General features: G+C 38.3%; 1 protein-coding gene across 4 annotated transcripts; it reads left to right on the top strand.

Moving 5' to 3' along the window:
- The first annotated feature begins 49669 nt into the window (after positions 1-49669).
- Positions 49670-287188, top strand: hdac5 (histone deacetylase 5). 4 transcript variants are annotated; one of them, XM_052038495.1, is made up of 27 exons: positions 49670-49805; positions 97959-98148; positions 154965-155036; positions 197224-197468; positions 199041-199185; positions 200989-201109; positions 203347-203468; positions 209417-209548; positions 213066-213178; positions 217233-217367; positions 218498-218720; positions 221453-221667; positions 222887-223150; positions 235809-235989; positions 239907-240040; positions 244418-244538; positions 244975-245024; positions 258773-258880; positions 260764-260819; positions 261253-261340; positions 261652-261771; positions 270213-270310; positions 272717-272835; positions 276057-276190; positions 276628-276712; positions 277693-277846; positions 283475-287188. In XM_052038495.1, the coding sequence occupies exons 2-27, from the start codon at positions 98127-98129 to the stop codon at positions 283512-283514; spliced, it is 3297 nt and encodes a 1098-aa protein (XP_051894455.1). In that variant the 5' UTR covers positions 49670-49805; positions 97959-98126; the 3' UTR covers positions 283515-287188. The 4 variants fall into 4 exon arrangements, with proteins under 4 accessions (XP_051894455.1, XP_051894453.1, XP_051894454.1 ...); XM_052038493.1 differs by lacking the exons at positions 49670-49805; positions 97959-98148 and having other exon boundaries at positions 154886-155036; positions 197227-197468; XM_052038494.1 differs by lacking the exons at positions 49670-49805; positions 97959-98148 and having other exon boundaries at positions 154886-155036; positions 199041-199176.
- The last annotated feature ends 1170 nt before the right edge of the window (positions 287189-288358 follow it).

Raw genomic sequence — 288358 nt, 5'->3', positions numbered from 1 at the left:
GAAGCTGTCAGGGATTGCTGTTGGTGGGGTGCCAGTTGTCAGCTGGGAGGGGGGTGGAAGATGACAATCATTGGCTGCTGGATAAGGCAAGAGTTAGAACTGTGATCATACAAAGAGAAAGTGTCCTACAGCATGGAAACATGCCCTTTGGCCCACAGGGTCTGTGCTGACCATCATTTACATGAATCCTACACTAAATCAATCTTGTTCTGTCCACATTCCCACCAGCTGCCTCCTCACATCTCCCCCATGCCCATATTCTACTACTCACCAACACTAGAAGCAATTTACAGCAGCTAATTAGCCTTCCAATCAGTATGTCTTTGGGACATGGAAGGAAACCAGAGCATCTGACAGAAACCCATGCAGTCAAATGGTGAACATATAAACTCCATACAGACAGCAATGAAGTCAGGATTGAACCAAGGTTGCTCAGGCTCTACCAGCTGCTCCCACTGCTGCATTGTTAGTGACATTCAGTGAGTTGGCAAGTTGGGGGGGGGCAGGGATCATTGTTTGGGAGCGATGATCAGTAGTCAGTGGGGTTTTGTGGTTGGTGGGGGAATGTTACACATTGTGGTTTCATTTCAGGTTCTGCTGGGAGATCAGTGGCGGGTGCTCACCAAGGGTTGTGACAAGATGGGAGTAAGTATCTTGGGGGAGGTTTAAGGTGCCCAAAGAAAAGGAGGATAAGTAAAATACCGAAAGCGGATTGACCTTTGCTTTTTTCCCTGCACTGACTAGGAATCTGCTGGAGAAGGTCCCCTATAGGTTTGAAATTGGAATTGGTTTATTGTTGTCACATGTACCGAGGTACAGTGAAAAACTTGTCTTGCATACCGTTCACACAGATCAATTCATTACACAGTGCATCGAGGTAGTATGAGGTAAAACAATAACAGAATGCAGAATAAAGTGTAACAGCTACAGAGAAAGTGCAGCGCAGGTAGACAATAATGTGGAATGTCATAGCAAGATAGATTGTGAGGTCAAGAGTCCATCTTATCGTACTAGGGAACCGTTCGGTAGTCTTGTTAACAGCAGGATAGAAGCTGTCCTTGAACCTGGTGGTATGTGCTTTCAGACTTTTGTATCTTCTGCCCAATGGGAGAGGGGAGAAGAGGGAATGTCTGGTGTGGATGGGGTCTTTGATTATGCTGGCTGCTTTACCAAGGCAGCGAGAAGTATGGGCAGTGACCATGGAGGGGAGGCTGGTTTCCGTGACATACTGAACTCTGTCCACAAATCTCTGCAGTTTCTTATAGTCACAGGCAGAGCAGTTGCCGTGCCAAGCTGTGATGCATCCGGATGGGATGCTTTCTGTGGTGCATCAATAAAAATTGGTGATGGTTGATGGGGACATGCCAAATTTCTTTAGTCTCCTGAGGAAGTAGAGGCACTGGTGAGATTTCTCGGGCATGGCGTCTACATGCTTGGACTTGGACAGGCTATTGGTGATGTTCACTCATCAGAACTTGAAGCTCTCAACCCTCTCGACCTGAGCACCATTGATGTAAACAGGAGCATGTGAACCAAACCCACACATCCTCCCCCCACCCAAAGTCAATGACCAGCTCTTTTGGCTTGCTGACAATGAAGGAAAGTTTGTTGTCATGACACCATGTCACTAAGCTCTCTATCTCCTTCCTGTACTCCGACTCATTGTTATTTCATAAATGCATCGGAAGCCTGCTTCTCCATGAAGAATGTGCAGATGGCGCAGGCAATTCAAAAGCTCCTGAAGTTCTTGGAGATTATGTCTTAATGTGCATTGCACATCAATAGAAACCACAATTTATGTCCAGGGTCCTCCACATGTTACACATCAGATATACTGAGGTCCACAAGATGAAAACTGATGATTTCAATTGATATTTTATTTTTCATTGAAGTTAGATGCTGTAGCACACAAAAATGTGTTACTACATGGTCCAATCTCGAGTCAATTGTCTATTGGGTTTGGCTCTGTTGTTGGGACTACATTTCAAAAGTACTCAATGATCTGTGAAGTACATTGGCACATTCTGACAAACTGCCAAAATGCCATGAAGTGGAAGCTTTTCCTAACATTATCTCTTCTCTTACTTCAAAATTCTACAGAAACATTTAAGATATTTCTGCTCGTAAACCTGCCAAATGGAGGTTGTCTTAGTTGCCTACTTTTAGCCTCTTCAAGTAATTTTTTTTAATATAGAAATGACTTTGCATCTGCGAGCTATGTATTGAAAATCATTCATCTCAATGTTCTCATCTTTAATAAAAATATCAAATATAATAGATAATAACTTTCTCTAAATTAATTAGAGAAATCAGATCTGAATAAACCTCACTTCAAAACACATATTCTTTCTTCATATTCCCCATGAATAATTCTTTGAATTTATTTATTTGTATTATAGTTTAAGAGGACTGATGATGAATGTCACCTATGGTTAACCTTTGTCTCTCAGATTGCTTTTACGTCATATCTGTCGATCTGCGACAATGGCCTCAATGGCAATCCCCTGGAAATGCTTTCTTATGTAGTTTTAATACTAGCTGATACTCATATTTCAAGAATGAATTTAAAAGTGTAATAAACTAGCAGATGGCCAACACTGCTTCAAGTCCCGATCCATTCTGCTCACTTTAGTTTTGACCTGTCAGCTATGATTGGAACTATTTCAGTCAAACACCTTTCCAATTTTCTTTGCTTTCTTGAGATTTATCTATTCTTTACTTATTACTCATTTTCTTTACCCCCCAGTTTCTTACATCTAGCAAAACGAGGGCTATACTAGCCCGCAGTAGAGAATTCTTATTGAGTGATGCTTTTTTTTGGGAATGATGATGATTATGGTGCGCTAAAATGAAAGCTTGTTCAATAAGGCTCTTGCAAATGTTATCAACCAGCCAAGGATCTTCAATAGCTGCATCTCATGCTAACATTATCTTCCTGGTCCTGTTCATTGCCCTTTTACTCAAAGCGTTTATGTATGCTGAAGATGTGACACACTCTGAAAACTTCATCTGGGCAAGATTATGAAATTCCTGATCTCTGCAGGCATCTGAATTGTTGCTTTAACATATTTGTACACGTTTCATCATGAGTCCTTTAGACCAATGTATCTCATTGTACCAGTTGAGTAAACCATCAAATTATGGAACCACAAAAGATAACAGAAAATAAAATAGGATTAGTGTAGGATGTGTACAATGGGCCTGTCTTTGTGCTTTATTTCTCTATGACTCTAGGGCTCTTAAGATTACTTCAAGGCATAAGCCCCAAGTATCTGCACTGGGAGGTGAGTATTCTAGTTGAAGGTCATACTGGATACTAATACTGGATACTAAAAAGCTATCTCAATTCATATTTGTGCAGCTGATTCAGAAACACTATGGACTGCATAGTTGTTATCAGCTATGTCCTGCCCTTGGACAGCTCACTACAGCTGTTCCATCCATGCAGGGAGCCGACAGAAGTCAGTTACTCAGAAGGAAAGTGCACACTTTATAAGGTCACGCAGAGAAAGTAGAAACATAAAGCTATAAACAACACAAAGTAAATATCAAAAATGAATACAAATCTTTTTGTTTCCCTTTATATGGACAATACTAGTTGGTTAGGGCAATTGATAACATAAGTGCTGTTAATAAGGTCGGTTCAATTAAAAAAAATAGGTTGTATGTGTAGGAGGCTGCAGTAGTTTTCAATTAGCCTTCATGTGTATTATGTCATCTCTCTTTTTTCATTCTCATTGTGTGCTAGATGACTTTTTTTGGATATTAAAATTTTTCATTGTAATAGATTTAGAGGCTAAATAAATTGTAGCACAGCATCTAATCAGAAATGTCCAGATAATGGTATTTCTGCCTCAGTTTACCCTTACTAAACAAGACAGTAACTTGGACTGTGGAATGTCAGTCACAATGTATGCTTGTCAGGTTTCTAAGTGGAGTTTTCAGCCATAATTGTAATGGGGAGGCCTAATTTTCCAATAGTTATTCTTCCACTCACTCAGGACAGCTCCTGCAGTGCCTTTCACAATCACAGGATGAGTCAAGTTCCTTTGAATTGTGACCAACCCACTGAGGTGTCATCTGGGGAAACTGTTCAACTTCAGGCCAGATTTTGGCCAAAACTGTCATTAAAATAATTTATGTCAAATTGCTTTTCACAAACTTGGAACCTCAAAGCAAAATTTCAGCAAATTATGTCATTATTCTTTTAGGACGGAGGTGAGGAGGATCTGCTATTCCCAGAGAGTAGTGAATCTATGGAATTCTCTGCCCAGGGAAGCAGTGGAGGCTACCTCATTAGATATATTTAAGACATAGTTAGATGGATTTTTTGCATCATGGGGGAATTAAGGGTTATGGGGAAAAGGCAGGTAGGTGGATCTGAGTCCACGACCAGATCAGCCATGATCTTATTGAAAGGCGGAGCAGGCTCGACGGGCCAGATGGCCTACTCCTGCTCCTATTTCTTATGTTCTTAAGTTCTAAATATAGGATAATCATCATTGAAGTATAGGAAATGTGGCAGCCAAATTGTGCTCAGCAATATGTTAGGAACAGCAATGGGAAAATAACCAGATAATTTGTTTTTAGCTTTTGGCTGAAGCTTAATTCTGAGATACTTAAGCCAGAATACTGAGAGAAATCTCCCCCATCCTTGTTTGAAATGGCACCATAGGATTACTTTTATGTCTACCAAGAGCAATATGAGTTATCTCATAATTCGTCACAAGTTATGTCCACTTGGAGTACTGCCATACAAAATTTACTTTAGGAATGTCCATAAATAGATACTAGAATAGTCCTAGAATCATAGTATGTTTAGGTTACCTGAAGGTTAGAAGCTCCAGGGGGAATCTTTCTGTTTTTAGTCTACTATTTATAAGTTTACTCAGCTGTGATTTGTTTGGTTTATACAAAGTGTGATGCCTGAGCAATGGCATATGTGCTGGACACAAGACTTTTGTACACTCAGACATTGAATACAAGCTGGCTAGCAAATCAGATTGAAAAATAATCCACATCAAATTCTCAGTACATTTCTGATATAAATTATCATTGGATTCTCTAGAACAATAGTATTTCTCAGTCACTCCCTCAGATTGAGGATGATTTGTTTCTACTCCAGTTCCGTGGGTTCTGAGGTGGCTGGTGAGGCCAATGGGGACCTGTAGACTCAGCCAAAGGTGGGGTAGGAAGTGCCTGATCAGGCAGGCAGGTGATTATTTTGGGAGGTGGTGAGTACCTGCTGCTTTTAATGGTGGGTTTCTATGTATTCCTAGTGAAGGGACTTGAGCCATTCTAGGTGGTCCACTTTGAGCAGTCACAGGTCAGGGATTCAGTGGGCATGTTACACTTTTTCAAGGAGGTCTTAAAAAACATCCTTGAATCTTTTCTTCTGTCCATCTCATAATCACTTGCTTTGATGGAGCTCTAAATAACGTATAGGGAGAATGGATGTAACCTGTCTGTTAGAGCCAACTGGGTTCAAGCAACTAGGGCTTCAATGCTGGAAATGTTGACTTGGGAGATGATGCAGTTGTCGGTTCACTCACCTACCAGAGTATTTCACAGAGGCAGCATTGGTAGCATTGCTCCAGTATTGTTCCACAAGTGCACAAGAGCGCAGGGGATCAATGCTGCCCAGTAGACCATGAGCTTTGTGCCAGGTTTGGATATTAACCCTCAAGTATTTGTTTGGTCAGACAGACAAAGGCTGTACTGGCACACTGAAGCTGATGATGAATTTTATCATCAATGCCTGCTTTCATTAAGAAGTGGCTTCATGATAGTGGAAGTTGTATTCATCTTCCAGAGTCTTATTGTGGGCCTCATTGTTGGAGGTGTTGTACAGCAGGGAGAGATTGGAGGAAGATCTGTATTTTGTGGATGTTAAGTGGAAGGCCCTTTCTCTTATATGCTTCCTTGAACGAATCAACAGTGACTTGGGGCCTGGCCTCTGAATGTTTACATCTGCAAGTCTTATCTACTTTCTGCAGCTTAATGACTGAAACTGAGGTGAACTTGGCCTGGAATCAAGGCGATTAACCATTTGAATTGTTTGAACATTTGTTGGCAAAAGTTACTTTGCAATTGGCCTAGTGGTCGGCCAATGGAGGCAGAGACTTGGCTAAGGCAGATCTGGGACAGCGAAGGTGGTGGAAGCTGGTGTGCCAAAAGTGGTAGTGCCGATTTTCCACATAGTGGCAGCTTCCATTGTGGTGACACTTTGAAGCAGGATTGCCATTATATTTATGTGTCACAATTTGAAATGGAATGACTGGAGGAATCACTGTGCCCAGTCTGGTTCTATATCCCTAATTTACATACCTATCATTTATCCAAAGTTTGTAATATCTTGTAAGTTACATTGACAGCAGGTTGCAACACAAGTTAAATATCCTTTCTCTTATCATGCTCTGCTCAGTGGTGTTGCTGTAAAAGATTGGTGTTAAAATCTGTTTTGTTAAACCAGAACAAGAGGAGTTCCTTTTCCAGGGTTCACAAGAGAGTTTCTGTCTGCACTGACCTGGACATATTCCCACCTTCCCATTCTGTCAAAATCCTCTACTTACCATTTACCATCTGGCAGGAAGGCAGACTCTGTACACAAATTTAATTGACTGGTGTCAAATTTTATTTGACACTGTTCCTGTGAAGCTCTGTTTAGATGTTTTGTTATGTTAACAAGAAGTTGTTGTTGTTGTTTTCTGGGCACTCATGCAGTGAAAGTGGTTAGAATGGCAGACCAGATTACACATATAAATTCTGGCTGCATAAAATAATACCTAAAGAACCAGAAATCAATACCTGGGATCATTGTCCAAAGACTCTGAGAGCATTGGTAATTCTGTTATCAATGTACTCTGTAGAGAAACAAAAACAACCCCCTTCCAATTTTGTATTGGAGTGTGCTAACATAAAGGGAATATATTCATGTTAGAATTAGAAATTGCCACTCTTTTAAATATAGCAGGGGTAAGAAAGGAAGAGTAACTGATAGAAGATAGTCCTGCTGCCAGTGCAAGTACAGTAAGGCCCACAGCATTATATAATCTAAATGCACAGTAGCTTCAGAAAATGCACACATTGTGAATGTAAAGAGGGATTTTCTTGGGACTGCATCCAGATATATTCGATTTCCTCTGAATGTTTGAAAATAGAATAGAGCAGAATAGTAAAGAAACTTAGCTGATGTTCCTCTACATAATTGAATGGAAGGAATGCAGGCAGTTCACTTCGATGTAACTTTCAATCATTCATTTTTCTGGGAAAATCACCCTGTACAGTCTGGAGAATTCCATTGCTTAAAATTAAAATGAAAGCAGCAAAAGATAGGTAGCAGCAAGTACAATGAGTCATTTTCCTCAGGACTCTGGTTAATATTTTAACAAGTTCACCTTAAAGGAAGGGCTCTTCCACTCCTATTTTCTTTGATTTTGTAGTGACTCCAATTCCATAGTATCTGAACACCATGTCCTGGGAATAACATCAATGCCATAGCAAGGATGCAGAAGTGATATATTAGAGGAATTTTGGTTTTGCAGAGAAAATTGGATTATCCTTAAAGCAGAGAAAGTTAAGAAAAGAGTTGATAGTCATAAATTATCTTGATAATCAGGGAGACACAATTTCCATGGCAGAAGAGGCAATAACAGAGGACATCGTTTTAGGGTGACTGGCAAAACAACTTGAAGTTACACAGGTTGCTGCTGAAAGAGCAGGGATACACACTGAACAACATGATTCAAGTGAGAATAAGATAATTGAAGGAGAAAGAATGGAGAAGGAGAAAATGAATGGGATAACTCAACCAAAGAGTCACCAAAGGCACAATTGGTTGAATGGCCTCCAGCTCAGCTGATTCTATGTGGTTGATTCCAAATGCCCTATCCAAACAGTTGGCAAGCTGTGAATTTTAACAAAACTAAATTGGAATAATTTTCTGCTTAATACCATTGCAGGGGCACTGTCAGCATAAGGATGGCAGCAGTATGAAGAAAATGCCCAGGCACTTAAATAAGCAAGGTTAAGAAGCTTATGGTCCAAATGCAGGCAAATGGGATTCGTGCAGGTGGCCAAAAATGTTGGCATGCATGTGGTAGACCAAAAGGCCTGTTCCTGTGCTTACAATTCTATGACTCTATCATCTTTTCAGGATGCTTAAAAATTATTATGAAATACTGTTTTATCCAAGTCACTCCAATCCTGAGATCAGCTTAAATAATAAGTTGTTTAATGTCCTCAGTAAAATAGTGTAGATTGTAAAATCTGAGTCATTTTTTTGCACCATTGTCAGTGTTCCCTATTTCAATTGGCTGAATTTTATAAATGAACAAGAAATAGAGCACTACAGTGAATAGTTTAATAGGTCTTTGTTTGATGCTAATTTTTGTATAAGAATGTGCTAACTGATGCAAAATGCCAAAGAATATTTACTGCAACAAATGTTTCTGCTCAACTTGGGTTTTTGCAGCAGATGTCACATACTGTCAATGCAGCACATATCTTGCTGAATTTATGCAAGCTATAGGGCAGGAAAAAGGTGGGAACTCACTTCTGCTACATTTCTAACTCTTTTTGACACGCATAATAAATTAACGGTCTCTGATTAGCTTAAATGATTTCTTATGTGGTCCACAGAACCACAAAAGTTCTGAATTTTTTCTTGCTCTGCCAGGCAGCAACCTCAGTTCTGCAGGTGACAGAAAGGAACCTCAGGGAAAGGGCTGAGCACAATCTTTTCTGCCATTTCCCTGAAGTCTCTGTTCTGATCTACCTGGAGGGCAGTCTGAGCCCTACAGAATTTCGAGAACGTAATCATGTTACGTAAACATCACAACAAATGGGGATGCAGCAAACTGTGGAAACTCAACAACTCTAATCAGGTTCAAGTAGTGTTATTGTTAATGAGGTCAAAATTGAACAATGCTCTACCCAGCTATAGAAAAGGGGCCCAGAGTATCAATTTCCCATCTGTCCCAGTTCTGTCTCAGGCCTCCTGAAACCTTTCCAATGCGATATTGGATTGAGCAATGCTCAGACTTCTTTAGCAGTACCTAGAACAGGATCCTTCCATACATTAATGAAAAGCTAATGCCTGCTTCCATGGTATAACTTGCTGAAGTTCTGCTTAGGTGTAAGGTTCTCTGGCCACCTGAGCAGTGACTCATAAAGGGCTGCAAGAGGCCAAGAAGTTCAATCATATGGTGCTGCTTATTTTGTCATAATTCAATTGAAAAATGCACTTTGGACAAAGGGAAATGTGATAACGATCATTTCATTTCACTTTGGAAATTCAGCTGGACAATTCCTGCTGTAATCATGCTTGCCCGACAGACTTGCAACAAGTAGTGTGACTATCCTAAAGTCCTTGTGGACCATAGTGGGAGAACTTAGCCTTCTATTAGCCTGGGAGTGGTGTCTAGGTTGGTCGTTCCTAAGACAACCATGTTTTCATAGAGCAAGCTGGACTGGATCCCACTAAGGTAAGTTCCCCTCTCCCCCCCACTCCGATTTTATTCTTATTAACATTAACTTACTGCCTGAATCTGTAATAGCCCAGTCACAGCCATATCTGCTGGAGTTCTGTGCAGATTACAGTGGAAGATTGACTCTAAAACATCTTATGAATTTATTACAAAAGTCACAGTTTTCCAATAGAAGCAAAACTGGAGCCAAGCTATGGCATTATGCACAGTTGTTTGTCAGTGGAAAGGTTTGGAGTCACTTAAGTTTTCTAATGTTGTATTATAAACTTAACAGCTGACTGAGCATGGGAAACAGGTGCAAGGAGCTGAGTTAACAGCATAATTAGCTGAGAGAGGGAGATGCAACAAAGCAGCAACTCCCAAAAGGCTGTTGTTTTCATTTAAAAGGATGGAGGTTTCATAATCTGGCAAAAAATGTTTCCCATTGCTAAAAGGAGTAATCACTTTTTCAATGGTTCATAAAGTTAACTCGCTAAATGGGACATTGGGACCAAATAAGAAGGAGACTTCCTGATATCAGAAAGAGTGTTTGACAGTTTCATTTGCTTGAAGTGGTTTTACAGCCCACATCAATCCTGGAAGCTCAGTGGTGGTCTGAGTTTTTGGCCCCACCAGCATTCTATTATTGATTTAAGTATATTCATTGCTTTATAAATGACATTAAATTTTAAAGTCATGGAGCCAAAGAGGGAGAGACAGCACAGAAACAGGTCCCATGGCTCACTGAGTCCACGCAAGCCATCATATACCGATTTTTACACTGATCTTATCCTAACCCATTTTATTTTCCCCATGTTCCTATCAATGCCTTTCTACCACTCACCTACATATTGGGCAATTTACAGAAGCAAATTAACCTACCAACCCACGTGTTTTTGGATGTGGAAGGAAACCAGAGGACCTGGAAGAAACCCATGTGGTCATGGGGAGAACATGAAAACTCCACACAGACAGCATTGGAGATCAGGACCTAGCTCTACTAGTTCTGCCACTGTACTACCCCAAATATTCATTAGTAAAACAATTACAACTTACCAATTCTTGTTGTAACAATACAAATTACAATTGTGCATTGTGACCAGAAGTGCCAGGTTGAAGTTCCTGAACCATGTAATTGATGGACATGAACAATGCTTTCATAATTTCTCACAGGAATTATTTTCAATTGCACATTGCTTAAGAACACAGCATTTATTTATCAAATTTCTCGACGTGTCTTAAATCTGATTAAGTTGGTTAAAGAATTCAAATTGAGTTTTAGAGATTTGGATATAAAATAATTGAAATGTAACAATGAAGCTTGTTATAAAAACTCAAATGATCCACTAGTGTTCATTAGGGAAGAAAACCTTATAAAACCTGGTTGATATGTGACTCTTCCCACACCAATATGATTCACTCTTAACTACCTTCTGAGTGGAAAGCCAACTATTAATATCAAACAGGTATTGGCCTTTAAAGGAAGCAACCTGCCACTATTTTCTTGGGAAATAAGGATTAATAACAAACATATACCAAGAATTAATACAGACAACTAAAGGCATAGTCGGCAATGGTGGACAAAAAGAGTAAAATGATCTCTTCCAGTCTGTCAGGGTCAATGCTAATTTGCTTTCATTGTAGTTATGTGGGTTCTGAGGCGGCAGATGAGGTTGATTTGTGTTTGACCCTGCCACAACTGGGATTGGAGATACCTTGCAGAAAGGTGGATGGGTAGTTTGGGAAACGGTTCTCTCTTTCCACCATTTCTGCTGGCTTCTCTGTGCTCCCGAGGAACGGACTCAAAGTTCACAGTGCCATCCAGAATGTTCCTCTCAGCAGTTATGCCCACATGTTGGTGGGTATGTTGCACTTTTTCATGGAGGCTTGGAGAACATCTTCAAGTCTTTTCCTCTGTCCACCTGATGATCTATCGTGGTGACAGAATTAGAGTGCCCTGTCTGGGGATCTGAGGTCAATAATACAAATGATGAGGCCTGCACATTGGGGCCAACAGTACCATTGGGGCCAACAGCACCATCAGGGCCTCACCCCATATATTAAACAGTATATTAGCATTTTCCTCCCTTGATTCCCCCACAAGTTTTGCAACACATCTTCCCTTCCCTTTAGTTCTTTCGCAGATGGATCAATGTCAATTAGCCATGCCCAGGTTCTCAGTATTGACTAGAACTTTACATCGTGTAGTGGTTAGCGTAACATTATTGCAGTGCCAGTGACCTAGGTTCATTTCTCATTGCTGTCTGTAGGGAGTTTGTACGTTCTCCCCGTGGCTGCGTGGGTTTTCTCCAGGTGCTCCGGTTTCCTCCCACATTACAAAGGTGTAGAGGTTAGGAAGTTGTGGGTATGCTGTGTTGGCACCTGAAGTGTGATGACACTTGCGCGCTGCCCCCCAGAACATTCAACGCAAAGATGAAATCTCTTATAAAGTAAATCAGAGATCCAAATACTGAGACATTAAAGTAGTGAGTTGTTGGGGGGAACACTGAGTAAAACCTCAATCACAATGGCTGTGTTGGCCAACTACTAGTACCTCACTGGTGTTCTCTTCAAAATGTATTCAGGATGACAGCTGAATGCCTAATGCAACAGGCTACTGACTACTGCTCCACAATGCATGATGGATTTTTGCAACAGTGGGTCACTTAGGGCTGTGTCTCAGCTTCATGGACATCAGAAATCTTGGTTCAGGGACAGAGAAACCAAACATTATCCTGAGGTGTTGCAGCCATGCAGAGCCTGTACCTATCCTCCAGTTATACTGTCTGGAGGGACAGATTCCTCAAAATAGTCTTCTCTTCTCAAGCAGTCCCTTGGGATCAAGGATAATTTACTTCCACCTGGTTTTGTTGGTTCTGGAGTGGCTGGTGAGACCAATGCGGGAACTACATACTCTTCCACAGATGGGGCAGGCAGTGACTGACAGGGCGGGCAGGTTGGTGCTTTGTGAGGTGGTGTATTCCTACTGCTGATTATGTTGGGTCTCAATGTGGTCCTGATGCATGAACTCAAGGTTCTTCCCACCATCCTGCATCCTCCTTCACCACTTTGAGCAGTCATGAACCAGAGATTCCCTGGAATCAGTTTGGATGTTACATTTCTTCAAGGATGCTTTGAGCACATCCATGAATCTTTTCCTCTGTCCATCTAGTAATCTCCTCCCACAACAGAGCTCAGAATCTAAAGAGGCTGGTGTTGGACATGCAATCAATATGGCCTACCCAATGTAGGCGACTGAGTACTGGGTATGTTGGCCTGGAAGAGGACACCGATGTTGGTTCACTTGTCCTACAAGTGAATTTGGAGGATTTTGCAGAGTGTTGATGGTATTTTTCCAGTAACTTGATAGGCTGTTCAAGTCTCAGAAGCTTATAGGAGGGCAAACATCACTACTACCCAATGGACCGTGAGTTTTATGCCAAGTTTGAGGTCCTGATCTTCAACTAACGAAAGGCTGAGCTAGTGCATTGAAGGCAGCAGTGAATTTCATCATCAATGTCTGTCTTCAACAAGATGTTGCTCCTAAAAAGTGGGAAATGTCACGGTTTCCAAAGTCTCACCTCGAAATTTTATTGTCAGAGGGCAGTGCGGTGCAGCAGGGTCAGCTTGGTGGGGAATCTTTCTCCTGCAGACGTTGAGTGCAAGGTCCCTCCTCTTGTATGCTTCAGTGAAAGCGTCAATGATAGTTTGGAGCTCATCAAGATGGTAATAGCTCTACGAATAACGCTTAACAGAGATGAAATGAGAAGAAATTTGGAGACTCAAGAGACTGCAGGTGCTGGAACATAAAACAAACTGCTGGAGGAACAGAACTTGTGGGGGGAGGGGGTAGGAATTGTGAATGTTTTGGGTCGAGACTGAGACTGCAAGTGGAGAAGGAAGGTAGCCAGTATAAAGAGGAAAGGGGGAGGGGTGAGACAGGAACTGATAGGTGATAGGTGGACTGAGGAGGGGTGAAAGACGATGGGCAGAAAGAGCCAGGTGGGGGAGGGGGGTGGAGTTGGGAGGTAGAGGCAGGACAAGGAAAAAATTGGTAGATGGAGCCATGGGATGAGAGGGGTAGAGCCGCGGGTGGGGGGGGGGGGGAAGTGGTAGGGAAGGATGAAGAGGCTGGAGGGTGATAAGCAGGGATACATAGGCTACAAGTGCTGGAATCTGATAATAAGGAAGGTGATAATGGGAACCATTAAGGGAGAAATGAAGGGCAGATGGAACCAGAAGGGGGAGAGGATCTGGTGGATGAAATGTGTGGGGAGTAGGTGGATGGAACAAGGAAGGGCAGGGGGACAAAAATGGGCAATGGGGTCTGGGGGGGGGAGTGGGGTAGGGAACAAATATTGGAGGACCAGAGGTGGTTCAGAAGGAAAGAGAGGGGGGAACACAGAAGGTAAAGGTTAACCTGAAAATGGAAAATTCGATGTTCATACCATTGGGTTGTAGACTACCCAGGCAAAATATGGTGTTGTTCTTCCAGTTTGCATTAGGCCTCACCGTGGCTGTGGAGAAGACCGAGAATAGACAGGGCGGTGTGGGTATGGGAAAGTAAGTTGAAATGGCATGCAGCCAGGAGCTCGAGATGGCCATTGTGGACAGAGCGCAGGTGCTCTACAAATTGGTTGCTGAGTGTCGCTTGGTCTCACCAACGTACATGAGGCCACATCGGGAGCACCGAATGTAGTAGACGAGGTTGGAGGAGGTGCACGTGGAGAAGTTTCTTCACCCAGAGGGCAGTGAAATTCCTTACCCAGGAGGGTTATGGAGACTCAGTTGCTGAGTATATCAAAGACAGAGAGAGATATACTTTAGGATTTTAAGAGAATATAGCATAATGGGATTGATGCAGGAAAGTGGCACTGAGGCAAAAGATCTTATGGAATCACAGACCAGACACTGGGGGCCCAATATGCCTACTCATGCTTTATTTATAATGTTGTTATTATTCAAGTCAGACATGCATCAGAATGATTTTAAAAGCCAAAAGGAAAATAAATGGGTAGAGAAAAGAAGAACAGGCTTATTAAAGCAGAAAGCTCCACCTGGCATTCCAGACAGCAGGAAAATGGTCGTTGAGAGTGAAGGTAACAATGTTTGGGAATGAATGCTTAACTTCAAGAGTGTAAGCACGTTTGTGGAGTTGAAGGAGGTCCCTCAGGGAGGTTGGGTGTTGTAATGGTGACATTTGAAGATAAACTACTGAAGGATTAAAAACCCTATTTACATAAAAGCTGGTTGTCATTATAACAATCACTGATGCTTTATTGTTTCTGTATCATTAATATTAAGGTGTCAAGAATGCTTTTTTCCCCAATACATTTACCTCACATTTTCACAAAAATGCAGCTTACATGAAGAGACTGAGCCTTGTATGAACTAAAATTTGCACTCTTACATATGCTGTGAATTAGGAAACATACCACTGGTGTGTGATCTTTTTACTGCAAAGCAATGCTTTGGAGACCAGAAAGAAATGCTGTGTTAGTGAAGGTAAAACCAGCAAGGTCAGCCTACTGGTCTGCTGTGGCTATTTTAGCTTAGGCATTCCATGGAGATTCAACACGTCCACACTTAACCAACTAATAACCTTTGTCTGCCACCAGTGAAGGATATTCAATGTACAATAATAATAACAAAAAATGCTGGAAATAGTCAACAAGTCAAGCAGCATTCACGGAGAAAGACATCCAGTTAATGTTTCAGCTCATTGGCCTTACATCAAAACTAGGAAAAGTTAGAAACCTGAGAGAAAATTCATCACCTCAGCATGGGTTTCTTACACTAGCTAATAATCTCAAAGTTTTTGTATACATTTCCATGGAGTCTATAGGTGTTAAATACCTAAAGTGAAACAAAACTAAAACATGCACCTTAAACTGGAGCTCTGATCAGGGGTTCCCAAAAGTACGGATGTGCTTTTGTTGAAACAATATTTGTTTCTTTCATCTTTCCAGGGGTCTAATGACATTCCATAGAGAGATACAGCAGGGAACCAGGCCCTTCAGTTCAGCAAGTCTGCGCTGACCATCCACCATCCGTTCACACTAATCCTTCATTAATCCCATTATTTTATTCTCCCACATTCTCATCCCTCCCCACAGATTCGACCACTCATCTAATTAGCATTGCTAAATCTACTTACCCAGATGTCTTTGGGATGTGGGAGGAAACTGGAAGACATGAAGGAAACCCACGCAGACACAGAGAGAACATGCAACTCCAAACACAGCATTGAACCCAGGTCTCTAGTGCTGTGAGGCACCGACTCCATGAGCTGCACCACTGTGGCACCCAGCTTTCTGAAGCCACTTATTTCATGACACCGAATCATAATTCCTATCAGACAACATGTCTCCACACTTTAACCAGCAAATATCCTTGTCCATCTCCTGTCAAGCTAGGATATTCAATGCACACAATGGAGAGTCACACATGTCTGTTCGACAAGCACATTAGACCTACATTGACGCATTGACGGATAGGATGGACAGGTGGCTGACCACAGCTAGCTGTCCCCAGTTCTTGTATGGATAGACTCCATAAAGATTTATACTGAGAAATTCAGCAAATGAAAATCATTTATCCAGAGTGAAATGTGATGATTAACGTTTGGGGAAACTTTGCCCGGGTACCTCCTAGCATCACTGACACAAGTTCCATGTAAGTACATGGATAGCATCGTGAAGTAGTGTGGAGAAAATTAAATCAAGCTGAACTGGGAGCAACCATTGTTGGGCACTCCAGGGATAATGAGATCTTTAAACTGAAGTGCTAAACTGGAGCTGTGTAAGGTAAGGTCCATATGTAACCATTCATCCCACACCTGCAGCACAACACTGACCAGCCCCCCAACTCCAAGGTTACTCATTCACCCACCCCCTGCCAAAACACCAGACTCTGATTCCCTGAGAGCGATCCGATACTCTTGATGTTGACTAGGCTCCCAGTGGAGACTCCAGTCTCTCCTGACCGACTCCCCCAGCTCAATGCTCGGCCCGCTCCCATAATCCTCAAATGTTTAGCTTCTGGCCCCAATCCTTGGCCCCCATCCCCCAGCTTCAGCCCACTCCAATCTTCAATGGCCCCATTACCTTCACGCACCTGAACACTCAGATTTGACCTCAGGGCCTTGAACAACCTAGGCTCCTGCTCTTGACAACTATTTCCAGGCTCTGATCTGTCCAGACTCTCCAACCACCAACAAAATGACCACACCACAACCCCCAGTTGGTGCAGACAGCCATGCCTTCCACACACCCCATGTGCAGGCCCCATAACCACACCACATACTCCAGTTGTGAGTGAAACCCCTCAACTGAAAAATGTGTCACCAGGGACCAAGGGCTGGGTTTGGAGGGCTCAGGGCAATCCGCACCATAGACACGATCAAGGCCTGTGGTATAGTCAGTAGAATGGGAATACTAGGTGGAATTTTTCTCAAATAATAGCTACCATCTACACTGTGCTTTTACCATAAAGTATGTAAAGATAATTAATATTCCAGTTAATGATGGCACAGTGACACAACCAGTACCACTGCTGCCTCACAGCTCCAACGACTCTGGGTTCAATCTTGACTTCTAGTGCTTTCAGTGTGCAATTTGCACATTTTTTCTGTGTCTGTGCAGGTTCCCACCAACCCACGTGTCTTTAGGATGCTCAGTTTCCTCTCACATCCCAAAGACACGTGGGTTGGTGGGTTAATGGGCCACTGTAAGTTTTCCTGTGTGTCTCGGTGAATGGTAGGGGTGGGGAGGTGGAATGTGGGTTGAGCTGATGGGAATTTGGAGAGAATGAAAAAAGGGATTGGTGTGAATGCTTGATGTTTGACATGGAGCTGGTTGTCCGAGGGATCTATTTCAGCGTTGTATAATTCTGTGACTCTATGACTTAAGGTATTTCCAATGTGTATAATTTTATGCAACACTTCATCTAATGTGAAGACACATCTATTCACAGAGATTCCTTCCACTTGTCACCCAGGTGTCAGGACTGGCACGCATTCTTTTGCATAAAATATGGATAAAGTGGAACCAATGAATGTAATATGATAGATTTCCAGAAGTACCACATTAAAGGTTATTCACAACATGAACACTCGTGGTGTAGAAAGTGATATATTGGCATCGAGAGAAGATTGGCTGACAAACAGGTTGACAAGTTGTAACAAGTCATGTGCCATTCAGATCAGTGCTGGGGCTTCAACGGTTTTCAATTTATGTAAATGTCTTGGATGAAGGCTCCAAAGGTTTCTAAATTTAATGATGCAACCATGGGTAGCAAAGTATGTTGCAGAGGGGACTAAGGAGACTACAAAGGGATGTAGATAAGTGATGGGGCAAAGATCTGGCAAATGGGGTATAATGTGGGAAAGTGGGAAACTGTCCATTTTGGCACAAAAAATAAAAAAGAAGTATGTTATCTAAATGGAATATGATCATTTGTTGCCAGCGGAATTGAAAGTAAAAGTAGTGACATTAACTTTTGGTTTAAAAAAAACAAAAAATGCAGAAATTGGTTATCTCAAATAAAAACAGAAAATGCTGGAAACACTCAGCAGGTCAGACAGCATCTAGGGAAAGAAAAGCAGAGAATGTTTCTGGTCCAAGACCCTTTGTACAAACTGAGAACAAAGTTACTGTTTAATATCTGAGACTCTAGATGAAAGGTCTTGATCCTGGAACATTAAGTCTGTTTCTCTTCTCACAGATGCTGCCTGACCTGCTGAATGTTTCCAGCATTTTCTTTTATTTGTTAGATTTCGGTAATATAGAGGAGTAGCGAGACCACATGGGGGAGTATTGTATATAGTATCTGTATACAATACGTTATATACAATGAGGAGAATTGGTATGTCACCAAAGACTCTAGCAAATTTCTACAGATGTATGGTGGAGAGCATTCTGACTGGTTGCATCACCGCCTGGTATGGAGGCTTCAATGTGCAGGATCAAAAGGGGCTGCAGTGGGTTGTAGACTCAGCCAGCTCCATCAGGGTCACAACCCTCCTCACCATCAAGGACATCTTCGAGAGGCGATGCCTCAAGAAGATGGCATCCATCATTAAGGGCCCTCACCATCCGGGATGTGCCCTCTTCTCGTTACTACCATTAGGGAGGAGGCACAGGAGCCTGAAGACCCACACTCAACGTTTCAGGAACAGCTTCTTCCCCTCTGCCATCAGATTTCTGAACGGTCCATGAACCCATGAACACTACCTCATTATTCCTCTTTTGCACTATTTACTTATTTTTGAAACTTATAGTAATTTTTATGTCTTTATGTCTTGCTCTGTTCTGCTGCCGCTAAACAACAAATTTCACGACATGTCAGTGATAGTAAACCTGATTCTGATTCTATCGGTCTCGTTGTTTAAGAAAGGATATTATTACATAGGAAGCAGTTCAGAGAAAGTTTACCAGACTAGAACGTGAAATGGGTGGGTTGTCTAAGGAAGGGTGAGGCTAGAGGTTTGGGAGGGGAATTGATTGAAACATGTAAGATCATTAGAGATCTTGACAATGTGGATGTAAAGAGAACATTTCATCATGTGGGAGAATCTAGAACAAGCAGGTCACTTTTGAGACAAAAAGGAGGCTAAGATTTTTTTTCTCTCACAGGGTCATAAGTCTTTGGAATCCTCTTTCTCAAAGGGTGGTGGAAACAGAGCCTTTCAATATTTTTAAGGCAGATGTAGATGGATTTTTGGTAAACGATAGGGTGAAAGGTTAGTGCGGGTAAACGGGAATGTAGAGCTGAGGTTACAATCAGATTAGCCATGAACGTATTGGATGACAGAGCAGACTTGAGGGGCCAAGTAGCCAACTGTTTGTAGATTACATTTACCCTGTCCAGTGCATGCTAACATGATCATTGGAAAGGGAATGGAAACGTCAGACATCAGAGGTGAATGACTGAATCTCCACCATCAGTGTCAAATGTTATGTATACAAGTAATTTTATCTGTCATTCTTTTGCCAATCTGCATACTTTGTCCCATCCTTTGTCTCTTCTGATCCTACAGCTACTCCTGGTTTAGTGACCATGTAATGATGTTAGTGCATGAGATTACCCACCAGATCTACATGAGTCAGTCTATGCTTGTAATTCTCGTGGATTGCATTTTATCACAAAGCTCATCCCAGACTGGGAAAAAACACTTGCATGTACATATGTGGAGAAAGAATAGGAAATCTTGTTTGGAACTGTTTGATTTTAAGAGGTAAATATGGCTTTGTAGTCATCGTTGCCTGAAAAAAAGATATCCTGTAATCATTCATCTATATGTTCAAAACATTCACTGACACTTGAACTTAAAATATAATGAAATGTAATCAACTTGCAATCTTGTGATGTTGTTTGAAAATAAGATATCCCGTTGTCAGTCGTCGACATTTTCAAAGTATTCCATGACACTTGAACTTAAGATATAATGAAATGTAATCAGCCTGCAATCTTGCGATGTTGGAAGTACGAAATTACTCTGCAAGAGTTCAGTTTTCATCCAATCATTTTAATTTATGCTTGAACTTCCAATAAGTCATTCTGGCAGGTGAGGTCTCCTGCTGGCAACATAGTCTTGTAAAAAGATGTCGACAGTGGACTTCACAACTGTACCACAATTACAGAGGCAAAATAATGAATTCAAATTAAACTATGGTGTGAATTTTTGTTTTCAATCAATTGGAATTGTATGAATTCAAACTGTATTGTACTAAAAGCATGAGTTTTAACAAAACTCTTTTAATGCTGATTGAAAATCTAACATTTGATGTTGACAGTAAAAGAGAAACAATATTACTGTCAACTCTAGTCCTCTCATCTAGTGCCAGAGAGGATAATTTAGATAATTTTGCTCTGTTGTAAAATGAGCAATAGTATGCCACTATATATCAATGCTGATTTTTAGATTGGAAATGTAAATTTGACTGCCACTTCACAATCACTTGTTTTGACTATTGCACTGAAATTTCTGAGAGACGCTTTATTTGTTCATTACATCTTAATACCAAGTGTCATTGAATATTTTGAACGTATAAATGGTTGGCTACAAGGTACCTTATGTTTGAACAGCCAGGCTTTCCAAGGATCACAAAGCCATTTAGTCATCCCTTCCACCTCATCCCCCCCCCCCCTTATACAAAATCAAAATGTTTTAGAGCTCTAACAATAAGATTTTCTATTCTTCCTCCTCAAGAATGCACATGAAAATCATGTGATGTGTTTTTGCCAGATTGGTATGAGCTTTGTAATAAATATGCAATCCAGCAAAAAAAAACAAGTATGGTCTGACTCATTTGGACCTATGGAGAGACAGATTTGAACTGTTACCGTCATCAGGTTATTGAGAAAACTGGCATAAAGTCAGAAGTTCTTCAAAAGCTAGTTTAAAATTGGAACCAGATGAACAGATGCAGTGGGCCCATTGCCCATGAGGGATGAAGTATGAACATAATATGATGTTGGTGGACTCTTGAGAGTTTTGCTTAGTCTCTTCTTTCAGCTTATTGATTGAATGACTAATACACAAACTAGAAATATGTGAAAATAACAGCCTCCCCGAAGGTACAACAAGATCTTTCAAATGCCTGTTGATGTTGTGTTACCGACTGTTGCATTATGTAACACTGTTAATTCTGAACACCACTGGCATAATGCTCCAGTCCGTATCTCCTTTATGCTGATAACACCTTTAACCTGCTTTCATAATGCCTCAGCTTTTTTCATTTCCAGTTGTTTCCACCATCATTCCCCACCACCCACTTCCTAATGTCTCAGATGAACTGATTTCAAATGCAATAAATTCAATCATTCTGATTAATCATATTGACTGGACTTTTAATATGTGGTAGAATTGCAACAAAATAATCCTAAAAAATGATTAGTTAGACATTGTGAAGATGTAAAATTCATAAAAAAAGATTGCCAAACTGCTTCAAATGGTGCTGAGAAACTGATTATGTATATAATTCTGGTTGGCTAAAATACTCAAAGGGGTAATGGCAAAACACACTAATTTTTAGTTGCATCTGAATAAAAGATGGGTGTTGGTCATTGCAGGATGGCTGTGCGTGGCCCATAAAAGAACAAAAAATATGACATTGAACAAGATCACATAAAATTATTTCAAGTACAGACAAATTAACAGAAAATATTTATGATATGTGGGGTTCTTTGATAAAATAAGTTACAATATTTGCTTACAACAATATCAAGTTTCCCAAAATGACCTAGCTTGTTTTTAACTTCAGCTGAAGATTCACTCATAAATACCTCTTATTCAGTAGAAGTCAATTTATCCAATGGTTTTGTCTTTAACTTCCTCTAAACCAATAGTTCTAAAAGCAATAGGTTAATAGCTTGGGGAAAATAACATACATGTGTTAAGTATTCATATAAGAACTTTATCCTTTGGAAGAACTCTCTATTCCACATCAAATCTGGTATTCTCAACATTCCAACTTCACCAGGCTATGTTGGCTCACAGTCCTCCAGAACCACAAATATAAAATACTTACTGTGTTGTTTGTTTCTCCTGGCTTGGCCTTGTCCCTCCTCAAATCCCAAATCTTTTCCAGTCTTCTTCACTACCTACCCCACTGCATCTTCAAATCACATTCACTGGTGCATCCCATAATTTTTTGCCACCACCTTTGGTGGTCATACCTTTAGTCATCTAGGCCCCAGACGTTTCACCCCTTTTAAGACCTTCTTTAAAAACTACCTCTCTGATCATGTTTTTCAGTTGTCCTTATTGCATCTGTGAAATTTGTTGGTATTGGTATTGGTTTATTGTACTGAGGTACAGTGAAAAACTTGTCTTGCATACTGTACAGATCAATTCATTACCCAGTGTATTGAGGTAGTACAAGGAAGAACAATGCAGATGTGCAGTAAAATGTCACAACTACAGAGAAAGTGCAGTGCAGGTAGACAATAAAGTGCAAGGTCATAATGAGGTAGACTTTGAGGTCAAGAGTCCATCTTATCGTATTAGGGAACTGTTCGATAATCTTATAACAGTGGGATAGAAGCTGTCCTTGAGCCATGCTTTCAGGCTTTTGTATCTACTGCTTGATGGAAGAGGGGGGAAGAGAAAATGTGCCTGCACTTACAAAGGCTTCCTCAGTCTTTTCCACTCAATGTCCCACACTGTATTAGGTGAGCAGTATATCTGAATCCTGAAATTCTTTCCCAATGACTTCAATGGCTGCAAATATCAGAACAAAATACATCCCACAACTATTACTATATTGCGTATTTTGCACAATTGTGGGGATGAATTTCTGCCCCCCTGAGGGTTTGCTTGTGTTCTTATACTAGACCATGTACAACCATCCATTCTTCCTGACCCTGCATGGATTATGAGCAGAGCTCAAGGTACTCCAGCCCAACTCATTACAGAGGATTTGATATGTGGTTATTTTCAGTTCAGTAGCTGAAAAAATAACCATCTTGTTCTGAGTTTAATAAAGTCAAAAAATAGAATTAGGATTTTGTTACACAAAATAGTCAATCCCTTGAAAATACCACTGGCACAGAGCCTGAATTTCTACCAGTACGTGACATGAAATTCCAGGCAATCTCCCACTGTTTGGAGGTTAATTAGATGCAGGCCAAGTTTCACTATAAGCTGTGAGTTTCTGAGAGCCATAATTGCAGGTGTGTTCACTTTCACAGAGAACTTGTATTTGGCAACTCAGCTGTGAAGCTATAACTTTTCAAAAAGTAATTATTTTCTCAAAGGAACTTTCAGTACATGCCTGACTATGTTGAAAGTTTGTTTTCTTCTGCACTACTTAGCACCAAGCTTTTTAAATAAGGGGCATGTTCCCCAGTGTGAGTACAATAATTGCCTAAATTTGGATTCTTCCCCTCTCATTAAATTGACCTCACATGAAATGGAGTCCTAAATACAAAATCATTAAATCATAAACTTGTTGCAGCACTAAAGGAAACCATTTATCCAGTCCTTTTTAGAGCAATCCAGTCAGTCCCATTCATCAACTCACCTTAGAGCTGGGAAAATTATTTACCTTCAAATACTCATCCAGTTCTTATTTGAAAGGCACATCAATATTGTAATGTTGCATAAACCTGTTTTTCCTGTTTTATTTCATACTCAGCTCCCCTGCCTTAAATCTGTTCTCATCACACCATCTCTTAAATTATTTGTTTGAATGTTGTTTTCAACTGTTTCCCTGTTGACATTCTGAATTTCCCCCAAATGTAAGATGATCAAATTGTTCAACCTCTTATACCAGTTATATGGCTTGTTATGTGTTAAGGTATAAAAAAATTATTTTTGCAGGTACATTGAGAATAGCTGACTGCGTTTTTATTGCTGCTCACACATTCTTGAGCTCAGAAGTCACACATATCAAAACTGAAATTTCCCACAATTGTATTACCAGTTCATTAAATTGTAGAAAAGCATACCTACTGTCACCCTGAAAACTTTCAATTTAACTCCACTCCCTCCAGTTCCAAAAAATTGTACATTGGATGTGTGATGTTGTCTTCTCTCTCTACGGGTCTTTTCAATATAATTTGAACTGTGTTCTTACACCTCACAAGCAGAGAGATCCTTCTCCCTTAAATATTAACATTAGGTGATGTTACATTCTGGTACAACCTTTCTGAACATGGACTACCCTGACCTGTATCAGAGACAAATATACCAAAATCTTAGCCATTGCAAACCAGCTATCGGATCAAGCATAAAACCCAAGTGTGGATATATTGCTGTAAGTCCATGATCACACACTCATGAGCAGGGCCCCAAAAAAACTGGTTTGTAAGCATTCTTTCTTGATATTCATTTTACCAAGTATGGCTTCCTATTGAAATTTCTTTCTTTGTGGATTAGCATTTTAGAAATAAATTATTTACATATTCTTTTGCACTCTATGAGCCTTTAAATTTTTTTATTTATTCTTTTTTGGGACGTGACCGGCTATTTATTCTCTATTGCTAATTGTTCTTGAAAAAGTGATGATAAACCCCTTTTTAAACAGCTGCAATCCTTCTGGTGAGAGGCTTAACACAGTGCTTTCGGGAAAGGATTTCCAGGATTTAGACCTAATGTTGATGAAAACTAGTGAGATATTTCCAGGAAAAGATGGTGTGTGAGTTAGAGGGGAAGCAGCAGGCAGTAGCGTTTTCATGTGTCTACCCCCTTGTCCTTCCAACAGTCACGAATTAGGCAGATGCTGACAGAATAAGTAGATGAGTAACCACAGTGCGACTTGTAGATGGTGCACACTGAAGCCAAGGTGCGCAAGTGGTCGTAGGAATTAATATCTAGGTTGGTGGATTGGGTGCCAATTAAGAGGTGCTAAGCTTCTTGAGTATTGTTGGAGTACTTCCATTCTTGTGGAGAGTATTCCTTCACATTCTTGACTTATGCCTTGAAGATGATGGGAAGGCCTCAGCAGAACAGGAAATAAGTCACCATAGGATACTCAGCTTTTTATTTACTTTCTATTTATGTGGCAGGTCCACTGGTTAATGGTGACCTTCAGCACATTGATGGTGAAGGATTCAATGCCTTTAAATGTCAAGGATAGATTAGATTCTCTCTTGTTGAAAATGGTCTTTGCCTGACATTTCTGTGGCAGAGAAGTTCCTGGCCACATGTCAGCACATGGCTGAATGTTGTCTATGTCTTGCATTAGGCATGCACTAGTTCATTTGATGAGGAGTTGCAAATGGAATAGAACACTGTGCAATCATCAGCAAACATTGCCACTTCTGACCTTCTGATGGAAGGAAGGTCGTTGATGAAGTAGCTGAGGATGGCTGAGCTTAGGTCCTGAGGACCTCCTGCAGTGATGTCTTGAGACTGGGATAATTAACCTTGTATATTTTCCTTCGTTTGTGGTTGATTTTGCTTCACCAAAGTGACAAAGCTTTTCTGTTGCACAGGAAACTGAGGTGATGCACAGTGGAGAACAAACCAATTTCCCAGTTCACCAAAATAGAAACATCTGGTACTACTTTGCTTGATGTCTCTGGTGTGGTGTTATGGGTTCTTTGGATATGAGTTGCACATGTGCAATAATGAGTAAGTGAGTTTTAATTAACACATTCAACTCCCCATGCTTGCACCCTCCGTCATAGCCAACTTCTAAATCTCTGTTTGTCTGTACCCAGCAGCCCCTCTGCAGATTATGTGAGTATAGTCCTTCACACAAAAATGAATGTAAGAAAAATCAAGGTTATGAAAATTAGATCAGCTCACTCCTCATGTACCATAACATTCACATCCAAAGGTTGAAAATCTTCACACCCATAGGGTTACCAGAAGTACAGCTGAGCAGGAATCCCACAAGTCTGGTGACCTCTGTTCCTGACTCCTCTCAATGATCTTGGGTCAGCACTGTTAAATATTTTCAGCAGGTGCCCACACCCAAAAAAGCACAATTTTAAACCCAGTGGAAGATGTGGGAGGATGTTGAGGTGCTGACTAGCGCCTGAGAGAGGCAGTACAGAATACTATTATAAAAGTTAAGGGAGTGGCAATTTCTTGATGTTTTCCAGTTTGCTGGAAGGATCCAGGTCAGAATCCAGACCTGGACATTTCGACATTCCTACTTTCCTTCCTACGTGACCTCGGTGTGTATTGTCTAGAGATTGGATCATTCATAAATAGGGGCTCTAACTTTCAACATCATAATTAACCCATCTATCAATGCAGGTGTCACCTGGGCAAAAGATTTGATTGCAATTCTTGTGTAACTGTGCAGGTACATTTGGAATGCCCCTTGCTACCTTAAAAAACCAGCCGCACAGGTGTCAAGAAAAGCTGCTTCAGTTAAGCACACCTGGCAGTACCTGCCTTGATATCAGGACTTCAGCCCTTCAAGGGACTTCCCACTGAGTCACAACACTGCTGAAAATGTCAAATGTCAGATATCAAATGGCTGCAGGAGAGTCTCTGGAGGGAGGAGGAGACATGCTCTCCACTTTACAGGCAGCAACCAAAACATCCTGGTGGAGGAAGTAGAGTGCAAGTAGAGTAGAAACATAGCATCTGTGCTAGGGGTGCCCAGAAGCTCCCCAGAGTCAAATAAAATCTTTGACAAGAGGAGACTGCGAACTCACCTCACGCACTAAATCATCCCATAGCTAGGAGCATAGGGTCACACCATTATTAAATAGAAAAGAAGGCTATTCGGCCCATTGAGCCATGCTGGTTCTCTATAAAGCAATCCAATCTGTCCCAGTTAGTTTATTTCCCTCAAGTGTTGATCCAGTTTTCTTTGGATATCTCTGCTGCTATAGGCAAAAGTTTACAAGTCATCCCCACTTGCTGTGTAAATTGTCCATTCTCACATATTTCCATTATCTTTAATCCCCAAGCTCTTGTAAAACCAAGTAATAGGAATAGTTTTTCTTTGTCTACCTTATTTTAATCTGTCTTAATCTTATAACCTCTATCAAATCTCTCCTCTATTCCCTCTGCTCCAAGTGGAATTCCAGTTTCGGCAAACAAATCTTGTGGCTCCCTCATCCCTGAAGCCATTCTGTTAAATCTGCACCCTCTCAGGGACCATTGCATCCTTAAAAAAATGTGATGTTCAGAACTGGATGCAATACTGTGGTTACTGCAAACCTAGAGCTCCTAAATATTCAGCTTAATTTCCCTGCTTTTTTACTCATTACTTTTATTAATGAAGGTATATGCTATATCCTATATGATTTGCTCAGTACACTTAATATATTCTACCACCTTCAAAGATAAAAGCACATGAACTCCCAAGTTGCTGTATTCCCACACTGTCTTTGGAACTGTGCTGGAAGAAGTTCAACAAAGTTGGAGGAAATCTATGATTGGCTGAGGCTAAGGTTGATGTACATGCAGGTTGAATGTCTGCTGCCGACAGAATACAAGAGTTAAGATAAGATAAGATATCTTTATTGGTCACATGTACATTGAAACACACAGTGAAATGCATCTTTTTCATAGAGTGTTCTGGGAGCAGCCAGCAAGTGTCGCCACGCTTCCGGCACCAACATAGCATGCCCACAACTTCCTAACCTGTACATCTTTGGAATGTGGGAGGAAACCGGTGCACCCGGAGGAAACCCACGCCGACACGGGGAGAACATACAAACTCCTTAAAGACAGTGGCCGGAATTGAACCCAGGTCGCTAGCGCTATAAAGCGTTACATTAACTGCTACACTACCATGCCTGCCTGATGTCAAGGAGGAAGGAGTCCAGTTCCAAACTCTGGCAGGACTTCATGCAAAGTCAGGAGTCCATCATCTCCAGGGTTGAGATTTGTGCATCTCTGTGCCAAAGAGCATGGAAACTTCCACAAGGCAGCTCCCGCTGATGTCAGGTTTCTTGGCTGCGCAACTGGAGGACATCCAGTGCCTTTATGCCTAAGTAAGTTCCCAGGACATTCACATCAGAATTCTGTGTGATGTCATCCAGGAGTAGATTAAAATGTTATTTCTGCAATGTCCCCTTAAATTATGTGCCTAAACTTAATTCACATGCATCATCATCATGTCCATTAAACCTAAATCCAGAAACTGTATGTTGAAACAGTTCTGGGAGCTGGTGGGGGATGTGGTGGGGGAGATGAGGAGGGTGGTAGTAGGAATTTAGGAAGATTTATTCAAGTAAAGGAGTGATATTAACATTTCACCTACTTCTTGTATCCAGTCATGATGAGAAGAACAACCAACTCAAATATGCCATGTCAGTATCAACAAAAGCCATGAAAAGGCACTAGCTCAGATGCTGCTGACACACGCCTGCCTCCTGCAATTAACTGGAAGCAGGGGAGTAACTGCTCTGTCCCTCTGGCCCTGAATGCCCCTGGAGTCTAACAATGAAGCCTTAGGATTCTATCATGCAATGTGCCAGCAGGATTGGTTTTCTGGCTTTGAGCAATGAAAAAGAGAAGTCACACCTTCAAAACACATTTGACAGTAGGCAAAGCTCTACCCTGATTGCGCTGCCTGTCAGTCATCAAGGTGTTTTTATGTTTTTTGAAACATTTAAACATATTTCAAAAAACAAAGCATTAAAAATCTAAAAAAGAGCTCCAAAAACTCTTTAAATCTAGTAAAATCATAGAAAAATTCTTAATAAAAAATTAAATAGTTAAAAGCATGAAAAAAAATCACAATAATCAACATGATTTAGCTCCACCACCAGCGTCCATGGAAGCTGGGACGCACATTGTATTAAAAGATAGAGCAGGTACAATCAGTGAGTTGACAACATTTGCCCAGAAATCCTGGACTTGTGAAATTTTACCAGAAAAATCAAGGCTATTGATGTACATGTATCAGAAACCTCAAGGATTCCTGTGAACTATTGATCACTTCCCCAAAACACTGCTACCATTCCCCTCTCTCCGCACATAAAATATTAAAATTCAGTCCTTTATGTAACAGCCACTTTCCTTACCCTTCCAGGACTTAAACTCAAAAGAGATTACCAAGCTAAAATTATGGGCTATAAGGAACTTGAAGCTACTGCATCGGACACACTCTCCAGAGCATACTCTGATTAAACTATATGAAATCACTCTATCAGAGATATTCCCTTTGTTGTGTCCATCCCACTCCTATCTTCTCTTCAACTGAAAGCTAATTAGTTTTTCTCTCTTTCCAGTTCCAATGATGGATCCGGGGCCTGAAATGCTGGCTGTTTCTTTTTCCACAGGTGCTCTCTGACATGCTGACTGTCAGCAGAATTTCTTTTTTTATTTTCTGTTTTTATTTCAGAATCAGAATCAGGTTTAATATCACTGACATACGTCGTGAGGACAGGCACGGTAGTGTAGCAGTTAGCATAACGCTTTACAGCGCCAGCGACCTGGATTCAATTCCAGCCACTGTCTGTAAGGAGTTTGTACGTTCTCCCCATGTCTGCATGGGTTTCCTCTGAGTGCTCCGGTTTCCTCCCACAGTCTAAAGATGTACAGGTTAGGATGCAGTGGGCATGCTATGTTGGCGCTGGAAGTGTGGTGACACATGTGGACTGCCCCCAAAACACTCTACACAAAGATGCATTTCACTGTGTGTTTCGATGTACATGTGACTAATAAAGAAATCTTATCTTATCTTAAAAATATGTTGTTTTGTGGCAGCAGTACAGTGCAAGACATAATGACATAAAAATTACTATAAGTTACAAAAATAAATAAATAGTGCAAAAGAAGAATAACAAGGTAGTGTTCTTTGTTTCATGGACCATTTAGAAATCTGATTGAGGAGGGGAAGAAACTGTTCCCAAAATGTTGAATGTGGGTCTTCTGGCTCCTGTACCTCCTCCCTGATGGTAGTAACTTGAAGAGGGCATGTCCCGGGTGGTGAGGGTCCTTAATGATGGATGCCACCTTCTTGAGGCATCGTCTCTTGAAGATGTCCTTGTTGGTGGGGAGGGTTGTGCCTGTGATGGAGCTGGCTGAATCTACAACACCCTGCAGCCTCGTTTGATCCTACACATTGGAGCCTCCACACCAGGCAGTGATGCAAGCACTGTACATCTGTAGAAATTTGCAAGAGTCTTTGATGACATACAAAATCTCCTCAAACTCCTAATGAAGTAGAGCTGCTGGCATGCCTTCTTCGTGATTGCATCAATGTGTTGGGCCCAAGATAAATCCTCACATTTCCAGCATCTGCAATTTTTTGCTTGAGTACCTCATTGACCCCATCAATGGACTGAACTTGTGGCAGAGACTTCCAAACATCTGCAAAGATTAAGTCCACAGTACCATTAATTTGCATTTATCTCATTTCACTGATACCAACAGCTCCTGGTGTTCTGATTTAGAATTTAGCCTCAAGTGGGACTACAACGCTAAAGATAGCCCCTGGCAAACCCATAAAATTCAAACTAGGTGAACAGAAATTAAATAATGTAAGCACAAATTGGACTGTGTTGCTTGAGCTTTGAGGGTTGGATAGACCAGGTTCTTGGGTCACAGGTTGGGCACTTATGGTCCAAGGCATACATGATGTTCAGCAATGGTCTGAACAGATGTTGCCTTTTTGAGTTGCTTTCTGTTTCTGAAGGCAATAATCCTGTAAATTTGACCAATTAACACAGTTGTATTTATTTCACTCCTTTAAAAGTATGCTTGAAATTATTACATATTGTAAATAACTGTTTCAACAAACAGCTGCTCATGATTAATTTTTACCTCCAGCAGGAGAGTCGATGGAAAAATCTGAGAATACTTGGACTGCCATCATTAGAAACCATACAAAGGATTCAACAATTCCCAATCACTAAGTACCTCTGGTGAGCTAAATAAGTAAGCCAGTGATAGTTGTCGGGTACATGCCATTGTTCCACAAATGTAATTTTACCGAATACCAAGGGCAAAAATCCCCGTAAAGGAAAATGCTCACCCTTTCTTAACCTTTTAAAATAATTTTTTCTCTCACAGTTGGTGGGTGGGGTTAGAGGGGAAGGATGGTAGTAGAGATTTGGTAACATTTACTCAAACAAAGGAGGGATATTAACACTTCACGTACTCCTTGCATCCAGTGATAAGAATCTCAACCAACTCAAGTATGCTGTGTCAGTGTCAACAAAAGCAATGAAAAGCAATGGGTAAGACATTTGCATGGATTGTGGATTGAATAATGAACAATAAACAGAGTTGGAATAATTTCAGGCTGACAGGCTGTTACTTGTGAGATGCAACAAGGATCAACACTGAGGTCTGAGCTATTTACAATCTCTATAAACAAAGGATGAAATTCTGCACCGTGTCATCAACAAACCTAGATACAAAGTTCAGTGGGGAAGGGAGCTATGAGGTGAATATGCTTAGAAATCTTGTGATGTGATGTAGCAATGAAAATAACAGCATCTTGAAACCATTTATTTATGGATTGGAACCTGATTGACGCCATTTGCAAGTCAAATCATTACCAATGCAGAAATTGATCCGAGCATTTCTGATCAAAATCATATTTTCACCAGTGATGTGATTTCCATTATCAGTCACGCATGGGATGAGTTCATTCCCCGTGCAACGATGCTTTGGAGCACAGTCCTGGAAAATAGATCATGTTATTCTAAGGAGTGGCTGCCACTGGCCACATGCAGAACCATTGTTCTACAATAGTGCAGCTGCAAAACTATTTAAGGGGAATTTCCAGGTGAAGGCCCTCGTCCAGTGCTGGAGACAGACTCAGGTGCATGCACTTAAATTATATTTCTTTACCAGCTTTCCTTTGGGTCTTCCACCATTGCTCCCCAAACCTACCCCCACTGTGCCAATCCCAACCCATACCCCAGAAGGTCCTGACCACCCACCTGACCCAATTTGTGGGCCCATGTCTTAATCTCGCACTCACTTCGCAAGACCCCTATCTCAGCATCCAGGCCACAATCTCTGGACTCAGGTCACAATCTCAAGCCACTTCCAACCCACAACAGATCCCACTGTAACCCTCCCACCCCATTCCCACCACCAAACCAAATTCTCAAACTGCCACTGCAGCTCCATTTCTGAAATTTGGTTTCATTGATACCAATGGAGTAAGTTTGCAACACAGAGAACAATGAGCAAGTTCAACAATAACATGTTTTTGGCACGTATAACAGAGGAAAAAGTTCTAGCCTAAAAGATCAACATGCTTAAGAGTAACATGCTTAAGAGCAAGCAGTTATGAACGCAAATGGTAAGGTAGCCTTCATTACAAGTGGATTGGAGTAAAAGAGAAACCTTACAGGCTTCAGTGAGACCATACTTGGAATATTGTGTCCTGCTTTGGTCACTGTATCAAAGGAAGGATGTAGCAATGTTGGTGCAGCATATTTTAACTAGATTGATCCTTTGGATTGATGGGGTTCTTCTCTGAAGAAAGATAAAAAGAGCTTAGTAGAATGAATGGTAATGTCTTTGAAACATTTCAGATCCTGAGAGTGGTTGACAAGTTGAATGCTGTAAGGCTGTTTAATCCAGCTGGAGAGTTTAGAATGAGGGGCATATTCTCAGATTAAAAGGTCAATCATTTAGAATTGCATTAAGGAGAAATCTTCATCTGGACTGAAATATTTTAACTTCTCTGCTGCAGAGGACGGTGGGGTTTCAATCGTTGACTCAAGGGATGTGGGGATTGTGCAGGTAAGTGAGTCAGAGATGGAGGATCAGCCATGAATCTTACTGAATGACAGTGCATGAATGCTTATATAAATGACATGAACAAAAATGTAGATGGGCTGGTTAGCAAGTTTGCAGATGAGACAAAAAATTGGTGGAGTTGTGGAGAGTGAAGAAGGTTTTCAAATGATACAGCAGGACATAGGTCATTTGCAATTATGGACAGAGAAATGGCAGATAGAGTTTAATCCAGGCAAGTGTGAAGCGTTGCACTTTGGGAGGTCAAATGTAAGGGGAAAGTGTACAGTTAATGGCAGGACCCTTAACAGCATTGATGTACAGAAGGATCTTGGGATCCAAGTCCATAGCTCACTGAAAGTGGCAACATGAGTAGATAGAGTGGTAAAGAAGGCATATGGCATGCTTGCCTTCACCACTAGGGGCACAGAGTATAAGAGTCAGGAAGTCACGTTGCGGTTGTATAAAACTTTGGTGAGGCCGCACTTGTGTGCAGTTCTGGTCACTCCATGACAGTAAGCATGTGAAGGCTTTGGAGAGGGTTCAGAAGAGGTTCACCAGGATGCTGCCTGGATTAGAGGATATTATTTATAAGGATAGGTTGGACAAACTTGGATTGTTTTCTCTGGAGCATCAGAGGCCGAGGAGAGACCAGATAGAAGTTTATAAAATTATGAGAGGCATAGCTAGGATAAAGAGCCAGAATCTTTTTTCCCAGGGTAGAAATGTTATATACTAGAGGGTGTAACTTTAAGGTGAGGGAGAAAGAGTTTAAAGGGGATGAGTGGGGCAAGAATTTTTTTACATAGTGAGTGGTAGGTGCCTAGAACGTGCTGCCAGGGTTAGTAGTGGAAGCAGATACGATAGTGGCATTCAAGAGGCTTTTGGATAGGCACACAAATGTGCAGGGACCAGAGGGATATGGATCCTGTGAAGGCAGAAGGGATTAGTTTAATTTGGCATCATGTTCAGCACAGCCATTGTGGGCTGAAGGGCCTATTCCTGTGCTGTATTCCTGTGCTATGTTCTACCACCCTGTATGATTACTCTTTTCCCCCCATTTGAAAGACCCTCATGCCACGGTGTGATGAAGTTTAAGGTTTTTGTGAGGTTGAAAAAGTCCATGTACACAGTTGATGCTGTTTGCTGCATTTTTGTGAAGTCAGGGTGAAGGATTTGTCCTTTTACATTTATAAGGCTTAGTGGGGTCTAATAGTGGGAACAGGTTTGAGTTTGACAATGGAAGCTATAACTTTCAGCAGAAAGCTTCACATGAGAGTAATCTCAGGTAGTGAAGTGGTTTATATATTGGCAAAAAAATCAACCCATCATTATAATCATCAATAAGACCTCAACCAGCTTTCCTTTCTTTTCTTTTAAAGCAAGCAAGTTTTTCATTGTCCCTGCTGTACCTCACTGTATTTGTGCATATGACAATAAACTCGACTTAACAACTTAACGACTTTTATCTTAACGCTTCCACATTTTACAAATAAGCTGAAATTATCTCTAGCTAAGGAAACACAATTGCCACAAAATTTACAAATACCATCAGCAACACTCCCCAGATTATGCACTTGACCTTTCTCATAACATTTTACATCATGAGGCAAATATTTTCCTAAATGTCAAACCCATTAATTGAACCTGTATCCAATGACTTACTTGAAATTGTTCTCAGTACCTTGTCCAATGACTTACAATGACATCTATTATTGCAACAAAGAAATGGAACATCTGAAGGTTCACAAAAATTACAAACCAACTTATCGGTTAAATCATTCAAATAATATCCTGTGTCTTTCTCTTCTGATTTCAATTAGTCACCCGCACCATGCTTCCCTCATTGTGAGCTCCTAGTCATTGCTATACTCTCAAAGGCAAGAGAGGGGGTGGTTAAAATTAGAAGGTGAGTCAGTTCTAAGCCTGTCTGGGACTAAGATGCTTATTCTTCCTCTCTGCACTTAGTCACACATTCAAGAACTTCTTCCTTCTCAAATATCAGATGCAGCATCTCAATATATCAAATCATATTGTCTAAATTAGAAGGAGTAGCTTTCTTAAAAATGATTGTCTTCTTTTGATTTCATAATAACTTCCTGAAGAACCTTCAGTGCCAATGTTAGACAAAACCAAGGCCCAAACTTTACTGCAGGCAGTATCATTTACTCTGGCTGCGTTAATAATCAGTAATCATAAATCCATTCCATGAAATTCAGGAGAAGTATCTACCAGTTGACGAGATGAGAAGCAGAGATTATATATCCAGAGGAGGAATTTTCACCCGATAACCTCGGGAATTTGTACCATCCAAGTGGTAGAAAATAGCACTGCTTTCTGAGAACAGAATTACTTGAAATTGTTCTCAGTTCCTTGTCCAATGACTTACAATGACATCTATTATTGCAACAAAGAAATGCAATATCTGAAGGTTCACAAAAATTACAAACCAACTTATCAGTTAAATCATTAAAATAATATCCTGTGTCTTTCTCTTCTGATTTCGATTCGTCAGTCGCACCATGCTTCCCTCATTGTGAGCTCCTAGTCATTGCTATAATATGATCATTGCTATGATGCTTGGTGGTATCAATGAGAGCTCTCTCATCGGCATCAGATTGTTGAGGGTTCAGTTGCACTCCGGGGTCATGAGTGCAAATCCGTGGGTGAACTATACTGTTGGAATTGCAATCTTTCATATCAGGTCCAGCTTTCTCCCTCAGATATAAAAGAGACCATTCAGAATTTCCTGCTTGGGACCACCATCCTTCTGCTAAGACCACATCCAAATCCCTCATTCCTACACTTCCATGTGTGCTGGCAGGAAGTCCATTCCAAGTTTCTGCATAGTGGCAGTTGCTTCCTGCACAATTTCCGTTCATTTTGAGCTGGAATTTGGCAGATAACATGTTAATCATTAACCATTGCATTCAATGAGCCAGCCCAGTCTTTGGCTGTCTGAGGAAAATAGCGCTTGAAGATTAAGACCTCAGACCTTTCACGAAGCTTATGGTCAACTGGGTAACAGTGATCTGAGTCTTCCTTACAAGATGTGGACTACCCACAACAGGCACAAAGCACTGTAGGGGTACCAGCAAAGCAGTCTCTGAAAACCCTTCAAATCTATTGGGAGGATAAGTGAACCATTGTCAATGTACCCTCTGAGGCCAACATCGCCATCACTCAGGCCTACGTATATACAGTCAGGGGCAGACCATATCATTCACCATGGCTAGACTCCTGAAACAGCCGCTTTATTCTGAGCTCCATCATGGCAAGAGATTTCCAGGTGGACAGAGGAAACAATTCAAGGATATTCTCTGGGAAAGAATGTAACATCCCCACTGACTCATGGGATACCTGGGATCCATAACTGCTCAAAATGGAGAAGAAGCATCAGAGAAGGTATTGAGGACCTTGTCCATTTGTTGATAATACAGATGTCCAGCATGAACAGCAAAAGGAACACATCACTTCCCCAAATACCCTCTCACCAGCACCGCCAAGCACCTCCAGCCCCAGCTGTGGGAGAATCTGAAGCTCCCACATTAGCTTCAACAGCCACATTAGAATTCCCAAAACCCTAGAATCCACAAGACAAGGGATGTAGTCCCTTAGAATCAAAGATCATGTCATCCCCTTATCCCAAGGGAATGTGTAATGAGGCTGGGGAAAGTGGGAACTTCTCTGTAGCAGCATTTTCCCACTAGTAACTCACTTGATCTCACCAGAATTTAAATAATGAAGCCCAGAATAGCCATGCCTGAATAGCCATGAACTTTCTTTGGTTGTGGGGAAACAAGATGCATTCTGGGGGAGGAAGAAGCTCTAAGTCTGTGACACATAACCTGCAGACTGAATTAAATTCAATTGGTCAGTGGAAGTTGTGTTGTTATAGCAATACAGTTTCAAAAAATATGCATAATTCTTTGCTGTGAAGATACAACAAGAGTTTTGAAAAATTTACTAGGAAGATCCATTACTGTTTAATGGAAGACCATTTTTCAAAATTACCAATAAATCTATTTGAGAATGGGTATTCTTCTTTCTCAAGAGATTCACAGAGAAAATGAAGAAGAAGGAAGGGTTTGAAGTTGGTTCATTGGTTTATTGGCAATCATTGTATTGACACAGCTGTTCAGAAAATAACAGTCAAGATCTAAAGCTATTCAACAAATATTTACTTTATCAACATTAGCATATTTGCACTTTGGTGTGATTCAATATTTTCAGGACTTGGTATATTGATTCATTTCAGTATAATTACAAAATATGAAACAACATTATTGACCCTGACACTTACTTCAATACTACAGAGCACACAGCCACATCGGCAGGACTAAAAACAAGCCCCCAGATATTTTGATTAAGTTGAGAAATAAGCTTTATAACAAAACACTTTGGTCTTGAAAATGTTTGCACATCTGAATAGTTCTGGCCAGAACAACATATGTGTCGCTATTAAGAATTTACATAACATTCTTTGAGACAAGCCCAAGAAGCGAGCTGCCAAATTTGTATGAGGAGCTAAAAAATATTGTTATGGATTGGTGGAAGTTTGTTTCCATGGATACAGCTGGACTGCTGACATGACTGGTATTGTGATAAGATAAAGCTAAATATAGCATTCCTACACGCTGTTCCTTACCTTTTCATTTCAGTTTGATCTCTTGTTACAATCAGTTAAATATTGAAATTTGTTAAAACATTTCATATGTACAATTAATGAAAAGCATGTCGTACTCTGCAAATTACACAAACTAGATTATTATGTATCAGTTGGATCATTCATCATTTCATGTGTTCTTGCATTTTACCTTATTTCAGACTGAATCATTTTGTCATTTCAGACTGAATCATTTTGTCATTCAACATATTATCTTACAGATAAGTAATCCTCATGACTATTAATAAAAAGACAAATAATCTTTATAAGAGTGTCTCAAACATTAAATGATTTGGGAGTACAAGGCATAGGATGAATTTTATGAATGGAACTGTGATCTGGTAGAGCACTGCTGCAGATCAGATTTGTTTGTTACTGATTATCTTATTCTCTACATTAAAAATGAATGACACAATACTGAATATTTTGAGAGAAAGAAAATCACAAGGAAGTGGAAAATTTGCTTGTGGTTTACTGAGGGGTGTTCAGAGAAAAGCATTAACAAAAATAGTACATTTTAAACTAATTTTACTCATTTCAATGATGTAAATGAAAAGCCATTTAGAAATTCCCCAAAGATAAAATCTGTAGAAAGTGCAATTATTTCCAACACTCAATAACATAAGAGGAGAAAAGCTAAAAACAGAAATTGTTTAGAAGATAGAAAACAAATAATCTCTCACAATCTTTTGGGACCTTTGAAAATGTAATACAGGTATTACTGAATGACCTTTACACCTCTGTTAAAAGAATGGTTTGTTTTTGTAGCTTAAAGGCTCAGTTTAACAATTATAGATAAATTAAAACACACATTACCCTGGCATTATTTTAGTATGATAGATTTAGGAATATATTTATTGAAAGTAAGTCATTGTTCCGCAATTAAATAAAAAGAATTATTTTTTTCTTCACAGGGTTTTTTTATTTCAGACACATTTTGAAATGAATGACATGGATTTTCCTTTCAAGTGCTTTGCTATCTTAAAAAGTATAACCATTGCTTTGTATTTCTGTGATGAATTGAAACAACACTCGGCCTGTTGATGGGATTAAAGAAACACTTGCAGTTAACTTTACTCTTCCATAAAATTATGACCATCAAATCATGCTGTTTATTTCAATTAACAAAGGCAGTTCTGTTGCACTATTTCAACAAATTTTTGTCATTCCTTTTTACTATTCCTACCTCGTAATGCCTAAGTCTCTCCAGCCATGAAAAACAGGTTGAATGGAGACTTCTTCACATCCTCAGAATCTATTACAGCTGTATGCTTTGTCCAGCAGGAGGCATATTTTTACGGGACATGAAGGACAGAATGTCAATCTAGTTATTTGTATTATGATTGTTAATATTACTCACTGCTTGGCTGGGTTCTATCGATGCATCTTGCTTGAAAATGAGTTCTATCTGTGTTACAGTTGTAAAATCAATGGCCCTGATTGCACGGTTTGGGATATTAAACTTTAAAGCTTTATAGAAGGCAATTTATTTTATTTTTCAATAATTTGTAACATATCTCAATATACTGTCCATTATCATTGAATAGCATTGAAAACAGGTTTTATGTATTTACTTATTGTGCATATTGAACAAAATTGCATAATGTTTACAGATTAAGGTTGATGATTGCCTGATAAATGTGTTGTACCTGATCTCTACAGTTGGTCTTGATTTCCTAGGTGAGGAATTGAATGACATTGGAAAAAGTTTGTTGTCTCACCTTGTTATCATAACTGTAGAATTCAATCAAAAATAGCCGCATCTCTTTTGCCTTAGCACATACCCATAGGATCCAATTTTGTGACTGGCTAGAAGTAGATGAATCTAAGATAACAATAGAAGATGTTGAAAATACTCACCAGGCCAGGCAGTATCTGTGGAGAAAGAAAGAGTTAAAGGTACAGGTCAGTGAACATTAAAACAATTCTTTCCTTCTTGACTAATTGAATGTTGGTGTTGTTGATAGAAACCTTTCCGGCAAATACAGGTGGAAGCCATTGCTAAGATTTGGTAAGGCTTTTGGAAACCAAGATGGGAAATAGGCAAATATGAGAACTATAATTTTCCAATATGATAGGAGTAGTGAATGGGAGGAGGGAGGTCCTCTACTTTCAGGGCCCAAGGAGCCCTATGGGTCCATAGTTAAGCATCAGTGACCAGAGATTGCAGACAAAGTCAACACCAGTGGCATAGCTAGTAAAGCTGCTGCCTCACATCGCCAGAGACCCACGTTTAACCCTGACCTTGGGTGCTGTCTGTGTGGAATTTTCACTTTCTCCTTGTGACTGCGTGGGTTTCGTCCAGGTGCTCCGGTTTCCTCCCACAACCCAAAGATGTCTGGGTTGGTAGGTTAATCGGCCACTGTAAATTGCCCCTTGTGCATAAGTGAGTGGTAGAATTTAGAGAGAGTCAATGAGGATGTAGGGAGAAGTTTAAAAAATGGGATTAATATGGGATTAGTGTAAATGGATGGTTGATGGTCAGTGCGGACTTGGTGCTCTATGACACTGATACAATGCCCCAGTCAGTTTAATGATCTCACGTGTGTTGTCAAGGTTAGTGATGACATCACTATTTCCAAAGAACTATGCCAGTAATCTCATGCAGTGCAATATACCTTTCATACAATGCACTCCAATCATTCACCTAACAAGTACCTTTATCAATAACAACTGCTATCTAACATTCCTGCACTCCAACAAACTTTCACACATTTACCATTACTCCAAGCCTCATGTTTTCCATCCTCTCCACACAGCTATTCAACTATGGCAGGCATATCACATATTTTGTTTTATTCATTCAAGGGATGTAGGCTTCACATGCTGAGTCATGCTTGTCCATCCCTAATTGCTCTTGAGAAGATGGTGGTGAGCTGCCTTCTTGAACTGCTGCAGTCTTTGAGGTGTGGGTATATCCACAATGATGTTAGGGAGAGATGTCTAGGATTTTGACCCACCAATGGTGAAGGAACGGCGATATATTTCCTAGCCAGGATAGTGTGTGGCTTGGAGGGCAACTTCCAGGTGGTGGTGTTCCCATTCTTTTGCTGCCCTTGTTCTTTTTGCTGGTAGAGGTGGTGAGTTTGGAAGGTGCTGTCCAATGAGTCTTGGTGAGTTTTCTGTAGTGCATCCTGTAGATGGTACAAACTGCTGCCACTGGGTTTCAGTGGTGGAGAGAATAAATGGGAGGATACCATCACATTCACCTCTTTCTTGCAGGAGAAGATGGCACACAATACACAACATCATCAAATGCATTAATGAAGAATGTCTCCCTTCATTAGCTCAAGGCTTAGAGGAGAGTGGACTGGTGATCATTACTGTGGTTGTCACCTGTGTGGCCATAACTACTGCTGCAGTCACTTGCCAGGTGTCCGGTATTCACTACAAGGGTCTTCCAAATGTGACTGCAAATAATTTACACACACAGAGAATGAAAATTCTTGAGCTTCTAGCAGAGATTTGATTGGAACCCTTAAGACTATTTGGGTGTAGTACACTACTACTTGGGCCATTAGGGAGTTCAGACTGCAAACTTCCTCTCAAGCTACCTACCAAAGAAAAAAATTAATACTTTCCCTTTCCTTAAGAGGAGAGCATCCATATCCTCTCTGATTCAGTAGCTGGCAGCTTAATGGTACATTTTGGTAATGTCAGTAGCAAACGAAACATTTAGGGCCACTACATTGCTGATGTGACTCTTTGGCTACAGAACTTTGAAGATCTGTCACCACCTTGCTTGAGAACCTGGGTCTCCAATTATCACTTCACATACAGGTTCATGGACACATCTTGTGCACTCTGAATTCTCTCTTAGGACAGGCACTCCTTGTAAGAGCTCCTCTCAATTTTATCAAGCCTCTTTTCCTTGCTTAGGCTTGTCATTTAGGTTCTTTCCTCTTCCACCCTATCATGTTGGTAGCCCAACATAATGATCTCCAAATCCCTCATGTGAGCCAACAAAAGCAATGCCTGGAAATTCCATGAGTCCATCCACAGCAGTCTGCATCCAGATGGCAGAATTTTGGTTCTCAATCAAAAGGCTTAACAAATTTCTCTTCAATGACCTGAACTCCTACTCAATCTGTAAGCCTTTGAGGATCCCTTTAAATAACACCTTTCGAGGTTTCTTCATTTTGCCAAATGCCAGGTTTCCTGTATGTGATCAACACAGGGTGTTAACTGAATCATCAGAGCCCAATTTCACAGGGTTGGTTTCAGATGTGCATAGCACAAGGCTTTGCATCACAGACCGGCTACTCTGCATACTTCTGACGCGCACATACAATACATGCCAATTTGCAGAGCAATGTGAGTCATGCTAAAAATGTGCACTTGTGATTCCTAATTGAAGTTGGAAGCTAATCAGCACAGTGGTTGTACTGAAGAAACCAATGCTTTATGACACAATTTTGCATCGTCTGTGTGCAAATCTGATGGAATCCATGTTGACACATTAACATGAATAAATAATGGATTGTAGCCAATCTGCCCAAGAAACTTGCAAATTCTTGCTGGATTGAAGCCAAAGCAAATTTGAGTTCAAGTCTTATTTGCATGCAACTAAGAGGCTGTGGGGTTCAATGCAGTCCCTGCTACAGCGCACTCATTGTGGCGGGCAGCATATTAGTTGGCTCCAAATCTGAGCCTGTGACCAAGTCTTGGGAGGGGGTGGAAATTTCTTCAGACAAACTGAAATCAAGAAGGGTACTTCAATGGGAGTTCAGCAAGCAAGAATATATTTGATGGGCCTAAGATGAGTAATACTGCTTCTCCAAGGGCCACAAAGATAAAAGCTGAAAATGTCCCAGACTGATGTTCAATTGGCCTATAGTCCTTTCAATGATCACTGGTTAGTTGTTTCAGTGCCAGCAAAAACTTGGCAGAGTATCCATGGCTTACTTATACCTGAACTTTCCATTTGGGGTTTAAAAATTATCATAGGTCTATTATTTGTACATGTAGGCAGTCTTCAGCTTGTTTCAGGAACCAAACTCCTCAGTCATTTATAGACTCACCTGTGTAATGCACTAGGCCAGTCTTGGGCATCAAAGGGGGCAGCTGAGCTGCTTTTTCCCAACCCCATCCAGCTTCTTACCTGTGTGTTTTGATGTGTGCACAGGAATGGCTGAGTGTAGGTACATTCATCACAAAAGTTAATTTTAGTTTGTTGTTATAATGCTCCGGTATATATTTTGATGAACCATGAATTTAATGGTCAGTCCAGAAATGTTAACTTATTTGATTTACCACACAATTGAGCTACTGTTGTTGACTGAAATATAAAAGAATGAAAATAAGATGGCTGTAACTTAAGTGAAAGAATAAAAGATTGTGCAATGCATGAAGTTTTTAAATGTCACACAAACAAAACTGATATTTTACATAATCTATATGTTATATCTACAAACATTAAATACTAGTCACACTCCTGCAATATCAGAGGGAGAAGTGGTAATAATTAGGATTGCAAATATTCAGGAAGATTTAAGAAGGAATATTAATGTTTGAAGAATTAAGAAGTAATAATAATTGCACAATATTGTTCAGTTCATTGCACACCAGCAGGTTTTGTCAATGAGGACTAAATATAAATTTGTTACAATCTAAAATAAAAGTAGCAGTAACACTCTGCCTAACTGATAGAGTTTGATATTATTCTCATTCTGAATTAAGTTCAAGAGAGAGTTACAATGGCAAGGTTATGTTACCTGACTGTAATCCAGAGGCCAGCATTAATCATGGTAAGATATGATTTCAATGGCAACTGGGGAACTTAAGTTAGTTAAAGAAATCTGGAATCAGATGCGGTATCAGTAATGGTAATAATAAAATGGGGATGGTAATTCCAAAATCTCATCTGGTTTACAGATGTCTTTTCCAAATCATTCTTACCTGTTGTACATGTAATTCCAAAACTGAAGTAATGTGGTTGACTCTTAAGTATTATCTGATGTGGCCAAAGAAACAGCTCAGTGTCATCACCACCTTCTTAAAGGGATGGGCAATAAATGCAGTCTTAGTATTGGCATCCTTGAGTTGATGATTTTTTAAGCTATTTTATATGTGAAAACATGATACTGGAATCTATGACTATGAATGAAGAGGAAATTAATCTGGACAGCAAGTCAGCTGTACAGATTCAGATGAATTTCTCAGCACCTGTTTTGGTCAAGGGCTGCCAGCCAGATTAAATTCAATTGTGCTTGGGTCCCAAGGTATTGAGTGCTGAGAAAGGCTTTTCTTTGACGTACTGCCAAAGCAGAGGGCAATGAAGATATTGTGTCAGGGGCTGGGCCTGGGGTGTTATAGGAGAGAGAAGGTAAAGGTTAGGTGGGGTTTCTGAGTACTGTGAATCAGAAGGTGACAGGGAGAGGATCAGATGTTGGTGATTGCTGCTTCAGGGGGCTGTGGTCTCTGATTAAGGTTGAAAAACAATGAGTCAGAAAATGTATTTGGGGGGGTCATAATTGGGATTCAGTGAGTTGAGGGCCTGCAATTAGCATTCAAGGATATCACAAGAGTCCAGGGCTTGTGAGCAGTAGTTGCTGGGAGTTTGACGATTGCAGGCCTGTGATCAGCAGTCAGGGGAATCTGCAGGTGATGATCAGTAGCTGGAGGAAGATGGTGAGCCTGGAGCCTGTAATCAGCAGTTGTGTTGGGCAGGGTAGTGGTTCAGTCAGTCGGGGTCCTGTCACTGGCACTTGAGGGAAAGTTGGTGAGTTCAGGCCTGCAGTCTATGGTAGAGGATGGTCATGAATCAATGCCTTGAGGGAGTTGGGTCAAGTCAGTGGTGCCAAACCTGGTGGCTGTTGATTGAGGCCTGGTGTTGAGATTAGGTGATCAGGACCTTGTAATAGATTAATAGGTTCAAGGCCCGCATGTTGTAGTCAGGTTGTCGGATTGTTGCCTTGTGGGGAAGGCACGCTGAATCAGGCGATCAGGACCTGGGGATCAGAAGTGGAGGTTGAATTTGAGATGGGCACCTATATGTGAGGGATGTGTGAGACTTGGACCAGGGGATTGATGGGTGGAGGTAATTAGTCTAACTTTGTCAGCTGGGGGAATGATGATTGTAAATGTGGAGGAAAAGTTGGGGCTATTATCATGGTTGGTGGGGGCCCTAAGGACACACAGTAAATGTCTTAAAGGGTACTTACCTTAGTGGGGTTCACAGCTTCAGACTGAACTACATCACTATCTCTATCTCTGGGTTTGATGCAGAAAATATCTCCACCACTCCTCTTTGCTTCATGACAGGAAGTGCCCAGTCAAATTTCCAGAATGGTACTCTTTTCCTAGAAGCTATTGCTATCTCATTCTACTTCAGGGAACATTAATTTTCCTGTGGGTAGCATGGGTAGCATTGAAAACCACAGTGCTACGTAACTGAATTTCTAGACAAGGATTTCCAGCATAATTTCAGTGAAGTGAATAAGATACTGGTTAAAAGGTATATGGGATACTTGAAATAAAGCCAGAAAATGCTGGACATATTCAGTAGGTCAAGAGCATCTATGATGAGAGAAACAGTCAAAGTTTCACATTGATGATCTTTATTAGCCATGGCAGAGAATATAAGAACAAGGAGGTAATGCTCGAACTGTGGATGGCATTGAGTGCTGCATACGGTTCTGGTTACCATATTACAGGAAAGATGTGATTGCACTAGAGAGGATATAGAGGGTATTTACAAAGATGTTGCCAGAACTGGAAAACTCCAGCCATGAGGAAAAATTGAATGGACTGGGGATTTTTTCTTTGGAACAGAGAAGGTTGAAGGGAGACATAACTGAGGTGCATAAATTTATGAGAAGCCCAGACACAGTAAACTATAACACCTATTTCACTAAGCAGAAGAGTCAAAAGCCTGAAGACCATTGATTTAAAGCAATTGGTCGAAGGATTAGTTGGGAGATAAGGATTTTTTTTCACCAGAAGATGGTAGCAATTGGAAACTCACTGGTAGGATGGTAGAACAAGAAACCCAATTCACATTCACACAGAACTTGGATGTGTACTTGAAGGGCTGCGACCAGTACAGCCACAGATCTGGTGCTGGAGGGTGTGGTTAGATTGGTTAGCTTTTTTCAATAACCACAGACATGATGGGCTGAATGGTCTCCTTCTGTGTTATAAATTTTCTGTGATTTCTATGATTTTAATTAGTATTATCAATAGTAACTTACTACAATGTAGAAGGAAGCCATTTATCCTATCAGGAGTGTGCTGGCACCCAGGATAGCAATCTCATCGCTCCCATTACTTTCTCCTTATTTTCCCAGCAATTTATTTTCTCTCATGTGTGTTAACAGCTTCTCTTTGATTATTTGCCACTTGCTTACGCTAAAGGATTATTTACAGTACCCAATTAGTCTACATTTTTGGGATGTAGGAGGAAATCAGAGCAGAAACCCACATGGTCACGGAAAGAATAGACACAGATGGCACTGTATGTCTGGGTCAAACCAAGGTCCCAGGAACTGTGAAGCCACAGGTCTAACTGCTGTGCCACCATGTCACAAAGGGAGGCTTGCAGCACAAAGATCATATAATTACTTGGATATATTCCAAATGTGCAATTTTATCCAGCAAATTCATTAAACAAAAGATTGACATACTGAAAATGACCAGCCAACCCTCAATGTCCAAAAAGGGAACAGTGAGGAATACTTCCCTCTGTCCTCCCTTTGTTTTCCCTTATCCTACTGGCCCCATCACCCCTTCTCTCTTCCATCCCCATCATCTTAATCTAACCATCACCCACGCATACCTCCCTCCAGTTCCCCTCCTCATCTCCTTCCCTTTATTCCACGGTCCACTGTCCTCTCCTATCAGATTCCATCTTTTTCAGCCCTTTGATACTTCCACCTATCACCTCCTAGTTCTTACATCATTCGCATTCTCCCCCTCCCCCATTTGCCTATCACCCCCCTCACCTGGATCCACCTATCATCTGCCAGCTCTTACTCCATGCCCTCACCCCACCCTTTTATACTGGCATCTCCCCTCTTTCTTTCCAGTCCTGATGAAGAGTCTTGACCCAAAATGTTGATTGTCCATTTCCCTCCATAGATGCTGCTTTACTCACTGAGTTCCTCCAGCATTTTGCGTGTGGCCACAGTTAGGATTATATCTGGCCCTCACCTTGTTTACAAATGTCCTGGTTACCAAAACCAAGTGAAGGTGAGCAAACTTGCTAATGGCTTTAAAATATGGACCATGATTGATACAGCTTAAGTAATTCAGCAGTCATATAGCAAATTACATTTAATAGTGATATAAAGATAAAATATTGCTTAGGTTAAAAAGATGAACCTGAATGTACAATTGAATTAGCATAGCAAGCGATGATAGTTTTAACATTTGGCAATATTGTAAAATCAATGACTCTTGATTGGCTGGCCATTATATTCCTCACCAATGTTTAATTGACTTTGGGAAATAAGGAAAATCATATGATCTGTGTGAGACACTACCAACCCAATATTGTTAGTTAAGTATACCTAGAGAGTAGAAATCACCCATGAGATTTACGTAAAAGATTTAAGAGCATAAGCTGATTCTTTGCATTTAATGTTTAGACAAAAAAAACTGTATTGTAGACTTTATGACTAGAATTATGGATTTATGTTTCTGTGGGATTCTACACATTCTGAAATTGGGCACATAGTTTAGTGTGCCTGATTTATGGTTCCGAAAATATTGGGTTTTTAGATTGTAAAGCTGATGAGTTCAAACCTCAGGGGAGCTTCAAAAATTATGTCAATATTTCCCACACTAAATTTAGTGCCTTTCTTGCTGCTTTTTGCAAGTAGCATGGCCAATGTGAAAGTGTAGTAGTATGTTGTGTAGGCACAAATATGTTGAAAATCACCTTATAATTGCTGGATGGAAATTCTAGGTGCTTTTGCTTATTAAATCGTATTATCAGCATTTTCATTGGTGCATTGACGTTTTGCTGTTTGGCCCTAAATTTTTGCAGTGCAATGTTTTTTCCCAACTGTTTCTTATTGCCATCGTGATTTCAGTTGCTATTCCTGTGCATCTCAGAGGACAACTACTTTTGTGCATCCACTCATAAAAGATGTTGCTACATAGATACATCATCTTCTGCTGGCTGAACTGGAGAAAATATATCACAGAACCCACTCTTCTCGTGAGTGAAGATTAATATTACATTAACTTTTGGTCCACCAAATCTATCAAAGACCCCATCGGTTACAAGCGCCTGCCACAATGCATCAAGAAGCTTTGTCTGCAAAGGACAACAATTTTTCAGGTTCACCATAGAAAGGAATAGGTTGATTAGATATTGAGGTTTTCCTGGCAACTGGCATTTCCACAGCTTTGCAGGTCATTCTAACATTTTATACAAAAGCTTCCACCTCATCATGAAAGGTACATTGCTGTCTTCTGAATAATATCTAAAAAAGTGCCAAAGAGGTCATACTTCCACACATTAACACTTTATGGCAGCAAGCCCACTTAGCAAGCATTAAATGACATCCAGCTGTGGCTATAGCCTTGATTTTGCATCTCTACACTTGCTTTTATTTTATGCTTTAAATGACAGTCTTTCATTTATCTTGGCTTTGGTTATTGTGGATGGATATTTAACACCCTTTCAAACCTTATTAAAGCTATAACAAACCTTCCCTTCTTCAATGATTTTCCTCTCAATGTACAAAACATCACTAAATTTGAGATGTTTTTTTCATCAGGCCTTTGGCCAAAGAAATTGTTCAAACTGATTTTCAATGGCTATATTGAATTTAGCATTTGGTAGAAATGATTGTCTAAGAGAAGGGGTGTTCTAGGACTGCACATCAGAACCAGGTCACCAATCATCTTGACTCTCTTTTGCCAACACCTGTCTGTCAAGTTCATGTGGTAGCTGGTGTGCTCCTCACCTATTCCCCAACCACCGCCCCGTCACTCCACCAATGAGGGAATTCACCAGTCACTCAGTACTAGAGTGGAAGCAAGTCATCCTTAACCCCAATTGCTTAAGAAGACGAAGGACATGATACCGAAAAAATGCTATGGGATTTGCTACCAGAAAAAGTGAATGAGATTACTGTTTGGCGGTCTTGAAATAAAGTGGCACCTCCTTTGGAATATTCAAACTATTAAACGATAGCGATAAGGCAAATTGTTTGTTTAAAGTAAACCAACAGAGTGGGGCGAGATAACATAAACGGAAATTAGTAAGAAGTAAATTTCGAACCAACCTTAGGTAAAATTACCTTTTCCTAAGTAGTGAGCAGTATTTGGAATGTATCAGAAGAAATTGTCGCCGATTTGTTTAAGATGCAGCTTATTGTTAATAAAAAAGTCATGTTGCAATGATGTTCTGAAACTACTTCACATAAATGCACAAATGTGGTCTTACTGCAGTCTCAACGAAAGGAGGAATCAGTTACAATGTACACGTCTCATAATTGTTTCAAATGTTCAACCAAAATGTGAACATCGTTTCCTCGTCAAACAGACCCAAGAGTGATGACGGCAGGAACGCGGACGATTGCCCAGCGAAATTGCAGGTGATGTGATGAAAAGTAGCAATAAGCTGCATCTTAAACAAATCAGCGACTATTTCTTCTGTGAGACGAGTGTAGAGCCCGAATGGTAGCTCATTTCCATTTCTGAAAACTGAAAGGCACAGATATAGACTGCATTCTGGATGCAGCGGCACGTAGCCAAAATCTGAGCGTTGAAATTGGTGCCGTTCCGAAAAAAAATACGTTTGTGGACCAATATCTTGCAGATTACATGGGAATGTTTTATGAATTGTTATTTTTGAGACGATGAAACGTAACCTTAATGAGGTTGCCGATGGGATTAAAAAGTACAATTTGCTTGCCAAGCAGGTGTTTCCTTTAAGTGGTTTTCTTCCACCTATTTCGGATATATCGGGGTGCACTAAACAGAATGACAAATTCCGAGTTGGAGAAAAAGCTATAAATATATTTTGTAGGGCTGGCGCCATGGGAAATGTTAAACGAGATTTATAACCAAAATGAGTAAAGCAGGTTGCGGATCTATTTAAACAAATGGAGTGTTTATTTTTAAAATGTGCTAAAATAGGTGACATCTTAACAAAAATATTGAATGAGCCTCTCTCTAAATGTTGCAGTGAAGGTATTTTGTTGGCAATTACTTCCCAGGAAAGGCTTCTGTGCACTATTTGATAGTGCAGAGTTTTAATATGATAAAATAAGATGTTTTTTTGCAAAGAGAATGTTGCATCCATGCTTGCCAGGTTTTCTCATTCATACACAGTACATCTGCTGTTCTTCACTGAGCCACATGCTCTTGCATTATTCATACTGCGCTGATCTAAAGAGGCTATTTTTAGGCTGGAGCTGGGACGGCGCGTGGTTGGCCGGCTGGCCGGTCACGTGGCGGGATGTTGTTGTGCGGCGGCGGTGGAAGATGGCGGAGTGTGGAGTTTGACAGCGAGTGCAGGCAGCGGGGAATTAAAACAGCGAGCGTCGCCCGGCCCTGGCACAGCGGACACCCACCGACTGGCCGAGCCAAGGTACTACCGAAAGAGAGCGAGCGCGGTTTTTTATTTTTTCAAACCAAAACGCACGATAGGAGGAGATGTCTCCGTAACATGGCGCTGAAGGGTAGGAGTTTTACTAGTGAAAGGGGGAAGATGCTTCCAGTGGAGCGAGGCCACTCCAAGGACTGCAAAGAAATGCAGAGTAAATTAAAGGACAATATTTGTTTTCCGTGGGTTGGGCGAAGACAGTAGGTAATTTTTAAAGGCATGTTTGTATATTGCATGGAATGCTTTTAACAGTGGAACTGGAGGGCGAATAAGCCAGACAAAGATTTGCAAAAAAAACCCAAAGTTTCCTGTGTAACAATTATTATTGCGGGGACGATTTACTTTTCATTTTGGTGTTATTTTCTTTATTTTTATCAACTTGCGCGCACACTCATCGTTGATGATGCCCAGTATCAATTGTAAATATGAAGCAAGCAATTGTGCAACAAGTAATTTACTACGGTTTGCGATATTAAAATTATTCTTGGATTATTAATGAGTTAGAATAAAAAACACACACAAAGCTCGGCTCGCTACACCAACAGTTTAAACTTCTGTGCTAAATTTTGCCACTGTAAAAATGTAACAGTATGTAAGTTTCTTTCCATGCATTAACTTATTTGATGTAAGTAGTTGAGCGAAAGAACAAATCAGAGCCCCAATCTGAGATGGTACCATTTTGACATATCTATTTCCTGTAAATGTGTGTAAATGTTACCTCATGCAAACCTGAAGAATAGAATTCAGTGGCAAGCTTGCTGATGCAGATTGGCATTGTAGTTATGCCAGGTGATTTTAAAATTAGATTAAGATTTATGCCATTGTTGCAGTAAAATGAACATTTTATTATGTGTGATCAATTCTGTATTCGTATAATGTACACAAGACAGCACACACAAAGGTTAAGTGCTGTGTTTGGAGTAAAGTGTATTACACCTAAATTAGATTATTCTGCTGACATGAGATTATTCTGCTTTTTGCTTTAAAATTGAGACACTTGTAGATGTATGCTTTCTTAATTACAAGGTGGGCAGTGAAAGGTAGATGTTTTCCTGATCAGTAAAATTATTTTCCAAACCAATTATAGAACTATTTAGGGTTTATGTATTAAATTTTTTTATCTCTCAAAAAGTAATTTTTGGACACCTTTTTAAAAAAAATTCAAAAGAAAACACATGCCTTCCAATGTACTATATAACCTCAATTCTCAGTAGTCTTATTAAGTCGATCTTAAGTTGACATTAAATAAATCTTGGGGATCTTGGTGGTTTTGATGCAATCAATCGTGTAATTACCGTTGGGAAGGAAATGACCTTTAAGAAGCTGTCAGATGTTCTGTTAAAATGAGAACCTATAGAAAGGCATGGTTATTAAAATAAGATCAAAGATATCATTAATATTCAGAGGCCTTCTGATTCACTAATGATCTTAAATCCCAAACTTCAATTTGCTTTCCATTGCTGACCACTCAAACATATGGCACTGACCAAGAAAGATTCTTATTAAAAAGGGACATACACTTAAACTGACACTTTGTGCTGTGACTAATGCTCACCAAAGATTTTTTTGAGACATAACAGCCTCATTAGCATGTTTCTGTTTGTGAGATTTGCCACTGAGGTGTGTGAAAGAGCTGCCAATGTATTTAAATATGCTTAGCAGTAACAACATATTGTATGAGTCACATACACAATGAAGTACCTGTTACTTGCTAAGGCTGTTGATGTGCCACAGCAGCAGCTCTAGTGTGTTTATATTTTATTGAAAGAAAAAACTATATTTCTAAAGCATTGTGCTTGAGGGTAAAATGCTGCATTTCCTATTCTGATTAAGAGGCTTTGTGAATTTTTCATGGTATTTTCTTTGGAGCAGATTTCCAGATCCTAAAAATTGGTAGTAAATTTACAATTATGAATATTTTGTCCACAATTATGCCTTTTTGTATGGATTGTGGACATGAACATAAGTCAGACGTTTGTTTCCTAATCAGGGTGATCTCTGTATCGATGATACAGCTGCCAGAAATAGTCATTGATTTACCTCAGCAAATACAAACAAGTTCTTTATAAAAAGTACTGAATGTTGTGTGACATTTCAAGTATGTGCTAGTGTTTGCAGGATTTGATCCTGATTCACTCAGGAAAAAATTTTACTGGGGTGAAAGGAAGTGCAGAATTATAAGCTCTTCATGGGCTTTGAAGCTGGGATCTCAGTTATTTTTTCTGCCCTATGATGTGTTTTATGCTCTTTGTATTCTGAGTTTTATTGCACCTCCAGTCATCATCTCATTTTGGGCATCACTGTAAGCAAAACTTCCAGGATTTTCTGGATAATTGCAGTGAAACTTGGATGAAATTAATAATTGACCTAATAGCAACGTTTTTAATGGTTGTCGGCAACCTTAGGAAAAATCTTTTTTTTGATGAATTTTCCATCCTGAAAGGAAGATGACTAGCTTGTGAATGGAGTGCTGTTTCACTTTCAAAACTCAGTTTGGCTGTAATATAGGTCTGATATAGAGTGCCGCCTTCTACTTTGGCCCAGCGATCTCAAACCTGATTTCTGGAGATTGTTTTGCCCTATTTCTATAACTTGCTTCCTAATGTCTTTGTCCTTCTACTTGGAAGTATTTAGTCTGTTTTCAATATCTCTTTTAATGGTCAGGGAAAACCCAAAATTTGCCTTTTTGCAGCCTAGTTCACCCATAAATCCTTTGGTTTCTTTTTGCTCCCTTCAAATAAGATATAAAGCTAGGAGTAATAAAATAAGGACATCAGTTGAAACTCGGATCTTTTGTTTTGTTGTCTTCAACTGCATTTTGACCATTCCCAATATTTTGCTGTCCTGCCTGCAAATTATTTAAGATATTCCATGTTTTAAAATTATGAAAAGGGTGTGAGATAAACTTCTTTTCACTAATTTAAATTTATGTTCCTTGGCTATATTTTCCTGTACAGGGATCATCAAAGGCATGTTTAGTGAGAAGTTGGTAAATGAGTCATTACAGGTGATTGTGTTAGCACTGGTCCTAGAGAAGAACCAGTGCTAACACAATCACCTGAGCAAGAATTGACTACATTCAGGGCCAAAGATGGTATAATCCAAGAAATGGAATGATCAGGCCTCAAAAGCGGCAGAGTAATGAAACAAAAAAACAAACTGCTGGAGGAACTTGGGGGTCAGGCAGCATCAGTGGAGGCAAAGGGATGGTTGATGTTTCAGGTTGAGACCTTGCATTAGGACTCTGTCTCAAGAAGCCTTTGAAGCTATTCAGCAAATTGCACATACCAGGCATAGCCCACCAATGCAGCAGAGCAAGAGGTTAAGGAAAGGATATAGCTAAAAGGACAAAAAATCTAATTTAGATTAAATTATCATTTACAAGTTGAAGGGACATCAATCTTGGGCAGATCTTTGCTCCAGAGTATGTTAAGTCGTGTGTTTTAAGTATATTTCATATAGAAGTCTTTTTGTTTAGCTGGGTTTAGAAAAACGCATAGTAAGTTTACTTTATAATGTATACTGCTGAGTACAGGGAAGAAAGTTTTTGTTACTTCAGATTTCCAGCATCTGCAGTTTTTTTGCTTTTCAATTAGGTAGGATTCTTAAAATTTGAATAGAGGAATATTGTTTGGAAGTTTAAAAACAGGGAATGGAAAGAATATTTATTTGTATGCTTTTGTTTTTGTGAAAGGAAGAGAGTATGCCAATCTGATGTAAATAACTGGAACACAAACTGTTTGTATGGGAGAAATTGTTAATAGAATATCCTGTGATTGAAAGTGATCAAAAAAAATGGTGTACAAATAAATAAATGGTACTCCCTTAATGTCAGGGCCACATGGAATAAATATAAAGTGATGTTGGGGGAGGGGGGAAATGGTAGGCGGTTTTGTAAACTAATTATACTTCTAATGTAAGAAAGCATCTTGTACAAGGTGTATGCTGCAAATGAAAGGCCAACTAAAGGAGGGTTGTTTATCCTGGGAAGAGACACAAAGGGTATTTGAGAGCAAAAAAAAGTTTATTTAATGGGAATCATCAATTAATTAAATAATTTAAAAACTAAAACTGGTTTAGAGTCACAATTGATACATCCATGCCAGCTTTGAGATAATGCTATCAGCGAGGCAGTGCTTCTCTTGACTTGGTATTTGTAGATGACCCAAACAAAGCTAAAGAAATAGTAAGTTTTGCCTCTTTTGGAGATGATAACTGAAGAATAATCAAATTCATCAAGTTCTGGGATTTGGAAATATCAAAGATCAAGTCACAGGTGCATAATTTAAAATGGTTAATGCTTTTGAAAGAAAAACATCAAGTTTTTATTGAAACAAATTGGGTGATTTGTAAACAATAAATGGTTCATCTGTGTAAGTACCATGCTGAAAATGCAGGTTAAGTGCACATTCAAAATCAGGAAACTAAACTTAATAACTAATCAAAGGTGAAATAGGGGAAAATGGCACCTGCAAATTCTGAAGAAAGGAAAGATTTCATCATGTTGAATATAGTTAGACAAGGAAAGGAAGACCCAGAGACACAGCTATAAACGTGAAATGCAGCAGAGAAAAAATAAATCTTTCAATACTCTGAAGCCTTGAGAAGAGTTCTAACAATAAAAATGTCGTAATGAACAGGTATGAGATGGTAAATATTTGGAAAAAATATTTCTTGATAAAGATACGAGTAACATGCCCTCCAAAAACTGAGATAACTGGCCAAAATTTTTAATTTGATATCCTACACTAGCTCAAAAGAAATTAATTCTCTAAGATGGATGATGCTTATTCAGTTGTGCTAATAGAAGATAGGGAAGTGGCTTGGCAATGTATTGATAACTGTTGGAGGAAATCACTGGACAATTTTGACATTAGTAGACCAGAAACGAGCTCTCTCAGTGTGCAATTCAAAAGCACCAATAAAGAATAGGGTAGTACATAACTATTCCACCCTGGTTGCCTGGCACCTAGCAAAGTAGTTGTCAAAGTCATAATTCATCTCTGTAGTTCCTTTGTCAGACCACACATTCAGTATTGTCCAGTTTGGTCATAAAAAAGACAATCAGCAGATGGTGGAGGTGCAGTCAAATGTTACAGGTCAAACTCTTGTATTAGATTAAATCTTCCTGAAATCTGGGTTTTGCATGTTTGAAAGGAAGCTTGTGAAAAGTGACTTAGAGGGTTATGAGCATTGTAAAAGGTGAATTTAGAAAATTTATGCCAGGCGAGGCATATTAATATGAGGAGATAAATTAAAACTAGGATTAATGCTAGGTAGCTATTTTTTGCTCACCAAATGTTCACCAGGTTAGCAAGAATATCAGAGATACAAATACTCAATTAATTTAAGCAATTGAGCACTGCAATGCAGAGAGCTTAGGTTCTTCAAGGATGCATGAACTAAGATGAGGTTGCCTCTTGCAAATTTTTTTTGTATCCTTTTGTTTTTGGATGTGTGTAACTGTGCTATTTAATATTTATCAATGGCCATTAGCCTGCCTTTTACCCCTGCCCCACTTCCGCTTCCCCCCCCTCCCCCCCCCCCCCCCCCCCCCCCCCCCCCCCCCCCCCCCATTCATCATTCTTAACTTTCTGGATTGTGAGGTTTGATATTTAATCTTTTATCATGACTCCTTGCTTGAATTTTTCGGGTTGCTTTTGTTGCTTAACTTTGTGTTCAGACCAATGCACATATACATTTGTGGGACTTGGAATTGGACACTGTTTTGTAAATGTGATCTGACCAGTGCATTGTAAATTAGAAGGCTCTGTTGATTCTGTTTCTCTATTCTATGTGTTTAATTGCTTTAACACATTGGATGTTGAAAGTGTTGAGTCTATAATTACTCCCATGGCACTTTCTTATTCTTCTAGTGTAGGCCATTTGTATGTCCCAATTTTCTTTGCTCAACCATTAGATGCTGAACATTCTACTGTGAGGTCTGAGTTTTGGAATTGTTTTCATAAATTGCTTGTGCTTTCTCTCCTGTTGTGTGCACTGATGCTCTTGGGCTCACTTGTCTCCTCCTTTGCTCTGGCTCCCTCCAACGCACTCTTTTTCTGACTTGCTCACTCAATCTCTTGCTTGTTCATTCTTAATCCCATCTTTCTTTTCGTCTATATTTTGCACACGATAGGCATAAATTCGGGTTCCAACTTGCACGTTCTTGTTTACATTCTTTGTGCCTCTGGAGGGGTTATTCAGTCGGTTTAAAGCAATATGTAGTTAAGATAGAATGCATTTTTTTGCCTTGTTCGTGCAGGTATCAGATTCCCTGTAGAGGACGCTGTGCTGAAAGGGATTTCTAATCCCAGTAAATTGCAAGATTGAAAGCCCGTGGAAAGTCTGTGGGTATTTGCACGAAGCAACTACTTTTTAAAATCTGGCAGTTCCACTGTGATTGCCAGCTCTCATTCACTCAGCAGAAACTTGGGATTCCTAAGATCATCTTCTGCTGCAGCTGTGTTCTGATCCTGGGACACCAGTGCTGTGCAGAATTTCTAGCACTTAGATTGGGAAATCTGCCTGATGAGCCTATACCAGCTTAACCTGTTGCAAGTCTGTGGATGAAATTACTTTGGCAAGAAATTAGTTTCCTTTTCATTTGATTTTAATTCACACGATTTGTACGTACTGAATTATTTTTAAGCTTGTGAATTTTGTAGTGTTTTAATTTGAAGAAAGAATTTAAGTGCTTTTGAATGGTATTCTCAGATGTTTAAGGAACATTTTTGATTGTTGGGGAGTCTGGGGATGTGATGGGGCGTATGGTTTTCAAACCATTCCAATGGCTGAACTTGCCACCTTAGCTTGAGAGATCCTGTGTCACAATAAGCCTCTGTAATCACCTCGGAGCAGGCTTCCCATCAGAAGACTGTCTGGGGTTCACTGCAATAAAAGAAATGCCCCATGGGTGGACAATCAGTGAGCTTAGATGGCTTGCTTGTCAGCAGACTTTTCTTCCTCTCTTCCCACTCCCCCACCCCATACCCTTCCCACTGTATCATTTAATATTGAATATTGTAAACTATTGTGAAAGTTTCATTATGTTAAGATGGTACAAACTATTGCATAAGAGAGAATAAAGAAATGATGAAGAGGATAGGGGAGAGCTGAAATTACATAACCTGTGTCATAATTCAGAATGATCATAGCTGATCCTCGACTACCTACTTATTTGGTGTACTTACAGTCAACAAGAGATGTATGTAGTATTCCATGGGATTTTAAAATCGATGGCAGGTGATCCTCTGTTCCTATAAAATGTAAGCAATATCCTAGTGGATTTTTTAGATCAAATGTGCATGGTAAATGAAGGGGACTTCAGTTACTTGATAGTGTATGTATGAGTCATCAAAAAGACCATAGAGGAAATTACAGGGCAGTAATTGCCATTGGGTATTGAGAACATAATGAATCCCCCCTTTCTATGATATTTTATGTTAATTTGGGTTTTTAATATTTGGTTGTCACTGGTGAGCCCAGCATTTATTGTCCAAGCCTATTTGTTCTGGAGAAAGTGGGCCTTCTTGAACTGCTACAGTTTTCCAGAGGCAATACCAGAGTTCCTGGATTTATGCCCAGCGATGGTAAAATAAGGTGATATATTTACAAGCCAAGATTGGGAGGAGAGCATGCAGTTGGTAGTGGTCCCACATATCTGCTGCCCTTGTCCTTCATGATGATGAGATAATGGGTTTGAGAATTGCAGTCAGAGTAGGTTAACTGAGTAATCAGTGCATTTTGTAGATGATACATATTGAGATACTATGCACTAGTAGTGGAGGGAATGAAGTTTTTGGGTGGTAGGTGGGGTGTCAGTCAAGTGGACTCCTTTGTCATGGATGGTGCTGAGCTTCTTGAGCGTTGCTAGTACTGCACTTACCCAGGCAAGCGCAGAGTTCCATCGCACTCCTAACCCGTGTCTTGCAGATGGCGGAAGTACTTTGAGATGTCAGGAGGTAAGTTGCTTGTCACAGGATACCCAGCCCCTGACCTGCCCTTGTAGCCACAGTATGTAGGTAGTTGGTCCAGTTGTCTGTTGTCAATGGTGATCACCTCTTTTCTCATCCCCCACCCCACTACAGGACATCAATGCTAAGGTATTCAGTAATGGTAATGACTTCGAATGTTAAGGGTGGGTATTTGGACTCTATTGTTGGAGATGGCCATTTGAGGCACAATATTATTGACCATTAATCAGTCCATGCCTGAATATTGTCTAGTAGGTCATGTTACAATTAGGCATGGACTACTACATTTTCTGAGGAAGTGCAAATGGAACTGAACATTATGAAATATTCAGTGAACATCTCCACATCTGTCTTTATGATGGAAGGAAGGCCACTTATGAAACAACTAATGATGGTTGGGACTGGTACACTGCCCTGAGGAACTCCTGCAGTGATGTCCTAGGCTATGATGATTGATCACCAACAATCATAACTATCTTCCTGTGTGTGAGGAATGACTCCAGCCATTGAGTGTTTTCCCTTCAATGCCTGATGACTTCAGTTTTACCAGGGTTGTTTGATGCCACACTCGGTCAAATGCTCTCTTGATGCCAAGAGCAATCACTTTCTCTTACCTCTAGACTTTGGCTCTTTGGTCTATATTTGGATTAAGGCTGTGTTGAGGTTTGGAGATGAATGGTGTTGATGAAACCTGTATTTATGAGCTGTTATTGACGCGTAAATGCCACTTGTTAACACTGACAGTGACACCTTCCATCACTTTGCTGCTGAAAGTAGACAGATTGGGCAGTAATTAGCCTGATTGGATTTGTCTTTTTTTTATGAACAGGATATACCTAACCAATTTTCTACATTGCTGGGTAGGTGCCTGGGTTCTAACTGTTTAGAAGGGGCTTGGGCAAAAGTGCAACTTGGTCTAGAGTGCAGGTCTTCTTCAGTAGAACTGGGATGCCATCTAGTCCTTTGAAGTATCCGGTGTTCTCAGCTTTTTTTTAATAACATTTGGCATGAATCGAATTCACCTGCACTACCTGTGACAGAATGTGTGGTTTCCATGTTTATCTATCTTTCAGAGCCTACTGGAGTGGAAGCAAGTTATCCTTGAATTTTGAGAGACTTGCTTAGAGAGAAGGGACTAAAATCCTCATCTTCTCTTCAAGCATGTATGATATTTAATTGTTTATAAAATAGAATTGAGATGACCAGGATTACTTGTCAGCATATGTTACAAATTTTAAATCAGGAGATCATCGTAGTTGAAGGTGACGTTTTTGTGTAGCAATATACTGTTCTTTGAAGTACATGGCAGGTAAGACTTCAGGAATGATGTTTTTTGTATTGTATGAAGCTTCAATTTCTTAAGCCTTAATGTTCCTTACAGCTTCAATTCTATTTTCAAATATTAATTATTTTCACATTTCAGACCTTTTATGGACCTTTCCCATTAAAATTTTGAACTATCACTTCCTGACTTTAGTTGTGGTAGTGACTAGTTTTTGCATTGTGGTTCTCTCCCATTTGACAAAGTAAGAAGTTGAATAGTTAAGTTTTATTTTAATTTCCTCCCTGACATTAGTGAATCACCTTGGGATAGTTTCATGACATTAGACTGTGGACCTTCTTGATATGGGAACTTATTTACATTGATTTCAGACATGGTTGATCAGAAATTAGATAAACAAAATCACAGCTGAACTATTAATATTTATAAAGTGTTTACTGTTCAGTATTTTTATTTAACATGAATTTTTTACTGACATTGGCAAAATGGATTTCCATGTTCTCTATTCTTTCCTACGAGATGATAACTATATAAATCAGACAATTGATACTAATGTTAAGGAAGTTATCACCTACAGGTTATTGGGAAATTCCACACTTGTTATATTCATCATTTTTAACAAATGTAAAACAAATTTTAATAAAATACACAAGGCATACTTTCAAAAATACAATCTAACAGTGTTTGTAACTGGTACAGAAGCAACTTTGTTGTAATTCAGTAGTCTGGACTAAAAATACAGTGATATGAGTTGGGGACTTTAAATTCAATTAAGGAAATGATCTAGAATAAAAAAAAAATGGTGACCAGATTGTCATTATAAAAACCCATTTTGTTCATGTCCTTAAGCAAAAGAAATCTGTCTTGCTTGTCCAGTTCAACCTTTGTACAACTCCCAGTTGCACACACATGATTGACTTTTAACTGGCCTCAAATATGGCCCAGCAAACCACTTGGTTGCTCCAAGCAGCTATAGATTGTGTACATAGTACAGTGCTTGAAAATGTTGGCTCATCTCCTTCTGAAGGGCAACGGGGGGGGGGCGGTGGGGGCTATGTGATAAATGCTAGCCTTGCAAACAATGACCTGATCCCTAGAATGAACATATATATAAAAAAAATCCAGCATTTCTGTTCAATTAATCTGTTCCACCTTCAGTACAGCATAACTGTTATCTGAAGTTTTAACAGACATGATTCTTGCATGCTTTTGTCCTCTGTTTAGTACTTCATAATCACTAACTGAGCAAATCTGAGAATTTACTGCCCCATCATTATTTTTAACCACCTCCATCTTGTTCACTGTAATGTGTGTGTTCCTCCTTTTAATGCTTTGAATGTTTTAATTTCAAAGAGAAATTTTGTGTTGTATGAGGGTCATGGCAGTCTAAGAAAGTTGTTGGCTTTAATATTAATAGAAATTGATCCTCGATATTTGCAATGTACTTTTCAACTTGTGTTGAACCTCCTTTGTGTTGGGAAAAGAGATGGTGGAAGAGAAATGAAAGGTGGGTTGGAATTGTTTACTGCTATTTTGTTTGAAGATCATTCTCTGAGAAACAATTAATCTTCACAGACAATTATAAGTGACATATTTTGGAGTATCAGCTTTGTTAATATTGAATAATGGGGTTGTTAAGGAGCACATTTGAAATGTATCTTTGATTTCAACGCAAGTTTCAAAATAGGAAGTAAAAATGTCTTCCAATGAAATAAATAAATAACTTGAGTTATAAAAACATTTACTATGGAGATAATTTAGCATGTGAGATAGAAATCGAGGTAATGGAATAAAGAATGAACAATGGTGAGCAAAGTAGATACCATTTGCTGTAGAAATTGTAGAAAGACTAAAATACAAAAGAAATTGCTCTGTTCGCAAAACATTTTTTAAATTTATGGATCAATGAGGATGGCTTGTGTAATGGTAATTATAAAAAGATGCAGTTACTGAAAAGAAAAGTTGTTATATTGGTGACAGAAAATGGTTAGAGCACTCCGGGGGTGTAGTGCAGAGTTCAGGTCTCCAAATCACAAATAGAATGCAAGATGCCTGTTTTGGGGTGGGGTGAGGGGGGTGGTTCAGTTTTTTTTATACCAGAACTAGGAGATTATATCTTTCTGGAAAGGCTGACGAGCTGGGTTCCTTTCTTCAGAAATGGGTGGTTGAGCATGACAAGATCTAAACATTTCTAATTATCCAGGGATTTATTTAATGGGAAGGTTGACAAACTTGTGACAAGAAAGGGATAAAAGGGTTTGATGGGGTTAGGTGAAGAAATAGGAGGATCATAAGCATTGGCCAGTTAGGGCAAATTATCTTTATCTTTTTCTGTGTTTTGCATTATACTCAGAATTTTGGCTTTTGTCCAGTAAGTAACATTTATTAGTATGAAATATGTTTCAGAACCAGGTTATTTAAATCATAGTCTTTGTCATATACTGGAGAAAGGGGCTCATAGCAATTAGGTCATTATGCAGTAGTCAGTTTTAACTTTTAGAAAATGACCATTTCAGAAGAGCACAAGGGCAATTTTCAGTATTTCTGTGCTGAGCTTTTTGGGGAAGGGCATAGAAATTAAATATTTTTAAAAACAACAAATTTTTTATGATGTCTGCAGGGAAAGAAAGCATAATTTGTTTTACTAGAAGTGATTTTTGTTTCCTGTCCTTGTCTTAGTTGAGGGACCGCTCAGTTTGTGACCTCTCCAGCTTGCCACTTAAAATAAGTGCTAGTTTCTCTCTTATTTTTTTTGAGGTGGGAAATTTGTACATTTATTAGACTGAAGTAAATATAGAAATGAGAATATTGTGGTTTTTCTTTATCTTGCTACAGCATGCTGTAAGTCTCAGAAAGAGAAAGTATTAAACTATTAATGGAAAGAAATGCTGAAGTTTGGCTGCAATTCAAATTCTATTATAAGGAGCCTGAAATTGATTTGTTTGTTACTTGAGGCAAATTTAGTTCTGTAGTGAGCAGGAAGCATAAGTGCCTGTGTGTGTGGTCATAAGACTGGATGGTGCAAAACTGTATCTCATGAAGTGCAAACAAAAAAAGATTCACATTCGTTATAATAGAATGCTTGAGTTCGATGTGATCACTTTTTACAGATGTGAAGGTCGTGGAAATATGTTTTCATCTTAAGTAAGTTATGATGGTGTCTAGCTGTTTTGTTTTAAATTTTGAGACCGACATCAAAGATCATAAGAAATGTTATTCGATGTTCAAAAATTGTAGTGACATTATATATTTTGTAATTTCTAAATATTTTTGGTATATTTCTGATTATCCACGCAACTATCAACTCTTAATTTGAATGCACATTTTGAATTTGGATAATTAAAAGTTATGTGCACTATGTGTACCATTTTCCATTCTCAAGGTCCTTCACTTAATCTGCACCATATTGGTCCTAGTAATTTTAGGTAGACCTGGTGCCTACCTCAAATTATTGTTGAATTAGTTTAAAAATGCAATGAATGCTCCTATGTCAATTTCAGTACATTTGTGTTAAATATGTGGGGGCAGGAGGGGGAGGAAGCTAGATGGATAAAGCAATATGCAAGCATCATTTTTTTATTGGTTTTACAGCATACCTTCAGAGTACCAATGTCAGCGTCCTGCCCCAATCTTCGACCACCGCCCCAGCCATTCGAGCCCAACTTCTATGTCCAAATGTTCCATTTCCATGAAGTTGCAGGGGAGGTGTGGTGGATGATGGGTGTGGATGAAGCTCTTGAAGAAGTAACTTGTCAATGATTAGGGCTCATTGAAATGCATAAAACAACCTAAAGTATACTATGAGCCTCATCCACAACATTGCCATTGCCCATACTAGCATGGAAGATTCACAGAGGTTGTAGTTTGGAACATGTTTCAAAAAAAAAACTTCTCAATTTAGTGATCATGAGCCATCTAGGATTTCTTTAAAAAAAATGAACAAAAAAAATTTGGAGGTATTGAGTGGTGACAGGTGGTTTGAGCACAGCAGTCCAGTGTGAAGCAAAAAATAATTTGCAGGAGTAGCAGCACATCAAGCAGCATCTGTGGAGGCAGAGGGTTGGTCAATGTTTCAGATCGAGACCCTGCATCAGGACTATGAGTGTAGAGTGGAGATGGCCAGTAAAGGTCGACTTACGGGCATGAGTAAAGGTGGAACCCTTTTGTTAATAGGGATGGCTTGTACGAGCATTGGCTTGAAAGTATGACCCCACAGTTCAAAAGTGACATTAGTTCAAGGCAGATAGTTGATAAGTACTTTCTGACAAGCTTCTGTTTTACAAGTTAGGTGGGGGATGGCAGGATAGCTCAGCTGAGTAGAATGTGCATTCTGTGACATGTGGGAAGTCGTGGACCCCTCCAATGATGTAGACAGCCATGTCAAGGAAATGTCTGCAGCTGCAGCAGCTTGCATTCCAGGTGTTAGAACTGGAATGCTGGAGTTAGTGTGGCACATCTTTGAGGCTGAAGACTTCAGGGGAAATAGTCATAATGCACCTTAAGAACGTATGGACAGAAGAATGGGTGACCACCAGGCTGACTGGGGAAAGCTGATAGGTAATCTAGGAGTGCTGTGTGTTTGTCTCGCTCATTTGCACAATTTCACTGAAATGGCAGCATGTCTCTGAGTGGCTCAGCTATGAAGGAGTGAGGATTGAAGAGTGAGAGACTGATAGTGGATTTAATAGGAGGGACACATGGGTATTTTGGGTACTATGGACATGACTTCAGAATGGCATTTTGCCTAGAAATTGGACCAAAAAATTCTGATGGAGAGTCCTTGACCTGAATCATTGAACATTTCTCTCCCTACTGCCTTGAAAGTTAGAAAGTTAAATGAAACCCATTTTCAAGGTTAGGCACTACCTAACCTGTCAAGTGCTTCCAGCACTTTTTTGTTTTAAATTTGTTATGTTGCCTCCTTGGTGCTAGGGGCAAGGGTGCTTCTGAATGGCTGAAAAGCCTCCTGAAGGAAGAACCAGAAGTTGTGATCCACATTGGTCCTACAAGCAGATTTTAGGGAGCTAGGAAAGAGGTTAAACAGCAGCACCTCAAAGGTAATTATCTGAGGATTACTCTCAATGTCAGATACTAACAATGTGTGGGTGGAGAGAAACTAGAACGGGGGGGGGGGGATGCAATTCACACAGATGATCCTATAATCAATATTATCACGGGTGTTTGCTTGCGTTTTTGGTAGAGGATTTTAAATGAGCTTAGCAGGGGACAGGAATATGAGAGTTGCAAAGGAGAGAAACCAAGTTAGAAGTGAAGTTAAAACTATAGTAAGTAAAATAAATAGCACAGATAAAAACTGGCAGCAAATAGGGTTAGAGTAAGGAAAAATATTCATACCTTCGAATTAAGTCTTTTATGTCTAAATGCACACTGCATCTGAAACAAGCTAGAAGAATTAACAGCATAAATAGTTAAAGTTTGATGTAATTAGCTTTAGAGAAATGTGGCTCTAGAGTGAACCAAAGGTGAAAACTAAATATTGCAGGATATTGGATGTTTAGGTGGTAATGAAGATGTATGGTATATTTGCCTTCATTGGTAGGTGTGTTGAGTACAAGAGTAAGGAATTTGTGCTGTAGCCATGTAAAATTTTAGTCAGACCGCACATGGAGTATTGTGTGCAGTTCTGGTTGCCCCATTATAGGAAGGATGTGGAGACTGTGGAAAGGGTGCAGAAGAGGTTTACCAGGACACTCCCTAGATTAGAAGGTATGAGCTATAAGGAAAGGTTGGACAAACTTGGGTTGTTTTCCCAAGAGTGTCGGAGGCTGAGGGACGACCTGATAGAGGCTTTTAAAATTATGAGAGGCATATTAGGGTAGACAGTCAATCTTTTCCCCAGGTTCGAAATGTCGAATACTAGAGGACATGCTTTTAAGGTTTGTGTGTGTGGAGGGGTGGGGGTGGGGGGACAAGGTTTTTGTTATGCAGAGAGTGGTAGGTGCTTGAATGGGTTACTGGGGTAATAATGGAAGTAGGTAGTTTGGTGGATTTTAAGAGGCTTTTAGGTAGACACATGGATATGAATGATACACAGGAAGAGGGCATTTAGTATAAATTGGCGTCGAGATCAGCACAACATTGTGAGCTGAATGGCCTGTCCAGTGCTGTAATATGTTTAGGATGGATAGGCAAAAAGGAGGTGGGATAGTACAGTTAAAAAGCGATGATGTTGGTACAATAGTTTGAAAGAATCGTGGCTTGACAGATGAGAATATGAAATCAGAATCAGTTTGGGTGGAGCTAAGAACCAATAAGGGGCAGAAAACATTGGTGGGAGTTATCGGCCTCAAAAGTAGTAATGACATGGGGCATAGTATAAATTAGAGATGTGTGTAACAGGGATAATACAGTAATGATGAGGGATAACAGTTAAAAAGCGATGATGTTGGTACAATAGTTTGAAAGAATCGTGGCTTGACAGATGAGAATATGAAATCAGAATCAGTTTGGGTGGAGCTAAGAACCAATAAGGGGCAGAAAACATTGGTGGGAGTTATCGGCCTCAAAAGTAGTAATGACATGGGGCATAGTATAAATTAGAGATGTGTGTAACAGGGATAATGCAGTAATGATCTTGTTTTAAGGGGTCCCCTTGGGGAGAGTGACCATGCTATAGAATTTTATGTTAAGTTCAAAATTGATGTTATTCAATCTGAAACCAGGGTTTTCAATTTGAACAAAAGAAACCTGAAATTTTGAAGTATAGGTTGGCTGCAGTAGATTGGGAAACTGCATTAAGCCTATACCATTGTACAGGAAATGGCTAGCTTTTAAAGAAATAATTCATGGTTTGGTACAAACATACATGCCTTTTAAGGCACAAAGTTGCACTTGGGAAAAGTGGTCAACTATGGATTACAGGAGAAATTAACAAAAATGTGAAATCTAAGGGAAAGGCTTATCAAGTGGCTGGGAAAGGCATTAAGTCTGAGAAATGAGAGTGCTTTATAATTCAGTGAAGAATGACTAAGAAAAATTGATAAAGGGGAAACAAAACTAGCAGAAAAAAACAAAAACATATTGTAAAAGGTTCTATGGGTAATTAAAAAGCAAAAGTGTAGTGGCATACACAGGAGAATTTATAAAGGGGAATGTGGAAATGGCAGGGGAATGAAGGAAATATTTTGTCTCGAGCCCTGAAAAAGGGCACAGATATCTCAGAAGTACTGGAGAACCAAGGGGTCCAATATAAACAAGGAAGTAAAAGAAATTAGTACAAGTAAAGAAATGCTACTAGAAAAGTCAATGGACATGAAAATTATTAGATCACAGGAACCTGATGATCTGCATCACAGAATTTTGGAAGAGATGGCTGTAGAGTTGGTGGATGTTCTGCTATTCATCCTCCAAAATTCAGTAGATTCTGGAGTAGTTCCTGCAGATTATAGGGTAGCAAATAGGATTCACTATTTAAGAGAGGAAACAAGGAACTACTGACCCTTTAGCCTGACATTGGTATTTGGGGGGGAAAATGTTAGAATCTATAGTAGAGGAGGTATCAAGACATGCAGAAAATAATATAATGGAACAGAGTCAATGCAGATTCATAAAAGGGAAATTATGCTTGACTAATCTATTGGAGTTTTTCCAAGGTTGTATCTAAAAGACTGGATGCCATTGAACATCAAATTAGAAGCAGGAGTAGGCCATGAAGATGTAATTTGTATGTTCAGTGATGTCTACTCTAGGTGCATTTTGAGGATGCATCTCATAATGCACTGCCACTTACTGAGATCATAGCTGATCAGATTAATACTTTTATCTCTGCCCTTGTCCTTGCTCTTTGGGTCACCAAATTTTTGCAATAGGACAACATGTTCTTTATCTCTTTCAGTCAAGTATGCATTTGGTGTAGGTGATAGAATATGCTGGCCAGTGTCTGAGTGCAGAGATTTTTGCTAGCAGTTGAATAGTTTTAGACTTAAACAATTAGTTCACTCACCTACTAATGCTGGCATATCATTTGACAGTAACTACTTTGTATTAAAAGGGTTAGAGTGTTTTTATTTGAGTACTTCGTATTGATTCTTCATAATTATCTGGTTTGAAAATGACAGGTTTGCTTGAACAAATGAAGAACAGTGCATTTTTTTTCATAGTTAGTGATGGTGAGAAAGTGATTAGCCTGTGGTTTACTCAATTCATTTGGTTATCAGTATACAGCCATTGCACAAGGCTATCAGTTGCAACCTATTCATCAAACCTTCATTAGCGGCTTCTAAGTTGGCAAAAATGTTTTTTTTAAAGCATGGTAATATCAATTATTATCTACTCCCAAATTTGTGTTGTTCATTCCTAGACCTTTTGCTTCTGTTTCTGCCACAGTCCTGAAAAGGCACTATCATAGTTATTGATGATATCCTACAAGTAAGTTATGACAAGTTAATATTGCCTCATGGTGCTGTGTGCAGTCTTGAAAGTGGTTGACCACAGTATCTCCAGTGTTGTCTCGCTGGCTGTGACTGTATATCACAACAGACAGTAAAAGTTTCTATGGATATATAAATAGGCATAAGTTGGCGTGGGACCAACATTCACCTGAATGAGGCTGGTGATTTAATAACTAATTATTAATTAATAACTAATTAATTAATAAAGAAAATGCAGATATGTTAAATCAATTTTTTTGCATCCATTTTCACTGTGGAGGACACTGTAAATACCCCCGAGATAAAATTTGGCCAATTTCAAATAACAGGGAGGAACTTTTAAAAGTCCCAATCACAAAAATTAAGTATTAGAGAAACCTATGGGGCTTGAGGCAGACAGATTACCAAGACCTGATTTTATCTGCACCCAAGGGTTTTAAAGGAAGTGACTGCAGAGATAGTGGACACAATGGTTGAAATTTTTTTTAACACTTAATAAATTCCAGGAGGGTACCAAAGGATTGGGAAATAGCCAATGTAACTGCCTTGTTCAAAAAGGGAGGAAGACAGAGGTAGGGAATTAAGGGCCAGTTAGTTTAACAACTATTGTTGGCAAGTTGCTAGAGTCAATAATCAAAGAGGAAATAACTAATCATTTAGGAATGCTGCATGTAGTCAGACTAGTCAACACTGTTTTACAAACAGGAAAATAAATTTTCTAATTCTTTGAGGATATTGATAGAGAGTTGATAGAGGGGAGCCTGTAGATATAGTGTTTATAGATTTCCAAAAGGCATTTGACAAGTGCCACATAAGAGGCTGTTGCGTAAATCAAGAGCCCAAGGTATTGGAGGAAGTGTTTGCATGGATTAGGAACTCGCTGTCACATAGAATACAAAGAGTTGGAATAAATGCGACCTTTTCAGGCTGGCGGGATGTAATTAGTGGAGTACTGAGGGATTGATTCTTCGCCCTCAATTATTTACTATGTACACTAATGACCTGGAGGAGGTAACAAAATGCAAGGTTTTCAAGTTTGCCGTGGATACAAAAATGGGTGGAAGAGCTTGTTGTGATGAGGGCATTGTGATTCTGAAGTAGGAGATGGATAGATTGAGTGATTGGGTGAAAACCTGGCAAATAGAGTTTAATGTGGGGAAGTGTGAGGTCGTTCACTTCGGTAAGAGGAATCAAAAGTTGAGTTATTCTGGGTAAGAGACTCTAAATAAGTGAAGTTCGGAGGGTTCTAGTGCATGAATCACAAAAAGTTAGCAGGCAGGTCCAACAAGGAGTTAAGAAGTCAAATTGCATGTTGGCCTTTATTGCAAAGGAGTTGATGCTTAAGAAAAGGGAGGTTTTGTCATAGTTGTGCAGGGTGTTGGCGAAGCCATACCTGGAATGCTGTGCACAGTTTTGGTCCCCTTTGAAAAGGATATAGTAGCATTGCAGGAAGTCCAAAGGTGATTCATCAGCCAATTCCTTGGATGAGAGAGTTGCTCTATCAAGAGAGGCTAGACGATTTGGGTCTGTGTTCCCTGGAGCTCAGAAGAATGAGGGGTGACCTTATTCAAACCCTAAGGGGGCATGAAAAGGTAGATGAGATGTTTTCACTTGTGGGAGAGTCATGAACAAGGGGATGTAGCTATAAAATAAGGGGCCAGTTATTTAAAACTGAGGTGAGTAGAAATTTCTTCTGAGGGTAGTGAACCTCTGGAATTCTCTGCCTCTGAGGAGGTGGAGGCCAGATCATTAGATATATTTAAGGTAGAGATAAATACTTGAAAGATTATGAATTTGAGGTTTATGGGGAACTGGCACAGAAGAGAAGTTGAGGCCAGCATAGTTCAGCCACAATGATATTAAATGGTGGGGCAGACTACTGGTGACTACCCCTTCTCCTGTTCACTTACATTCCTTGTTAGGTTCTATTATTTGTCTAGTCATTGCCAAGTGAATCATCTGCAGTGGCTCCTCTCTCTGCCTGGGCTGTTAACTCCCATTTTTCATCTATTCTCAACTATTTGAAAGCATTTTGTCAGTTTCCAATTGCAGTTAATGATATCTAGCTCTATCTTGGAGCCACCACTATTGACTGTCTTTGCTGCCTTCAAGTCTTTAGGCTGGAGCAGCATAAATTTCCTCTAACCAAGAATTGAGAAGACTGGAGTTACTGAGGCTCCAATGCATAGGATTGCAAGTGGCTGCAGAGGGTTGTAGACTCAGCCAGCACCATCACGGACACAACCCTCCCCACCATCGAGGACATCTTCAAGAGGCAGTGCCTCAAGAAGGCGGCATCCATCACTAAGGACCCTCACCATCTGGGACATGCCCTCTTCTCGTTATTACCATCGGGGAGGAGGTGCAGAAGCCTGAAAATCCACACTCAATGATTTAGGAACAGCTTCTTCTCCTCTACCATCAGATTTCTGAATGGTCCATGAACCGATGAACACTACTTGGTTATTCCTTTTTTGCACTGTTTGTTTATTTATTTTGTAATTTATTGTAATTTTTATGTCTTTGCACTGTACTGCTGCTATAAAACAACACATTTCACAACAAATAAGTCAGTGATCAGCCATGATCTTATTAAATGGCAAAGCAGGCTTGACGGGCCAGATGGCCTACTCCTGATCCTATTTCTTATGTTCTTATGATAATAAACCTGATTCTGGTCACAAACTCATTTTATTTCTGGACTCCCTCTACCTTTTTCCTCCACAACCCATTTACTTTATCTAAGTTTGACTAATAAGTGGCTTGGTGTCAGACTTTGTTGATATGATTCTCCAAAGAAGCACTGAGACTTTTCATTCTCTTAAAAGCACGCTGTAGACGCAAGTTTTGGTAGTACTGCTGACATTTGGTTTCATTGTTTAAAATGCACCTACCTACCTTTGATCCGTGTAGAATTTCGAGGGTCATGTACACTTCACGAGAAAAGAATAATCATTGCATGGTCATTCTTTAGTTAACTAATTTTGTTGTATTCATTGAAGGAGATAAAAACTGCTGTACCAAATATATGGTTTGTGAAAATTTATGGTCCTTTGTAACAGTGTACAGAGAAAAAAAAATGTTATGCAATTTCTGATGCATGCAAGACTGCACACCATTGTCCTGAATGTTACAGTCAGTATCAAATGAGTTGTTACCTTTAGCTTGGAACTTCCCACAAATGTTTAATGGACTTTTGTACTTCTACATAATAATGATAGAAAGCCAGTTCAGTAGACCTTTTTTTTAAATAGGGTATAAGGAACCTATGCAACCACGTGTCCCCTTAATCAGTCAGATTAAAGAATCAGTATGCAGATTCTGAACCAGGAGGTTAGCATATTTACTTCTATCTAAAATTTTGCACAGAAAGCAAGTCATAAATAAGAAAAGAAATATGATATTAATGACAATTAAAATCTGAATGAATGAAGCCCCATGCAGTTAACCTCCGATAATCCGCTATCCAGCAATTCAGAATTCCCACTGGTTCAGAATCTGGTTCTGATAATGCCTGTCATGCTCCCTTCACGCTTACTTGGAACCCGGTTCTCACTTTGCCTTTCCACTTGCTTGGTTCATTCTAAAAAATTATTATAGTACTGGATAAGTCAATGATTTTTTTAAAAGATGTTAGGGTATTAATTGAACTAACATCCACTAGTCCAGTGAATGCATCAATCTAGTACCATCCAAGTCCTGAGCAAGCCAGATTGTCATTATTTTACAGTGCTTGCAAATGCAAATATTTGGCAACAGTATGGTTTTTTTGGGAGTAATGAACATATGTGAATGGACAAACCTTAAATTTTTCAGGTTTTTGTAGCTATCTAGTGGGAGGTACTGCTTGTGTATTAATTCATAACCTTTTAGGAAAGTACTGTAGCATTTAAATTTGTGCATGAATAGCGCATCGCCAGCAAGTTCGTGATTTTTGTTTTTAACTGCACATCGATTCTAAAGTTGCTGGTAATTCACTCCATAATTTTATTCAAAGACGTGCAGCATGATAATTGCTGCAAAGTCTAGGTCATTGATTTGTTGTGGATGAAAACTACATAAATTATCATTATGTAGACAACAGGTGCAAAAGGAACTTTCTCAGCACTTCAGTACTAAAATTCTTTGTGTGGTCATTTGTCATTATCGTTTTATGTTTACATTGACTTTCAAATGGAATGAATAATTAAATCATTGTAGTGTGCAGTAATTTTATTGTAGCATGTTACACATTTGATTTGTATTATCAGGTTAAATTTATTCTGTTTTTAAAATTTGATATTGCCATGAATCAGTGTTGTTTGAAAATGCTCTATATTTTTATGGTATTGTATTGCTGGTGGTTTCTTTGAGGAAAAAAAATTTGCTATTACAATCTTCATCACTTGATCATTTGTGTTTCCCTATAAACCAGCTCCAAATCACATTTTGTGCTAATTACACAACTAAAATGTTTGACTTTTTTTTCCATACAAATTTGAAACTGTTCTTCGAATGTTTAATAAGGGACTTCTTGTCATCATCTTTCATCTTTTTGAGATGATGCATATCCATCATTGTATTTAACAGCGCATCTGAAAATAGTCTGATGTTGGATGTTCATTTATTGCAATTCTCCATGGAGTCTGAATGACTCTAATTGCAGCAGCAAGTACTTCATAATGAAATTCAAATGTGACTTGCAACAAAACCTGTATCTCCCAAGCTATTTCCACAAAAGTGCAATGTTTAATGCATTTACCAGATGTAAACTATTTTAGATGGCAAAATTAACTTTTCTGTTTGTTTTTTTTTACATGTATGGATGTCTTTTTTGGTTGTATCAAATATATAGAGCGCGGTCCTATTCTTGTTGCACACTTGACATTTTGCTATAGTTGGAGAACCAGACAGCTACTGAGCTGGCACCTGAAATTTATAAACCAGGGACTAACAACGTGAGCATCCTAGGAAATACTGTATGCATGTACAGTAAAACTCTGAATCTACTGTCTAATTTGTTTGGAAATCCTGATTAGTTCAGCATCTGGCTCATGGGTTGCTGATTCTTATCCTCCCTTTAAATTCACCAGGGCTCTGTTTCACACTCTCTCAACCTCACCAGGTTTGCTGGAAAATTTATTGTACTGCTATAATATTGTGTAACTTTTGGGGGGGGGGGGGGGGGGGGAAGGAATGTTGGAGTATTATTTGGGATAACATTCAGTTGTCTGGAAAATCTGCCAGGTTGGTACCACCAAAGGCCTGACCCTGCTGATTTAACAGAGTTTCACTGTTACTGCAACTATCTGGCTTTCCAGTGGAATATTTGAACAGAGGTTGAAAGGTAGAAGCCAAGAAGTCTCGCAAAATCTTGGTCCATGCCCTAGACCAGGTATAGGGATTGCCACAGAGAATGTACTAAGGGGAGGATGTGCCAGGTGACCTCAGGTGCTATAATTGTTACCATCTTCAAGAAAGTATACAAATCTGATTGCAATAATGACAGAAGTCTCCTTGCTGTGTTCCTCATCCTGAGGGACCTCCTTAACAACTTCCTTCCAGTGACTGAAGTGCTGCTCCCTGAATTCTTTCCAGCTCGAGCCATGATAGATGTGATCTTCACCGCGCAAAAAAAATGCAGGGAGTACCACTATACACAGCCTTTTCTGAACTTGTAAAAAATATTTGACTCCTTCAATTAAGGTTGACTATGGAACATTCTTTTCAAATTTACTTGTCTACACAAAATTGTCTTCATCTTGCATCATGCATCTCACCTCTTGCATGTATGCCATGATATTAACCAAAGGGTCCATAGCAGATCTATTGTTTGTTCAGACTGATGTAAAGCAAGGCTGTGTCAACCCTGATACATTTCTTGATCTTTTTAGCTGTAGTGCTGCATTTTGCCTCCAGCAAACTTCCTGATGAAATTTTACTAATCTATCAGACAAACTGAAAAATATTTAACCTCTGTCTACCTGGCAGAATCAAAGTCATCCCAGCTTCGGCCATCAATCTCCATATGTGGATATTCAGAGGTCAAGCTCCTAAGTCATCACTGACTTGTTCATTGAAGCATACAAAAGAATGGGCCTTGTACTCAACATCTAGAAAACAGAATTCCTCTCTGACAATTAAGGTCCACAATAAGACCCTGGAAAATATGTACTGTTTCCTATTTCTATGGAGGCACCTGTCACTGAAGGTAGACATTGAAAATGAAGTTTGCCAATGCCTTCAATGCACTAGCATGCTTTTTGGCCATTGGAAGAAAAGCATGTTTGAGACCTGAAACCTGGTGCAAAGTTCATGGCCTCTGCCCTCCAGTATGCTTCTGAGTTATATCAACCTATAGCAGTCGCATCAAAGCACTGGAGGTGTACAACCAATGCAGTCTTTGCAAAAATCTCCAAATGATCTGGCAGGATTAGCTAATCAATTTTAGCATCCTTTTCCAGGCCACTAACCCCAGCATTAAGGCCCTAATTCATTTAGTTCTGTTCCAAGCTTAGTCATGGCAAAAGATTATCATTGGGACAGAGGAAATGACTGAAAGATGTACTCAAAGCTTCCTTGAACAAGTGCAACATTTTCTTGTTGATTCGTGAACATCCTGTGAGTCAGGAGCCACTCAAAATTGAGAAGTAAAATTCAGCATGAAAACTTCAGCATTTTGTCGAGAGCACACAGAAGTCCAGCATAAATGGTGGAAAGTGCACACTGCCTACACACCCCATCAAGTACCTCCTCACCACTGGTCTGCTGGCTCCACATTGTCGTCTTCAGCTTGCACAGACCTACAAAATCAAGTGGAAGCAATAATCTCAGTCTTGAGGTACTGCCCAAGAGAAGGCTATCTAAAATGTATAGATAAAGATGGCTGTCTGGAAATGAAGGAGTCCACTAAGGAAAACTTTTAAGCCTATTTTTAAAATCCTATAATAAGAAGATTTAAGAGTAGGAAATGCCCACAGTGGTCAGTTAGTATAGTTTGTTTTGTGCCATTTCAAGAACCATAAGCTCTGAAATTTCCCACCCCTCTCGCTTCCAGCCCATCCTTCGTACATCACTGCGCTCTTGCCTCTTCTTTCTTAAGCACAACCTGCCACTCCCCACCAGCCCAACGTTCTTCTTTTGCTCAGAAACTCCTCAAAATCTACTGCTTCCAAATCTTGATCATTTGCCTTAATGTAACCTTTGGTTCTTTAAATTGATGTTCCTCTCAAGTTTTTGGTGTATTTTACAACATTTATTGTATTGATTGCAAACAAACGTTGTTGAAGGCCTTGGCCTCATTTCCTATAAAATTTTACTTAAGTCGTAATAAAACTACTGCTTTCCTGGTTTTACTGTTCAAAGTCAAAAGTGGTAGTTGGACAAAATTGGAGAATATTTTTATTAAAATCTTAAGAGGAACTGCAACGGCTTCTTTGAGAACTAATCATCAAAATCACTGTAAAATCTTCTAATTTCTAAAAGCTCCGCAGAATGTTGTGCCAGTGTCGGAATCATATCAAATGCTGTTACCTGGGAGTAGTCTCTGTATTTGCTGTTTAAAAGTATTTCTTTCTGCTTTTGTATTGTGCTTTGGGTTCTCTTTGAGGTTTTAGGCTTAAAATTGAAATCCTGTTCCAGTTGGAATGTAGCTGAGTGGGATCAGCTTATACTCTGAGTTATAGATGTTCGTACTGGGGTTCCAGTACTGATTATCTTCAGTATCTACTTAAACGTAAATTTGGTGAAGATCTTGGTTCTAACAATAATGTAAGAAATATTATAACAATCAAAAAGTGACAGCAATCTGCAAAATGAAGCTTGAGGGTATCTGTAGTATTATGCTAAGATTCCTGGGCAGCATCCTTCTGAAATTTTATTAATCTAGTTTCACATTGTAATCTATTTTAATATTGGATTATTAATTTTGATCACTTTAGATAAGAGATTTCTTTATCATACACTGGTGGCTTAAACTCAGTAGTTTTGCACACTGGGATCCAGACTAGATGATATAATGCATTATGCTTCCTGCCTCAAGGTTTTCCTGTAATATTTTATGAGTGTGTTGAGGTTAAAGTTTGTCATTTTGGGGAATAAGATGCACTTTCATCATCACTGTAACAGTTTAGGTATGGCATTAGTGTGACATAGCAACAACAAACAATTCTGAGTAATTCTGTTGAGGTGATGTGCCTTAATTCCTTATTTTTAAGTCACAATAAACTTACTACTTTCCTGTTTTTTTTTAGTGGTAGTTGGACAAAATTGGAGAATATTTTTATTAAAGTCTTAATAGGAAATGAAGTGGCTCCTTTGAAAATTAATCATCGCTGTCACTTTGTAGAATCTCCCAATGATTCTAAAACCCCTGCAGAATGTTGTACCAGTGTCTGAATGGTTTTAAATGCTGTACCTGGGAGTAGTTTCTTTAGTTACTATTTAAAAGTATTTCTTCCTGCTCTTGTGTCGTGGTTTGAGTCTCTTTGAGGCTTTAGGCTTGAAATTGAAATCCTGTTTCAGTTGGAATCTAGCTAACTAAGTGGGATCGGCTTATCGGGCACATCAGAGTTTAAGTTTAATCTCATAAAATTTTCCTTATCAAATATCTTTAATTGACATAACAAAAGTTGGGACTATTTTAGTAATGGACCATTTTATAAGGCAGGCTAACCAATGAGGCAGATACTCCCATTCATTCTTTTGTTGCTATTCTTTGGTGATATTAGCTGATTGATAACGTTTCTATAATTATCATCTGTTTTACTACTTTAATGTATTTGATTAGATCATTGTATATATGGGACACACCAAAGAACAAAAAGTTTGAGCTGCCCATGAGGCACCATCCACATTTTCCATCGCATACTGATAATAAGAAAGATATCTTTCCAGCATTTTGTCTGATTATTTGTATGTATTTTGATATTTTGGGTAATATTTAGCAAGAACCAGACTTAAGACTTGTAGAGCCTTTGACAGATTATCCCATCCTACCACATTTAGCACAAACTACCAATGCACTAACATCTTGTACGCTATGTTTTCCCATGACATTTTCATTGAACCATAACTTGAATTCTGCCTAAAACAGGGTTCTGCTGAAACTGTGGCTTATCTTCTCATTGGCTTCAAAGGTTACACTAGGATTTGTGTCTTTCATTAATACCTCCAGATAATTTGAGGCAATTTTAGATGAACTTCAAAATAAAATGCAGCTGAGGTGCAGACGAAGTCATATTTACTTTGTTGTTGCAATAATTTGCAAGACATGAAATGTGTCCATTTTAGAGCTGGTGGAAACGGCTTAAATGACATAGGCACATTCTTTAAAAACGTGCCCATGCACTTGATTTTTCCAATCAAGGGGTATGATTGATTTGTTTTGAGGGATCTGCTGCAAAAATGGGTGAATTTGAGCTCTGGGATTGAGTGGGCAGATAGGAAGCCCTGAAATTACCTGAGAGGGAGGTCGAAGACTAGGGAGCAGTAGATATCCTGGAAGTGGGCACAGGTTGAATGATCTGGCTCATTGCAGATTCCACACTACGTCCGGTCTCGACTGCGGTTCCTACATTATTGCAGTTCAAAACAGGGTCTTGCATATTCAGGACTTTAACATTCAGATGGCAATAATGTTCTAAATCAATACTTTTTGTACTCTGTTCAGCTTTAATTGTTTTCAAGCATTTTGGTAACTAATGCTTTGGGTCACTTCACTTCAGTGTTGTTGCTCTTTGAGACAATTGCCATTACATTAAGTTAAACAGTTTATTGTTTCAAACTTATGTTTGTAAATTTTGAATTTGGTGTGCAATGATTTGAACTAACAGAACCAATTTGGAAATTTGGTTGCTTTCTACAAGATGCAATACATCTGTTTCAAAACAAAAATCTCTTATCGATATTTACGAGTGTGTTTAACTTCCGAATACTGAATAACATTATCCACTGTTGAAAATAAATGCAAAATTACTAGTTGCCATTTTCAAAAGCAATCAAATTCATTTTTATGGAATCATACAGCACAGAAATGAGCCCTGCCCACTGAGTCCGTGTCAGCAATTAAATGCCAATTTACATTTTATTCTCCCCACATTCCCATTAACTCTCTCCTGATTCTATGACTCACCTACACACCAGGGAGAATTTACAGTGGCCAATTAACCTATCAACGCGTGTCTTTGGGATGTGGGATGAAACCAGAGCAAACAGAAGAAATCTAGCTAGTAATAGGGAAAATGTACAAACACCACACAGAAACATTAAAGGTCAGGGTTGCTGGAGCTATGAGGCCCTTTGCTTGCTGAGTATCTAAAAATTGGAGAAATGAGAGAACTGCTGTGTTCCCTTGGATTTTTTTTGATGTTAATCTGCTTTTAATCAAAATGTTCCATGTTGTCTGGGATTACTGATCAGTAAAATGCAAGAAGCCAAAACAATTTGGTGTGTTCATCCAGTTTGCAAGCATTTATGAGAGAAATGAACTGATTTTTTACTGCTGATATTTGTTACCCCACAGGGTACATCTCACAAACATTAGGCAGGAGAAGGATTCTCCACGGCTTATGTGTGTCTGCATCATAATAAACTGACGCTTTATTAGTGCCAGAATATTATTCCTTTGTCCTGCTGTATATTGAATTTTTTAATCCTTATAATCTTACATTTATTCTCAGAGTGAAACCACAGTTGACTTTGGATCCTGAGATAAGAAAATTCATGCTGTACATTTCATACTGATAACATCTGTATGTGCCAAGGCTTAGCACTGATAGATAGATGTAAGCAAGTTAGTACTAGGAACAGCTGATGTCCCCCTGCTCAGTATCTTTACTGCAAGCCAATCTCTGCCTGCCAGGAACAATATTTTGGCTTGAAACCAATACGGTGTTTACACTATGGTACCTCGGGAATTATACCACTCCAAAATGTTGCTCTTGATCTATGGGCATAATGTTGGCATGCTTCTGGAGTGTGCAGTGCAGCATCATTTATTCCACCATGAAGAATGCATCATCTGGAAACATATCATTTCATAAACAGTTTAAATATGTTGAAACTTCAAAACTGAACTGAAGCATTTAAATGGATCATTGATTCATAAATTTTAAAATAATCAATGATTAGGTCTGATTAGGATCAACTTTTATAAATGAATTGTTTTAATTCTTGGATAAAAATATATCCATTTTCTGAAATGTTATTATTTATGAATCTCCTGTGTTCTTTTCCTTTTTGTTTTACTATTCAGTTAATAATGTATGTTCCATCTGCCACATTTTAGACTGTTTACTATATCAATATTATCCTTCATATTTTAAAGTGTGATATAAACAAAAGGCAGCCATTTGTAACATTTGAGAAAAGCACAACAATAACATTTGTCTGAGACACAGTGACCCAAATATTAAATTGAGAATAACTGTGGTCGTCATGGAGTAAATTAGTAGCAACTTATGGTGCAATTAAACATACTACTGCATTCCTCGCCAGTACGTTGCTGTTGAACTCTGCATTGGAATCCAAATAAAGATATGCTTATTTGTTACTGCTAAATGTGGTGAAAAAATTTAGGGCTGGAACATTTGGGTGTAATTGAATTTTTTGATGGTTTGATCAATCATAGTTACCGTCAAACAGCCTTACAGGCTCTGAAATTTTTAAGAGCACACAGCATTGTTTCTTTAGCTGTTATTTTCTTTTCTGTAAATGAATAAAACCTAACCCAAAATTTCTAGTTTATGCTTCCTGGGTTAGATTCTGCCATATTGATGTTTCAGTTTAAATGGTTAAAGATTCTCAGTGCTGCTTGATCCACTTGCATATGCCAGAATCCCCTGCAGAGGGTACCATACTGGATCAGGTGCCCAATTAAAGCTATTCTCTGCTCAGAAACCAATGCAGCAATGGGCATCTGTCAGTGTGATGAATAGGTTGTATTGTTCCTTCACAGCTGACTATCAAGTATGGACCAGTCTTTGTTTTTGACTTTGAATCATTATCTATGTTCTTTTATTTTCAGCCTAGATGAACACATTTGTTGTTCATTTTAATTAGATTTTGTGATCTTAAAGGTACATAAACGTCTGTGTTTAAAATAGAAAAATAATACATTGTATTTTGAGCAGTGTAATGTTACTATCGAATATAAATATCCAGTCCTCCTTTCAGTTATTTGGTTGTCCTATTCAACCAAGTAAAGTGATTTTAAGCTCAGTACCTTTTGTTTTTTCTGGGTACTCATCGGCTTGTAAATTTCTGATTCATCTAACTTAAAAAAAACTCTATGCATTTTCCTTCCTCCCCTATTCACATTCATAGTTGCCAGACCAACTTTGAAACGAGTGCAGAAAGATGAACTGCACAATTCTATTTGTGTGCAAAACTTTTCTAAGCTTGTAATTTCAGATGTGGCCAACTTGTTTTGAAGACTTGATCACTGTTTTTCTGTCATTGGCTCTTTGAAAACTGCCATAAAGCAGTCTTTTTAACTCAGAAGTTACCTTTGTCAAAATTTCCCACAGGTTTGAGTTACTGTATTCCTGCATCAATTTGGCATTTATTGTAATGGGAACCAATTAGGTTGCTAGTAAATTAAGGAATTATTTTCTCCTTTCCCTAATTTCTTGATGCTTTTTGTTAAAGTAGAAGTGAGGATGTGAAGAGATCCATAGATAATTGTCCTCTTGATTATCTTTTCAATTTCTTTTGAATCTCCTCCTTGTGTCATTTGGGGCTAATCTGCAATTTAGCCACATGATACAGTACAAGAGCTGCAGTAGAAAAATTAACGTCCTAATAATCTTTGTTCTAATGCCAATATTTCTTCTGTGCGTGTCCTTATGTTTAAGTAGTTTGCTTCCAAACATAGATAAACTTAAATGATTGTCATTCTTGTCAGAATCAGTAAGGAAAATTAATTCCTAGCTGTCCATTGGGTGTGGAACTTCAAGTCTGCCATATTAAACCAGATTGCTGGAAATATTCAGCAGGTCAGTAAACATCTGTAGAGAGAGAAACAAAATTAATTTCTTGTGTCAATGTACTGTGAAAATTTAGGAAAGAAGTTGTATTTTAAGCTTCAGGGAAGGAGGAGAGAACATATTGATAATGGATGAGAGGGGGTGGCAAAGGCTGATTAATAACAGCTAATTTGGCTGAAGGAGATGTAAGTATTGGGCTAACAGAAGAGAGGCAGAAAAGTTGCTCGAATTATGAGGTACAGAATATAGCAATTGCTGGAATTCTGCAATAAAAAGAATGCTGAAAAGCCCAGAAGGCAGTTGCTGAGGAGAAAGAAAACACATGTTGATGTTGTGACTTGACAACCTTGTTTCAGAATTAGCCATTCTGACACAAATTGCAAAGGTTAGTTAACTGAAGTTGTTGAATTCGGTCCTGAGGCCTGTAACATACCTAAATGGAAGATGAGATGCTGTTCCTCCAGCTTGCATTTAAGCTTTGATGAAAAAGTGTGAGGCCAAAGACAAAGAGGTGAAATTAGAAGTGGGTGAAGAATTAAGGTGACAGGCAACAAGGGAACTGTTCTTTAAATTGTCACCCAATCTGCATTTGGTTTCCCTAATGCAGAGGAGACTGTTGTAAGCATTGAATGCAGTACACCAATTTGGAGGAAGAACAAGAGGATTGCAGCTTTATCTGCTTTGATTTTGAGCAAGTGAATAGAACATAGAACATTACAGCACAGTACAGGCCCTTCGGCCCACAATGTTGTGCCGACATTTTATCCTGCTCTAAGATCTACCTAACCCTTCCCTCCCACATAGCCACCTATTTTTCTATCATTTATGTGTCTAAGAGTCTCTTAAATGTCCCTAATGTATTTGCCCCCACAACCTCTCACAGCAGTGCACCACCACTCTCTGTGTAAAAAAACACTTAATGGAAGGAGAAGTTTTCACTGTGAAAAGGAATTTGGCAAGGTGAAGGAGGGTGATGGTGGACAGGCATTGGTTGGGCCTCTATTGAAGGAAGAAGCAAAGAGCTGTGGGACGTTCTAGTGTAACAAGGAGGTGTAAAGGCACTAGATGCCCAGAATGCAAATGCGTCAGCGAATTTGGAAACTGGTAAAGTGGCAGACAGTGTCACGGGTATCACGAATGTGAATGGGAAGGGACTTGAACAAAGAAGACAAAATAGAATCAAGTAGGAAGAAATGCATTATGTGGTACAAGAGCAGACTAAAACAATGGTTCTATGACAATTGCCCTGCTTGTGGATTGGTGGAGGAAATGGAAGCTGGTTATGTGCCGTTAGAAGATAGAGGCTAGAGGCAGTGTCAGTTACTGAGAGGCAATAGCCTGATGTTCTCTGTGGAGTTGTGATCCAGAGGAATGTATGAGGAGATATCAGAGAGCTGGTGATAAGCCTCCATGAGGAAGACATCAATTTGCCATATGACAGCTCTGCCCTTGTCAGCATGTTTGATGACACAGTTCGAGTTGGCCCTTAGCAAAGGTGAGTGGAGGGGAGGAGTTAGGGAGGCCAGAAGGAGAGGTCTAGGTGAATGGGGAGTTTTGAAGATGGATGAAAGGATGTACATTCCTGGTCAAAGAAATGGACAAGGAGCTGATTACAGTGGAAGAAGAGCTCAATGTCATGCTGGGTTTGGAACATATTAAAATAAAAGTGTTGAAGCTGAGACCTCTTCCAATCTGATGCCAAAAACAGATTGTTTGGCATCAGAGGGGAAGATCAGAGGAATGGTGAAAACATGATAATGGGTATGACTTGGGAAGGGATGGAGTCGGAAGAAAGTGAAGGAGAAGAAAGATCTTGAGGAGTATTGAAGTTGAGAAGGTGTTAAAGTTAGTGATCGTTGATGCCTGAAAGAAAGGGCGGAAAAAAATCTTTTGCTGAAATATCGATTGTGGCAAATGATGAAGTGGAACTGTAGACAAGGTGGTTTTCAGATAGTGTATCATTCCTGTTGGAGTGATGAATCAAGAGGGCATCCAATTTCTGATACATGACATTAAGTGTGGATCTCAGCATGTGACGAGAAAAGCATTTCTTGAATCACTAAATGTATCAGTAATCGGGTGGATCTGGAGTATGAAAGAATAGAAGATGCCACTGGGAGTGTTAAGATATTCTCGGTAAATTGTTGCATAAATTTGCTGTTTGAGAATCAGGTGGCAAGAAAGTCTAGCTCTCGCTATTTGGTGTTTGATATTGCCATTTCCTTGAATCTTGGAACATTAAAGTTACAATAAATTTGGGTTAAGTTAAATCTGTAGCTGTACAGATGGTCCTTTCTTAATATCATTCGTCGTCCCAAAATTTAAATAAGCCTGACCTTAAGTTGTATAACTTTATCCCAATAATAGTTTAACTCTGTTAACATCTATGGGTTTAGCCAGATTGATTCTGTTTGACCTTTTTCTCCCCCATGCATTCTCATTATTAAAATCAATAGATACACTACCTCATGCATTCCCTTTATTAATTGCATATAAGTAATTTGCATCTTTCCAGATATGTACCCCATTGATTAGGATTATTTTAGCCATATCTCTGCATGAATTTATCCATGCAAGTTCGTTCAGGCCATAAATGTTTTTGTCAGAATATTTGCTTGAATGCAAGTACTGGTTTTTTGTCTTTTATCTTTTGCATTTTTTAATCAATATTTTTTTACTTTTTCTCGCTTCATTAGAGTTAGACCCATTAATCTTTGACTTGCATTCATGATTATTTCACTGCACTTGCTGTTGAGACTCTCCTGTACCTATGCATCCAGCTTAGACATATTGCCTACCCTTTACCATTTACATTTTGTCAATATGTCTGCAACCATCATCCTCACCCCACCCTCATCTCCGTTTCTGTTTTAGTGGTGTCCATCAATTCTACTGCGGGGGAACCAAAATTTTGATTTCCTAGGCCTAACTACTGTTTCTACTTCTTGATGTGCTAAATTTAGCACAAGGGACCTCCATACAAATGCTGCTTTTATTATTCATTTCTGCTTCGAGAATAGCCAGTGTCCCATCATTTTGTCACCTAGCATTCCCTCATGCACCCAGGTACCAAAGTACCCACCTATGCGGGTCTGATTTGCAGAATTCTATCCGTAAATTTGGTACCACAACTTGGCTGCTAAACTTTCTCTTTTTTGCTCCTTCCTTAACAGGCTGCTGGATTGATTCTCTGCCTGATACTCCCACCTATCAACTCTTCAGTCTCCACATCATCTCCCGCCAGAGGAGACAGTTGGAGAGCACCTGGGATGATTGCTCCTATCCCTCTGCTTGACCATCATTCTAACAGACTTGTGTTCCTTCTCTGAATATCATTTTGTACTCTGACCCCAGTTTGGGCCTCTGTGAAATGTCATTTGCAAGAACTTTTCCCCAAATATTTTGATGCTGAGCACAGTTCTCACTTAGGCTGACCATTTCAGACCAAGTGGATGGACCAATTTGCAGCTGTGGGAGGTAGCACCTCCAGAACCTGGGGCTAGAAAACAAATAATATTCCACGGTGCATGAAGTATTCTGTATTTTGAGTCTTATGTTTCTTTTTTGAATTGAATAAAAGACCGTAAAGATAGTGGAAAAGCAATGGTAAGTCTTCATCATTTAAGTTACTCAGTTCCCTTTTTTCTTGTCTTTTTTTTCCTTTCGCCCCCTCAGTTGCTATACTGAGAACCTTTGCGCTTCTCTCACTGAATTCTGACCAAATTCCAGGTTAAAGAGACATAGAGCACATAGACGGGCCCTTTGACCCACCAAATCAGACCATCAACCGCTCAACTGGATTAATCCTATATTAATCCCATTTTATTCTCTTCACATTCCCGACAAGACCTCCCAGATTCTACAACTCACCGATACACTGGCGGTAATTTACAGTGGCGAATTAATCTACTGACCCATGTGTCCATTGGATGTGGGAGGAAACCTGAGCACCCAGGGAAACCCATGTGGTCACAGCACATGCAAATTCTACGTGGACAGTGCTAGAGGTCAGGATTGAACCTAGGTCACTGGAGCTTTGAGGTAGCGGCTCTATTAGGTGCACCACTATGTTCAAAGGTAATCCCTGCTTCCAGCCCATTCTGTTACTAATTTGTTCTGAGCTCAAGCAGCATAAAGTTAATTCATTGTGGGAGTGATATCACTTCCAACTTTTCCCCATTATTCCAACTTGCTCATGATTCAACATTGTCACTGGGTTGGTATCTTGGAGTTGCCCATCTAATACTGTTGGAGGTGAAGCATCAGCACAAGGACTAAGATTAAAGGAGAACGATGGCTAACGTCTCGTTAAGTATAGATTTACCAGATACGCTTAAAGAAGTGGCATCAAAGGGTGCCCAACAAAATATTAGGCTAGAGTTTTAAGAAGGTGTCAGCTACATATTCCAAGCAATGTTTTAAAACAACAGAAATTAATATTTTGTGATGTTTTAATTGTTATCGTAATTTTTTTTTAAACACATTCATCTTAACTTAAAAGCAAGAGAAGTGAATGATTTTATGAAGAGATGCAGATTCTGAAAGGTCTATATTTATAAACAAAGAATACTGAAAATTAAAATTCTCATATGTTCTTTTGGTTACGCTAAGAACAATGGCAAAGGTATTTGGTGATGAAGGAAAATGGAACTTTATTTAAACTAGTTATAAAATCTTTGAACAAACACACACCCAAAACAGATTTGTAAAAGAGCTGTTGCCAATTGTGTGCAGCAATGGATTTATTTATAAATTGGTGAAATAGAGGGAATGCATGTTTAAAAGGTTACAGGGAAAAAAATTATTTCTGAAAAACACCAGTGTGTTTGTTTCCCACAATGATAATGTAGAAGTGCATTCTTTGCCCCTCCCATCATGCTATTCTACTTTCTTTTGTATCAATCCAACCTTTGACTAACCATGAACAATGGCATTAGTTTTCCTCAGCTTTGGAACTTTGTTCCCAAACCTCACCATGATTCTACCTCTCTGTTCTCAATTGTTCCCTAAAAGCCAGTTTATTAGTCTTGGTCTCAATTATTTATGGGGTCCTTTTAATACTTTGAAGGTATTGCATAAATGCAAGTTGTTGATTCAAACATTCACAGATCTTTAGAGATGTGATTAGTTTGGAAATTTGACATTTGGTGGATTGTCTGCTAAATATTTGAAGCATTTCCTTCAGCTGAATGTGTGCTTCCAAAAATGGATTTATTTTACTGCAACTAGTTTGTCAATATTTTATCTCTGTCCTTCATTTGTTATGTTTCCTCATGATGGTGCACTTCCATGAAGTATTTTTGACCCTTGGATGTAATATTAAACAATATATTTGATTGCATTGTAAGTTCAAAGATTGCTTCTGCTCTGAATATTCTCTGATAGCATTCTCCATCACCATCACAGAGCAAGATGCTAATTAATGCTGGTATAGCCACCAGCTGACCGCTAAATTTAAATTACTTATGTTGCTGTTGCAGTGTTAATTACAGTAATTTCTGTTGCAGTCCATTGAAAATGAGATATTGGCAGTGATGTTGTATCTAAAATATCATGAGCTATAGCTAACAATAATCTAATGAAGGCAGATTTTAGCTTAGCAATACATACAGACTGGGAAAGTTTCACGTTTGATATACAGTTTGTGGAATTGGATGATTTGTATTTGGGATTTTAATTTTGCTGTTCATTTATGTCCATATCCCTAAATAGAGGAAGGGAAAGATTTGTCTTGTACTTCCACTATGTTTACTGTCTAGTAATTGGTGTGCATGTTTGATCAGGATAGGGATTAACTGTTATCTTCCACAAAATGAAATAGTCATCCAATAACCACTGTCTTAGTTCTTAATAAAGCATGATTCTTTGGGTGAAGGACTGAAGGATAACCTACATCTATGAGATTGTACTTCAGTAATTAGTCAGCATCTTCAGGGGAAAAGGAGAATTTTCTCCCCTTCATTAAATAACTTTGGAAAGATGCAATGTTATCTAAACTTGGAAAATTTCTCAACAGCAAAATATATCTCTTTGTTTATAACATTTAGGAAGTTTATTAATAAAACAAGCATTGCTTAGGTTATTATTGCAGGCATACTAATTCATTATTGTGAAAAAATTTGAAAGAGGCTGTTGACCATTTTGGTCAATACTTTAGACTCATACTAGACCAGTATTGTTTATTTATTTTAAAAAAATAGTCACATAGACTAGGTGGCTTAATAAAAAAGCCAATACAGGCCCCACCTGTGTTACGGGGCAGTTGCATTCCAGGAAGACGCTCTGTATCACGATTTTCCGTAATGAGAAGCTGCATCATTTACTTGTGTCAAGAAGCGTGAGTTGAAAGAAAAGTTATTTCTGAGCAAATTTTATTTCATGTCCTAAATTTTTTGGTAGTGATTTGTGAATTCTATAAAGTTGCTTATACCGTTTACCCAAAGTTCCATTATTCAAACTGCCATAGCACAGGGGTCCCCTACATTTTATCTGGGATGTAGCATTTATGTAATTCTGTGCATAGCTAGAAATGTAGATAGTGCAGGGGGAAAAAGACCATACCTACATGGAAAAACACAATCTCAAAAATTCCCATAGCTATCCAAAATACCTTGTTTTAACTTTGTTAATTAATTTTTATACTGATTCAGGGTATAACACAAAAAAAAACTAGTGCAGCAATTCTGCTGCATAAGGTATCACTGCACTAAGTTTCATCTTTCGCAGCTTTATCTCCTTGAATTTTTCTCTGCAGCAGATTGATATCTTCTTGTCACTGTATGTAATCCTTACAGTTGTTGTCCATATAGTGGCTTATATACTATAAACGTCAACAACATGTTCTTTTTGCTGTTCATGCAAATTCTTCCAGCATATAACTAAATTCCAATTATTGAGAAAGGAAGAAAGTTTAGGATAAATACTTGTTTGTGCTCTTTTGCCTATAAATAATATACTGTGGCGACTCACCGTCCATGCAAGTGAACCGGCTTGGCGGTCGGGGCGCGCGTCATCGGAGCGGCGAGGCCCAAGATGGCGCTGGGCCTTCGTCTTCCCTGAGCGATGGGGGAGAACCCGCGCTTGCGAAAAGTTTTGACGTAGCGCATACGTCATTTCCGTTTTTGGAGGGCGGGAACCGCGCCGCTTAAAAAGCCCGTGCAAGGCGGGTAAATAAATCAGTCTTGTTCTACAGCTTGCAGACTCGTGTCTTTATTCTCGCATCACGGTAGCAGCCGCTACATTGGTGACCTCGACGGTCCAAATGGATTTTGGACCCACATAATGACCGACAACGCAGCAGCCAATGCAGTGGCACTCAAGCTGCCCACCTTTTGGACGCTTCGGCCCCGCGTGTGGTTCGACCAGGCCGAGGCCCAGTTCCAACTGCGGCAGATCACCTCCGACTCCACATGGTACTACCACGTGGTCAGCTCCCTGGACCAGGAGACAGCCACCCAGGTCGGAGACTTCATCCAGTCTCCTCCGGAGGAAGGTAAGTACCCGGCTTTCAAGACCCTTCTCATTCGGACCTTCGGCCTCTCCCATCGTGAGTGCACCGCCCACCTGCTTCATCTTGACGGCCTGGGGGACAGATCTCCATTGGCCCTGATGAACGAGATGCTGGCCTTGGCTGAGGGACACAAGCCCTGCCTGATGTCTGAGCAGGCCTTCCTTGAACAGCTGCCCGACGACATTCACCTGCTGTTGGCCGACGCCGACTTCAGCAACCCACGTGACTTCAGCAGTGGCCCGGGCATATGTCCTGTGGAGGGCCAAACGCGAGAGCGGTTCGTCTGTCGGCCAAATTGTCAGACCGCGTGCCCAACGCCTACCTAAACCAGTCCCAGCAGCCAAGCACCCACACCCCAGAAACACAGACAACGACACTGATGACCAGCTGTGTTTCTACCATCAGAGGTGGGGCGCGGAGGCCCATCGATGCCGCCCACCCTGCAAGTTTCAGGGAAACGCCAGGGCCAGTCACCGCTGATGGCTACGGCGGCTGGCCACCAACACAGCCTCCTATTCGTTTGGGACAAGCAGTCCGGACGTCGTTGATACTGGAGCAGAGGTCAGTGTTTTACCTCCGACCGGCCGCGACACTCACAGCAGGCAACAGGGACCAGCCCTCAAAGCCGCAAACGGCACAACGATACGAACTTTTGGTACCTGTACAATCCAATTACAATTCGACGACAGCAGTTTTACCTGGAACTTTACCCTTGCTGCTGTCGCCCAGCCGCTCCTGGGAGCCGACTTCCTCCGGGCCCAAAACCTGTTAGTCAACCTACGAGGGAAACGGCTAGTGCACTCCAGAACCTTCCAAACTTACTCACTGGGAGAAGCCAGCCTACCAGCCCCGCGCCTGGACTCCGTTTCCCTGTCTGGCAATGAGTTCACCAAGCTCCTAGCTGAGTTCCCATCAGTTCTGGCACCTCAGTACACGAATTTGATGCCCAAACACGGGGTGCGGTACCACATCACTACGACAGGGCCACCCCTTCACGCCCGAGCACGATGACTACCTCCAGACAAGCTCCGCCTGGCGAAGGAGGAGTTCTGCCACATGGAGGAGCTGGGGATCGTTCGCAGGTCAGACAGCCCCAGGGCCTCCCCCCTGCACATGGTCCCCAAAGCCACCGGCGGATGGAGGCCCTGCGGCGACTGCCCCAGACTGCTACCCAGTCCCTCATATCCAGGACTTTGCGGAAAACCTACACGGGGCCCACACTTTCTCCAAGGTGGACCTCGTCTGGGGATACCACCAAATCCCAGTCCACCCTGATGACATCCCCAAAACTGCACTCATCGCTCCGTTCGGCCTCTTCGAATTCCTTTGAATGCCGTTCGGCCTTAAGAACGCCGCGCAGACTTCGTGTTCATTTACTTAGATGACATTCTCATCGCCAGCCGTAACCGCCAAGAACACCTTTCCCACCTCCGCCAACTGTACTCTTGCCTCAGTGATTTCGGCCTCACTATCAACCCAGCCAAGTGCCAATTTGGCTTCAACTCTATCGATTTTCTCGGCCACAGAATCACCAGCGAGGGAGCAACACCCCTACCCACCAAGGTAGGTGCTATCCGCCATTTTGCCCGTCCCAACACGGTCAAAGGCCTGCAGGAGTTCGTTGGGATGGTCAACTTCTACCATCGTTTCATCCCTGCACCAGCCCGTATCATGCGCCCTTTGTTCTCGCTGATGTCTGGCAAGGGCAAGGACATTGCCTGGAACGACAAGGCTGCGGTTGCCTTCATTAAGGCCAAAGAAGCCCTTTCAGACACCGCGATACTGGTACACCCCAGGACAGACGTCCCAAACACCCTCACGGTGGATGCATCTAACACCGCGGTTGGTGGGGTAGTGGAACGACTAATCAAAGGCCGTTGGCAACCCATAGCGTTTTTCAGCAGGCACCTTGGGCCACCCAACCTTAAATACAGCACGTTTGATCGAGAACTACTAGCGCTGTACCTGGCGATCCGGCATTCCTGGTATTTTTTAGAAGGCAGGCCTTTCACTGACCACAAGCCGTTGCCTTTCGCCTTCTCTAAGGTCTCTGATCCCTGGTCAGCCCGCCAGCAGCGACATTTGTCCTACATTTCCAAGTTCACAACGGATATCCAACAAGTCTCCGGAAAGGACAATGTCGTTGCTGACGTACTCTCCAGACCAACCATCCACAGCCTGTCCCTGGGTGTAGACTAAGTGGCCCTGGCTGATGCACAGCAAGCTGACGACGAGATGCCTAGCTACAGAACCGCAGTCTCAAGCCTGCAGCTTCAAGATTTCGTAGTTGGCCCAGGTCAACGGACTCTCCTATGCGACATCGCAGCAGGTCAGCCCCGCCCTATAGTTCCTGCAGCCTGGCGGAAACGCGTTTTCGACTTGGTACATGGGTTGGCGCACCCGTCCATCAGATCGCCTGTCTGACTAGTCGCCAGCAAGTTTGTCTGGCACGGCCTGCGCAAACAGGTCAGTGAGTGGGCCAAGACTTGTCCGCACTGCCAGACATCAAAAATCCAACGACACACCAAGGTCCCGCCAGAGCAGTTCGAGCCTACCCAGAGAAGGTTCGACCACATTCATGTCGACCTCATTGGTCCCCTGCCTGTTTCAAGAGGAGCGCGGTACCTCCTTACCATCGTGGACCGGTTCACGAGGTGGCCAGAGGCAACCCTTCTTTCAGACATCATGACCGATTCCTGCGCCCGGGCGCTGCTCACAACTTGGGTCTCGCGCTTTGGTGTTCCGGCCCACATCACTTCAGACAGAGGCGCCCAGTTTACCTCCAGAGTATGGTCTGCACTAGCGAACATGCTAGGAACACAGCTGCACACCACCACGGCCTACCATCCTCAGTCAGACGGGTTGGTAGAACGTTTCCACCGCCATCTGAAATCAGCCCTGATGGCCTGCCTGAAAGGTCCTAACTGGGTTGACGAACTTCCTTGGGTCCTGCTCGGCATACGCGCTGCCCCCAAGGAGGATCTCCACGCTTCATCAGCTGAACTCGTGTACGGTGCGCCCCTGGTCATCCCAGGGGAGTTCATACCCGCCCTTAGGGGGCAAGAGGAACAACCCGCGGCAGTCCTAGGAAGACTGCGCGAGAGGCTCGGCAGCTTGGAACCGATTCCCACTTCGCGACATGGTCAGTCCCCATCCTGTGTGCCCAAGGAACTACGAGACTGTAAGTTCATTTTCATTCGCAGGGGCACACCACGGGCACCGTTGCAACGACCATACAAGGGGCCGTTCCGGGTCATCAGAAATAATGGGTCCACCTTTATTTTGGACACTGGGGGCAAGGAAGAAGTCTTCATGACAGACCGCCTCAAACCGGCCCATTTAGACCTACAACAACCGGTAGAGGTCCCAACACTGCGATGCAGAGGCCGACCACCCTAGCAATGGCTAGCACAGCCCATGAACTTTGGGGACCGTATCAGTGGTTCGGGGGGGGGGGGGGGGCGCGGAGGTGGGGGGGTGTTGTGTGGTGACTCACTGTCCGCACAAGCGAACCGGCTCGGCGGTCGGGGCGCGCGTTGTCGGAGCGGCGAGGCCCAAGGTGGCACTGGGCCTTCGTCTTCCCCGAGCAACGGGGGAGAACCCACATGCGCGAAAAGTTTTGATGACATAGTGCATACGTCATTTCTGTTTTCGGAGGGCGGGAACCGCGCTGCTTAAAAGGCCCATGCAAGGCAGGTAAATAAATCAGTCTTGTTCTACAGCTTACAGACTCGTCTTTATTCTCGCATTGCGGTAGCAGCCGCTACAATACTTTCTCAAAATTCTTGCAAAAGATTAATTTTATTAAAAAGCACAGAGAATTTTATCAAGTCTATTGACCTGTTGTGTTTCTTCTGTTAATGTCATCAGAAGTCTTTTTAACCAGAAGTATTGCATCACTGAAAAATTTAACAAAGTTGTTTTTATGGATTTTATAGAATAGGTAGTTTTGTTTCGTATTATTCTGAAATACTTCCATGAAAAGTATTTTCCTGTCCAATCAAGTGGAAAACTAAGTCTTTCCCTTAATAGAGATTGATGTTAGTTTATCATTCTCCCAAGCCAATTTTATGTTCTTGACTTCTTGTAAGTTTTATTTAAATAGGCTTTTTCTTCAGATCAAGAAGAGAGCCACATTCTGTTGATTTGGATGTTCATTAAGGGGATACCAGACAGAAAATGTTGGTGCAAGTGTAAATTTAATAACTCTTCCATAGGAATCCTTCCTCACCCCGTCAAAGAACAAGAGATTGAGGAGTATTTAAAAAAAAATAAACTGCTGGATTAGAAATTCATTCCCATTGAAAATTTGGATCATTTTGTATTTCTCTCTCCAAACATGGAACCAATAATAAAATGATTTACATCTTATAACAGTGGTGAAATAAACTTTTCAATGTTGGTGAATGAAATGTTTGTTTTATTCAGTTTCTAAAATTATCTCCTGAATTACCTTTTTTCACAACTTAATAAATGTGAACACTTGTAAGCACAGGCTACTGGCAAATTTTCTATTATTTTTAGTTTAGTTAGGAATGGTTATGTGGCAAGGGTTTGCAGAAATGCTTGAAGAAGTTCGGAAGGAAATCTTTCTGGTACTTCCTCCCTACTCCTCCCAATAAGTTCCCCTCTAGTCCATTAATGAGTTTGGCTGGCTAACCAACTATCATTATTTCCTGTCAATTGTTGTATTGTCAGCTGTACAGTGGATATCGGTCGTATGGTACAGCGTGATGGTGTAGTGAAATCGGGTAACTTGCAGCTTACCAGTCTTCACACTTGGGCCAAAGGAAGCAGTTTTTGATTCAATATGACGAGGAACCATTTGAACGTGCATCTTATATAGAGGGTTAACTAACATCCAGACTAGGTCATTATCTAAAGAATAGAAAAATCAAATCTCATTTCTCCCCTTTTCAGCAGAGTCCTAGGAGAAATTTGAAAAGATTAAAGTTGCTAACGCTATAATCTGTCAGCAGTGATCTGGAATGTATGTTTAAAAATGATGGTGAAGCTAACAGAGTTCACATGTACAGTGGAGGATATCTGGTAATTGCTTTTGGAGAATGCACATATCTGATTAAATTTAGAAAACCAGAAGTTGCTTTCAGTGATCCTCTGATTCTTCACAGGAAGAACTGTTTTGCAACTGCCCTCAACGTAGTTAAATGTCATTTAATTGATGAGTGCTTCAAGCAATCATAGACACAAAAAGAAAAACCTAGAAAATATTACACCATTGCCTGAGGGCTTATTGAGTACTTACAGGTATGCTAAGCCATTATTATTTGCTTGATCTTTTTAAAAAGGAGTATCAATGGTTACTGTTTTAGATTAACACAAATTCAAAAATTCCATGGATTATGTAGGCTCAAAAATAAATTATTTCATTTGTACCTTAATTTCAGTTTTATGACACAATCTTTATTAGAATAGACCCAAAATTGCAATTGTCACTCATGATCACCCAAACATGTACTTCTCTGGATGCAGAGGGCTATGTGGCCCAAATATCCTAGATTTGAGCAGTGTCACTGAAGTGGTGGCAGGGCTTCAATGATATACTGAAGAACCCCTGCCCCTGAAAGCTTTGGCCACTAGAACTCCAACCATAGCTTTACCAGTTTTTAAGTAATAACCCTGATGATGACTAGTTTGAGTGATGGTGGATGAGGAATAAGTTTTGCCCTGTCTTGGAGAGCTGTCTTCCTTCCATTTGAAGTAATTACCATCTCTTGTGTTCCCCTCCCCCCACCCCTTCCCTGGAGGACTAATGGGCCTCAGTTGAATGTGTCATCTGAAAGGGTCCAAAATGTTGTGGATGTTCTGATGAATGGTCTTCAATCTGAAAGTTTAATTGTTTCTCTTTCCACAGGTGCTGCTTGACCTGCTGAATTTTTTCAGCATTTTCTGTTTTTATTAAAGATCCTTCTCACTTGATTCAGAATAACCTTTCATAGCAGGCCTATAGATGTATAATTGTCCTAACAGGATAAGTGATATGATTTTAGTTAATAAGTCAGCAATGTCCCTGTGATAAAGACAGTTATGACTTATTGCAAATCAGTGATAAAAGTCCCTTGACAAAGTTAGGTGAATATGTCCCTGCAGACCAGAAATAAATGTGTTTGGATAACTACAGCACTTAGATCCATTTACAGTTTCCCAGGTGATGCAGCAGTTCATTTTCATCCACAGTAAGACTTGGTTGATACAAGTCTGCATGTTGTTTTGTGGCATTTAATGTATACATACTGATAAGTGCCTTCAAAAAGAAAACCTAACCAGATTTTCTGGTTAGATTCTCATGATTTCAATGGTACTTACTTTAAATTCCCTACTAACATTCTGGAGGTAGTCATTTGTCACACAAGTGCTTCGATTACAGAGCCAGGAAAAACCAGCCACTCAGAGCTTGTAGTGATTTTCTTGCTTCCTGACATAACAGCATCTTTCCACTGTCTATGAGACAAAAGGATGGAACTCAGTGGATCATTTTCCAATTGCAGTAGCTGCAGCAAGAAGCCTGACTGGATAAAGGAGAGAGCAGTTCATTTAATTGGACCCATTCCAACTGGTAGAACAGTTGGAACACCCATTCCCTCATACCATGTTGTGTGTCCTATCATCAGGATGCACTGTAATATCTACAAAATCAACTTGCCAAGTCTTTTTTTTAATGGAACATTGCAATGCAAGACCTTTTAAAGGACATTGATAGGAGGTGTGAGGATGACGAACAGCTAAGGGTTAATGTCCAAATCAAGTAACATCCTGATTTGTACAGATCTGTTCCTTTGTGGTTTCTAGATAAAAATCCTAGAATATCCCACCTAACAGCATTGTGGGATTATCTTCACCATGAGGACTATCATGGTTCTGTCCAAGAATAACTGGACATAAACAATAAAAGCTGGCCCGTGTCACCAGAAAGAATTTTAAGATATTGGTTTCTTAGAAGTTTTGCTTAGCAGCTAATGGATTCTTATGTCCTTGTATGCGAGTCAGATAAGTGGTGTATGAAACACTTGCACCCATTCACTACAGTCCCATGACCAAAAGACAATACTTCAGTCAATGACATGAAAAATACATTGACTAATGGTCATTAGCAATGTTTCTCATGCTCAGCTCCATGATAATAAAGTTATAATTGGAATTCTATTTATGACTACAAAACAATTCTGTTTAACCGTGTGTGTGTGTGTGTATGTATGTGTGTGTGTGTGTGTGTATATATATATATATATATATATAAAAATGTACATTTACAGAGAATAGCTCATGATATTATTTGATGCATTGTTTGTTCCACGTGAGCTGAGTTTCAATACCTTACTCAACTGTTTCTAAAACTGTATTTCCTTTTAAAGTTTGACTTGAGCAGGAAGCCAGATTTGCACCATGCTGGAGTGGTCAACTGTTACGGACTCAGTGAAAGTCCCTTTAAGATAGAGAGTGTGTGTGTATGTGTGTGTGGGGCGTGCTTACGTCAATAGAAGATAAAGGACGTAATGACGTTGTTGAAGAAGTTAGCAGAAGAAGAAGAAGGAGAGAGAGAAGGGAGAGAGACACCAGCCTGCTAGTTTTCTCTATCGATGGATGAGAAACTATAACTGTGTCTGCCACTGAAATCCATGTATGGAAGTTGGAAGTAATCCGGTGGAGTTCACTTTGTTGCTGACCTGTAGAAGGAAACAGGTATTTGTGTGTGGACGACCACGATTCGGATGCTTTTCGGGGTGAGGAAGTCACTACCGAGTAAACACTGAAGTGTCGTTTGGGTTCCATCGTGGAACATTTGGATTTTGTATGTACTCTCTCTCTGTTTTTCTACATCTACGTCTTACCTTCAGACAACGGTGGTTGTTGAAGAAGCCCTTGCTCATGTTTCACCTTATGACTTGCGGAACTGAACTTTAAGAACCATTCCGGAACTTGGAGTTTGGGACTTTGTCACACACACACACACACACGAAGAGTTTAGTTTTGGGGTTAACGTTCAAGGTTTAACATTTTTGGAATTCTAACGTACTAACATTTTTACTTTTATTTTGCGTATTATCATAAGTAGTGATTAATAAAATAGTTTTTAACACTGAATCATGCTCAGTGTGTTTCTTTTGTTGCTGGTTCGTGACATCAACCAATTAGTAACTTTTTTAAAAAAGAATCAAAAATGGCATATGTGCTAGATATATTAAAGCCATTTGTGATTTTACAAGGATTAATTATATTCCTGTAATATTTTGACTTTCATGCAGTTTTTATTGATGCTGTTAATTTAGTGAGTGGGGATGAAATATTATGAACTGTGCACTTGTTTATAATTAAAGATTATGTTAGAATAATGTAGCTCTGACCAGTTTATCACTGTTAATATGACCTTTGAGCACAGCTAAGTGTGAATTACATGTCTGGTTGGAATTAGTGCTAGCAAATTGTTGCTTTAAAACAGATGACTGTGTGAAATCTAGCATTTGAAGCTTATAGAAAAGTTATGTTTACAGTTAGCTTGAAAAGACTTGATTTTGTTCTTTTTGTTTTCCACTGTATGTTGTATCCTAGGCTCCTGCTGTTCTCTTGTGCTCCATTGTTAAAGGAATGTTAAACTCATTTTTCTACAGCTGCCTTTTATGCCACCGTTAGTTAAGATAATGCTGCTTTTGCTATTTTGTTTCTTTCCACTTAATGCAGATTGCTGCGCTCCATAGAACGTGCTTCATTTACTAATCCTGATAAAGATGGATGAACTGAAGACAGCTGAATTAGCCAAGTGATGAGAAGTTAGATTTTTTCTAGTAGTGCCTCTTGAACCCATACCTAATTGACCATATTTTTGGTTGTGACCTACCTCTTCTATGTCTTGCTCTGTAATTAGGTAATGTATACATTGCCTTGGGAAGTCTTACAGTTGTAAAAGTGTGTGGAAGTGCAAGTTATTACTATTGTAATTATTTCAAATGAAAAAATTATGTGTGGTGAGATGTATCAAACTAACATTTAGCAATTTAAAAAAAGTCTGATTGCTTACAGGTTATTTTTAATACATTATACAATTACACTGAGAAGTGGTTCGCATTATTGGATGCCACAGCCATTCTTGATGTATGAGAGTGGATGATGAGTGTTAATGGGCTCAACAGGAATGAGTCCAGCTATGACCGTGTCTTTGCTTCATTTTAATGCATGTACAATGGTTTACTCTCAGCTGGATAAGAATCAGAAATTCTGACTGATAATGAAGAATGAAGTCTAGGACCTTCCTTGTTTCTGGCTTTGCATTTAGAATATTTGCAATGTTTTTCTGTGTATTACCAGCAGATCTTTACAGTATTGTTTGTGATGAGTCCAAGAATATAAATTAGTCAGATTCTGTCTTGTTTAAGCAGAAGTATGGTAGGGAAAACCTTAGAAGAATTTTAAAGGAACTATGTCTTTTACACAAGTTATAGGTCTCACATAGTATTTCCAGATGCAGTAATAAGGACCAGATTGGTTAGAATTGAATGAAACACTTAAACATACCTGAATCTTTATTTTGAATCGTGTCCTAATTTTGCATCATTTGATTTTTTAAAACCTAATTATTAATAACTGAATAGCAAAATGAACCAATAAACCAAACAGAAATAGAGCTGACTGGGAAAAGCTCGAATGTTTAGAAGATGTAAAGTTGATACTACTATATTGCTGCTGTCAGTGGTTTGATTACACTTGACACATTTCTGTAGGCATTTCCATTAGAAATGTCGACAGCAATTTATAATTGGATAGGAATGAAACTGCATGAAGGTGTAAGGTTTTTAAGCACATTTAAAATTTTACATTTATAAGTTGCATGTGAAGAAAAGAATGTTGAACATTAGCTATCATTTGATTTTTTTCTTTAATGTATTTTGCTGCTGAATAGGTGTATCAGAAAAATTTGTTATTGCAGTAAGCTATTCATTTCCAAGGATGAAATCAGCATTGCAAGATGCACTTATGGGCTTGTTTCTCTTTTGATATGCAGAATTACACCTGAGAGTAATTACACGTACCTGATGTAGCAAGGGATACCAGCCTAATGTAGAAAATCAGCAGCATCAGCACCATCTCGAATCTCAGCAGGATCTATTGGTTTGTGTATTGCGAACAAAGTCGTTGAGTGGCAAGTACTTCCATCTTGACCATTTGAATCATGAGCTCACCAGATAACACAGGTAATATTTTCTGCCCTTTTTAGCATTTTGATTATTAGTATATGTATTAAAAGTTAAGTGATGATTAACGGTAAAAGTTTCTGATCTGCACATTGTGCATGTTAGTTTGATAATTTGCTCTGCAGTTGTCTGATGCTCAATGTGAAAATTGTTCACAATGATTTAAAAATACTTAAAAAAAATTAGTATGAAATATTTTTTTCAAATAGCCTTCATGCTGATGCATTATAGGCTTGGCATAAATACATGACTAAGATTGTTTAGGTGATTTTGTTAGCCTATCCAATAATGTAAAATTGCCTATAGTATTGCTATATTATTTAAAAATTAGAGTATTTATTGGTACTCAGAGTTCCTAAGCTAATCACTTGACAATTTAGCCACTTGGAGCCAGTTATATTCTGATGATCATTTGCACAAGAACTCAAAAGGCAGTTTTTTTCTAGTTTGTTTTCGATCTTTCTTGTACAACCCTTATTGATGCTTGAGCAAATATGACTTACAGAGAGAATCGCCTCAAAATTGCCCATATCCTAAATGGATGGCTGAGAGAAAGAATGTAATGTACAAACATACAGATCTCTTTATTGTCTTTGTCCAAACGTGGACAAAAGAGCTGAATTTCAGAGATGAAGTAAAGATGATTGCTCGTAATGTCAAAGCAGTACTTGATCAAGAAGCACTAGCAAAAATGAAGTCAGTAATAAAGCTCTACCAAAGAAAATCTTTAAAAAGAATGGGGGTTTTGCCTTACCCAATTTTAGGCTGTATTACTGGGCAGTCAATATACGAAATCTTACGTTTTGGTTACACTACATTAATCATGAGGCTTGTCCAGTATGGGTTTCTTTGGAAGCTAATTCTGTTAAAAAAATTTCTATTATTTTGCTTGGCTCTTCACTTCCTTTATCATTAAATAAACTAACTGATAATTTGGTAGTTAAACATGCTTTGAGGATTTGGCTACAATTTAGAAAATATTATGGTTTATCGAGATTTTCTTTGTCTAGTCCCATTTTTGCTAATTGTTTTTTTAAACCTTCTATGACTGATGTAGTTTTTAAAGAGTGGGATAGATTGCTTTCAGGATCTGTCGGAGGAAATTTCTCTTCATTTGGACAATTGTCAAACAAATATAGTTTTACCAAAAACCCACTTCTTTCGATATTTACAAACCAGAGATTTTCTCCGATCTCAATTACATACATTCCCTATGAGTCCTGATAAGAACTTACTAGATGTAATTTTTAATTTGAAGCCTTTTTATGATGACTCAATATCTAATATTTATGGTAGGTTATTAGGAACGAGCACGGTTCCCTTAGACAAAATTAAAAATGCTTGGGAACAAGATTTGCAAATTTCAATTTCTGAGGAAACTTGGAATTAAATTTTTAAATTGGTCAATACTTCATCATTATGTGCGCGTCACTCCCTCCTTCAATTTAAAGTGGTCCATAGAGCTCACCTGTCCAAAGGCAAGCTATCTCGTTTTTATTTGGATATATCTCCCTATTGCAATAATGGAGAGGCTTCTTTAATCCACATGTCTTGGACATGTCTGAGTCTTAAAAAATACTGGATAGAGGTATTTCAAACTTTTTCTGTGCTTTTTAAAATAAATTTTAAGCCTAATCCTCTGACTGCATTATTTGGGATTGTAGGAGAAAAAGATATAATTTTGGAGACTTCTGATCTACATGTATTTATTTACGCCTTTATTTCTCTTATAGCCAGGAGGGCTGTGTTGCTTAAATGGTAGGAAGTTACTCCCCCTACTCATTTTCAATGGCTACGGGATGTTATGTTATACCTAAATTTAGAGAATATCCATTGTTCAATTTCTGAATCTAATTTAGACTTTCAAACATTGTGGGGACCTTTATTGAACTATATTCAAAACCTTTGATTTGGTGGTTAAAGTACAGATATTGGCTAATATTATTATGTGTTTTGGGTTTTTCTTTGTCCTTTTTTAACCAAACAGCTTTGGTCTTGGTAGTGGGTTTAGATTTTTTTATATAATAAAATTATTCCAATTTAATTGTTATTAATTAACTATCATTTTTGTTTATCAATATGGGGTATTGTGATTTCAAGTATGATTTAACACACTGTATTTTGTAGTATTTTGTCTTTTTTTTTGATTCATGTACTCTGTATTTTCTATGTGGAATCAACAAAAATATTGTAAAAAGAAAGAAAAGAAAATCTTTGGTACTATTAGAGGTCAGTATCTTGGCCCCAGGACATTGCTGTCAGTATTCCTTGGGGCAGTGCCATCTTTGGAATGTCATCTTTGTGTTTTCCTCCATGTGAGATTTACAAATGATCACAGAGTGTTCAATTCTTTCTCAACTCCTCAGATAACAAAATAAGCTTCCTGTCGGAAGACAAATGTGACTGGTAATACTTAAACCATTTTGAATACTAGCAGCCTCGGATTATCTATGCACTTTCTTTGTTATTGCCATTCAATAACCCACCATCAGCATTCTTGAAGTTACCATTGACTAGAAACATAAATACAGTGGATCCAAGGGCAGATCAAAGTATTCTCTGACTTCTGAAATCTTCAACTCCTTTTTTGCAATCCACAAGACTCAAGTCAGAGTTGAACTGTAATATTCTTCACTGGCTTGGATGAATCCAGCTTTAGGAGCAAAAATGTTGATTGGCATCATCCACCATCTTAAATATTCATTCCATCCATTGCACGTGCACAATTGCCTAAGTTTGTATCATCTACAAAGTGCACTGCAGCAACTCACTTATGCCCTTTTGACACCACTTCATAAGTCAGAATATCCAAGGGGGATAAGGGCAACAGGTGTATGAGAATATCACTACCTTTCCCTCCAAAATGTACATCATCCTGGCTTGGGCGTAATTAGTAGTTCAGTCATCATTGCTGATTCAAAATACTGGAATTTTATCTTGCACATGGATTGCAGCAGTTCAAGAAGAATCCTCACCAAAGCCAAAGACAGGCAAGAAATGGTAGCAATACCAGTAATATCCATATCCCAAGACTGAGTTTTTAAAGTCTTCAGTACTTAAGAAAACAGAATGCACAACATAACATAACACTTAAAATATAATATAAACACCTGAAAACTTTCTGTTTATTGGCAATTACTACAGTTCTGTTGCTAATTTCTATTTACTTGCATGTTATAGACTTAATTGTGGATAGTCAGCTATACAAGCTTCTGCTTAACGTCAGTCCCTTAAAGTGTAATTATGATGACAAGCTGGACTTGTTCTAATTAGAGGTATCACAAGAAGGGAACCTTTATAATAAGAAAAGGGATCTCTCAGTGGAAGTACTGCATTTTCACCAAGAACTAATCTTTTGATTTCCCCTCTTCCCCTGCTCCCCCCCCCCACCCACTGTGTGTCACTATATATTTATTTGTGCAAACTGAATTCAAGAATGCTTTTCTGTCATTCTCAGTTACGAAGAAGGAACTTAAGATTTGAAATGTTAACTGTTTCTCTTTCCACAAATGCTGCCTGACCTGTGGAGTGTTTCCAATATTTTCTGTTTTTATTTCGTGAGAATCCTTGCTTTCTATAAATTCAATTCTTGCTGATTGTTATATTCATAAATGTAGGTCTTATTGTTTTTCATGTCCTTGAAATGTCTGGGTCCTTACTAGTTCTCCTTGGCAGTCCACATTGTTTTACTATACAGCATAAGCAGGTTGATTTATGAGTTCAATTACAGGTTGAATTGATTAAACCAGGTTGATTGTGTTTGAATGAGTTTGTATTTGGGCCAGGATATTGTATTCACACTGGTGTCAGCCATTAAGAAAATAAACCAAAACCAAATTTGATGTCTTATGTGTGCACTTAGAGTACGTGTGAAAAATGAAAAAGGCATGGACCATTATATTTGAATTTAAGTCCTCCAGTTTGAGTGTAAGGCTTGAGATTGAATGAGAGAGAAGTGCTCACTGAACTCCTCTGTTTGTTCCCTTTTAGAACAGACATTAATGTCCTTCAATTTTGAAGCAGTGCAGCCACCTACAGATCTTCTGCATAAATTTGTGTTTCTCTCATCTTTTTCTATTTTAGTCCAACCAGTTCCATGCCATTAGAATAATCATGTTCCCCAAAAATAGTTTCCATGCCTTTACACTTGCCTAGTTGACTGAAGCTCTGCTTGATCTCCCTTCTAAGCAGAAGAACATAAATATTCACTGATGCAGCAGAGTTTACTGTTGAAGAAATAAAATGTTCCTGGTTACAGTGATCATGTACATTCATTCCCATGAAGAAAATACCAGTATCTTTTGCTTCCTCCTCGATATGCAGATCAATTATTGTCAGCTTTTATTTCAAGATGAGCACTTAATGAAAGTGAAAAACTAAAGCTGCAGATGCTGAAAATTTAAAAAAAACAGAAAATGATGGAAATACTCAGCAGGTCCAGCCACATCTCTGGAAGGAGAAACAGTCATTGTTTCAGGTCAGAGACACTTTGTCAGAACTGAAAAGGAGACAAAAGAAGTGTGTAAAGCTGAAGGTAGGGTGGGAGAGGGGATGCCTGTGATGGGATAAAACCAGGGTGACACTTAGTGAAAGTGTTAATTTCATAAATTGTGACTTTGCTTGGAACAACAGTGAAGGCTATTGTAGAATTTTGATGGGTTTGGTGGACAAATGTAGAATTATTGCAATACAGAACGAGCCCACTGTACTCACTAAATCAGTGCCAGCATTTTTAAAAAATGGAATCCAATTAGCTCCCATAGCCTTGTATTTTTTTCTCTCATTGTACGTACTTAAGTCATTTTTGAAAGCAGACATTGAATATTTTTCCACTATCTAACAAGCTGTGATACCAGATCACAAATGCAAACTACCTGAACGTATTGCTGTCACCTTTGGTAGTTTTAACAGTCATCTTAAATCTGTCATCTGATTAACAATCCTACTATCAATGAAAACAGTTTCATCGCTTGGACCCTTCATGATTTTGAAAACTTCCATTAAATCTTCTCTTGACCATCTCTGCTCTGAAGCCAACAGTTCTAGTTACTGCAGTCCAGTCTCATTTATTCACATTTTTCCTTAAGTATAGTGCTCAGAATTGGACATAACATTCCACTTGTAGCTGAACCCAAGTTTTACACAAATTCAGCAACATCCTTTCTTCTGCATGCTAATCCTTTATTAATAAAGCCTTGAATCCATTAACTCTTTTTAATCACTTTCTCAACCTATATTCCACCTTCAAAGATTTGTGCACATAGCTCCAGGTCTCTCCAGTACTGCACTCATTTTAGAATTGGACCTTCAATTTATATCGTTTCTCAATTTTCCTCCCAGAATATATCATACTACACTTGTCTGTGTTAAATTTCATCTTGCATCTGCTTAGAAATTTCATAGGACTGTTGGTGCTCTTTAATTCTTAATACTCACTATAAATCACATTAGCTTTGTATTTTTAAGACTCACCTGTACATTTTAAAAAAAAGCAGTGGTCTTAGTACAAATCCTCCCCAGATTATGATCGTGGGACTTATGGACATCTGTACATATGAACAAGCATTTGGGGGACCAATGGGATGGATGGGGATAGATTTGCTAGCTGCTTATGGAACTGCAGGAATCTTCTTCTTGGTGGGAGCAGGGTGTTTCTGCGTGCCTTCTCACCCCACCCCCTGAGCCACAACAATTCGGTTTGGGTGGAGTCAAGCGGAGTGGGGCTTGCTAAGCAGACCTGCTCACTCATTCAGAGGCAGGCCAGTTGGCGGCCACTCTTTCCACTCTCCCGTTACAGACATTTCTGTGATCCTCTCCCACAGACATTTTGTTAATTTTTGTCTCACGAACAGTTTGGGTTACAAACAGTTCTCAGGAATGGAACCCTGTCATAACCCGGGGGACTGCCTGTCCTGGGAAATATATAGGGAATATTTTCTTTCAGCCTGAGAAACAACCCTTCATCGTTTTGAGTTTCTTTCCCTGTACATTGTATCCATGCTGCCACTTGCTCTTCTGTGAGTTCTAACTTTGCCTTCAAGCCTAAATGTGGCAAGTTATGAAACACCACCTGAAAGTTCTCATGCACATCAGAACAGTATTGCAGTCATCAACCCCTTCTGTTACCTCATCAAAAATATTCCAACAAGCTGGTTTAGCACTATTTGATTTCAATGAGTACATATTAGCTATTTTTTATCTGCCCAAGTGGCTACTATTTTTATCTCAAATTATCATTTTAGCTGCCTCCCCATCTTTGAGGCTAAACCAGCTGCCCTGTAGGTGCTCAGTTTATCTTTTTATCCTTACTGATGGGGGGGCAGCATCTGAATATCTGAGGAGAAGTGGGAAATGGCCATGCCCCTGCAAGTTCTGTTCTTGTCTTCCTCGGTGTTATAGGCACATCCCATCAGAATCTGGTAATTTTTCTACTTTGAAGTACGTACAGCTTTCTCAGACATTCTTTTCAGCAAATGTTTTCCAATCTATTTTCTGAACAATCCTCTTATTAAACTAAACTGACATTTGTCTTATTAACTATCTTCCACTTTAGCCATCAAAAGCTCTTTGGTTATCTTCTCTCCCTCTCATGGAAATATTTCAAGATGACCCAAAACAACTCATCTTTAAATTCTTCAAATCCCTTCTTTAATTGTTTGATTATGTTATCTTAGAAATTCTTTATGCAGTTCCTACCCAAGTCTGTACTAGAATAATTGAAGTCTGTTTCTTCCTACTTAACTGTTCATAATTTCCCTGTAAAGTTTCTCCTCTTGATCCTTTCCACTAATTGGAAGACTATAGACTCAACCCAGTAGGACACCTCTTTCCAACAGTGTTGTATTCTCCTTAGTGAATACTTTGTTTCACCTCAATTTTTCCTGTACATTTCTTGAATCAGATTTGGTTCTGAGTGTAAAACAAAAACAGATTCTGGAACTCTGAAATAAAACAAAAAGTGCTAGAAATACTCAGCAGATCAGGTAGCATCTGTGGAATTAACTCTGCTTTCCATTCCACAGATGCTACCTGATTTGTTGCGTGTTTCCAGCATATTTTGTTTTTATTTAGCTCTGATTTGTATTCCTCTTGGAAATAAATGACTTTTATATTCAGAGCTGAATACCTGCTATAGAGCAATATGTACTTCCAGAAACTCTTGGTCCTCCTACTCAGTCCTCGGTATCTGTCCATTCACACCCTGCATTAAAAACCACTTCCTAACAATTGTTATCTATGTAACTCTCTCACTACAGCGATGGCTGCAAAGCTAGAAATCTTCCAGTTGATGGTACTTTTTGTAAGGATGTTTGACCTTGATGTGGGTTTCCCATGCGGCACAGAATGTGCATTCAAAGAAGCTGAAATGCCTTGTCGTGCATCTATCAGTGTTGCCTAAAATTTACAAGCTCACTCATGTTAGCAATCCTACCCCACCCTCAACTCTTCAAAGCTTGCTTTATTAGTTATTCAAAACCTTTATTAAACAGTTGTATTGTGAATTAAAAGGATAATATAGTTTACATTTTTAGTTTAATATAGCAACTACCATTGTATTTTGTAGTTAATTAACCCATTGCTCCAACTTGGAAAGCAAACCAAAACTAATATTCATAAACAATTCACCTTCCTGGTCTCCTTTTAATTGTTTCCCCTTCATGTTTGAATTTGTGGAGTATGCTCCTCCGCATGTTAGTGTAGCCTTGCGCTTTGGACTCAATTTATACTTGTTCCAGTTTGGATTCTTATCTGGTCCACTTCTGCTACCACTCCTGCAATGTAAGCCTCGATCTCCACTTACTTTTGGTGGAGATGTACTAGGACGGCATGGTAGCGTAACAATTAGCATAACCCTATTACAGTGTCAGCGATCGGGGTTCAATTCCCATCACTGTCTGTAAAGAGTTTGTACGTTCTCCCTGTGTCTGTGTGGGTTTCCTCTGGGTGCTCCGGTTTCCTCCCAAATTCCAAAGACGTACAGGTAGGTTAACATGGGTTTAAATGGGCAGCGCAGACTCGTTGAGCTGGAAGGGTCTGTTACTGTGCTGTTAATTTTTTTAAAAAAGGTTTTAGTTTACTTAAGGGAAAGTATTTGCTTAAATATTATGTTTTATTGTCTGATTTTCCTGAACTATCCAGTTTGGATTGCAGGAATTGCAGGATTCCTGTTGCTTTGTTTTATTCTTATTTGTTTGATTGCAGCCACAGTGCATCCTGCAATACATTCTCTGGATTATCTTCATCCTTAATGCACTATTACTCCAGAGCCTCACCAGGATATATCAATATATCTGAAGGTGCCAGACTTAAGAACTGTTCGGACAAATCCCATTTGCAGCTTTTTGTCTACAACCTTATGTGTTGAGGCATTTTGAGTGCTTATCCAAGTACTTTTCACATACTATGTGGGTTTTTACCTCACAGCACCTCTTCAGTTTTAGGTCTCATCACCCTCTGGGTGGACAAAAGTTTTCTCCTCAACCCCATTCTAATCTTTGTATTAGCCACCTAAAATCTATGTTCCTGGTCATTGGCTTTGTTGCTGATGGAAGTGAATACTTGCTGTTCACTTTACTTAGGCCACTCATAATGTTGTATACTTCATTTTAAATCTTCTCTTTGGTCTCTCTGTTCCAGAAGAAAAAAAGAATTGTAGCCTATTCAATCTTCCCCATAGCAGAAGTTCTTTAAATCCAAGATACATCCTTGTAAATTCACTCTGTATGTTGTCCCTTGAAATCAAATGCTGTTTGAAGGCTCGTAACTAGAACTGTACCTTATACTCAAGCTTGACTTAACTGGTATACAGTTACAGCATGATCACCCTGCTCTAATTCTTTTCAACTTGTCCAGTAAACATAAACATCTTATATGCCTTCTTAATCACCTGATCTCCTTGTTATGCTGTCTTAAGTGATCTGTGGACCTGCACTACAAAGTCCCTCTGTTTCTCTTCATGTCTTGTTATCCTCCTATTCTCTTGCCTTGTTTGACCTGCCCAAGTGCATTACCCTTCACTTTTTTTAGACTGGCTTCCATTTGCTGCTACTTTTCCCTCTTGGCCAGAATATTTGATATCATTCTGAAGTTTGCCACTTGCTTCTTTATTACCAACCACATAGTCAGTTTCTGTTTCATGTGCAGATTACTTAATCATGCTTGGTACATTTAACCCCAAATCATTGATTTACACCATAAAAAGCAAGGGACGTAATATAGAGTCATAGAATTGTACAGCACGGAAACAGGCCCTTCAGCCCAACTAATCCATGCTGACCAAGATGTTCCATCCAAGCTAGTTCCATTTGCCAGCATTTGGCCCATAACCTTCTAAACCTTCCCAATCCATGTACCTGTCTAACTGTCTTTTAAAAGTTGTTATTGTACCTGCCTCAACCACTTCCTCTGGCAGCTCATTCTACATAGATACCACCCTTTGTATACATTAAAAAAATGTTGCCCCTCAAGTTCCTATTAAATCTTTCCCCTCTCACTGTAAACCTATGCTTCTAGTTCTTGATTCCCCAACCCTGGGAAAAAGACTGAGTGCTGTACAAATCTATGAGTGCATTCACCTTATCTGTGCCCCTCATGATTTTATACACCTCTATAAGATCACCTTTCAGTCTGCTGTGCTCCAAGGAATAAAGTCCTAGTCTGTCCACCCTCTCCCTATAACTCAGCCCCTCAAGTGCTGGTAACATCATTGTAAATCTTTTCTGCACGCTTTCCAGTTTCTAATAACATCTTTCCTATAGCAGAGTGACCAAAACTGAACACAGTACTCCAAGTACAGCCTCACCAGTGTCCTGTACACTTGCACTATGATTTCTCAAGTCTTATAGTCAAAGCCCTGACTTATGAAGGCCAGCATGCCAAAAGCCTTCACCATCCTGTGAACCTTTCAGTGAACCAAGTACTTGTACTCCAAGGTCCCTCTGTCCTACAATACTCCCCAAGGCCTTGCCATTCATTGTGAAAGTCCCACCTGGATTTGACTTTGCAAAATGCAAGACCTCGCACTTAACTGAATTAAGCTCCATTTGCCATTCCTTGGTCCACTTAGCTGATTAAGATCCCCCTGTAACTTTTGATAAACTTCTTTGTGGACTATACTACCTATTTTAATGTCATCTACAAATGACTAGCCATGCCTTGTACATTCTTATCCAAATTGTTGATATAGATATTGATATCTATATTGTTTTTTGATATCTTTATTGATATAAACAACAATAAGCCCAGCCCTGACCTGAGGCACACCACTAGCACAGGCCTCCAGTCCGAGAAACAATCTTCCACCATCAGTCTCTGCTTTCTACCATCAAGCCAGTTGTGTATCCAATTAGCCAGCTCTCCGAAGATGCCATGTGATCTAACCTTCCAGACTAGCCTACCACGTGGAACCTTGTCAAAGGCCTTGCTGAAGTCCATATAAACCACGTCAACTGCCCTGCCCTCATCAACTTGGTCACATCATCAAAAAAATCGTTCGTAAGACATGATCTCCCATGCACAAAGCCATGCTGACTACCCCTAATCAACCCCCATCTTTCCAGATGTGCATGTATCTTATCCCTCAGAATCCTCTCCAGTAGCTTACCTACCACAGATGGTAGACTTGCTGGTCTATAGTTCCCAAGTTTTTCTTTGCCGCCCTTCTTAGATAAAGGCACAACATTCGCTACCCTCGAGTCTACTGGCACCTCACCTGTGGCTAACGATGATGCAAATATCTCAGCCAGGGCTCCTGCAATTTCATCTCTTGCCTCGTACAGTTTTCTTAGATATACCCTGGTCAGGCCCTGAAGATTTGTCTACCTTCATACCTTTTAAGACATCTAGCACCCCCTCTGCTTTATTCCAGGCTATCTTCGAGACCTCTCCATTTACTTTTCCTAGTTTCGAAGTCTTCATGTCTTCACGGTAAAAACAGAGGGGAAATATTCATTTAGGACCATCTCCTTCAGCTCAGCACAAAGATGTCCCCTTTGACCTTTAAGGGGCTCAATTCTCTCTTGTTACTCTTTTTCCCTTAATGTACTTATAAAATCTCTTTGGATTTTCCTTTAATCTTTTTTGCCAAAGCTATCTTATGCCCCCATTTTGCCCTCCTTGAGTACATTCCTGCATCCACTGTACTCCTGTAGGGATTCGCTTGAACACAGCTGCCTGTACTTGACCCATGCCTCTTTCTTTTTCTTGGCCAGGGCCTCAATATCCTTCGTCATCCAGGGTTACCTACTCCTACTAACCTCGCCCTTCACTCTAACAGGAACCTGCAGACCTTGAGCTCTCATCTTCACAAGCCAACCACTTGCCTATGGTCCCTTTGCCAGCAAACAACTGACTCCAGTCAACTTTTGCAAGCTCATGATCATAATATCAAAATTCACCTTGCCCCAGTTTAGAGCTTGAACCTGTGGATCAGTTCTGTCCCTTTCCATAACTATTTTAAAACTAGTAGAACTATGGTCACTGGTCCCAAATTGCTCCCCCACTGTCACCACTGTCACCCATTACCCAAGAATAGGTCAAGCTTTGCCCTCTCCCTAGTTGGGCCCTCTATAAATTGCCCAAGAAAACATTCCTGAACACACTTAACAAATTCCACCCTATTTAAGCCCTTAACAGTATGGCAGTCCCAGTCTATGTTAGGAAAGTTAAGATCCCCTATTATGACAACTATTATTCTTACAACTCTCCACAATCTCCGTGCATATTTGTTCTTCCCGTTGAGTGTTTGGGGGCCTATAGTAAAATCCCAACAATGTGATCATACCCTTCTTACTTCTCAGCTCCACCCATAAAGCCTCACTGGATGATCCTTCAGTAATTTAATCTCTGACCACCGCTGTGACATTCCCCTTAATCAGAAATGCAACTCCCCTTCTCTCTTTCCTCCACCTCCACCTGCACCCTGGAGCATTAAGCTGCTGGTCCTGTCCCTCCCTTAGCCATATTTCTGTAATGGTCTTAATATCTCAGTCCCATGTAGCTATCCAAGCCCAGAGTTCATCAGTCTTACCTGTCAAACCTCTTGCATTGAAATAAATGTGATTTAATCCATAGGCGTTCCTTGCCCACTGCTATTCTCCTGACTGTCGTGCCTATTCAACTTGCTGTCACTGACATCTGCATCACTTTCCAGCCTCCCTGATGCTTGGAATCCCACCCCCCCCCCCCACCAAACAAGTTTAAACCCACCCTTATAGCACCCTCATGGTCCAAAATTTTGAATCCCTGCCCCCTACATCAATTTTTCAGCCATACATTCATTTGCCTTATTCTCCTATTCTTACCCTCACTAGCATGTAGGACTGGAAGTAATCCAGAGATTACTACCCTCTGTCCAGCTTTTTAAATTCTTCCCTAGCTCCCTATATTTGCTCCATAGGACCTCGTCCCTCTCTGTTGAGTCCTGTGGAACTATAATTCAAACAGCCACCCACTCACTAAAGCATGTTACCATTTTCCATTGCTAACTTTGTATCTAATATTGATATTAGTAGATTGTTTGGAATATTTTTGACCCTTCAGCTTAACTGGAACTTTATCCAAACTTTTAAGTTCCACACCACACAAATCAACTCTTTGTTCCTCAAAAAAAATACATCAAGACATTCCCTTAACTTATCCAAGCTGATTCTCCTTGGTTAATCCTTAACTAATTAGTACCTTTCTAAATAAAGATTAATTAAGTCAGAAATCTCCCGTGCATTTTTCAAACCAATAATATTAAAATGTTTAATAATATTCATTAATAACTGGATACAGTATTTCTTACATCAGTTTATTTATGGGTAGTGTTAGGGTGATTATTCAGTGAAATGGAAGAATTGTAGCAAGTGTATGTGGAGTTGATACAATGTGCGTAGTTTTTGAAAACAGTTGTTCCTGACTTGGAGAAATCAGTTTATGGACAGTTCTCTGGAACAGAACCCATGCGTAGTGTGGGGGCTGTCTGTTTATTTGATTAACTGATGGCCTTTAAGTATTCAGTCAATACCTTTTCAGCTTTTTATCTAATCGCATCATGTTAACATTCTAGTCCTCTTGCTCTATACCGGTGGAGGGTGAAGATTGGAAAATTATAACCTTTGTTATTTCCTTCCTTGCTTTAAATTCTTGGAGTGCAGTTCATCTAGACCTTGTAGCTTTATGTATTTATGGAACAGTTTTGGGCTTCCCTTTATTTTCCCTGCCAATTTTTTCAATTCCCTTTCTTTATTTCCCTAATCTTTATTTAGATCTCATGTGATTCACAATCAGAATTGTTCTTTTTTTTAGCCATGGTGATGAATACCTTCCATTCAAAGGGTCTTGAGTAATTCTGACCTGTTGAATTGCTTTTTATCATTCCTATTATCCTATGTTCTTAACTATTGGATTCCTTTGTATGAAATCTGCAGTAATATTTTGTGCAATCCTTCCGATTATTTTAAGCACAAAATAATTTAAACTTCGTGAAAGTGACTGTTGATACATTTCTGAAGTGGCTGGGAATCAAGGAGGCCAGCTTCATGTTTGAAGTGGGGGGAGATTGAGAACATGAATGACATTAAGAGGTTGATGAGATATTCCCAGAAGTTGCAAAGAAACGGAGTTTACAGGGTGGGGAGGTGATGGTGATGGCGGTGGGTCAGAGGAGACTTGTGTGAGACTAGGTAATGTAGGGCTAAGTGTGGGCATTGGGCTAGTGTGTGAGTGGCTCAATGGTTGAGCTTTGCAATCCATTTTCCAGTATTATATACATGTTGGAGGGTATGGAAGATGACTGGTTTAAAGAAGTTTGCAAATTGGATTATAATCAATAAATTGATTTCCAGATTGGGGTTTTAATTCAATGTGGCAAAATTGGAATTTGGTGGTGTCATTTTTTGGACAGCACAAGGGCTATGAGAAGTTCAAAATGGCATCTGTAATTTTTTTTTTTGCATACTCTCGTCAGCTGTGAGTCATGATGTCATATTGACATCAGCATGAGTGCACCAAGCATTTACTGAAGTATGAAGAGTTGTCAGGTCATAATGCCATTTAGCAAACTCACCCATTTTGATGTTATCTGCTCAAGCAATAAGATCTCTTGAACACATGTAGAAGTGTATCAAGCTTCAGGAAGCTCCCACCTTCAGTTCTATTTCAAGGGTTATCAGCTGTTTAGTGGTTAATTGCAGATTTCTTCTTTTGACTGATGCTATGATTCTGCAAGTGTTTGGTATTTTCTAGAGTTGGCTTAGGTGGCAGAAGTCTACAGGGGGTGGTGTTGCAGGCATTAAGACTATACAGATGACCCCTGCGTTACTGGGGGGGGGGGTTGTGTTCCTGGAAAACGATCTGTATTGTGATTTTTCCATACCGCAAGGCTGTGTTATCTGTGCATGTATCAATAAATGCAAGTTGGGAAAATATTGTTTATTTACTTACCTTTTTTCCCCACAAATTTCAAATTTTTGGGAAGTGATTTGTGAATTCTGCAAGGGTGAATTTCAGTAGCCCAAATGTGGGGGTTGCCTGTAGTCTGACTTTGGATAGGGAGACAATCCTTTTTTAAAAAAAAGGATTGTTGGTCCATATATCTAGAAGATGGGGGCACAATGGAATCAAAGTTATACCATGGTCTTATCATTGGTACAAAGGTACAGTGGAAAACTTTGTTTTGCATACCATGCCTACAGATAATTTCATTACAGCAGTGCATTGAAGTATAACAAAGGAAAACAACAACAGAATGCAAAATAAAGTATTCCAGTTACAGAGAAAGTGCTGTGCAGGTAGACAATAAGGTGCAAGACCATAACGAGGTAGATTGTGAGGTCAAGAGTCTGTTTTATCGTACTAGGGGACTGTTCAATAGTCTTATAACAGCAGGATAGAAGATGTCTTTGAGCCTGGTGATACGTGCTTTCAGGCTTTTGTATCTTCTGCCCGATGGGAGGAGGGAGAAGAGAGAATGTCTGGGGTGAGTGGGGTCTTTGATTATGTTGGCTGCTTTACAGAGGCAGTGAGAAGTGTAGACAGAATCCATGAAGCTGGTTTTGTGATGTGCTGGGCTGTATCCACAACTCTGCAGTTTCTTGCAGTCTCGGACAGAGCAGTTGGCATACCAAGCTGTGATGCATCTGGATAGGATGCTTTCTGTGGTGCATCTATAAACATTGGTGAGGGTCAAAGGGGACATGCCAGATTTCTTTAGCCTCCAGAGGAAGTAGAGGCACTGATGCACTTTCTTGACCATGGCTTCTACTTGGTTGGACCAGGACAGCCTGTTGGTGGTGATAACTCTGAGGAACTTGAAGTCCTCAAGCTTCTCGACCTCAGCACCATTGATGTACACAGGAGCGTGTGTATGCCCTTCCCCCCCCCCTCCCCCCCCCACCTCCTCAAGTCAATGACCAGCTCTTTTGTTTTGCTGACATTGAGGGAAAGGTTGTTGCAATGACACCATGCCATGAGGCTCTCTATCTTCTTCCTGTACTCTGACTTGTTGTTATTTAAGCTTCAGCCAAATATGGTGGTATCATCTGCAAACTTGTCAATGGGATTGGAACCGAATCTGGCCTTGCAGTCATGAGTGTATAGGAGGTAAAGTATAAAGCCCTTGTTTGACCACATCTTTTAATATATTGATCACTCTGGGAGAGTCCTACTGCATTTGATAGTGAGAAGCAGAATTCTTTGTTTGCCTTGCTGGCTGCCACGCACACTGTTAATCGCAGCCATGATGGCAAAGGTCTAAAATTATGTTGTAGCATTCTGAGCTTCCTCTGCTGCACTCTGGTGTAGGGTTATCCAATTGGTGTCCCCTTCCTTCAGATCTTGCTCTTCATCTATTTGCTATATGGCTGCCAGTAAGATATGTGTCCTTTATAATTGACAGGAGGTGTGGCAGGCAGCAAATCGTCAGTTAATGAAGTAGTCCACCTCCATATGCTGCTTGCAATCCACTGTCAGATCCTGAATTGTGATTAGATCCACAAGTATTAAACGGAGTTATCTACCACTTATGGGATGAGATGGGTTTCAAGCTCTTGACAAAGCCTGTTCCAAGTCGATGTCAGTGTCCTCCATGATGCTTGACATATATGGGTGTTCTGGTCTCCCTATGTATCAAGTACTTCATTGTGGATACCCATCAGTCACCTAAATAATTCTGCAGTGAAGTCCTCATGAGTCCATTTATAGTAGAATTGTTATCTCATAAAAACTTCAGCTAATCATCCTACTGCATTTTTGATTGCCTTTCCTCTGTTTACTTTGTCCAAATGTTGCTGTGCAATGCAAACCAATGATTGCACCAAGACTGGTGGAAAGAGGCTCTCCTTATGTAGTACTGCAGGTGGTTTTGGAAGATAGCATTAACTCTTGGCCTAGAAGACTTTGGTGACCTGGGCCTATTATACATATTCCCCCTGCCTTCATTGTAAACCACTCTTTTTGGATGTCTTGCCGTGTGCAGTTCTCATTTCTTAGCTATTCTCTAAAGCAGCTTCTCATTCTTGGTTATTTTAGCTCACATCTCTGATCCATCATGCTCTCTATGAATTTATTGCCCTCCTCTCTAAATCTATCCCTTCATAAAAATATATAAATTCATTTGTTAGGAACAGACTGCATTATTCTCTCTGGCATCTTTCTGAAACTAAACCAGACTGTTTACACCTTTGTATCATAAATGATTGGAGCTGAGTTGCAGACTGCAAATCGATGCCATCTCTAAATCATGCCTGCATCTGTCGCTGACTATCCCTGGTTTTGCTCATCTGTTGCAGAATTCTTCATGCGTGCCTTTGTAACTGTAGCCTTGAATGTGTTATTGACCAGTCTACCATCTTACCTCATTCTGCCCTGCGTTAACTTAAGGAACAATAGAACATATGATTACTTCACTTCAATAAAGAGAATGGCTCCACCATTAACAACCATGCCCTTGGCTGCCTAGGTCTTAAACTCTGGAATAAAAACAATAGAAGCACTCAGCAGCTTGGGCAGCATTTGTGCAAAGAGACAAGTTCATGTTTCATGTCAGGAAGCCTTTGTTAGAACTGGGAAAGAGAGAAACAAGTTAGTATAGGTAACAGAGAAAGTGGGATGGGTGGAATAAAGGGAATTTCTCTGATGGGTTGATCCAGGATGACTCCTCCCCACCTTCTAACATGTTTCTCTCTTTCCCATTTCTGATAAAGTGTCCTGGAGCTGAAACATTAACTGTTAATCTTTCCACAGATATTGCCTGACCTGAGTGTTTCCAGCATGTTCTGTTTTCATTTCAGATTTCCAGCAACTCCGGTTTTTATTTCAATTTTTGTCTTAAGCTCAGGAATTCACTTGCAAAACTTCTCTGTTTCCAATATGATCTTTTGTAACCTACCTCTTAGCTTTTGGCCTAATACTCAGTGATGAATTTTCTCAATGTTCCTGTGGAGTGCCTCAGGATCTTTGCTACATTAGAAGTGCTAGACAAGTGTAAGGTTGTTGTTGCTGTTAATTCTAAGATTGGTGCTTGATAAAGTTTAAGTGTAGTTATTAATCTGCCATTCAAAGTTGTCACATTGAATTATTTACTATAGTGAATTTCGTATAATTTGAAAATCTTATCAATTTTATTATATGTGGTTCGGTATAGTTCAGCTGTTCAACCTTAAAGTTAAGGTATATTAGCTTAATGCAGATGTAAAATTTCCAAATGACTGAGGCTAGCATATGATTTTTGCATTAGTTGCTTGATGTTTCTTGTTTCTCATCATCTGACAGACTTGATAATGTGGGCTCTGCAGGACTGCACAATGTACTGTGGACTGATAGAGGGTCAGAGGAGAAAGAACTGACAATCATGTACCCACCAGGAATCGGTGGGTTGTGTCGGGGCCATTGTGGCCATGGGAGGATCAGACACTGTAGTCAATGGGAAGGTTGTGGCCGCAAGACGGTTGGGTCCCTCTGGGCTACAGGAAAGTCAGGAACCTTTGAACTTTGGAGCATCAAAGTTGTGGGGGTTAGCAGGGAAGTGAGTGCAAGGGTTAACTGGGAGGTTGAGCTTGAGATTGATGAGTGGGTAGCAGGGATGGCAAAGGAAGAAGTGTGGTTTACCAAGGTGCTGTTTCAGTCTGGGACGTTGCCCATGAAACCCAGTTTTATCAGTGACCAATCTTGACTGGTTGGACCTCCTTTCAAGAAGAAGTGGTCCCATCGGGCCGCAAAAGTGTGTGGTGGAGGTGCAGAGGAATTGGGCACTGTAACCCAAGAATTTGGTTGCTGTTTTTTCATGAAATGAAATTATTGTGAGGCAAAGTAACTTCCATTATATAAGGAGAGTCATAGGACATGCTGTGTTCGGATGAATGGAACTGTGTCAGGAAATGAACTATTGTAGTTGCTCTCTCCCTTGACAATATACTTTTAATCTCTCCTCCTCCTCCTCCTCCAGCTTCTTTGCTCTCTATCTCCTCTGTTTCTCTTTCTCCTTTTCTATAATGCATGTACTCTCATCTCATTGCAGTCTTGATGCTCATGTTTCAATCTAACTGTTCCATTATTTAAGTATCAGCTCTTACTTTGGCCTTCAGGTTTCTTTTGTGCATTTTGCTTAACTGATGTGCTATATTTAATTTTATTTTTTTGTAGTGTGTTGAAAGCTGAGAAACAAAGTAGTGGGATTATCAAGGATAGGCAGTGAGTGGTTGTGTTTGGGAGAGAGATGAAATAATGTTAATTTACAGATACAAGGGCCTAATGTCAAGAGGAACACCTCAACAGGGATTTGGGTTAAAAAGAAGTAGGTGTTTGGAGTTGGCCCATAGGAGCATTGCTTGTGCTGGATGGGATAGAGATTAGTGTTTGTGGGGGGGGGGGGGGGGGGGGCGGGTAAACCTTGGAAAGAATTACTCTGTCTGGTCATCAAATATGCTCTTGAGAATAAATGTTAATAATGAAATCTAGGCGCATTGAGGTCTGGAATCTGTAAATGGGGCAAGACTTCATGTCTGGGATGGCTTCAGGGAGGGCTGGGATCTGGGACCATTTACACAGTGTTGAGATGTGGTGGTATTATGGTGGAGTGAGATGTGGAATAACTCCATGGTGAGTACTTGGAGGATATAAACGTACAATATGTAAATCAGAACAACTGCAGATGCTGGACATCTGAAACAAACACAGTGTATACTGGGAACACCCTTCCGGGTCAGGTAGCAGCTGTGGAAAGAAACAGAGTTAACATTTTGGATTAAAGACTTTCATCACATTAATTCTGTTTCTCTTTCCACGGATGCTAACTGACCTGAAGGATCTTTTCAGAATTTACTGTTTATAGGTCAGGCTTGTCGCTTTAGCCGAAGAAACAATGTGGTTGCTCAAAAAAAAATTAAGACTGTTTTAATGACTGGATTAGGAAATTTTGTGGCCCTAGCATGATTTATAGTTCAGCAGAAAAAGATGTTTTTTTGTGTGTAGGTTATTTGTTTGAATCCATTCAGTGCAAATGTGAGGAGCATTTTCAAGAGATGAAGGGTTGTCTAATGAGTGTGGTGCATGCTAGATGTAAAAATCTTTAACAAGGTAGATTTTTCTTGATTTATTATCACTACTAACATTTAAGAGATTTGTTCCAATTGCTGGATTATGGGAGATACTATAAGCTAGCTGACTAGATGTTGCAGCATCAATTGATATTGCCAGTCAGAGTGATGGAGGCACGGGCCACTAGAGAGGGTTGAGGTGAATCAGAGCAAGAAGGCACGAATTGGGAATGCATGTTAATTTTGTGGTTTGATTTGTCAAAGAGGTCTAGTCTGTTATGGCTATTAACTGAATTTCTGTTATTTTAAAATCGATTAAATTATAAATTATGGCTTGGATCAAAAATTTAATATTTTTCCCTCGCTATGTAATTGATTATGGTATAAATCCCCACAAGTGTGGCATGAATCATAGAGAATCCTCACAAGTGTAACATGACCAGATAGAGAAACCAGTTACAATCTCACTGCATTCGTACCCTGGTTGCATAACTGAACAGTTTGCTGCAGAGCTGCCTGCGCCTGCACATTCTTCTACAGGGTAACTAAGTGGGAGCAACCTCCTACCCCAGGTAGGCTCTTGAAGGGTGCTTGCTCTTTTGAAATTTGATAACGGTATTGAGAGACCTTCATAACAAAACCTGAAAGAGGCTCATATTTAACAGATTATCTGTCAATTGAAAAGGTCATAGGACCCCTTGTTATTTCTTACTATCAAAGAAGAGACTTCTTGCCTCATTTTTTCATCCTTGCTATTTTTAAATCCCTTTTTCATCAGCTACTTTAAGTACCGCAGATTACTAAGGTTATATTTGTGATAACCTTAATTGACAGTTTATTCATTGGCATCACAGTATACTGAAATGAATCATTTTGCATTTTCTACTTAGGTTTTTATAGAATTTCAAAATGTTTTCAAGGGATTGCCTTAGCAATTCTAGAGTTGGATTACTAGTTAATTTGCCCCGTGGGGTTATTTTTTCTGTCATTCTTTGTCTTTTCTGTTATTGGTTCTGTAGCATGTTAAAGTGGTTAATGAATGATTGTGTGCTGGAGTTGGCAGAAATAGCATCCTCTGTGGTTTAGAACACATTTATTCGGCTTCTGTACACTTGCACAGTGATGTATTCGTATTCTAGACATTTCATCTATTCATTACAGAGAAATTGAAGCTATCTGAATTATTAGATTCCTTCAGAAGAATTCTGAAGAATTTTCAACATAAAATATGAAAAGGATATTTTTGGAGTTGATATTAGAACAATTAATTTAGAAGGGTGGATTCAAAGATCTATGTTAACAAAAAATATGATTCTTTTTATGTTGGGTAAAGAATATCAGTTTTGGGAAAGGAATATTTAATAAGTTTCTGGACCCAGCCTCCTTGAAGCATTATTCATATAATTAATCAAATAGTCTGCATTGTTGCTGCTGTCAGAAATGGTATTGTTTGCAATCGTCTAAAGTTTCCTACTTTGTTTTTGCACCCCTGAGTAAGGTTGCCATTTGTTGTCAAATCAATGAGTGTTTCTTTGTTGTAGACTTTACTAGATTCAAAACCAAGTCAGGATGTTATTTGTGCTGTTGAGTCCATGTTGACTCTCTGCAAAAACATTCTCACCAGTCCCATATCTTGACATTTTTTTTTCCCCTTCAGTATCTATCCAAATGTTTTGGTAGTTAAAATTTTAAAATAAGGGTTTGCCCTTTTAAAACTGAGTTGAGGTGATTCTTTGTTTTCTCTGAGTTGACAGCCTTTGAAACTCTCATTCTCAAAGAGTGGTGAAAATGAAGCCATTGAATATTTTTAAGCAGAGTTAATTAGATTGTGATAAGCAAGGGATTGAAAGATTACCGGAGTAGGCTAGAATGTGGGGTTGAGGTTGCCGTCAGATCAGCCATGATCTTATTGACTAGCGGAGAATATTCAAGGGGCCAACTGGCCTACTTCTGCTCATAATCTGTATGTACCTCTGGTTGAACTGCTTCCAAGCCCTTTTGGATAGTGACTTCTGCATTATGACTATTTTCTCTGTAAATGCACTTTTCCTCATGCCACCTATGGTTCTTTTGCTGCCACCTTAAAGCTGTGTCATCTTGTTTCTGATCCCTTTACCAACAGAAACAGTGTCTCTTTATTCATTTTGTAACCTTTGATAATTTTGAACAATGTTATTAAATAACAGAAACAGAAAATCATGTTGCAATCTTCCCTGCTGTGTAGTGAATACCCTTGGGTGATGTAGCAGTTAGTGCATCTGCATCACAGCTCCAGCAGCTAGGCTTTGCTCCTGACCTTCTGCTATCTGTGTAATGTTTGTATGTACTCTCTCCAAGTTTCTACCTGGTGCTCTGGTTTCCTCCCACAAACCAAGAATGCATTATTAGGTTAAATGGCTACAGTAAATTACCCTTAAGTGTAGACAAGTGGCCAAAAGAATCAGAGAGTTGTTGGGCATATGAAAAAGAATAAGTTGCAGAGCTAAAGACAAATAAGATAGGGGTGGGACTGCTCTGCTGAGAGAAAGCTTTGACCTGATAGGCTGAATGGCCATATTCTATGTCATAAATGACCATTACCTTTTCAGTCTGAAAATGTAATTTAAAGCCCTTTCCCCAGACTATTCCAGTAGATCTATTCTGCATTCTCTATATCATTCACATCCTTTCTCTCAATGCAAGGACCAGAATGAGATACAATCCTGTGGCTGTGGCCTAAGTAGTTCATTGTAACTTCCCAAGCCCTTTTGGACAGGTATGTAGGTATATACCTGTATACCTATATATAGGTATAGGTATGTTCTAGAATGGGTATATTCTATAGAATAGAATAGGTATTGAATAGGTATATTCTAGACCTCCATGTCTACAGCCCTGGATCTAATAGTTTTTTTTGGAAATCATGTTCTCAACCTGTTCTGTCACCTTTAAAGACTTGTACAAGTGTATTCCTTGTTCTTGCCATTCTTGGAACCCCCCCTGAGATTTGTATCCTTTATATAATGCTCCCATTGCTCATTCTTCCTACCAAAATACATCACTTCACACTTCTCTGCTTTAAATTCCCTTGGGCATTTATCTGTTCATTCTTTCTGCCTGTTTATATCCCTTTGAAGTTTATTACTATCCTTTCTGTTGTTTACTATATCTTGATTTTTATGTCATCTGTAAGTGTTGAAATGGTCATCTGTTCACTAAGTCATTCAAGAAAAGTGGTGGTGCCAATGCCAGCATTTGGGAACAACACTCCATACCTTCCTCCTGCACTAAAAACAGATGTTCAATAGGACATATTCTTTAATGTTACTCCGTGCCACAGCCTTTGCATTTTACGAACATCGGTTTTGCTGTCAAGTTTATAAAGTGGTGTTCGTTAAATGTATTTTGAATCAAAGTGCACCTCAACAGTGTTGCCATCATCAAGAAACTCAACGAAGTTTAAGGATAATTTGTTTTTAATAAATCCATGCTGCCTTCCTTTTATTAATCCATACCTAAACAAATGATTATTTTGTTCTTAATTATAATTTCCAGCAAGTTCTTCCCTACCAAGGTTAACTTGAATTTTCCCCTAGCAGAGCCAAAGCCCTAAAATGATAATATTTTAAATGCTGATGGCCCTGTTCCATTATCTCATTTTCTAATTTTGTTTTATGACCACATAATGTAGGCCTTGTTTTCATTATAGCTCATGATGATGAAAACAAGGCCTTCTCTTACAAGAAAAGTCTATCCCCAAAAGTACAAATTCCCTATCTGTTGCATTTTTGGGTGCATGAATAATAAAAGTCAGAGTTGAGTTTATTGTCGTATGCACAAGTATGTGTATGCACAGATGCAATGAAAAACTTGCAGTAGCATCAGATACACAAAATTCATAAGATAAGCATAAACATAAATTATACAAGAAAGAATTGGAACAATTAAAATAAAGTCCATTATAGTGCAAAGTGGTCACAGTGTTGCTATACTGAGGTACTGATTAGGGTTGTGCCAGTTGGTTCAAGAACTGAGTGGTTGAAGGGAAGTAGTTGTTCTTGAACCTGGTGGGATTTCATGCTTCTGTACCTCCTGCTTGATGGTAGGTGTGAGAAGACTGCATGGCCTGGATGGTGGGAATCTTTGATGGATGTTTCCTCCTTGAGGCAGCACTTCATGTGGATGCTATCGGTGGTGGGGAGGAATGTGTCTGTGATGTATTGGGCTGAGTCCACTACTCTCTGCAGCTTCTTGCATTCCTGTGCGTTCGAAATGCTTTACCAGATCACGATGCAACCAGTCAAGATACTTTCAACAGTACATCTGTAGAAATTTGTTAGAGTGTTTGGTGACATGCTGAACCTCCTTAACCTTCTGAGAAAGTAAAGATGCTGGTGTGCTTTCCATGGAATTGCATCTATGTGCTGGGCCCAGGCTGAGTCATCTGATGTATTAATGTCTGGGAATTTCAAGCTGCTGACTCTCTCCACTGCTGGTCCACCAATGTAGACTGGCACATGATCGCCCTCCTTCCCCTTCCTGAAGTCAACAATCAGTTCTTTAGTGTTACAGATGTTGAGCGAGAGATTGTTGCTGCACCACTCATCCAGGAGTCCTTTCTCGCTCCTCTATGCTGACTCATCATCATTTGTGATTTATTTGTCCAACAACAGTGGTGTCATCAGCAAATTTGTGTATGGCATTGGAGCTATCCTTAGCCACACAGTCATGTGTATAAAATGAAGAATTGATTCTTATGGTATTTAAGCATCTGAGGCAACCACTAACTAAAACGTTTTCAGTAATGTTCCTTAAAGGAACATTTGCACAATAGGCTTTTTACTGTTAGTCCTGATAGATTGGATGTTACTTCCCTTGAGTGTAATCACTTTTATTAATCTTTTCATTAAGATATGTGTGTTAGTGCAGGACTGAATAAATGTCACACTTTGGAATTTTTTTTACCTGTTTTTCCTTCAGGATAGATTTGGAAAGCTGTTGATTTAAGTAAGAAGTTTCCCTTGTATTTCAAGTAACTGCTTAGGTGAAAAGTACCTAAAAATGATAGTGAGCTCACTTTAAAAAAAATTATATGATGCAAGTCTAAAACAATTACCAATTTGTTAGCTTGTGTTCGCAAAAGATATAATAGTAATAAATTCATTGTCCTGGTATTTGACAAAAATTGTCTGGCTTAAGCTGTCCACTCCATTTCTGAGCACATGGAGATAAAGCGAATGTAGAAAATTAGATACTTAAATAGCTGTCGAAGTAGGTTTTTACCCATGCTCAGCAGTCAGGGTGTAGAAAAATAGTTGAATTTGCTTTTATTTAAATGAAACGAGATGACTTTAGTGTGTAGAAGAATAGCACTTTTGTATTTACTGGTAAAAAATATTTTTGGATAAAAATTTTCTTTCATAAGACACCAGTGATTCTGAATAAGTCTTTCTATATTAACGTGAATAATTTAATTTAGAAAGACTTAGTGAATGTCATTCACTAACTTAGATTTTCTTTTTTTATAATGAATGGGTAGATTAGAGTTACTTAGAAATCCGATGCCTAGAAGATATCTTTTTCATAAAAATTGAGACTGTATAGAAACAAAAATGTAAACTGTGTATGCATAATAGGATGGCACAAGATGCCGCACGGGAGAAGAGGCATTGTCCATAGAAGAGCGATTCAGTAGTCAACAGAAAGTGCGACTCACATGCAAAAATACCAAGCCTCGTTCTTATCTCTTCCCTTCCCTTTCCTATCCAACCTATTTCCTGTATGTTGAGGAGTGAAGAATGTGCTAAGCTCAAATAGGAGCCTTGAGCACTTCATATTTCCAGAGACAAGGAAGAAGAACAAACCTCCATATATTTTGTACATTTTAAATCTTAAGTGGAAATTTTTTTCAATTTAGTAGCAAAGTAAACCACTGTGTTTTATAGCATATTGTTCCTGGCCTGAAGATATTATGCCATTTGAACTTGCGAGCATCAGCACAAGTAAGCTGTTAGAACCTATGCATTTGCACCATTTCTTCCAGGATGTGTTGCTGTTAGACTCATACATTGTTGGAACATATGCCTTTTGTTCATGAAGCATAACAGTTTGCAAACTGAACAGGAAGGGAAGGTGGTAGATGGCATACAGAAATGACAAATTGGTAAATATCTGCTTACTGTCAATGACAAGAAAGAGAAGAAAATTGTTGACACTATTACTGGAAGTAATGTTTATAATTTATAAAGAAATGCTTATTGAGAACATTAATTATGATTTTGCTGATTTAATAGATTGAGTGTTGGTTTAGGTAGCCCAAGAATAACTTCTTGAAGCATTGGTGGAAATAATATAATGTTTTGAAGAGACATTCTTAAGTGCTTGCACTTAATAATTAGGAACTGTTCTCTGTCATTTTTCCAGTATCAGTGATCAGATTGGATTTACTTGATTTTTTTTAGTATCTTGACTAACCAAGCATTCATTTTCTCATCCTCATAAGTTGTAATGTCTTGACACATCAATGGCCAAATAATGCTGAATGAGAGCCAGTTGTCTTGGACTTTTGTACATGTGCAGTCATTGGCACAAGTTGGAGTTCAGATACCGGTGCATTTGACTGCTGCACTGCTGAACATACCATTTTTATGATGGTATAGTTACTGCTGCAGAAAACATCCAGGCATACAGCATCTCACCTTCAAATTTAAGCCAGGGAGGTCCAAGTCACAAACAGTGAGGTCATTTATTTGAATTTGGCAGTTATCCTGTTTCAAATCGGTAAGAACTTGACCTGCTTTATTTTACCTTAAGTTTGTAATTATTTATTGGCATTTTAAAGTGACTTTCCTTTTTTATTTCAATATTGTTTAAATATTCCAATAGATTTAAATAATTAAAATAATATTTAATTTTTTTTAACGAAATTATATCCGGGTCTAGGACGAGCTGGCCCATGCAGAGAGCTCACTAATCATAAACAGATAAATTGTCTGCTGAACCTATTTTAGCCACTTGATGGTACCAGTGTACTTTGAAAATGTTTGCATCTGAAGGTTCTCTAGCCATACTTGTGATGCCTAATGATAGAAAACTCTCTTTGCTTTATCAAAATGATTGTAGAGATACAGAATAATTCATTAAAGTTTAAAATTTGTATTTATGCTCATTTAAGGTTGTACACTGTGCAGTTCAGTAGCATTTTACTTATCTCAAGTTTCTGTAATCCAAGTGCATTATGCAGCTTCCGAGTTAGGAGCATTGCTAGACCCAGTGAGGCTTGGAACCATGACTTGAATTTTGATTATGGAATCACATTTTGAGCACCATAATATAACATACTACAAATTCCTTTATTGAGCTTAAATGTTTCATTTATTTTTCACTTCACCTTTCCACTTGTCATAAATGTTCATATATATCTAACCACTAAGTTTCCTTAGGCATGCTTTTCAAGGAAAATGAAACAAAACATATTTGTCTTAATTCATAAACATGCACTTCAGAAGTCTGAAATAGAGATAGCAAAGCGGGAAACACTGTTCAATCAGGCATCACCCATGGAAAAAACTTTTCAGCTGAAGAATTATCACATTTGTCTTCCTTGACCATCTCAGATTCCACTTGCATGAAGTTTCATTGTACCCAGCTGAATCCAACATGTGCTTGTCCTGCAATATTCTCACTTCCTTTCTTGAGAAGGATTCTGTTCACCTCTATCACAATAACCACTTATTTCTGCATGCTCCCATTTTGCCTCTGTCACCTGTTGCTTAAACTATATTGATGCAACCTCATTTAGGCAGGCACAGTAGTGTAGCAGTTAGCGCAGTGACCCGGGTTCAATTCTGGCCACTGTATGTAAGGAGTTTGTACATTCTCCCCATGTCTTGTGTGGGTTTCCTCCAGGTGCTCCGGTTTCCTCCCACTTTCCAAAGACGTGTGGGTTAGGAAGTTGTGGGCATGCTATGTTGGCGCGGGATGCGTGGCGACACTTGCGGGCTGCCCCCAGAACACCCTACGCAAAAAAAGATGCATTTCACTATGTGTTTCGATGTACATGTGACTAATAAAGATATCTTAATCTTCTTCAATATCCAACTTGTTCAGAACTCTTCCAGAAGCATCTTTTCTCACAAAGACTCTGGTTCCTCTCTCATCTCATCTTTGTTGTCCCCAAATTTCAATTTCTTTATTCATGATTTTGTCCCATTGTATCTCAGAGATCTTTCAGCCGTACAAATTCTTCCAAACACTGATGCTCTTAGCCTACTTTTGCAGTACTGCTCTTTATTCCATAATTCATAACTGTGCTTAGATTAGATGGCCATAGACTTTGGAGATTTTAACCCTTTAATCTTTTGTTCTTAATTTAAAGATCTCTAGAAGATCCCGCTCTTAACAAGGAGTCATGGAGAGATGCAGCACAGAAACAAGTCCTTTGGCCCACCAAGTCCATGCCAATAATCATACCCATTTACACTAATGCTACACTCATTCCATTTTATTCTCTTCATCCCTCCCCCCTCCAAATTCTACCACTCATCTACACTCTAGTGGCAACTTACAGAGGCCAATTAACCTACTGATCTGCACATTTTTTTTGCATGTGATAGAGAACTGGAGCATCCAAAGGAAACCCATGCTGTCACAGGGAGAACATGTAAACTCCATGCAGACAGCACTGGAGATCAGAATTGAACCCAGTCACTGGAACTGTGAGGCAGCAGTTCTGTTAGCTGAGCCACTGTGCACTATGCTTCCAGTTATCCCTTCCTACCACTCCTGCCTCAGGGACCATTATACACTGTTAAAGGTGATATCGCGTTATAGCCATTGGGGTTAAAGAAGTTTGTCCTTACAGAATTCACAACTCATTCCCCAAAAATTTGAACTAAGGAATAAAATTTGCACTCATGGAATCTCTGTGGGAGGAAAATAAAGTAAATCGACACAAAATGTTTTTTTTCCAATTCGAGTATCTTGTGTTACCGAAAATTGCAAAATGAACCATTTTCATGTAACACAACCCCCCACTGACCTTTAACATGGGGTGGTTGCCTGCACATACTTTTGGCCTGCCTTGGAAGATTTCTTCTTGTTAAAAGAGCCATTATTGTATTGAAAGATTTTAAAAATAAATTTTGTTGATTCAGATGATTTGCAGTTTCAATTTCTTTAATATAACAATAATACAAGAAAATTTCTTCCAGTACAAGTGGGAGAAAGAGTATGTCAATCTAAATTTGATGTTTTAGAGAACAATAGCATGTTTTTCTTTAATCAATCTTAAAGGTCACATTTTGAAACAATTTTTCATTCATGTGCAGGATGTGGGCATCCGGGCAGGGCACAGTATTTGTTTTTGCCTTTTCCTAATTGCCTTTAAGAAGATGGCAGTGAGCCATCTTGAATGCACCTTGAACTACTGTATTCCTCCTAGTAAAGATTATTAGGCAAGGGTTTCTGGAATTTTGTCCCAAAGACGAAGGTAGAAAGACAATATATTTCCAAGTTAAGATGGTTTATGACTTGGGAAAATTGAAGGTATTGAGCTTTACATATCCCTGCTGCTGCCTTTCTTAGTGGTGGAGGTAGTGGATTTGGTAGATGCTGGAGTGGCTTAGGGAAGTAACTGGTGGAGCTTTTAGTAGATGACGCACACTGTGGCCACTACTTAACAGTGGGGGAAGGTGTGAACATTTAGTGTGGTGAATGAGATTCTGGTCGCAGAAGCTGCTCTGTCCCAAATGGTGTTAAGTTGCTTGAGTTGGAGCTGTACTCAGATAATTAGTGTTCCATTGCATCCCTGATTTGTGCCTTGTAAATATTGCAAAGACTTTGGGCACTTGGGAAATGAGTCACATGCTGTATGAAACACGGCTGCTCTTGTATCCACAGTATTTGTGGGTAATAGCATCACCTACACAAGAAGGTTATCAATGTGACAAACTCAGAAACAAAGCAATAACATTAAAGAAAAGTAAACATTCCTCCCAGTATATTATCACTGTTACCATGCATCTAAATTTTGTTTAATAATTTCATCCATGCCACTTTATTGAAGGCCTTCTGAAAGTTGAAATATACCACATTAACTGCTTCACCATTGTTATATTACAACCTCAAAATTCCAACTGATTTGTTAAACATGATTTCTCTTTCATAATCCATGTTGACTCTGCTCAACCCTATTATTATTTTCAAAGTGCTTGTTACCACTTCCTTAAATGGTAGATGCCAGCATTATCTCACTTCCTTAATAATAGATGTCAGCATTATCCCTACTGCTGATATCAGGTTAATTGGTGCATAGTTCCCTGTTTTCCCTCTCCCTCCTTCCTTAAATAGTGGGCTTACCTTCCAATCTGCAAGAACAGTTCAGAATGGAATTGTGGAAGTTGTCAATTGGTACACCTCTATCTCCATAGTGATCACCTTCAAAACACTAGAATATGGGTCTTCAGGTGCTGGGGACGTATTGTCTTACAGTGATTTTAATGTCTCTAATACTATTTTTTGTAATGTATGCTACTTTCTTTGAATTCTCATTTATTCTATACCTGTTGATCTCCACTATTTCTGGGAGGTTTTTTGTATTTTCTTCAATGAAGACAGACTTGTATTTATTTAATTTTATTGCCATTTCCTTATACCCTAACATAATTTCTGCTGTCTTAGTTTGTAAAGCACTCACATTAACTTTTGCTGATCTTTTCCTGTTTGCATATATATAGAAGCTCTGTAGTTAATTTTTTTTATATTTCCAGCTCGCTTATTCTTCTATTTTTCATTATCAATGTCACGGTCTTCCTTTGCTGAATTCCCAGTCCTCAGGCTAGGAAAATTTTTTGGCAATGTTCTGAGCCTTTTCTTTTGATCCACTGCTATCTTTAACTTGATAGCACTGGCTAGACTACTATTCCTGTTGTTTATTGTTTTGTCTTGAAAGGATACATAAAACGTGTAAACTGTGCATTAATTCTTTAAATGTTAGCTGTTGCCTGTTTACTATCATGCTTTTTTAATGTAGTTTTACAATGTACCATAGCCAGCTTGTGTCTCATGCCTTCATAGTTTGCTCTATTTTAGAGAGGATTTGTGGAAGAATTTTACTTCCACCTAGAGGGTGGTTGAAATCTGAAACACTACCTCAGTGGCTGTTGGATGCACATACTCTCATGGTATTTAAGAAGTCTTTAGATGAACACTTGAAACAGAAGGTTGAGATCAGTGTTGAAAAATAGGATTGGTGTAGGTAGGTAGTTGATAGCTTGCATGAACACAGTGAGCTGAAGGCCTGTTTCTGTGCTGCATCACTATGAATCTGTGATAATTGTTGCTGTTTGAGAACCTGTGTACAATTCCATCCCATGTTTCCTGTTCCTTGCTATTTCTTGGCTTCACCCAAATGATTCTTCCACTTGATTTTTTGAGATAACATTCACTATGCTAGAGTCAACCTGGATTATTATGCACAACCTTCTGATGTTGAGGTGAAAATGGTACTAAACAAATCACAGGTGATATGCCTTATGCTTTTGTGAATTATGATTTCAAGTTCATGTCTGTCAATCTCTTAAACCATCTTATCTGAAAGCTGCAGGTGGTCTTACTTTGTGTGTTGCACCTTGGAAAATTGATTAGTGTTTAAAAAATGCTTGCATGTATCTGTATTTCCTGTCAAATTTCTTCTTTGAGAATTATATACCAACATTTATGATTCAAATTGCCCACATAAGCTTACGTAACTTATTGCCCAAAATTGCAGCCCTGGTCCCTGGAGGCCTGCATCCACTTGAGCTGGATGAGGAGGACCTGTCTCATACTCAAAATACCCTTGGCAGCTTTTGACAGAATGCAAAGTTCAGGTTGGAACTTTATCAAATGCATGATGCATTATCTTCTGTCAGAAATCACTGATTTTGTTTTTAAATTTCTTTAACATTCAAAGGTATTTAAAAATAATTTAATATTGAATTAAATGATAAAAAGTGAAAATTATTACTTGTTAATCAAAAATGCATAAAAGCATTGCTGGTGGCCCAGAATCTCCGGCTGAAATCAGTAAGGTTTTGAATCCTCCACCAGAGCTAGGCTGTTCTGTTGGACTTTAGCTCTGTCTTCTGAGTTTCAAATGGGACTTCTGAATCTGATGGTTAGCCACAGTCTCTGTGTGCCTGCATAATTCTGAGACTTTCATTTCAGTGGTTAAACACAACCACTGGAATCACTAGCCATAGTCAGAACAATTTGGCCCAATGAATACTTCCAATGTAAGTGTTTAAATTTGTTTATAGTAGCTTGTCTCCCACCATCGATGGCACTATGTCCCACCTCCCAGCTCCTCAGAACTTTTAGCCAGCTCAGCCTCCACCTCTGTTCCAAATGGAATTGCGTGTTTTTTTCCCTTCACTCTTATTCTGTTTATTCCTTGACCAAATTACTCTTCCCTCAAATTATTCAATGCCCTGTGCTGGCCACACTGTCTGGCTTGCAGAAATAAAAGATATCCTTCTCCAACACCACAGGATTTGCTTTCTCCATCCCTTCTCCGTAGGCTGAAGCAGTTTACTTTTTTCCGTCATCTCATTGACAGGATGTGGGCGTCACTGGACAGGCTGGCATTTTCTGACCAACCCTGTCTGTCCTGGAAGATATTGGTAATCAGCCTTTATGACTGCTGCAATCCTTCAGATAATAGTACTCCACATTGGAAATGGGTAGGAAGTTCCAGGATTATGATCAAGTGACATATGTCCAGTTCAGCATGGTGTGGTACTTCTGTGGTATTTCGTTCTTGACTTTCATAGGAGAGATTGCAAGTTTGAGTGGTGCTGTTGGAACAGGCTAGGCAAGTTACTGTAGTGCATTTTGTTGATGCAGCCGGTGTGCAGCATTGATGGAGACTCTGAATGTTTAGGTTTGTTGGTGGGGTGCTGTTTAAGTAGGTTGTTTAGCTAGTTTTGAATATCTTGAATGTTACTGGAGTTGCACTCTTCCAGGCATGTGGAGAATATTCTCTTGTACTTCTGACTTTTGTATTGTAGGTGCTTGGTGTCAGGAGGTGAGTTATTCACTGCAAAATACTTGGCGTCTGATCTGTCTTTAGTCACAATATTTGTGTGGCTGATGCTGTTGAATTTCCAGTCAATCATGCTAGTCAGGATGTTGATGGTAGAGATTCATCAGTGCTAATGCCATTAATATCAAGGGTAGATGTTTAGGCTCTTTTGGCAACTGGTCATTGTATTTGTCTAATGTCACTTAAGCCCACATCAGATCTGCCATGCCATATGTAGGTGGGGGGTTGTGAATAGTGCTAAACATTGCACAAATTGTTAGCAAATATCTGCAGTTCTGACTTAGTGATGGATGGAAAGTAATTAATGAAGCAATTAATGATGGCTGGGCTTTGGACATTGCCTTGCCAAATTCCTTAGGCAGTGTCCAGTGGTTGAGATGATTGACCTTTGTATGAGGAATGGCCCAAACCATTGCAGAGTTTCCCCCTTGATACCCATTGACTTTGGTTTTATCAGGGTTCCTTGGTGCTACATTTGGTCAAATGTTGTCTTGATGTCAAGGGCAGTCACTCCCAGTTGTCCTCTGGAATTCAACATTTTGTTTAAACCAAGGCTAAAATTTGGTCCAGAGCTGAATGGGCTGCTAAAATTCATACTGAGAATTGATGAGCATGTTATTGGCATCTGCTGCTTGATTAGCACTACAGATGCCTTTCATTACAGAGAGAGTAGACTGATTCAGGGATAATCTGTTTTCTGTTGATAGGATATACCTGGACATTTTTTCCACTTTGTCAAGTGGCTGTCATTGTGATAATTGTACTGGAATAGCTTGGCTATAAGTGTGGTTTGTTTTGGAGGGTAAATCTACTGTAGCACAATTGCAAGGTTGTCTGGTCCCATTGTCTTTTTAAAATCTTGTGCTCTCGGCTGGCTCTTGATATCATATGGGAGCAAATTGAATTGGCTGAAGACTGGAGGAAATTGACATGCATTATCCACTGAGCACTTGTGTCTAAAGATGGTTGCAATACTTAACGCTCATCTGCAGGACTCCACCATTGTTGCTAGAGGGCAGTTCAGAGTCGAACATTGCCATGAGTCTTAAATCGTGTACAGTGGATTTCTTTCCCTGAAGGAGATTAGTTGATTTTTTTTTCTTCATAACAGTCCAATAATTCAATGGTTATTATTATTGAGAATAGCCTTTTCAAATTCCAGCTAATGAAATTAACTGAATATAAATTCCCTCGTTACTGTGAGGTTTGAGCTTGTGTCTCTGTTAGGTCAGTAACTTAAACTACTAGCAGAGGCATTGTAGTTCAACCATGTAACCAGCAAAAGAAACATGACACTTTTCAAAGTTATTGTTAACAATATCTCATTAAAAATGAGGGTGTATGGAGCTTGGGGAGGTGTGCCATGATCTTATGGCGAGCAGGCTCAAAGGGCTGAATGGCTCCCATATTCTGAACAGTGAGGTCAAAAGAAATAATTTTAATAAAAACAAAACTTGCCTGAGCAATTATGATCTGAGAAATGTTGTAGTGTGACATTTTCTGCTAAGTAGAAAATAGCACAATTGATACACCTGCCCAATTGTACCTGGGCAAACTGGCCTTTTATATGTATACGATTCCCAAACAGATTAGTCATTTAGTGTTTTGGATGGGTCTATTGATGAAAAGAGGAGATTTGGACAGTGAGGTGATTGCTGTGCTGTCAATTACCTTTCTATGCAATTGATCTTTGATGTAAAGTTATTGTGGTAATGTGGTTGACACTTAATTGCCCTGTAATATAACCAAGCAAACTCCTCATTGTGCAATACTACTATAGTGGAAGAAGGTTCAGCATCACTTTCAAATAGGGATGAACGAAAAATGCCATCCTTATCAGGGGCTTCCACATCCAGAAAATGAAAAAGAAACCACCTACTGACTTATTAAACAAGCAAACTATTGTTCTTGGTTGTTGTGAAAAACATTTTGTTTGGTCTGAATAGGATAAGGTTAATCTGAAGAGAAGAGTTGTGGCTTTTTTTTTTGATGGCTAGTAATACTGGCACATGATTTTGCTGTTTGTTGCCTAATGGAGTCCTTGACATTAACTCTGAGGGATCAACTGTGCAAACAAGTCATGGCTGTCCGCCTGTTCTCATTTAAAAATAGCTCTACCACGTCAGCTACAAGAGTACACACTATAAAAATAGCTTGTGCAAAAAAAAACTTTTTAAAGGAGAGCTTTAAGTTTCAAAATATTCTTCTTTTATTATAACTAAAATAAAGTGTTCTGCTTCACATACTAGAATCTAGTTTGTGGTTTTGATTTCTTTTCATTCTCTAGGCAATACCATTGAGTTTTTATCGTATTTATCTTAGAAGCAGTGATATCACTATGATGGAATGGTGTTCTGTTCTTGAATTACATAACGTTCTCTGGGTTTTTGTTCATAAAGATGAATGACTTCTGTTTAATTGTGCAAGTTCCCTGAGAGTTATTAAAACATAGGTAAATAAACAGGTTTATGTACCCTAAACTTGATGAGAGATGTGTTGCTAAATGTATAATCGCAAAATATTTTTAAGCAATGATCTTGTGAAAAGAATTCTAAAGGTTTGTGATTTTGACCTTGTCTAAAATTCTGAACCACATGCAGTGTGTATTCTATGGAAATCCAGTTTACAGTGTTGGATTAGGAAGGCATTTCCTTTGAATTTTTGTGATGAATTACCAGTGGGTGACATGGTTTTAACCAATTTTCCTTCAGCTGCTCTGTTCTATAACTTGCTTCAGAATTTTGATCATGAAATCCAATTGATTGATAATGTCATAATAAAATCATAGAAATGAGAAGATACGCAAGTAAGAAATAGGAGCAGAAGTAGGCCATTTGCCCCCTTGAGCTTGTTCTGCCATTCAACTGGATCATGGCTGATCATCTTCCTTAACGCTGTTTTCTTGGCTTATCCCCTAATATCCAGAAATCTTTCAACCTCTGTTTTGAATGTAATCAATGACTGACTGACTGTCTACAGCTCTCTGGGGGTAGATAATTTCAATCATTCAACACCATGTGAGTGAAGAAATTTCTCCTAATTTCTGTCCTAAATGTCCTACCTCTTGTTTTGAGACTGTGACCCCTAGTTCTAGACTCATTAATCATAGGAAAAATTCTCCCTGTATCTACCCTCTAACAATTTTGCATTTTTCAATGAAATCGCTCCTGATTTTTCTGAACTCTGGAGAATACCGGTCCACCCCAAGTGATGAACCCCTGATGTATGGATAGCCCATACGTACAACCAAGCACTTGGGAGACCAGTGGGATGAATGGGGATGGATTTGCCAGCTTCTGTGGGGTTGCAGGCATCTTCTGCTGGGTGGGAATAGGGGCACTTCCACATACTTTCTCTCTCCAACCTTCCCACCGCCCCCCCATCCCCCCAAACATTTGGGGATTGAGTGGAGCCGAACGGATCTGGGAGCATTGAGCAGACTTGCTAACTCACTGAGTCAATGAGCCAGCTGGCAGCTGCTTTTGCCGCGCCTGCTTATTCTCCCATCACATCGTACAGTTTTCAGGAATGGAACCCTGTCGTAATCCATCCCATGAACTAACTTGGTGAGTCTTTGCTGCATTCCCCCTTATAGTATGTAAGGGGACCAAAATTGTACACAGTACTCCAGGTTTGTTCTCTCCAAGTCTCTTTATAATTGTAGTGTGACATCTTTACTCTTTGTCAGAAAATCTTCTAGCAATGCAGGCCAGCGTACCATTTGCCTTTCTGACTGCCTGCTACACCTGCTTTCAGTAATTTGTGTACAAGGACTTCTAGGTCCCAATCTTCTACCATTTAAAAAAAATACTCAGTATTTCTGTTTTTACTGACCAATTACATAATCTTATGTTTTCCACATTGCACTCCAGTGTGAACGTCGTCATCTTGTGAAATTCAATAATTTACTGAAAACAGACTCCTTAGTTGCATATTTTGAAATGAGGAATCAAGCCATGTTCCAAAGGGATCCTATTACATATCCTTTATCCAATGAATTATGGAATATATGATCTAACAATAGCAAACTTGTTCATTGAAGTTCTGCTGTAAAACACTCCCATATCTAGGCCAACAAGTACTTCTTTAAAGGAAAAGCCAAATTTCTGGGAAGGTAATATCATGCATTTTCGGAAGCCTTGATCATAATCTTGAATCTTTTAAAAATCTAATGTCAGTCATTGAATGAGGAAAATGACTGTTTCCTCCTATTGCTGTAATCTGGTATTATACGTGTAGGATTTTTCTACAGTATATAATTCATAATATTTGGTGATGGATTTCAATTGTAGGTTAAGGATATACTTGTATGTGTGTGCAAGAAGAAGGATGGACATCTGATGACACCTGTAATGGATCTCAGAATTTGCCACTCTTTTTTTCATTATTTGTATTTTTTTCTAATTCCTAGATCTTTTATTCTCACAGTTTGCTTGTGTTTTGTACAAATAATAGTAGGAGATTTTCATGCTAATGAAGAAAATGTTTTTTTTGTGTGATCTATTTATGCTGAAACACCTAGGTTACAAGATGTGTCAGTTTGCACAAATTTGTGATGTTACATGATACTCTGAGAAGATCACAAGATGAAGGAGCAGAAGTAGGCCATTTGGCCCATCGAGTCTGCTCCTTGAGCTAAACTAATACTATTCCTATCTAGCCCCAATTTCCGGCCTTATCCCCATATCCCTTGATACCTTGACTAATTAGATACCTATCTATCTCCCCTTTAAATGCCCCCAATGATCGGGCCTCCACAGCTGTATGTGGCAAAGGATTTCACTACCCTGTGGCTAAAGAAATTTCTCCTCATCTCTGTTTTAAACCAATACCCTCTAATTCTAAGATTGTGCCCTCTGGTCCTGGACTCACCCACCAAGGGAAACAGCTTGGCCACATCTACTCTGTCCAGTCTTTTCAACATTCTAAATGTTTCTATGAGGTCCCCTCCATTCTTCTGTACTCCAGTGAGTACAGTCCAAGAGCCGACAAACGCTCATCATATGTAAGTCCTTTCATTCCGGGAATCATCCTCATAAATCTTTTCTGAACCCCCTCCAACATCAGTACATCCTTCCTAAGATATGGGGCCCAAAACTTCTCACAGTATTCCAAATGGGGCCTCACCAGTGCACACTATCTTCACTGCACACTATCTTCGACTTGTTCGTATATATCTCTTACTATAGGAAAGATATTAGTAAACTGAAAAGAGTGCAGAAAATATTTACAAGGATGTTCCCAGGACTCGAGGGACTGAGTTATAGAGGAGTGATTGGACAGGCTAGGACATTTTTTTCCCTTGGAGCATAGGGGCCTGAGAGACGATCTTGTAGAGGTGTATAAAATCATGAGGGGCAATGATAGGGTCAATACACTCGGTCTTTTTCCCAGAGCTGGGGAGTCAAGAACAAGGGGGCATAGTTTTAAGGTGAGAGGGGAAAGATTTAATAAGAACTTGATGGGCAACTTTTTTTTAACACAGTGGGTGGTATATGTGGAATGAGTTGGCAGAGGAAGTGGTTGAGGCAGGTGCAATAACTTTTAAAAGACAATTGGATAGGTACATGGATATGAAAGGTTTAAGAAGGTTATGGGCAAATGGGACCAACTTGGATGGGCATCTTGGTTAGCTTGGACCTGTTGGGCCAAAGAGCCTGTTTCCGTGCTGTATGACTCTAACTTTAAACAGTTTAGAAAACCCAATAATTGTTTATCTAAAGCGCAATCTGAATTCTTGTTTGCCTCTCCCATTAAACCAGCTCCTTTACAATTGTCATCAAACTCCAGGTTGAGCAATCTGTATATACTTCTGTAATATAAAATCTTGGTGGACCAGGCTGTCAGTTTTGATATACAACCATTTGCATTGGAGAGCTTATAAATGGAGTATCTCTGCCCGTAAGGTGCCTGCACAGCCTATATGTCACTATACAAATGCAGCAAGAGAGAGAGGAGCCTCATGAGTTTCAGGACAACTTGTGTAAAGGAGACCCTGTGAGTTTTAAGAGCACAGATAACACAAGCCCTTTGGCAGAATACAGCGGCTCTGTGAGTTTAAAGGCCATAGGAGACATGATTTTCAGGTCATTGTATATACTGAGTGTTGATGGCAGCCAAGTAAGGTGGGCCTGTTCTCACAGGATGAATTGCCATGAACAGCCAGGAAATCTCATGCTTGGGGCTAACAACCCACCCGCAGAGCACATGGAGACCACTATCTGCCGACATCAAGCAGCAGCCAGCAGCAGCCTTGCACTCTGTGGAGATTTTCTGCGAGGATGAAAGGTCAGGGGTTCAGGGCTGGACCTTAGGCTTTGGTCAGCATGGCTGCTTGGACTGGGGTTTGTAATGAGAGTGATCAGAAAGCATCTGTGCAGACATCAAATAGCAGCAGTTGGTGGGTAGGCTCTCTCTGGGGGGGGGGGGGGAGCGTGGAGAGAGAGAGAGAGAAGCTGAAGGGGTGAGTGGCCATAGTGGAGAGAAGCAGGGGAATCAAAGTGGAAAAGAAGGGCAAAAGGGATAAGCAGTATAGTGATGTGTTAAGGGGAACTGAGCTGATGGTAGGTTACTGAAGAAGAGGGGAGACTGAGGGAGGCAGTTAGGAGTGTGAAAATGAGGAGAGACTGAGGAAAGGTGATATAAGAAGAGGTAAGATCATATGTATTGTCCACCTGAATGCACGTGTGCACATATTTGCATGTACATAATCATTGTCTGTATGTTTGATATGTGCCCATGTACACATGTTAAGTCTGTGGAGCAGAGCCTGGCCTTCAGTTGTCTTAAAGTATCTTGCCATTGGTCTAAGACCTTGATGAGTAGCTGAGTATGCAATGGTCATCACCTCCCCCAGCGTACACACCCACTTCCTGCCAATTCAATGAATTCATGCACAGATATCCTCACTTCCTCAGAACTGGAGTGGAAGCAAGTCCTTCTTAATTTCGAGGGCATGCTTAAAAGAAAACCACATATGAATAATTGATAAAAGAATAAAATGTTCAAGAGAATAAATTCCCTGTCCTATCTGACATATGAGTTAACTGTGCTGAATAAATTGGTTGCTGATTATAACTTGGACTTCAGTGATGGTACTTGTGGCCTATATTCCTGTTTGCCCAAATCTGCCTTCTCTAGATCCAGAAGCCCAATTCTGCTGTCCCAAATGGTGCTGGAATCAAATGATGAGGTCCTTGAGAACTAACAGGATTTCAACTGATGCAGTAGGGTGTTGGTGGGCAAGAACAAGCTCCATTCAAAGCTTTACTGCACCCCTTTAGCTACTGGCAAAGCCCCACCCTACAACTTTGCCTCTGTCAAAGCTGTCAAGATATTTCAGTGGTTTGTTTGGAAATTTATTGGTACTTGTGCTGAGAAATGTGGAACTGCCAGCAAAATTCAGGCTGATGCTGAAAATAAGTTTCAAGAGCCAAGATTACATGAAATGTAGGAGTGTACTTACGAGGGAAGTCGGGAGGGCAAAAGGGGATATGAGAAGGATCTGGCAGACAAGGTGAAGCAAAATCCCAAGAGATTCCACAGGTATATTAAGAGTAAAAGGGTGGGTAGTGAGAGAATAGGTCCCTTTAAAGATCAATATGGCCGTCTGTGTGTGGAACCAAAGGAAATGGGTGAGATTTTTGATGAATATTTCTCTTCAGTTTTTACTGTTGAGAAAATGATGGAAGTTAAGGAAACAAGGGAAATGAGTGGTGATGTCCTGGACCACATTCGAATTAGCAGGGAGGAGCTATTGGAGGCTTTAAAGTACATTAAGGTGGATAAACCCCCAGGGCCAGACCTGGTATGTTCTTGGACCTCGTGGGAAGCTAGAGAAGGAATTGTGCGGGCCCTTGCAGAGATTTTTGGTTCATCTCTGGCCATGGGTGAGGTTCTGAAGGATTGGAGAGTGGCTAATGTGGTACCATTGTTTAAAAATGGTAGCAAGAACAAGCCAGGAAACTACAGGCCGGTGAGACTGACATCAGTGGGTAAATTGCTGGAGGGGATGCTGAGGGATAGGATTTCCCAACATTTGGAGAGAATGGGTCTGATTCGGGACAGTCAGCACAGCTTTGTGTGTGGGATGTCATGTCTGACAAATCTCTTTGAGTTCTTGGAGGAGGTAACCAAGAGGGTAGATGAGGATAGGGCAGTGGATGTTGTCCAGATGGACTTTAGCAAGGCTTTTGACGAGGTCCCTCATAGCAGGCTAGTCTGGAAGGTTAGATTGCATGGGAACAAGGGGGAGATGGCAGATTGGATTCATAATTGGCTCAGTGGTAGGAAGCAGAGGGTGATGGTTGAGGGTTGTTTCTCAGAATGGAGGCCTGTGTCCAGTGTTGTGCCACGGGTCGGTGCTGGGACCTTTGTTGTTTGTAATTCATATAAGCGATTTGGATATGAATGTACAAAGCATGGTTAGTAAGTTTGTGGATGATACTAAAATAGGTGGTGTTTTTGATAGTGTCGAAGGTTATGAAAAATTACAGGGGGGTCGAGATCAGCTTGGTATCTGGGCTGAGGACTGGCAAATGGCTTTCAATCCAGATCAAATCAGGCCTGAATAGTGAATGGTAGGGCCCTGGGGAGTATTATGGAACAGAGGGACCTAGGAGTGCAAGTGCATAGTCCGTTAAAAGTGGTGTCAAAGGTAGACAGGGTGGTGAAGAAGGTGTTTTGCCATATTGGCCTTCATTAATCAGGGCATTAAGTACAGGAGTTGGGAAGTTGTGATGCAGTTATATAAGATGTTGGTGAGGCCACACTTGGAGTATTGTGTACAGTTTTGGTCATCCTGTTATAGGAATGATGTTATTAAACTAGAAAGAGTACAGAAAAGATTTACCAGGATGTTGCCTGGACTTGGGGACCTGGGTTACAAGGAGAGGTTGCGTAGACCAGGACTTTATTCCCTGGAATGTGGGAGATTGAGGAGTGACCTGACAGAGGTATATAAGATCATGGGAGGCATAGACAGGGTGAAAGTACAGAGTCTTTTTCGCAGAGAGGGGGTGCTAAAAGCAAGAGGGCATAGGTTTAAGATAAGAGGTGAGAGATTTAAAAGGGACATCAGGGGCAGCTTCTTCACGCAAAGGGTGATGCGTATTTGGAATGAACTGCCAGAAATAGTGGTTGAGGCAGGCACATTAGCAACATTTAAAAGCTGTCTAGGTAAGTACATGGATAGGAGAGGTTTAGAGGGCTACGGGCCAAAGGCAGGCAGATGGTACTAGCTTGCCGGGCAACACAGTCCATGGATGAGTTAGGCCAAAGGGCCTGTTTCCCTGCTGTATGACTCTATTACTATATATTATTTAAGCAAAAGCAAAATACTGCAGCTACTGGAAGTCTGAAAGCAGTACAAGTCTAAATACTTCGTAGGTCAGGCAACATCAATGGAGCGGTTTTGTTTTTTTTTAGATTGATAACCTCTTGTCGGAACTGGAAAAAGTTAACTATGCAAAAGATTTAAAGTGCAGACGTAGCGAAAGTTGGGTAGTTAGAGGGGTGGAAAGAACAAAATGACTTTACGATCAGAACGTTGGCGAGGTGATTATGCATTGCAAAATCTGGCGGTAATGGCATTGGTCAAGGCTTAATTGGTGAAGGCTTGGTCGTAAGGAGGGATGGCTGAAATGCCAAAATGGATTTACTTGCACTTTGTTAAATTGCAGAAGGGGTCATGTGACCCATGGAGCCTCTTTAAACTGTTTTTGGTCTGTACCTCTATATTCTTCATCTTACCATATCTATTTGACTTTTCCAACAGACCATCTGAGATACCAATAGTGATTTTTATTTTCTTTCTTTAGATCTTTTGCCATTGATTTTGAATTCATAACCTTTTGAGTTTAACCCCATGTTTGAGAGGTAATAGCTTTTCTTTACCTAATTTATTAAAATCTTTCAATCTTCAAAACTTATGTCAGGTCTTCTCTATTCTGAGGGGAACAGTCCTAACTTTTTTCTACCTCGCATTTTAACTAAAATTATTCATTTCTGGTAACATTCTTGTAAATCTCCTTTTGTATCCTTTCCAAATCCTTTGTATTTTTTTGAGAAATGTGGTACCAAAAATTCTCCACAGTTATAAGTGAATTGTGAAGTTCAAGTATGATTTCTTTGCTTTTGTATTCCACTTTGTTTGCAGATCCAAGTGACCCATTGGCTTTATCAAATTATGCTGCCACCTACGAGGGCTAGTGTTCTATGACATCAAAGGTCTCTCATCCACACTTGTCACAAAAATGTATAATTTACAGTATGCAGTCTTTCCATTTTAGTTCTCCCCAAGTGATGAATTCCATGTGCTGTGCATCAATTCATTTCACCATCCCATCTGAGTCAACCTGAAACCTATAACTATTCACATTGTGATCTACTATTTTGCAAGCTTTGTACCATATGAAATCTTAATGCTTCTCCCTATGTGTAGTCTAATTTGCTTACAATAGCTTCAAAGAATAATTGAACCAGAACTTGGAACACCATAGCAAATTACTTCAAAATCACAAAAAAAAATCCATTTATTGCCATCTTTTGCCCACGTTACAGGGTTAACTATCTATCCATAAATGAAAATCAAAAAAAAAACTACAGACACTAGAAATTTGAAATGAAAACAGAAAACACAGGAAACATCCTGCATGTCAGGCAGCATCTGTGGAAAGAAAAAACAGTTAACGTTTCAAGTCCTAAAACTTCAATTGGAACAGATCTGATGGAGAAACGGAAAATGGGAGGATGGAACAGTGTATCAGGAAGCAGGGTGGGAGGAAAATGCCGTCAAGAAAAGTGGAAAGGTTCTGAAGGACCTGGGACCTGAAATGCGAACTGATTGTCTTTCCCTAGATACTGCCTGAGCTGCTGAGTTATTCCAGCACTTGCTGTTCTTATTTGCAGTCATGAAACTGTTTATCTCTTGTCAATAAGTTTTTATTTTTTTAATAAACCTCCTGTGTGAAACTTCATTCAGTGCCTTGCAAAAATCCACTGTTTGCTGCACAACTTTTCTTACTCTTCACTGTCACATCGTCAAAGAATTCATTCAAATTAGTCATACATGTTTGGACTTGAAAAGTCCTAGAAACAGTACTGTTTTCAATTTAATGCTGTATTTGTTTCTCACTATCCAGTCTCCCTTAATTTGGGAGCCAAATACAGATTGGGTGATCAAGTGACTGAACACATCGGTTAATTTCTCAGTTTGGGAATGAGAGTGAGGCTAAATTTTTGCCACTTTCCACACTGACTTCTCTGTTCTGTCCTCCCCACTGTATTCCACCTTTCCACTTTTCTCAACTACATTTTCCTCCCACTCTGCTTTTGAGACACTGTTCCATTCTGTTTCCCTTTTTCTTTTGGATCTGTGGAAGATGACACCTAGCAGTCTGCTTCCAATTTGTCTTCCTTGTTTCCCTCAACTATGGATTCTACTCCATCATGGCCATGATGCTCTTGACTATATCCATAATATTTCCCTTATCTCTCCTCCCCATTCCCAGAAGCAGCTTCGGATTTCCCATCTTCACTTTCCACTCCATCAGCCTACACAGAAAACCTCAGCAATTTCCAACAACTCCCATGAAATGAGACCATCAAATGGGTCTTCTCCTTTCTTCACCCTTCAGTATTCTGAAGGATCTGGGGTGCTTCTAGTTCTTTCATCTTCTATACACATTCTTCTTTCCTTAAAACCTTCCCATTGTAACTGCAAAATATGTAACGCCTGCCCATTTACCTCCTGCCTTCCTAAATTCTGTGATCCCTAATGTGCTTTCCACTTGAACCAGTGATTTATATACGCTACTTTCAATTTGGTTTACACTATTTGCTGCTCATGATGTGGTTTTCTCTATAACAAATCTTCCCTTTCTTTCTTTGTATTTTAAAACTTGTATATCCTTATTGTCAATTCTGATGAAGGGCCATCAGTAATTCGATCTCTCTTCATAAATAAAACCTAAGCTGCTAAGTGTTGCCAGCATTTGCTATTTCTATTCCACTGAAGCTAAGCTTAAGCTTCAGAAGTGCTTCATCTTTCAGTTAGGTTCTTCGCAATGTTCTCAACTTAATATTGTGCAGTTTCGGATCATAACCATTGCTAATTTTTGGCTCATTGAATGTTTGTGATGGTTTTGTTCTTTCTGTTCTTGTGCTTGTCATTTACGTCTTTCCTATTCAATTAGCATTCCCTTTTACTTGGACTTTATTTCTTTTACTATTTAGTTATTCCTGTGTTCCATCCTTTAACAGGCACAGACTTCTGTCTTTTCTCCTGCTCACCACTTCCTCATCCTTTTGTTGGTTTGAAACTTATTTTAAACTTAAATTAATTTCCACCAGTTCTGACAAAAGATTGGTGTGAAATATTAACTGTTTCATTTTCCATAGCTGTTGTCTAATCTGCTAAATATTTTGCCATTATCTATGCAGTATTTATTTATGTATTTAAGTGTGCTGCCTCACTGAAACTGCTAGGTTAATCTCCTTTTGTTAATTCATGTTAACTCATTTCACCAAATATTTTTGATTAGGTTTGAAAACTGCCTGATAACCAATTCGGTAGAGTTTCAGTCTTTGCCTAATCATGTGATAGGGCTCAAGCATTTTTGGTGATTGGTGTGGTGAGTGCTTTTTTTGGGTGCAAGGGCAACTTCTTTGCATATTGATATTCTAGTGTTTGTGATGAATAAAACTTCCATTTTTTCCAGTGGTGCATAAACCTTTCACCAACAAATTTTTGTCAGTAAATTACTTCAAAGATTTTTTTGTTGCTTTTGTTAACATCTTGATAAATTTAACACAGTATTTAAAATAAACAGGTAGACTGGATCAAATCAATTTGTTCAACCATTTTGCACAATGCTGTAAACTGTCTTTGTTTAATGTTTCGGATTAGCAGATCAGTTGCAAGTTGATCATGGAGAATATGCTTTATTTGATAATGTGTTTTAATTAGTTTACCTGAAGTAAATAATGTTGTTTGTGCTCTTGTGTTCCCTGAATTGGTTCTCCCCCCTCTTCTACCTTAATCCTTTTGACTAAATATTAGCTAAAATTGCTTTCTTTTGAGATACAAACAGAAAATGCTAGAAACACTGAGCAGATCAGGCAGGATCTGTGGACAGAGTTAACACTCAGGTTTGAGATTATTTGTGTGAACTAGCAAAGAGAGAAAATTAGTTAGTTTTAAATTGCACCAAACATGGGGGAAGAGACTGATTGGACAAAGAGAATATCTCTGTTGGGTGAGAGCAAATGGGTTAATGTGGATAACTAAGGAAAGGGTAGGTCCTCTTGTGGGCTGAAGGGATAATCTATGTGTGGAGCCAGGGGATGTGAGCGAGGTCCTAAATGAATACGGTGACACAAAAGACAGCAGATGCTGGAATCTTGAGCAAAAAAATAAATTGCTGGAAGAACTCAGTGGGTCAAGCAGCATCTGTGGAGGCAAAGGGAACTGAACCAAAATCACGGATGGTAGACTGTCAGAAATGGCCAGTTCTGATATGTGTAAAAGAAAAGAGAGAGTTTCCTAAAGCTGAAGAATTCAATATTGTCTGGAAGGCTACAATATCTCCAGACCTACACTGGACCTCATTGACATGTGCAGGTGGCCATAAACAGGTAAGTGTGGGAGTGGGATGAAAAAATAAAGTTGCAGGCAACCAGAAGCTCAGGGTCGAACACAGATGCGCCACAAAATATTCACCCAATCCATGTTTGGTTTCTCCAGTGTAGAGGAGACCACATTGTGAACACGAAATGCAATATACTAGATTGGAAGAAATGCAAACGAATTGCTGCTTCACCTGGAAAGATGGTTGGGCGTGTGAATGGTGGATAGGGAAGATGTAAAAGGACAAATATTGCAAATCCTGTTGCTGCATAGGAAAATGCTGTAAGCCAGAGAGTGGTAGGTAGGGATGGAAGTGCGAACCAGGGAGTTGCGTGGGAGTGCACCCCTTGAGATGCTGAAAGAGGAGGGAGGTATGTGTCTGGTGGTTGAATCTTGTTTAAGCTGGTGGAAATTGTGAAGGATGATCTGTTGTGCTGACTGTCCTGAGTTTTTCCAGAATTTCCTGTTTTTATTTTGGATTTCTAGTAGCTGTTGATTTTTTTCAATATTTATTAATTTTTGAGAGTGCATATTTTGCATGAATCATGTTTTGAATTTCTTCATTGTAGATTAACATCCTGCACACTAATTGTATTTGAAAGAGATGCTTTGTTTGCATTCTTAGCCTTAGTTCTGGCACAGAGTGTGGAGATTAATATATCATTTACATTAATCAGATTTTATTCTGATCCCTTACTTCCTGAAGGCTGTACATTTCTGTGTATAGCAATGCGTAGTTTTTATTCTATTCAGCCTTAATTTAGTGACAAGTGGTGTTAAATTTTAGAATTAATGTATAATTATTATTTTCCATATTGCTCTCATGTAAGTTTTAGCAAAAGGTATTGTGGAAAATAATTATAAAATCACATGGCACAGAAAGAACCCATTTACACAAGCATTGTCAGTGCTGGCCAAAGTGAGCTATTTGGATTATTCTGTCTTCCTATCTCTCAATCTTTTTGAGTCATTTCCACGGTCTTCCATCCTGCTCCACGGCCTCTTCCTGTGGCCAGGCCCGGGTTTTGTACATTGCAGCATAAGTGCTTCTTTAGGTACTTTTTGTAAATGTGGTGTTTCTGCCTTCACCCTATCAAACAGCTAGTCTTGGACACCTGCCATTCATCTTTCAGTAATTTGTTTTATCCTTAATTACCCTTTAATACTTCTGCTAATTAACTTATCAAAACAATGCTAAATCTAAAATAGTTGTGAGCACTGCCACTAATATGCTCTCCCATTGATAATTTTTCCATCAGTCCATGTTTATTCTGCTATAAAACCCAGAAATGTCTTCTCTTTTGCTGCGCTTACTAGATTCTGATTTTTAATTAAGTTTCTTCAATCCATTTTGAGAATTCTACACTCTCTGCCTTTGGCACTGTTTAATATCATAGTTAATATCGGGCTAGTCACGGTCCTGTACTATTGCTCTTGCAATTCTCAGAAACATGTCTACATGTTTGCTAATCTATCTCAATTTGATCACAACTACACATTCTGTAATGCGATTGCCTCTTTTTTGACTTCTGTTCAATCTATATAGCCTTTTTGTTTACTTCCTCACAGCTGGTATTGTTTCTTGAATCATTGCCATTTTTAATAAATAATCCCTCCTCTCTGCATAAAATTTCTGTAATTGGTAATATTTAGCTGCTGTTTCTCCCCTACTTCTAAGCCATATTTCGGCAATAACCATGGTATATTTCCATATCTGTCTGTGCTCTTAGCTGATCGACTTTATACCACTGCTATACATGTTGTCTTTCTTTCTAGTTTATATTCCCTTTGCCTTCCTAACTCACTTGCCAAACTGCCACCATCCACAACCAATTTTGTCTCTCCTCTTTTTGAAACAATGCAAGTTCCCAACATCCCTGCAAAACTAATTGTAACTCATCACAACAAAACAAGCAAAACTTTCTGTGATAAAGTGGTATTAGGTTTAACAGAGATCTGTGAAAGGATTTAGGATTGAGATCATCGAGTGTTTTTTATAATGGATGGAACGCTAATCCAATTAAAGTAGTGCAGCCATAGTCCTTGGAAGGGGATTATTTGATAATCTCTCGTCAAAGGTCCTTTTGGGAAGAGTACTCATTATATGATAAAATTTGACACTGAGTTTGAAAGTATTGTAGTTCAGTGTGAAACTATGGCCTGAGCAAACTGGGAAAGGATGAGTATATAGTGGCTGTGGTTTATTTGAAAAATACATCAAGAGGTATGTTGGTGGGCAGGCAATGCTCTGAAGTAATGCATAAATTGGGGAGAAGAAGTCCTGTAAGGCACAAAAACCCAACAGGAAAAGTAATCCACCGTAGCTGTCAACAGAAATTAAATATAGTATTAAATCTAAACAAGTGGTTTATAAAATTGCCTGAAGATTAGGAACAAAGGAGGATGAAGAAATTGATAAAAGGCCAGATGAAATGTGAGAGTTGATTAGTAAAAACATGAGAACTTTAATTGGTATGTAAACAGGAAAAGAATAGTGAAGGCAAATGCAAGTCCCTTGCAGACGGAGATGAGAAAATTTATAATGGGGAATAATGGCAGAGGAATTAGTATTTACTTTGAAAGAAGACACATTAGAGAACAGCGGTTTAGTGCAAATGAGGAACTGAAGGAACTAAGTATTAATCCAAAAATTGTCCTGGAGCAGTTGATGAGCTTGAAAACTGATAACTTGCAAGGACTCAATGATTTGCATTCCAGTACATTGAAAGAGGTGGCTTTAGAGATGATGAATTCTCTGGTTGTTATCTTCCATATATTCTGGAATTGTTCCTGTGGAATGGAGAGCAAATATGACACTAGTATTTAAGAGAAAGAAAGCAGGGAGCTCCTGACCTTTTAGTCTAATATCAGTGTTGGGGAAATACAGAACCCTAAACTGAAGGGGGAAATAACAGAACACCTTGAAAAGAAGAGGAGGATTGAGCAGAGCCAACACAGATATATGAAAGGAATAATATGTTTGAACATTTCACTGGAGTTCTTTGAGGATGTGGCTAGTAGAGTAAATTAGGAGGGATGAGCAGGAAGGATGTTTTGGATTTTTAGAAGACATTTGATATGGTCCTGCACAGGTTATTGATCAGCAACATTAGAATACGTGGAATTGGAAGTAATGTACTGATGTGGGCTGAGAGTTAGTTATCAGACAGAAAGCAAAAAAGGGCAAATAAACAGATCATTCTTGGTTTGGGAGGCTGTGACCCATGGGATATCGCAGGAAATGATGTTTGAGCCCCAGCTTTTTCAAGTTATATCAGTGATTTGGCTAACAAGACCAAATGTCATGTTTCAGATTTGTTGATGATACTGAATAGATGAGATTGTGAGTATGGGGGAGGATATAAAGAGGCTTCATGGCATTATGGACAAGTTGAATGAATGGGCAAGAACATACTGATTGAACACAATGTGGAAACGTGAAGTTATCCATTTCAATGTATGTAACACAAAAGTGGAGTATTTGTCAAATAGAGCCATAGAGTTGTACAGCACAGAAACAGGCCCTTTGGTCCAACTCATCCATGCCAACCAAAGTACCTGCATGAGCTACATTTGCCTGCATTTATCCCAAATCCTTCTCAACCTCTCCTGTCCAGGTACCTGATAGAGTCCTAATTGGTGAGAGATTGGATAGCTTTGATGTTCAAAGATGCCTAGGGTTGCATACACAAGTCACGTGGAGATGCAGCAAGCTGTTAAGAAGGCAAACAGTTTGTCAGCCTTTATTATGAGGGGACTTGAACACAAGAATAAGGAAGTTTCGTTGCAATTGTATAAGGTCTTGGTCAGAGGGACCTGGTATACTGTGCACAAGTTTTGGTCTCCTTACCTAAGAAAGGATGTACTTGCTATAGAGGGGAGGGTTTGAGATTCCACAAAAGTAATGCCATTGAATAGCTAGGTTCGCTCTCTCTCTTTGGAGAAGGCCATTTTCTGGCACTTTAGTGGCTAGATGCTGGTTGAGGAGTCTAGGACCAGTGGGCCACTGAAATAAGGGGTAGGCTATGTTGGACTGAGATGAGGAGAAATTTCTTCACTCACAGGGTGGTGAACCTTTCAAGTTCCCTACCGCAGAGGGCTGTGGGGGTTCAATCACTGTGTTTAATCAAAACACAGATCAATAGATTTCTGGACATTAAGGGAAACCAGAATCATGGGGAGTGTGTGGGTAAATGATGCTGAGATAGAAGATCATCCATGATTTTATTGAATGATAATGCAGGTTAAAAGAGCTAGAAAGCCCAATCCTGATTCTATTTCTTATGTTCTTATGAAATAATTTTAGAAACAACTATTTGCAATGGTTCATTTAACACTAACATTTTTTCTCTTTCCCAGCTTGGATGGAGGTCTTTGTCCTGAAACTGCTCCTCTTTCCACAGAAGCTGCTGGACCTGCTTCCCATATTTTCTGTTTTTATTTCAGTGACTAAAAAGCTGGCTTATTTTTGATTGTTTGAGCTGGGATAGTCCTAGAGGTTTTATTAACGTTTGTCATTTTGGTGAATATCATTGAAAACACATTAAGATCATTGTTGCTGGATATTGCTAATAGTTTATTATTAGTGAGATTTCTTTTAATGAAGTTCATTGTTAGAATATTTTGAATTTGTGGCTGGAAAATCTTCATCTCGTAGTTTTCACTTGATACAGAAATAATAATCTTCACTCATTTCTTGGCAGAGCCTGAAGTTGTCCACATTGTTTAGCCTTTGGGGATTGTCATTGTGATGTCCAGTAGTTCTAGAGGCAGTTTCATGTTCCTGAGTCCTAAAATGTTTGCCACACTTGCAGTAGTCTGCATTAGAAGAGATATGATTCTAAATTATCATATAAATTTAACGCTTGTTGAGGTAACAGTGAATACCATCATGTCTACAAGCTATGTGTGAAAAATGCATTCATTCCTAATCACTTTGCAGTCTTTTTCTTTCCGAGATATGTGAATGTACAGTCTAGGATTCCCTCCCTAAATCTTTCATTTCTGGCTTTAAAGTCCTTTTGCAGAAATTACTTTTCCATCAGGCTTGCAATTATTCTTCCATGACTTGAAGTCTATCTCTTCAGAATGTATTTGTGTTATATAAGTGCTGTATGCAAGTTGCTGCTTTTATTTGAAATATTTTAAAAAGATTGGAATGTGTTTTTGTTTTGAGTTAAAGGGTTAATTTATAAGCTATATAGTTGCACACAGTTAAAAGAACATGCTCTTTGCTTGTAAATTTTTTAGTCAGGAGATTGTTTAAAAATTAGTTGCAAGAATCAAGATAATTGTGCAGTTGATAAACTTTGCAGTTTCGTCTGTGTGTATTTGTGAGAAGTTACTTTATTGCAACATTGCTGCTTGTACCACAACTCGAATTGGTAATTTTTCACTATGTTGCCATTGGGGGATGCAATGTGCAGTAACACATAACTACAGGAATTAAACAGCTTTGTGGAACTTTTGGAAGTTGGCTTCACAGGAACCATATATTGCCACGAGAAAAGAAAGAAAATAATTAAAAAGCTATCTTGAAGTCAAAAGTATTGCTGGGAGATATTTCTGCTGCAATTTAATTAAGTGTTTCAAACTGAAATTACTTAATATGTTATGAAAGAACCCACTATTAAATTTATACAATTATTTTAAGCCTCAGCTGACTTTGTTGTAAATTTTCTTAATTGATCAGCAAGTAACTATTGAACCTTGATTATTTCCTATGAATCTGGAAGATGGATAACATTCTTTTATGCAAGAGCTTTGTAAAAGCTATGTGTGATTGTGAGGCAGTATGAATAGCAAAATTCAGGGTTTAAAGCAGAAAAGCTGGAAATGTGAAACAGATTAGGCAGCATTCATGAAGAGAGTATCAGTTTATTCCAGAAGATGATTTTAGTTTAATGTTTTATCTTTATAATGACAAAATTGGGCATACATGTAACACTCTTTACCTGCTTGTGTTATCATACAAGTTTTTAAAAATACATTTTTGTAGTCTTCCCAGATTAAAATACTTCCTTTATTTTGGTCAGGTTTTCAAATGGTCCAATTTTTCCTTTTACATTCCTCTTAAATGCCATAGAGTCATAATTGTATTGCACAGGAATAAGCCCTTTGGCCCACAATGTCCATGCCAACCTATTTTGCTCATCTGCACTAATCCCATTTGTCCGCATTAGGTCTGTATCGAATGCCTTGCCTGTTTAGGTGCCTGTTGAGATGTCTCTTAAAGGTAGTTTAGCTTGGGAAATTTCACTATATTAGAGGCAGTACGTATGTGTAAATTGTCATTGTTCTTCTGGTTCATTTTCAGTACAGAGTGGTATATAACTTTACATGATCAAAGGTAGACTCAGCTGTACATGTAATGATTTAGCAAAGTCAACCAGCTTGTATTAGAAGAAATGGCATGTGGAGGTGTGGGGGGAGGGAAGTATTGCTAAATTCAGTAGCTCCCTGAAAACGTGTATGGGGATTACAATGAGGAATTAATCACCACCAGTCCATAAACTTTGTATTGCCTGCTCATTTGCATAATGGCTAAGAGTAGATAATGTTAGCCATGCTTTTAGTTTGCTGCATGTCAGGCACTATCGGTGAGTGTCAGACAGCACAAAGTTAGCCTACCTCAAGCCAACTTGTGTCATTTAAAATGAGTATGCATTGTGCCTGGAAGAGGTGGATGGGAGTTTTTTGTTACATCACGTTTAATTCATTGAGCAGTAGTTTTGGAAGAGAGTTGGCTCCAAGATCCACTGCACTTGAGTTCTATGGTCAGGCAGGAGGTAGATGCTGCAGATGCTGTAAATCTGAAACAAAAACAGAAAATGCCAGAAAAACAACAGGTTGGGCAAAATCTGTGGATGTTGATGTTTTGGATCTGCAACCCTTCTGAAATTCAAGTAATACATGATCACTTTGAAAAGAAGCAAAGTACAAATGAAGATTTACAATGTTAACATGCATGTTAGGAAAGTCTATTGGATGGTTATCTCTCTATGGGGATGAGGGTCTCTTGGGTATGTTAAATTCAGATCAAGTTTGAGGCTTGGGAGAGGAACTGGATGTTTACAACTAGGTTAAGATTTTTGACTATGGGGGAAGCAATGGCAAAATGGATGGTGAGTGTCAAAGGCAGTTTAATAGTTGAACTCCATCGCTGTGACAAAAAAATCCGAGAGCTCTTTGTATTTGTTAAAGCTGAGACAAAATGGTCAGAAGAAAATTTTAAGGTGCTTGATAGTCAAGAAAAATTGCTATTTTTCTTTCTTGCATAATCCTTGTTTAGTAGATTGTTTTGGTAAAGGGAAGTTAGAACCAATAAAGCTTAATGTGGTTGCCTTCTGGTTCATGCTCTAAAATCATGATCACAGGATCCTTGATGTAATGGGATATTCTGTCTGGGAAATACTTGGGAATGCCATTATTGATATTTCATTGATTACAGGGGCCAAAGAACCTTATGATATTCACTTCATTGAGAGGGATTTGTAACCAGAAACAAATAAAGGGAACTTGAGATAGCATCATGTTTTGGCAGTGAGAGAGATGAAATGGATAACATTAATGAATGCATTGCTCTTAAAGACCTGGCTTGCAATTATAAATACAATGGAATCAAAATTTAGGAAAATGCTTTCCTTAAACAGGAGTATGATGCTGTCATTTGTGATGTAGAATCCCGGTTATCATTGTATCTTCCTTCTGATTTAAAATAAATAAGATTACATTTTAAGTAATAACCTACTTTTACAATTTAATACTCCAAGTTTTTAAACCTGCATATTTATCATTGTGATGAGCAGTATTATACAATGCAGAATAAAAATCTGTGTAACTTATTGTTTTATTTTCGCTGCACATCACATGATTTGATGTTGTATTTTGTGTCACAATTTTCGGTGGAATATTTCAAACAATTGTTCAGTTCTTTTCATTAAGTGTGAATGATACATATTTTATTTTGGATTCGAATCCTTCAAAAATTTTATTTTATTGCAGACTATTATCTATTTTTGTGTTGATTAAACACATTATCTTACCCATTAGTGAGTTATCATCAACACTGTTTCAACTTTGAGAGGGTACAAAAAAGTCCCAGGGCTATTTTTATGTGTAATAATATTTATTTCAATTTTGGAATTTGTGGGAGGTTTTTTTTTTCCTTTGATTTGAGTGACTACAGTGCAGTTAACTAAAAGCTCCAATGTTTTGTGGAAAACATTTTAATTTTTAAAGGACAGGGGACTTAAACATCACAGCAGTGATGCTTTAATTCTCACAGAGCTTTTTAGTAAACACAACAGGACTGTGTAAGAAGGTGTTAATAACAGGGAATAAAGCTATATACAATTTCGCCTGCAGAAGAGGCATTTACTGTGGCTATTTGTAGTTCAGTGTGGGTGTAAGACTGACGAAAATAATTGGATCCATGTCATCCACGTGTTGCCAGAAGGCACTTACACTGTTTATACAAGTTCTTCAACAATACTTTTGCAGTATTTTTCCACTTGGAAATATTCTTGAGCTTTTTATAGTTCAACCTGAAACTGCCCACTCTAATTAGTGGAATCACTGTTATGTAAGATAGATACTTGTGGAGGAGGCACTTTGTATTTCTGCATTGTATGTAGTCTCAGGTGCACTTTCACCACAGTGTGACTATGTTGCTGTCGGTCTGTCTTTTGCATCAGAGAGAATGTGCTTATTACATGGAGAATGCAAAGCTCAATGTAGGTGTAATTCACTGCAAAAACTATTTTTTCTCTCCGATGTCAACTTGCTGCAATATTTGGAGAAAGAAGCAGTTGACATTAAAGTAGATGTGTTCATTTATTAAAGTATAAATGGTTACAGAATGAGAGGCTGGAGCATTGTATTCTTCCCATGATCTTACTGTCAATGCATGATGCAGTTTCTTCACTTAAGTGTGCCTTAGACAGTTCTGGAGGCATAATACTGTTGTAAGAGGAGCATACCCAAGCCATGCACTAACTAGTTAAGGACTCTTCAAAACAAAATTGAGGACAGGTGATCAAGCTTGACAAGGCTGCCTTTTAGTCTATGTGCCTCAAATATGCCATCAGTGTTCTGTTTGGTTGTATACATTATTAATTTTACAATAGTATATGTAACTGCAGTTGGATGATTAGTTGTGTGGTCAACGATAGAAATGTGTCTGCCCCAAGTTTTGCAAATGTGACTTAATTGGAAGAGCAATAATGTACATATATTTCATCTTCCACATTTGCCTTTTTTCTCCATTTACATTCTTCCAAAAGCATAGAGTAAACACAAGCTTTACTTGTGATTTATTTATTAAATATTCTTGAAGAATTTTAAACAAATGAAGTTAACAAATTCAAATTGATCAAGACAAGCATTGGAATTTGGAATGCTCAGCAGCATGTTTAGAAGGCACACTAACCCCATTATAGGTTAATGGTTAAACGTGTTGATATTAATTCAGGACTTCTAGAAAAACAATATAATCCTCCTGTGGGTTTAGCAGTTGTTTACTTTTATAAAAACCACAAAAGAAGCCTGCAGTCTTCCACCTTGTTTTAAATTGCCACACACTTTTGAAGTTTGACACTTCAAGTATATGAAGAGATTTCCCTCTCTCCTCTCCACCGTCTACAACCCCAAAGGAAATGGCTCCTGTTAGGGTTGAAATATAATATCATCGGAAAGCTTCAATGAAACTGTAGAATCCAGAAGAACTATTATTTATATACATGTTTGGATCTGACTGATTTTGATGTTTGTTTTTTTTACACAAGAAAAATATAAATTAACATTCAAACACATTTTAAATTACATCAGTTTTTTCTATATTACATCAGAGTTTTGCTGTGTGTTTATAGCTTCTGTACAGCTTTCCATTAATATTATTGTATTTAAACTGAATGCACAGTAAAATTTAGTTACTCTTGATAATAACATTCATGTTAAACTGTGCACGAGCTAGGAAATGGTATTCTAACACTACTGATTGGTTGCCTGTGTTTGTATGCATGTTTCTTGTTCCCTGAGCATGCATGACCTATTTATAGCTGACCCCTCCTATCATTCTATTTCAGTCTGCTTCAGGCTGTATTATTGTTAACTTGTATGTAAATGTGCTAGCTTTTATTGCAGTAGGCAGCTTATATGGTTGCTTGCGTTCATTGCCAGTGAGAGGATTAATATTTTCATACTGAACAGTACCTGTCAGTGCATTTAAGGTTCCTTTTTGGTAAAGGGCTTTCCCTATCTAGCCACGATGGTTGCATGTGTCTGACTAATCTCTTGCTCAAAGGAAGATGACTGAATGTTTGCTGTAGCGGCTGAAAATCCCAACGTTAATTAGGATGTTTGTTCCACTGTGCATTTCGCCGGGCTTGACTATGTTAAAAGAATCTGGGGATTTTTATACACTGCTTCCAGCAGCAGCATTTAGAGGATAAGACTAAACTCACCAGCTTAGAAGTTTTCAAAATTGTTGGTAAAGAAGATCTCAAAATTATTGTGTTTGATGACTTTGCCATGTTACTGAAGCCCACAGTGCCTCGCCTGAAAAAGATGTTACAGACTATATATGAAACTGAATCGTGTTTTTCCTCAGATGGTGTATCTGGACGAGAGCAGCCCCTAGAACTGTTGCCACAAAATCGGATACACACCATGCCAACCTCAGGTAAGCAGAATGGTTCGTCCTTTGGTATCTGCAAAATATTAAACCAGGCAGTGTTAATGATGGTGATCTCTTTTATACCAAATATACTACAACATAAATTATGTAACAATTAATGACAGATAACTTCTCAGAAATGTGTTGATGAAATGCAATTTTTAAAGTAAGTTTTTATACCTAAAGTAACTTCATCACATTGTTATTGCATGCAAGTGTTGGTTGATTTACTTTTAAAGGCTTATTGCAGGAAATTGATTTTTCAGTATGACCATAATTTTTCAGGAATTTGTTATTGGTACGATTGTTAAATGGTTCTAACCTTAATTTTTTTGCAAGTGGTTATTTCTGGGACCTGTTTATTCAGCACGTGGTGGTTATCTGTCAGCACTAGATAGCTATGTGATACCATACTGCTTTCTGAGGTATGCCAAAGCTAAGAATATTGGGATATTTTTAGCAATGGAAACTTAAGCTTCTTAATGCTGCCAGCACAGCTTTAGCAGTTTAAAACAGTTTGTTAATCCAGCTTCTCTCATTTTAATTCACTGTAGTTATGTTTAGCATGTTAAATGGATGACTGTATGTTTTTTGGACTTAAAATATAGTGTTGAGGCCCTTGGGTAATAATTCAAGACACAACGTTGTAGCAAAAAGGGCCATAAATATTTAGGGTTGCTATGCTGATAATCACATTTAATATTATGTCAGCACACTATCTGTAGTGCCTCCCCTTTTCTCCATATTGTACTAAAGTTGAAAATGTCTGATTTGAAGGCTTTGTCAGAATTAGGGCTGTACATCTTCATGTTCTCTGTGCAGTCCTACTTTATGCTTCAGGGAGCAACATTTCCTGTTAACAGTGTAGTATTGCAGGAGTCAATTTTCCTTTCTTAGTACTTAAAGACAGTATGAAACCAATCACTTGTTACTATTCTATATTCATATACAAATAAGTTGTTTAATTTTGTGTTAATTTTGCTTTTAGTTCAAGGGACATTTAACCATAAGTCGACAATAGCTGTAGTTTTAATAACAAATGGCACTGCTACATTTAATTTTTAATTTTTTTTTAAAAATGCTTCTGTGATTTTAAAAATGCCCAAGATAAACAAAACTCAAGTTCCTTCCAAATTCTCTCTGTAATTAAAAGCAAATAACATAATTCAGTTGCCAGAGGTTGAAGAAAATAAATAGAACCTTGCAACAAGAAAAAGTTAAACAATGTACAAAATAAGATGTAAAATCATCAGAATAAAACAAAATCATAATTAATATTAATTAACAGATCAAAAAGACTTTTAGGATATTAAAAGTAAAATAGCATTGAGCAAAAGATTTTAAACTGTTTGATAGCTTATTGGATTCAACAAAGTATGAAATGAAATTTAAGAAATACACTAGTTCAGTAACTTTCAATAAAATTTCCAGCTTTGAAAGTGGTCAATATCATGGCCAGCAGAAATAATGCAAAATAGTTTCGAAGTTTAAAGAGTAAACATATAACCTCTTCAAAAGCAATTAAAGGCTATTTTAAATTTTAAGCTGAATAAGCAAAAATTATTTGGCTACAAACAACTTCAATTTCCATGAGCAGTATGTTTTTGTTTTGAACTTCTGTTTCAGTTTTTCCCACTCATTTGTATTTTATTTCTGTCAAGTTCCTTGCATGCTTTAACTGAGGCTCGGTGTCCTCTATTTGTCACTAAATGACTTTAGATATATTGCTTTTCTTTGGTAAACTCATTTATTCCACACCCAAGTAGATAACCTGCTCTAATCTAAACAGGAAGCCTTGGAGATGCAGTAATTCTGCTGTTTTGTGCATGGCATACTAATTGGCTTGTCATGGCAACCACAGTTCTGCAGACCTTGCCAAGTCATTGGGATTTATTTCAGGATGTTTGTCCTTGAGCAAAAATATTTCAACCAACTCCATGTCTCTCCGCCCCCTCCCCCTGCCCCCCCCCCCCAACCAAAGGAACTGTGAAGGCTCTTTACGAAGTTTGTCAAAGGTGCACATAATAGATTGTTATATACCTAATTATTTCATTTTTAATAGCTTGCACATTGTGCTGCTTTTGAAGATTGTGCTATTCATTTGAGGTTAGATTTTCTAGGTTGCACATACTTTCAAAATTCTTTGCTATAATTGGCAACTTATTGTGAGCATATTAACAAGCAAAATCTAAAGGTATTGCAACCCTGTTTTTAGAGAGAAGCAAAACTTTGAACAGATAGTTCATACTGTTATATTGATAGGGGATAAGTAGCAAAATTGCTGGGGAATATCCTTATGTAATATGCTAATTTCAGACAAATTATTGAAGCTCAATAATTGTCAACATCATTTTGTTTTAACATCTGTGTGCCACAATATCTTTTGAACTGTAGAGGTTTCTTATGCAGTTATATGGAGGTGACAATTTACAGATTTTGAACATGATTTTTTTTATTGGCTAGCTAATTAGTGAACATACTTTTTATAGGTTTAAAAATGAGCTGGCCAGTTGTATTCATAGACTGCTAAGTTTTTTAAGTATTTCAAAAAAAAGACTTGCATCATCAGATGTTAAAATAATTTTGTGAACTTACTGATTTTTGTTTATTACCTTGTTTTTTTTAATCATCTACTCTTTCATTTATGTGGTTTGTCCTACCTTTATTCCTCTGACCTTTTATTCATGACTTCTCTTTTTCATTATCTAATGTTTTTTCCCTTCAACACTTAATGCCAGAATTATTTTTGTTCATGTTTTAGATGGGGGACAGGTCATTCTGCCCAGATTACAGAACAAGCATGTCTACTTTGTGTATAGGGTGTACTGTTGCAATTGAACTGTTTTCATTGTCATTGATAATTGTGATCAAGACTATCAATGTTTTAAGTGGCACACTACAGTATTTTTTAATTCATCCCTTCTCTGCTTGCCACCTCTGGAGAAATTTTACGTAATTTTAGTTTTCAGGTACATTAGTGCATGGTGGCGATTATGCTAAGTGCATACACCACTGGAATTGTTGAATATGATGAAACGTAAAAGATAATCTTCCCAACTATTTCTTTCATGTTCACAAAAGTTTCAATTTTAATCCTGATTGAAGTTGTGTCACTAAAGAAAATTAGTGATGGTTAAATGATTTTTTTGTGTATGTAAAGGACACTTTTAAATAAATTTCTTTGCTTGATTGTAACAGTGACCACATTTACATAAGGCTTTGTGCTTTTATAAGTTTATTCTGTAAAATTGTATGACATATATCGTTCATTTGACAGTGGTCTTTGTTATTCAGAACAGTCTCCGCTAATGATCAATGATAATTTGGTAAGTTTATTACTATCTTGCAGAATTGAGATTAAGTTACAAATATTCTTGTAGTTATAGCTTGTTTCTACAGGAGTTGTAACATTAGTAGGAAACAAAATAGTAATCATGGAATAGACGTAATGGAAGTGAGTAAATGATAAAACGAAGTGGATACTTTAGATCAATGTATTAGCGTTTTCAAGCTCTGATTCAAATGTGAGGTAGCATTTGGAACTGGTTAAGGATGTTAAGAAAGTAGGTATAAACTAAAAATAAAACTGAAATTGTCATAAATTTTAATATTCCTTTATAAATCTGTGTAGACTGTGAAGGCACCCAGACTGTAAGATCTATTGAGCCTAGATAGTGAATTCCTAGAATCTGCATTATGGTGGTTTAGCAGTAGTGAAGTGAAATTTCTAAAGCTCCATCTAGAGGTGGAAAAGGAACTGTTGAATTAATTATGTCACAGAGCTTGTTGCTGCTTACTTCTGATTGAGCATTCCTATTGATGCACTATGTGTACCTCTGGTGGATTTTTGTGGGCAAAACTATTAGTATTCTGCAGCAATATTTTTTATTTCTTCTGTTCCTTTTGCAGCTCCTCCTTTAGTTTTCAGCTCCTCTGTGCAAGTAATATAATTCTATTTTTCAACTAAGTTGCAATCCTGAAATAGTGGGAAACACAGAATGCTGGTACCATTTAAAAAAAAAGGATTGTGAATAATGTACCATTTAATATAATCATCGATGTTGTCCGAATATGTAATACTTGTGCATTGATGATTGCAGACCTGAAGCCACATGAATGCAGAGCTTAAAACGTGGAAAAATTAAATGGCATTTAGCACTTCAAGACAAATGCACTTAGGTATCAATACATACAAGATTATATATCGTTACCTGATCAAGATATTTCCTACTGGGATCAGAACTTCAGTCAGATTAAAAAAGGACGACATTTGAAGAAACTGCGAATGGAATTGTCTTGGGCTAAATTGCAGTATCTTCTAATGACTTTAAAATGGTATTTTTGGGTGGCCCTGATTCTGTTTCAGAAAGTCCTATAAAGATCATGATCTTCAGTTGCAAGGTTAAAATAAAACAGTGTTCTCAGATTTCTCCATGTAATGCTGGACTGTGTCATTTCAATGTGGCATACTGTAATGATCTATTAAAAGTTCTCACAGCTACCTATATTAACTTCACAGCTGTGATCTCTGCAGCCAGCTTAGTGGAAGGGCATGTGACAATTTCATTTGAATTCTTTCAATTATGGGGGAGTGTTGCAACATAATGAATGGATGCTGTAATAATGTCACTGTTGGGGGGCATGCAGATGGTAGCAGGTGGATGGGGTGTGGGAGCTTGCTCCTAGCAGATTAGCAGCATCTAGATAGGTTAGTAAAGAACAATGCTAGCAAAAAGTGCATTCTTTTGTGCTTGCAGCCACAGACACTTTCCAGTGTTATAGCAAGGTGTTCCTGAAAGGAAGTTGTCATGGAGTTTCTGTAAGAAATCTGCTGCCCATGAATGTAGTTATTGAATGCCTGTTCTGCCTGCTCTTCTGGATGGGAGGAAATGCAAATGAAGTCTGCTGTTCCTGAATGTGGAGTTTGAATGAGCTCCCATTGCAACAGTGAGCATAAAACTGTAATGATCATGAGCCTTGGAAGCTGAGAGTGACAGTGGCCTTGACCTCCACAGGCAAAATTGGGCTTATCGGCTATTTGAAATTGAAAGCGAGTCACAGATCTTGGTAAGGACAAAGAATGCAGTTTGATGTTGGCCTTCTAAATTCTGCTGTTTCAAGTGAAATGGGGTTAGTAAAGCCTGATATTTAGTGAATAAATAAGAATCATTTTCCGGAAAACTGCAGTTAAAAATCATACTGGATTTGAATTCTGGGCATTGCATTATGGTTTATATAATTTGGAGGAATTTCATTATGGAAGAAAGGTGTTAGCGTAAACTAAAATCTTTTCAAAAAGTCAGGAGTGGAATTTCCTAATGTGTGCTATGACACACAGATATGAACAGTAAATTGCTCTGCTCCATGTTGTGACTTTTTTCAATTGCAAGGTACATTTTTTTTTAATATATACAAAAGAATTTGGTATTGGTTTATCATTGTCACTTGTACTGAGGTACAGTGAAAAAATTGTCTTGTATACTGATCATACAGATCAATTGATTACACAGTGCAGTTACATCGAGTTAGTACAGAGTGCATTGAGGTAGTGCAGGTAAAAACAATAACAGTGCAGATTAAAGTGTCACAGCTACAGAGAAAGTGCAGTGCAGGTAGACAATAAGGTGCAAGGTCACAAGGTAGATCGTGAGGTCAGAGTCCATCTCATTCGTATAAGGGAACCATTCAATAGTCTTATCACAGTGGGATAGAAGCTGTCCTTGAGCCTGATGGTATGTGTCCTCAGGCTTCTGTATCTTCTACCTGATGGAAGAGAAGAGAGAATGACCCGGGTGGGTGAGAGCTCTGATCATGCTGGCTGCTTCGCCCAGGTAGCACAGGGTAAAGACAGAGTCCAAGGAGGGGAGGCTGGTTTCCATGACGCACTGGGCTGTGTCCACAACTCTTTGCAGTTTCTTGAAGTCCTGAGCAGAGCAGTTGCCGTACCAAGTCATGATGCATCCAGATAGGATGCTTTCTATGGTTCATCAATAAAAGTTGTTGAGTGTCAAAGGGGACATACCGAATTTCTTTAGCCTCCTGAGGAAGTAGAGGCACTGGTGAGCTTTCTTGGCTGTGGTATCTATGTGATTTGACCAGGACAGGCCATTGGTGATGTTCTCTCCCAGGGACTTGAAGATCTCAACTCTCTCAACCTCAGCACTGTTGATGTGGGCAGGTGCATATATACCATCCCCTTTCTGGTAAATCATTCCTGAAATGTGCTTTCTAGGAGTCCACAGATGTTAATATACAACTGAAATCAGAATTATTTGAATTTTGACTGTAGTTTTTCAAGTTTCAATTTCTAAAAAAGAGGCACTTTAATTGAAATCTAAAAATGTATGGTTTTGTATTATATTTTATAGTACATAATAGTGTGCAGTGTTGTTTCATATGTAATGGATTTGATCAATCACTCAATTTTTTATGTGATTGAAAATTTAAGCTAACTGGGGAAAATTACTTTGTGTATTCTCTGTTCCTGACTCTGACTTTCTAACAGTTGCACTCTGGCTAATTCCCCTATTATCTATTTGGCACACACCTTTAGCTGGGGCTCATCTGCTTGTTTCACCCAGATCAATTTATGATGTGTTTATGACAGTTAATTAAATGTAAACTTACTGTAGTCTCCTAATATACACTAGGGATGGATGAAAATAGCCATTCAGTCCATCAGAGCCAATCCTTTTCAATCCTGTCAAAATCTAACATTTAGATACAATTTTTTATATTTAATCTTTGTCTCTAATATCACCCAGCTTATTTTTTATATAATTACTCATGAGTTTTTGTTTAGGGCTATCTTCCTGTTGTATCTATTTTAAGTTTTACTTTGCCAATTTAAATCATTCCAATTGCATCTCTCACAAACTGTGGAATAGTAACCCAGATGATTTGATGCCCATGCATGTGAAAATGTAAAACTGCAAGTAAGGGATACAGTTTTGATTTTTCACATTTATTGTTTATCAAGCCCCAAGTATAATAGTGTTTCAGTCTCTTGGCTCCTACTCAGTAGATTGTGGGTTCAAGTCTCATTCAAAAGACCTGAGCGCAAAAGTCTAAGCTGACACTCCAGTCAGGTACAGAGTAAACACCACAGCTTGCAAGTGCCATTTTTCAGATGAGATATTAAACCAAGGCCCTAAGTGTTCTCTCAGGTAAACAAAGGATCTCATGGCACTACTTCAAAAAGCATAGTAGTAGTTTTCCTGTGTCCTGACCAATATTTTTTTCCCAAGTAAGGAACACTAAAACAGATTAATCAACCTTATCCAAATTGCTGTTTGTGAGAATGTGCCTAAGTTGCCATCCGTGTTTCCTACATTACAACAGTGACTATACTCAAAAATACCATACTGTAAAGCACTTCAGGATATCCTGAAGCTGTCCAGGTCTTTGTTGTTCCATTTTTCCTCCTTCGGTGAAATGTTCGCACTTCGGATCTCTGACCACCAAAGTTTGACACAAAATCTCCAATTTTCAAGGGACCTTCAGGTTAATGTCCAATATTCTGTTAATTAATCAACTTGTTTTTTTTTTCATTCCCTATATACTTTAAATGAAGTGGTGTTCTCATGATCGGCAATGAACCGGTTCGGCAAAGAAAGGATCAGGAAAGAAAATCGGTCAAGCAATAGTATAGGCTATACCTTTCAGAACAGACTTTAAAAAAATATGTTGAGTGATCATAAATATATGATATGAAAATGGTCACAAAGGATGCAACACAGCATTCAGAACAAAGAGAATTAACTTGCAAAGGCTATGACGAAAATTTTATAAGTAGTACAAAATGTATGCATCACCATTGATACTGTCCCTTGCAATAAATTATCAGAACAAGCTAGTAGGATCAGCATGTTCTAATCAACATCTGCCAAAGGTTCATAAATATTGTGCTAAATGCAATAGCGAGTTCTAATCACTGGTACCTACAATTGTTTGCATCCATAAGGATCTGCTAGATGGGCACAGCAGTGGGATGCCAATGACCATTCTCATTCATTAATGATCTGCTGCATTATTCATTTATGCTCAAGACCTCACTAATATATGCCCTGTACTGCATTCCAAAGTTGGAATCAGGATGTCTATCCACAGTGGGCTCAGTCGAACCTGTGCTGTGGCCAAGGCTTGGGAAATTGAGAATAAAGGTGTGAATATTGGTAGTCAAGATTGGTTGCTCCTGCGACAGCATGTCTGAGTGGTCTTGCAATACCCCAAGACTAGTTGCCTGTAGAATGATGTCATCCCATGTATTTCTGACATGAAAATTACTTTGAGGTGCATGAGGACTCATACCAGGAAATGCCAGAGCAATAAGAAACAACTCAGAAACAGTCACTCAGGAGAAAGTAAGAATTTTCACTTACTAGCACTGGGGAAGAAACTCCCAAATAGGATTGAATTTTTAGTCACTAGTTTTGTCAGCTTATTACTGCCAAAGGTGATTTTTGACTGCCATGAATGAGGACGTCTGCATTTTGTCATTTTTTATTATAAATTTTAGCTTTAAAATGGGAACTAGATTATCTCTGTTCCCTAATCTTGTTTTCCTCAGGCTCCTGACCCTAACTCAAAAGCAGATTTTCACATGCAAAGGTGCAGAATATGAGCAGATCTGTATTTTGAAAATAATCGTGTGTTGGTGTCTACTACTTTACTGTCCGTCTTCACTTTCTTTTATTACAATTTTGTAGCACTTGTATCGTTTTTGTTTAGAATCTAAAGTACTGCATCTGGATACTTGTTGCTCTACTTGGACTTCTGTATTTGCTCAAAATATTTTCTGGACTTTCTTTTCAAAATTGTCTCTTTTAAAACAACTGAAATTTCCAAACTCAGAATGAAGACAAACCAAAAACAAAATTGTGTTTTATACTTCTTTTGCTATTGTTGTAGAATATTTAAAAAGCTCAGTCTCAGCCAAATGTGTGAGCTTGATCTTTTTGGCCACAGCTGAACTGAATCCAATTTAGATTAAGGAACCTGATTGTGTACAGTGTATCCACTTTCTCAAAATGGATTGATAGAATATTTTGTTTCAGTTTTTGGGCAGTTGGCACCTTCAAACAGCTTTGAAATTCAGGAGGACAGATTTTGATAGATTTGAAGTAAAAGAAGTTATATTGGGTGTGTGTATGCAAAGAAATTTTGTTCTGCTGTGACCATCCTTGTGTTTTATAAACTTGAGAAAAAATGAAAAAGTACATGAGTACAAAGTGCAAGAAAAGTTTATGAGATAAGTTACTTGGGAGAGGAAAAATGCAAAAGAGAAGAAAAGACAGACACAAGAGGTTGCAGATGCTGGAATCTGGAGTCAGAAAAGACAGGCATCAGAGTGAAGACAGTATAAGGATGTGCAAGAATGAGGCACTATTTTATTTCTGAATTTTCCTCTGCATGTATGTACTAGACAGAAAAGCAGTCTAAAAATATAATTTTTTAATCTCCCAATAGTACTGCTTTGTAATCAGTTATATGCTGCTGTGAGCTAGACATGATCATGTAACTATAGTTTATATTCCAAAAATGGGGCTACTGCATAATATTGTTTATTTCGTGGCCAAGTAGGAAATGACTTTTGAGACTGGGATTTGAGCTTGGTTCTTCAGAAGTCCAGAGCAAACATAATTGGAAAATAATATTTCCTCATTTTAAAACTGCTTTTGGCTAAAATGTTTGCCCAAAGCATTCAAATCCTGCGGGCATAAATGGGAGCAAGTTTCTCAAGGTAAAGCATGCAAAAAATCATCCAAGGAGCTTTTTGCCTAATGCAAACACCAGCTGATGAAGTCTTACTTGAAAAATCACATTCTTGAAACTTCTAAATGGCAGTTTGATTAGACATCAGGAGACGCTGCATAATATGAGATAATATTCTGGCTGCCTTTTTGGATACTGAAGGATGATGAATTGTTTTGCAATGGAATACAAAGCTTTAGATTACTGAACTTCTACATAATAGTTCAGGCAAATGTGGAAATCAATTAGTTTTGATGATGTGATAAACCACTCTCAGGATAAAAATGTTGCTGGCAAGGCCATCAATTATTTCCATCCCAAATTAATCTTGAAGGTAATGAAAGACCCTTATTTTCAACCATTACAGTAAGTGTGGTAAAATGGCTAACACAAGTCTATTAGGTAGAGAAGCAGAGTTTAGTATATTGTTACAGATTTCTTGGCATGTTAATTTCAAATTTTCTCCTGGTCATTATTTTCCTGAGTATAGCCTTTTCCCAATATTGGATGTCTTTTGGGAGCCCAGTGTAAATGAGATCTCCATTAACTATGCTATTTAATAAATATAATTTTATGCTATTGTATATCATTCATTTATAGTTAAATAATTTTACATCTGTTTATAACCTTTGTCTTTTGTAAAAAATTATGGATTCTGTAAATGCAACATCATTCAAATTTCTCGAACTTTATCAAGCCATCTAGCTAGGTTATCACAGCTAATTAAATATCTTAAACTAAACCAAATAAATGAAAAGCAACCAAACTTTCTTCAAATCTGGTGAAGCTCTTCATTTTCAGTTCGTGTACAACTGGCAATCAAAAAATTAGGTTCATCTTTCTGTTTTGCATTCACCCTCTAGGAACTGAGTTGAAACTGTATAAATTGATTTCATGCAGGCCTTTTATGGTCAAGATAAAGTAGACCTTTCCTCTCATCAGTTTAAGTTGCATCTAACTCTATGGCGTGGTTGCAAGATCAGAAGAGCTGATGGTGTATTGATTGATGTAAAAAGCCAAGTAAGAAGCATCATCCATGATGCACTTGAAGTTGTTGTTACAAAGAAGGTTATGATGTTCGTGGCCTTGGAAATGCTAGTGAAAGTGTGAATCTGCTTGTCAGTGGATGAAGTTTCTTACAAATACTTGATGTACGTTGGCAGTGTAGCTTTTTGACTTATTGGATTTACGTTGTTTATATTTAGGTAACTGGTGAGAAACAATGACATTATGTTTGCACATGTGAATACTGCTCAGGTTTAAGGTTTACAGTTTAATTAGTTCATAACTGATATTATTTAACATTTCCCCAAAATACTGACAGCAACTTGGTATGAGAAGTTGTGAGGTAGTGTCCAGCCACTCAAATGATAACCTGTCACGTAAAGATGTGTAGCTTGAAACAGCAAGCAAATAGTGAAAGGTTTGTATTTTGCACCAACCCAAGAAAATAACCTTTTTTGCACATCTGTTGGTCAAGGCAATCTTCTATGATTATAATTGAAATCAGTATAACTGTTGTGTTTAATTCTTTCAATGTTGTTCTACAAAACATAGATTCTTTATCTCTTGCATTTCTATACAAAACGAATCAAAGTCCCATTTTTCACTTATGATAACTTTTAAATGTTACTAGTTTTCCATTTATTATCATAATGCTTGCTTATCCATCCAGAAAATTTTAAATATTTTGTAGACTTTGCATTGGTGGTATCTTTCCAGGGACTTGAGGTGCCTCGTACAGGTAGTCTAAATCTCAGAAGTATATAGAATCTACACAAAATTTGTGGTCTGCTGGGCAATAGTGATCCCTGTACACATGTATGCTTCTGAGACCTGGTCTACCTAGAGTAGCCACCTCAAGTTCCATGAATACCAGTCTGATAAATAACAAGATAATAGTTTGTTAGTAATTTTTGTAGTTAGTTGCTGGCTAAAATGTATTGGAACTGCCTATAGTTAAATAGGTTAGAAAAATAAATAGCAGCAGTTATCAAATGAGGTGATCTCCTGTAATGGTACTTGCAGATTGAGATGTAAATCTGATGAGGATATGTGATGCAACTAAAAACTCAAAAGTAGTGGGGTTCATAAAAAAAAAATCAAATGATGATTCATAGGAAAGCAACCAACGAAGGCAGCAGCAATATTCCCTGGGAGCATTTTGGAGAATATTTTTCTTATTCATTCACCAGATGGCAATGCCAATATTTATTGCCTGTCTTGAAATGAGGAGCCATTTAAGACTCAACCACATTGATGAGTCTAAGTCACACAAAGGCTGGACTGATTAAAGGTGCCAGATTTCCATGTTCTGATGGACTTTAGTGAACCAGATGGGTTTGTACAACAATATGGTAGCTTCATGGTTATAGCTGTTCAAACCAGCTTTTATAAATTCCAGATTTAGTACCTTGAGTTTAAATTCCCTAGTTCCCCTGGTGAGATTTGAACTTGTGTTTCTGGATTAGTGGTACAGGGCTCTGGCTGCTGGTTCAGTAATTTAATCACCATAATACCATACCCTAGCACCTCCACCACAAACAGCAAAATCACTTAACTTTTACCAAATAAATGACTAGGAATGAGCCTTTAGTCAAGAAGATTCCTTTGTCTCCTGTGAATCATATATTACAATTTGTGATTAGTTGTTAAATATAGCTGCACATACTTGAACATCAAAGATTGCAGATTTTGAATTACAGAAGACTCAGTACCTATTTCTGGGAGCTGCTTTTCAACAATGAAATGAAGAGAAAGTTTTGTAGATCAAGCCTAATGACTCTTAATGTGATGTGCCCTTTGTAACTAACCAACACTAATTTAGGGAGTTTTATTGCGGTGTTGCCCAGATAGCATGCAGCCTTGGCCAGATGTAATTTTGCTAAACAGTAAAGGAGTAAACAAAGTATAAGAATTTGTTATTCTCATATGTGGTGTATTTTTTGTTTATGTAAATAAGTAAGAATACAGAGCAGAGATTATAATCTTAATATTGTCAATTGGATATTTTAATAGTGTAAACTAATTTGAATAGAAATTATTCTTGTGCGGAAAAGTTTCATGATTTACATGGGCATAATTCTGTGAGCTGCATGGATTTAGCAGTTAAAATGTGATGCATTTCAGATTTGATTTACATTAGTTACAATATTAGTTTCAAATATATTAAGATATATTAATATTAGTCGAATACTTAAACATCTATCAACACTTTTCTCTGTGTTCTTTGCCAGTTTTCTTCCCCTCCGCTTTCCAAAGATGTTGACACCATCTCTGAGAGCAGATGTCAAAAAGATTTCAGAACCTAATCAAAATTACCATTCATATGTGTTTAAAAGCTGATCAGATGTACAAGGCATATCAGCCAGATTCAGTCCTATACTTGAGTGATTTATATGAAAGATCTTTGAGTAGGTACACTTGATAGCAGTTGAGATCATGCATGCTGGATAATTTTTTTCCTTTGCACCTATTGTAACATACTACTATGCCATAAACCACATGTTATCAACCAACAACATGTAGCTGATGGCTGAAAAGAAGATTCTCCCTGTTTGCCTCAGTTCTTCACTAAATTGTCTCAATCTTTCAAAGGCTTCCATGAAAGTATTCAATTGCAAATATACTTGATACTTTTTCATGCAGTGTTTTGAGAGATGTGGAAAAAATATTTTTATGAAATAGTTTTAGAGAGCTGTTTTCAGAAAGGCTAGTTTATACTAAAAATATGTAGTTGTATTGGTATAATAATAGTTACTTGGAAGCATTATACTTAAAATTTTTTAAAAAGTGATTTTGAAAATATGTTTACTTATTTTCATTCATATTGAGTTTTATCCCCCCCCCTCTGTTTCCAAGTTAATCACTTTATCCAGATGATCCATTGCAATGACATTAATTGAAATGTAAGATGCACAAAAGGCACAGTCGCTATGGATGTAGGCCTCTCTTTCATCACTTATTTAATGATTAATTTTTGTACATTATGTTAAAGGAAAAAAAATACATCGTCATTCATCCATTGTAGTCTGGATACTGTGGTATCCACCCATTTTTTCTGAAAATAAAAAAAAGAACTAATTTTGTGTGGCTTTTTCTGGAACATCTAATGTACCAACTATTTCATAGTGCTTCATTATCCATCACTGTTTGTTTCTCTATGTATCCGTATATATCAGTTTTCACCAGGACCACTTGCCTCCAGACATTCTCACAATTTTGGTCCAAATAAGGACCAAAGAGCCAAACTGTAGAGGGGAGAGGAGAGTGATTGCTCTTAATATCAAGGTAGCATGTGATCGAGTGTGGCATCAAGGAGCGCTGGTAAAAGTAAAGTCACTGGGCATCAAGGGGAAATCAGTCCTATGGTTGAAGTCGTACATTGCACAAAGGAAGATGGTTTTGCTTGTTGGAGGTCAATCATCCCAGACCCAGGACATTGACACAGATGTTCTTCAGGGTGGCGTCTTGGTGCAGCCATCTTCAATTACTTTAGCAATGACCTTCCTTCTGTTATAGAATAAGAAGGGGAGGATGCCTGCTGATGATTACACAATGTTCAATTCCATTCGCTTCAGCAAAGGAGTAATCCATGCCTGCATACAGCAACACCATGACAGCATCCAAAGGTGAGCTGATAAGTGGCAAATAGCATTTGCAATGCTAAGGTGCCAGGCAATGACTACCTCCAAGATGACATTCTAACCACGTCCCCTTAATATTCAATGGCATTGCATCACTCCATCCCCGCATTCAACATCTTGGGGTTACTGTTAACCAGAACTTGTAGTTTAGGCAGTTCCAGTAACACTGGAGTGGCCTGATGCCATCCAGGAGAAAGCAGTTTGCTTAATTGGCACCCTTTCTGCCACCCATGTGCCATCTACAAAAATACACTGCAGTTGCTCTCCAAGGCTACTCTGATGACCTTTCCAAATGCATAATCTCTATCATCAAGAAGGACGAGGACAGAAGATGCATGGAAATACCACCACCACAGGTTCCCCTTCAAGCTGTACACCATCCTGACTTGAAAATTTTAACACTGTTCCTTCATTACAGTTTCTAACTCTTAGAATTCCCTCCCTTACAGTGTTATGGAAATATCTACATCAGAAGGGCTGTCATAGTTCAAGGAGGTGGTCCACCTCCTCAAAGGAAATTAGGGTTGGATAATAAATGCTGACCTTGCCATTGATGCCTGCATCCCGAAAAATGAATGAATAGTTGAGGGAAGGATGTCAATAAGGACATCAAGAAAAATTTACTATGTTTACAAAGCTTCAGCTTTGCTATCAGTCTGAACAATCAGAATAGTCTTCAGTGTAAGGCAGCTTGTCTGGAAGGTTGTAAGATTGTCTGGACATTGCTGTAGTTCATCAATGCAGCACTAAAATGTAGTGTGTGAATTTTGAGCCCTTGACTTCTGGATTCAGAGACAAGAATGCTGTTGAGTTGAGCCAAAGTAACCAGCAATTATCAAATTTTCTTCCAAAAGCAAAATGTAAAAACAGACAAAATTGACACATTAAATGTTAAGTGAATTGTACAGCAACACTTGCTTGTCTTGTGAAGCTGATTAATTGCAGTTAATCCTTCATCTAATTCTTGATATGTCTTGAAACAAAATAGATAGTTTAGGTCAGAAGTGAATGTTTGAAATTAACAGTGCTACACATTTTTATACATCACGTCTTTTGCAATGTTTTCCCAGCAATTGTGGCTGTAATTGCAGCTGGCTGGCCTAAGACAAACTTCAAATAAATTTCTAACAGGGTGGCTTGTTTAATAGAAACTGAGAGAGCCATATCTTGGATGTATTAAAATTTAGTAGTTCTACCATACAAATGCGGCAATCTAATTTTCTATAATAGAGGGTCATATGGAGCAGTTGTTGTAACTGTTGACAACATAATAGCCCCTAAGCAAATCTGGTACTCACACCTGTGGTCTACTTGTCCCCTTTGACTTTTCATGATTACTTCAGACTACAATTACTGCATTAGGAAACAAAAACTAATGTGTTTTTTTTCAGTTGTGGTACCATTTTAATTTAGTTTCAGTACAGGTTTACAGTAATGATTCCGAAAGTGGAGTGCAGCAGTTAGAGAGGTCAAGGCTGGGAGATATCTGCTATGTACCACAATTTGACCTTCTGAGCTGAGCAATTCTTTTGAAGCTATTGGGTTGGTATCACAAAAAAAGCATTAAGTCTTATAGTCACATGTTTCAGGGGACCTTGCAGCATCATGACCTGATCTCAAGATATACTGGGGTGATTATCTTCCACCCACCTCCAAAAAAAAGTAAACTTCAGTTCATTGTCAATCTATTTTGTTGTTTGTAATTGCACATTGCTTGTTTAAGTAGATAAGATTATAATAAAATTGACTGTCCTACTGTTATATTTGGACTATTAAAAATATTTACAATCTCTAGTCTTTACAATTTGCAAACTAATTTTCGGAATTCCATTCAAGGTTAAAACTTACATTTAGGAAGTATGGTTATTCTAATAGAGTGATTATCTCTAGTGGTATTAATTCATCTTACTGCATTCCTTTTGGAGCAGAAAGTGACATTTTGGAGTAGAAAGTTAAGCATTTTCTTTCAGTACTGTTGCTTGTATCAATCATTCCAATCTAAAGTAATTAAGACTAGGGTGAAGCTCCCTATATCTTTAAATCGATTCTGATATTATGTCCTAAGTTACATCCTCAATGGTATTCTCCAATGAAATTGGTGTGAAGTTTTCTATTTCCAATTGTAATAATTATTTCTGTGGACTTTCAATACCAACTGAATTGAGCTTCAAGTTAAGAACTTTATAGTTATAAGGAGAAACCTTTCAGCTCCAGTTGATTGCAAATTTGGGTGAAAAATTAGTGTTCTAATTCTGTATTACAGAGAGTCTTAAAGTAATTTTTGAACATTTGAAATTAACATGGTTATTTTTAACAAAGTTATCTTTAAGTCTTGAACAATTAATTTTTTCAAGAAGTTGGTACCAAAGATTTACTTACTCTGGTTCTGAAAAGCTAAATTTAACTTCAGTAAGAGATGTCACTAACCAAAAGCACTTCACTGTTAGTTATGTGCTAATTATTAGCTTTTGCAAAGTTTCCACTATAACTCCTTTTAAAAAAAAATTTCCTCAATTTATCTTCTCGGTACTGGACTTTATCTCCTCAGGTCAGCACCTTAGTTGCTTCATGCTAGATCTCTTTTTGAAAAAATAATTTAAAAATTCTTTTAATAAAATCTTAAAATAAATTGTGACAATTATATTTGCTCTTTAAGTATTTATTATATTACTGTCTGTTATGTTAGTTGCATGGGCAATTATTGATTTCGTAAGCAGTTTTTGCATGCTCTGTTGCTCAGTGCAAGGAAATAATGGACAGAATTCAAATTTAAAATTGTGGTTTTTGTTTGAGGATGGAACTTAAATGATATTATTCAAGTAAAACAAAAGAAGAGCTAACAGTGTTCCTTTGTTGTTTTGTGTTTCTTGACATTAACCTGCCTGCTGAACTATTTTCATTTTTTTGTCTCCTGTCTGAACAATGATTATTATCCCATCAATAGATTTTGGTACACTGTCCTCCTAGGCTTCTGTGATTCTCAATAAACCAAAATAGAAAATGCTGGAAATACTCAGCAAGTCAGGCCACATCTGTAGAAAGAGAAACAGCGTCAACCTTTCGGATCAAAGACCTTTCGTCATAACTGGGAAGGAGTCAAAGAAGCTTGTTAAGCTGGGAGTCAAAGAAGCTTGTTAAGCTGCACGGAGGATGAGCAAAGAGGGATGTCTCTGACAGGGTAAAACTGGGGTGACCCTGTGGATAAGCTTATAAGCAAGATGTAAACAACCTCCTAAAAAATTTCCTCAGTTTATATCTTGAGCCCTGACTGCTTCAGTATTATTATTTTGGGTGATTTAGGTGATTGTCAATAGCTCAGTATCTTCAAATTAAAGGCATTAGGGAAATTACTATAGGTTCTTGCAGCATAGAAGGAAGCCACTCAATTCATCATTCCTATGCCAACACTTGGCAAGGGGTGTCCAGTTAGCCCCTTAACTCAGCATTTTCCCCCAAATTAGTCATTTTCAAACAAATACTTTTTGAAAGTTTCTAAGGAACTTTTATCCACCAGCCTTTCACATGGTAGGTTACAGAACTCAACAGCAATCTCTTTTTTAAAAAAAAGTCCTCAATTTCCTTCTAATTATTCCACCAATTATTATAAATCTGTGGCCTCAAGCTATCAATGGTTGATTCCTAAATCCTTTCATAATTTTGAATATCTGTGTTCAGTCTCTCCTTTAAGTTCTATATTCATTTGTGAGAATAATTCTAGCTTTTCCAGTCTGCCCACAAAACTGAAATCATTCCTTTCCTTACGTCATGTTAAACCAATTCAGTTGTTATGTATTCCTTGTGTCTGTTAATTTCCTGCTCTCTATTTACTGTATTCAATTTTGTAATGTCTACAGACTTCGGAATTAGACTTCGCACACTCAAATCCTGGTCAACAATGGCCCTGTTACTGACTGCTTGAAGGACCCCCAACACATGCCTATCTCCAGTTTAAAAAAACATCTATTCAATTGTGCTCTCTGCCTTCTGCCAGTAACCAATTACTAAAGGATACAGGTGTTTTATAACACATTGTGGTTCAACTATGGATTCTGACCCTGGCAAGATGTAGACTTTAATTTTTGCCTCAAAGGAAGTTCTCTCCATGCACATAGATAAAAACGTCAGGAGTTCAAAAAAAATAATTAAAACATGTAGGTTGCAGCATCCATATTCTGTAAACATTTTAATTAACTCCAGGTAGGTTTAAAAATTGTTGAAGAGATCCAAGGAATTCCTTGGGGCTCCTTGTAAATGCAATTTAACGTCACACTGAAGTTACACTGTATGTAGTGTCAAACCCAAGGGGTCTAACACAACTCCAGGGAGACTTCCCCCACCCCTCACCGCCACTTTCTTTCCAGTAGTCCGGATGGACTCTGACTTCATAATTGTAATGTAACTTCAACATCGTTGTAAAGTAGGAACTGTTTCATAGCAGCCCTTAAATTTGAATTAAATTACATAACTTGCTGTCTTCTATAATAAATTTCTCTTTACACCCCTGATTTATTACCTGAATTGTCTCCTATAGGTCTATACTTGGCCCTTTCTCTTCTGAAATCCTACAGAAGTGAGATGTCATTCATGAACAGAAAAGACTCAGATCTCTATATTATCAATGTTGACCCTTTTGTTTTGCATTTGTCAACTCACTTATCTTACTTCAAATCTATATTTAGTCCTGGATCTCCATCAATTTTTCACTCCAGTTAAACATTGTAAAGGGCAAAGCCAAGATTTTCAGACTCCAACACAACCTTCATACTTGTGAATCTGTGACTCCACATACTTTCACCTTGCACATGATCACTGACTGAAGTTAATACAAGTCAAGCTTGTACTCCTGTGTTTTATTCCTTGGTAACCATATTGTCAGGGCAGCACAATGTGCAATTCATTCCACATATCATTTTAACTCTTGACCCTTTCTCTTAAGATCCACCTTTCATCACCCCATCTAATGATTTAAAATCAATTTTTGAGTTTTGTACTGATGCTGCCTATATACAAGTCCAATTTGCTGTTTGCTTGTGATTACTTTTAACTTTGTGCAATCTACAATAAAGGTGTATTTTCTCTCATGAAGTTGTTTGAAAATGTTTTCAAATGTGGTAACTTTGACGATCTCTGGTTAAGTCTGAATATAAACAGATTTCAGTCTCTCATCATTTAAAAATACTCCACATTTTTGTTTTTACTACAAATGTGGATGACCCAACATATTCCCCACATTGTGTTTCATCTGCCAGATCCTTGCCCATTCACTTAGCCTCTCTTTATCTCCCTGAATTCTCTTAGGCCTTTCCTTATAGGTGACCCAGCTTTGCATCATTACATTATGGCTGCATTTTGTTGACGTGGTATGAAGAATTTGTGCCACATTTGTCAATTAATCTAGTTAGAACTAATTGTGAACCACTGACAATTGAAAACAAAGCAAGCACTTGCCTTTACGAATTGTGTCCACAGTTGCGGCAGTTACCTTGTAATGACCATTATTGAGCATTCCATGGAATCAGTGGCATGGCATAGTTGATCCTCAAATGAAATTTAAACAACTCTCATTATCTTTACGTATCATGTTAATTTTGGTTGGGGGGGTGGTGGAGAAGGGGGAAACGATTCACACTGCGTCACATCTGTCAGTTTTCATTCCAGCTAATTTGCATTGGCTCAGCAGTTTGAAATTACCATAACAACATGCTAGTTCTTAAAGTTGAATCTTTACTTGCAACAAAATGGAGTGTGTTTTGCCTGACCGATATTAGAAGGAATTAGAGCAGGCTAAAGATAAATAAATCCTTCAATATATTTCGGCTCCTGGATATGTAGTGCCCTTGCTTGATCTTCCTTAGCTTGAATGAACATCATACTCATGAATTAAAGCCTACACTATCCTGACTTGGATACAGAATACAATGTCTTCGTTATCAGGAAGTCAAGATCCTAATAGCACAGAAGGAATGCATTCACCACATGGACTGCAGTCTTCCAAATAGACTTCCCGCCATTATCACCTCAAGGACAAACAATGAATGTTTCCTGTGATGCCCTTATCTTTGCATGAATTATTTTTTAAGAACGGCATTCACTTTAAAATAGATTTATTGAATAAAAAGGCAAAAACAGAAGTTGCTGGAAATACAAAGAAAATACTGGAAACAAGCATCAGGTTAGGCAGCATCAATGGAGATAGAAGGGATTAAAATTTCAGGTCAATACCTTTTCATCAAAACCAAGAAAAGTTAGAAATTTATTTTCTATTGAATGTTACATTAATAAGAAACAATGAACATTTGTAATATTTCTCAGTTTAACAATCCCTCTTCAGAAGACAGAGATTGACATTCAGTTTTGTGCAATGAAGTTAAGTTTGAGCTGGATCTGTCTCAGGTTCTTAACCTAATCTTCCATTGCATTTCACTGCTGACCCTCCACTTGATCTCTTTGACTGATCTGTATGTTTTCAGACTATTGAATTGGAACTAGTCTGACAGACACATACTTAGGCAAAATCTCAGTGTAACAAAAAATTCTGATGTATTTTATCATCTTAAAATATAGCTTCCAAATGGATCAATGTTCAAATAGTGTCTACAAAATTCCATTGAAATTGAGTAACTTGGCCACTCTCACAGATTCATGTTGCATCATAATTTAAGACCCATCCTGGTTATGTGACAAAACAATTTGGGCTATTTTTGGTGTAGAAACCTAGTGTTTCACCTTAAATAAGTCTATAACTTTATATATCATTAATATAAAAATATTTAACTTTTCTCATTTGTGTCATAAGAACTAAAGACAACATCCTATCACATCATGTATTTATGAGTAAAGTCAGTTCTTAGGGCCTAAAGTTCGTTAACTTGATTCATCACACTTTCTGAAAATAAGTGCACAAGTATTTAATTCCAGTGAAACAATTCTTGACTCAAGGAAGCCATTAAAGATAAAGCTCGCAAATCCTTGAATGTGTAATATTTGGACCTGCAACCCTATTTACTTTAATGTTATTTATCTAAGGTATCTTCCTCCTTTATTCCAATATTTGTATGTTTTCCATGTGCAATACCAAACACATCTGCTCATTAGACATCACAAGGTAGGTATAGACTGATTCAAAGTAATCATTGAACATCCAGCACGCTCTGCATTTTGACTTGAATCTGGCAATGTTTCTCAGAAGTCCTAAGCAGTCTTTAATGATCTTCTGATTAGCCTAACCTAAAGTCTTGGCTTTAATCCACAATTATCAATAACATTTTTCCCTAATCTCTCAGCTGCTCTAGTAGTAATTTTTGTTATTCTTAAATATACATGAAATTTACAATTTATTGAAGAGATGCTTTCTTCTAATCTGTGAAAGAATTTTGCTTGTACTTTTAATTTTGACAATTTAATGTTCGAAAAACCATTGACAAGATGACTTTTCATTTGAGCAAGATTTTAAAGAGAACCCATTTAGCGTCACAATCCTTTTGTTACCTAATAAAGTTGAGCAACTATTTTATAGAATCAGAGAATTAGCGTTGCACAGCTGGAGGTCATTCAGCTCCCGGAGTTTGTGCCAGTTCCACATAGTCAGCCCTTTCCCTTGCTCTTCCCCATAGCCTTCCAAGTTATTCTGTCTCAAGTATCTATCTAATGCTTCCTGAAGGAACTGATTTGATTCTTTTCAACCTCTCTCTGTAGGTAGTGAGTTCCAGATTATGCCAATAGCTTTCTTAAAAATAAGGTTTATTCATCTCATCTTGTATCTTTTGCCAGAAATGCTAAGTCTATGCCCCATGGTTAGTGAGTCGAACATATGCATAGAATGGTCACTGGTGGGAGTAGGTGGAAATCAGGCTAGAGGCACTGATGCTTGGGTGAAATTCTGAAACTTATAGTGACCAACAGTTGTTTAGTGGCTGGAGAGGGGGAAGGAAGTTTGGGATACTCACTGTAAAATTTGGATGGAAGTTTGGAGATGAGAATGTCGGCAGACTTTTGTACTGTTTGGTGGTGCAACAGATGGCAGACTGAGGAATTAGGGCCTTGACTCTGGGGCACAGAGGGTGCTATGCAAAGGGGGGAATCATGATGTGGCAGGCTGGGAATTGGAGCCATGAGGTGGCAGTTTGAAAGATGAAAATAATTTATTGACTTTTCCCTCCAAGTAGGTAACTTGGCAGATGTCCCAATCAGTGCTACATCAAGAACACAGTGTTGTCCAGGGAGTACACAGTGCCAGGTATTCTGAAGACAATGTGATCCAAGATTTGCTGCAGTGCTCCACAAGGAGTGTTGCGCTAGCAGTCACATCATCCTGCTTGCCCCAACACAATATTTTGAAGCCCTGGCGATCTATGCCCAGATGTACCCAAAACTTCCAGTGTGACACAAAAGCAATCTTAAAATGGTTGTTACTGCATTTCAGTCTGGCTGATACATTCTACCTTTAATTGCATAATTGCAGAAAAAAGCAGCATTAAGTAAATGAATTTTCAGGTAAAGGAGTACAAAAAGCTTTTCCAAATATTTACAAAATACTGGTTAGGCTTTAGCTACAGTATTGTCTGTGGCTTGGAGCAAAAAATTTGGAGAGATTTCTAGGTTATGAGTAAGCACAAAAAAGATGTAATGTATCAAAATTTTCCAGGCATGTGTGTGTTCAGTTATGCAAAAATAGAAGAAACTGAAGTTCCTTGAAATTGATAAAGAGTTGGATAAAAACTTTGGCAGGAGATTTAATGGTCAGGGAGCATAACCTTAATATAATTTTAAAGGTATCTGAAGGTTGATGACCTTTTTGTTTAAGCATATTGATGTTAAGATCTGGAACTTATTGTGCAAAGGGGTGATGGAAACAGATTTGATAATAACTTTTGAAACAGAATTGAGTATATATTTTGTATATCCAGGTGACCCCTGCTCTGGGCAGTTGCGTACCTAGAAAACGCTCCGTATTTTCTGTAATGTGAAACCGTGTCATCTGCGCATGCATCAAGAAATGCAAATTGAAAAAAAACTTTGTGTTTAAATTACTTTTTTACATAAATTCTATGAGAGAGAATTTTATCCCATATCTCAATTTTTTGGGTCGTGATTTGTGAATTTTGTAAAGGCAAATTTCCATAACCTTGAATAGTTGTAATGTGGGAGTTGCCTGTAATTGAACCAAAGTGGATCTGGCACTTGCAGCATGGCCTTTTCTTATGTAATCCTTACTGTTAAGTTAGCTTCCATTTTGTCAAATATTGCTCATAAATGATCCCATGTGTTGTGGTGTCTTCGGTTAATGCTGACGATTGATAATTCAACTATTTTGCTGCTGGAGATGAAAGTAGAGATAAAATCTTCCTAACAAATGTTGGTGCATTTCATCAATTTAAAGTGAGTCATTTTGATAATGTGTGTCTAGGCCAGTTGCATTACACAGTATCCAACTTCTTATAAAAAAGAAATTGTCTGCATACTAGAATAAAAACATTAAACAGAATGAAGCTACAGTGTTCAGCAGGTAAGGCACCATCTGTGGAGAGAACCGTTAACATCAGGTCAATAATCTTTCATCAGAGCTCCTGAAAGTTATGTGGAACAGTCATTGACCAGAAATATTATTTCAGGTTTCCAGCCTTCACTCTACCATCCCGTGGTAATATCAAGTAATTATTCTGCATTAACACTGTGTCTAACATATTGTTCCAAATGTTGCATTCTTTCATCTTGCACAATCACTCTTTGTCATTTAATTTCTCCTGTTTTCTACCTTATCTCAGACTTTCCTATATTTTCTTGCCTATATCCTCCATTTCAATCTTTCTCTGTATCTTAAAGCTTCACCTAGTTCTAATGTAAGGTCACTGATTGATTCAAAATGTTAATTGCTCCAATATTCTATATTGTTAGATCTTGCATAAAGAAGAAAATAATCTCTTCATGCATACCAATCTAATAATAGAAGTAACAAAATAATTTGGTTATATAAACAATATTGTTGAATCCCAATGTGCCATTAAGTGTACTCATCTAGCAGTATAATTAGTCTCAACACTTCTGGACTTAGGAAGGCATTCCATTGATCAAATCTGGAAACAACATGTGCACATATGTCAATACTTTGTTGATGTTCACTGTTCAAAGCTATACTGTATATGAAGAATAACCACTTCAACTAGGTTTTGTCAGTCTGCTCAATCTGTATATCTAATTGGTAATTGGTTTATTATTGCACATGTACCGAGATACAGTGAAAAGCTTTGTTTTGCATGCCATCCAGACAGATCATTTTGTACATTGAAGCAGTACAAAAGGAAAAGCAATAACAGAATGCAGAATAAAGTGTCACAGTTACAGAGATAATGCAGTGCAGGTAGTCAAATCAGGTGCAATGGCCACGACAAGGTAGATTGAGAGATCAGGAGCTCATCTTTATCATACAAGAGATCCATTCAAGAGTCTTGTAACAGCGGGATAGAAGCTGTCCTTGAGCCTGTTGGTGTGTGTTCTCAAGCTTTTGTTTTTCTGCCCGATGGATTGTCTTCTGTGGAGTTGGTTGGGTTATTAGGCAGCAGTCAAATCTTTGCCTCAAACAACAATGCTCACTATCTAAAAAAGATGATAATGAAACTTAGAGGATAGTGTCGGCTACAATAAGTATTTACCCACTGTAAAGAGAATAATTTAAGGAGCTTAAAATATACCCTAAATCTTCAAATTGAATTCCATTTCATCTTGAATGCAGTGTTAAAACTTTTGTTTCAGGCAATAATAAAATTCCATGAAAAACTTTTGCATAGAAATTCATTCTCTGGGAGTTCAACAAAATACTGTATAGTTAGAAATAGTTTTAATCTGGAGTAGAGCAAAATTGTGCTCAGTGGAAAATGTGATCCCTGTCTTTCTGGTGTGATCTTCACGAGCACTAGAAACATGGCTCTAGTGTAATACACCACCAAATGTATTAGTAGTAGTGCAACACCCAGTTTTCATCTCTGGTATATTATTCAACTTCACTGGACTAAAAAGTAGCAATTCTTTACACAAACCAAACATGCTCACACTATTTAAAAGACCAGATATTGCCAGGATCTTGCACAGCTTTCTGCAACATTGCAGCTTACTGTATACTACTCAAGACAGTCTTTCTTCCATCTTCAACTATCTTTTTTATTACTGAAAATTGACTTTCAATGGGAATTTCCTTAGACCTAACGCTTCTCCTGCTTTATGGTGCTGGAGGCATTGTAGGCAACCATATGTGCCATATGGAGACATTTACAGTAGTCAACTCATTACTCAACTTCTCTGAGGACTAATGTCTTTGTAGGTTAGGCTTCAGCAAGAAGGTCCCTGCTAAGATCTGTGACTTACTGCAATTGTTTAGGGACCTGTTGAGACTACACCTGGAATATTATGTACGGTCTGGTCTCCTTGTCGAAGGAAAGATGTTCTTGCTAAAAAGGGAATGCAGCGAAGGTTCACTGAACTGGTTTCAGGAATGGTGGGTATGCCATTTGAGGAGGGAGTGAGTGAGTAGAATTGGCCTTTATTCTTTAGAGTTGAGTGCAGGAGAATGCTGAGGTAGGTCAATAATGATCTTGATGAATGGTGGAGCAAACTTGAAGGGCTGGATGGCCTATTGCTGCCTGTCCTTGTGTTCCTGCAATCTTAAATCAAGGCTCACATATGTCTGGACTGTGTTGCCCATGGAACTCAAAGTCACGGTTGCTCCCAGCTTCCTAGGTTCAAGATCATTACAGGCCACCATTGCTGTTCTACGACACATTTTGCAGTTTGCTGCTCACTGTTAGATCAGGGAGGTCACCCAAACACTCTACTCAAGGAGCCATGGGAGCAAGCACAGACACATGCTTGTATTGCAGATTTCCTCAAAGTACAGGCATTCATCAGCTTTTGCCGTGTACTATTACTGCTTACAAAGACCTCCCAGGCAATCTCCTTCCAGGAGTACCTGATTGTTACCTTGGAGGTTCTCCACTATCCTGTCTGGGTCTCTCTCTCAGATTTTGGGAATGCACACCCCTTCTCTCCCATCATTGCAGCACCATACTTGAACCAGCAGCAGCCTCTAGTAATTGGAGGAGTGTTGCTTATATTGTTCATGTGCCCCTCTGATGGTCAGCTTCTTAGATTCTATTTGCAAGGCTAAGTGGCAGCAACTGTGCGATCATGCAGTAGATCAAAACAAAAGGATGCCCTGAAACAGTACATCTTCACACAGGGAAACCCAACTAAGCTATTCTGGGAACTATGCAATAAAATGATTTATATGATACTTTTAAAATGGCATTAGTGTGCAATACACTGCCACTTTAGTATCAGTAAAACATAAGAATGAAATTTTTAGGTTGTTTCTGAACATAATTCAGTGATGTGCTATATATATGTATTGCCTGTTTGATTTATAGTAGCAAAAATGCTGAATATTGTGTTATCTTTGCTGCAATAAAATAATTTGGTTCAATTAGCTTAATTCAACCAAATGCACTTAGTTAAATCCAAGCAGCAGAAGCAGTGTGTGGGAGTCACCTACACCAAGACATAAGCAGCAGCTGTGTTGGATTAATATACTTTATTTTGTGATAAATTATTGAACTGAAAGGGTCACCTGTCTCTTTGTTGGCCCTTTGACGTCAAAACGCCAACATGGTTACTATGGAAGAGACAGATCACAAACTTAGGGAGAGCTACCATTCGAGTCCAGGCTGTTTGTGTTCATGAATGGTAATCCTGATAAGATTTGACTGTAATGTTTATTGAATTGTGAAATGAGTCAAGCCTACGTTGCCATCGTCTGCTGATGTAAGCTCTATTTTTGTACAGATAACCCATCTCCATCAACAGCTGCTGTTGAATACAATCTATATTTAGTGTAGCTTTTCAAGAGATTACAATTGTATAAGGTAGATAATCTCTGGTATGGTAATAATCCTGCTATCACAATTACGTCTATTCATAGCAGTAATCCTTCACTTTTCAACAGTGCAGCTCTGTTTTGTTAGCTGTTCAAAGATGCACAACAAGCACAAAACACTAGTTTAAATCTACTGTTTTGCTTATGCTTTTGCCCCCTCTGTTAAATTTGTGCATTGAATCATTACAAAGGTCTGGATTGGAAACTAGCCTCTTATTTACTAGTCTTGACATTCTCATATTAAATCTGTATGGCAGCACCTTGAGTAGAAAGCTGCAGCCTGTGGTTACCACCTTGTTTGTCTTAGTTTGCATTGTGCCAACAACCATATTGTGCTCCTTAGAAAGTCAATTAATCCAATACTTGTTTTGCATTATCTCTAAAGGCAGCTTGCTGGACCCATGAAGTCAGGCCATGGCTGCTGTTTGAATACACAGTGTTAATCCCCTTTATAAATTATTGAATTTTGTTAGTGCCAACAGTGGCGTGGCATGTTATCGTGGTTGTCACTAGATCAAGTTCTTTGTGAATGTTCAGCTGTTCTCGCAGGGCTACCTGATTATAAATAACCGCATGCATTTTGATTTAGTGTTTGAAACCACTGTGGCTCTATAGTTATTGTTTATTGAAAAATGAATTAAAACCAAAGCTCAATATTGCAAGACTATTTGTTACTGCCTAACCGCTGAAGGGAATGCAGAATTATCTTGTGCAGCTTACTTTGGTCAAAGACTGTTTCAGTACTACTATTATTAATATATAATGGTACTTTGATCCTTCAGGGTGTGATCAGCAACTATATGGAGTAGCAATGTTTGTTTCTGTGATTAAGTAATTTTCTGAAGTCAAGATTACTGGAAGGTACTATTATTTAGCAGCTACAGTAATATACCATTTGAAACAGCAAGATGATAGTTTCCTCTGACATCAAATCTGAATTCTGAACAATTTTAGTGAATATTGGCTGGGTAAGATTTAGTAATCAGACGTGAAGATTAAAGCTGATATATTACTTGAGCCATGGGAGGATTAGGTTTCATAAAATGAAGATAGACTGCAGCTCAGTTTTTTTTTGTTGCTGGAATGTAGACCATTATGTTGAACATGAGCATGTTGAAAAATAGTTGTAATGGTATTTGCATTGAATGATTTCGCGTGACTTGAGCCATTTATGAATTTTACAGTTTCTTAGTTTTCCTTCCTTGCTTTTGCAGATCCTCTGCAAGAGTTGTAAGTATTTCTCTCTTGATTTAATATGGCAGTTGATTACAGATAAATGACAAAATGGATTTTGTTAATTAAAGACCCATTCACCAACTCCACTCCTCCACCTTTCCCCCACCTCCAGAAAAATGTGTGAAACTTTCCATAATTCATGAAAATCTAATCACAACTGAAATTTCTTGTGGTAGGCTTAGCAAAACTGCCAAATGTTAAACTTGCTGACCTATTGGTCTGGAGTTTGCCATGTTTTGCCAGAGGTTTTATGCATAATTGCTAGCATTTATCCTCACTAAAGCCAATAAGCTCAGAACGTGTTTTAGTTAAGACACATAAGGCCTTGGCACCATGCTGAGCCTCAGCTCCAGGATAGTCTTGGCCAGAAACATTACCTTTCTGGGTGCAGACAAGATGAATGTATGATAATCGATGTAGTTCAGCAGCGACTGTGAGAGGTGGGCACCACTCAACAAAATCCAGGCCATCGTGCAAACCTAAAACACTTCAGGTAGTAGAAATCTGAAATAAGGCAGTTATTTTCAGCAGAAGTAAATCTAATATTTAATTTTCAAAACTACTGGCATTTACTAATTTAAGTGAAGTCCAGGACACCTGGTCATGTGCTGTTGAGTCCCAGATTTCCTGACAGATTTAGAATGCTCTGTAACTAGACTGGGCCCAGACATGCTGAGATTCCCCAGTACTTATGCTGGTGAATCGCTCCTTAGATCCTGTGCCATGTTAGACAAACCAAGATCTGAGACTACATTCATTTCACTTGAGGTTGTAGAGCTGCAGAATATAAAGCAAAGGTTGGAGAGGGTTCCCCTTTTCAAATTAGTTTAATGGTTTTAATTTTTTTAATGTGTTAAGCATTTATAATTAGCATTTGTTTGAATTAATCTTTACATTGTTTAATCATTTACTTCAATATTAGTCAGTTTCAAATGTCAATGGGTTGATTTTTGCTGACTGTCAAAAATATTTTGTTTTTGAGGCAGAGCTTTGCCAGTGCATTACTGGAGGCCTTGCTGTTGCGTAGATTGTGTTCCTGTTGTTCAGATGCCTTGAGCCAGAAAGTTCTGCTTGTGGACATGAAAAGTATAGTCACGGGGAGATTGTGGGTGGTGACTCCGGCCAGGGAAAACCTGCAAGGTCTGCTCTATCATCTCCAGTTTTCTCCCCACAGATGCCGTTCGCCTTGCTGAACTTTTCCAAAATTGTCTATTATTATTTTATGATATATGATTGAGTTTTGTTACTCTTTGTTTATGAATAGTGATATTCATAAAGCCAATTCACCGGATTACTTCCAACTTCCATACATGGACCTCTCAAGAAGCAGTCTTTAGTGAAAACATTTTTGTTGATTTGCAAGGGAGCAAAAGGAAATGACATGTAATGTTGTTATCAGCAGGTGTGAAGTATTCAGAAATTCCGTTTGTTAAGTATTGTTGTAACTTGGGTTAGGGTTGAGATTAAATCCTAAATTAGCAATACATGAAATAAAGGTAAATTCACAAAGAAAGATGCATCCCAACTTCAGCATGAGCTTAAAAAAGGTGGTTAAATCAGTAATAAATTTTCCAACCTGTTAACGTGTGATTAGAAATTGTTGTAACCCAGTAGCTTTATTTTCTAAGTGATTCAAAATAACGGTAGTAAGGGAGCCTTCCCAAGGTAAGGATGACACTTTGAAATGTATTTATACACTTAGGGCAACTTTGGAATATGGAAACAGCTTATTTCTATCAAACAAATGCCGTGTGGCCCCTCTGCTTGTATTACTTACGTTATGTCTGTCATTTCGTATTCTTCATGTCCTTGGAGTTTTGGAAGATCTATTATTGCTTTGGCAGATGATACCTATATGAAAACAGCTGTATTTGCTTGAATGTTCGAATCAGTCCTTGCTTGTGGCCTAGTTGATTCCACGGTTAGCACCAAGAAATCAACAAAGACAAAAAGCCTGAACACTTGATAGATCCAGATGAAACTGGTCTGGTTTGATGAGAATGATGAGGATATCAATGAGCAAATTAACCACAAAGGGAAGGTATTCCTGGATTGGAAGCTCCATTATTCCTCAAGGGAAAGGAAACAACTACAGACACAGAGAAGGGTGAGGTCCAGCAGTAAACCTGTGACTAAACAATAGAAGGTGGGTGGAAAGAGCACAGGAGCCTTAGCAATTCACTGACAGCTATGATATGCATGGGTTCTTCAGCACTGTCAAGACCATTCACAGCCAAAAAACTGAAGGCCCCTCCCCAGTGAGAGCTAAGAAAAGAGGTGAACATCACTGTCAGAGGCAGTCAATATCTGCTGGAAGAAACACTTTAAAGATCTCCTCAAACATGATTCTGTCTTTGACACGAAAGCCCTTAACTCTGTTCCACAGCAGTCTATTCAGTTCAGCCTTGCCGCCAATCCTGATCAACTAGAAATCAAAAACGTCCTATTAATATTTAATAAAAACAACCGTCTTGGGAGCAGACTGTATCCCTACTGAAGTTCTAAAACTCTGTAGCAAAGAGCTCTAGTCACTAGATCCACAATCTCCTTGTTCACATCCGGGAAGAAGAGGTTATACCAGGGGACCTCGTAGATGCTGCAATTGTGATTATCTTCAGGAAAGAAGACAATTCTGACAGTGAAGAGTCTCCTTGCTGTCTGCAACAAGGAAAGTCATTGCCAGGGCCGCCCTCAGCTGCCTCCTCCCAATGGTTGAGCAGCTGTTATCGAAATCAGAGTGTGGGTTTCATCCATCTAGAGGCACATTGAAGATGATCTTCACTGCAAAATTGCATGAAAAATGAAAGGAGCAGCACCACCACTATACATGATTTTTTTAGTCTCTCTAAGGCCTTTAACTCCATCAACATTGAAGTACAAGGGAACTCTCTTCTCAAATGTGCCTTCATCTTAAGTTTGCTTCATGATGGCATGCAAGCCATGATCTTAACCAATAGTCTGCAGCACAGCCAATCTCAATGAAGACTGGTATCAAAGAAAACCACATCATTGCCCAAATTTTTTTCAGTCTTTCTTGCTGCTTTGCTGCATCTCACTTCCAGCAAAATCTTCAGAACCAGTGAGGCTCCATTCAGCCTATTGCAACTACACTCCAGAACCAAAGTCACCCAACATCGATAGCCAAGTTGTAATATGTAGCCAACCCTTGTATTTGAGCACGTGTAGGCCAAGCTCCAAGCCATCATCAATTTGTTGACAGAAGTATACAAGTGAATAGTGCCGACATTTGTAAGACAAAGGTCCTCCGCCAACATAATCTCCCCACCTCGCACTGTACAATGATGCCCTCTTACAATCAGCACTATAACTACTTAAACATTTACCTGCAGTGACTAATTTGCTGATTTCCCCTCAGATTGCTCCAAAATGACTATTTTCCCCCATCCTTTGACCTTGCATTTCTTGTTCACTCTCATTCTTTTCTGCCTTCTGCCAATGGAGTCTTAAGTACTTTATGTAAATATGGCCCTCCTACCATTAGACCTTCAGTCTCTCCTGCACCCTCTGAAAGAAACTTCCCTTTTCCATTTCTCCCATCCTTTCATTCTTCCCAACTCTGCATCTGAAGGAATCATGCTTCATCCTCTTGCCATGAATCCACCAAGGCTCTGCTTTAGATATTGGGACCACTCCTCTCCACGTCACTCCAAAACTAAGCCTATTGTTTGATCAGGATACTGAAGGTGAAGTTGGAGAGGGGATAAAAATGAGTAACTGAGAAGGGTGTTTAGAAGAAGGGCTAGCATGAGAGGGGTGAAAAGGTGGTTGTGTAATAGAAATAGTGTGGTTCAGGTTGCCAGGTAATGGTGAGGGTCACAGAATGAGGGGCAACATTAAAAATCTCCTAGTGAAACAGGAAAGTGATTATGGTGATCATTGATAGTACACGTTAAATTTTCAATGTTTGACTGCGCTTCTGTTACAAAACCTTAATTTCTCTTCTCACAAGATTATTCTTTTGGTGTCAGCCTCAGCACAGTGAAAGCTCTCTTCTCGTTGCCTTTCGCCTCTTACCTTCATCACTTCTGCTCTACAGAAAAATAAGAAAGCCTATGCAGAGGCATTAACATAATCCTTCTGCCATTAGACTTTTCAGCTGTCCCTTACCTTCCACATGACGCATTTCTCTGCCTTCTCACCACCACCCCACCCCAACTGCATCCTCCTAATCCTTCTTCACATTAAAGAGTTCATGCTTCAACTTGCTATGAGCAACAACATGGCAAATCTAGTTGTTTATAAAAATCTGCTTTAGTATCTAGCACTTTGAATAATTTGTAAAATTAAGTTTGATTGATTGTTTTCATATTCGTACTTCCATTTCTATTTTATAGTCTGTTGAACCACAAGGTAGAACAAAAATAGCTGTAAAATAATACAGGTTTTAGCAATATGCATTTTTCTATTTACCAAATTCCTTCATGCAAAGAGTGGAATCTCAGTCTTGACTTAGGTTTCCAATCTGTTTTCCCTTGAGACCCAATCTTACTTAACAAAGAAGTTCAAGAGGCAGCTCTGCCATTTTGTTGCAGGATAATTTGGGATGGACAGTCAATGCTGGTCTTGCCAGTGGGAAAAAGAAAGGAAAATAGATCCCTGCTACCATTCCCTAGAATCTTGATAGGTTAAATAATGTAAATTAGCACTATTCATGAATGGGGTGGATGTCTCATATTATTCATGAGCAAAAAGAATATATAATTGGGCATTGGGAGCATTGTCTCTAGTTAAGAATAGAGGAAACGTATTAGATTTCAAAAAATAACATTAAACAATGTTTCAACATATTTGGGGATAGCTATTAAAAATAACTAAAAAGCTTGTTGGAATGTTAGTTTTTATCTTGAGATGTGGTGTTTATAGAACATAGAACAGTACAGCACAATACAGGCCCTTTGGCCCACCATGTTGTGCCGACCTTTAAACCTCGCCTAAGACTATCTAACCCCTTCCTCCCACATTTCTCTCTATTTTAAATTCCTCCATATGCTTATATAGTAATATCTTGAATTTGACCAATGTACCTGCCTCCACCCCCACCGCAGGCAGCGCATTCCATGCCCCACCCACTCTCTGGGTAAGAAAGCTTCCTCTGATATCTCCCTTGAACTACCCACCCATTACTTTAAAGCCATGCCCTCTTGTATTGAGCATTGGTGCCCTGGAAAAGAGGCGCTGGCTGTTCACTCTATCTATTCCTCTTAATATTTTGTGCACCTCTATCATGTCCCCTCTCATCCTCCTTCTCTCCAAAGGGTAAAGCTATGTTAGAGCTTTGATTGGAACTCATTTGTGACACTGCATTCCATTCTAGAGATTACATCTTTCCTGAGATGCTTTGTCTCTAATAATTCTAAACTAAAGGGTTTAAATTAAAAAGACAGATTGTATAGGCTAGCCGTGTGTGGAATAGAGAATATTAACAAACAATCCAATTAAGAGTTTAAGGCAATCAATAGAGTTGTTGGGTTGATAGCAAACTTATTTTTTTCTCTGGTATGGAAATCCTGAATAAAAGGGAAGAACCTTAAAATTACAGCTATGCTGTTATTATGATATCAGAAAGTATTTCCTTTCTCAAAGGGTAGAGGAAATCTAGAGCACTCCACAAATAGCAAATTGAGGCTAAATCAGTTGGAAATTTCAAAATTATGGTTGATCAGTTTTTGTGAGGGAAGGTTTTTAAGTATTGAGGAGGGTGGAAGTAGAAGTGGGTCATCCTTTTTCTAATCAAATGGCAGAATTTTCTAAAAGGACTATCCTGTTTTTATGTTTCTAAGCTTTTTACATATTGTAAAAGGATTGTGTATTGTGTCTGTAGTTGAAATATATTTTTAAAACTCTGGGCAATTATTAAGGCTTCTAGAGCCTTCCTTAAGATAAATAGATGTAAAGCATTTCTTATCAATACTTTCAAATATTGAAGTGATGACATCCCAGTTTCCAGTAAGAGAGTCTGACATCTCTTGGCATGAGCAGTCATAAATTGACTATTTTGACTGAAAATCATGCAGTTATAATTATTTTCCTCTTGATTTCAAAGATATTTAAGTGAAAGTATTTTAAATATATGTAATAGGGATGGAATTTTTATCTACAATATTAAAAATGTTATTTCAAGTATATAAAAAAAAGTATATGGTGTAAGAGTTCAAAATAATTTCCACTAATTTATTAGTGATATTTCATTTATATAATAGTACAACATGCTGTTTATGCAACATCCTATACTATATTGAGATATTATAGTTTACTAATTTCCAGAATATTATGTTAATACCTATATTCAGAATTTTAGAGTTTCACATAGGAAGCGATTTGACCATCATGCCAGATCAGATCTCCAAACTAGTTACACAGCTGAGTTTACATTTTTGTTACAGTAAAATTTGACTTTTGGAAATTCCGGATATTGTAGCAATAGATCTTTAGAATGTAGTAGGGAATTTTGTTTATTCTTGTTCTTCTGTTTTCTATGAAGTGTGTTATTACATGACTGACTGTTTTCTAATTCATTAAATATTCAGAATGATAAATTGCTTATGCAAATGGCAGTTGTACTAATATAAAAACAGAAAAGTTTGGAAATATTCAGGAGGATAGGTAGCATCTGTGGAGGGAGAAACAAAGTTTACATTACAGGCCAATGACATTTCATGATAAGCTGAATGTTTCCTGCATTTTCTGGGTTTTTTTCAGCATCTGCAATTTTTTTGCTTGTCATTTGATAGATGTTCTCCATTTTGGAAGAAACAATTTACATTAGTAGTAATATTCTTTTGCATAATTTGATTCTTTTGCTGGCATTGCACCTTTTCCACAGTGTTCACCAACACTTTGTGCACGGAGCAAAAAGTGTACTCTCTCAATTTTATGAATTTGGTCCTGTTTGATCACTTGAAGAAAAAGTCAGCAGGCAGAAGAAGATCTGGGGCTAGAAGTTGCTTCATGCTGGAAGATGTGCACTAAAGCCAGGTCACATGATTGTTTAAGGCAAAGCTCACTAGCTCAAATTTCTATCACATTAGAGGCATTGTGAGGAACAGAGCCAGCCTGGCAGTCAATAGTCTCAAGCCCTTGCTGTGCCCATTACAGAACGAGCTGATAAAGTCAGTTGGGTATTGGATAGCAGATGTGTGAAAGGATCAATGGACTAAAGAGAACATGGAGTTAGTTGGATAGAATATCGGGCTAACGTCAGGTTGGAGAGGTGGTTAGGGTGAGATTGGTTAGTCAGGCGATCTGGATCCTGAAAATATTAGCAGCAAAAGGGATGGGGCTGAGTATGAGTGAAAGCTATGTAAACCACTTAAAGGAGAACATACCTAGACTCTCTGACAGTTGGCCATGTAGGATTGGGCTCATTTTAATACCAATGCGGACCTCAAATTTCAGTTAAAGCCTGAAACGTATTGTGGGCTCACACTGTATATAGGCCTCATAGCCATAAACATTTCTGTACATGACAGCAAAGTGCACACTGCATTCTGATGTCACTGTGCATGCCTGGTGGCCTCTATGTGCACAGGTTTTACATGCAAAGTACATGCATCAATTTTGCATGAGCAAAGGGTTTTTGATCAAGATTCAGTTGTACAGCACATGGGAACGTTGCGCTGCATAATAAAATTTCTTCTGTACTCCTAGGGTTAGATAACAAAAGAAAGCAGATCATTTACATGCAAGGAAGTTTTGAAGTTAAAGGACTTGAAATTAAATATATCATGCATGATAAGCTCTCTTCAATCAACGGATGGTTAGATAGATTCCTTAAAGTGTGATTTATTATCAAAATCCATATTTGGGATTTCATTATTACTTGTATTTATTTGTCAGTATTTTAATGAAACAATTACTTGAAAGAGTATCAAAGATCACTGAAAAAAGCACTGAAAACACTGCTGTATTGTCAAGTCATTGCTGCTGGTAGCTGTGTGTTAAGCTCACATTATGCCCACTTCTTTAGTTATTGCAACAGGACGTAGACTGCCGCAGAAAATGTCTTACAGGAAGACATTTTGCATTATTTTACTGGGCCAGTGTTAATGTTTTAATAGAGTACTTCACCCGACCCATTTCATGAAAGATTGTTAACAGACTCCTGCTGTAGAACTGTTGTTCTGTTTGTTCCAAAAATATAGATGTAGTCTAAATTCCATGATTTTTTTCTGCAGTGCAATACAGTATCTATATACCCTGCTGTATTCCTTGCTGCAAGGGGAATATATATATTAAAAATAAACCATCAGCACACGAGATTACTGCTTAAGTCCTTTCACAGCTCTGCAATGTGCATGATTCTGCTGCTAAGTGTGAAAGAGCCTTTATAATTTCTAATTAGAAGTTCTTAAATGACCTCCAAAATTTCCAAGAAAACTTGTATAAAGGGAAATTATTTCTCATTTGTAAGGTAACAAAAATATTTTAAATCCAAACCTTTTGTTTTGCATAGTTAGGTTGATAACAAGCTGATCATTTATTTCAGTGCCACTTTACTAGAGTAATCACATATCCATAGAATATCCAAAGATCTATTGATCTTTGTCTTGAATATTCTCAATGAGACCAGACATTTTCCAGTTTGGTCTCACCAGGGTTCTATATAATTTGGAGCAAGATGTTTCAACTCTTATACTCAAATTCCCTTGCAATAAAGAGCAACATACTATCTACCTTCTGAATTGCTTGTTAAGGAAGCGGTAGCAGGCCAATAAGAAAATAATGAAATTGGGCAGAGATGGCATAGATTTATGAAGGGAAAATCATGTTTGACAAATCTTTTGGACTTTGAGTCTGTAACTAGCAGAACAGATGAGGGCAAACCAGTGGACATGGTGTATTCAAACTTTAAGAAGGCCTTCAGTAAGGTACCATACAGAATATTATTGAACAGAATTAGAGGATGTGATTAACAAAATAGTTGAGAAGCACCAGCACCAATCACCCCACACAACCCCACGTCACAGCCTGCATATTAACTTTCTGTGATTTATGTACAGGTCCCTATGAATGCTTACACTTTTTAGTCTTTCGCCATTTAAAAAAATACTCTGTTCCTATATTTTTCACTGAAATGGAAACCCTTGCAATCCTTCCCCTTTTATTCTCCACCTGACATATCCTTGTTCATTCACTTGAATTGTGCATATCCCCCTGAAGCCTTTCTTTGTCTTCCTTGTAATCCACAATGCTACCCATTGAAATTATTCATGTGAGACCCCAGTACCAATTTTTGTAATACCCTAGTTGTTATAGCCGTTCAACCCAAAAGTAGTAATTCATTCTTGCTCTGTATTTTCTGTCTGTTAAGCAATTCTCAGTCCACATTAATATGTTACCTTCAATACCAGACACTCTTATTTTGTTGAGTGACATTTGGGAAAACAGCTTGCATCAGATCGTGAAGTGATGTAACAATTTGGCCCAAGTTTTTCATCAAAGTCATTCCTGTTGAGCCATTGTGTATAATTTCTCCATTTCCTAATCTGAGTAATTCAAAGCAAATTTTCTCACAGATAAATCAGCTATCAAATGCACTTTCATATTGGTTTTCCAGCGTAATCGCAAATATGATGCTTAAATACAGGCTTTCAATTCATCTGCTTTCATACCTAGTGGAATTAATGATAGCATTTGACAAAAATCTCCAGCTAGTACTGAAGTAACACATCTAATTTATTGTTGTGTCTAAGATTTTGCAACTTTCAATATAATGCTTCAGTGGGTGCTTTGTGAACCAATGTACGTTCGTCCCAGACAATAAGTTTGCAATCTTTTCGCATTTTCCCCTTGCAGTTCCCTGACCACGTAACATGTTGACGCCTTCACATTTGTCAAACTTAAAGGAAGCTTAAAAGCTGAATGTATAGTTTCCACCTCCCCCCGTCAAAAATGTTGAAGCAATGTCTGATACTGACACAGCTTGGACAATCATGTTTTATCTTCAAACTTTAGCCAAAGGTAAATTAATAAGGAAAGTTTTTCCTGTTCCATCAGAAGCATCCAAAAGAAATATGATTCCTTCATCATTATAAATAGCCACTGTAATAGTATCTAAGGCATTTCATTGGTATCTCACTAAACTAGGTTATTTTTCTCAGATATATTTGTCTAACTGGTTTAAATCATAGCTGTTCTCTGCAGAAACTTGGAGCACAAATTTTCAGTTTCTCTTTGTGGTTCAGGTAGACCAGAAGTGCTTGGGTCAAGTCCAACCAGATATTTAGTGCCTCAAACATAGATCTGAAAAAAATCACATCAATTTTCAATGGAGAAATTAAAATTGATGGAAAATTTTAAACCTCTGCTGACCACAAATGAGGTGCCAGATAAATGGAAGGCAACAAATATGTTACCCTCATTCATGAGGGGCAGCCGGGATAAACCAGGTAATTATACACCAGTTAGTCTAATGTCAGTGGTCGGGAAGTTATTGGGAAAAAAATTCCGAGAGATAAGATTATTCTAGATTTGGAAAGGCATGGATTGGTCAGGGATGGTCAGCATGGATTTCTTTTGGTGGTAGATCCTGTCTGACTGAGTTTTTTTGAGAGCTAATTAAATATATTGATGTTGACGCAGTTTACACAGAGTTAAGGAAGACTTTTGACAAGGACCCACGTGGAAGCTTGGTCCAAAGATTAGAGCCCATGGGATCCAAGGTAAATTGGCAAATTGGATCCAAAATTGGCTTGGTAATAGAAGACAGGATGTCATTGGAGGGTTGCTTTTGTGATCGGAAGCCTGTGACCAGTGGTGCACCACAGGGATCTGTGCAGGGGCACTTCCTGTTAGTTTTTCTATATATTAATGACTCACATGTGAGTGTTTGCAGATGACAGTATTTTTGATAGTGAGGAGGGTAGTCTGGGTACAGAATGATATTGATCAGCTGGTAAGCTGGGCAGGGTAATGGCGATGAATTTTAATCTTGATAAGTCTGAAGTTGATGCATTTTGGGAGGTCTGATAAGGTAGGATGTATAGCTTGAATGGTAGGGCCCCAGGGAGTATTGAGGAACAAAGTGATATTGGTGTTCATGTCCAAAGATCCTTGTAGGGGGCAGCACAGGTAGATAGAGTAGTTAAGATGTATGGGATTATATGGAATGCTTGCCTTCATTAGCCAAGGTATAGAGTATAAGAGCAGGGAGATCAGTACAACTTTATGAAACGTTGATCGGCCACAGCTGGAAGGTGCAAATGGGATTCACCAAAATATTGCCTGGGATGGAATGTTTCAGTTATGAGGAGGAACTGGATTTTCCTTGGAGCAGAGGCAGCTGGGGGGGGGGGGGGGGGGGGGGGACCTAATAGAGGGGCATAGATAGAGTAGATGGTAGATATTAAGAAATAAGCACTTGAATCGCCAAAGCATAGAATGCTATGAACCAAATGTGGGTAATGGGATTGGTATGGATAAGTAAAATGGTTGGCATGCACAGAAACAGACCAAAAGGCCTTTATCTGTGTTGTACAACTCTGACTCTATAACTCTAAATGTTTCCCCATAGCAGAGGTGTCTAAGATCGGAGGGCAAAGGTTTAAGTAAGAATTTCTGGAAGGGATCTGAGGAAGAATTGTTTTATCCAAGTAGTGGTTACAATCTGGAACGCATTGCCTGTGAAGGTGATAGAGGCAGGTTCTCTAACAAATATTGAAGAAGCATCTGGACAAGCACTTGAATCGCCAAGGCACAGTAGGCTATGGCCAAGTGCTATAAATGGGGTTACTATGGATAGGACTTGATGGTCAGCATGAACGTGGTGGGCTAAGGGCCTGTTTTAGTGCAGTACGACCATGACTCTCTCTCTCTCAAGGGTAATTTATGATCACTGATTAATATATTGTCACATCTTTGGGATTTGAGAGGAAACCGGATAACCAGCAGAAACTCACATGGTCACAGAGAGAACGTGCAAACTCTGTGCACATGGCACTCAGGGTTAGAATGGAATTGAGGTCCATTGAGGTGCTGCACCACTGCATTATGTCTTCAGTTTCCAAACCTGGTGAAAAGAAAATTGGATTGATCAGTAATATCTGTTGAAGTTGCAAGTATATGGGTCTAGGATAATGAAAGGATTAGGATTGAATTTAATCTACTAGTTGTCTAGCTAACCACACTCAGCAGTTACCTGTGTGCAGAATTGGCTCTTGCCTCCAACAGGACCTTTGTTGCTAACTTCCTTGAGAAAGTTGACTCTGACCTGATTATTTCATGTGGTGACAAGTTTCACATTTTCACCACTTTGATTAACAATGTCTATTTTTAAACTGGACTATCTTATACTTATGGTTTCTAATTTTAGACTCCATATGTGGTTACACCTTTCCTCTGTATGCCTTATCAAATCCCTTTGTAATTTTTTTAGACCTCAGGAGAGCAGAACTATGCACAGCACTCCTAGGTATGTTCAAACCAAGTTTCCAAGCTCATCATAACTCACCTACTTTTGACCAAGGCACTGAGAAAACTTCTGTGCTTTTCTCAAATGATGTTATGAGACTCTATTCGGGAGGCCAAAGGGGACTTTAATGCCTCCCTTTGGACCTCTGTGGTATCGTAATGCCACACTTTGTTTGTTCTTCCTTCAGAGAATGGCACTTTTATATGTAAGTGGTGCATTTCAGTCTTTGACAAAAATCTCCATGAAAACATATTGAAGCTCATGGGAACTTTATTAGTAATAAATTAGTAACTTTGCGCTTAGCAAGCACTCCCTAATGGCTACACCTGTTGTTATGCATTGACCATCTTGATATGTTTGCCCAACACATTAACTCATCAACATACAACCTGAGCTCGTGCATCACTCAACTCCTTACTACATTTCTTAGCATTTAATTAATAACTGAGTTTGGTGTTCAACTAATTTTTTTTCGATAAAACTTGTTAATTCTTTTATTTACTTCAAAACCTTCTTTTAAACTGAGGGATAAAAATGTATTTATCTCTTTGTTCAGTGTTTGTAGATTAGTTCATAACTCAAGACAGGTTGAAACTCTCTAATCCGTCTGCTTGGGACCTGACTGGTACTGAACAATAGAAATTGCCCCCTGATCATCTTCCTCTGAGCAGGAGAACTGTTATTTTTAAGTACAGACACACCCCAGGGCATGGAAGGGTTCTGAAAACTGTTCTGTAACCCAAAGTTTTCTTAAATTGGCTAAGATTGCTTTTGGCTGAGATTACAAAAGTTGTCCTTGTAGGTTAATTAGCTACAGATTTGTACAGATTTTCGTCAATTTTAGATTCTAGTTAGAATTAATGAGTACAGATCTGTACTTCAGATTCAAAATGTGCTGGACCACAGGAGCTCTGGACCACAGAATGGTGTTTCAACCTGTACTACTTTAGCTCAGAAGCAAATAACTATGTCAGAGTTTCATTTAAGTGTCAACTGCAAACCTAATGGGTCCTTTTGACATTACTAAAGCACTGATACAAAAGATTATTAACAGCAATATGGCAGAGTAATCATCACCTGTGTTTCTGATCAGATAAAACCTCTATGCAGCTGTTTGTTGTGCCTATTATTTCATAAAGTTTACTGTATCTGCTAATTTTAAAAATGTTGCTTTGTTTGCTAAAATCTATTTTATCTTTCACACAGCAGTTGAAGTTAAATCCTCCCTGCCTGTCACTATGCAGACTGCCACTCCAGTTGACTTGAGGACAGATCCAAGAATCCCAGTTTCAAATGTTGACCCTCTTCTTCGCGAACAACAGCTGCAACATGAACTATTGATGCTTAAGCAGCAGCAACAGATCCAGAAGCAGCTATTATTTGCTGAATTCCAGAAACAACATGAACACCTAACAAGGCAGCATGAGGTTCAAATTCAGGAACATTTGAAGGTACTTTGATTATTCTAAGTTTAATTTATTCATGAATATCAACTAAGAATTTAGTGACACTCTCATTCCTTTACCTTAACATTCTCTCTAATATGCATTCTATTGGATACCATTTCCAGAATTGTTCCTAAACCAGAAATTAATGTTTAATGTTTCCCTTTTTGCTGCTTGTTACTTATAAACATAGAATTATTTATTAGGAGACTGATAAAAAGTTATCATTGTGGACCTCAGATTAACAGTACTCTTATTGAGAAAATTATAGTTATCTACTAACTTTTCCAATAGTTGTATTTTATGTTGCTTACTGTCAGAAATAATATTGATTATGCATTTTCACAATACATTTGATGTTTTTTAAACATTATTCACTATGTTAGCTTAAGCATTATTTTTTCACTGTTTCTGTTCACAAGTTTAGGCAAATAAATTCACATTATCAGTAAAAGTTAATTGTTCATTAAATTTTATTGCGTTATTGATAATCTTGCCATATTTTTTTAAAAGGTATGATAAATTAAGCTACACTTGGAAAGTGAGCATGTTTTGGTGCATGGGATATTTAGTCAATTATGGCTGATTACATTTATTTTATGATAGCCAAATTTTTAATGATAACATCAAAAATATTTCCAAGACTTTTTCAGACATATATAACAGTACGATCTCCTTTATTCCTTGTGCTCTTAACTGCAGTAATCTCAATGTAATTTTTGTTAATTTTTTTGAGTTCAAGCTATTTAGAGATTTAAAATCTATCACTTAGATTGCATTACTTTTATCTTTGCCAAGGTTAGAAATGTTTATGCTATAGGTATGGGAACAGTTCTTTTTTGGACCTCATGTCCAGTTATAAATATGGCAGCTAGAATAATAAAAGCTCAATTGGGAATTTTTATTTAAAAATGCTGATCTTGGAAATCTGAAATAAAAACAAGATACTGGAAGCACTCAGCAGGTCAGGCAGCATCCATGGAAAGAGAAACCAAGTTACTGTTTCAGGTCCGAGACTCTTCAATGGTCTCAGACTTGAAACATTAACTCTATTTCTCTTTCCACGGATGCTGCCTGACCTGCTGAGTGCTTCCAGCATTTTCTGTTTTGATTTAAGCTTAATTGAGAATTTGGAGTTTGGGCTCTTGTCAGTTTGAATTTTGAATGAAATCCTTTTGACAACTGTCAATAAGATGCTGTGATTTTGGGGGGAAAAATTGGAATATAGTCAGCCATCTCATTCCTTTATAGTAGAGACATTCAATGATGTGATTGCTGAAACTGCATTGTTGATTGCATCCAGTACTACAGTATTTACATCCTTAATCTTGTCAGATAAGCTTGTTGTATAATTATAGTGTTTTGTGGAACATAAATATTTCTTGGCAACAGCTGAGTTTTTTTAGTACGCTTTCTTGCAGTTGAACTAATGAATTATTATTCTGCTCTAATGTATTCCAAATAAGTTGATGGTACACTGTATGAATGGGATGTGAAAGCTTATTTGTAATGGTTATATTAAATTTGTAAAATAGCCATGCTCTCTGTTTACCTGGACTTCTTTGTCATTTGTGTAAGCAACAACAGGAGATCCTAGCTGTGAAGCGTCAGCAAGAATTGGAACAACAACGCAAGCTTGAACAGCAACGGCTTGAAGAATTGGAGAAACAGAGGCTGGAGCAGCAGTTGCTTATGCTTCGGAACAAAGAGAAAGGCAAGGAAAGTAAGGAATCTATGTGTGAATGTGAGCTTTTGTTAAGTCAAAAGCTGCCCCCAGTTCAGCTCCTAGGAGTACAGGGTGAAGATCTATAATCTGATGCACAAGAGAATTTACTTTGGAGACTGGGATTTGTGTTACACTGACGTGGCAGTCTGTGAAACACGTTGCAGCTGATTTGAAGCTAAGCAGACCCTTGGGTCTTTCACACAGTGTATCAAAAAAAAACATTCTCCCATATTTCCTAAAATAAACCCCGAACTATCTAATAAATTTTAAAATAAATATATTTTTAAAATATGAATTTATCTTTCTTTGTCAATTTTTCCCTCTCTATTAATGCCTTCTGCATCATGTACTAATTTTGTTGGGGGAAGATACTAGCAATGAAACATCAGTAAGAATAGAAACAACAAGCTTGAGTAGTATTAACCTAATTTCAATATTTGGGCAGTACCCCTTTCAATTTACCACTAGGAGGTATAAGAGGGCTCTACAATACGTCATTCTAAATTTTCCATTGCTGCCGTTTGCTCTGCATTCTCCCTGATGAAGCAGACAAAATACCTTGCAGTGAGAAATAATATCTCTTGAGTTTTCAGAACTGAGTATTGTACTGTCAGCATTGTATGTTAAACTACTTAAGTGAGGTGAGTTAAACTTCACAAATTTTAGTTCAGGAAAAATCCATTGGGTGTTGCAAGAAATAATCACAATGGAGCAAATTGAACTTTGTTCATTCAAAATTATGTTGCTCACATCTATAATCTAGCAATGGGGCATTGTACCACAGTTTGGAAACTGCAAAGTATTGGTTTCTTCACTGTTTTGATTTGTATAGAATTTGGTGTTCTTGATTAAATGGGCACTTTGAATAATTATTATTATTAACAAAACTACTATATTTTTTGTGTACTTTGTAACTAAATTAACCACGCTTCATTTTCACTATACAAGATATATAACAGTAAGAAAAAAGTTTTCCTAAGAAGTAATTTTTCTTTGTAGCCACATTTTATAATTTTTTGAAAAATGGCTGACTTATTTTCTGCAGGTTAGAATGTTTAACGTAGAAAAAATTTTTTTCAAATAATGTTATTCATTGCCCTATCTTTATTCTATACAATATAATTTAGTGTAGTTTGGTAAGTGATACCATTTGTAAAAACATGTAGAAATCAGCATTAAACAACCAGACTAATAGAGACACAAGAGACTGCAGATGCTGTAATCTGGAGCAAAAAAAACAAACTGGTGGAGAAATTCAGCAAGTCAGGCAGCATCTGTGGAGGTAAAGAGATTGTCAATGTTTTGGTTCAAGATCATGCATCAAGACTGAGAGTGTGGAGGGAAGATAGCCAGTACAAGGTGACATGCAATAGGTGGAACCAAGAGAGGAGGGGGATGACGGCAGATGGAGCCAGGTGTGGGAGGAGGTGGGGTGGAGTTAGGAGACGGCAGCTAGTGCGTGATCAGAAAAGGAGAGAGGAAAAAGAGGGATCAGGTGGTGGGGAGGGAAGAGTGGAGCTAGATACAGAGGCTTGTAGTGGAGACAAGAGGCTGCAGATGCTGAACCAAACTAATAAGATCTGAATTTCAGCTTTTTGAAACATTTAGATTGTGAGGATGAACATCTGTAAAAATAATCTGCTGGATTCCTGAAAATACTTTTCATTCAAATTTGACCCATAAAACTAGCATGATATCCAGTGTACTAAGGACAATACAGTTAATACAATTAATTTTTGCTGCTTAATAGTAAGTATTTGTTATAACCCGTGTATTCTCATGTCTTCTTCTACTCTTCAGGTGCAATAGCTAGTACAGAAGTCAAACTAAAACTTCAGGAGTTCCTATTAAGTAAAACAGCTTCAAAGGATTCTATGACCAGTGGACTGAATCATTCCATCCCCCAGCATCCAAAAAACTGGTACTGTATGTGTATATCATACTGTAGGTTATGTGTGCATTTACATGTGTTCACCAAATATACTTTAGTCTTTGGACTTCAGTGTCTTTTTCCACTAAATTTAAATACATCCTGGCAAAGATCTCAAAGAATAATAGAATCTTTTTTTTCAAATCAGCTGTTTAGTCCAACATAACTTTTCTGGTGGAGTACCTCTGAAAATGACATGACAAAAGGAACTCAAATCAAAATCTAATTATGAGTTTCTGAATAGCATTTCTGCATCCTCAGTAAAGGAATGGAGAACATTCACCTAAGAAATACTTAATATTGTTACTGCATTGACCATAAGCTACAGTAGATGTAGATGGGAAACATTATTCAGTTTGCTTGGTATATCTATATTTCTGCAGATATTTGTGACTGCCTCCACTATTAGACCTGGAAGTTAATTTAGAATGTTGATCACGCTTTAAATTAAAAAAAACTTCTGAAATAAATTTATCTCCTTATTCCCACCCTGTTCGGTTTAAAGTAGAATTCTGAATCCATATCATTTAACTTACATTTGTCAAGGTCACCATTTTGTTGCCTCTTTTTAAAACTGTAAACACCAAAGTTTACAGTATGGTTTCAAGAGGTTTTCTCCACACAATACAGAAAACTATTTCTGTATCCAGGCCAGATTGGATGAGATGGGAGAGATTTCCTTCCCTGAAGGATAATAGTGAACCTGATGGCTTCTTCCAACAAAATAGTCATTTTTATGAGCATTGTTCTAATTTTATAATCTGGATTTTGTTTAATTACTTGAACTTAAACTCCCCACTGCCATACTGGGATTCAAAATTATGTCTCAGGATAGATGGTCCAGAACTATAGCTGGTAGTCTTGCAACATAATTGCTGAAATGATTTTTGGATAAATATTAATGATCTGATTTGGACTGAACAAAATCCACAGCATAAAATTCTATGGTGTGATCTACTTACAACATTGTTGTCTTTCAATGTTTTCATTACGTGGGGATAAAAAAAAATTCTGATTAGAAATTCATAGTTCAAGTTTGATACACAAGCTGTTAAATAGGGACAAGGTTTTCAAGCATCATGCTTTTAAGTAGAGAGACTTAGAACTTGTCTGTGTATAGACTATTTAAAAGCTATAGCACAACCATTAGACTGGTACCATGGAACTTAATTCGAAGTTTGTCTGCTTGCATTTATCGTCAAAAGGCTTAAGTGATAATGGACTAGATATTCAACATGTTCAACCACTGGAGTTTTGAATAGAGCTGAATTGTGTTATGCAAGTAAAAAATCATGACGAAACTGTTTTGTGCTGGGATCAAATCACAACTTTGGTGCTTATCCAGTGTTAGTAACTGCGACATACTTGAAGCAACGCTGACAAGTTTTGGGGATGATACAGTAAAGTATCACAGGGCTGAATCCTAGAGATCTGCATCATGAGGAAGGCCTAAAGAAACCTGAGCTTCTCATGCTGAAAGGAGGTTATGAAATAATATATCTGAAAAATTATTTTAAATTAAATTCCAGGATTAACATAAGGAACAACAGATTTAAGCTAGTAACAGATATTGAGAAGTTACTTTTTATTTATTCCTTTAAAGGAATTGGGTGTATTAACTGAACCAGCGTTTAAAACCAATCCCTAACCACCCCTGAACTGGTGATGCAATTTCTGCAGGTAGTTTAACTTCAGGCACATTGCTGTGGGTGTGCCATAATGGTAAGAGTGGCAGGCTTCTTTTTCTGAAGGACATCAGTGAACCAAATGGGTTTTAACAGCAATCATTGTGACTATCACTGAAACTTAACTTTTGAATTCTATATTTATTTAATTACTTGAATTTAAATTTAACTTGAATTTAAATACCAGCTCATGATAATCCTAGCTCTTGTCACCAGATGGTAATTTTGGCCTCTGCATAGTAATCTAGTAACCTGACTGCTTTGTTACTGTACCCCATCTTTTCGCACACTAATGGAGACAAAAATCCTAGAATCATTTAATTAAATATTGAAGTGAATAAAGTCCGTGCGTTTCTGGATGATTGAGCTAAAGTGATCAAGTAAATAAATTGCAGGGAACTTAATTCAGCAAACTTTTTTCTTAAGTAATTGCAAAATTAAGATTGCTTCTAAATGTTTATAGTCTTTATCCATTCCATGTACACATTAAGTGTACAGTTAGAAGTACTCCATTATAATGCGCTTTTCTCTTGTTTCTACCAGGGGAGCCCATCATGCATCACTGGACCAGAGCTCCCCACCCCAGAGTACAACACCTCCCACCTACAAAGTCCCATTGCTGGGATCGTATGATGGTAAAGATGACTTTCCACTTCGAAAAACTGGTGAGTAATCAGCATTTAATAATTATTATTTTTAAAGCACTTGAAGCAGAAAAATAAATGCCCACTTCACTAAAGTCAAGGGAATAATGTTAATGTAATGTTAAAAGATAGAGATTTTGTTTTGATCAATGTCGTGATTCAGTTATTCGGTATCTACTTACTTACAAATAAGTGAATTATTTGATTTTGTACATCAGTTTAATGAGTTTTCTCATACATGTGCAGTTGTCAAACAATGCTAAGTAGTTAGTGAAGATGTATTTGTAAATATATAGCTAGCTGTGGTTACAATTAAGATTAGCTTTGAAAACGTAGAAACCCATACAAAATTATTGCAAAGTATCAAAGTCCTTAATCTGAAATGTCAGTTCTTTCTGTCCTGACTGATGCTGCTTGAGCTGTGAGTGCTTCCAGCGTTTTCTGTTTTTGCTTCAGATTTCCAGCATCTGCATTTTTTGGAATATTGGGAAGTGCATATTGCCACCCTTATAAAATAATAATAGCATAATTTCCCTATTTGTATTTTTTTTACCAGGAAAATTGATTTTTTTTCCCTGAAATTAGCATTGCAGTTTGTATACAAATACCTTTCTGTGTATTTCAGGAGGATTCTTGTGATGCATCTGTAACTGCGACTATCCATGTTTTGCATTCTACCACAAATGGGATTCTAAGGAATCAAAATTTAAAACTATAGGCTGATGGTTTACCCCTCACTGGAAAATTAGAGTAGATTTCCTTCCGGTTAATCCAGGAACATGAAGCTATTAATATATAGCAAGAGAGAGGCTGACCACTAATCCTTCACATTGAATGTTGACTGTCACTGAGTCCCAAGGTATCAACATCCTGGGGGTCAACATTGACCAGAATCTCCACTCAAGTAACTCCATAAGCACTTGTGCTACAAGCATTGGTCAGATGCTAGGTACTCTATGACAAGAAATTCACCTTCTCGCACCCCAAAGCCTTCCACCAAATACAGGACGCGTCAGGAATGTGATGGAACATTGTCCACTTGTCTGGATAAGTGCGGCTGCAAAAGCAAATTAGCTCAACATCACACAGGACAAAGCAGCCCACTTGATGATCACCCCATCTGCTCTACTTAATATTCATACCCTCCACCTGCAGAACACACTGCCATGTTTGTGCTATCTATAAAATGTACTGCTGGGCTACTCTGACAGCAGTTCTTACACCCACGACCTCAATTACCAAGAAAGGCAAGGGCAGCAGGTGCATGCTGGTTTCCCCTTCAAGCTATATATGATCCTGATATGGAAATGTTGTCATTACTTCATTATAATGGAGTCTAAATCCTGGAACTCCCTACCCAATAATCATTTGGATGTGTCATTAGTAGAAGACTACAGTAGTTCAAGGAAGCAACTCACCACTGAATTCTGAAGGGCAGTCACAGATGGAGAATAAATATTGGCCTTGCCAACTGTGCTCACATTCCATAAATGAATTAATTGAAATAATGTCTCTCAATGAATCACAAATACCATTAGCTTAGTTTCTGCACCATGTAAACCTACAAAAAGCAAACTGTGCCCCAATATATGTTCAGTAAAACTTAAGCAGTTTGTATTCGAATGAAAATATATTTTCAGCCTAGTTAATGTAACTGTTTTATCCTTCAGATTGGTTCATTGGTTATGCTCAAACTCTAAATAATGTGTAAACGGGAAAATGTTACTAGCCTCCCACATGAAGCAGTGGTTGGGATGTTGGTTCTATTGTACTAGGACCAAGCAGAATATAGGCCTCTTCTTGTGAGTTTAATCAAAGTTAATTGTGGTCTTGCAGATGCTGACAACATCAATTAAGCAGCAACAGATACAAGAAAATATTTTGAACCCAATTTTATTCTTATGTTGCTGCAGTTTGCATTTGATTCACATGGGGAAGTCATCCTTCTCAGACCACGTAAATACTGACATTTTCCTTTGTACTTAAAAAGTTTCAACACTGCCATGTATTCTAAATCTAGGCGTGACTGCATTGAGAATAGTGTGGGACTAGAGATGCCTGTAGACCCATATGATATAGAGGTGCAGATCCCCTCTATGAATGACATTACAGGGCAAATTAAGTTTTTACATAATCCCAGTTATCAGTGCTAACCCATGAATTCTGTTTTTTTTAGTTTCACATTTTACTGCGGTATGATTAAAACTTGCAACTCTATTGTTGATTACTCAGCATTATAACTACCGGATAACTATATTGAAGAGCATCAAGCTTGAATGGAAAATAAACATTTAGTCCATTAAGTCTGATGCTTTTGTAAATTGCATCGCAGTTCTTTAATATTCCAAGGAAACATTTTACATAAATGCTTCATGTCCCAAACATAGCAATCAAAACAGCAAAATATTCATACATTTTTTAAGATATAATTGTGGCCTGCTTTACCTATCAAGCAATATTTGATTCCAGTTTGGTTTAAACCAGGATCCTAATGAACTTTGTCGTCAGCTAACATTGTATGGTTTTCATAGATTGAGCAAACTGGAGTGCTTAACCTTCTCCCAAGAATATTCTATATTCAGTATTTAATATGTAACTTCCTTGCCAAAAGATAAACAATATGGCATGTTCTATTGGTACACTTTTTATTTTTATTTAACAATTCACTGGATGTGGGCATTTCTGGAAGGACCAGCATTTATTGCTGATCCCAGTGTCTTTGAGTTGGTGGTGCATAAACTCTTTTTCTTGAGTGTTATGGTAAAGTTACTCCCATAATATTGGTGTGTTGCAGAATTTTAACACACTTTTAATAAAGCAATACAAGATATTTGCAAGTCAGGATAGTCCATTACTCAAGAGGGTACACAAAGGTGTAGTTGTTTTCAAGTGCCTCCTGCCTTTGATCTTCTGGGTGGTCAAGGACTGGTTAGTTGCTCCAGTGTATCCTATAGATAAACACTACAGCTACTAGTGCCATTGTTGGAGGAGGAGAATGATTAAGGCAGTGGATGGATTGCCGATCAAGTGGCTGGCTTTGTCCTGGATGATGTGGAGCTGCTTGAGTGTTGTTAAAGCTGCACTTAGTCAAGCAAGTGGACAATAGCCCACCATACTCTTGGAGATGATGAAAAGACTTCAGGAGATCTGCAGAGATCTGCTCATAATCAATTTTTATGAGGCTATGCCTAGTTAAGTGTATGGTCAGGTGAAATCGGATGTGGACATCCCCACTCCTCATGGAGGAAAGGTCATTGATGAAGCAGTTATATAATTACATAATATATTTACATAATTGTAGTTATGTATATGTTTACATTTTATAACATATGTTATGGTACATATGTTAAACATATAAACATATGTTACAACATATGTTTACATTTACACCAATGTATTTACATGATATATTTACATAATTATATTTGTATATTAAGTATAATTATGTCAATATATTAAACATATAAATATACATAAAGTATAATATATATTGTATGTATAATATTACATAATATAATTACATCGTATTATATATATTATGTGACATCAGGACAATATTCTAGCTTGAAATGTCTTTAACTGCTTCATTAATGACCTTTTCTCCATGAGAGCTAGGGATGTGCACATCTGATTTCACCACTGACCATAGAAATATAAAATAAAAGTCTCCTTCTGTGATGTCTTTAAACAATTGCAGCTATCTTCCCTGATTATAGTTATGAGTCTGACTCCAGCCATTAGTCTGTAGGGATTTCTCCTTTCGATTCTCAATAACTCTAATTTCACTTGTATTCTTTGATGTCACTCTGGGTGAAATGCTGTATTGAATCAAATGAAAAGGCCTCACCTGGATCTCGGTTCTTTTGTTCATATTTAGACCAAGCTTGTAATGAAGTCTCAAGGTAAGTTATCCTTATGGAACCCAAACTGAGCTTCAGTCTTCTGGTATTGGTGCCACTCAACTAGCGCTGTTGTCAAGACCTTTGATCACTTTGAGGATTGAGAGTGGACTGATTGGGTGATAACTGGCAGGATGAATATTTACTGCTTTTTGTGAGCAGGGCATACCTGGGCAATTTTCTAGTTTGTCATGCAAACATAGCTGTTGCGAACACTCTTCTGAGTGACAAGCAATAAGTTGCTAGAGCCCATAGCCTTTGCCATATGGTTATTCTCTATTGTTTCTTGATATCACGTAGACTGATCGGAATTGGATGAAAATGGTCATCTATATATAAGTGAAGGCTTCAGAAGATGACCAAGTTGGATCATCCACTCTGCAGCTATCTGTGTTTGCTGTGAATGTGAGGAAAGTTCCCAAACCTGAACATGCTGTTCAGGGATAGGGTTGCTAGGTGGGGGTTGGGAGAGCAGTGGTAGAGAGAGGAAAGGAATTTCTTTAAAAGAATAGAATAAGTCCATCAAAATTATTTTTACAAATCCCATTGCAATCTTCATGCATGCAATATTAATAAAGGTTAAAGTACCTCACTGCTATTCTTTATCAATTGAGGAATACTTCTTGGTATGCAGAAAGGTGGAAAAATCATTGAAAGGGGAGCGGAAAGTAGAAACTCTTCCAGTACATTTGTGTAAATGAGTTTTTTTTCTCATACAGTGGAATTCACCATTTGTGAAGATGTGCAGCTCATGTTTTGATACCCATCTTGCAAACATTTTCAAAGTGCAGTAATTCAATTATTTATTATTTGGTTCTGAGTTTCAAATGTATACTTTTTTCAGTCATATTCAAATGGATATGTCTTATTTAATTAAGCAAGCAAATAATGCTGTGAAAATTTTATTTTGACTGCACTATATGAATTCTTAACTGTTTTAAAATTGCTTCTCATATTTAGGAAGAGATGATTTATAATTAAAAGGCACTTAGGGCTACTTGATGTACACAAGGATGATATCTAAATTTCCCCACTTCTCTAATTCACTGCTGAGAAACAATGATGTTGACACTAGTGATTAGGTTTTTCCCATGTGCATCATGGTGCCCTGTTGTTTTGTGTAGTTTTTGTGTTTTGTTTTTGCTATTGCATCAGTGTGAATAACACTGCATCGGTGAAAATGACACGTCAGTACTTCAAGTCATGTTTCCAAGTTTTTGATTTTTGAACAGTGAATCATATCTAAAATTGACTGCAATCTTGTGAATTTGTAATTGATTTCAGTAAAAGGTTACTAGTTTTCAACAAGTACTTTGTTTTATGGAACTATACAGCAAGTATCAAATGTAATTAGCCACATTTTATATATATCTGTGTTGAGCAGTAACAAGAACTTATAACTCATGGCAATGTATTTTTGGGGCATTAATCTGCAGTCATTCCGATAAGCTTTTTTTTTAATCAAGTGCCTCTAATTTAGTAAATTGGCCAAAAGCACTTCAACAGTATTATCAAACATAAGTAGCCACATAAGGATACGTTAAAGCATAATGACCAAAAGCTTTCTCGTGGGGAAGGTTCTGAGATCATCTTTAAGGCAGGAAGAGAGGTATAGATACTTAGAGAAGGAATGCCTGGAGTTTGGAGCTTCCACAGCTGGTGGAATGATTGAAATCAGGATGTTCAAGAGCCCACAACAGAGCTATCTCAGAAAATGTCAGGGCTGGAAGCAATTACAGAGATAGAGAGGGACAAAACAGGAGATAGATTTGCAAACAAGAATGAGAACTTTAATATCAAGGTGTAGCTTAGGCAGTGTGGACCAACAAGCAAGCGATAAGTGAAACTTCATCCAAGTTAGGGCACTTGCAGCACAGTTTAGATTCTCTTCAAGTTTAGAGAGGACAGAATGAGGAAACTTAGGAGGTATCATTAAAAATAATTGACTAACCCTCTTCCCTGCATCTGTTTATCTTAATGAATATTAAACCTTCAGCACTTGCTGTTCAGGCTTTATAAAAATCAACAAAGCTAAGGCTTAATTTTTTTTTGTTCAAATAATATTTACAGCTTCCGAACCTAATTTGAAGGTGCGTTCCAGATTAAAACAGAAAGTGGCTGAAAGGAGAAGCAGCCCATTATTGAGGAGGAAAGATGGCACAATAATTAGCACATTCAAGAAGAGAGCTATAGAAATTACAGGTAAGGTTGCAGAAACAACATAATGCGCTGAGCATCATTCTATAACTGTGTAATCTGGAAATGAAACAAACAGCTTTGGCTTCTGTGTATTCAATTTGCTGCTCACATTACTTTTGTAATTTTACTAATATTTCCCCTCCTATCTTAAAATGTTAATTACCTGTAAGGTTCCACGGGTGCAAATTGGTCTCCAAGTACCTCACCCGTGAAATCAGTATTCATGTGTATGTGACCTGTGAGCATCACCTGGCTGTTTCTCATGTCTTCCTATTTCCACGTAACCTGTTCTTTCTCATGTGCCCATTAACTCCCAATAATTCTCCCACATCCAGCCTACATTAAAGGTAATTTGCAGGAGCCAATAACCTACCCACCAGCAAATCTTAGGGATATAGGAAGAAACCTGAGCACCCAGAGAAATCCCTGGGGTCATAGGGAGAACAGGCAAACTCCACACAGACAGCATCCAAGGTCAGGATTGAACCCCGGTCACTGGAGCTGTGAGGCAGCAGCACTGCCTGCTGCACCACTGTGTCATCCATACGCAATAAGTAAGGGCCAATGTTGTGCTGACTGGAAGTCAGTAGAAGCACTCTTCTAAGAGGTCACAGCTAGTGATCAGGTGTGGTAATCTGGATGATTTATTTCTCCCTAGTCCAAAGATGATGAAGCCAAAGATTGGACATTCCTAGTCTATATAACTCAGCTAACCAAAATGTGTAAAATTGGTGGACCTTGGGAACCACACATACTCAATTCCTGGAGTTCTGTGCAAACTATGGAGAATCAATTCTTTAAATGGTATTGAATAAAAGATTTTTAACGTGATGGAAAATCCACATTCTTTCTGTGTCTGCAACAGGTAAAAAAAAATTACATGTATCCATTTTATTGGAATCTATTAATCTAATAATAATTGAAATCTAGATTAGATAATGTTCTGATTCTGGGGTGTGTAGGTAATCTGGTGGTGTTTAAAAATGTTGTTTGGTTAATGGTACTTAAACTGGAGTATTTTGGTGCATCTATGTTGATAATACTCAGGTTGTAATCTTAATGTTGTAGATTCACTTCCATTTTTGATGAATTCATAAACCACAACTTGAGTGCAATCAGGCCATCTAAATTAGTTCCAAACTGTTCACAACTGGTAGATCTGGCACCAGAATGACAACTGCTTATTCTTTCAGCATTTCACTATACCTCAGTACATCTGACAATAATAAACCAAGTTGTCAATTTTATTAATCTCAGCAATAGGTGCAGACTCAGGTGCTCGGACCACATTAATGATGGGAATGTTTATAGGAGCCTGGTGAAATTTAAAGGGATGCACACTATAATAGAGATGGCATAATAAGAGGATATAGTTTTTCCACATCCCATGGAAAATCAGAAGGTATGTGAATCTATTAGTGGCTTTTGCCGAGATTGGAGGCAGAAATAATAATTAAGAGACTTCAGGCCACTGATGGAACAGTCCAGATCTGACTCCCCCATTTGGACACTGAACGGAGGTGGTACTGGATGAGGTGGTTTTGAGAAGACTTGCCCATAAGATTCACTCCCTTACAGTCCCCGATGATTACAATTTCAGAATCCTTTAAATAACTGAAGCAGAATTAAAACTGTAGCTGTCTTTTATTGTTATTTCCTGTGTAGGTTGTGTGATACGTATTAACAGTAAGTGACTTTGCAGCATATGCCAGAATTCTGCATCTGGCTTTCTACTGTTCCAGATTCGGCAAAGACAGTTCCCTGTGGTCATTACCAGGTTGACATTGTGTTATTTCCAAATATGGTGATCATCTTTGGAGCTCTAGACAATTGCGCTTTGCTGGCTGATGCCACTCTTTTCCATCCTGAACACCTGTACCACTGGAAACATGAAGTACAGTGAATCAGATGTTTTCAGTGCAGTGTGAGATTATGTGAGGCATGTGTGTTTCATTTCTTGCCAGCAGGAATATGAGTGTATTCTCCATTTGGAACGAAGCCTTGGAGCCACTGATCATCTGCCAAAGTGATATATGTGCTTGACCAGTCCTGACTTTCATTCTTCCATTGATATTCTGCCTTTCAACAACTGAGAGGTGGATTTCTCATTATTGTATCGAGTGGAGCTAGGATTTTAAAAAAAAGACAAAGTAACTGCCACAAAGTCAAATTATACTCCATGGAAGCAGGGCAATATTTTTGTTTTTTTAAAAAAAAGTTAAGTACCTCAGGACAGAAATGATTTCAACTTTGCTGAACCAGCCTTCTTTTTATATCTTTATATACAGAGAGTGCCTTGCAACTATAAGGGCATTTTTATAATCGGGGATGTGCTGGTAGGAAAATGCTGGAAAAACTGTGTCATATTCTCTATATCACACTGCACTGTTGCTGCAAAACAACAAATTTCATGACATATATCAGTGATAATAAACCTGATTCTGATTTTCATATTACAAAGCTTCCATAATCCACCCCAAATCCTAGGTGGGTTCTGTGAAGACTAATCAGTGTTCAATTTTAAGATCCACATGTTTGAGGTGCCGTTAATATGGAGATCAATCATGATACATTTGTTTAAAAAGTTGAATGCTGATTACTAACATGCATGATTAACAAAGACAACTTATTTTAGGGTTTTAATGTCTCATCATAGAAGAAAAAACATTTTTTAAGTTCTTTCTGTCTTTTATAGAGAAAAGCATTATCAATGACTTTTATTTGTAAAACATGAATTTTAATGGAGAAATTGTGATCCTTGAGCAAGGCTCACTCCTTGCTAATGATGTTGCCCTAATGTCTATCATGAGAAGCATCCTGTAGATTTTGCAGCAGAGTCATTGCAAGCAATACAGAGCTGCTTCCCATAATCAATGTGGAAGGAGTGACCATGCAATGAGGAAGTTCCAACTTAAAGATTTTACAAAGAAAAAAATTACATCTGATGTTTTAAACAGGCTGTGGAAAAAGTTTCTATATTTTCCATAAAAATGTCCTGTAAATGGAGGTGCCTTACCACAATGTTTTTTCATACAAAAGGAGTTTTCAGACAGGCTCTAGATATCATGCTCTGAAAATATTTTAAATTATTGACCATAAGACAACATTTGAAAGAGGCCATATCTGCTGTAGTACCATTTTTTAATACAATTCTTATTTTACATAAAACAAAGAAAATTATTTATGGCATCTTATATGCTTGTAAAAACAGTTATGTTATTATTTTGTGTATGGAATTTTCTGCCTGTACTGGTCAACCTGGAATTTTCCACCCACTAATGTAAATGGTTGGAAAGTTCCATGTTGTCAAGTGCAGAAGTGGATAAACTTGGCAAGTGAATCAATCAAGGTATTGCACCTTACATTGAAAAACAGCAAATTATCCCGTGAAATAATGTCTAAATATTGCTTGTGTTGAGTAAAGGGGGTTAAACTATGCTTTTTGTTCTTGAGCATTTAGCTAGAGTCTGATGAAACTGCTGTTTCCTTGATGCTAGTTTCTTTGTTTTGATTGTTTCAGTTTCCTCAGTCTGTAACAGTGCTCCTGGGTCTGGCCCTAGCTCTCCGAACAATTCAAACAATATTCCTGCAGAGAACGGAACAACCGGTTCTGTACCCAATATTCATGCTGAGGTAATAGCTTGTACCTACCATTAAATCTGTAAACCAGTTATTTCCAAGCATATCATAACTAGCCTTATTATAAGCTGTTGCTTTAAAGTCTACAGGTAGTAAATTTGAGTTTTGGCCTTGTAAGTATTTACATAAATTAAGTTGTACCATTAAATGTTGTGAGTTTGCTCTCGTATTTGAGAGCTGTAGAGTCATATTAAGATTAATGAAAGCCATGAGATTTTAAAAATATCGTATATTCTGAATTGTACTGTAATAGGCTTCAGGTTTTATCTGTACTAATTTTATAAACTGAATTATTTAAAAGCTAATGTTCTTTAATAGTTTATTGTAGGTAATTCAGTTTCTTCTCTCCCGTCCAAGTATTCAGAATGTGAGCAGTTAAAACTAAAACTCTCCATTCTGGCTCACCAGACTACTTTATTCCAAGTCAATTGAACCAGTGTGAGTTTTCTGATTTTGGAATGAGCTTTATTCTTTTGGGATAGTGTCCAATATTATCTAGATTGAGACTGACTAACCTTATCTTATAGTGGTCCTTTACTAGTCTGGGCTAAATTTGGGTGTGCTAACTAATATCCAAAGGTAGATTTTTAATATTCATGTGGTATATTGCTCCTCCTCTGCAGTTTGATTTGCATGGTTGGACACATTACACGTATTTTCGGATTTTTACTGAAAATACCTAAAATATTGCAAAATTTCAGCCAGTTAATGTTTGATTTTCTATGGACTACCATTGCTAATAGTTTATGTGAGTAATTTTGTGTATCCTATTTGAATCTTTAAAACAAAATTGTTTTCAGTGTTACTCTCTTCAAATATGTGCACCAATATGGATTTCAGATATTTTTGATTTATTAAGAATGATGTATATTCTTCAGTAGAGATTGTGTTAGATGATACATTGGTATTTACATTTTAACAACTGAAGTATCAAGTAACATGTAAGACTACAGTCAGATAAACAGATTTTGTCTATCTCCAATTTACCACCTTCATCTTTTAGATTGCACTGTTGCACTGTTCAGCTCAACTATTTTGACGCTGCATGCACCATAGGACTATTTACAAATAATTTAACCTTGAAGCTGCTGTAGAGAGCAAACGTTTATAAAATGAAGGAACTTGTCTGAAATGTCAGGTATTGTGATTAAGGATGACTCACTCCTCATATCCAGAATAATGATTTTGTGTCAAGGCTTGTCATTATTTAGTGTTTATAAAGGATTTTTTTTCTGCAGGGGATTAAGTAGTGATTTAGGGGAAAAAAGAGGTCTTGACAAAATGTTGTGGAAGTTAGTTTTATTGCTCCATGACAAAAAAAATACTGTCGTGATTAAAAGGCTGAACTGCAACCTGGGTGTATGTGTGTAAGCATAATAATGGTTGTTCAGAGTTCTGCAATTGATTAGAATATGAAAAATCCTTAGTCCAGCCACCTAGGTTGTCTCTTGCAACACACACAAAATGCTGGAGGAACTCAGTGGGTCAGGCAGCATCTATGGAGGGAAATAAACAATCGATGTTTCATGTCAAGACTGTTCATCAGGACTGGAAGGGAAGAGGGCAGGAGCCAGAATAAAAGGGATGGGAAGGATCACAAGCTGGTGGGGGCGGGGGGATGAAAGGGAATGATATGAGAAGCTGGGAGGTGATAGGTGGATTTCTCTAACTTCTGGTAACCATTTCCCTCTGTTTTTCCTTCTCCCTCCCCCCACCCTTTGTTTTCCCTCATTCCAGTAGCCCCCTCACCACTTCTCTTTCCCCTTCCCCACCCTCACGACCTGCCCATCACCTCCCTCTGGTACCCCAACTCCTTCCCTTTAATCCATGGTCTAAGGTCCTCGGCTATCGGATTCCTTCTTCAGCCTTTTGCCTCGTCCACCTATCACCTCCCAGCGTCTCACATCATTCCCTTTCATCCCCCCTCCCCCACCCACCTACCTTCCCCCTCTCACCTGGACTCAACTATCACCTGCCAGCTTGTGCTCCTCCCCCTCCCCCTACCTTTTTATTCTGGCTTCTGCCCTCTTCCTTCCCAGTCCTGATGAAGGGTCTCGACCCGAAACGTCAACTGTTTATTTCCCTCCATCGACGCTGCCTGACCTGCTGAGTTCCTCCAGCATTTTGTGTGTGTTGCTCCAGATTCCAGCATCTGCAGAATCTCGTGTCTAGTTTGTCTCTTGTATTCAACTGGGCCACAAGCTCTTTTCCCAAAGTATCAAGTGAAAAATTTGCGGTAGTGTATTAATTTGTTTGCAGCATATTCGTAGTATGTTTCAGTTTGAAAAATGTTCGTCAATGTCAGTAGCATCTTGAAATGTAGTAAGTAATGCAAGGCACTTAACTCTAAACAGTAATTGAAATATTGACATTGAGAGCCCCGACACTATTTGGCAGGACCACACAAAAGCCAAACATAAATAGTAGAAGAAGCCCGCCACTTCTTAAACTATTCACTGTTTCTCCATCATTGTTGGGGAAAAAATTGTAAGGACCTGATATGTGAAAAAAAAAATGAGCATTTGCCACACAAATGTATTCTACCCTTCTGAGATACCTGACAGAAATATACGTGGAGATTAATTTGTCTCAGGGGTTAGCTTCACTGGATCTTATCTTATCATAAGCACTAAACACATCAATGTTTTAGTTTCCCTTTTTATTTGTTTACCATATTTTAGAGATAAACAGGTGACAAAAAAAATGTGCAGCACTCAATTCCCAGTAGCATCTGGTGGTGATAGATGGATAGTCTTCATAGAGATAAGAGAATTCGAACAATATTTGAAACTGAAATGTTGATGTTTGCCAAATGCTTATTCTAAAGAACTAATGAATCTAAGAGACAAAACCAAGTAATTTCGATGTATATTTCTGTTGGTTATCTTGGTAGGGTTGGATGTATTTGTCCTGAAGAAAGGTCCTTGATTCTGTTTTGCTCCCTATTGATGTTAAGTGCTTCTACATTTTCTGTAATTTTTTTTTCGGTGTTGTATACTTTTAGGATCCATGTTTGCTTTGAATTATAAGGTAAAGGTACCATTCATTGTACAGAATTGATAAATAATTCCAAGCAGCAGGAAGGTTTCACTGTACATGCTAAGCATAGGGATTGTATTCATGTTATCCAGTGGGTTTGTGATGTATTGATATGTGAACTGATGAATTAACCAGTTACCAAAAAGGTGGCCTTTCAGATAAATTTAATTGTATGTTGCATCTTAGGCCACATCAGAGATTTAGCCTTCAGCTGTTCAGTTACGGGCAGTGAATCCACCATTTGACAGTATTTGCTTTCAATATTCACATCCAAGTTGTAGATATAATTTACTTTGAAAATAATATCTCCTAGAAATTTCCTTGAAAGCAAATGCCAAAATATCATTTGCTATGGTATGCCTATTGGGGATTACATACCACTGTTGTTAATACCAAGAATTCCAATATGAATTTACTTTCACTATTCACAGCCAAGTTATGGATATAATTCACTTTGAAAATAATAATATATACTAAGTATTCCACATCTTTCTAAGTTTTTAAAAGGGTTGTGATTCAAAAAATACTTAAGTGATGCTTATCTTTGGTACTCATACTGACATGATAAATTCATAGTATGAATAAATTATTTCTGTGTTAGCTATTCAAGCAGACAGAAGATTTTATTGGACAAGGAAATCTAGTGTAAATCTTAACATAATTTACATTAAAGCAGAATACTGTCAGTGGCAGAGTGTTCACCTTGTGTATTTAATAAGTGCCTGTTGCTGTCATTGCTCCAACCAAACTGTTCTGTAACCAAATTAAGAGTTGGACGTGCATTGTGTTGGAATTGTCTTTCCGAATGTACTAATGAACTATTCATGCAATTTCATGAGTTGTGAAATGTCCACTTTCTCTACAAGTACAGTGAGAATATACTGCGCTGTGATGTAGTTGATTGCAATAAGTATGAGAATTGAACCTTGGTAGAAAAATAAAAAAGCATTGGGTCAAGTTATCTCATCAATGAACTGAATATAAAGCAGCATTTTGTTTTTATCCACAGCATATGCCGCCACATCACAAAGCAGTAAACACTGATGGGTCAGCAAGTCAGCTCAGCCTCTACACATCCCCTTCTCTGCCTAACATTTCCCTGGGGCTCCCAGCAACAGTCACAGCATCCAACTCACAGATCAATGTAAGTAGACAATTTTTATTTATTGGACTGTATATTCTTTTAAATGTACTGAATTGTATAAAAATGTGATTTCTTTATATTTGTATCTTTTTTTAATTGACTTTCTACTAATGGGTATTAATGAATTACCCAACAATAAAACATTTCAAGTGAAGAAAAACTGGCTTTGTTGATTTTGCCCCAAGATTCATTCCTACTGAGTATCCCTAAATGTGCTATATAGTCAGGTCATTGCACTGTACTCTGTCTCATATTTCATTCCATTAGAGGCAATGAAATATATTTCAAAAACAGAATAAAACACTTTGACAAAGTTCATTCTCACTGACGGAGAATGAACTTTGAAGGAGTTGTGTTTCTAAAGTACAGTTATCCATTGATTTCTAAAGACATAATCAGACCTGGTTCCACAAGCCATAAGCCCATACATAGGTTCATCCCACTAATGTACATAATCACCAAGTACAGTTGAAAACTGAATCTACTCTTCAGTACTCCAGTCCAGTAAATTGTATGATATTTGGAGGTATTTCCTTTTATATTCAAAATGTATTTGCAAGGTTCGCAATCAAGAACCTCCACTGAGCAGATCTGCATATGTGGAGCTTGAATGAAGCTACAGTGTGTGCAGAGATGGGACCCTCACTTGCTGATACTGTGTGTGTGTGTGTGTGTGTGTGTGTGTGTGTGTGTATATATATATATAGATACACACACACATACATACATACACACATGAATACACATGAATCATTAATACCCATTAGTATATTTTTATATAAAATATCCCAAATGAATATGGAAGTTAATTGCTGTCATAAGCAAATTCTCTTGATGGTTGACATTCAGGGCATTCTTCTGCTGGTGGAGTGTATATACGGAGTGTTAGTGTGGCCATGATTAAATTTGAAATTTTGTTGACTCCTGTTTTGATTTTTGTTGGCAGTTTTTTACACAGATTTATACTTCTGTTTTCTTCATTTATTTTTGTCTATTTTCTATAAACAAGGCTGAAAGCAATGAAAGTGATGGCCAGCTCTTTGAATTAGTAGGTAGAATAGGAAGAAACCCATTCTTTTCAGAAATACATTTGTTTTTGTTTTGTTAATGTCATTTTTTTCTATTTATAGCCCTCGCAAAAGATATCAGCCCAACAAGAAGCAGAGCGACAAGCTATTCAGTCTTTGCGTCAAGGTGGTGCCTTAACAGGGAAGTTTATGAGTACCACTTCACTACCATCCTGCTTGCCGACAACTGCAATTGAAGGAGAAGCCAATACTCACAGTCACCCCTCCCTTCTACAACACGTGCTGCTACTGGAACAGGCTCGACAACAAAATGCTTTAATAGCTGGTGAATAGTTGTATTTGAAAACATTTTATTGCGAGACAAAATCCATGGAGAGACAGATTCTAGGCTGATAATGCTGTTTAGATGTATGGTTAATGTATAACAGCTGACTGTCCTAAGTTATGGTAAGGTATGAACAAAATGTAAACAAAACAGAGTACTCTGGGAGCTTGTGGGTTGAAGAGTTGATTTCACAGGGAAAGTTGATGAGTATTACTAAGTCTTTATGTTGACATCCTTATTTTGCTGTTCTAAATGGAGTATGTATTATTTTGGTCCCCATGAGGCTATTCCTCATTTGTTGGAGTGAAAGCTGCTTCATTGTTGAAGCATTAGACTGCCTTGATTTGACCCATTCTTTCAAAAGACCCAAGAAGAAATGATGCAAAGTAGCTTTGACCTGGTGATTGTCATCTAATGGAATAAGAGGTACAGTAGCAGCATGGGTAAAAAAATTGGTAAAGAAAGAGGGAACAGGAGTAATAACAGTTGGTTTTTTTGGACTGGAGGAAATGTACAATGGTGTTCCCCAGTCTTCAATAGTAGGACCCCTCCTTGTAAGATATATTAATGACTATAATTTGGCTCTACAGGACACAATTTCCAAATTTGACAACAGCACAAAATTTAGAAGCATAGTGAAATGCAAGGACAATAACTGCATACTGCATAGGGAAATAAGCAGATGAGATTTAAAGGAGAAAAATGCCAAGTGTTACATCTTGAAAGGAAGAACAAGGAGAGGCAAAGTAAACTAGAGGGCACAATTCTAAAAGAATATCTGAGTAGAGAATTCAGGGGAATATGTGCAGAGATTATTGAATATGCCAGGGCACGTTGAGAAAAAGATTCAGAGACCATGCAGGATCTTGGGCTGTACAAACAGAAGCATTGAGTACTAGAACAAGGAAGTCATGGTCAACCTTCTATGAAACACTAGTTTGGCCACAACTAGAGTATTGTGTCCAGTTCTGGGCAGCACAATTTAAGAAAAATATGAAGTCCTTGGAGAGAGGGAACAGAAAAGATTTTCAAGAATGTTGCCAGGAATAAGAGACTTTAATTTTTGAGTAGACTGGAGAAGCTAGGGTTGTTCTCTTTAGAGCTGAGGAAGTTGAGAGGGAATCTTCTAGAAGTGTTTAAAATGATGAAGGATCTTGACAGCTTAGGTAGAGGAAGCTGTTCCTATTGATGGAGGGATCAAGAATCAACGGGCAAAGTAATTGGCTAAAGAACCAAAAGTGGCATAAGGAAAACTTTTTATGTAAGGAATGACTAGATTTGGACTGCTTAGCAGGGGTTGGTAGTGGAGGTAGATTCAATTAAGACATTCAGAAGAGAACTGGATATATTCTTGAAAAGAAACAAAAATATAGGAAAATGAAGAAATGGTGGGAGAGTGGGATCAGCTTGACTGCTCTTAGAACCATTAAGGGCTCGATAGGACTTCTGTGTCACAGGTGTAGTGAAAATTGAATGTATTTTGTCCTTACTGAAGGCATTAGAAATAAATAAATCTTGAAATGTTTACATTGTAGATTCAGGCCATTCAATTGTTTAATTTCTGTGAGGACTTTCAAGGAAGTAGCACCACCAAATGTTTTTGTAATATGAGGTCTAATTGGCTTCCTCTCTGGTTGAAACCTTTTATTAGTTATTTTGACATTTACCGCTGACATGTGCATAAATGATGTACTTTTTGTGGATCTCCTAATATTGATCTGCTAATAAGTAAGTATTTGGATATGAAATGATGAATATTAAAAATAATTAAAAACAAATATTATTTAAAAATTGTAAATTATCTTTCTCTTTGCAGCTGATCTCTATTCTATTAATAGGCTTGCTGTTCCTGAACAACTCTAAATCTGGAGTAGGTTTAGTGGGCAGATACCCAGCATGACTGATGGGAAGTTCAGCAAGCTTAGGCTCAATTGCTGAACTCATTGTGGGTCTTGAGGCTGGATTCAGCTAAGAATCTGCTGATGGATGGGAATGATAGTGTAGAACTGCCAGCATTTCCCAGCAAGTTCCAGCCCAATTCAGTCAGGAAAAATCTAAAACAAAAGCTTTTAGACATCTTGTACCCTATATAAACATATTACATCATGTTAATGGAACATTAAGGGAAAAAAACTTTAAAGCTTGTGTACAAAGATCAGCTTTCTGCTTTAAGCCCAAAATTGTATTTCTATACTCTTGTTTATGTACAAAAAGATGCAAGGAAAAATAATAACCAAATGTTATTGATTCCCATTCATTAATCAAATGCACAACTCGCTGTCACAATATCTTATCAAGTAGGTGCGCCTTCCATTTCATCTTCTGTGTTTCAATATGACAGCTCTGTGGGACTAAAGACTATATATTAGAAAAAGTACAAAGGATATGCATAACATTTCAGTTATCTGGTCAGTACTTGGGCTTTATTGAAATGAGGATTGCTCCTTCAGGTGATATAACTTCTTTATAACTATCATTTCACTCATGCTGCTATACTTTCTGAAGTATATTTTACACAAATATAAATCAAAAATCCTGATTTATTGGTCATATTTTAAGGTACTGCATTGCCATTATTAACATTGCAAAGTATTGATTCTGCGAAACTGTAAGTGAATATATAAACCTCAGTGATAAATACAGGGAATATTACAAAACTGGTCATGAAAAATGTTCAAATTTAAAGTATTGAAACAGAAGAGTAACAAGGATGTTCCTGTCATTTATCTTAGTGCCACTGCATGCTCAGTCACCACTGGTAACAGGTGAGAGAGTTTCAACCAGTCTTCGAACAGTGAACAAGCTGCCTCGACACCGCCCACTCAGTCGAACTCAGTCAGCTCCTCTACCCCAGAGTCCACAGGCCTTGCAGCAGCTGGTGATGCAGCAACAACACCAACAGTTTTTGGAGAAACAGAAACAGTACCAACAACAACTGCAGCTTAAGGTGAGGAAAAACAAAGAGTTAAATTTGAAGGGACAGCATTTCAGGTTGTAAATCTACAATGTAAAAATAAACCACGTGTTTCATTATAGATCTTATTTTTCAGGCAAACAGTTGATGCTTTACCATGATAATATGACAGAATATTGCAAATATATACTTTGGAATAAATAATCACATAGATCTTGTATTTATATGGTTCTTTCAAGTGTTCATAATCATGGAATCATCAGGCTAAAGAAAGCCATTCAATTCATCATGCCTATGCCAACTTTCTGAAAGAGCCATCTAGTTAGACACATGCCCCTGGTCTTTCTCCTTAGCTCTACAGGGAATGATCTCTGAAAGTCATAGAATGTCCTGCACTAAATATGGCTTTTGGTCCATTGAGGCATTGTAATAGGCGTATTTGCCTATGATCAGTGTTTGTTGCTTTTTTTGTCCATGCATTTTCATATTTCTTTCTAGTATATAATTCTCTAATAAATCAATAGATTGACACAGCTTAAGCATGATAAAATTGTCTTCCTGTTTATACTTTTATTCACCTTAAGTTTATGACCTATTCATTACCATTTTGCTGACCAGTGTAAATAATCTTTCACGAAGTGTTCTTTCATTACTAAATTTTAGCTGGATTACTCTATTCAATTCTGGGTACACAATACTTCAAGAAAGATAGCAAAGCCATGTTGAAAATGACATAGAGAATGTGTACTAGAATTGTGCAGAATGAGTTATGTAGAGAGACTAGAGAAGATGGAAATGTCCTTGGAACATTGAAAGGTTAAGGATCTTCATAGAATGAGCAAGGAGAAATCTTTTCCAATGGCAGATGCATCAGTAACTATGGGCACAAATTTAAGGTGAATGGCAGTAGAGCTAAACGTAACTTGTGAAACCTTTTTGTTTTGACTTGAAAAGTGGTTTTGATCTGCAACACCATGTGTCAAATGATGGAATTAGATTTGGTGTTAACATTCAAAAGTGAATTGGATGATTAGTTGAAACACTACACTGAGTGCAAAGATCAAGGGACTGTGACTAGTTGGAAAGCTGTATCAATTACTGGCATGAGCGTGATAGGCCAAATACTAATGTTCTGCTTCATTGTTGTCCATTTGCAAACAAAAAAATTCATGCTTTCTTTCATTTTATGGTTGGCGTTGTAGATTGTACATTTGCATTAATAAATTTATTTATGCATGTGGGTTTGTCACAGATGCTTTCCAAGTCAAGTGAACAACCTCGGCAGCCTCCAAGTCACCCTGAGGAGACGGAAGAAGAATTGTGTGAGCAACAAGAAATGCAAGAGGATCAGCCACCTCCAAGAAGCAGCAGCATTAATACTGGAGGAAGTGAAGCAGCAGATGAAAATCCTGAACAGGATGCAATGCAAGTGAAGGATGAGCCACCAGATAGTGAAGAGGAAGATCAATTAGAAGATCAGAAAGAAGTTGAGGAGCAACCTTTGCAATTTAATCAGGTAATTCCATTTCTTCTTTGGCTTCTATCTCATATCCATTTACTACAGTAGTCCAAGTTAATGACTCATAAACCACCCATTTTTACTTAGGGTTAGTTTTGTGGTAGTAAACAAAATTATTTTTTGTCCATGTAGGTTTGTAATTTTAAATCAAGAAAGATACATTCATATTGGAATGTCAATCTAATTTGAAGAGTGGAAGCAAAGATTCATTTTAAATAGCAATATATACATAACTGACTTTTCTTGACTTCGAAGTTTTTTGTTGCTTTAATGCAATTCTGATCAATCTTCTGAAAGGGGTGAATGAGAAACCTATTTATATTTAAAATTAGTGAATGAGAGCATGGACAAGGTGTGAGAAGTAATTAATTTGCATGTCTTTTTGACTTGTATTCCTGTTCACAGTGAAATTAAGATTATATAACAGCATGGCCAGTGTAAAGCGTAGGTTAACGGATTTTTATGTGTCAGATTCCCCATTAGAGCAATGCAGGTGCAAAATGGAAGTTACAGGAAACCAGGAAAGATGTCTGGAACACAGAATTGATTTGATATTTTGGACCAAATCTTTCAAGGGCCTGCCAGCAGTTACTACCATAACAGCCATCACTTATTGGAAGATAATCAAACGGGCAAGGATTCTAGTTTGCATATCTTTTAATGCACTTCCCATTAATCCAGCTGAGTCCAGTGGAACCTCCTGGACCTTGAGTCACGAATAGCCCCTGCTATCGTCAATCCAGCAGTGCCAGCCTGAATTGATGCACTTGGACTGCTGAATACAGGGGCATATCTGTGCCTTCCAGCTATCAGCCTAGACAATTTGGGCTCAAACCCAGACATTTTTAAATGTCTCAAGCTCATACCCAAGCTCAGTCCTGAGTGTCCTGTAATTGGCCACCAGACCAGAGCTTACCTGGAGCCACAGTCAGTCAGTGACTGAGAACATGAAGGGGTTGTGACTTTCAGAATCACTTTCAGCTGTTTTAAGGGTTTATTGTTAGCTAGCACACGTATTCTTTTGTTGGTAAAGTCTTGTATTTCTCATATCCTGTGATAGGAACTTCAATAGGCACTAGTCATTCTGTCCTTTTTTTTATGAGTAGATGTTTTACATCAAGCAGCAAACAGGATGGTAACAGAATGAGAGAGAGGTACTGCAGACTTGACCTGAAGATTGGTTAGACAGTCAGTTACATACAGGCTGGTGGTTTGGTGCTGCATTTTTCACTAATATTCAGTGAGACTTCCCAGCCATGCAGGCTTTTCAGGGATGGAGTTACGCACATACAGTTGAAACGCCTCTGTATTGAGCAGAAGGTTGCTGACCAGCTGTCCACCTATCAAGGGATAATATCCAGAAGCATGCTCCCAAAGGCTTGTACATGGTGAGCTCAGGCTGTTCACTGGTAATCAGATGATCTACCCCAATGAGAATAATGTACCTGCTCCTGTTTTTACACAGAGTACGAAAAGGCAGAAAATACTTCCTTAAGGAAACGGGATCAGAACACCAACTGTACATCAGAGAGGGGTAGTTGAGGCTGGGTTGGGCAACAATACAATGAGAGATACAAGTGGCTTAAAGATTCAGCTACGTATCATGCTTGGCTATGGGCCTTCCACAGAGATGCCATGTGATTAAAACAACATTCTGCTCAGTTACTGTGCAATGGGTTCTCTCTGCACAGCTACCACACCCACTCACCCAAATTTGTCCAAGATCCCTTGCAAAGTTTTCAGGAGGCTTCTACACAGGGAATGAAGAAATCCTGTATGCATGCTCCTGACATGGAAATCACATCAGGATTTCAAGGGTGATTCAAGACAGGAATTCGAGGAAGCAACAAGCTATTAATGTTTTAAATTTATGTTGGCTGACTGCCACCATGAGTTGTGATTGCTCCAAAAATTACAAAGTATTATTATGTATTTACAGCACAGAGGACAAGGAGATTTCTCCTGACTTCCTTTTGGATCTATTACAATCATAAGTTAAATTTATCACCCCTAACTCTAATCATGTCAACAACTTAAAACATCGTTGTGTCTAACATATCTGGCCCTTTTATAATTGTGAACATCTCTATCAAGTTATTCCATAGCCTTTTAGTTTAAAAGGGAGGAGCCCAAGCCACCTGATTATCTTTGAAGGGTATAACCTATCAGTTCTCATTTATCGTTCTAGTAAGCCTCCTTGTGCATGTCCCATCTCACTGTGTTTCTAATCATTGTTACCTCGAGCAACGTGAATGAAAAATTGAATGTGTTAGCTCATTGCAATCATAATTTGGTTAACACAAAGAGTTATCATGACTTTAACACAAACCAGTTTCCATGAATAACATTTTATCAATGCCAGTGTCTGAAACAAAAAAAACTTGTTTTGCCTCTATCCATTTAGCCTGTCAGTCAATTTCATTTGACATAATCTAGTCTATTTTGAAGTTGCAAAAGTAAATGGAATGTAACCACATTTGCAAACTCAGATCGTCTTGCAAAAGAAAATAGATTTAGTTGCAGTGCAGGAAGAGATTATTTATTTATTTGACATTTTTCCTATATAACTTTCGAGGATTGGATTCTTTGGTGGCGGAGGGATGTGGCAGGAGAGTAGTGGTGGAAGCATTTCTTTTGAAATTGCTTTGATGCAGTCTTAAGCAGTGTTTAAAACTGGATGTCTGGAGTTGATTATGAGATGATTTCACTGTGCAACAAAATAACTACCATTGGTTTTCCACAATACAGAACAAAATATTTTCAGGCAAAGCTCAAGCAGATGCGGCATTTTATTCAGTGCAATCAGTTCTGTATATTTATGTAAAATGCAAGCAAGTTTAATTGGTTTTATTATGTTAGTTTAATATTTGGAGTTTTACATTTGATAATCTATTTCTCATTTTATTGGAAGACAGCAAGTCTACAAGAGAAATGGGAGAGAAAAATACATTGATGTTGAGCTAGGATGAAATCATAAGAACATAGAAGTGGGAGGAGGCCACCCAGCCCCTCAAGCCTGCTCCATCATTTCATAAGATCATTGCTAATCTGATTTAATTCCTGATCCCCACAACTCTGTAGTCCAAAAATCTGTCTACCTTGGCCTGTACTCAACGATTGAACCTCTACAGCTCCCTCAGGTAGAAAGTTCCAGATTCATGAATGGGCAACCCCTTATTCTAAAACTATACTCCTTAGTTTCAGATCACTTTAAATGGGAATACACCCTTTCACCATCCACCCTGTCAAGCCCCCTCAAAATCTGGTATGTTTAAGAAAAGATCACTCCTATTATTCTGAACTCCAAAGTGTTTGGGTCTGCCTGCCCAAACTTTCCTCATAAGACAACCCCGTCCTCTTAGTTCTTCTCTTAATTGCCTCCAATTCAAATATTTTTCTCCAGATTGGGGCAGTGGGATTACCATCACGTTCTCCTGGGAGTTTTCAATAACCTTGCCCCTAAAAAAAATATGTCCATGTTCAAAATGATATCATCACCTGTGTTCCTGAAGCCAAAATCACATTGTTCACACATATGCCCAGTCAAATTTCCTGGTCGGTGTGATTTGATCCAGAAATGGTCACAGATGTGATTTACACAGATAAATTAGTATTGAGTCATATAATGTTAAAAATTTGATAACTTTGCGATCCAGTATCTAAGAACAAAATGAACATGTAAGCATAGTGATGGAAGATTTATGTATGATTCTTAATAAGTACTTTGTCTGTCTTTGCAAAATAGGTGACAATGAAGAGTTTAGGCTGGAGAAGTGCAGAGTAATGCATAGGATTGAAGTAGTGAATGAAAATATTAACAGCTATGGTACCTTTGAAAATGGATAAATTATTAAGAAAATATCTTTGAAATCTTGGATGAAATTTATCCCAATTTATTAATGGAAGCAAGGAAAGAAATAACAGAGGCTCAGGATTTCTTTTTCTAATCCTTTCTAGCTACATTCGTGGTACTGGAGAACTAGAAAGCTGTAACTGTGCTACGTTTGTTTAGAAAAGGAGAAAGGGATAGATTGTGCAATTGTGAGCTAGTCGGTCTAATACTGTCAATGGACAGTTCTGATAGACAGTATTAGTCAAATTAAAATGGAGAGAGAAGGTAATATCTAACAACCCTTATTAAAGATCCCCAGGAGGTTCAGTGCAGTTAAGGCCTTTGATGCAATCCGGTAAACTTCAGCGAGATTTTTGAAGAGGTCTCACATGGCAGATTGGTCAGAAAAGTAAAAGTCCATATTTTCCAAGGAAGACTGGTAAGTGGATTCAGAATTGGCTCAATGATAGGAAACAAAAGGAAATTGTCAGCAGGTGTTGTAGTTACTGGAAATCAACAGGAGGATTTTGAAGGGCTGAGCACAGGTCCCTGTAAAAACCATTGAGTTAGTTTTAAATGTGGGGACCATGATTTAGAAGTTGTAGATGACACAAAAATATGTATATAGTTGATAATAAGAAAGAAAGCTGTAGAGTGCAGGAAGATAACTACAGTGGGTACAAAAAGTAGCAGCTTAATTTCATTCTGGAGATGTAATACATTTTGGGGAGAGCAAATGAAAATAGGGAATGCATTGTTGATACTAGGATACTGGAAAGTTAGAGAAACTAGATGTCCTTGGAGTGCACATCCACAAATCCCAGAATGCAGCAGAATAGATAAGGTGGGAAAGGCATTAATGATGTATTCCATTGTTGGCTGTTGTATAGCATGGAAAAGCAAGGTGGTCATTCTAGAAGTGGATAAAATTGCAGTTAAACCACTGATAGATGATTCTGTAGAGTTGTGATAACCTCGTGACTGGAAGGATGTGACAGCATCAGAGAACTTGCAAAACCTCATAAGAATTAAGTAATATTTGGCCCAGGCAAGTCCAGGTTATGACCATCTTCTCCCTCCCTCATATCAATAGTCGTGGGCTCATTGTTAACCAAAAATGTAACTGGACCAGCAATATAAATCCTCTGACTGTAAAGGCAGTTTAGAGACTGGGCATTGTAGGGCACATGACTTGTCTCTCATGTCCTCAAACCCTACCTGTAGCCTCCAAAGCTTTAATCAAAAGTCTGCCACAATACTCTCCATTTGCCTGGATAGTGCAGCTACAATAGCACTCAAGGATCTCCACACTGTCCATGTAGTAAGGAAGTCTGATCAGTTCTCCCCGCATACACAAGAACACAAGAAAATAGAAGCAGGAGAAGGTCATCTGGCCCCTCAAGCTTACCCTGGTGTTCAAGAGTGAAACGTACCTGTGGTGTGCAGCAGTTACAAAATGCTCAGCAGCACTTCTCAAACCCAAGACAAGTACATGTGGACCACCACCTTTGATTCCCTCCAAGTTGCACACCATACTGACTCAGAAAACTTGATCATCATTCCTTCACCATTGCTTGGTCAGAATCCTAGAACTCCCCAGTTAATGACATTAGTGGACATTCACTACCATAGACTTTTATTTCTTCATATGTTAGGATGTGAGCATCACTGGAAAGACCATCATTTGTTGCTCATCCAAAATTGATCTTTGGGAGGAGGGAACTGTGGCAGTCCTTTAGTTGAAGGTTTTCTCCCAGTGCTGTTGGGTAGGGAATCCCAGGATTTAGACTCGGCAATAATGAAACAGTGGCAATGTATTTTAAGTCAAGATATTTTGTGACCTGGAGGGGAACCTGCAAGTGGTGGTGTTCCACTGCATCTTTTCCTTTGTCCTTTTTGATAGTGGAGGTCATGTTTTTGGGAGATGCTTTCATAGCATTTGGGTAAATAATTGCTGACCTAGTGCTGAACTGGATGAATGTTTAGAGTGGATGGGATGTAAATCAAGCAGGGTGCTTCCTCCTGACTGATGTTGAGCTTCTTCATTGTAGTTGGAGTTGCACTCTTCCAGGCAAGTGGAAAGTATGCTGTCACTCCATTGACCTGTGCTCTACAGAAGGTGGAAAGGTTTTTGAGTATTAGGCAAGTCGCTTGCCGCAGGATATTCGGAGGATATCTGTTCTTGGAGCAGACTGTAGCAGTTTAAGGAGGCAGCCCAGCTCCACTTTTTTGAGGGAAATTAGGAATGGACAATAAATGAATCACATGTCTCCTTGATAATGAATCACATGTTTATTTATTTAATGTTTTTAAGGATAGAACAGACACGAGTAATTTGAGAAGTGCAGATTATCAATCAATGAGATAAATAAGGAGGAAATCTCAAAAAGCAAAAAGATAAAAAATAGTAAGAACACTTTGAGAATAATCAGTTGGATTTAATACAATATAGTCCACTGGAAGCCAGAATGAAACTAAGTAATTTTTGGATACAGTGAGTAAATAAAGGAATAAAGAAAATACTGGCCTAGAAATTGCTTTATTACCATTTATGATGTGAACATTATGGGTCACCATAATGCTGTTTGGATAAAGTCCCATGAAGATTACTGTCACCATTTGCAAAATTCCAAGAAGAGCATCATTGGGTGTTTTTTCCGAATATCATGCTGCATAAGTTGCAGCAGCCCTATTCTGCTGATGTATTACAAGTTCTCATAGCTGCTGGAATTTAGCTTCACTGGTGCAGACCATGTTCTGACTTGCTACAATACAAACAGCACTCCTTCAGCTACAAGGAACTATTGCTACTAAATAGTAGTTGTTACCATGTGTGCTCCTAGTCAAAAGCAGAGGACCTTGATCAGGTTAGGTGAAGAAAAGTGCATGTATAAGGTGTGTATTTTGTTTTATCCATGGGGACCATGGAGAACCACAATGGCTACAGCCAAATGCTCCTAACATGAGGTTGCCAGGCAAATATCTATAAGGAGTTACATGACTATTTCCACTTTGGGAGAGTCTGCAGTGGATGCAACTCTCCCTGCCTGCTTTGCTGGATTGAAGGATTAAGAGATGAAGCATTCCTGAGTGTGGAGTTTCGGTAACCTCCCTAATACAGCATTGAGCAAAAAGCCATGAGATGGATTGGAGATCAGCAACAGAAATTTGGATTGATTCTAAAGTAAGAAAACTGAGAGTGGCCATGACCATGACCATGACATCCACTGACAAAGTAATTCAGGCACACACATAAGGCTATGCATGAAGTTGTGAAGACAATGCATTTTCAATATTAGCCCTTTAAGTTGCATGGTTCCAGGAAAAGAGAGTTTGTAAAACCTGCTTGTTCTCTGAGTAAATAAGAATGTTATTTTGCAGACCAGAAAATCACACTGGAGGCAAATTTTGCATATTGATCTTATGTTGTCATCATTTGGGGAAGTTTTATTCTGAAATAGGGATAACAGAGTAAATAAAAATCATAATGAAAAATCAGGGGTTGAATCTCCCAACAGTTGCTGAGACATGCAGAAATGGGCACAATATTGCTGTGCTCTTAAGTTAAGCATTTTATTTTATTTGTACAAAGGAATATCAAGACAATTGAACTCAAGGTAGGAAAAAAGTACAGGTGCTAAAGGAATAAAGGAAAAATCAGGAACATCAGGGAGCCAAAGTAAAAGTATAAAATAAAACTATGAAGGGCAACAAAAATAAATAGTTCTGTGGACACATGAATAACAAAAGAAAAACCAAAGTAGGAAATGGACAACTAAAACAAAATGAATAAAATAAACACACTGGTAATGGAAAAATGGCAGAATAACCATCATTTATCACTGAAGAAATTATTAGTTTACTTGAGAATGATATGTATTTTTAAAAACTTGATAAAACAGGAAGATAAGATATCTTTATTAGTCACATGTACATCGAAACACACAGTGAAATGCATCTTTTGCGTAGAGTGTTCTGGATTATTAGTAGATTATTAGTAGTCCCCAGCTCTAAGGGAAGTAAGGGAAGCAAATTCAGAAGCACCACTTAATATATACAAAATTCCTTAGAAGAAGCAAGACAGATAGTTAATGTTATTTCTGTATGCATAAAGGGAGCTAGATAAGGACTTCATAACTAGAGACCAGTTAATATAAAGTGAAATGGGTGGGACAGACAAGTTTAGGTGAAAGGATGAACAAATCATTAAAAGCAGCTTAATGGGTAATCAAACTAATTAACACTGGCAGCAAAGCAATGTGATTCATGTTGAGGGACATGGAAGTTGAAACTAGTGAATTTTATAATAAACGTGTATGGGACCACATGTAAAAAAATTATGAATAAAATTCTAGCCTCACTACTAATCTTATCTTTAAACTTAACAATTGGTGTAACAAAATTGTCATTTGCAGGGGAAACCTCCAAATTTCTATCACTTCCTTCAAATAAAAGTGTTTCCTAACTTAATGCCTGGTTTTAATTTTTTTTAAACTATGCCCATTAGTCGTGAACTCCCCAACAAGAAGAAAATCTTTCTATCGACCCTACTACATGAGTTGCATAGGTTATGGAAGACCTGACTTACAAAATCTGACTTTACGCAAATTCTCCCATAATTTTTAAAGCATTTTTCAAGAGGAGAGAGTTTGTTACGGAAATGCAAACGTCTTCAGGAGTTGTGGAATAGGGTAGCAATTAATTCAAAAGATAACCAATCTTCAAAAAAAACTATTTACATGTAACCTCCCCGCAGTAATCAAACAGAAACATTGTCTTTCAGAACACAGCTGCCAGTTCACAAAACTGACAAGGCAAATCTCTTCTGTTGGCACTTGTAAAATACTTTATCAAACAATGTAACATCCCTTGATACTTCAAGGCCATTGAAACTAGCCGTTAGATGTAGGACATTCTGATTCTGTACCATAGTAACTACACAGGGGAAGACAACAAATGTTCATGTTAATTGACCCTCATTCGAACTGTTATTTTCTGAATTACAGAAAAATTGGTTTGCAATGATAAAATGTTTGGAATAATAAAAATTGCAGTGGATCAATCAAGAACTCCATTGACTTTTTGTAATTTTTCTTCTAAGGATTTCATAAACCAAAAACTAATTTTTTCTTCAAATGCATTTATCACTACTTCCAATGCAAATACAGTTAATATGCTTTTGGTTACTGCAGAATCATGAGTCTTGGCTGTAATGTTGAAGAATAAGAAACAAATGCTGCAAATAAGTAAATGTAGATGCCTCCTTACAGTTTTCACTTGCCTGAAAAAGCAAAATTGTTCTTGACAAACTAAATTTAAGAATTATTTTAAACTGCTGCCATTCCAGACAGATGCACATTGTTTTACTTTTAATTTCACAAATCCCTCCAGCTAAGGTAGTTTTTAGCAACCAGCACTTGTAAGAATATACCACTTAATCTGGGTGCTATCTTCTCCTTTACCAGTGGGGAATCGGCAGCATATAACACCCCCATCCCCATGAAAATCTCCAAAGTGTGAAAATTTGTAATGTGAAGGAAATTAGACCTGTGAACCTACAGCCAACCATCCATAATTCTGGATCTAGAGTTTTGCATTTAGCTCTGAGTATTCTAATGAATGTTGCTGGACTTGAGGGCCTGAGTTATAAGGAGAGGTTGGGCAGGCTAGGACTTTATTCATCGGAGTGTAGGAGACTGAGGAGTGACCTTATAGAAGTGGGTAAAGTCATGAGGTCCATAGGGTGAATCCACACAGTCTTTTTCCCAAGGAAAGGGAATCAGAAACTAGAGGGCATAGATTTAAGGTGAGAGGGGAAAGATTTGAAAGGACCTGGGGGCAATTTCTTCACACAGAGGATGGTGTGCATATGGAACAAACTGCCAGAGGAAGTGATTGAGGCAAGTACAATAATAACATTGAAAAGACACTTGAGCAGGTACATGGATAGGAAGGGTTTAGAGGGATATGAGCCAAATGCAGGCAAATGAGACTAGCTTAGATGGGCATCTTGGGGTCAGTGTGGATGAGTTGGGCCATGCGACAAAACTCTCAGACTTTGAGAAGGTTATGTTGACCTTGGAGTGGGTACAGCAAAATTTAACCAGAATGATGAACAAGAGATGCCACATAGACAAAGATTGTTTGGTGTGGAAGGTAAGGCTTAATCTAATTCAAAATTTTAAGTGATTGGAAAATTTAGTTAGGTAGATAACAAAATCATTTCCTTCAGTGAGTGGTCCAGAAAAATGATAGCATAAACATAAAATCACTACTCAGCTCGATCAGAGTAATGTCAGGAAACATTTTTTCACAAAGGGTTGATGGAGATCTGGAACTCCTTCCCTCAAAAACCTGTTGAGTCTATGTCAGTAGAAAACTTCAACTGAGATTGGTAACTTTTTTTGTTAGGTATAAGGACTAAAAGAGTATTGAAAGCAGTTGGGTAAATGGAGTTGAGATACAGATCAGTCATGATCTAATTGAATAGCTTGAGTGGCTAAATGGGCTATCATTTGTTCAAAACTAAATCAACATCATCTCTATCATCTTTAAGCTTTCTCTACAAGTATAGTAAGAAATGTATTATGCATCATCTTTAACATCCTTGAGAATGTTTCTGCAGGCTGATTAGAATTAGAAGTTTAATTATACATGTTGTACATTTGCAACCACCAAAAGAGGGTTGCAACTAATCAAATTCACTTTGATTCTAATCCTTTGAACCACTAGCAAGTGGAGGGTCTCTTTAAATCCTTCTCTTGACCTGGAATGGAGCCTAAATTCCAGAATTGAAATGACATGTTTCTAAATGGCTGTAATTATTTGCATATTAAATGAAAAACTGATGTCATGCTTTGACCTGATGTTGAGATTGTTAATTTCTTGGAAGTCAGAAAATAAAGATCTTCATTAAATGGTGTTCATAGAAGACTGTTCTGTTTTAATCATACAGCTGCATATGTTTGCCAGACAAGTGAAAAGATGCAGAGAAAAGAGTTAATTGGAACTAATAAAATCCTATGTGTCTTTAAATTTAATGTCAAGAAAGCTACAAATATTCAGTAAGTGAGAAAATGAACGTTCTCAAATAACATTCTTTGGGTGGAATTCCCTTCTGTGTGGAATGGCTGTCACTGCCTTTCCCTTCTATGTTGGTATGTAGCTCTAAGCAGTTTATAGGGAACAGATGCTTTTTGTTTTATCCTTTGCTGCCTGACATTGTCCTGTTGGCAATATTAAAATATTTTCAAAGCTAACTTAAATTATAGCGTCTCCTAAGTAAATATATTGGATAAATAGACTGGGGAATTTTAAGATGTCTGTCATTGACTTTTGGCATTCTTCAAAAGACTTGGCCACAAGCTCAATTTTTTTTCCACAACATAATGAAAAAGGCAACTGATTTTTTTCATATGATATTTTGGCCTCCAACCTCTTAGTACAAAGGATCTAGTATTTACAATAAATGTCTTCCTTCAGAAACTGCGAATCATCTTTTCAGATTTCCTGTTTTTGACAGCAGCTAAAAAGGTTTATGATAAATGCTGATTTGCTTTGGGCATTTTCTGTGTGTTATAATGTTGCTCAATGGGTCTTTTTGCTTTAATTGGATTTAAGGCAGTTTTAGAAAGGGATGGATTCTAAGGAAAAAAGGGTTAGCAATCTGCCTAAGCCACAAATCTTGTTTTTTAAAATATGTAAAACTTCCTACAAGTAACGAGTATGATAATATCTCATTTAGTTTTGGTAAGTTTCCAAACTTAACCTATTTTATAGTGAAATGAGAGGGTTAGAATGACCTCTTTCTGTACAAAGGTGCAGTCAGCCAATTATTGCATAATATTTTTTAATATTTATACTTTCCGTATAAGGTAAGCTCTAACTCAACAAAGGCTCTAAGCAGAAAAAAGGTTCTTCCCGTAAGGAACAAAGCCAAACCTTAAAAGCAGGTCAATGCTTGTTACTGTCATACTTCCCTTCCCATCCAGTTTCCAGTGTGGTAGGTGGATGCATAGAAGTATGACCCTGTCGATCCAACATTTAGGTATCTTTTTTGGATGAAACTGCATGATAGAAAATATCAATTAAAAGTTACCATAATTGAGTTTTAAGCTTCATTACAAGGATTCAGTTAATGGTTAAGCAAAAATGGTGCTTTGTTTTCTTGGGGATAAATAAGGAAACCCTGTTTTGAAAAGTTCTTATATACATGGAAGAAATAACTTGCAATTGTGAGTCATCTAACCTCGGTTTGTCTTTTGGAAGAAACTAAGTATTTTGTTCTGCCCCAAAGAAAAGAATGCTCATTAGGTATAATAGTTTGGGCCATCCCTTGTTACTTATATTTATACTAACACAAATGTTAAAGAGCAGGATCATTTGCACACCTTCATCGAGAGAAAATGGAAAATAATTTTGAGAGAAATCGGAAATATCATTGTGTTTGTGTTTGACAGTTAATGCATGCAGAGCCAAATGATGCTGTTCTCTGAAAGAAAGTCAATCTTTAATTAAACATTAAATAAGAATACCAATAACACAAGGTCATTTAATAATAGTGGAAATAATTCAGAAGTTGTAGGATGTCAAGTGTGGAAAGCAAAGCAGCTTTAAAAAACCCATGTTTGCCTATTGTTATAGCAAAATGGATGAAGAAAAAGGCCTGATTTTTTTTTTTTTACTTTCATTGTCCTTGGAGAAAGTACCTCTTCTCTATTTAAAATCTTCAGTGATTTAATAAAAAACTTTGTTTCCTTAAATTTATTTGCATTTTTATTGTAATAAAAAGTAAGTTCAGCATTTTGTTTTCAATTTTTACAGCAGCAATTCTTGGACCAGCAACGCATGCAAAAGCTTCATGTGTATCAGGCTTCAGTAGCTATGGGAAGCATGTCTGTGACAGACAGGCATCAACCACTCTGCAGAGCCCAGTCCTCTCCAGCAACTGCAAACTTAAAAAATCCTAGTACTGAGAAGCCTGTCAAGCACCTTTTCACTACTGGTAAGGAAACCTCAGAAATAGCTTCAAGATCTCAAACTAACACCCGTGTTAATGTGAAATAGTGAGAAGACAAGTAGACCTAGAAATTCGGTTGTGCGCCAGCTCCCACAAACACTAACAAATTTGTAAACATTATCAAATTTGAAAACTGAATTGGTCTTGCACATTTTAGGAGACAAAACTCATAGGCCCAGTTTGGACCTTGGAAATGAACAAGGGCAATGAGGGGGTCAGGTTTGAAGGTCATGGCTGGTGATCACTTAAAGGGCCAAGGGAGGGTTTGGGAGGTTGGGATATCACAGATTTACTGGGCCAGGAATATCACTTAGCCAACTCAAGGGTAGAGGGAGTGATTGGAGGGTCAAGGTGAGGTGAAAGGGCAATTGGATAGCATTCGTGAATTGGGCTACCATACTGTGCAACCTAATTTCTAGGTGATTCTTTTGAAGAATCTCTATTTAGAGACAAATCTATTGAGAGCAAGGCTATGAAAAGTTAACCATTCAAATGTTAGGGATTTATATTAATGCAATGATATATATAACATGGACTAAATTAAATAAATCAGGCTTAACAGCTGCTTTCTTTTGAATTGCAAATGTAGCAGAATTAGAATCGACCCTCAGTGTACCAAACAAGCAGAATTCTAATCAAATGTTAACTTACTATATTGATCGCAATGTATGGAATTACCAATTCAAGACGATAGCTGCTCGTTCTAGAATAACCTTCTGCTAATATTATTTTCAGTGGTCAGCAGTCTAAATAAATATAGCTATCAACTGCTAAATGTAATCTAACTGTATTTATTTGTCTTAGCATTATCACTTTTCCTGTAAATTGTAAGTTCTGTTGAATAGAAATAATTCCCTTTATTGTGTTACCCATTCTTGTCTTTGATTATTATGTTTCTAATTCCTTTGGTCAGAATATGCTGTTATCAATGACAGTTTATAGTCGTGTAACAATTTTGTTGCAATGAAGTATTTCACTTCATGACAAAAAAGGAAGACCTTGGTGTCTGCGAAGGCTGGGTGTTGCAGTACACATTTAGCACTGTCTCATAAATTGTGAAAGCATGTGTCCTTAATATCTTTACAGAAACGAAATAATATTCCACATGTTATGGCAGGTAGGCTGCTGGTGATATTCCTAATGCTGCAAGATGGCTCATGAGCAGTGGGTGCAATGGCAACATCTGCAAGACAGCTGAAAGCCAGATTTATTTGCACAAGTAGTACCTAGTTGTTTTAAACTTTCAGCCCATCAAAGATCTGTCTCATCTTACCAAAATCTTTATGGTTTCAGTAAAATCTTATCTGTCGCAAAAGTACCTCCGTATAACAATCCTTCACCTAAATATCACATGTTCTATTTAATAAGAGAAGCTAATAACAAGCAGTTCTTGTACCAATATTACAACAGTTTGCATTTATATCATGCCTTGAATGCAGTAAGACATATCTGCGTACGACAACGAGGCAAAGAAACTTGCATTGGAACAGAAAACTTGATCAAGGAGGTGGAATTTAATGAGAAAGGTGGAGAGATTTAGAAAGGAAATTTAAGAACTTAGGGTCTAGGTGCAATTGGTGGGGTAAAAGGAGTCTGAAATCCATAAAAGGTGTGAATTGCAGGAATAGAGCGTAGAATTTTAGGACAAGAATTGTTTACAGAGAAGGATAGCAATGAAGTGAATGATCTTTAATGATTCATCTCAACAAACAACAGTTCTTTTTTATTCATGTTCAAATCCTTTATGAATGTGGTAACTTTGTTCAGTGCTACTCAAGTAGTTGTGAAACCTGCTTTCCTTCATTATGTGATGCAGACATGATGCAAAATCCATTCAGTTTCTGGAGAATACTGGCAACAATTCTCATCATGGATGAGTAAGGAACAGACAACTGAAACAAGTGCGGCCCAGCCCATCCATCTAGAATGGTGTAGACTGATGGTTGGGTGATTAAAGTAGCTGCATTTTGCCCTTCACTATTTTAGTCAGTTGAAATATCCAGCAGTGGTAAACAGAGACTTTGAGTGTGCATATTGGAGCCACGTCTAACAGAATTTAATATCAATTGTTGATGACCTGGCATTGATATAGGTGACGAACAACAATGGACCCAGCACCAACCCTTGAGGCACACCACTAGTCACGTGCATCCAGTCTGAGAAACAACCTTCCACCATCACCCTTTGCAGATATGGTAGATAACAATGCAATATCACACATTATGATTCAAATTAGCAAGTTATAGCCTTCAATATGCAGCTCGACTCTGTGAAGCTTCCTCCATACTTGCCGAGGTGAAAGTAATTTGGAGATGCCCTGGTCAGAAACCCACCAGCATCAATTTCCTGATTAGTATAGCTTTTTTCAGACTTTAAATTCCCAGGACATCCTTTGCCACGTGGATAAGGGCTAATATGTTTTATCTCTCACAATATGTGCAGTCTTCTTCTGGAGAAAGGGATCATGAGTTGGTGTGTAGCTATCGAAATGTCAAATACAGTTATATAGGAGTTTAGCATACACTCCCATTGATGACAGCCGGAAAAGAAGCAAAATCGAATGAGGGAGGGGAGGTAATGAATGATATGTTATGGTACACTATTGTGATTTATCCTAAAGGTTGTCAGAGAGGGAGGAGAAGGGAGCTAAAAGGGTTGTTGTCGAGAGAATAAGGACAATATTGAGTCCTGCTCTTTGAGGTCACTGAACCTCTTCCAGCATAAACCGGCATGATGCTCTTACTGAACGTCAGTCACTAACACAATTCTCATAATAGTCCTTCCTCCTGTAGATCCACAACAAAATGTGACAACCTGACATTCAAAGATGGATTCCCACTTTAGATAATCTCAGGTAGCCACAAATAGGGAGGCTCCTGATTTCTCGCTCTAATCAGGTGAGCAGTAAATCAGTCATTTAAGATAGACATGAGAATTTTAAAATATAAAGGCTTTTGCAGGAAGCCTTTGGAATGAAACTTGATGCTGTGACATGAAAGGAGGTGGCCACTAAGATGTGCACAAACAATAACTGTTAAAGGGAATGGGATTTTCACTTAGTAGGAGAATAGACTTCAAGACATCACAGGTGTCGACCAAGTAGCCTTTAGCCCTGTATACTTCAGAGCTAGATTGACATTATTTTGATAATACGGTCTTCAGAGACTTGCAGGCTTTCATTACCATTCTCCATCTTGAGTTGGATATCTTAAAGCAGTGGAAGAACTAACCAGAACCACTATATTCTCTAGGCAGCCTAGTCATAAATATCTGTCAAATGTTAGCACACAGCAAGGCAGAGGTTCCTATTGTTGACCAAACTATCTGCTGCATTTAGTGGGGGAAATTAATGCCACTCCTCGAAAATGGTTATTGGCTGCATGTTGTGTTTCCACTACACAGTATTAGAATCTCCTTTTGCAACTGCATTACCTGGCTTCCTCATTTTGTTTTATCAAGTGCCAATTAAGTATCTCAATAAACTATATCCCCTTAAGTGTGTGTGTCTCTGTCCTCGGATATGAGAAGGGTCAATAACTGGATGAGTGGTTGTCGATGTTGCCACATATAAATTCAACAGCATTGTCTTGTTCTTCACCATCCTTTCTCCTGGCTTATTGTGTGATGCAAAAACAATATGATTAACTTTGTATTGCTTGAGCAGCATATAAATCTATGTAAGTGCTGGTGGTCAGGCAGCATCTGTGGAGAGAGAAACAGTTAATAAAATCTACAAATCATGCACTGGATATATTTAATCCATTTCAAGTTGTTCATTAATCGGACTATCAATCTAAATTATGTGATTGATTCATACGTGTTGCATTGTTAAATAATTAAGTAAAATGGGTTACATGGTGCTTTTAATCTTTCCATTTTCTGTTAAATTTGCTCCTCTGTAGGTTTGGTTTATGATACATTTATGCTGAAACACCAGTGCACTTGTGGAAATACTAACAACCATCCAGAACATGCAGGAAGAATACAGAGTGTCTGGTCTAGGCTTCAGGAAACAGGGTTGCTCAACAAGTGTGAGGTAAGAAAGCAGGGGAGACTGTTGACTTTGGTTCATACCTGTTCAAAAATACTGGATCGAAGTACAGTTTCCCAGAAGTGAATGAATAACAGAGGATTGTTTCAACTTGCAAATGTTGACATTTTAACTATGATCTTGAAATAACCATTATGAACAAGCAACCCGAATTATATTTGAAGAATCTGTTTACGGAGCAAAAAGCTCAAAACTGATTAATTTGGAAATGTGGACTTGTACCTGAAAAGGAGTGAAACATACAACAGCAAACTACACTGATCTAATCCAAAATTGAATTTTGATCAATGTCGTCTTCTTCTTGGTAGTATTGTGCACTGTTTTAAGAAGTAACAACATTATTATATATACAATATATTTTGCTTTGAAAGACAATTTGCACCTTTTCTGGAACGGTCTATAGTTACACTGTCAGAGAATTTCTTTAGTGTTGATGGCATCATTGGTTGTACTGTATGATAGAATATGAGGGTGTGTATTCCAAGTATCTACCTTGTGCAGAGCTGGAAAGGAACAAGACAAGGAGCTTTTGAAAATTTTTGTTCATATTGTAATGGGCAACAAGATAGAGCAGGTTATGTACTGAAGCTTGCACATCATTTCTCCTCTTTCAGGATTAAGATTAGGATTGTCAATTATCATAATTAATATGAAACCATTACAGCTCAGTCTATCTGTCAGTTCTGTGAATTGTCCAGCCTGCTCTTTAATATAAAGGCTGTCTGCAGAATCTGGCAAGAAATTCTAAGCTTCAAATCAACCATGTATGTTGTTAAATTTAAAATTACCAAAACTTGGAGAAGCACCAAGAAAACTTACAAGTTTCCATTATGAACTATAAGTTGACATGTCTGGAATGATATGTGATCCAAATATCCAGACAAAACTACAGCACCCACATACCAATACTTTTGCTTCAAATTTGGGAAAGAAGTGGCAGGCAAAAAAAAAGATTGTTAGAAATCATCTTATTTGTCATTGGTTAATGTACTGTAGAAATCCATCATCAATGGTTGTGCTCCTCTTCAACCAGCAGTTTTATAAAGAACTATCTGTGTGGCACAGGTTATCACTTTCATAATATCTGTGCCTATGCATTGCATTGCGGATGCCCCAATCCACTGCTTAATACAGCACCGTGCCTAGGGTGGAGCACAAATAACCTGATCTGAAGGGCTGGGTGTAATTTGTATCTAATCCTTCAATATTACTTGGCTGCCATGCATGACTTGGCCCCAGTATTTAAATGGAGTTCCCAACCTGGATGGAAAAGGTAAGTGGTTTTTCTATATTTCAGTTAATATTAATGTTTTATCTAATTTACAGCAGTTAGATGTGTTCTAAATAACTTTGTTTTAATATTTTAATTATTTGAAACAATTGTTTTTGAATGTCTCTGATTTTTTAGAAACCATTGAAAAGGTCCTTGGCAGCACAAGTTATCAAAAGGCCATCAAGGCGGTCAGGGCCCAGTCACTACTCATGGGCCTCTCTGCTTTGCAGAGTGACCACGATGGCAAGACCTGGAGCTTGATTTGTTTTGTGGGGCTATGAGATAATGCAGGATCAGAATCAGGTTTATTATCATTCACACATGTGAAATTAGTTTTTTTGTGGCAGACGTACAGTGCAAAACATAAAGGTATAAAAATTACTGTAAGTTACATACATAAATATAGTACAAAAGAAGAATAACACGGCAGTGTTCATGGATTCATGGACCATTCAGAAATCTGATGGCAGAGGGGAAGAAGCTACTCCTGAAATGTTGAGTGTGGATCTTCAGGCTCCTGTACCTCCTCCCTGATGGTAGTAACGTGAAGAGGGCACGTCCTGGGTGCTGAGGGTCCTTAATGATAGATGCCACCTTCTTGAGGCACCGCCTCTTGAAGAAGTCCTCGATGGTGAGGAGGGTTGTGTCCATGATGGAGCAAGTCTACAACCCTCTGCAGCCTCTTGCGATCCTGCGCATTGAAGCCTCCATACCAGGCAACCAGTCAGAATGCTCTCCACTGTACATCTGTAGAAATTTGCAAGAGTCTTTGGTGACATACCAAATCTCCTGAAACTCCTAATGACATAGAGCCACTGGCATGCCTTCTTCGTGATTGCATCAATATGATGGGCCTAATATAGATCCTCTGAGTTGAAGCTACTCACCCTTTCCACTGCTGACCCCTCAATGAAGACTGGTGTGTGTTCTCCTGACTTCCCCTTCCTTCAGTCCACAATCAATTCCTTGGTCTTGCTGACGTTGAGTGCAAAGTTGTTGTTATGACACCACTCAACCAGCCAATCTGTCTCATTCCCATAGACTGCCTCATCGCTATCTGAGATTCTGCCAACGACACTGGTGTCATCAGCAAATTTTGCATGGGGCAAAAGTAAGATGTGGGCCAAATCAAGCATGATCCTGCCCAGTGGTTCATCTTTAATACATAGTACTGCTCCCTCTGCTATTTATTTATTCAAAATAAAGGAAGAATTGAGGTAGCACAAGTTGAATATTTTGTCCTTTTCAACCCTTGAACCTGGAATTTAAAATATGTCTTTCGGCTGATGATTACGATCTGTTGAATGGTTTAGTTTATTTCATAGTATATGAAGGGATAGAATGTAAAGGTGCCCCATAAATTTACACAGTTGGTAATAATTAAGAAAGCTTGAATGATGAGAAATGGAAAAAGCATACTTGGACAGTACAAGATGCTCTTTGCAGTTGAGGTTTAGGTATCCTGCTATTATGATGCATTAGGAAACCTGCTGGCTGATGTAGTGTGCTATCACTGGGGTGATGTTCATATGTTTTATTCCTGAATGCAACATCTATTGTAATAAACAAATACATGAGGATCTTCAAATAATTAAAACTGTTTGCCTCCACTTTTGAGTAAAAACAAGCATTATTTTTGACTGCACCAGAATATTTTGCCTGATATTTGGACCACATAAATTCTGTTAGATTGAAACGTTGACTCTGTGTTGAAGTCATTTTGCAAATTTAGTTTATTAATATAGTTTGCATTTATTTCTTGGTAACATGCATCCTAATTATATTTCTTAAATTATTCTTTCTTGCTCTGAGCAAAGTAACAAAGCTGTATATAAATGATATAGGAATAGTCATAATTGTACCTCTTTGTATTCCTACCAATGTTATAATTCCATTATGTATATTCATCATGTACAAACAAGAATTTCAATAAAATGCTATTAAAGACAGAAAATTGGGAAGCATGATATATGTATATTTTGAAAAGAGAAGTCAAACAAATCTGTAGGTGAAACTGACAGCACAATTTTAAAACAGTCATTTTAAGCATTCTTTGAATTAATATATACTTTGTAACCATGGTAGTTTAGCAAGAGATATGATTGTTCTACCCTTAGCGATTTTTATGTTCTATTTTGCAGCAATTTTCATTCAAATGCTGTATCCTAATGCGAGTGTCATTGTGCCACAACTTTAAAATATCCCTAATATTCTGCTCACAGTAGTTAATCTCAGAATCACAGTTATTACAGATACATACGGATTCATTTCCTCATTTGAGAATCATACTTAGTATATATGACACCAAAAAATGTCTCAAATTGAGGGTGGAGTCTTTGTTATAAAACATTCAGTCTACACACTCACTATTTCTGATGTATCAATCTTAAATCCCTCGATGGAATTGTGTGTCAACAAATTGTTATCACTACTGAATGAATTTTTAGGGAGTTTCTCAAAAGATACACACAATTGTTTTATCTTTGTTAGTGGAGAAGAGATGTGACATTTATAGCTTGTAGGGCATGTTCATATTTTTAAATTTCTGATGTATAACAATTAATGGGAAAACAGGGATATAAAGCAATCAACTAACAAGATTGAACTTGAAACCACAATGAACTTTTAAGATCAACGTAAAAATGATTTGCTTGATTGTTCTGCAGTATCTATATATACCAGCGAGTAAATGTCAAAACTGATACTTGTGTTGCTAACGTCTATGATTTATATATATGTATGAACATGTTTGAAACCATCATTCGCAGGAAACTCAGTTTGGGAAACCTCCTCGATGTATTTATCGTCAGTGTTGTTTCCTGGCCAGAAAATTTCTCATGTGCAATCTAAATGATAAATCCTTTGAGTACTGAAAATTTTGTGGAGTGTTAAAATTTTCACTTTCTGATATTGCCAAAACTCTTACTTTAAATTAAAAGCCTGCATGGCAAAAATTCTAAATGTTAGGGACTAACTTGAACTTTAAAGTACCCATTGGAATAAATCGCTTAAAGCTTCATATTTTTATTTTGGTGAGGAAGTGCTGTTTCACTCCACAAAGGGTTAATATTCTGTACTTACTTTTGCAGCGAATTCGAGGTAGAAAAGCAACTTTGGATGAAATTCAAACTGTGCATTCAGAACACCACACATTGTTGTATGGCACCAGCCCTCTGAACAGACAAAAACTAGACAGTAAGAAGTTGCTAGGTATGTATACCAATCTGTAATTTACACTTTATCATTTAAAGGCCAAATGAAAAACAAACATCAAAAACTTCGGAGTAGTTGAATTCCATTTTCATTGTCCATGTTAGAGTTCTCTTTGCATCAAGTTTTCAGATTAGATTTACTTGCTGGTTTGGAACAAGTCTGTTCATATCTGATATCTTGTGCGGACTGTGAATGTTCAGTATGTTAATGAGCTTGTTACATTGTTACGATAATAAATGCTTAAAGCTTCATAAATTGGACATTTATGCCAATTGAAACTACCTGAAAAGTAATTTGCAATATCAGTTACTGACAGTCCTTGGATTCTAAATGTTACTGAAGGATTTTATATTGCCTTTCAAGAAATGAAAGCGAACTCCTCTGTCAACTTTCACCATTGACTGAAGAGTATTCTGTTGGAATGTTTGTCTAGGTCCTATTACACAGAAGATGTATGCACTGCTACCCTGTGGTGGACTTGGGGTGAGTACAACTAAGCGCAATTCCTTGTTTTTTGTTATATTTGACGTAGTTTAAGTGAAGACTCAAATAACACTATTTATTGTCCCTTCACTTCTGCTTTTGTCCTTCATTTGTAACTTTGAAAGCTGCTGGACTAGGGCAAAATATTTGGCATAATAGCAGTTGATGCCTTGCAAGTATACTCTTTGCAGAATGGAATGTAGAAAGTTTGACTAAATCTTAAATTGCAACATTTCATTTAACTCTTTCCAATTCAGTAACCCAAAAATGCATTACATTGCATTCCACGTCTGCTGCAACTTGCTTTATTTTATTTTAATTATTGTCTGAGGAATTTTCATTAGTTATTATACTTGAAGGATGGCTGATGCATGATATAGAGAAGGCCAAAATATATTTGTGTTATGATCACCACCTTTTTGAAGATTACAAAAGTTTTTCTGTGCCGTTTTTAAGATATTATATGAAATGGAGTCTACTGTTTTATTTTCATGTGCAGTTATAAATAGACCAATTCTGCATTTGTCTTCACCATGTTCATTAAAATTCAATTTATCTGAACAGCTCTTCAGTGTTAAAAGATAATTTTACCTAATATTTTAGGCTCCTAGGAAGATTCAAGCTGCACATCAATGTGTAATTACCATGCCAGGCTATCTCATTCAAGTTTAGGATTTGCAATTTTAGCATCTGAGTAGCTGCAATATGTTTCAAGTACCCAGGCATTTCATTTGATAGAGAATTTCATAAACAGCAAGTTCTGAGCTGGCAGAGGCTCATTAACCAAGATTTCAGACCCAAAATATATTATCTGCTAGGCTCTATAAACATTTGATTAGTGGGCCTTCCTCCTAATTATGTCATGATCAGGTACCCTGTCCACTTAAATTATGGAAGTTCAGGTAAGCCTGTTGAAGTCAACTTTTGCTAAGACATTGATTCATTTCAAGCATTGTATCCAGGACCCAGTGGAGGGTTGTTGTTGATGTGTTATGAGATTATAAAATTCTCTGATAATGAGCTTCCTTCCAGGTCTGATTGGCTACTTGGCAAACTTGAAAAATAAAAAGTCCCTCACAATCTCTTACAGAATTTTCCTAACATGATGGCCTTCTGCGCTCTCAACATTATTTCACATGACCCCTCCTTAAATATCAAAGCAATAAACATCAATACCAAAGATGAAAAATGCTTTGGAAAGTTACTGAATACATGATAAGATACGATTTCTTTATTAGTCACATGTACATCGAAACACACAGTGAAATACATCTTTTTGCGTAGTGTTCTGGGGGCAGCCCGCAAGTGTTGCCACGCTTCCGGCACCAACATAGCATGCCCACAACTTCCTAACCTGTACGTCTTTGGAATGTGGGAGGAAACCGGAGCACCCGGAGGAAACCCACGCAGACACGGGGAGAACGTACAAACTCCTTACAGACGGTGGCAGAGTACGGAAATGCACAAAATTCCCCTCTGATCTCTTCAGGGGATGGAATATAATCTAGATTACCAAAGTGAACGTACATTATTTTATGCCTACTACTTCAACATGCAGTCTTCCCTCCAGAAACGGTAACAATTTGTTATGAAAAGGAACTATATTTCTTTAAAATTGAACACATATTTTGGTGTATAAGTAAACATCTTGATATTCAATATAATCTAACATGGGCTGCATTCTTAGACTGTGGTCCAAATGCATTGCTTGAACATACTTGTTTCTGAATTACTATGTCATTTTCCCTGTTATTTATCATAAACTTAAGGGGAGAGTGGTGATTTTGGCCATTGTGCTCAGGGTATGGATTTCTTACTACCAATATAATGTGGTTATGCATGACACAGCCTAAGGTCATGGTATTACCATAGAATCTCACTGCTGCTTCATTTGCTACCTAATTGCTGCTAGTAGCAGCCAGTGAAGTGGAAATACATATAGTCTTCCATGTTATTTGTCTTTTTCAAAGTAATTCTAGAAGTATGTTTTGATGTGATTGTAGCCTGTGGGAACAAAGTACCAAGCAACAACAAAAAACACACTTAGGAGTTTTCAAGAAATGCAACCAAGATGATTTATTTGCTGTGGATATCTACTGTTTGAATATATTCTAGGGTCCAGCTGAATAGATAATATTCATCAGGCATAGTAGCAATTTGTTTATAAAATTCTATCCTTCAAACGTAGACTCTAAAACTTTTTTAATGTTCTATCACCAAGATACAGATTTATTTTTAGTTTATTTGGAAAATATTTTACTCTACCAACTCAAGAATTTAATTCTATGCCTGCAGTTTTTGTTGTACCCGTTCAGATATTATTTTCAAATGAATAATGTTACCTACAATATTTCTGTAGCCACCATCATAGTCATCTTTATTTCAGGAACCTGAACCCAACTTAGTTTTTCCTTTTGTTTTGCTCTGCATTTTGGAACATAACAACAACAACAAACTTAAGTTCACCTTCTACAGATATCTTAAACATTGCTCTGAAGTGATATTACAGAATCATAATGTCTTTTATCTGCCTCTCAATCCCAAACATTTCTTATAAACAACTTTGGATGGAAAGATAGTTGTGAATCAGAGCTAAAGTCCTCTGTCAACAATCAATATCTATCAACTTTTACCATTATTTAAATACTAAAGCCTGCCAATTTAAAAGTAATTGTAAAAAAAAGACTGGTATCAGTTACATGTGAAAAGGGAATTATTTTTATGACAAAAAGGAAGAAAACAACAACTTGAGTATTTTTACCTCATTCCCATCTAACTTTAAAACGTTGAAATTTTTAAAAATATACCATTGGTTAAACAGTTTTTTATTTTTATATATTCAACAGTAAATAAGATAATCTTATAAAAGTTATCTTTCCAAAAGTTGCATGTGACTTTTATTTACTAACTAACGTGATTTTCATCAGCTATCAATATCAAAGCTCACACTTGGGTTTCTTTTCCCTTCCTTAAATATCAGAACAGTGCTCAGTTTTACTTGCAACCCATAAAAATTGGTAACAGATTAGTGATCAGCAGTTTTGTGACTGTGAAACTGATTGATGTCACACCTCATCATATGCCAAATTATTAGATTTTATAGGTGGAAAAGCAGCACCTGTATTTTAACATACTATTTACAATGAGTACATTTATAAGCAATATGATACATTTGTCAATAATTACAGGTGTCGAAAGTCATTGATAAGCCACTCACGTTCAAAGTAAAAAATATGGCACCATGTACTGAATTGATCCAAGTACTATAAATATATTTATTTTGTCAAATAATTTGGATAATGAAAGGTATTGGCACTTCCGTGTGTCCTTGTAGCCTAAGTGGCCTTTAAAGATGTTCGACATTAACTCACACCTCGGTAAGGAATGGATAAGTTAAGCGTGTTGGAAAAGGCTTGCTCTTATTATTTGCTGTGTTCAGCATGACGTCTAAAGCACAAAGTACTTGATGCACATTTTATTTTAGAGCTTCATATTTATGCTTGCTGTGCAAACTAAAACTAAACAGACAGTAAATTTGAAACCAAGTGAACTCAGAATTGAAATAAAAGCCGATATAAAGTGGGAGAGAAATGGGGGTGATAAAAGGTAAATTGATTGAGTGAAACCCTTTTTAAATTGCAACAAAGAACAGGAACAAATTAGCAAGAAACAGTTTGAAGTGGTCTAAAATCCTAAATAAACCCATTGAAATTAATATTTATGCACTTTTTGTTTTATTATTTATGTAGTGAATATGTTGTGCAGCTTTTCTGATAAAACTGCATTCATCTATGTTTAAAGTAAGATGACATGGCTGGAAGTACACAGCAGGTCTCCATTAGAATCTCAGGCTTCACCTGAAATATTAATTAGTCTTTTCTCCTTTAGTTTCTGTGTATATCAAAAATATTATAAATTTTCAACATTCATAGTCCTTTACGATATGATAAAATTGTTTACAGTAAAGGTTCACTGAGCTGCAAAGTTCCCTTTTTAATTGGTAGTATCCCTATTGGATCTAATGCATTTTACTCATTTAACAGATCTATTAATATATTTGTGGCAAGATTTTTTTAAGTCAATTGGTTCTCATGGTTGCTAAGTTTTTGTTCTTAAAATTAATGTTTATTATAGTAACAATACACCATAATCAATAAGTTCATTAAGTTGTACTTAACTCAGTTTAGATCTTGAAATAGAAAATATTTACCATTCCATTTCAAATCGCTTGTGTGCCAACCTTTCAAGAGTATAACTTGATCAAAGTCGGTATAGAAATTGCAGATACTAGAAATGTGAAATAAAAATAAAATAATGCTGGAAAGTACCCAGCAGATCAGGAAGCATCTCTGGTAACAGAAACAGTTAACATTTCAGGTCGAAGACTCTTCATCAGAACTTCATCAGTTGAATGTTTCCTGCGTTTTCTGATTTTTGTTACTGTAAATTCTGTTGCTCTGACCAAAGATTATTAGATGGCGTGGTCTTGAAGGCAACTTTTTGTTGAAAGTAATCAAAGTTCAACTGTGAATAATCTTTAGCAGTTTTTGCTACAGCATTGTTTTGCAGAGGTAAACAAAGGCAATAGCTTAAGATGTTGCTTCAAACTTTAAAAAAAACTGAGATTCTTTTTAAACCACATCAGTTGCAGTGTTTCATCAGCTAAAAAATTGTGATGAATCTGTAAGACATCTGGGTTGCAAACAATGAACCCATTGCATGAGGGATTCAAAGCCTCAAGGCTTTGGCATTTATGTATCAGCCAAGCCACAAATAAATTTTTTAAAGCAGTTAAAGTAATATAAATCTGGATATGGATTTTTTGGCATGGTTTTCAAAATTTCCTTAGAATGTGTTGAATGATGTCTCCAACTTCGCTAGGCAGTATAATAGAACAGGCAAACTGCATTCAGGAGATTCAAAAAGATTTTCTTTTTCTGAAATATATCTTTTTCTTACTCCACCCATAGCCATCCTCCTATCACAGCTCTGCAAATGACAGAGATCATGCTAGATTTCAAACCATGACAGCAAACCAACATACGAGGCATTGAGATATAGGACATTGACTGGCACTCAGTTCCAGTTTACTGTCTTCATTACTTTGCTATTGGTCATAACGTACAACATCAAAAGATCGTAGCAGAAAAATATTCTAAATACCTATCAAAGAGACGGCCCAAGTTTTCAGAGCAGTAATTAAGAACAGAAAATGTTAGAAATACTCAGCAAGTCAGGGAGCAGATGTGGAGAGAGAAAAAGTTAATGTTTCAGGTTGATGACCTATTGTCAGAGCTAGGAAAGGTTAGAATTCGAAGAGAGAATAATTGAAATGCCTATGATAGGGACAAGCCCCGAGAAAATGAATGACACAAGTGGTGATGGTGTTGGCTGAGAAAGGGGATTGAAGTTTGTCATCGTTCAGTGTTGAGAACTATTATGTGCCTAGTTAGAAGATGACAAGCGGCTACCCAATCTGCTTTTGGTTTCTCCAATGTAGAGGAAGACGCATTCTGAACACCAAATGCAGTACCCCAAATTGGAAGAAGTAAATCATTGCTTCACCTGGAAGGTGTGCTGAACCCCCTTCAATTTCTTACTGTCTACCACATTTATTTGGTGTAAATTTTAAAAGAAGGGATCTTGGTAGGACTCTGAAAGGGTCATTGAGTTGACTGCAGAATGTAGCAAAATAATAGGCCATTTTGTAAAGGCTCTCCCATGCATTTTCTCCAGCAGCCACTTATCTCAAAATAACTCTCCTGCTTATTCTCTGTACTCTTTATCATTCCCTTCAATGTTTTTATTCAAAATCTATTGACCTATCAGATGACCTATATCCTTTATCAATGATCTTTTGCCTATTAAAATATCTCAAATGGGCATGTTTCTTGATGATTAGTGTACCTAGATTTGATCTAAAACTGGCAAGTATCATTCATGTTATACTTGTGACAGTCAATGTCTACTCCAACAGTAGTCTAACCACTTAGTATTGAGTAGCAACTCATTCCCCCACTCTCAATATCCTGAGGATTACCAATGACCAGAATCTTAACAGGAGCAGTCACATAAATACTGTAGATTTGGCCAAAAACTGGGTACTCAGTGCTGTGAATCAACTGCTAAATCTTAACAGTCCTTACAGCAGCTATAAGCATGTCCACTTGCTTCAAATATGGCAATTCCACTAAAATTGCCTCCCAGCTCTATAAGCCGAGTTCCATTCTGTAATCCAGCACTGTCTGTGTGGAGTGTGCACGTTTTCCCTGCGACTGTGTTAGTTTCCCCTGAGTGCTTCTAATTTCTCCCATATCCAAAAGACACGCTGGTTAGTAGGTTAATTGGCTACTGTAAATCATCCCTAGTGTGGGTGAGTAGTGGGTGAATCAGGGGGAGAAGAAATAGGTTGAATGGAAATAAGTGGGGGAATGGGATTGATGGGATTGCTCTGAGAGCCGATATAAATTCTTTGGGTTAAATGGCCTCATGTCTTAAGGAAAATGAATGTGAATGCCATCCCCAATAAAGCAGTTTGCTTGACAGACAAGTCATCCACCACCTTAAATATTCACTCTCCTCATTGATGCATATGTCTGCCCTGCAGTAACCTGCCAACACATTTTCAATCCACCATCCAAAACTGTGGGTTTTACCACCAAAATGGACAAGAGTGCTTGGGAAGAACACCACCTCCAGGTTTCCCTCCAAGACACACCATTCCAACTTGGCAATACATCACTGATTTTTCTTCACTGTTGGATACTAACATGTGAGCCAAACATTGCTATGGTAGTGCCTGCATAGTTGCAGCATCTTTTTCAAAGACTACTACAATTGAAACGGCATACAAGACAATTTTTTTTCACTGTACCTTGGTACATATGACAATAATAAACCAATTTACCAATTATCATTGCCAGAGGTAATTGCACCCCATCCCTGGGTATTCTGTGGTGATTATCACCTGCTAAATCAAGACAATCCTTATAACAACTATAGGCATATCCACTCAGTTGGGGTGGAATGGCCACCCAGTGGTAAAAGAATCCACACAGAGGCATTCTCCGCCCTCAGAAGTGGAAGGGGAGCAACCCCAAAGAACTGTATGAGAAGAAGAATCAATACGAGAAGAAGAACCATTTTGCACATTCATGGTGTCACAGATAGCATTGTTATAATATGCCTTAAATATTCTGTACTTCTAATATTATTTGAGGAATAAATGTTTGCCAAGGCACCTGTTTGAATAGTACCATAGAGTTTTTTTTTTACTTTCAGATGGGGCTTCAGTTTAACAGCTGAATGATATGAGAGGAGAGTTTGGCTTTGATTGATTAGGGAAATGCATGAAAAGATGTGACAGTTGATAGATAACATTACCATTTAAACAAATAATGCACTCGTCACAAAAGAAATGTAATCCTTTTAGGCACAAAAACCCAAAAAGGAAAGTGATTCATCTGTGACTGACCATAGAAATTAAATATAATATTGAATCAAAAAAAGAGGCCTACAAAGCTGTTGCAAATAGCAGTAGGCCAGGAGATCGAGACTATTTTGGAACTCGTCAGAAGAGGACCAAGGAACTTGTACAGAAAGACGAGATACAAAATGAGTGTAGACTGGCAGGAAACATAACAACACGCTCTAAAAAGATTTCATAGGTACATAAAAAGGAAGCTATAACAAGGGAAAATGTGGCATGCCTACAGGTAGAGACAGGAGAATTTGCAAAGGGAAATGAGGAAATGGAAAGGAATTAAACATTACTTTGCATCTATTTTCACAGAAGATGCACAAAACTTGCCAGATAAATCAGAAATGGAAGGAAATAACTATTAGTTACTTACTATTTAAGAAAGGGCAGTGAGGAAACCAGGGAACCATCAGCCCGTTAGCTCAGCATCAGCAGTTGCTACAATGCTGGAATATGTAATGAAGGATGTAATAACAGAACAGCATGGAAAGAAGAAAAGCATTGAGCAGAGTCAACATGGAGTTATGAAGGGAAAATCAGGTTTGGTTAATCTGTTGGAGTTCTTTGAGGATCTGACTAGTAGAATAGATAAAGGGGTGACCAGTGGATAATGGTGTATTTGGATTTCTGGAAGGCATTTAATAAGGCCTTGTGCAAGAGATTGATCAGTAGGGTTAGACCACTTGGAATTAAGGGTCATGTACTGATTGAGAATTGGTTATTGAGCAGAAAGCTAAGAGAGGGGTTAAATAGACCCTCATCAGGTTAGGCAGGCTAAGACCTAGTTGGGAACAGCAGAGATCAGTGTTTGGGCCCCAGCAATTCATAATCTATGTGAATATTATATATGTTAGATTTACAAGTTTGCTGACAATACTAAACTGGGCGGGATTATAAATTGGGAGATTGATGGAAGGGTCTTCAGGGGTACTTGGACAAGCTACTTGAGTGAGCAACAACATGATAGATGGAACACAAGGTGGAAAAATGTGTGGTTGTCCATTTTGGTGCACATAACTGAAAAGCAGAGTATTTGCTAAATGGTGAGAGATTGAGTAGTGTTGATGTTCAAAGAGACTAAGGAACACAAGTCATTGAGACCAACGTACAGATGCAGCAGGCAATTAGAGGTCCAAGTTGTATCGACCTTTATTACCAGAGGGTTTGATTCCAGGAGTAAGGACAACTTACTGCAATTGTATACAGCCATGGTGAGATTGCATCTGAAGTTTTAGTCACCTTAGTTAAGAAAGGAAGCACGTTGCAAAGGGACAGTGTAGAGAAGGTTCACTTGTCTGATTCCAAGGATGGTGGGTTTGCCTTTTGAGGAGAGATTGAGTATGCTGAGGCTGTATTCTTTAGAGTTCAGAAAATATGATGAGATCTTTTGAAATTTACAAAAATTCTTCAGGGTTAGGTGCAGGGAGAATGGTTAGCACTGAGATGAGGAGATGGTTCTTCACTTAGAGTGATGAATTTTTGGAATTCTCTACCCTAGATGTTTGTGGAAGCTCAGTTATTGAGATCGATAGACTTCTAGGCATCAAGGGAACTGTGACATTATGGTATAGTGCTAAAGTAGAATAGCCATCATCTTGATGAATGGTGAAGTGTTCCTGAAGGGCAGGATGGCCTACTCCTGTTCCTCTTTCTTCTGTTCCCATCACACCTTTCACAGAGAATACCTCCAATGGTCCAGCACTTCACTGATTTGGTGGCCTAGGGAATGTGCTGAAGTTTCTGGATTGGAATGTTACTTACATATTACCACTGAATCAAAGAAGACATCATCCATAATTACGATGTGAAATTCAGAACAGCCAAATACTGTTGGAAACTTCACCAGAGGAAAAATTGCAGTTGTGCTTCTATTACCAGACTTGATAAAAGACCAGAAGTGGGCAGTGAGTGCTGAGCCAACTGTAAATTTGTAGGTAACTACCATGAAAGGAAATGGCAAAAAATGAATGAAAACAAAGACGTGGAAAAGTTAATAAAATCCACAATGAAAAGAAATGGAAGTGGGAAGACTGGACCTAAAGATAAAGTAAATCTGGAGTTTAAAGCCCAGGAAGTAATCGGAATGTTGCATGGCTAGATTCTGTGGGGGTAGATTTTAATATCCTCAACATGCAGCGGAGGATCAAATCAGCACATATATAAAACACAACCACAATTTGCCAGAAACATGCCTACTTCCTGTTTATTCTTAATGAATTTGATGTTCATTATACCTGCTCTGGGGAAAGCAGATTTGTAATTAAAAAAGATTAATAAGACACCATTCTTCAGAATTTGGGAGCCATTGAATTTAACAGCTGCACACCAGGTTTCACAGGGCAGGATTTCCTGATGCAATTTTATTTATGTTCAAAGCAAATGTCAGTTTCCTTGGGAAACATTCACTTCCTCTGAACCGAAAGTTGAATTTGTCCTTTGGGCAAGCACTGAAGCACCGTAGAACCATCCATACATGGGATCTCTCCAATCAACAATGAAAGTCTACCTAAATCTACCTTTATTTACTAAGAAGGCTATACAGAAACAAAGTAAGCAACAGAAGACTTACTTAGATCATGATTATTCAAAGCTTTATTCCAGTTGTTTAAAAAAACAAAAGAAGTTCCAATGCCTTTGCAGTTCTCTTCTGAAATTTTGGACAAGCTATCTCATGGAATCTTTACTTGGTGTTGCGGTAATGAACATCTGGCTTCCAGTTATCCAAAACTGTCAGCTTATTGCCAGGAAACGACTCATCAAAAATTAGAATAAAGGTTTAATTGCATAACATTGCTCACAACACATTGATTTCTAGTAACGTTCTGTATTTGCTTTAACTGTAAGATGCTAATTATGATTGCATGCCTATGGCTAGCTTTCCAAAAATAAACCTTAGTTTTGATGATTTAGCCATTACCCCTGCAGTTGCTGTTTAATTGTAGTGGTAATGAATTATACTACTATGTTCTTTTACATTGAGCTCTTACTGGAGAGCATAGGTTGAAGGTGATGGGGGAAAAGGTTTAAAGGAGAACCTAAGGGGGATGTTTTTTCACACAGATGGTGGTGGGGATATGGAACAAGCTGCCTAAGGGAGCGGTAGAGACAGGTACAATTACAACATTTAAAAGACATTTAGACAGGTTCATGGATAGGAAAGGTTGAGAGGGATATGGGCCAACTGCAAGCAAATGGGATGAGCTCCGCAAGGTACCTTGGTTGGCATGGACAAGTTGGGCCGAAGGACCTGTTTCCATGTTGTATAACTCGAATTGGGACAGGATCTTTGTTAACATTTATGTCAGTATCAACTTAGTTACCACAAAATTACAATGATCAGTAAGTGATCCTGACTTTCAAAAAATTGGTACCTCCTTAAAGCCTTAACCTGTATGGAGAATCAGTAAGACTCAGGGCAGTAATCTTGTTTCTGTTACAAAGTCACAAGTTAAACTCATTTTTATTGTAATTCTACATTGTGAAACCACTTTTCCTCGTTTTGTCTACTCTTTACTTTCCATGCTTTCTCTGCTGTGGTGCACACATTCTAAAGAGAAGGTATTAGCATCAATTTATCCTCATACCCTGGGAGAATCATTTATAAGTGGCTGTTGATGTTGCAGGCCAGCATTATAAGTTTGTTCCCCATGAGGAATCCACCACCGTTCATATTTTATTTGTGTGCATCTGTGTACAAATTGTCCCTCTAGATACTGCACCTGATATTATGAACTATTCTCATACAAAATTGGTTTTTGGATGAGCCAAGATTGTGCACTCCAAGCATCATTATTCCCATCTGCAGGTGCAATGTACCACTGAGCTCTATTTCTCCACTATTTCAATAAAGTCAATGTAGTTGTATTTTGATAGACACTGACACTCTTCTGTATTTAAATATTTCCTTTGAATTATTTTCTTCCTGCAATCTCTAAATGTCAGTTAAAATAAAAATGCTGCTAGAACTGTGAAAATATCAGTAACAGAAGTAGCATAATCTAAGTTAAATAAATATTCTAGAATTTGTTCCTTTATCTTTTGGAGACCAGGAGAAACTTTTCATAATGCTTCCTTGGGAAATGGAAGGATTTAGCAAGCACCTGTAATACAGAGTTCATGGAAGTAGAATATTTCATGCACTTAAATAAATGAAACTTTTTTTCTAATTTGATGCTTTGTTTTTTAAAAAATGAAAGATTAATGATTTATTTCTGCGCACTAGAACATTATATTTTCCTCAATAGGCTTATGGTACATCAAGCAAGAACTTTTCAGTTTTTAGGGATGTAGTAGGGTGCATAATTTTTACCTGAATTTGATGATGTTTTTAAATTATATGTTATTGAAACTAAACCTGAGATAAATTAGAGCATGACAGTACTGTAGAAAAGCAAGAAAACTACAGATATGGGAATTCTGAACTAAAAGCAGAAAATATTGGAAATATCAGCAGCTTAGGCAGCATTTTGCAGTCAGACAAGTTAACATTTCAGTTGGCTGACCTTTCATCAGAACTAAGAAAAATTAAAATCAAACATATTTTAAATTGCGGAGAAGGTGGAGAGAATGGCTGAGCATTCCCTTTGCTCTCTCCACCTGAATGAATGATGGAGAGCAAAGGAGACTAAATAACACAAGTGGTTTGACTAAATAACACAACTAAGAGAGGGTGTTCGAGGCTTGTTACTAGCAGTTGACCTGTCTGGAGAAAATCTAAAAAAGAGATGAATGATGAGAGAGGTAAAACAAATAGTATCTCTCAGTTTCAGCACAAAACACTGCAGTTGCTGGAAATCTAAAAGTGAGTGAAGCAAATACCCAGCAGGTCAAGGAGCATGTGCAGAGAAGGAAAAACTGAGTTAATGTTACAGGTTGGTGACCTTTCATTCGAATTTCCCAGTTCTGATATAAAGCAGAAAGAATAGTTATAAGAAAATGTTGAACTGAACGTTGGGTGCCGAGGGAGTAGCATGCCTAGTTGGAAGATGAGTTGCTGCCACTCAAGTTTATATTTTACTTCATTGGAAGTTAAGTTACTTGACCAACATTCATAGAACCTGGACCATTGTTATAAAAAACATGTTTGAATCCCACAATAACACTTGTGGTATTCAGGTTCACATAATTAGATCTGGAATCCCAGTATCAGTAGAGGTATCCATAGAACTAGCAAGTTGATACAAAAACCCTTTTGATTCTTAATGTCTATCAGGGAAAGAAATCTGCTATCCTCACCAGGTCTGATCAATATGCAACTCCACACCCATTGATCCAATTCATTCCTAATGGCCTTCTCAGTATGGGGGCAGTTAAAGATGGAGAGCAAATGCCAACATTGCCATTGATAACACATCCCATGAATTAATAATTATGTTGAATTTCTTTCAGCATAAGGAGTGCTAAGACTTTAGTATTTTTAAACCAATGTTCTTAAGCTGTTGTACCTACATACTTTGACTATCTATTATTACAACGCTACTCAAGAGTGTGATTGCAACACATCCTTTTGGACTTTATTACCATTGATTCATTATTTTGGAGGCCACTAGGATCCATCCATGGTATCTGATTTGGCCCTGGCTGATCTTTCAACCCATAAGCACTCCAGCACAAAGATTACGCACTTCAGAGCATTGCCAGATCTTATCCTTGCCTTTCCCTTCCTGCTGCTGCAATCCTAGCCATGCTTTTGTCAACTTTAGACTTAACCATGTTTCTACTCTCTTGGACACCCTTCAATCCTTTATGTTGTGTAAACTTATGCTAGTCCAAAGCTCTGCTGCTCATTTTATATTCTAGAGGAAGACCCATTCACCCATCATCATTGTATTTGCTGATGTACGAGCCCACAAAATTTAAAAGTTATGTCAAATCTGTTCATGGCCTACTTCTCAGTATCTCTGTGACTAGCATCAAGTCTATATCACCTCCCTAACTTTGCATTCTGGTGTCCTCAACTTCCCTCAACCAACCATTCATGGCTGTGCAAGAAACCTAAGCTCTGAAATTTTCTTTCTCAGTTTCCTTTCCTCTTTGACAAAGCACTTAATAAGACATCCTGATGACAACAATTTCTGTCCAATAGTTCATCTGTAATGTGCATTCAAACATATTCTTGCTTTGAAGAAAATCATGTAAATGATAAATGTAGATATAATAATGATCACTTTAACCCAATTTTATGTGACCAAATTATTTGGCTAACTGAATGATTCCAGAATGCCTAACTAATAATTAGAAAGTAAAATTTCTTTTTTGATATTTGTAGGTGGACAGTGACACTGTGTGGAATGAGATGCATTCTTCTAGTGCTGTTCGCATGGCAGTTGGCTGTGTCATTGAACTCTCATTCAAGGTGGCTGCAGGGGAACTCAAGGTGAGACTAGGACTATTGTGTCCGTTGTGAACAAGAATTCGATATATGGTTATTACAACGCCCTTAGAAATATATCACTTTTAAAGACATGGTATAGCTTTGCTGTTTGAAACTATTGATGCTGTCATTATTCTTTGAAACTCCCAGCAACTCTGATTTTTGCACGTGTTTTCAAATGCAGGAAATCTAAGTTGCCATCAGTGGTTTGCCACAAGCCTGCAAATTGTGGCTGCTGTTGAACTCAACATGGAGTTCAGCATGGAGTAAGAACTTAGGCTTACAAGCTGCAGCTAACAGAGGGAACTCAACTCAAATGCTGCCAGGTCTCAGGAGGCCAAAAGAATATTTTCTCACTGATAGAAGACAATGCTATTAGTTTCTTAAGAAGACTTTTACAAAACTTACAACATTTTTAATACCTTAAAGTGTTTAAGGTTCTCTTAATCTTGTCTTAAAGTTTTTACATTTTTTTTGAACATGTGAGAAACATTCAATGCTTTTAAATAAAATCATACACACCAGTTCCAACAAAGTCTGGGAGCATGAATTTAGCAGTCTAATTTTTTTTTCTAATTTTATGTGAAATGCTGGTTTTGGAACCTCACTTTACATCCACAAGGGCTTATTATGTACAAAGCCTGTCATAGAAAAACCTCTTAGTGTTAGAGTTCTCGAAGTTCAAGCTGGGGGGATATCACTGGAAGTCAGTGTGTAATTTTTTGAAAAGAGAACAGCAGTTAATGCTATCAGTTTGATGCTGACAACAAAATTTAAACCATTGTTTACTTATTAGGTAATTACAATAGATTAAGTTATCTTTTCTAAATATTTCCCATCGGTGCTCAGCTAAGGAGCTGATTAGAAGAAAACTTCATTATAGTCTATCAATGAGTCTCTTGAAACTGAGCATCCACAGAATTGAGAGAATCCCTCATGGCAACATCCATTTACTTTTGCCTCTCTATCCTCTTGTCATTGAGTGCTTTTCATTGCATGTATCTCATTAGAGAAGCTCTGTAAAGTAAAGCATGGGTTTAAGCTTAATAAATCAGTATTCTATCCCACTGCTTCTGGCTAATTTTTCAAACAAATTAAGTATTGCAAAAACGTCCTTAAATCTCAGTGGTGTTTTAACCAAATTTGGATATTTCAGGTATCTTTCAATTTCTGTATTTATTGATTCTGTTGTAGATGATTTCACCATTTGTTACTGTATTCATAAAATTAACTTAACCTTTTCTACCCCCCAAGAGTTGTAATGCCTATTTTGGCATTGTGGGAAACCAGGAACAGTATCCTGATTCCTTTGTGTTAATATAATTTTAAATTAAATAGCATTCTTAGCAAATTAAAACATAGCCCCATTGAACAATAGCTATTTCATCCTGTTCACCCGCAGGTTGACTGTTCTTCAGGCAGATTGTAATACGTGGCAGTCTGGATAGGTCTTTAGAATGTTTCTACTTCTATACATCATAAAATGTGAGAAATGGCATGAGACCAGCAAGTTATTGCAGAGTCCTTAAAAACAAATCGTGTCACATCCATATAAGCTTAAAATTATTTCTAATCAAATGAACAATATTGCAGGAGTATAGATAGTTCGTTATTATCATTTGGTTTCATAATATTCTGCATCAAGTGAACCATCAGGGAAAATAATCCATATATAATTTAAAATACCTTTTGTCCAAAGAGGATTCATTGTATTCATTTTGAAGATGGATGTTAATCCTTAAATTGGTCATTCTGTGTACCAAGGTGATATATTTTTTCCCTATTTGTATAATCTGGATGTGCAAATTAAATTTTGAAAGAATTGAAATTTATCATCTGTTTGAAGTATAGTTTTCAGGATTTATGATGGATTTTGTTTTGCACAGAATGGTTTTGCTGTTGTCAGACCACCCGGACATCATGCAGAAGAATCCACTGCAATGTAAGTCTTTTAACAAAAGCTGAATTCATAGGATGACATGTCCACAGAACTAAACTAATATATTTCAAAGTACCCAGATAGCAGTATGTACTCAAATAAAAAGCAATTTTAATATCTAACTTTGTTTTACATTGTACCTATCATATTTTGGATTGGAGGTCTGAAATATTTTTCCCTCAAAAGATACTAAAAGTAAATAGACCTTTTAAAACAATATATAAATGCAAGTTTCTCAGAAATATTCTTCAACAATTGCCTTTCCAATTTCTAATTAAGAGAGTAACCCAAGTTAATTTTGACAACTTAATATTTATGATCATCTTTAAAATAATTGTTTTCTTGTTGTTAGGAACAATATCTATAAAAAGTTAATAACTGATCATTACCTTTAGATTAAATTTGCTTTTGTGTCCTTTTCTATTTTCTCTTCCAGGGGATTTTGCTTTTTCAACTCGGTGGCAATTTCAGCTAAACTACTCAAGCAGAAACTTAACATTGGAAAAATCTTAATTGTGGATTGGGTATGTTTTACATTTGATTAAACAGTTATAAGTAACATTGAAATTCAATCAACTTCTCTGCAGTACAAGTGGTTCCAGGATAATGGCAGTTGTCTTAAATTTTATTTCAAAATAAAAAGTTCTGTCTAATTGTATATTTGGAAAAAATACCTAAATTCTCAAAGCCTGAGGCAGCAATTTCTGGCACAAAGGATGTAAACTGGCTTGGATAATTAAATGGTAATTTGTGAGGAGTCAGGAAATTAATCAGAAGTGATGTTCCTCCATTTTTATGCTTTTGAAATTGATCTGTTTGTTTCCATTACTTGCAGGATATTCACCATGGAAATGGCACACAGCAGGCCTTTTACAATGATCCTAATGTGTTGTACATTTCTCTTCATCGATATGACGATGGAAACTTCTTTCCCGGCAGTGGTGCCCCAGATGAAGTGAGTTACTGTCAGCTACCATTAATTTAATGCTTTTAAATCTTTGAGTATAATATCTCCCTCGAGGCATTCAAATCATAGTTAGGTCATCTAATTCAGCAAACTGAAGTTTGCATAACTCAAAAACAAAAGATGAAACACCAGAACTGGTTTGGGAATGCCTTTCACTATCATCCCTTATGAGATTTATCTTGTCCTGCCTTGTACCCTTTCACAGATGTTTTTGCTCTCTACTCCACTCCCCCATTTATATAAATCTTAAAATCTCTTTACCTCCAATTTTTCTCAGATCTTATGAAAGATAACCTGAAAGGTTATTCCTAAATGCATTGATGCCTTTTGGAAATCTAAATATTCTGCATCCGTGGGTTCTTCTTTATGACCCTGCTCATTACATTCTAAAACTCTTATAAAGTTGTCAAGATCTGTTTCCCTTTCATAAAGCCATGTTGGCTCTGTCTCAGCACTTTTTTTTAATACATAGACTGGGAAAATCTAATTGGCCAAGGCAGTCTTGAGAAGGAGTTCATGGAATTTGGAATTTGCATGAAGACATGTCCTAAGGAATTATGTCATGGACAAAAGTAGGGACAGGCTATTTTAGATCTGGTCATACATAATGAGACAGGATCAGTAAGTGATCTCATCATGTGTCCTTTTATTCCTTCCTTAATAAAGAACCCCAGCAATTTCTCAACGATGTATATTAAGCCAGCTTCCTTTCTTGAATAGTGAAGTTTCATTTTCAGTTTTCCAATCCATTGTGGCATTTCTTGACACTTGGGGATTTTGAAAAATCATAACCAATACATCCACTATCTCTGCAGCCAATTTTTTAAGAACCCTGGACAGAGGAAATATGGCAGCCTGTAATCACATTAGTCTACTGAGTACGTGCTCTCTGTTGATGAGTGTTTTACATTTCTTCATCACTCTTTTGTTTTATTGTTTGTTACTATTTTTGGAATGTTTTGGTATCTTGTTTTGTGAATACAGATGCAAAATACTTGTTTAACATTTCTACATTTTTATATTCACCATAATTAATTCCCCTGTTTCAGCTTCTAAGAGATCAACATTTATTTTTCCTACTGCATTTTTTGCAAACTACTAAAAGCTCTTAAACCTCTTTCTGTTCCTTGCTAGTTTATATCCATTTTTATTATCTTTTGAAATTCTCCCTGTTATAAGACCAATTATAATAGGAACTTCAGAAGATAACACATTATAACCCACATCTTTCACACCAATACCATTATTCTTTCTGTCATCTCTGTATTTGAGTGGCATGTATATTTATTAATCATAATGAAATATTAAATATCTACTACCGCTAGTCACAGTCATATCTTTTAATCTAATTTTGAAAATATTTTAATTAACTTTAAAATCCTAGTCTCGAACTTTATTGTACTTTAACTGAATTCTATCACATTATGATCACTTTTCCCAAACAGTTCATTAATATGAGATGTTATTTCAAAGTCAAAGTCAAGTTTATTGTCGTATGCACAAGTGCATGCATGCACAGGTGCAATGAAAAACTTATTTGCAGCAGTATCACAGGCACGTAGCATTAGAGACACACAGTTCACAAGAAAAACATAAATTACACATAAATTATACAGGATTATACAAGAAAGCACACATTTAGAACAGGAAAAAAAGTCCATTGTAGTGCAAAGTAGTCATCGTGTTGCTAAACCAAGGTAGTGATTAGGGTTGTGCAGGTTGGTTCAAGAACGGAATGGTTGAGGGGAAGTAGCTGTTCTTGAACCTGGTGGTGTGGGACTTCAGACTTCTGTACCTTCTGCCGGATGGTAGCTGCAAGAAGATGCCATGGCCTGGACAGTGGGGGTCTTTGATCAATGTTGCCTTCTTGAGACAGCGCCTCATGTAGATGCTTAAGGTGATGGGATGGGATGTGCTCACGATGTTCATTACACATGACCAGATCTAAAATAGCCTGTTCCCTGCTTTTGTCCATAATATAATTATCCAGGAAACAATCTCAATGCACATTCCATGAACTCATCCTCAGGACCACCTTGGCCAATTTGATCTCATTAGTAGATCAAAAGTTATGCACCTATATTACATTGCATTGTTACTCACACCTATATTTCTTGACTGATACCCTGTGTAATGTACAACTGTTAGAGGACCTAAAGACTATTCCCACCAACAGTTTTTTTTTATTATTTTGTATTTCAGCCAAACTACTTAGAATATAGAACATTGCAGCACAGTACAGGCCCTTCGGCCCATGATGTTGTGCCGACATTTTATCCTGCTCTAAAATCAATATATCCCCTCCCTCCCACATAGCTCTCCATTTTTCTATCATTCATGTGCCTATCTAGGAGTCTCTTAAATGCCCTAATATATCTGCCTCCACCACCTCTGCTGGCAGTGTGTTCCACGCACCCACCACTCTCTGTATAAAAAAAGCTTGCCTCTGACATCTCTCTGATACCTTCCTCCAATCACCTTAAAATTATGCCCCCTCATGTTAGCCATTTTCGCCCTGGGAAAAAGTCTCTGACAGTCCACTTGATCTATTCCTCTAATCATCTTGTACACCTCTATCAAGTCGCCCCTCATCCTCCTTTGTTCCAAAGAGAATAGCCTTAGCTTGCTCAACCTAGCCTCATAAGACATGCTCTCCAATCCAAGCAGCATCCTGGTAAATCTCCTCTGCACCCACTCTACAGCTTCCACATCCTTCCTATAATGAGGCGACCAGAAGTGACGGAGTATTGTGTTCTGTAGAGCTGCAACATTACCTCGCAGTTCTTGAACTCAATACCCCGACTAATGAAGGCCAACACATCATACACCTTAACAACCCTATCAACCTGCGCGACAACCTTGAGGGATCTATGGACATGGACCCCAAGAGCCATCTGTTGCTCCACACTGCTAAGAGTCCTGCCACTAACCTTGTATTCTGCCTTCAAATTCGATCACCCGAAGTGTATCACTTCACACTTTACTGGGTTGAACTCCATCTACCACTTCTTCTCAGCCCAGCTCTGCATCCTATCAATATCCTGTTGTAACCTACAGCAACCTTCTACACTATCCAAAACACCACCAACCTTCGTGTCATCTGAAAACTTACTAACCCAACCTTCCACTTCCTCATCCAAGTCATTTATAAAAATCACAAAGAGCAGGGGTCCCAGAACACATCCCTGCAGAACACCACTGGTCACTGACCTCCAGACAGAATACATTCCATCTATAACCACCCTCTGTCTTCTGTGGCGGGCCAATTCTGAATCCATACAGCCAAGTTTCCCTGGATCCCATGCCTCCTGACTTTCTGAATGAGCCTTCCGTGAAGAACCTTATCAAATGCCTTGCTAAAATCCATGTACACCACATCCACTGCTCTGCCTTCATCAATGTGCTTTGTCACATCCTCAAAGAATTCAGTCAGGCTTGTGAGGCATGACCTGCCCCTCACAAAGCCATACTAACTGTCCCTAATCAGCCTATGGTTCTCCAAATGCCCATAAATCCTGTCTCTAAGAATCTTCTCTAGTAATTTGCCCACCACTGAAATAAGACTCACTGGCCTGTAATTCCCAGGGTTATCCCTACTCGCTTCCTTGAGCAGAGGAACAACATTTGCCACCCTCCAATTATCTGGCACTACTCCCGTGGCCACTGAGGATGCAAAGATCCCATAATAACCTTGGATATATCCCGTCCGGCCCTGGTGACTTATCTATCCTAATGTTTTTCAAAAGTTCCAGCACATCCTCTTTCCTCATGTCAACATGCCCTAGCTTATCAGCCTGTTGAACGCATCCTCACAAACGTCAAGGTCTCTCTCACTGGTGAATACTGAAGTATTAAGGACCTCTCACTCCAGTCATCCTCCTATTCTTCATATACGTGGAGAATGCCTTGGGGTTTTCCTTAATCCTTCTTGCCAAGGACTTCTCATGCCCCCTTCTAGCTCTCCTAAGTCAATTCTTAAGCTTCCTCCTGGCTACCTTGTAATTTTCCAGAGCCCTGTCTGAGCCTCGCTTTCTAAATCTTAGGTAAGCTTCTTTCTTCCTCTTGACAAGATATTCCACGTCTCTTGTCAACCATGGTTCCTTCACTTACCCTGCCTCAGTGGGACGTACCTGTCCAGAGCCCCATGCAAGTATCCCCTAAACAACATCCACATTTCCGTTGTGAACTTCCCCAAGAACATCTGTTCCCAATTTACGCTCCCAAGTTCCTGCCTAATAGCATCATAATTCCCTCTCCCTCAATTAAATACTTTCCCATATCATCTGCTCCTATCCCTCTCCAAGGCTATAGTAAAGGTCAAGGAGTTATGGTCACTGTCTCCAAAATGCTTTCCCACCGAGAGATCTGAAATCTGATCAGGCTCATTGTCTCATACCAGGTCCAGTATAGCCTCTCTAGTCAGCCTGTCTACATACTGTGTCAGGAATCCTTCCTGGCCACTCAAACAAATTCTGTCCGATCTATCCCCTTTACACTAAGGAGGTACCAATCAATATTATGGAAGTTGAAATCACCCATGACAACAACCCTGTTATTTTTGCACCTTTCTAAAATCTGCCTCCCGATCTGCTCCTTAGTGTCTCTGCTGCTATTGGGGGTCTGTAGAATACTCTCAACAGAGTGATCGCTCCCTTCCTGTTTCTGAATTCCACCCACACTGCCTCAGTCGACGATCCCTCCAGGACGTCCTCCCTTTCTACAGCTGTGATCCTGTCCCCGATCAGCAAAGCCACTCCCCCACCTCTTTTACCTCCGTCCCTGTCCCTTTTGAAACACCTAAACCCCGGAATATCCAAAAGCCATTCCTGCCCTTGTGACAGCCAAGTCTCTGTAATGGCCACAACATCGTAGTTCCCTGTACTTATCCATTCTCTAAGTTCATCACCCTTGTTCCTGATATTTTTCACACTTCAGCCCATCCATCTGACTGCAATTTTGCCCTTTCAACTGCTTATCCTTCCTCACAGTCATTCTACATACTGCATCTACTTGTACACTAAATGCATCAACCTCTGACCTATCACTTGGATGCCTATCCCCCTGCCAAACTAGTTTTAAACCCTCCCCAACAGCTCTAGCAAATCTGCCTGCAAGAATATTGGTCCCCTTCAGTTCAGGTGTAACCCGTCCCTTTTGTACAGGTCGTACCTTCCCCAGAAGAGACTCCAATGATCCACAAATCTGAAACCCTGCCCCCTGCACCAACTCCTCAGCCATACATTCATCTGCCAAGTCATCCTATTCTTACCCTCACTGTGGCACAGGCAGCAATCCAGAAATCACTACCCTTGAGGTCCTGCTTTTCAGCTTCCTACCTAGCTCCCTATATTTCCTTGTCAGGACCTCATTTCTTTTCCTACCTATGTCATTGGTATCAATATGTACCACAACTTCTGGCTGTTCGCCCTCCCCTTTCAGAATGCTGTGAACCCAGTCAGAGACATCCCTGACTCTGGCACCTGGGAGGCAGCATACCATCCCGGAATCTCACTTCCACAGAATCTCCTGTCTGCCCCCCTTACTATTGAATAGCTTATCACTACTGCTCTCCTCTCCCCCCCCCCCCCCTTCCCTTCTGCACCACACAACCAGGCTCAGTGCCAGAAACCTGGTAACTGCGGCTTTCCCCTGGTAGGTCATTCCCCCCGACTGTATCCAAAGCGGTATACCTGTTATTGAGGGGAACGGCCACGGGGGTACTCTGCGCTACCCACCTATTCGCCTTCCTTCTCCTGACACTCACCCAGCTACCTGCCTCCTGCAGCTTAGGAGTGACTGCCTCCCTGTAGCTCTTATTTATGAACTAATCGTTCTCCCGTAGGAGTCAAAGGTCATCCAGCTGCAGCTCCTGTTCCCTAACATGGTCTGTAAGGAGCTGCAGCTGGATGCATCTCGTACAGATGTAGCTATCAGGGAGACTGGATGTCTCCCAGAACTCCCACATCTCACAAGCTGAACACACCACTGACCCTAGAGCCATTCTAACTACTCTAGCCTGGCACTAAAGGAAAGATCAAAGAAAGAAAGAAATTTACCTTAGCCTCTGCTTCCTCTCGCCGAAGTCTCTTGAGCCAAACCCTCAAATGCTCCTTTCTGACAATGGCCGCTCCCACAATGGCCAATACCTTCCTTTTATTCACTGCTGTTAATTAGCCAATCAACTGTTAAGAATTTGCAAATGTGCCTCTTGTAGACTCTCGCAAGGTGAAACTCACAAGCACACGCACAGAGACTCGCCTCTTTTCTCGATATTCCGAATCATGATCTTGTTTCACCACTGTATTACCGTCATCTTTATTATCAGGGATACTGTACCTTTTTCCATTGCAGTCATATCTATTAAATGGCTGTTAAATCATATCCATATTTCTCTATTTGTGTAATCAATGATTCTGTCTTGTTACAAATGTTTTACAGATTCAGATAAAGACCACTTACTTTTGACTTTTTACGATCTTTCTCTATTTTGACTGTATCTGCTGCTGCATCCTTACCATTATACACATTGACCTTCCTGCCACAAGCTGCTTATCATTAACCATATTGCAGTATCACCTTGTCCTTTCCTTTTGCTCAATTTACAGAACACTGGTCCCAGCATGATTCACATGAAGTCCATTCCAGAGGAACAGCTCCCTCTCTCCCCAGTGACCAATGATATGAAAGCCCTTTCCTCTAAATTCACCTCTCTGATATGTTTGACTCTGTGCCAATTTGCATATGGCTCGGACAGCATCCTTGGAGATTATTATCTATGTGATCCCGATTGTTAACTTAGACCTAGCTGCTCATACTTCAGCAGAACTGTTTTCTTTAGTCTTACTTACATCATTGGTTCCCACATGCACAATGAAAACTGCAACCTCCCCTCCCACTACAAGTTCCTCTTCAGCCCTGAAGAGATGTCCTTGAACCCGGCATGCAACACGAGAATACGTCTATCCTTTAGATTATTCTGCTCCTGCTCCACATAACTCAAGACTCCAGCCTAACAACTCAACTGAAGTTTCTCAAACTACAGACAAAGTCTGCAGACGTGCAGCCAAGGGGTGCAGACAGAGTAGAACCTCTTTTGCTTACGGTAGGCCTGGGTTTAAATAAATGGTGGAAAGATTTGAGGGGAGACGAGGAAGATTTTTCCACCCAGTGGTTGGTGTGGATCTGGTCCTCAATACCTGAAAGAGTGGTAGAAACAGAAGCTCTCAATACATTTAAGAAGTTAGATATGTATTTGGGGAACTTTGTCCTGCAGGGCTATGGACCTTGTACTGGAAGGCAGATTTGGTTGGGAAACCCTCCTTCAATCAAATGACGGGCTGCATGGCTGCCTTCTCTGTCATGAATTTTTTATGCGATTGCTGGAATCTCTGAGATCACCACCAACTCTGACATGTTGTAGCTACAACACATTACCTGCTCTCCCATCTATGTATGCAATACTGGAATCTGCTGAAGTAACTTTGTGTCAAATCCAGTGTTATAGGTGGATGAGAACCTCACAGTCCAAATGCACAATGTTGTCAGCTATTTTTTATACCAACCTACCAGCAAGAATATGATAAACAGTGTGTGTATTGGTACATTGACAAGTTTGGAAGACCGGCGGGATGGATTTGCCAGCTGCTGTGGGGCTGCAGGCATCTTCTGCTGCCTGGGAACTCGATTCTCAGCTGCATTTCAGACTTGCAAACTGTTTGGGGAGGACCTGTTTTAGCTTAATTATGTGACAATATACATACCATTTACAAACAGAATGTGTAAATAGTTATGTTAGAGAAACAATATATAGTTCGGCAACATTGTGGGAAGAAGGGCCTGTTCCTGTGCTGTACTCTTCTATATTACAAATGTATATACTTTGGACAGAGTGCAAAGACATCATGGGTGTCATGGAAATCCTCACTAGAGGCCCAGAGTTTTTCTGGGAGGCAAATTCATTGCATCTAATTCCATGCAAAAGCAGCTATTCCTTCATATTTTGAGACTTTTTGCGCATCATATCTTTGTTTTATGATTTTAAATTCAACTTGCCAAAATGCATCAGGTTTGTCTCTCTATCACATTCATTCTGGAATAAGGACATTTGCAGATATTGGGTGATGAATGTTTTCACCAGAAGAAACCATCCACTTGTCAGTAAATCAGTTTTGTATTTCAGTCTCGCATGTATGTTAGCCCTAAGGCAGTAAGAAAGATATGGCTGGCCAGCATTGCCAGTGACAGCTGCATCCTATGAATGAATAAATAAAAGATGTTTTACCATCATATATTTAGATCTTCCTTGAAACCGTAAGAGTAATTAAACTTGGTGAACAGAATTTGCACACTTTAGTAAAATTGCTTCTGGCAGTTACAATATTTTAAAGCTTTATTTACAGACATCTTCCATTGTTTATTGACTTTTCAAGGTTGGAACAGGACTTGGAGTAGGATTCAATGTCAATATTGCTTGGACAGGTGGTGTGGATCCCTCTAATGGAGATGTGGAGTACTTGACAGCTTTCAGGTGATCATTGATTTTATGGAGTTATTATCAGAAAACAGGGTCTGGTAGCAAGATCAGAAAATGCTTTTCCTTAATAACGGTATGTGCATGACATTATTGTATTTCTCTCAGCACCCACATGCACACTCACCAACTACATGTATTCTTCTGTTTCATTGTTGTACCCTACATAGTACTCTCCTGCAGAAAAATAAATAATGCAATTAAAATGGAGGCAAATTCATTAAGAATCACACAAAACAGTTTTAATTTAAAAGCCTGAGGATTAAATATTGATTGATTGCTGCAATTAAGTTATTTTTCTGAACCTTGTAATTATTTTACTTTCAGTGAAATCAGGCTTAGAATATTGCTTCAGGTGTTCACCTGCATGTAATTAGCACTGCTGCAATTTTATCTGGAGTATCTGGGTTGGGGAATTGTTAATTGTACAAGTTGTATATTTAGTCATGTACTACTTTGGTTTACGATCATAAGAACCATCTACAAATACCTCTTAAATACTTTGATTCAGGCAAAGAGTCTAATAAAGTGCAAGCAAAAAAGATGTCTATAGAATTTGTGAAAATATTTTATTCAAAGGAACTAACATTTGGTAAAAGGGGCTTCCAGGAAATGGTCAAGCGCCTCAGGCAGGATAACACTAAACAGACTAGAAGCCAAATTTCCTTGCTTGCATGCTACAGGGTCAGGCTGGAGTTGGATCAGATAATTGAATATAATGAAATCCAGAAGGCTGCCCTTTTTCCTTTTTGCATACCCAGCATATCACAAATTTTGTAGACTTAGGTTCGTTCTTACACTTGTGTAGTTCCAGCTGCTGTCTTTGAGGCCATCATTGTTTGATGTTAGAAAATTATCCTGGTGCTGTTTTCAATCATGGAAGTTCAGCTGACTTTTACTGACTTTAAAAGCCATATGTCTGCTGTTTCCTTGTTTGCAAACAAAAAAAAAGGTGCAAGCATCGCTGTACTTACAGCATGGGCTTTAATAATGGTAAGAATGATGGCAAACAAATTGAGTTGGTTGTTTAACAGCATCATTTTGAATAGTTATCTAAATTGTTTGGGTTGGAGAATCTTTACTTGGGCTTCACAAAGTTTATTGTAATTCTTGGGAGACTGTGTATATGCTGTTGCCTGTATAAAGGACCTTGTGTTTGATGCTAAAATTTTAGTTTTGTTGTTCAGAAGTGACAGAAGATTCTATTGCACTTGAGTGGTTGATACTACAGACCAGCTGAACAGAACATGTTTCTGCTACATTTGGCAGTGTGCATATGGTGATACCTAACTGGAAAAGAAGGTTATAACCACATTTGCACTAATTTCCCCTATTAGGATCAATATTCATGATTTCTTTGAGAGCTACATTCATCGAATCTTCTGTGTTTGTAATTCTATGGTTTATGAAAAGCAACAAACAAATATACAGATAATCATCCCTGAGTGCTTCAAGGGGATAACTCATTGTGGTTTAGTTTGCCATTTTCCAACAGTTTATTAGAATCCTTCCCAGTGACAATTAGTCTTTTATGTAGGTTTGACCATTGGAGTTATTACAACTGTAGGTACCCCTGTCACTAGACAGCTACATATGTACTGGACAGTAGATGAGAGCTTGAGTTTCACCAAAAGTTCCTTGCATTTCCCTTCCCCTGCATCCCCACAACCATCAACCACCCAGCCCTTCACCAAACCAAGCATGAATTCATCGAAGTAAACTGAAATGGCTTCATCATTGCCACAGTTTAGATCAACTAAATTCATTATGATCAAATACTGAACCTGGCATGTTATTAGCAGTATAGCCCCACACCATGCAGCATAATACATTTTTGTGCTGTTCTTTAGGCTATACAAATTGAATTAATTCTTACATTGAAAACTATATATAAATGAATTTTGCATTAAAACTAACTTTCAGACATACTGAAAAAAATCTTCCTTTGGCAGACAGTCTATAGAATTGCATGTGCTTTCTATATGCCATGGTGCCAACACAATTGATGATAAAATGCTGTTGGGCTAAAGTTTACACCATATGGGCATGTGGTATTTGTTAGTCCAGAGTCCTTCAAATGTGAGTAGCAGCCACCTACTGTTCAACCATTTCATGGATATGAACTCATACTTGTGTTTTAGCAAACTGCTTCCTGAATGGCATTATAGAGACAGGGTCCCTTTTGTAAATCTGTATCAGCTGAAATTGAAAACTATTAAAAATTAAACCTACCCAATACAATCTGTTTATACTTAAAATAAACAGTAAGTAAAGTCTGTTCCAGTAAAATAAATTTAAAAAGGGTGCAGAATTTTTATGGCTGTGACCTTTCGAGTAAAAGAGTGCTCCTTAGTGGATTTACTTATTTCCCCTTGGATATCATGTGTTTTGATCTTTTTTTAGGACGGTTGTGATGCCCATAGCCAATGAGTTTTCTCCTGATGTTGTGTTGGTGTCTGCTGGCTTTGATGCTGTAGAAGGACATCCCTCACCTCTTGGTGGATACTCTGCAACAGCCAAGTGTAAGTTGGAATACTATGCTGTATGACTCTATGACTACATAGTGTAATCTGAGGTTACTTTGATGGAGATTAATGTATTATTCTTGAGTTCATCAATTTTTAGATTGGGATCAGTGAAGAGATCTGCAAAGTCATTGGCTTATTGGTATTCTGCACTAGGCATAATGATTTCTTGAGTTCTTTATATTTTTTCCATTATCGTTGACTACTTATTTATATCTCTGAATATATTAATAAATTAGTGAGCCTTTGTCTTAATATTATTTCTCTCTCTGAGTCGTAAAGGAAAGAACTTGAGATCCATTCCAGCTGCTAACCTTCCCCGTGTGGAAACCAGAGTATGGGACAGGCCTCCAGACAGGTGTTTACATGCCATCAGAGTGAACACTGCCTCAATGGTAGTGTTCTTGCCTGAATCAGAACAGTTGGCTTTGGATCCCACTTCCAACCCAATGAATGAAAACCAACGAGGCAACTCCAAAAATTGAATTGAATTGCATGAGCCCAGTGGATTGCCCACCCCTTCCAGCCCCACCTTCAGAGTAAAGGATATGATTTTGAGATGTGGGAGGAAACCCGAGCACTCAGAGGAAACCCAGAGCAAACATGCAAATTCCACATAGACAGCACCAAGGGTTAGGATGGAATCCAGGTCTCTGAAGCTGTAAGTCAGAAGGGCTAACCACTATGCTACCCATGTTTTTTTTTGCAAATAAAGCACATCTTTTCCTATTGGGTAGCTGGAAATATCGTTTTGAAGTTTGAGTAGTGTTCTCACGCTTGCATCTGCATTTGTTATGATTCCTCCACAAGTTAAAAAAGTTGCTGCATTAAATCACTACAGTCATTGCTGTTTTAAGATGATGAGAATCTACCTTGTTCGGATTCTAGCCTGCAAGAATAATCAAATGTATTTAGACTTAAGTATTTCTGTTATTTCAGACGCAAAGTGCTTTAAATATTAAAAGGTCTTTTCGGATTGAAAAATATGAAAGTAGCTGAATGTGTTCTATGCAAAAGTTATGTTGTGCCCTATTTCTTTAAAACTGTTATATAAGAAATATTTCCAACTTATAATTTCCTGCTTTGAGCTTTCAGGCCTATTTTAAAACTACCCAGGACAACAAAAGATTGAATGCTACCAGTAATTTTTTTAAAAATCAGTAATTCCATTTTCATCTTCTTGATTGTTATTGCATACAGAAAAACTGAAGTGTCATTAATTGAGTGCATGTAATATTGATTTGGATATTTCGTCACATTTGAGAAGTGTAGTCCAAGTTTATGTACCTTAACAGTTGGGTGGAAACGTTAATAAGAAAAAGGAAGAAAATGAAAGTTAAATTTTTAAATGTAAGCTGTTCTTACAGTAATGCATCAGGCATTCAAAAGTTGGTTGCTATTATTTACACCACAGTTGACAATTCACTTAGCTCACATACAGGTTTTTAAAATGACAGAAGTATAATGACCAGAAGTTAGTTTATTAACATTAATATCTCATAATCTTATCTGAACTATTGCTGGTTTAAAAGTAGCTGTAGAGAGACCCTTTCAATAAATCTAGAGACGCTTGTATGGAAAGTGGCTAGCCTTTCCCATATGCACATGGTAAGCTTCCTGCAAAAGTTTGCACTTTAATACAAAACTATTAACAATTTTATATTAGCTTATATTGAGCAAATTGATTATTACTCTTCAAAATATTAAATAGCTTATTTGATAAGAATGTAATGCTTTATAGTGTGTTTATTCTTTCATTTCTTTTTCAGAATTAGATCAAAGGTAGAGGTTTGAAGAAAAAATTCAAATATACCAATAAATTGGCCACATTCCAAAGAAATATTTTGATTTATCCATTAAGTTCTTTCAAAAGTACATAGATCAAAACTGATTATATTTAATTACAGTTGAAACGCAACTTAGGAAGTATATCTTGTTCCTTGCCATGAACTGTGGAATTAAAACCAGAGATTATTAAGGTCAAGTGCAGGAAAAAAATCACTAATATTGTGGCAAGCAGGATATTGAGTACCTTTAATCCTTTGATTTCTTTTTCCCATTAAATAAGTTTTAATTATACAATTTAATATCATCCAGTTTATCATTCAACCTACAGTGTTGTATATTTCTGGAAAACTGTCCACACTCCACACAAATTTGTGGATTGTGTATTGTAGTGAAAGTGGAAAACCATGGAAGTTTTGACCTAATGGAATGTTAAAATATAATTCGCATAACCCAATTCAGTATTCATCTTACTTGCCTTTCAATGACTGAAATAAAATGAACCTAAACAGGTCATTCGAAAGCACTCTGTGTAACTATCACTTTAAATTGCAATGATTAACTAATATATTGAACTTCTATTAATGAAAAATCAATGGTCTGTAATTTTGTGATAAACTCTCCCATTGAAATCAGGCAATATTTGTACGTAAACAAAAACAGAAATGTTGGAAGAACTCAGCCAGTCAAGCAGCATCTGGGGAAAGAGAAACCAGTTAACATTTCAGGTGAAAGACCCTTTCTACAGATGCTGCTTGACTGGTTGAGTTCTTCCAGCTTTTCTGTTTTTGTTCCAAATTCTAGCAGCTGCAGTTTTATTTGTTTTCCAATATTTGTAGGTATCTACGTGGGTTTGTTCATGAATGTAAAAGGTCAATAAATTCAACAAATGTGGCAGTTATAAAACTTAACAATAAGATTACCTTTTACGTCAACGTGATTGTTGTAAACAATATTTGACAGCTAACAGAAATGCTTTTACATTTTATTGTAGATGTTATAAAATCAAAATAAAGGTTAATAACTTCTGAGCATGAATAAAGTACTTTTTCCCTAAAAAATTCATCCCTTATCAATAGTATTAAGCATGATATATAGTAGCCATTGCACCTTGTTCTCCAGTCTCAAAAATCAGCCCCATTGAACTCATTGGACTACTTTATAAGCCGTTATGTAACATACTTGGCAATACCAACAGGGAATAAATTTTTAGGCAAACATGTGCTTTTGTTTTCAAAAGATTAGGCAACAAGCATGATCTATGTTTTTAATTATCCTAATTATGTTCAAGGGCATGATGTCGATTAATAATGTACCATCAAAGTATTTCTGTATAGCTTATTCTCAAAATGTTTTAGTAGAAAATAGTATTGAAAGGAAAGAGGTGTTCTATTGATGCTAAGCTATGTACTTCACATGTGTTTCTTTCTCAGGTTTTGGCTACCTGACCAAACAGCTGATGAAGTTAGCTGCAGGACGTGTGGTTCTTGCTTTGGAAGGAGGACATGATCTCACTGCCATCTGTGATGCATCTGAGGCCTGTGTTTCAGCCCTGCTGGGTAATGAGGTATGCAGAACAGTCAAAATCAAAACCAGATCATGCTGTAAAGATACTTCTTTAACAGGCATAGGTGCTAAACTGACAATTGTTTTTTGATATATTGATGCATAGAATGTGCTTTAAAAGTAATATGACATTAAATGAAATTGCAGAGTCAGAGCTGAAATCACTTTTAGTCCATAGAATATTTGAGTTTTTCCCCATAACATTCTTCTTTTATAAACATATATGCTTGTAACTTCTAATTAATTGAAAATGCTTTACAAATTCAACTAATAGGAGGCAATGGTTTTGACACTTAATGCCATGCGCAAATTATGAAATTTGAAGTTTTTGCTCTTTGACATAAATGACCTTGTAAGTTTTACTTATTACCTGCCAGTGATAGAATAATTAATGTATATGTAGTTATAAGATTTGTGCTTTTTTTTTAATCTTACCAGCTGGATCCTCTGCCTCAAGAAATACTTCAGCAAAAACCCAATGCAAATGCAGTAGCATCACTAGAGAAAGTTATTGAAATTCAAAGTAAGTTGTTGCTCTGAGTAACCTCTGAACACTCGCGTTGATGTACTGCTTGTGGACAGGAACGAAAGACGTTAATATTAGTGAGCTCCTTAATACTTCCTCTTCACGACAGTGGCTTGGCAGCCGCATTGTAGTCAAATTGAACTGCTGATGATCGTGCCTCCCGCGTGTTTTCCTTGTATCTTCAGAGCAACTATGCATGTATAAACTACCAGCCACACTGACCTAAAACTCTATCATTAATTCTGAGGGCCAGTATGCCATATGAATTTTTTTGCATTACAGAACTCCATAAATCATTGATTTCAGTGAAAATCAGGAGCCACAAATTAGGTTGTGCTTGCATGTTCTCAGTTGATCAGTAGTCTCAAAGGTGCAATCATTGCTGTGTTGCCTACAGTGCTCTGAAATCTACTCTGCATTATATACAGAGCAACCCCCATTGACATTTGTAAAACTGCCTCCATTTGAAGCAGTTCAAATGCAGCTATAAAGTGGGCCTGAGTTGTATAGATTAGCAATAAGAGAACTATGCCATCCTGGCTCACTTTTTGTAAATGAAGCCTTGGCTAAATTTCTCCCAGTGGTTGCTTGGCAAACTCTGTATTCAAATGAACAACTAAGACCAGAAGATTACTAAATGATGCTAGTGTGTACTGATTAGATAGAGTCCCCCTGTTTGGCCATCCCTAGAATAAGATTACCAAGGGAAATCACCCTTTCCAGTAAATGGAGTGAGATTATGATCAGCTGTGATTGTGAACTTTATTTCAAATGCCTCCTATGCCTTGATTGGAGAAAGAAAATTTATTGAGTACTTACTGCATGATGTGTAGTTGCCATATTTTATATCTGTTTACAGCAATGATAGTTACACTATGTGCATGATAGTTGCACTATGTGCATGAGTTGTAGTTGCTCATGTCCCATTAAAAGTAAAATTTGACAGATTTTCCAAGCGTTGATAATTTGACTTTCAGGCAAGCACTGGAGTTCGGTGAAGCGCTTTGCTTCCACAGTGGGTTACTCACTGCTGGAGGCCCAAAAGCACGAGAAAGAAGAAGCAGAAACTGTTACAGCATTAGCCTCTCTAACAGTAGACACAGAGCAGAGCAGTTCTGTACCAGAGGCCAGGTAATTATATCATCTAGTCTTTTAATAGTAAACAGTTAAATTAATAAGAATCGTAGCAAAAAGCTGCAACTGCTGAAAATCCGGACAAAAACAGAAAATGATGGAAGCACTCAAAGTCGAGCAGCATCAGTGGGGAGAGAAACAGTTGAGGTTTCAGTTTTGGGTCAAGGATCCTTCGTCAGAGTGAAGAAACATGCGTGTTTTAAATTGCACAGGGGAGAAGAGGTGGGGAGAACAAAGGGAGTGTCTGTGATGGGATACAAACCAAAGTTGTCAAAGGAATTTTAAAAACGTGCAGTTCAAAACAGAAGAGAAAATGGAAAAAAAAACAAGTTGAAATAGAGAGATATGTGAAGGGGAAAGAAAGGGTGGTTGCCTGAAATTGTTAAATTCAATATTAAATCTCAAGAGCTGCAGCATGCCCATAGGATATATTGAGGTTCTTCATACTTACATCGAGCATTGTTGGAGCAATGTAAGACACCAGAGTGGGATGGAGAATTTAAGTGACAGGCAGCTAGAAAATTAGAGTGCCCCTTGTGGACTGGATAGAGGTTTTCTCCAAAAACCGTCACCGAATCTGCATTTTTCCAAAGTAGAGGGGACCATATTGTGAGCACCAAATACATTACATTTTGAGAGGCACAAGTTAATTGCTGCTTCACCAGGAAGGACTTTTGTCCCTGGATGGTGGGAAGGGAAGTGGTAAAAGGGCAGGTTTATCATTGTCCAAGATTTGCATGGGAAAGGGAATTCTTGGTGGAAGTGAAGAGTGAACCAAGAAGTAATGGAGGAAATGGTCCCTTCAGAACGGTGAAGAGAGACAAATAGGAAAATATGTGTGGTGGTTGAATGCTATTGAAGGAGGTAGAGGATGATCCATTCAATATGGAGGCTGGTAGGGTTGAAGGCGGGGCAAGGGGAATCTCATCCTTGTGTTGGCTGGGAGGAAATGGACTGAGAGCAGCAGTGTGGAAAGTAGAGAAGCGGTGGAGAACTCTGAGTATAGTGGAGGGGAAAATCCATGGTTAAAGGAAAAGAAAGACAGCCTTAAGGCACTTGTGTAGAAAGTCTCGGAGTCAGAGCATATACGACCAAGATGGAGAAGTTGGGGGAATGGAATCAAGTTCTCAAAAGATGTAGTCACGGTTGCAACAGGAGTTAATAGGTTTATACTGAATGCTGGTTAGAAAGAGTTGTGGTACGTGGTCTGAGTAAGACTGAAAAAAGGACAGTTCCATATATCCAGTGAAGAGATGGGCATAACTTGAGCCTAACTTAACATTCTATATCTAAAACTTTGATTTGGAGAAACTGATGGATTTGAAGGGGAAATTGCTTAATGTAAGAACAAGTTTGACCAGGTGAAAAAGACTATTGAAGGAAGAGAACTGGGTGGCTCTCTGTTCAAGGGCAAAGTTAAGGGTCCTCCTGTTGTGTAATGGGGTTAGATATTTATGGTGACGATGGGCTGATTGAGAACAGGAAATTGGAAATCGGCAAAGGGCATCAGAGGTGTAAGGAGAAGGAACTGGATAAGAGGAGAAAGAACAGGCTCAAGGAAGGAAGAAATAAATCATTTCTATTTCCCACACATCTGTGTTAATTCCCTTTCCTCCCATATAGAACAAGGATAAGCTTTCCCTTGTCCTCGCCTGTCACTGCACCAGCTTCCGCAATCAAGCTCCTCCCCTTCATTGCTCTCCCTCCCAGCAATCTGATGGGATCATTCTCTACACGACTTCCTGATTTGCTCTTCTATGTCCCCAACCACTCTCATTCTCATGACACTTTTCCATGCAGCCATGGGAGATGCAGCATCTTCTTCCCTTCTCACCATCCAGGGATGCAAATAGTCCTTCTAGGTGAAACAGTGATTCACTTGCATTTTTTCCAATCTAAAGCACCACGTGCAGTAATCATAATATGGTCTCCTCTACACTGGAGAAACCAAATCTAGATTGAATGACTGCTTTGCAGAACACCTGTGTTCAGTCCACAAGGGCAATCCTGAGCTTTCAGTCCCCTGTCACTGTAAGTCTCCATTCCCTTTCGCTCTGACCTTCCTGTCTTTGGCCTCTTGAATTGTTCTAATGATGCCCAATGTATGAATGCTGCAGCCCTCAGGAGTTAATATTGAATATAACTATTTCAAGTAATCTCTTTTTTTTCCCCATTGTAGCTGTATTTTCCTCTCTCTTCTATCTGCTATAACGTAATCATTACCTTGACAACTTTGGTCTACACTCTCTCACAGAAATTCTCTCTGTTCCCTCCACCCTTCCCCCTCTCTGCAACTTAAAACACACGTTTTTTCACTTTCTCAGTTCTAATGACCCAAAACATTGATTCTGTTCCTTTCTGTATGATGCTGCTTGACCTGCTGAATGTTACCAACAGGTTTGTTTTTGCTATGGCTATTTCTAAATAACGGAAGAGATGTTGAATTGATTTTATGTGAAATGTATCTTTGTTTTTAAACTAATTTTTTATCTATCCCTTGCCTTTATATAATTAGCAGGCCTCAGCAAATGGACTCATCACCCAGATTTTCTCTCGATAAAAATTCCAATAGTGACAAAATCTGTGTGAGGGAATGTTGTATTCTGTTTTGAATGATCTGGTCCTCTTGACCACTGGAACCATGATCATGGCCTTTTGCTCTCAACTCTTAATATGACGGAACAATCTTCCAACATGAAATAAATAGTAAATTTATTCCCACTGGCAACATCTTACAGCCTTATGCACCCAGGTTTTCTAGTAAGCGTTGAAGTTAAACTAAGAGAAGTGCCTAGTAGACAATGGAACATTTTAAGTCAAATCGCAATGTCAACTGGCAGAACCACCAGCAAACCTGGAGGTAAAACTAACAAACCACATTCATGGTTTATTTGATTGATGGCACTTTGAGGTTCTCCTTAAATGGTGCTTTTGGTGTTTCAGCCACCTCTGTCAGCACAGCATTGACAAGAGAAAGAGATATTGAGGGGAAAGGCTTTTACCATATGCAGTCTTGCATGGATTTGGAAACTGCTTTGGATTGTAGCTTGATTGGTATTTTAAATCATGCTTTCTCCAAAGGCCAACTTAGTAAAAAAAATTATGTACAAGATTTACATTTTCAACTCCCAAAATGCCTACTTACAACAATGACATAGTTTGCAGAAATGCTGATAGCTGCTTTGTCAGTTTTTCTCTGCTGCACACCTCATCATTTTTGGGCTGGATTGTGCTGGACATGAACCTTGTCCTATACTGACTCCTCCTAGCTAGCCCAAGGTCACACAGCTTCTAACGCCCACTCCATGCCGCAGCCTCAGCTGATCCACAAAGTTGATCAGTTTATAAGGAGTGACTAGGCCATAGGTAGTATAAACTAAGGCCCTGCCCAAAGACTACCCTGATGGCCTTGTGTCAGCACATGCTACTGGTCTTTTCCAGTTTCTGAATGAATCTAGTGATTGGAAACAGCTAAAATTTTTAAAAATGTAAATAATTTTAAATGGTCAATAAATTATTAATGAGTTTGCTTAAAACCACATTAAATGTGTAAGTTCACTAAAGATAATAATAATTAAAATGAAATTTTAAAAAATGTCCTTCACTTTTAGTGAGGTGTCTAATGCACCCACATGTTCTGTACTGATGATCAGAACCATGGAAGTTTGGAGTACACCAACACAAACACCACAGCCAGCCACAGGTTCTCCAGGCAGCTGTCAGTGCAATCCAGCTCATTAATTCTCCACTGGAGTTGAGTTCATCGTGAGTCAATTGCCACCCCACATTGGCAGTGCGTTTAAATTTTGTGATAGAGCCTGATCCTATTTTCACTTGTCGTCAGCATGTACTCTGTAAATCATTTCTCTGAATAGCAGTCTGGAACTGGTATCATCCTTCATATTTTTCATCCAAGACTGCAACAGATTGGAAGATAACCCATTGTCACTTCTGTTGAGGTCAAACTACATTCTAGGAGCCTACTTGTCTGTATGGTTGTGCTACTCGCTGAGTAACCTTGGAACTGTCATGTAAATCTTCAATGTTTTTCAAAAAAATTAAGAATGAAACAAATCATTTAATTTTCAATATTTGTCAGGGCCCATGCCAGGTGGATTAGTTTATTTACATTTTATCTTGAACCATCAAAGTTTAATATCGGATGTATTGCTGATTTCATTATATGAATAGAATAACTTAAGGTCAGATGTGATGCCGTGTTCAAACAGCATGTAGTCATCACTCCCTAACACATGGGTATTGAAGCCGTAAGTTTGCCTAATCTAGGGAAGGACATTGGTTTCATTCATACAGCATCCACGGATTAGCCTTTAAGAGTTTGCTTAAATTTATTTATCTCTTGATCATGACATTTGTACAAGTTTTCAGTTTTACTTAGTTCGAGGATTTTTAAGTGTGTTACATACCAGCAACAATAGAAACACAACAAGCCATGTATAAACGTTAGACTCTATTTATTAATAATGTTATGGACTAGAACGATGAGCAAGGGCTTCTGAAAACCACAGTAGAATGTAGAGAGAAGGAGTTTACGAAATCCACAGGTTCCACGATGGAACAATACGATACCTCAATCACCGAAGATCTCCATTGCTTTGTTGTGAAGTATCTGCCACACCGAGGGCACTCGATATGTGGCCGCTCACAGATATACCTGCTTTCCAGTACAGGTTAATGACAAAGTGGACTCCACAGATTGCTCCAAAAATCCATACATGGATTATATAGTGACAGACTCAACTATTGTTCTTCATCCATAGATACAGAGACCGGCAGTCAGTGCCACCATCTCTCTCGCTCTCCCCCTCTCTCTCTCCCCCTTTGTCTCTCTGTGCAACTGCCAGTACGCTCCAGTTGTTAGTCTTTTTTTCACTCGCAGTAGTCAGATAAAGCCACACACACTACTACACCCCTGTCCAGGTGCTTTAAAGGGACACTTACCAAGTAACAACCTGGCTCGTAACAAGTGCCACTTAAAATTCCATCGTTGAAATCTGGACATGTTTTTGACATTACAATCTCACTTTGTTGCTTTAAATTGATTGGTTAAAATTATTAGAAAACTGGAAAAAATGGTGGTAAAGAGAAATAATTTTAATGGGAAAAGGCTCTACTTCTCATAATCTTACCACCTGAAATAGAATGTTTAAATAAATCCTGTAAACTCCATTTTTTCATCAGCTTTTTAGCCACAATCAAACACTGTGTGAAAATCAAAAAAACTGCAGGTGCTGGAAATCTGAAGTAAAAACAAATACAAAGAGAAATAGTTAACGTTTCAGGTCTGAGACACTTTATCAGAACTGGGAAAAATATGGTGTGATCTGTTCATCTTCCTCATTAATAATCTGAAAATATTTAACAATGTAGGCTACATTACTTTAAACTGTACATCTTTAGCTAACAGAGCAGTGAGTGAATTAAAAATGTGCTGAGTTTATTTTAAATGAACAATTTTTAAATATGCAGAATCTACAGAGATATTAAAAATTAACTGAAATTTGAATGTTTTAAAAAGCGTAGTACATAAAGAGGTTTGAAACATCGTTGGTCTCATTCTGGCGTCTTCCACTGAGCTGCATTAAGACCTTATTTGTTTTTCAGGCAAGGGGATGAACCAATGGAAGAAGAGCCAGCAATGTAAAGTGCCAATGGTCATATTACTGTCACCTATGTGAATCTTTCTTGTAACCTCCTTTAAAGTCTATCAGACATACAGTGTCCATTGTCTGCCTCTGACAGTGTTATTGTATTGAACTTGAACTGTTGTGAAAAACATCTAGTCTTCAAGCTAGATTCACTAGCCAATCTGTCTGTATTTGAAGACCTGAAATTGAAGAGTTTAAAGGGACACCGCAGCTTTGTATTTCTTCAAAGTTCATCTGTTCTCCCTTAAGGGAGAATAATGTTTTAAAGGTTACAAAACACTGGAGGCTTTGATTTCAGATCCCTAGCCTAAATGCAGTGGTAAGATATTAGCGTTTGAAATGCTTATGAGAGTTGATGAATCGGCTTCCTGGAGGATGTTGCAAAGCAGGAAAGAGAAAAGGATGGGGAGGAAGCAGTATAATAATTTTGTCAGGAAAATTGAAAGGAATTTGTGCCTTTAAAAAAAATGGTTGAAACTCACAACTTCATTTTTAAATGCCTTAATTTACATCAATGAAATACTGCTGTTGATTTTTGGAACATAGTCAAAAATGGCATGATCATCTGATTGAAAAATCTTCAGCTACTTTTAGTCACAGATGAACAACACCCCTCTCTGTATAAACATTTGGTTTGTTTATTTATTTCTTTTTGTAAAATTTCTTAAACTTTATTTGTGTATTTGCTGATGACCAACTGTTGATGAGTTTGTTTCTGTTTAGTTGTGTAAATAGTCTTGTAATATTGTCATATATGTCCTTTGAAGTTCTCCAGTTGCCGTTTGAAGAACCCTAATTTTGGTTCCCTTCTTTGTTACCTTAAAATTTTAAAATTTAAGAAGAGAGGTTAACACAATATAATTTTCATACAATTTTATTGTTTATATATTCTGAAAATTGTTATTTTTGTCTTTTTTTTTACTCCTAATATGTTTAAGGGGCTTGTAGTTTCTGCTGGGTAAAGTGGCTTGCTGTTTGCTTTTTGTATTGAGGTTCACCTGGCAAGGAGAACCAGACTGAGCTCTTTGGACTGCAGGTCTAACTTTGGAATATTTTCAACTGAACTTCTGAGGTTCTTTTAACCATTTTCCTTCACAAAGAGTAGTGTTTAATTTGAGCACCAAACTCGTAGAATTCATATTTCAATCAAGAAGGCTATAAGTGATGATGTATGTTTTATCTTAATGCTTTTCTAAAACTAGAAGGCAAACTAATTAAGTCAGCAGGATTTTATAAGAGCGGGTACAATGATTGTTGAATTGTGGCACTAAATGTAATGTCCAGATGGAAGCAAGTTGATAACCTTGATAATTTTGTGTGACTGAATTGATGCATTTAGTGGTAGGAGTTCTATTAGATACATGCTTTTTAAAGGCTTACAGAAGACAGCTACGTACTCATGTGATTGTAGTAGTTGAACAGTGGGGGATTTCACTCTTTCATTGCACAGTAAATCTTAAAATAGGTTATTTTTGTGTTTTTTAAAAAGTCAGAACATTTTACTACTTTGGCAGGTAATTCAAAACATGACATAATAGTTGATTAACAAGCCAATTTGTGAACCCCGGTAAAATAATGAAAGAGTTTCACAAACTGGTTTATGCAAAATGTTAAATATTTAATAATGTAAAGGTTATAGAGAAGTAGGCTTTATAGTTTCACAGTAGAGAAAAGATGTGTTACTTGATGAGGAATAGGTGAGAGACACCATTGACTGAATGAATGTTTGTGGACATTGTCCTGCTGTTAAACCAATATTTACAAAAATATAAAATACCATCAAAGAGACCTTGAATGACAGACTGGACCTGTGTTATACACGGTAGTAGTTGTTTCAATAGACAGACAGCTATAAGATTGATTCAGTGAATCTGTAAATGATTGAAGTGAAAGGCTGGGCCTCTCAATACAGGTTAATTAAGAATTGCTGCCGTACTTGGGTTGGCCATAGAAGGTAAAAGAAGTGCATCCATGCATTTCACAACAGTAAATGAAGCTTTACTTGCCATCTGCAACATTGGCGTGAATTTTGTAAAATGGTGTTTTTTTTCACGCAAGCAGCTTGGTATTGATGTATTTTAGTAAACAAAATATATTTTACATTTTTAGCTTAAAGACATACAATATAAATAATTGTATATATAGAATATATTGTTTAAATTCATAGATTTGCTGCTGTTTGGGTGGATTAAATACTATAACTTTTTCAATAATGACTTTGGGTGGATATAGTAATGTTAAAGTCTCAGCTGGAATGCAATTGAAAATTCCAGTTTTAACAGTTATTGCGTACATTCCTCTTTCAGTTTTAGTTGAATCCAGTTTTCATTCCTCTATTTATGAAGTGATGGAAAGCTTTAACAAGAAGTTGCTTTGATTTTGGGGTCCACTGGATGGGCTTTTCTGACCATAAGAATGCTGCAGCGTATTAGCTTCAAGATGAAAGAGCGGTTTCATTAGATAGTGTGATTTGATATGAAATATGGATTTCATGGTGACCTTATAAATGTACAAGACTGGGGTAAAGATGGGAGGTTGTTTAAATTATTTGTTCAGATCTTAATGTTTGTACAAAAAATTGTGCTGTTACATTGTTTTAAATACAGTTTAAAGATAAATATAACATGACTGCTCAGCTGTAAGATGGAGGAGGTGATGTGTTTTAAACAGTGAAACTGGGTTTCCTGTACAAATATTGATTTTTCCAATGTGTGCCTAGTGTCTGGAAAATGCTTCTTCCAGAGCCAACCCTGTAGATTTTAGTGATAGATGGACTTGCTTCATAATTTTTCTCTTCCATCAAATGCCTTCAACAGAAGATTGATATTCGATACTAAATATAAGTAAAAAGGCCATTCTAATTAATTACCTGGTTTCTATAAGCATTCTAACTGGGAGAGGTGCAGTCATTATTTCCCTTTAGGATTCTCTACAGGTGCAAAGTTACTTTGCCAAAATTCTGTATGCTAGATTTTCCACTAGGGTATAGCTTGGTGTTCAAATGTACAATTATAATAGACATCTCTGTTGGAGGAACAAAGAAGCAAGTTTTGATGACAGCTTGCATTACACTGTATAACAGCAGAGTGCAGATATAGCTTGTGTTATTAAATTGTACTGTGTTGCTTTAACCTTTTCACCAATACAGTCTTGGCAACCATAATTGACTATGGAATATTTTTTTTCCTGTTGATTTTATTCTGCCTTGATATATATTTGTTCCAATGAGGTAAAAAGCCTTTATCTAGAAATCTCCTGGAGGATGGATGTATCGATGTGGTGAAACAGTCTGTCTATAACCATTTCCTTGCTATGTTGGCAACAATCTATTTGAATTTATTTTCAAATATATAACTACAAAAAAATGTTAAATTTGCATTTAAACCACATTTTATTGTTTTTGTATCCATTGACACCACCCAGTGTCACTAATAGAATTGTCAATAAGTTAAATGTCTGTATTTAGGTGAAGTGCTAAGTGTGTGTATAGTGATTTATTAACAGTATTGTATTGTAGCAGGTGTTTATAATTTTTGTCATAATCAAACTGATGTAAATCTCAGATTTCCTTCTCCCTCTCTCACTCCATCTTCCCTTTCTGTATTGTTTGGAGTCCAGTATTTTGTATCATGTTATAACATTTGTGTTTGTGTAAATAAAATAATTTGTTTCTGGCAAAATATGTCTGTTGTATATCCAATCATCTGACATATATGTTTAAGAATATATGCATTCAGCAAAGTTTAAAATGCTGACAAATTAAGAAATTATTTATTTGCAACAGAAAGGAGAAAAATCTTTTCTCTGCTAAACAAGGCTGCCCATTGTGTCAGTGTCACTTGATACAATTCTGTCGTGCTGTGAAAATGTTGATAAACTCTACAAGATGGTGCAGGCTCTGATACCCCGACTGCAATGAGAAGCAATGTAGCCATTTCATATCACTTCAGGATAAAGAATTGGCTGAAGTTGCCACTTTTACTTATAGTCCAGTGATCTCACCAGGAAGGTGTGTGTGTGTGTGTGTCAGTGCACTGCACTGCCCTGTACTTTCAAAGCATTTGCATATGAAGAATCAAGTTTTCAAAAAAGTACCAACCTGGCTGAATCAGTGCAATTAATCCTCAGTAGGAATACGGACCCTCATAATAATTGGAGGGAAATAAATCTGAAAATTAGGAACTTCCTCCTTGATTGATTAGTTTATAAGGTCATTAATATTAAGTAAATGGTATTAATGGAGTAGTCATTCAATTTCATTACGGAAGGTTAATACTTTGAATGAGGTACAGAATGCTTTTGCTAATTAGTTATTACCATTGCAATAAGTATTGTGATGGTACCCATGAGAATCTTAAACCCTTCATCTCACTGTCCTAACTACTCAGAAACTTAACATTTGGTTCAGGGGGATCTTGTCAGGTAGTATGACCTATAACTCTGAATATTGTCACCCTATTTCATTCCAAGATGTCAATCCCAGAAATATTAAATCCCTGTTGTCTATAAAATTTGCTAGTAAATATTTCTATTCACCATGTAGTGTGATTTAAGTTGATTTACACTTTGAAGTTAAAAAATTACAATGATAATTAAACATACTGATATTCATATAATGCTCCATGGAAACAGCAGTAAATTACTTGTGCAGCATTACACTGTTAAGATCTTCAAATGAATTCTACCACCAAAGATTAGTGTTTTTTTATCAGTTTCACAGAATGTACAGTGACCTCAATAGGTTCAGCAAAATACTGGGGTTTTAAGAAATTCAAGTCACCTTTACGTATAACATTTTCCGCGGTTCTGTAGTATGTAAAATCGTAATAGGATGTGAATC

The sequence above is a fragment of the Pristis pectinata genome, chromosome 25 (assembly GCF_009764475.1).
Source record: "Pristis pectinata isolate sPriPec2 chromosome 25, sPriPec2.1.pri, whole genome shotgun sequence".
Taxonomy (NCBI): Eukaryota; Metazoa; Chordata; class Chondrichthyes; order Rhinopristiformes; family Pristidae; genus Pristis; species Pristis pectinata.
The sequence above is the reverse complement of the archived record's forward strand: the minus strand, read 5'-3'. Positions and strand labels throughout refer to the sequence as shown.

Coding starts and splice junctions, on each gene's coding strand:
- hdac5 (XM_052038492.1), top strand. CDS start 154,886: ATGTTACTGAAGCCCACAGTGCCTCGCCTGAAAAAGATGTTACAGACT. Junction 199,186..200,988: donor CAAAGAGAAAGGCAAGGAAA/GTAAGGAATCTA, acceptor TCTACTCTTCAG/GTGCAATAGCTAGTACAGAA. Junction 203,469..209,416: donor CTTTCCACTTCGAAAAACTG/GTGAGTAATCAG, acceptor TAATATTTACAG/CTTCCGAACCTAATTTGAAG.